General features: G+C 46.7%; 2 protein-coding genes across 3 annotated transcripts; one reads left to right on the forward strand and one right to left on the reverse strand.

Moving 5' to 3' along the window:
- Window positions 1-672: 672 nt before the first annotated feature.
- LOC134948416 (myb-related transcription factor, partner of profilin-like) lies at window positions 673-21,662 on the reverse strand. 2 transcript variants are annotated; one of them, XM_063936373.1, is made up of 5 exons: window positions 21,224-21,662; window positions 20,530-20,685; window positions 2,302-2,361; window positions 2,014-2,226; window positions 673-1,399 (listed from the first exon to the last, which is right to left on the reverse strand). In XM_063936373.1, the coding sequence occupies exons 2-5, from the start codon at window positions 20,642-20,644 to the stop codon at window positions 1,179-1,181; spliced, it is 609 nt and encodes a 202-aa protein (XP_063792443.1). In that variant the 5' UTR covers window positions 20,645-20,685; window positions 21,224-21,662; the 3' UTR covers window positions 673-1,178. The 2 variants fall into 2 exon arrangements, with proteins under 2 accessions (XP_063792443.1, XP_063792442.1); XM_063936372.1 differs by lacking the exons at window positions 20,530-20,685; window positions 21,224-21,662 and adding an exon at window positions 2,944-3,282.
- A 38-nt stretch (window positions 21,663-21,700) lies between these two features.
- Window positions 21,701-149,697, forward strand: FAM120C (family with sequence similarity 120 member C). The gene is made up of 16 exons (XM_063936371.1): window positions 21,701-22,470; window positions 35,170-35,416; window positions 50,476-50,558; window positions 51,942-52,070; window positions 54,873-54,975; window positions 55,096-55,178; window positions 56,625-56,905; window positions 82,127-82,406; window positions 82,535-82,706; window positions 84,418-84,667; window positions 84,764-84,878; window positions 85,006-85,215; window positions 139,287-139,485; window positions 139,562-139,700; window positions 140,005-140,068; window positions 142,658-149,697. The coding sequence occupies exons 1-16, from the start codon at window positions 21,934-21,936 to the stop codon at window positions 142,880-142,882; spliced, it is 3,117 nt and encodes a 1,038-aa protein (XP_063792441.1). The 5' UTR covers window positions 21,701-21,933; the 3' UTR covers window positions 142,883-149,697.
- Window positions 149,698-288,358: the final 138,661 nt, after the last annotated feature.

The raw sequence follows: 288,358 nt of genomic DNA on the forward strand, positions 1-288,358 counted from the left end.
ATGTTTTGTGTGTATGTCTTTTATCCACAAACTCGAGTTATGATTAGGTGAAAGAATAATCTAACATATGCACTAATGTGGACTATATCTGTTTTTCAGGTGATGGGGGTTACGGCTGCTACTCTTGGCTCCTTACTCCATTGTCCCAACCTGATTCTCCTGCTGAACACAGTTACAATCATGCACATAAGGCTACGCGGAATGTGATAGAAAGATGTTTTGGTGTGCTGAAGTCACGGTTTCGGTGTCTGGATAAATCTGCTGGCCTTTTGTTGTATAGTCCCTCAAAGGTGACTAGAATTGTGTTCTGCTGCTGTTTTCTCCATAATCTGTGTTTAACCCAACATCTGGCACATGATGAGGGAGAAAGCAGTCGGCAAACAGAGGAGTTAGACCCATCTGGTGACAGTGTGAGTACATATGTAGGGAGGCAGGTACGGCAAGAAGTGATCCTGCGCTATTTTTCAGGTCAGTTTTAGTAGGCTGTAATTATCCTTGACTAAACACTTTGCACTACTTTCTATTGTGTGTTTTGTTACTTACTGTTTGTAGTTTATAGTGGTGTGTCCATTGTACTTAGTTTATGCTAAAAATACATTTTCAGTCATTACCCATGAAAAACATACATACATACAGAGCAGCTTCGACAATGTTTGAGACGGACACAGGAAGTTGTGTGTTTGTCAAATACAAATTTTTATTTTGCCAATCACATTGGGGTTATTTTTTCCGCTTGTGTGTGCTGGGTGCTGAGCTTTGTGCTGGCTCACTGGCACGTGCTCTGGAGGAACGCCGAACAGGGGAGGTTACTGGCGTTTGGATAGGGGTCGTGGTCCCCGAGCTGGAGGTTACTTGGTGAGCTCCCATCAATGAAATATTGCTGCTCAAATTATTAAGGCTTGCAATCAGCTGAGTGTTGGTTGCAGTGTGGCTGGCTACAATCCTGGAAAACGACTCATTCACCACTTGGTTGTGCTGAATGAGCTGAACGAGTGCCTGCTGATGGCGCTGTTGCTCATCTATGATGCGCGATAAATGAGCAAGCATTTGGCTGTTGTCAGCCCTTATTTGCTCCATTGAGGTTGCCATTCGCCCTACTTGTACAATCAGTCTGCCCGAGTTGCGACTAATACGCGGTAGATGATGGGGCAGACTGGCAAGGTGTTGTGTATGTGCGGTCAGGCTGGCATTGCTTTGGGCCTGTTGGCTTGTCCAACTGGCCCAAAAGTCATCTGGTATTTGGGTTGGGGCGGAGCTTGTGCCAGTTGTGGACTGATGGAGGCTTGGGGGATATCCTGCAGCTGTATTGGCTGGCTTGGGTCAACAGGTGTAAGTTGCAGTGTGATGGTTGCCTGTTGGTCTTGTCCCTGCTGGTCCACGTCGGCCATCAAGCTGGGCTCTATATGGGGTGGCCAACATGCAATGTTTATTTGTAAATTTTTTGCAAGGCTACTTCTACACATTACTACATTCATAATACTCCATTTTTTAACTTTTTGGCGTTGATTTTATAAACTTATAATGTTTTTTATGCTCAAAAACATATATACCAACACAGGCGGCCACATAGACAGATTTGCATAATCCTCACCTAACTAACTCCCCTCCACAGCATTACACTGTTAGATTCCCTCCCCTGACCACGATATAGACTACTTACCTGGATAGTCCAGAGGAGCGGAGCAAGTAAGCCATCTACATACTGGACAGGGGAGATGTGTGAACACTATAATGTTGTGGATGCTGTTTTTTTTTTGGAATTTTATTGTTATTTTATTTAAATGTGCATGTGTGTGGGCCAAATTTTAAAAAAATTCTGATATTTAATAAAAATGATGTTGGCGAGAACATCCACTAAGACCTTATAAAAAATATTTTTTTCACCTTTAGCAATTGAAGACGTAACATCACATTGCTTGTTCTGGAAAACATGTAATCTCAAAACCAACTAACAACATATTAACTGTACTGTGTATATTATTGCCTATGTGTTTAATTTCTGTTTTTACTCACCAGATAACTGAGGGGATCGGGGCTCATCACTCTGCGAACTCGCCAATAGTGCCAGTGGTGGCTGGGGTGACACTGCCGAAAGTCGTCGCCTGGGTGGGGATGATGGAGCCGCAGATTCCGAGCCAAGACGCCGTGTCTTACTTGGCCTCCTGGGTAAGTGGCCCAAGCCCTGTGATGGGCGCCTTACAGGAGGTCGGCTTCCAGAAGCAGAACCTATGTGAAAATATAAACATTAATATTTTGTACTTCTATGTGTTTGCAGAATATGTGACTACACTGAAGTCTTACCTGCAATCCCAGCCTCATCCTGACTTGTCTGAGGCCTGTCTGGCCGGCTGGTCTGTGGGACTGTTGAAAAAGTGTACCAAACATTATTACCATGCTTTGTGTTAAAAAAAACCCTGCAAAGCCTTATTGTACTGTAACCATCTATTAGGTATTGGATAAACAAATAATTTCTGATTAAGAGCTTCAAGCTTCATTATTTTGTGGTGTATATCCAAATGTACATGATGTTGCACACAATAAATCTGTTACATTTTAGAATTATGCCTCAGATATTGCAGAGATTGACTACTTGCAAATGTTTCACAAATTTAATGTTGAAATAATTGCACCGTTTTTCAGAAGTAAATAAATACAAAAATCTTTTTAAAATAAGCAGACAACACAGATGTCCAAGCAATATCGTCAAAAAAAAAATCTTTTTTTTTTTAAAATTAAAAAGCCATTGCACATGTTTTTGCGCAATATTAAATTTACCAAACAGCCAATGCAAGGTGAAAAAAGCACATTCTAAACACAAACACACCTTAAGGGTGCATAGGCCTGCAATATGTGAAACACAATTTATGCATCCTTTACCCTTTAAAAATGACATTTACAACATTTAGAGGACATTTAAATAAAAATATAACACATCAAACTTACCATCCTGCGTGGGTCGGTCCGAATCCCGGACATGAGTAGCAGACACCACTTCGGCAGGAATCAATGCCCGCACAGGCTCCTCCCAGTCCCGATAGGTGGCCCGGAAAGGGGGGCCACCTCCGGTTTTTCTTGCAGATTTGGCCTCTTTGGCCATCTTGGCCTTGACACGCCGCTTTATATCATAAAACCTCTTGCGGCACGTGTCCTCAGTCCGCCTCACCACACCCTCACTATTCACGGCAAGTATTACTTGCCCCCACAGGACAGACTTCCTGCGGGAGGACACCTTGCCAGCATCCTGACCAAACAATTGGCGATGGTGCTTCATCAGCTCACGCACCAAAGCCATGTTTTCAGCATAGCTGAACTTTATATTCCTGCCAGTCTTGGTAGTGGTGCGTGGCTGCGGAGCCACAACACCATCACTATCACTGGAAAATACAGCAACAGGCACCCCCTCCTCCTCCTCCTCACTAACCTCCTCCCTCTCACTACCCCCCTCCACCTCACTAACAGCCTCCACCTCACTACCAGCCTCCACCTCACTACCAGCCTCCACCTCACTAACCTCCGCCACCACACTGACCTCTGAGTCTGACATGACAAACAACAAAAAACACTGAAAAATCAAAACACACTCCTCCACTACTCCTACTACTACACACCACACAGCCAACACACACGCTCACTCACTCACTCACAAACAATGACAAAAGACTGTAAAAAAAAAACAAGGACAAAAAAGTAGACAAACTGTGAAAAAACAATACTACAAATATGACAAGACTACTTACACACACAGTACAGCACTCAACAATCACCAAACTCCTCTCCAAATCCACCAAAAACTCCACCAAACTCACCAACTCCAAATACACCTTCCTCTCTCCTCTCCACTAGCTAAACCCACGAGGTGCGGTGTGTTTGGGGCGGTTTTATAGTAATATGCACAGACACTCCTCCTTCACGAATACAACCAATCACGGCCGCGTGACGAAAACGAAACTTAGGACTAAAAACGCGGCAGCAATTTCTGAATCACTGCCGTAACAGACATGTGACGCAGTCGTAAAAAAAACCCATAAACGCGGCCGCGAAACAGCAAACGCGGCCGCAATCTACAGCAGAAAAGCACGAATGACATCGACATCGGAAGAAACGAAAAATACGAATACGACAGCTTAGTAAATTAGTCGTAATCAATTCAAAAAGTTGCAATTTTACACTGTCGATGTCATTCGTGATTGAACTTGGACATGATTCTGGAAATTACGAATCTTAGTAAATTTACCCCCAAGTGTCTGCATGGGCGCAGCCATCTTGGATTTTGTCATCTGATTATTTCCACCAATCTGCTGTCTGTATTGTTGATTTGCATAATTGCCTAGCCAACCCCTTCCTTGCTGCAGGTATAAGTATGCTGTGCCTGAGCAAGGAAGGCGTCAGTGCTTTGGTTGTCTAACCTAGTTCCAGTTTGTCTCTCTCCTGTGGTTGTCTTCCAGGTTCCAGCTCCTGTCTCCAGACTTCTGCTATAGAGACCCGCACCAGCATTCCATCTGCGGTGTAGCCTGACTCTCCGATCCATTCTGGACTCACCTGTTTCCAGCTACAACAATCACCTGCTTCCAGCCCAGCTTCCAGCAGTGTACAGCTTCTCTTAAAGGGCCGGTGTCCTTTCTGCAGTTTACCACTCTCCACCGGTATTATTATTTCACCGCTCTCAAACAATCACCTGCTTCCAGCCCAGCTTCCAGCAGTGTATAGCTTCTCTTAAAGGGCCGGTGTCCTTTTCTGCAGTTTACCACTCTCCACCGGTATTATTATTTCACCGCTCTCAAACTCCAAACTTCATTATTATTTCATCGCTCTCAAGTTCGTTTATTATTTAACTGGTTCCAGCCAGTATCCACTCCGTACCAACAACAGTCTGGTTCCAGCCAGTATCCACAGCAGCCGTTTTACCTTCAGCAGCCCAGCCTTTCCTGGAACATCAGCTGGTACGATCCTGGGTTCTCTCCATTGCTACAGTCAGGCCTGGTAAGGACTTTCCAACTAGAAGATTATAAGAACTGTCTCACACTACCAGTGCCTGTGGCCCTTGCCACCCTGTAGTACCCAGGAATTGTATTTATCCTCTGTTGACTTTTATGTTTCCTTTTACTGCTGCTGTGTTACGGAGTTTGTCATAATAAACATCATTGACTTTTATCCTGGTTGTCGTGGTCACGCCTTCGGGCAGTTATTCTACATGTTACTTACATGTCTAGGGGTCTGATACAACCTCCCAGGTTCCGTTACATCTCAGCCCCTACAACTGAGGCTGCCTCCCGTCAGCTCAGGCCCTCAGTTGTGACAGTAAGCACTGACCTAATGAATCCAGCCGGAGACCAGGATCAAGCAGCCAGGCCGATGCAAGAACTGGCAGCCCGACTTGAACATCAGGAGGCTGCACAGGGCCACATCATCCGCTGTCTCCAGGATCTCTCTACACGGCTGGATGGGATTCAAACGACCCTCCGTGGACCTGGCACGTCCGGTGCGTCCACTACAGTAACACCAGCTGTAACCCCACCCACCTTACCCATTTCCAGTCCACATCTTCATCTTCCAACGGCAGCAAAATTTGATGGATCTCCAAGGTTCTGCAGGGGATTTCTCAATCAATGTGAAATCCACTTTGAGCTTCTACCTGGCAATTTCTTCAGTGACCGTACCAAAATTGCCTATATCATCTCCCTTCTCAGTGGCTCAGCCCTTGACTGGGCATCACCTTTATGGGAGAAGTCTGATCCCCTGCTATCCTCCTATACTGACTTTGTAGCTACATTCAGGCGCATCTTCGACGAGCCAGGCCGGATAACATCTGCTTCATCTGAGATTCTCCGTTTACGCCAGGGAACACGTACTGTGGGACAGTATCTTATACAGTTTAAAATCCTGGCATCCGAACTGGCATGGAACGACGAGGCCCTGTATGCTGCATTCTGGCATGGCTTATCAGAACGCATCAAGGATGAGTTAGCTACCAGAGACTTGCCCTCTAAGTTGGATGAGCTAATTTCTCTTTGCACGAAGGTTGATCTACGTTTCAGAGAGAGAGCAACCGAGCGAGGAAGATCATCTACTCCTAAATCTTCTGCTCCTCCTCCTCGTCAACCATCTCCATCCAAGGATGAGCCTATGCAAATTAGTCGTTCCCGTCTATCTCCCGCTGAGCGCCGAAGACGTCTCTCTGAGTCTCTCTGTCTCTACTGTGCAGCTCCGTCGCACACTATCAATGCCTGTCCCAAACGTCCGGGAAACTCCAGATCCTAGCTCGCCAAGGAGAGGGCCGGCTAGGAGTAATGATCTCCTCTCCATCTCCTCATGACTGTAACCTCCCAGTGTCGCTCCAAATTGCTCAACGTTACAGGAACGTCATTGCCCTCCTTGATTCCGGAGCAGCTGGGAATTTCATAACCGAAGCTTATGTTAAACGGTGGTCCCTACCCACCGAGAGACTGTCCTCGTCCATCTCTTTGACTGCCGTGGATGGCAGCAAGATTTTTGACGCAGTCATTTCCTTAAGGACTCTTCCAGTTCGTCTGAGAGTGGGAGTTCTTCATTCTGAGTATATTTCTTTTTTAGTGATTCCAAGAGCCACACATCCAGTGGTTTTAGGCCTTCCATGGCTCCGTCTCCACAACCCATCAATTGACTGGACGACTACGCAAATACTGGCATGGGGTCCCTCCTGTGCTGAGACTTGTTTAGCCAAAGTTCTTCCTGTTTGTTCTTCCTTCCCCAGGTCATCTGATGTTCCGCCTCCTCCATATCAAGACTTCACGGACGTGTTCAGTAAAGCCTCTGCGGATATCCTTCCTCCTCATAGAGAATGGGACTGCCCAATCGACCTCATTCCAGGGAAGGTTCCACCGCGAGGCCGAACTTATCCGTTGTCTCTGCCTGAGACACACTCCATGGAAGAGTACATCAAAGAGAACCTGGCGAAGGGTTTCATCCGACCATCTTCTTCTCCAGCCGGCGCAGGCTTCTTCTTCGTTAAGAAGACAGACGGTGGTCTGCGTCCGTGCATCGACTACAGAGGTCTGAACGACATTACCGTCAAGAACCGATACCCTTTACCCCTGATTACCGAGCTCTTTGATAGAGTTAGTGGTGCAACTATTTTCACAAAGCTGGACTTGAGGGGTGCCTACAATCTCATCCGAATCCGTGAGGGTGACGAGTGGAAGACCGCCTTTAACACCCGTGACGGACATTATGAGTACCTCGTCATGCCCTTCGGATTGAGCAACGCTCCAGCAGTCTTCCAGCACTTCGTGAATGAGATTTTCAGGGACATCTTGTACCGCCATGTCGTGGTTTATCTAGACGACATCCTCATCTTTGCTAATAATCTCGAAGATCATCGTTTCTGGGTAAAAGAGGTTCTTTCCCGTCTCCGTGTCAATCACCTCTATTGTAAATTGGAGAAGTGTGTGTTTGAAGTTAAAACCATTCCGTTTCTAGGTTACATTGTGTCCGGTTCCGGACTAGAGATGGATCCTGAGAAACTCCAAGCAATCCAGAATTGGCCTATACCCTTAAGCCTCAAAGGGGTCCAGAGGTTCTTAGGGTTCGCCAATTATTATAGAAAATTTATACGAGACTTTTCCACCATCGTGGCGCCTATCACTGCATTAACCAAGAAAGGTGCTAATCCGTCCAAGTGGTCCGAGGAAGCTACACAGGCCTTTCACCTTCTGAAGCAACGGTTCATCTCTGCACCAGTTCTGAAACAGCCCGACACCGACTCTCCTTTTATCTTAGAGGTAGATGCCTCCTCCGTTGGAGTAGGAGCAGTGTTATCCCAGAGGGCCAAAGATGGACATCTACATCCTTGCAGTTTCTTCTCCCGGAAGTTCTCCCCAGCTGAGCGCAACTATGCCATTGGCGATCAGGAGTTGCTAGCCATCAAGCTCGCTCTGGAGGAGTGGAGATACCTGTTGGAGGGAGCTTCCCACTCAATCACCATACTTACCGACCACAAAAATCTTTTATATCTCAAAGGCGCACAATGTCTGAATCCTCGTCAGGCCAGATGGGCACTTTTCTTCTCTAGGTTTGACTTTAAACTCCAGTTCTGTCCGGGTTCTCAGAATCGTAAGGCCGATGCCCTTTCCCGCTCATGGGAGCAAGAAAATGAGTCCGAGTCTGCAGACAAGCATCCTATTATTAATCCGTTGGCATTCTCCACGGTAGGGATGGACTCTACGCCTCCACCAGGGAAAAGTTTTGTTAAGCCAGTTCTAAGGAAGAAGCTCATGCATTGGGCCCATGCTTCCCGTTTTGCTGGACATACAGGCATTCAGAAAACCCTTGAATTTATTTCTAGGTCCTACTGGTGGCCAACTCTGAAGAAGGACGTTATGGAATTTATTGCCTCCTGCCCAAAGTGTGCCCAACACAAAGTCTCCCGCCAGTCGCCTGCGGGGCAACTGGTTCCATTATCTGTTCCCCGTCGACCTTGGACCCATTTGTCGATGGACTTTGTTTCCGATCTACCTATCTGCAACAAGTTTAATACCATCTGGGTGGTAGTTGACCGGTTCACCAAGATGGCACATTTCATCCCTCTCACCGGTCTTCCGTCAGCTTCTAAGTTGGCTCAAGTGTTTATACAAGAGATCTTCCGACTTCACGGTCTTCCTGAAGAGATCATCTCGGATCGTGGAGTACAATTTGTAGCCAAATTTTGGCGAAGTTTGTGTCAAGCCCTCCAAGTCAAGTTAAAGTTTTCCACGGCTTACCATCCTCAGACCAATGGTCAAACCGAGAGGGTGAATCAGGACTTGGAGGCCTTCCTCCGTATATATGTGTCTTCCTCTCAAGATGACTGGGTTCAACTCCTTCCTTGGGCCGAGTTCAGCCACAACAATCAATACCATTCCTCATCTTCTTCTACACCATTCTTCATTAATTATGGATTCCACCCTAAAGTCCCAGAATTCCAACCGCTTCCCGCAACTTCTGTTCCAGCAGTGGATGTCACCTTGCGTCAGTTTTCAAATAACTGGAGGAACGTCCGCGCAGCCCTGCTTAAAGCCTCATTCAGGTATAAAAAGTTTGCCGATAGGAAGCGTAGAGCGGTTCCTGCTCTCAAGGTGGGTGATCGTGTGTGGCTGTCCACGAAGAATTTGAGGTTGAGAGTTCCCAGCATGAAATTTGCACCTCGCTACATCGGACCCTTCAAGATTGAACAAGTCATCAATCCTGTTGCCTACAGGTTATAGTTACCATCCTTCTTGAAAATACCCAGGACATTTCATGTTTCTTTGTTGAAACCGCTGATCCTGAATCGGTTTCATTCCGCACTTCCTCCAGCTCCCAAAGTTCAGACTCAACGGGGAGTCGAGTACGAGGTGGCCAAGATTTTGGACTCACGTTTCCGTTACGGTCAGTTACAATACCTCATTGATTGGAAGGGCTATGGTCCTGAAGAACGCTCTTGGACCAATGCCTCAGACGTCCATGCTCCTGCCTTGGTCCGAAATTTCCACGCAAAGTTTCCTTTAAAGCCTAAGAAGTGTCCTGGGGCCACTCCTAAAGGGGGGGGTGCTGTCACGATCCGGGTATCTGGACGCCATTACTTACCCTTCAGATGCCTCCTAAGGCTGGCTCAGCGTTCCAGGACCGGATCCCGCTGTTCCTGAGTTTCCACATGCAGAATGTCAGAGTGGTGATTTCATCAGCCGCGGCCTCGGCTGTGCCCGCGTGGTTAAATGTGCGCTTGTCAGTCTGGCGTCTCCTGTCTCCTGTGGCCGGCGTCGCCATTACTGTTTCAATTCTCACATGGATTACAAACCAAACTTCCCTCCAAGTGTCTGCATGGGCGCAGCCATCTTGGATTTTGTCATCTGATTATTTCCACCAATCTGCTGTCTGTATTGTTGATTTGCATAATTGCCTAGCCAACCCCTTCCTTGCTGCAGGTATAAGTATGCTGTGCCTGAGCAAGGAAGGCGTCAGTGCTTTGGTTGTCTAACCTAGTTCCAGTTTGTCTCTCTCCTGTGGTTGTCTTCCAGGTTCCAGCTCCTGTCTCCAGACTTCTGCTATAGAGACCCGCACCAGCATTCCATCTGCGGTGTAGCCTGACTCTCCGATCCATTCTGGACTCACCTGTTTCCAGCTACAACAATCACCTGCTTCCAGCCCAGCTTCCAGCAGTGTACAGCTTCTCTTAAAGGGCCGGTGTCCTTTCTGCAGTTTACCACTCTCCACCGGTATTATTATTTCACCGCTCTCAAACAATCACCTGCTTCCAGCCCAGCTTCCAGCAGTGTATAGCTTCTCTTAAAGGGCCGGTGTCCTTTTCTGCAGTTTACCACTCTCCACCGGTATTATTATTTCACCGCTCTCAAACTCCAAACTTCATTATTATTTCATCGCTCTCAAGTTCGTTTATTATTTAACTGGTTCCAGCCAGTATCCACTCCGTACCAACAACAGTCTGGTTCCAGCCAGTATCCACAGCAGCCGTTTTACCTTCAGCAGCCCAGCCTTTCCTGGAACATCAGCTGGTACGATCCTGGGTTCTCTCCATTGCTACAGTCAGGCCTGGTAAGGACTTTCCAACTAGAAGATTATAAGAACTGTCTCACACTACCAGTGCCTGTGGCCCTTGCCACCCTGTAGTACCCAGGAATTGTATTTATCCTCTGTTGACTTTTATGTTTCCTTTTACTGCTGCTGTGTTACGGAGTTTGTCATAATAAACATCATTGACTTTTATCCTGGTTGTCGTGGTCACGCCTTCGGGCAGTTATTCTACATGTTACTTACATGTCTAGGGGTCTGATACAACCTCCCAGGTTCCGTTACATCTCAGCCCCTACAACTGAGGCTGCCTCCCGTCAGCTCAGGCCCTCAGTTGTGACATGTCTGACCTTTAGCTTCCCCTTGAGGTCGAAATGAACGAAAAGTGGTACCTTTAGCCTTCTGTGCAGAAGCAGTAGTATTAGGGAGAAAGGCAGTCTTGGCAGCCACCAAGTCAGCCACAATTTTATTGAGGTCTTCTACCTTAAACGGGAGTACCTCCAAGGTCTTTTTGGAGTCCAGGTCCACCTTCCATGACCTCAACCACAGAATACGGTGAGCCAGCATGGACGTAGTCGACGCCTTGGCTGTCGACACACCTGCCTCAGAGGACGCCTCCTGAATGTAATAGGCGACGGTGGTAATATAAGACAGGTATTGTCTGGCATTGTCAGATATATCCTGGGCCAACATCCTCTAATGCCTGAATCCATGCTTCAATACCTTCTGCAGCCCAGGAGGCTGCTATAGTGGGTCTATGCACAGCACCTGTAAGGGAGTAAATGGACTTCAGGCATCCCTCCACACGCTTATTTGTCAGTTCCTTCAGTGAGGAGACAGGCAGAGTAGATGACACCACCAGACGGTTGACATGGGAATCCACCGGCGATGAATTTTCTCACTTGTTTCACAACTCTGTAGGGAGATGATAGCGAGCTACCATCCATTTAGACAGGGAAAATTTCTTCCCTGGAGTAATCCCGGGTTCTTGTCATATGTCCACTAAATGGTCAGAATGCAGTAACAATGTTTTAGTTACCTTCTGACATTTAAACTTATCAGGTTTTTTTAGACACCATAGTGGAATCCTCCTCCTCATCATATGATATTTGCAGGATCTGCTTAATAGCAATCACTAGGTCAGGGAAATCAACCTGAGTTGTAGATTCCTCGTCAGAAGCAGCTGTGTCAGTGTCTGATGGGACAGTGTGTTCCCCGTCCTCTTCAGAAGAATCTTCTGAGAGATTAGTGGATTGTGAAGAGGAAGTGGCCCGCTTAGATGACCCCATGACACGAGAGTGGCTTGGGGCAGTCTTATGTCTAAACAAAGATTGATTCAATTGCTGCAACTGGGTAGACAAATTATCCACCCAAGGTGGATTTACCATAGGGACAATATGTGACTGTAATGGAATAGGCGGTCCCATATGCATACTTTGAAAACTCCTTGAAAAAGACCCCAGTATCGGGGTGGAAACGCGTTGGAGGTGCTAACAGAGGGCCGTCGGGAACAGCTGTGTGACTGTAAAGCCGGAGAACTGGGAACAGCATAAATAACACCAAGGGTGCCCGGGACTCACCTTTTTCATGCTCATCTTGAACTGAACATTTCAGTTCAAAGTCTCTGTAAAATCCACTTAAGAGAAAAAATAAGAATTTACTTACCGATAATTCTATTTCTCATAGTCCGTAGTGGATGCTGGGACTCCGTAAGGACCATGGGGAATAGCGGCTCCGCAGGAGACTGGGCACAAAAGTAAAAGCTTGAACTAGCTGGTGTGCACTGGCTCCTCCCCCTATGACCCTCCTCCAAGCCTCAGTTAGGATACTGTGCCCGGACGAGCGTACATAATAAGGAAGGATATTGAATCCCGGGTAAGACTCATACCAGCCACACCAATCACACCGTACAACCTGTGATCTGAACCCAGTTAACAGTATGATAAACGAAGGAGCCTCTGAAAAGATGGCTCACAACAATAATAACCCGAATTTTGTAACAATAACTATATACAAGTATTGCAGACAATCCGCACTTGGGATGGGCGCCCAGCATCCACTACGGACTATGAGAAATAGAATTATCGGTAAGTAAATTCTTATTTTCTCTAACGTCCTAAGTGGATGCTGGGACTCCGTAAGGACCATGGGGATTATACCAAAGCTCCCAAACGGGCGGGAGAGTGCGGATTACTCTGCAGCACCGAATGAGAGAACTCCAGGTCCTCCTCAGCCAGGGTATCAAATTTGTAGAATTTAGCAAACGTGTTTGCCCCTGACCAAGTAGCTGCTCGGCAAAGTTGTAAAGCCGAGACCCCTCGGGCAGCCGCCCAAGATGAGCCCACCTTCCTTGTGGAATGGGCTTTTACAGATTTTGGCTGTGGCAGGCCTGCCACAGAATGCGCAAGCTGAATTGTACTACAAATCCAACGAGCAATCGTCTGCTTAAAAGCAGGAGCACCCAGCTTGTTGGGTGCATACAGGATAAACAGCGAGTCAGATTTCCTGACTCCAGCCGTCCTGGAAATATATATTTTGAGGGCCCTGACTACGTCCAGTAACTTGGAGTCCTCCAAGTCCCTAGTAGCCGCAGGCACCACAATAGGCTGGTTCACGTGAAACGCTGAAACCACCTTTGGGAGAAATTGAGGACGAGTCCTCAATTCTGCCCTATCCGTGTGAAAAATCAGGTAAGGGCTTTTATAAGATAAAGCCGCCAATTCTGAGACACGCCTGGCTGAAGCCAGGGCTAACAGCATTACCACCTTCCATGTGAGATATTTTAATTCCACAGTGGTGAGTGGTTCAAACCAATGTGATTTTAGGAACCCCAAAACCACATTGAGATCCCAAGGTGCCACCGGGGGCACAAAAGGAGGCTGTATATGCAGTACCCCTTTGACAAACGTCTGGACTTCAGGCACTGAAGCCAGTTCTTTTTGGAAGAAAATCGACAGGGCCGAAATTTGAACCTTAATGGACCCTAATTTTAGGCCCATAGACAGTCCTGTTTGCAGTAAATGTAGGAAGCGACCCAGTTGAAATTCCTCTGTAGGGGCCTCTTTGGCCTCACACCACGCAACATATTTTCGCCAAATGCGGTGATAATGTTTTGCGGTTACATCCTTCCTGGCCTTTATCAGGGTAGGGATGACTTCTTCTGGAATGCCTTTTTCCTTCAGGATCCGGCGTTCAACCGCCATGCCGTCAAACGCAGCCGCGGTAAGTCTTGGAACAGACAAGGTCCCTGCTGGAGCAGGTCCTTTCTTAGAGGTAGAGGCCACGGGTCCTCCGTGAGCATCTCTTGAAGTTCCGGGTACCAAGTCCTTCTTGGCCAATCCGGAACCACGAGTATAGTTCTTACTCCTCTCCTTTTTATGATTCTCAGTACTTTTGGTATGAGAGGCAGAGGAGGGAACACATACACTGACTGGTACACCCATGGTGTTACCAGAGCGTCCACCGCTATTGCCTGAGGGTCCCTTGACCTGGCGCAATATCTGTCTAGTTTTTTGTTGAGACGGGACGCCATCATGTCCACCTTTGGTTTTTCCCAACGGTTTACCATCTCTTGGAAGACTTCTGGATGAAGTCCCCACTCCCCCGGGTGAAGGTCGTGTCTGCTGAGGAAGTCCGCTTCCCAGTTGTCCACTCCCGGAATGAACACTGCTGACAGTGCTATCACATGATTCTCCGCCCAGCGAAGAATCCTTGCAGCTTCTGCCATCGCCCTCCTGCTTCTCGTGCCGCCCTGTCTGTTTACGTGGGCGACTGACGTGATGTTGTCCGATTGGATCAATACCGCCTGACCCTGAAGCAGGGGTTTTGCTTGACTTAGGGCATTGTAAATGGCCCTTAGTTCCAGAATGTTTATATGGAGATGTTTCCATGCTTGACCACAAGCCCTGGAAAATTTGTCCCTGTGTGACTGCTCCCCAGCCTCTCAGGCTGGCATCTGTGGTCACCAGGATCCAATCCTGAATGCCGAATCTGCGGCCCTCTAGTAGATGAGCACTCTGCAGCCACCACAGAAGAGACACCCTTGTCCTTGGCGACCGGGTTATCCGCTGATGCATCTGAAGATGCGATCCGGACCATTTGTCCAGAAGATCCCACTGAAACGTTCTTGCATGGAATCTTCCAAATGGAATCGCTTCGTAAGAAGCCACCATTTTTCCCAGGACCCTCGTGCACTGATGCACTGACACCTGGCCTGGTTTTAGGAGATTCCTGACTAGCTCGGATAACTCCCTGGCCTTCTCCTCTGGGAGAAACACCTTTTTCTGGACTGTGTCCAGAATCATTCCTAGGAACAGGAGACGTGTCGTTGGAATCAGCTGCGATTTTGGAATATTTAGGATCCACCCGTGCTGACGTAACACTAACTGAGATAGTGCTACTCCGACTTCTAACTGTTCCCTGGACCTTGCCCTTATCAGGAGATCGTCCAAGTAAGGGATAATTAAAACGCCTCTTCTTCGAAGAAGAATCATCATTTCGGCCATTACCTTGGTAAAGACCCGAGGTGCCGTGGACAACCCAAACGGCAGCGTCTGAAACTGATAATGACAGTTTTGTACTACAAACCTGAGGTACCCTTGGTGAGAAGGGTAGATTGTGACGTGGAGATAAGCATCTTTGATGTCCAGAGACACCATATAGTCCCCTTCTTCCAGGTTTGCTATCACTGCTCTGAGTGACTCCATCTTGAATTTGAACCTCTTTATGTAAGTGTTCAAGGATTTTAGATTTAAAATTGGTCTCACCGAGCCGTCCGGCTTCGGTACCACAAACAGCGTGGAATAATACCCCTTTCCCTGTTGTAGGAGAGGTACCTTGATTATCACCTGCTGGGAATACAGCTTGTGAATGGCTTCCAAAACTGCCTCCCTGTCGGAGGGAGACTTTGGTAGAGCAGACTTCAGGAACCGGCGAGGGGGAGACGTCTCGAATTCCAGTTTGTACCCCTGTGATACTACCTGCAGAATCCAGGGGTCCACTTGCGAGTGAGCCCACTGCGCGTTTAAATTTTTGAGACGGGCCCCCACCGTGTCCGAGTCCGCTTGTAAAGCCCCAGCGTCATGCTGAAGACTTGGCAGAAGCAGAGGAGGGCTTCTGCTCCTGGGAAGAGGCTGCCTGGTGCAGTCTTTTTCCTCTTCCTCTGCCCCGGGGCAGAAATGAGTGGCCTTTTGCCCGCCTGTACTTATGGGAAACGAAAGGACTGAGTTTGAAAAGACGGTGTCTTTTTCTGCTGAGAGGTGACCTGGGGTAAAAAGGTGGACTTTCCGGCCGTTGCCGTGGCCACCAGGTCCGATAGACCGGCCCCAAATAACTTCTCTCCTTTAAACGGCAATACTTCCATATGTCGTTTGGAATCCGCATCCCCTGACCACTGTCGCGTCCATAACGCTCTTCTGGCAGAAATGGACATAGCACTCACTCTTGATGCCAGGGTTCAAATATCCCTCTGTGCATCACGCATATATAGTAATGCATCCTTCAAATGCTCTATAGTTAGTAATATACTGTCCCTATCCAGGGTATCAATATTTTCAGTCAGGGAATCCGACCACGCCACTCCAGCACTGCACATCCAGGCTGATGCGATTGCTGGTCGCAGTATAACACCAGTATGTGTGTATATACCCTTCAGGATATTTTCCAGCCTTCTATCCGCTGGTTCTTTGAGGGCGGCCGTATCAGGAGACGGTAACGCTACTTGTTTAGATAAACGTGTGAGCGCTTTATCTACTTTAGGGGGTGTTTCCCAACGCGCCCTAACCTCTGGCGGGAAAGGGTATAGTGCCAATAATTTATTAGAAATTAGCACTTTTTTATCGGGGGAAACCCACGCTTTATCACACACCTCATTTAATTCATCTGACTCAGGAAAAGCTACTGGTAGTTTTTTCACTCCCCACATAATACCCTTCTTTGTGGTACTTGTAGTGTCAGAAATGTTCAATGCCTCCTTCATTGCCGTGATCATGTAACGTGTGGCCCTACTGGACATTACGTTTGTCTCCTCACCGTCGACACTGGACTCAGTATCCGTGTCTGGGTCTGTGTCGACCCACTGAGGTAACGGGCGTTTTATCGCCCCTGTCGGTGTCTGAGACGCCTGGACAGGCACTAATTGATTTGTCGGCTGTCTCATGTCGTCAACAGTTTTTTGTAAAGTGCTGACATTGTCACGTAGTTCTTTAAATACAACCATCCAGTCAGGTGTCGACTCCCTAGGGGGTGACATCACTAATACAGGCAATTGCTCTGCTTCCACATCATTTTCCTCCTCATACATGTCGACACAATCGTACCGACACCCAGCACACACACAGGGAATGCTCTGATAGAGGACAGGACCCCACTAGCCCTTTGGGGAGACAGAGGGAGAGTTTGCCAGCACACACCAGAGCGCTATATATATATATAGGGATAACCTTATATAAGTGTTACTCCCTTTTATAGCTGCTGTTTATAATTTAGCTGCCAATAGTGCCCCCCCTCTCTCGTTTTTACCCTGATTCTGTAGGGACTGCAGGGGAGAGTCAGGGAGCCGTCCTTCCAGCGGAACTGTGAGGGAAAATGGCGCTTGTGTGCTGAGGAGATAGGCTCCGCCCCTTCACGACGGCCTTATCTCCCGCTTTTTTCTGGAAAACTGGCAGGGGTTAAATACATCCATATAGCCCAGGAGCTATATGTGATGTATTTCTTTTGCCATCCTAAGGTATTTCTGTTTTTATTGCGTCTCAGGGCGCTCCCCCCAAGCGCCCTGCACCCTCAGTGACCGGAGTGTGAAGTGTGCTGAGAGCAATGGCGCACAGCTGCAGTGCTGTGCGCTACCTTAGTTGAAGACAGGAACGTCTTCTGCCGCCGATTTCACCGGACCTCTTCGTTCTTCTGGCTCTGTAAGGGGGCCGGCGGCGCGGCTCCGGGACCCATCCAGGCTGAACCTGTGATCGTCCCTCTGGAGCTAATGTCCAGTAGCCTAAGAAACCCAATCCACTCTGCACGCAGGTGAGTTCGTTTCTTCTCCCCTTAGTCCCACGATGCAGTGAGCCTGTTGCCAGCAGGACTCACTGAAAATAAAAAACCTAAAATAAACTTTTACTCTAAGCAGCTCAGGAGAGCCACCTAGCATGCACCCTTCTCGTTCGGGCACAAAAATCTAACTGAGGCTTGGAGGAGGGTCATAGGGGGAGGAGCCAGTGCACACCAGCTAGTTCAAGCTTTTACTTTTGTGCCCAGTCTCCTGCGGAGCCGCTATTCCCCATGGTCCTTACGGAGTCCCAGCATCCACTTAGGACGTTAGAGAAACAGACCAGGATAATTCATATAGGACATCATCCAGACAAAAGCGCCGATAAGTCATACCTAATTTCTTTTGTTGGATTTACATGGGAGACCTTGCCCTGCAGTCCCAGAGACCAGTTGCAGCTATGCTTAGAAGATGGCACCCAGCGTCTCAGTCAGGGAGTGAGGGAGAGTGTGAGGCAGCTCCAGGGCGGGAACACCAGCAGTAGATGGTGCCAAGAGCCGGGGGAGGGGCTCCAGGTCAAGCGCATCTCCCCTATGCTGGTCCTCACCACCTGGTGCTATGGAGTCTTATTAAAGTGGGCATTAGTACACCCAACCTGTACTCCTATGCCCTGGTGGATATCGTGGGGTCCCTGCTTGGTGACAGTGTCCACGCCAGCGTGGCAGTCCGTCTCCCTAGACTGCGATCGGAACTTGATTTAATGGCGGGTCCCACCTGGGGGACCCCCTTACCTCCTCCCTTCGTAGCAGCCACGCGAACCAGAAGAGCGCTGCAACCGTGTGCCCAATGCCGGAGCGTCCCCGCCGCAAGTGCCCGGGAACTGAGCCAGCGGGAGTATGCGATGCCGCTGGGGAGGTGACGGAGCCGCAGCACAGAATGTCACCCTGACATATAAGTGCTGCGGTCCTTGAAGTCTTCAAGTAAAAGCTTTTTCAGGGCTGCCCAGTGCAGCCCCCCTGTTAAGTGACCTGTACCTACTCGAAACTGAGCTCACAGTGCCTGGAGGCGGGGTTATAGATGAGGCCCCAATGCATCCTGGGACAGTCTAAAGCTTTAACCTGTTGGTGCCTGGATCAAGATCCATCTCTACACCGATGTTTCCTTGTGGAAACCAATGTATCCCGCTGCAGAAAGAGCATTAGAAACCGTACTGTACCAGCAAAAAAAGTAAGCTGCATGATGAGTACTGGTTGTCATCTGCACTTAGGGCCCGATTCCGACTTGCATAGAATTGCACAGCCTCAGGAAAAGCAGCTGTGCAATTTCATACAAATAAAATGTAATTGCAGCAGGAGGCAACTGTAGAAGATAGAGGTCTGCTGCATGCATTGGCAAGATCCAAGTGCTGCGTCTGAGAACGCAGCATCGGATCACCATCACGACCATTGTTCGCATTTTGTGATGGTCTGTGTAAGTTGAAGCTTACCAAGATTGGCCGTAGGATCCAGATAGCCGAGTCCTGGCACGCAACAAACCAGGGGAGATAACCCTATGTTGAAGAACGGTGCCAGTTGCCACTCTCACTCCGCCCCCCAAATACATGCAGCTGCTAAAGGGCTGCTGTGAACAATATCGTAAAACCCATTCTGCACATGCACAGAACGGGTCTAACGCTGGATACAAACTATAAGATTATTTGTCCGATCTTTCTGGTTGGAATGAAAATCTGGTAATGTATGGGAGCAAATGACAGTTGACCATCTTCTCCGAAATACTGGAAAACAGACAAAAATGGTTGATTGTCATCTGCTCCCATACATCACCATACTTTTGTTCCAGACAGACAGATTGGACAGAACTCTTATAGTGTGCATCCATCTTTATGCCTGCTTAGACATACAAACACCGGAGTTGTACGTAAACCTTGTGTAGCTTAATGTCTGCCACTAGACAAATGGGACCTACACATTTAATGATCCGCCGCCGAGCTGCCCGACGGCGGATACAGCCGACAGGCGACCCGGCGGCGGGCAGTGACGGGGGGCGTGAAGTTTCTTCACTCCCCCCATCACCCGGCTCCATTGAAGTGCAGGCAAATATGGACGATATCTCTGGTGCCTCTACCACCGTAACAGGTAGGCCCTCTTGTGAAGGCACCTGTTATCTTCTTCCTCCCCACACCACTAGGGATCGGGCATTAGGTCCGTGGGGCACAGTCAGGCCACCGGCCTGTGACGCAGTAGGCGGGCAATAGGCCCGTGGCCCTAACCAGGCATTAGGCCTGTGGCCATATTAGAGGGCATTAGGCCCTAGTTAAAGTGCGGCCGCTTAGGGATATAAGGTGACCCTGGGCATTAGGCCCAGGTCACCCAACTGGCCCAGAGTTAGGTGGGCACTAGGCCCGAGGGTTAAGTCAGGCCTCTCGCCTGTGGTTAAATAGAGGGCACTAGGCCCAGTGTAGTAGGAGTGCTCGACAGGTGATTAAGGGTGGTGCTGGGCACTAGGCCCAGGCCTCTCCGATGCGTGCATGTAGGTAGGCCCACAGGGCCTGAGCCCCTGGTAGGCTAGTGTATGGGAGGCGGGTAGGCTGTGTGGCGCCCACCCCCCAGTAATGTAAGGCAGGTAGGAACTTAAAGGGACAGCACCGTTGTAGATACTTGTACCGTACTGTGATGTATGTTGTTTCCGTGCAGGCCAAAGTTTGTTTACAGTTTGTGCATAGTTGTGTTGCACCACATACACCTGAGCTAGTTTGAGGGCTCTGTTAATGAAGCTAGTGTAGCGGACACACACTAGGATAAAGTTAGGCTCTGCACGGCTGTTGTTTGTTTGCCTCCTTACAGGGACCTGTAAATGAAGAGGAAGATCGCAGTACAAGATTGGCAACGGTGAGCATCATCTGTGTCCGTCTGTCCCCTGAGTGCCGGGTTGGTGGACCCTGCACGGCCGTGCGAGGTCCAGAGTATACCTCAGCGTGAGAGCGCTGTTAGGTGAAAATTGGGTGACTGAGGCTTTGTGCCTGTGATGACCTTTTAACGAACCGGTGAAGGTCGCCGCCACCCCTGGAGTATCCTCTTTTCCGGTGGAAGAGTTGATACTCCTTAATTGGTTTGCTTTTCTTCCTAGCTCGTCCGTCGTCTTCATCTGGAAGGAGATTGCCGTGTCCAACTGAAGGTTCCCGCGACCTGAAGGTGAGAAGGTGCGGCGCCTGGTAAGTAGTAAATCTACACCTGCACGGCAGCAGGCACTACACCACACCGCCACCCTCACAATACCATTCCCTCCTCAGCATACATGAGGATATATTCTAGTGGTTATATCAGATTTAGGGGGACATTTACTAAACAGTGATAAGAGCGGAGAAGTGAGCCAGTGGAGAAGTTGCCTCATCAACCAATCAGCAGCTCTGTATCATTTTATAGTATGCAAATTATAGATGTTACTTCTGTACTGATTGGTTGCCATGGGCAACTTCTCCACTGGCGCACTTCTCCGCTCTTATCACTGCTTAGTAAATGTCCCCCATAGTCATTGGAGCACACAGGAGGCCAGAGCAGTGGGCACAACCTGAGAATGCCAACTTTGAATGAAGTACATCCTCCCACCCACCATTTTGTCCCAGGGCTCAGCATGAGGAACCCACTTGCCCAGGCAAATACGCGCGTGCCCGGGCCGGTAGGGAGCGTGTGCCAGGGTAGGGATCACCATACACCGCTGACTCACCAGCGGAACCCTTGTACGGGCAAAAACTTTGTGCATATCTTTTTTTTGTTTTAAGAACCGCCGCTGCCTCAGAATGGCTGAAGCGAGCCGCGGGCGCTGTCGGGAAACGTAGTCCGGAGCTTCCACCCGCGCTGCCTGCTCTGTCCTAATAGAACTACAGCGCCCAGAATGCACCGCGCTCCCTCAGAGTCTCCCGAGTTGTGTGTCTCCCCCGCCAGGATGTGGTCCGGCCAGCCGCTGTCGCCGCTCCTTAGAAGTGAAGCGGTGCCCGGCCAGATACTATTATGTCAGGTTCTACGGCGGACGGAGAGAGGAAGGCTGCCCCGGCTAACTCCTGCAGGGCATAGAAGGGGGAGACGGCGCGGGGGCTGCCGGGAAGTGTGGTCCGCTCGGCACCGCCTTGGCTTGGCGCCGGCGAAGCCGCGACTACATCTCCCAGGCTGCGCCGCGCGTCGGAGCGGCTGCGGGGCGGGGGTGGGTGGTGACTGGGGCGTAGTAGTAAGAGAGAGAGCTGCTGCCGAAGAAGAAGGCGATTAAGATGGCGGCTTGTGCCGCGCAGGGACTCTCCCCCCGCAGCCGGGCCCTGTAGAAGGAGGAAGCCGCGCACAGGTCACCCGTCCCCCTCAGCGCCCGGTCTTGCCCTCTCGTCTCCCGCCGCACACCCTCCCCGTGCATCACCCGGGTCACTTCCCCACCGTGTTCCCCGCACAATGGGGGTGCAGGGCTTCCAGGAGTTCCTGGAGAAGCGGTGCCCGGGAGCCGTGGTGCCCGTCGACCTGTTGAAGTTGGCCAGGACTGTGGCCCGGCAGCAGCACCGGGCGGGCATGTCACCCGGGGGCTACCCGCCGGCCCCACCGCCTCCCCCGCCACAGCCCCCCTCCCCGGCGGCGCCCCCTCTCTGCCGGGTGCTGGTGGACGCGGACTCTGCCCTGCAGCGGCTCTATGGAGGCTACCAGACGGACTGGGTGTGCGGGGGCCAGTGGAACGCCATGCTGGGCTACTTGGCGGCTCTGTCCCAGGCCTGTCTCTACCAGGGCGGCCTGGAGCTGGTGGCCATGTTCAACGGCACGCTGGCCAAGGAGAGGCTGCCCGAGTGGGCCCGCAGGGCGCAGGGGGAGCGGCAGACAGCCCAGCTCATTGTCAGCCACGTTGGAAACAAGGGCACCCCGCCTCCCCGGGCCTGGTTCCTGCCGCCCGCTTGCCTGGCTCACTGCATTCGCCTGGCCATGATCCGGTTCAGAGTGAAGGTAACCAGGACTGTGTGCCCACCCGATGCCGCCCCATGCCTGTGCAGCCCACCTTCCCCCCCCCAGGGCCGGTGCAGGAGCCGGCTCTGCCCTCATCAGCACGTGTCTGCCCCCCTGCCCAATATACTGTACATGGTCCCAATCCTAGAGCTTATAGGTCCATGTCTCAGCATAGGGCTATAGGTACATCATAGAGCTTATAGGTCCATGTCTCAGCATAGGGCTATAGGTACATCATAGAGCTTATAGGTCCATGTCTCAGCATAGGGCTATAGGTACAACATAGAGCTTATAGGTCCATGTCTCAGCATAGGGCTATAGGTACATCATAGAGCTTATAGGTCCATGTCTCAGCATAGGGCTATAGGTACATCATAGAGCTTATAGGTCCATGTCTCAGCATAGGGCTATAGGTACATCATAGAGCTAATAGGGCCATGTCTCAGCATAGAGCTTATAGGTACATCCTAGAGCTAATAGGGCCATGTCTCAGCATAGAGCTTATAGGTCCATGTCTCAGCATAGGGCTATAGGTACATCATAGAGCTTATAGGTCCATGTCTCAGCATAGGGCTATAGGTACATCATAGAGCTTATAGGTACATGACGCAGCATTGTGCTATAGGATCATATCACAGCATACTCTATAGTGGAGGCTCTTAAATGCAGTCCTCAAGGCACCCCAATGGTCCCGGTTTTAAGCTTATCCATGCTTGGTCACAGGTGACTTAATTAGCAACTCAGTTTGATTTAACCAACTGTGACGAGCCATGGATATACCTAAATCCTAGACCATTGTATTGCCTTGAGGATCCCGTTTGAGAACCTCTGGTATATAGGTTCATGTTGCAGCATAGAGCTATAGATCCATCATAGATATTAGATCCATGTCGCAGAATAGAGCTATAGGTCCATCATAGCTTATAGGTCCATGTCACAGTATGCATCTGCTGGGTCAGATGTGGTATAATATTCCTTTAATCAGGGACACAGGAGTTACACAGGTTCTCTGGCAGAGTAATTCATGTGTCCCTGGTTAAAGGAATATTTGTGCAACAAATTGGGTAGTACAGCTAAAAAGAATATGCCTCATAAGGACTAGTTATTTGCCTATTGTGCGCTGTCATAGTTACTTTGTGCCCATTAAAATATTTAGAAAGCATATTTCATAATAAGTGGGACAATAATCATACTGTGGTATACCTAATAAGTTCTTAATACAGAGTAGTATTGGGCATAGATTCTCAAGCTCGGTCCTTAGGACCCCATGTTTTCAGGTCTCCTCCATAGAATCGCAAGTGAAATAATTGGCTCCACCTGTGGGTCTTTTTAAAATGTGTCTGCGAGTAATGCATATAACGCACCTGCTGGGTCACCCGGAAAACATGAGCTTTTTGGGGACTTGAGGACCGAGTTTGAGAACCACTAGGTGAAAGTCATTGGTACTTAATGAGCAAGTAAATCTACTTTTTAACGTTAGCGTGTCATCTTGAGGTATACAGAATGCAAGTTGCTAAATCAATTTATAGGCTGAGACAGGTGTTTGTAAGGCAGGGCTTTATAGAGACAAGAAAAAAGAAGAAATTCCTCCAGAAAGCTGCAATAAGCCAGTAAAAAAATGACCGCATTCTCTATGTAAATAAACGGCAGAAGACAGTATACACATTTGCAAATTAATGATAAGCCACTCGCTGTATCAAGGCACTTCAGTAAGAGTGGACCTAACTAGCCAAAGAGAGTCCTTATATTGGGTCCTATACATATATTGGGTCCTATATTAATGTGTTTTACATGGAGAGAGAACTTTTCTGGAGGCTTTGTGGTATGCTTTCATTATTGAAACACAAATAGTTGACCCGGTATAAGGGCTCTCTTTATCTAGAGTTAGGACCACTCTTAACAGAAGCTCCTGGCTTATAGATTGGTCAATGGGGTCAATTCAATTCACTGACAGTTGAATAGCGCGCTATTCAATACAGCGACAAGTGACCCTCAATTGTTGGGAATTTTCTCATCCCCAGGGGATGAGAGAAGAAATCCGACAAAAGTGCTGCTGTGCGAGGCTGATTCTGGCGGGAATCAGCATCGCGGCGGCGAGTTAAGTCTGAGAATGCCCGTTCTCCCGACAATTCAACCTGTTAAGTCCGGGAGAAGGGGCCTTCGCCGACTTAACTTGAGCTGAATTGAATAGTGACGGGAGTGAACTCCTGGCACTATTCAACTGGATGTGTGTAAATTGAGTCTTTTGCATTTCAAATTTTTCTACTGGTTTATTGCAGACTGTTGGAGAATATATCAGATTGTGTTTTACATATGTTACTAGTCTAAAATAATTGTAGGGTTTCATTATGTCCAAAGATATACAATGTAAATATGGCTACCATGCTTCTCACACCCCTCCTCTGCAACAGGTTGCCATTTCCGGAGGGAGGTGGGGATCAAAGCTTGGAGAGAAATGAAGTATTAACCAATCAGAATAGAGCTGTCATTTCACTGGCTGATTGAAAAGTGAAAGTTAAGAGCTGATTGGTACTTTCCAGTTTATCTCCAAGCATTGATAAATCTCCTTCATTGTACTAAAAATATGGCAGTAGCAACAGCTAGCTTGTAATAGAATGAGGGAATAGTTCTTTAATGTTTTATAATTTAATGTCTCTGGTTCTTTTCTGACTTTCAGGTTAGTGTCTTTTTAAAGTGTCCCATTATTTGTGTTATAAATGAAAGTTGAATCAACGGGAAATCTTTACTACTATATTTATGTGGTTCCATACCACTGCCTAGAAATACAATGCCAATAGCACTTTCTCTACTGTACTCCACAAAATTTTTTTTTTTTTTTAATCAATAGGGTTAGGTTATTACATAGGGTGGTTTGCTTGTGGCCATGTTTAGTTATGACCATGGTGAATGAAAGGTTAAGTGGGTCAATCTATTTAGGTGCAAGTATGCCAAAGTAAGCTTGTTTGGTAAAACTCGCATATATCGTACCCAAAAAATGTGAGCTCCAACTAGAAATGCCAATTCCGGGATGTCGCAGCAAGGTTGTGTGACTGCTGCAAAATGCTACCTTGAAAAAGTGTGGAAACCATCCTGCACCCCCTAAAAAGTGACAACTGAGATGGCACAACCATATACAGTGTTAGTGGCCATAAGGAAAGTACTGACTGTTTTTAAAAGGTATCAAATGGATAATTTTTGGCCTTTTTTTTATTGCTGAAAAATGATAGGCTATCAAAATGTCTGCATTTTGGGGTATGGAAAAATATACTAAAATGTTACAATTAATTACATACTAAGATGCAATACAAAATGCCGATGGTCTTTTGCAACAGTTCAAAAGAAAAAAACAGGCATTATTAGTACACCTTATTAGATTTACAGTAGCTTGGGACTTTTAAACCAACGCGTTTTGCTGCGCATGTGCAGCTTTTTCAAAGCATGAAAAGCTGCACGTGCACAGCAAAATGCTTTGGTTGAGAGGCTGGGCATTGGACAATTGGGAGACGAACAGACACTGAGGATCCACAATTGGAAGTCGCTGCATCTAAAAAAACCCGAACTGCAACTAGAGACCAAGGCTTTTTATAGGACTTCACAATCAGTCCACCTAATGAGCCATCTGGAGGGTCTGAACACATCCTGTAATTCTACCTGCAGGTGGTTAAAAACTTTTTCCCAGGACCGTGACTTGTCTCACCCTAGAACTGTCTACAGTTTAAAAGTCCCAAGCTAAATTGAATAAACTGTGCTAATAGTGCCTGTTCTTTGTTTTGAACTGTTGCAACAGAGCATTGGTGGCTTTTTTTATTGTAACATTGTAGTATGTGATTAAATACATTGTTTTTACTTTATTACTTTCAGCCTAAGTGCTGTTTTTTTTTTAAAATCTGCACTTCTATTGTTTCTTATAGGGATTAACTATCTTTATAAAACGGCTGCTATTGGCAACCCAGCACATGAGAACATCGGATTTTTTTATACTTATTTAGTATAAACAAGTTTCCATATGGAAAAATATAGTCCCTTTTCAGTGTTTTTATACAAATTTGTAAACGGTTGGAAAAAAGTTCTCATCTGTAAATTCAAAAGCTCCTTTCCCATTAATACAAGACCTCCATATACCTGTCCCACAACATTTAACCTTTTTGTCTACTTGGGGGTACACACACAAATGCGGTTTTCAATGTGAGTTTGGAATTTGCAGGGCCTTTCTCGCACCTAATTGGATTGACCCCTAAGAGTTGTGTAATTGGTATCATTAATCCCTGTGTCAAATGGTTTCCCAAAAGCTTTTTACAGATCGTGGCATAATTGGTCCATTATTCCGTCTGTTAATCGTCTGTAGGTATGCAAATGTAGGTCAGCCTCTTTGGAAAGACAAAGATCAGTATCTGGGCAAACATTTGCTCACATAAGCAAAGCTTGATGTGAAATAACTTTAGTTCCGGTAACACTCTTAAATGTAGCTATTTGATATTGTAGATTAAGGGGTGTATTCAATTGTAGTCGGAACTGCCGTCTTGTTGGAAAGACGGCAGTTTCCGACTCTTTTAGGTCGGAAACTGTTCCGACCTTTTCAATTTGGCTGCCGTTTTTCCGACAAGTCGGCAATTCTGATTTGTCGGAAAACACGTGGATTGGCGGAATAGCCGCATATCCACGTGTTTTATCGGAATCACGCCCAAATCAGACAGGTTTTAGCCCCGTTTCCGACAATGTCAATCCGACTTAAAAAAAAAAAAAAAAAAGTTGGATCGGTATTGTCAGGAATTTAATCAAATGTTGGATCCTTTCCGTCGGAAAGAATCCATCAATTGAATATACCCCTTAGATGAGATTGTAGCCGTCCTGTATGAGTCCTCCCACTTGTGCAAACAAAACCAGTGGAAAATGCTTGCTGACCAGATGACCGTACACCTTGTGCTGACAGTGAGAACTTGCAGCTTGGCAAATGACACTATTATTAGCTGGTGGTGGTGACAAGTGCTAGAGCACACACTGTTTTACATGTGAACAGTCCTGTACAGTGGTGTTCTGCAGTAGCCTGTATTACAACTCCTGCAGCCAATCTGTTCCTTGTTGGCGCTGACCGTGTTGCAATTGAGATGTTTAAATATGTTCTGCAGAATTCAAAAGATTTAGTCAGCAGATCTCATCTGAAGTTTGTAAAGGGAGGCAAACAAAGCTTGTATCTCATTACGTTTAGACCAGCAATTTTGCAGAAACCACCCAGGTCTCTTAAAGGAGATTTATTCCTTCTGAGCTCATTAATCAACAGAGCAAGATTGGTTGTTTACCTGCTGTGGTTGGCTGAAATTTGTAGTCAGCCGCTCAGAGGTTATGTTCAGACAAGACATTATACAAGGCACAATGAGGGCTTTCTGGAATAATTTTCATTTATTAACTGCATGATAAATTGGCAAAATGGACGGTGTATGTGCCATAAGTTAAGGCTGCTCTACCAGGTATGGAAATGCCTTTACTTATACCCTTTTTCCACCAAACTTTTAACTCGTTACCCAGGAATCTGACACTGGTAGCTACCAGGGTTGTACCTGGTACCACCTGGGTAATGGTGCGGTGTGAACAGCGTGACCTGGGTTACACTAAAAGTATACAGTGAACTGGATCACCAACACTTGGAGATGTCATCTTCTAGTGCTGGCAGACTGCACACGGATGCAATCTGACCTGGGTCTGATACGGCTGTGACACGTGTTGGAACAGTGTTAGAAAACCCGGGTTGGAGTTGTAATTTCAGTGGAAAAAGATCTCCACCATATATCCCTGTTTGTACATGTGGTGGATGGTAGACACAGCCATCTTTGCCCTGGCTTTTCCATTTCCCTCCCAATCGCTAACCTGGGGGAGTGTGTGTTGGAGAACCAGCCACAATTAAGAAATTGCATGTTCCGCCAGCTAGGGGTACTTTAGGTTTTTTTTTTCCCCATAGGTCAGGCATTCTGTAACTCGGTCCTCAAGCACACTAACAGTCCAGGTTTATTGATGTTCATGCTTGAGCTCAGGAGACAATTAGTAACTCTCATTATTGTGATCTAACTATCGGTGCTGAATCCTGAATATCGCTAAAACCTGTGCTGTTATTGAGTGCCTTGAGGAGCGAGATTGGGAATGAGATGAAACATGTAAAGCTGGGTACACACTTTGATATATTGGGGACGATTCAAATGTTTTTTTACGTGGCTGCCACTAGAGGATACAAAGGCAAGCAATTAAAATTTTCTGCCATCTGGGCACCCAGCGGCCACGGAGGACACGTTGTTTAAAAAAAAAAAAAAAAAAAAAAATATATATATATATATTCTCGCAGCTTCCTGATCTGCGAGAAAAATGTTTCTTGAAACTGGGCCCTTTGGACATCCAAAGCAGGGAGTTTAGACGTTTCAGACGGTGCGACATGCGCACTACATTTGGACATGCTATGCACGGTGTTCATAGACGCTTACCCAGTATTACAAAGATCATGTAATGATGCATCATGCCGTCTTATGGAGGATTGTTTAGTGTATATGACTGTGCAACGTATTGTTACACCACGTTGCTGGGTCACACCATCAATCAGGTGTGTACCTGGCTTTAGTGTTACAAAAGACTTACTGCGTCGTTGGTAAACGGCTTGCTTTTTCAAGTGTCAGAGCCATTTGCATGTATTTTATAAATGTTATAAAGGTGCGTTTAAAAATAAATGAAAATGCAAATGGATGTGTCAATGAATTTGTGGAAATTTAGCTCCTGGGTTCTGTGGGAGTTATTCAGCTACTTCTGGTGGCAGCCACTATTTCCCACAGTAATGATAAGGGTTAGGTGCATTAAACGGTGTGACACAGCTTTCGGATCACGACTAGCCCTACTTAACGTGGATTTTCACGCTCCCCTCAGAAATTTGCGACAAGTGCAGCCATGGGTACACTACAACGATATGTCTGAGGCTGAAGTCGGATGTAATTTCCCTTGAACTCCCCCGGGACCTTCGCGGGAGTGATTCCATACGATTTGGTACACTTGTGCTATTTTTGAATAAGATATATCGCATGCGATTGATGAAGCCGCTATACATTGCATGCAATATATCGTACGGCATACAATTGGACCATGAGATATATCTGATGGGCTGGATAGAGGGCTACGGGGGCTGGGAGTGTCCTGAGAATGCCAGTCAAACTTCCCTGTGATACATTGCATGCAGTATATCACATGTACAAAAAACAATTTTTTTTTCATCCAATTCCGATATATTATTAGTGCAGCACCAACAACCTAGGGGATCCTATCAGACAGCCACGGGGATGCGCATCCGATTGGATACAATATATCAGACGGATATATCGGAATTGTATGAAATCATGTAAAATTGTCCAAGTGTATGGGGCCCTTAGGACTGGGACGTAATTGATTCAGCTCCTAGGGACTTAGCCCGGGAGCCAAATTCCTGCAAGTGAATTGAATTGCCCCCTTCAAAAACCAGATTCAGAAGTGATCTAGTTCCTTCGTTGGAGCTGTTCAAAGGGCTGCTGACAATTGGCCAGATTCAGGTTCCTTTGGCGCTGCGGCACAGTACCAGTGCTCCCAGTACGGATCTGAGACTTTGGACGTAGATTTGCGGCAGACAGTCTGCTGCCATTTGGGTGCATGAGGGGGTGTTTCTCTATTTTGGTGGGAGTTACGAGGCTAACATCTCCAGAAGACGGAGATTTCCTGGCCTCTGTAGGATCTGTGACGGTTGGCTCTGGGTCTTGAAACAGTAAAAGGCAATCATGTTGTTGAATATTAAGATTTAATTTAACTGAACTCTCCTATGAAACATTGAGTTTCCCTAGAAAACAGTCATGTCGCCTCTCCATGCTTGATGATTGTGAACGTAAAGCCTTGCGTTTGGTTGAAAATAAAATGTGTATTTATTCATTATACAGGCACCACTTGTATGATTGGTTCATAACTCTTGTGCACCTTAATTGATTAATTCACCACCATGCTACCCTAGAGATCCCTTCTGCTGCCTTCCTGTTGGTTACAGACATTGTGAATGAGCTAGACTACTTGCAGGTGAAGGATGGAGTAAATTGGAGACGGAGACGGAATGTGCCCTTCCTTGGTAATGACCCAGGACTCCAGCCCTCTCGACCAAACACAGTTTATCCTCGTCGTTGTCAAGTAGTGCCTGTATAATTAATAAATATTGTTAAATGTGTTTTTGAAGTATTGGTGTTCTTACTTTCCTTTTAATAATCTCTTGGACTTTTATATTGCACAAGTGGTCCAGGATAGTTGAATGTAACGGATGGCAAATCAAACGCACATATGAGGGTCGCCTAATACAAGCGTCTGCAGTGTTTCAGAACTTTACATGTGCTGTGATTGTGGATGACCTGTCTGCTGTTTCATGATTTCTAGACAGTGGTTCCCAAATGTTGTCCTCAAGGCACCCTGGGAGTCCAGGCGTTAGGAATATCCCTGCTTATGCACAGTTCAGATAGTATAATCAAACTGGCTAATGTACTTAAGGCACCTGTGCCTAAGCATGGTTATCCTTAAAACCTGGACTGTTGGGGTGCGTTGAGGACAGAATTCGTGAATCACTGCTGTAGCTTTTTTATAATTTATTATTCAGTGCAAACAGTCCATAACAGAGGTTCTCAAACTCAGTCCTCGGGGGCCCACACAGTGCATGTTTTGCAGGTCTCCTCACAGAATCGCAAGGGAAATAATTAGCTCCACCTGTGGACCTTTTAAAATGTGTCAGTGAGTAATTAATACACCTGTGCACCTGCTGGGTTACCTGCAAAACATGCACTGTGTGGGCTCCCGAGGACCGAGTTTGAGAACCTCTGGTCCATAAAATAACACGATTCAATAGGCCACAGGTTCTCAAACTCGGTCCTCAGGACCCCACACAGTGCATGTTTAGTGTTCACTCTAGGAGTGAAAAGGGGCAGGGCGCCGGACTCCGGGGGCACATGGGGGCGCGGCCACGCAAATTAGGGGGCGTGGCCACGCCTCCGTCATTTTAGGGGGCGGTGCGGCCCACAGACGCTACTATAGAGAGCGTCTGTGGCCGGCGACGTCACTGTTGGGGGCGTGCCCAGCACCTCCGTCGGTGCTGGGCTTCCCCCAGCCCTCTCCCAATGCGTGAATGGATGCCGCGCGCATGCGCATGGCATCTATACACGCCGGGAGGGCAGGGAGTGGGCGGCTGTTCTAGCAGGGCGCCGCAAAAGGGGCAGGGCGGGTTTTGCCTGTTAAAAAACGGGCAGGGCGCGGCACCCTGCTAAAACAGCCTAGAGTGAACACTACATGTTTTGCAGGTCTCCTCACAGAATCACAAGTGAAATAATTAGCTCCACCTGTGGACCTTTTAAAATGTGTCAGTGAGTAATTAATACACCTGTGCACCTGCTGGGTTACCTGCAAAACATGCACTGTGTGGGGTCCTGAGGACCGAGTTTGAGAACCACTGCAATAGGCCATGTAAGCTTAAATTGTACATACTGTGGCTAGATCTAATGGTGTTCATTCAGACCTCCTCTACACTTAATAAATGGACTCCATGGGGTAAATTTACTAAGATGGGAGTTCTATTTAAGATGGGATGTTGCCCATAGCAACCAATCAGATTCCAGGTTTTATCTTCTAGAAGGTGCTAGATAAATGAGAAGTAGAATCTGATTGGTTGCTATAGGCAACATCCCATCTTAAACAGAACTCCCATCTTAGTAAATTTACCCCCATGGGAGAATTCAATTGATTTTGGGCGACTGTAAGTAATGGGAGCCCAACAGGAGCTATTCAATTGTTTTGCCAAAGGGATGCTATTGCCGTGGATTCCCATTATTTCAGCTCCCACCATGCTGAGATTATTATCTTTTATTTATATAATGCCACAAGGGATTTGCAGCACCCATTACAGAGTACATAAACAAAAAAGCAAATCAAGAAGTGAAGCACAACAGTTTGAGACAATATAGGACAAGCACAAGGTATATACAGAAAACCAAGGGTTAGGCGCCATCAAAGGGAGTACTGAGTATAAAATAGTGTAAATAAGAGATGATATAAAAAAATATTGAGGGTGCAGGAGCCAGAAAGGGGAGTATGATTATATGAGAGTGGAAGAGGGAAGTAAAAGAAGAAAATTTGGAAGAGAGGAAGTAGAAGAGAAGATAGGGCATGTTAATAGGAAGTGAGGAGGGTGGGAAAGGAAAAGGCAGAACTACTGGAGACCAGACTCTGTATTAGAGTAATTTATAGTAGCAAATCAGTTGCAGGAAGAGGCCACATAATAATCAGAGCGCCCAGATACTGAGTGGAGAAGGCCCTGACTGGGTTTGATGAAGAAGTACTTATGAGCCCGTTTGAAGTTTCGTAGAGTCTCGGATGGGGAGCAGGACATGCAAAATCTTGTAGGCAGGAGTGGGAGAAGGTAATCAGCTGGCAAGAGAGGTAGTGTGCGTTAGCAGAGCGAAGAGGACAGGTGGGAGTGTAAAGAGAGATGAGGTCAGAGATGTAAGAGGGAGAAGAGCGGGTGAGAGCTTTGAAGGTGAGTGTGAGAAGCTTGAATTGGATTCTGAAGGGTAGCCAGTGAAGGGCTTGTAAGAGAGGGGAGGTGGATGAGATGGACAGCAGCATTGAGGATAGGTTGGAGTAGAGAGAGGTGTATGTCAGGGAGGCCAGAAAGGAGGAGATTGCGGTAGTCCAATCTGGAGATGACCAGTGAGTGGATGAGTGTCGTAGTAGCATCCTGGGTGAGAAAGGGTTTGGTCCTGGAAATGTTTTTGAGATGAAACCGGCAGGTTTGTGAGAGGTGCTGAATGTGTGGTTTGAAGGAGAGGGAGGAGTCCAGGATTACTCCAAGACAGCGCACTTGGGGGCTAGAGGAGATAGTGCCATCTATAGATAATGAGATTATGGGAGTTGAGGTTATGCAGGAGGGAGGGAAAATGATCAGCTCGGTCTTAGACATGTTAAGTTTAAGAAAGTGCTGGGATATCCAAGAAGAGATAGCATAGGGACAGTTGGATACACGAGTAAGTAGAGCGGGGGACAGGTCAGGATAAGAAAGGCATATTTGAGTATCAACAGCATAGAGATGATATTGGAAGTCAAGAGCTAATGAACTCACCTAAAGAGGATGCGTAGAGAGAGAAAGGTGAGGCCCAAGAATAGAACCTTGGGGGACACCTACTGGTAGAGGAAGTGTGTGGGGGGGGGGGGGGGTCATGAGCGGAGACAGAGTGAACAGTCAGAAAGGTAGGAGGACAGCCAGGAGAGGACAGTACATGCAGACCGAGGGAGTAATGCAGAAGGCGAGGGTGGCCCACAGTGTCAAATGCAGCAGAGAGGTCAAGAAGAAGAAAAAGAAGAGAGTAGTGGTCCTTGGATTTAGCAGCAAGGGGGTCATTGCAGACTTTCGTGAGGACAGTTTCAGTGGAGAGGATGGAATCCAGACTGTAATCGGTCAAGCAGTGAGTTGGAGGAAGGAAAGTGAGGTGGTTGTAGCCTATACACTCAAGGGAAGAGAGATGGGTCGGTAGTTGGGGAGTTTTTGGCTCAAGGTTTGTTTTTTACAGATTAGAGGAGACAAGAGCATGCTTGAAGGCAGAGGGGACAGTGTCTGATGAGAGGGAGAGATTGAGGAGATGGGCAAGATGGGACCATGTGGAAGTAGAGAGGAGGTGGGAGGGGATAGGGTCAAGTGGGGGGGGGGGGGGGGTGAGGAATGGATGAGGGCCATGACTTCCTCACCAGATACAGGGAAGAAAGATGTCAGTGTTGGGGTAAGGGGGTCAAAGATTGGAGGAAGGGGGTTGCTCAGGGTTTGGTGGGGTGTGATGTCCTGTTGTATGGAGGTTGTGAGCAGAAATCTGCCCAAAGTCAAGCTTTTAAGCACCAAAGCTGCGGATTCTGCAGCACTCAAATACTGTATCCGCTTTACGCGGCTAAACTTGATGCATCAGGGTACAACAATTGAATATCATCTGCCAAGCAATCAAAAAACTATTGAATTCTCCCCGATGCATCTTAAGGAGTTCCTCTGCTGTAATAGCGATGTCACTGGGTTTCCCAGTTTAAAGCAGAAGACTGGTAGCTTGAACACTGTACATCAGCGTGTTTGCGTGCATGTCGTTCAGTAATTCAGGTCTGTAAAGCCTGAAATAAGCCTGATCAGCAACAACGGAATAGCTCAAAAAACAATTAAATTGCCCCCCCTTAAAGTCAGGGAAGACAAGAAAGCAGACTGCCCACATAGATGATATAAAAAAATATTAAGAGTGCAGCAGCCAGAGAGGAGAGTATGAATATATGAGAGTGGAAGAGGGAAGAAGAAGAAAATTTGTATGAGAGGAAGTAGAAGAGAAGAGAGGGCATGTTAATAGGAAGTGAGGAGGGCGGGAAAGGAAAAGGCAGAACTGCTGGAAACCAGACTCTGTATTAGAGTCATTTATAGTAGCAAATCAGTTGGAGGAAGAGGCCACATAATAATCAAAGCGCCCAGATACTAGCAGATTTATTGGCCTTTGGGAAATTTCTTAGAACTCTCTGTACAAGCTCCCATGAAGCCACTTTCTCTTATGTAATTTTGTTGTCTCCTTAAATGTACATGCCTGTGAACAATCTAACAAAACGAATCTCTAGGACAGCTCTCACATTCACATAAAACATGACCCTTCCTTCATTTTTCAGGTGTTTCAGAGTTTGGAGGATCATCACCTGGAAGTGGTTTCCTTTTTTCGGGAGAATGGGTTCCATGGCCTCATTGCTCATGATTCTGAGTACGCTTTGTGTAACATTCCATCTTACTACAGCTCTCATGCTCTGAAGCTCAGCTGGAATGGGAAGAATCTCACCACCAACCAGTTTCTGATGCAAGAGGTAGCCAAGCAGCTGGGCCTCAAGATGAGCAACTTTCCCATCTTCGCTGCCCTTTTGGGTAAGGCGACAGCCAATGGGCGCAACTGTTCAATTCTGCAGCCTGAAGCTTTACCCAGGTCATCAATATTCTCCATTCACGTTTAAAAGAAATACATTTTTTTTGTTTTATTTTTTGTGTAGGGGGGAAAAGGGTCTCAGGTTGAAAGATTGACAATGGTCGACATGAATTAGGATGATTGTGACAAAAGGTCAACTGATGAATAGTCAATAATGCTTCCACATGGAAATGGTCGACACGTGGTTTTTTTTTCTTTTCTTGTTTTTTGTTGAACATTTCTTGTGGTTAGGCATTATAGGGAGGCTTAGGGTTAAAGTTAAATTTAGGCTGAAAAAAACACATTTTTTATGTCGACCTTTTAAACAAGTTGATCATTTGTAGCTGTCGACCATTCATCTGTCGACCTTTTGACTGACCCTCTCAATGTAATGCATATTGACCTACTAATCCACACCCAGGAAAAACTTGTGTTTGGAAAAGTTTTTACTTTTTGTTATATATAACACATATATTATGTGGGCAATGCTAGGGATGTTTTCAGCATTAATAAAATGCAATATATTTATTTCAGATTGTTTAAGGGTTTAGAGCAGGCCTGGCCAACCTGTGGCTCTCCTGCTGTTGTGAAACTACACATCCCAGCCTGCCATTCCACAGTTTTATCCTTCCCTAATAGCAAAACTGTGGCAGGGCATGCTGGGATTTGTAGTTTCACAACAGCTGGAGAGCCGCAGGTTGGCCAGGCCTGGTTTAGAGGGTATCCATTTGGATGGCCGACCACTATTGGTCGACATTGACATATGGTCGACACATGAAAATGGCCAGCCCAGGTAAGGTCGACACATGAAAAGGCCGACATGGCTTTAAAAAAAAAAAAAAAATTAGATGTTTAACTCTTTCATACTTTACCATCCACATGGACTACGATTGGGAAAGGTAACCTGTGCCGAGCACCGCGGCAGCGGAGCGAGGCACCTTGTCTGCATGCCAGGGGACGCGGTAGACTAATTGGGGTTCCTGGTCAAGTTACGGAAAAAATGACACCAAAAGCAATTAAAAAATCCATGTCGACTTTTTCATGTGTTGACCTGTCCTATGTCGACCAATTTCATGTGTAGACTATTGGTCCATGTTAACCATGTCTATGTCGACCAATAGTGGTTGACCTAATGAATGTCGAACTTAACATGGTCGACCATTCATACCAGAACTGGTTTAGAGGACACAGGTAGAAAAGCCTTAGTTGAAAAGATCAGTATTATTTCTTATTCAGGGTCTATAGTCTCCACAGGGAATAATAGCTTTAATACACGAGTGAAGCATAGCTTTCCTTATATTTGATAATAATATGGAATAATGTTACTCCTGTTAAATATAACAATCTTGGTCACATGTCACATGAATAGGTTTAGAATGTTCCATGATGGAATGTGTAATGGTGAGGACAAAACTCCTAGGTGTGAAAGGTCAACTAAAAAATGCAGCTTGTCTTTTCTATGTAATAAGGAATGATGGGCCTAATTCATGTTTGTGGTCGATGTCCATGCAAGTGAGCGATTATCGGCAGACTGCATGTGCCGCGATCACACTGCGCGTGCGTCAAGTTGCCAATGTGATCCGGATGGCAATGAGGATTTTATGGGAAAGGGATTAACATGAAGTTAATGGACAAAACACAGCCTTGTTATGGCCGTGTACGGGGCATATATGGGCCATCAGCTGCAAGCTCCTATGTACAAAAACATGGCCCCTGCCTCGCTACTTGCGTGTCCAGTTTGTGTAGGCCAACCCTTAGACCCGATGTTCCTTGTGTTTGCAATTGTGAATGAGTTTGTGATGGCTTCCGTTGGGCATCTCTTTACATTTCTGGCCGGCAGCTTCACTTGCAGATATCAGCAGTTGCAAAGCTGAGGTAATTGCAATTGCGCGTACAAACATGAATTAGGCCCGGTGTACTCCTACTATAAATTTATTAAAAGGATAAGTCATCTTGGCATTCCATTACATATAAAAAGGAAGGCAGCATTGTGTTTATGTATGGTTCTCCATGTCTTGGTGTGTTGCTTTACAGTTGGAGGTACATTATTACTGTTAGAATGTATGCTGACGGCACAGGTGTGGGCGATTGGTGTCTTCTAGCCCAATGTGTGTAGAATGTGGACAAAACTGCAGGGAACCCAGCATTTGAGGCAGGATAGGTGTCATCAGATGGCCAGTCTTTGGGCTTCACAAATGCAATTACATGTCTGTTTTTCAGATTTATCAAGAAATGTTAGGAAGCCAAAGTTTCACTTAACCACTTGTCTGGCATGGTCGCGCCTGCAAGTGCTCTATCTGACCTGGTGGCGCAGGATGCGACCAGACAATAAAGAGTGTAGGCAGCGGTAGGGAAGAGAAACTCTGCCTCCCTGCACTCTCCCCTACTGATTGCCGTGCTGCCGATCACTGCTTGGTCAGCACGGCAGGACCCCCCCCCCCCTCCAGCGGCTGCAGACAATGGCAGCCGCTGGAGAGTGTAAATTAACCCTCCCAAGCCACCCCCAGACACCCCCCCCTCCCCCCCCCCCCCCCCTCCCCACTGTATACCTGGAGGCTGTCCTGGCTTTCAAAATGAAAGCCACGATGTTCCCGACCAATGTTTGGTAAAAAAAATATATATATATATATATATATATATATATATATATATTTCTCTGACGTCCTAGTGGATGCTGGGACTCCGTAAGGACCATGGGGGGATAGCGGCTCCGCAGGAGACAGGGCACAAAATAAAAGCTTAAGGATCAGGTGGTGTGCACTGGCTCCTCCCCCTATGACCCTCCTCCAAGCCTCAGTTAGATTTTTGTGCCCGGCCGAGAAGGGTGCAATCTAGGTGGCTCTCCTGAGCTGCTTAGAATAAAAATTTAGTTTAGGATTTTTTATTTTCAGTGAGTCCTGCTGGCAACAGGCTCACTGCATCGTGGGACTAAGGGGAGAAGAAACGGACTCACCTGAGTGCAGAGTGGATCGGGTTTCTTAGGCTACTGGACAATAGCTCCAGAGGGACGATCACAGGTTCAGCCTGGATGGGTCACCGGAGCCGCGCCGCCGTCCCCCTTACAGAGCCAGAAGAGACGAAGAGGTCCGGTGAAATCGGCGGCAGAAGACGATCCTGTCTTCAGACTAAGGTAGCGCACAGCACCGCAGCTGTGCGCCATTGCTCTCAGCACACTCCACACTCCGGTCACTGAGGGTGCAGGGCGCTGGGGGGGGAGCGCCCTGAGACGCAATATTACAGTATATACCTTAGGTGGCTAAAAAGAATACATCACATATAGCTCCTGGGCTATATGGATGTATTTTACCCCTGCCATTTTACACAGAAAAAGCGGGAGATAAGGACGTCGTGAAGGGGCGGAGCCTATCTCCTCAGCACACAAGCGCCATTTTCCCTCACAGCTCCGCTGGAAGGACGGCTCCCTGACTCTCCCCTGCAGTCCTGCTTCAGAATCAGGGTAAAAAAGAGAAGGGGGGGCACGTTTGGCAGCAAATAAATATATTTCTCTATCGTCCTAAGTGGATGCTGGGGTTCCTGAAAGGACCATGGGGAATAGCGGCTCCGCAGGAGACAGGGCACAAAAAAGTAAAGCTTTACTAGGTCAGGTGGTGTGCACTGGCTCCTCCCCCTATGACCCTCCTCCAGACTCCAGTTAGATTTTGTGCCCGAACGAGAAGGGTGCAATCTAGGTGGCTCTCCTAAAGAGCTGCTTAGAGAAAGTTTAGTTTAGGTTTTTTTCTTTACAGTGAGTCCTGCTGGCAACAGGATCACTGCAACGTGGGACTTAGGGGGAAAGTAGTAAACTCACCTGCATGCAGAGTGGATTTGCTGCTTGGCTACTGGACACCATTAGCTCCAGAGGGATCGAACACAGGCCCAGCCGTGGAGTCCGGTCCCGGAGCCGCGCCGCCGACCCCCTTGCAGATGCTGAAGCGTGAAGAGGTCCGGAAACCGGCGGCTGAAGACTCCTCAGTCTTCATAAGGTAGCGCACAGCACTGCAGCTGTGCGCCATTTTCCTCTCAGCACACTTCACTGGGCAGTCACTGAGGGTGCAGAGCGCTGGGGGGGGGCGCTCTGAGAGGCAAATATAAACCTTATACAAGGCTAAAAATACCTCACATATAGCCCATAGGGGCTATATGGAGATATTTAACCCCTGCCTGACTGGAAAAATAGCGGGAGAAGAACCCGCCGAAAAAGGGGCGGGGCCTATCTCCTCAGCACACGGCGCCATTTTCTGTCACAGCTCCGCTGGTCAGAACGGCTCCCAGGTCTCTCCCCTGCACTGCACTACAGAAACAGGGTAAAACAGAGAGGGGGGGCACATTAATGGCTATATATATATATATTAAAGCAGCTATAAGGGAGCACTTAATATAAGGATATCCCTTGTATATATAGCGCTTTGTGGTGTGTGCTGGCAGACTCTCCCTCTGTCTCCCCAAAAGGGCTAGTGGGTCCTGTCTTCATTAGAGCATTCCCTGTGAGTTTGCGGTGTGTGTCGGTACGTGGTGTCGACATGTATGAGGACGATATTGGTGTGGAGGCGGAGCAATTGCCAAATATGCAGATGTCACCCCCCAGGGGGTCGACACCAGAATGGATGCCTTTATTTGTGGAATTACGTGATGGTTTATCTTCCCTTAAACAGTCAGTTGAGGACATGAGGCGGCCGGACAATCAATTAATGCCTGTCCAGGCGCCTCAAACACCGTCAGGGGCTGTAAAACGCCCTTTGCCTCAGTCGGTCGACACAGACCCAGACACGGGCACTGATTCCAGTGACGACGGTAGAAATTCAAACGTATTTTCCAGTAGGGCCACACGTTATATGATTTTGGCAATGAAGGAGACGTTACATTTAGCTGATACTACAGATACCGTAAAACAGGGTATTATGTATGGTGTGAAAAAACTACAAACAGTTTTTCCTGAATCAGAAGAATTAAATGACGTGTGTGATGAAGCGTGGGTTGCTCCTGATAAAAAGTTGATAATTTCAAAAAAGTTATTGGCATTATACCCTTTCCCGCCAGAGGTTAGGGCGCGCTGGGAAACACCCCCTAAGGTGGACAAGGCGCTCACACGCTTATCCAAACAAGTGGCGTTACCCTCTCCTGAGACGGCCGCACTTAAGGATCCATCAGATAGAAAGATGGAAGTTATTCAAAAGAATATATACACACATGCAGGTGTTATACTACGACCAGCTATAGCAACTGCCTGGATGTGCAGTGCTGGAGTAGTTTGGTCAGAATCCCTGATTGAAAATATTGATACCCTAGATAGGGACAATGTTTTACTGTCGTTAGAACAAATAAAGGATGCATTTATCTATATGCGTGATGCACAGAGGGATATTTGCACACTGGCATCTCGGATGAGTGCTATGTCCATTTCAGCCAGAAGAGCCTTATGGACACGACAGTGGACAGGCGATGCGGATTCAAAACGTCACATGGAGGTTTTGCCGTATAAAGGGGAGGAGTTATTTGGAGTTGGTCTATCAGACTTGGTGGCCACGGCTACTGCCGGGAAATCCACTTTTTTACCTCAAGTCACTCCCCAACAGAGAAAGGCACCGACCTTTCAACCGCAGCCTTTTCGCTCCTACAAAAATAAGAGAGCAAAGGGCTTGTCGTACCTGCCACGAGGCAGAGGAAGAGGGAAGAGACACCAACAGGCAGCTCCTTCCCAGGAACAGAAGCCCTCCCCGGCTCCTGCAAAAACCTCAGCATGACGCTGGGGCCTCTCAAGCGGACTCGGGGACAGTGGGGGGCCGTCTCAAAAATTACAGCGCGCAGTGGGCTCACTCGCAGGTAGACCCCTGGATCCTGCAGATAATATCTCAGGGGTACAGGTTGGAATTAGAGACGGATCCTCCTCATCGTTTCCTGAAGTCTGCCTTACCAACCGTCTCTTCCGAAAGGGAGAGGGTGTTGGAAGCCATTCACAAGCTGTACGCTCAGCAGGTGATAGTCAAAGTACCCCTATTACAACAAGGAAAGGGGTATTATTCCACTCTATTTGTGGTACCGAAGCCGGATGGCTCGGTAAGGCCTATTCTAAATCTGAAGTCCTTGAACCTCTACATAAAAAAGTTCAAGTTCAAGATGGAGTCACTCAGAGCAGTGATAGCGAACCTGGAAGAAGGGGACTTTATGGTATCCTTGGACATCAAGGATGCGTATCTACACGTTCCGATTTACCCCGCACACCAGGGGTACCTCAGGTTCATTGTTCAAAACTGTCACTATCAGTTTCAGACGCTGCCGTTCGGATTGTCCACGGCGCCTCGGGTCTTTACCAAGGTAATGGCCGAGATGATGATTCTTCTTCGAAGAAAAGGCGTATTAGTTATCCCATACTTGGACGATCTCCTAATAAGGGCAAGGTCCAGAGAACAGCTGGAGACAGCTTTAGCACTATCTCAAGAGGTGCTAAGACAACACGGGTGGATTCTGAATATTCCAAAATCCCATTTAATCCCGACAACTCGTCTGCTGTTCCTAGGAATGATTCTGGACACGGTTCAGAAAAAGGTTTTCCTTCCAGAGGAAAAAGCCAAGGAGTTATCCGATCTGGTCAGGAACCTCCTAAAACCAGGAAAAGTGTCAGTACATCAATGCACAAGAGTCCTGGGAAAAATGGTGGCTTCTTACGAAGCAATTCCATTCGGCAGATTCCATGCAATTCCAAAGGGATCTGTTGGACAAATGGTCAGGGTCGCATCTGCAGATGCACCTGCGAATAACCCTGTCACCAAAGACAAGGGTGTCACTTCTGTGGTGGTTGCAGAAGGCTCACCTATTAGAAGGCCGCAGATTCGGCATTCAGGATTGGATCCTGGTGACCACGGACGCCAGCCTGAGAGGCTGGGGAGCAGTCACACAAGGAAGAAACTTCCAGGGAGTATGGACGAGTCTGGAAAAGTCTCTTCACATAAACATTCTGGAACTAAGAGCAATCTACAATGCTCTAAGCCAGGCGGAACTTCTCCTGCAAGGAAAGCCGGTGTTGATTCAGTCGGACAACATCACGGCGGTCGCCCATGTAAACAGGCAGGGCGGCACAAGAAGCAGGAGTGCAATGGCAGAAACTGCCAAGATTCTTCGCTGGGCGGAGAATCACGTGATAGCACTGTCAGCAGTGTTCATCCCGGGCGTGGACAACTGGGAAGCAGACTTCCTCAGCAGACACGATCTTCATCCGGGAGAGTGGGGTCTACATCCAGAAGTCTTCAACATGTTAATAGACCGTTGGGAAAGACCAATTGTAGACATGATGGCGTCTCGCCTCAACAAGAAACTGGACAAATATTGCGCCAGGTCAAGAGATCCACAGGCAATAGCTGTGGACGCACTGGTAACTCCTTGGGTGTACCAGTCAGTGTATGTGTTTCCTCCTCTGCCGCTCATACCAAAGGTATTGAAGATCATACGGCAAAGAAGAGTAAGAACAATACTAGTGGTTCCGGATTGGCCGAGAAGGACTTGGTATCCGGAACTTCAAGAGATGCTCACGGACGAACCGTGGCCTCTACCTCTGAGAAGGGACCTGCTACAGCAGGGTCCCTGTCTTTTTCAAGACTTACCGCGGCTGCGTTTGACGGCATGGCAGTTGAACGCCAGATCCTAAAAGGGAAAGGCATTCCAGAAGAAGTCATTCCTACCTTGATTAAGGCACGGAAGGAAGTCACCGTGAAACATTATCACCGCATTTGGCGAAAATATGTAGCGTGGTGCGAGGATCGGAGGGTTCCGACGGAGGAATTCCAACTGGGTCGTTTCCTACATTTCCTGCAATCAGGATTATCTATGGGTCTCAAATTGGGATCCATTAAGGTTCAAATTTCGGCCCTGTCAATATTCTTCCAAAAAGAATTGGCCTCTGTCCCTGAGGTCCAGACTTTTGTCAAGGGAGTACTGCATATACAGCCTCCTGTGGTGCCTCCGGTGGCACCGTGGGATCTAAATGTAGTTTTAGATTTCCTCAAATCCCATTGGTTTGAACCATTGAAAAAGGTGGATTTGAAATATCTCACATTGAAAGTGACTATGTTACTAGCCCTGGCCTCTGCCAGGAGAGTATCTGAATTGGCGGCTTTATCTTATAAAAGTCCTTATCTAATCTTCCATTCGGATAGGGCAGAACTGCGGACTCGTCCGCATTTTCTCCCTAAAGTGGTATCAGCATTTCATCTGAACCAACCTATTGTGGTGCCTGCGGCCACTAGCGACTTGGAGGACTCCAAGTTGTTGGACGTTGTCAGAGCCTTAAAAATATACATTGCAAGGACGGCTGGAGTCAGAAAATCTGACTCGCTGTTTATATTGTATGCACCCAACAAGTTGGGCGCACCTGCTTCTAAGCAGTCGATTGCTCGTTGGATTTGTAACACAATTCAACTTGCACATTCTGTGGCAGGCCTGCCACAGCCTAAAACTGTAAAAGCCCACTCCACAAGGAAGGTGGGCTCATCTTGGGCGGCTGCCCGAGGGGTCTCGGCATTACAACTCTGCCGAGCAGCTACGTGGTCGGGGGAGAACACGTTTGTAAAATTTTACAAATTTGATACCCTGGCAAAGGAGGACCTGGAGTTCTCTCATTCGGTGCTGCAGAGTCATCCGCACTCTCCCGCCCGTTTGGGAGCTTTGGTATAATCCCCATGGTCCTTTCAGGAACCCCAGCATCCACTTAGGACGATAGAGAAAATAAGAATTTACTTACCGATAATTCTATTTCTCGGAGTCCGTAGTGGATGCTGGGCGCCCATCCCAAGTGCGGATTATCTGCAATACTTGTACATAGTTATTGTTAACTAATTCGGGTTATTGTTAAGGAGCCATCTTTAAGAGGCCCTTTCTGTTGTCATACTGTTAACTGGGTTTAGATCACAAGTTGTACGGTGTGATTGGTGTGGCTGGTATGAGTCTTACCCGGGATTCAAAATGCCTCCCTTATTGTGTATGCTCGTCCGGGCACAGTACCTAACTGGAGTCTGGAGGAGGGTCATAGGGGGAGGAGCCAGTGCACACCACCTGACCTAGTAAAGCTTTACTTTTTTGTGCCCTGTCTCCTGCGGAGCCGCTATTCCCCATGGTCCTTTCAGGAACCCCAGCATCCACTACGGACTCCGAGAAATAGAATTATCGGTAAGTAAATTCTTATTTAACAGCAGCTATAAGGGAGTAACACTTATATAAGGTTATCCCTGTATATATATATAGCGCTGGGTGTGTGCTGGCAGACTCTCCCTCTGTCTCTCCAAAGGGCTAAGTGGGGTCCTGTCCTCTATCAGAGCATTCCCGGTGTGTATGCTGTGTGTCGGTACGCGTGTGTCGACATGTATGAGGAGGAAAATGAGGTGGAAGCGGAGCAGTTGCCTGTGTTAGTGATGTCACCCCCTAGGGAGTCGACACCTGACTGGATGATTGTATTTAAACAATTAAGTGATAATGTCAGCAATTTGCAAAAAACTGTTAACGACATGAGACAGCCGGCAAATCAATTAGTGCCTGTCCAGGCGTCTCAGACAGACCCAGACACAGATACTGAGTCTAGTGTCGACGGTGACGAGACAAAAGTGATGTCCAGCAGGGCCACACGTTACATGATCACAGCAATGAAAGAGGCATTGAACCTTTCTGACACTACAAGTACCACAAAGAAGGGTATTATGTGGGGGGTGAAAAAACTACCAATAGTTTTTCCTGAGTCAGATGAAATAAATGAGGTGTGTGATAAAGCGTGGGTTTTCCCCGATAAAAAACAGCTAATTTCTAATAAATTATTAGCACTATATCCTTTCCCGCCAGAGGTTAGGACGCGCTGGGAAACACCCCCTAGGGTAGATAAGGCGCTCACACGTTTATCTAAACAAGTAGCGTTACCGTCCCCTGATACGGCCACCCTCAAAGAACCGGCTGATAGAAGACTGGAAAATATCCTAAAGAGTATATACACACATACTGGTGTTATACTGCGACCAGCAATCGCCTCAGCCTGGATGTGTAGTGCTGGAGTCGCATGGTCGGATTCCCTGACTGAGAATATTGATACCCTGGATAGGGACAGTATTTTGTTAACTATAGAGCATTTAAAGGATGCATTGCTATATATGCGTGATGCACAGAGGGATATTTGCACCCTGGCATCAAGAGTCAGTGCTATGTCCATCTCTGCCAGAAGAGCGTTATGGACGCGACAGTGGTCAGGGGATGCAGATTCCAAACGGCACATGGAAGTATTGCCGTATAAAGGGGAGGAGTTATTTGGGGCTGGTCTATCGGACCTGGTGGCCACGGCAACGGCTGGAAAATCCACCTTTTTACCCCAGGTCACTTCACATCAACAGAAAAAGACACCGTCTTTTCAAACTCAGTCCTTTCGTTCCCATAAATACAAGCGAGCAAAAGGCCACTCTTTTCTGCCCCGGGGCAGAGGAAGGGGAAAAAGACTGCACCATGCAGCCGCTTCCCAGGAGCAGAAGCCCTCCTCTGCTTCTGCCAAGTCTTCAGCATGACGCTGGGGATTTACAAGCAGACTCAGATATGGTGGGGGCCCGTCTCAAGAATTTCAACGCGCAGTGGGCTCACTCGCAAGTGGATCCCTGGATTCTACAGGTAGTATCACAGGGGTACAAACTGGAATTCGAGGCGTTTCCCCCTCATCGGTTCCTGAAGTCTGCTTTACCAAAGTCTCCCTCCGACAGGGAGGCAGTTTTGGAAGCCATTCACAAGCTGTATTCCCAGCAGGTGATAATCAAGGTACCCCTCCTGCAACAAGGAAAGGGGTATTATTCCACGCTGTTTGTGGTACCGAAGCCGGACGGCTCGGTGAGACCAATTTTAAATCTGAAATCCTTGAACACTTACATAAAAAGGTTCAAATTCAAGATGGAGTCACTCAGAGCAGTGATAGCAAACCTGGAAGAAGGGGACTATATGGTGTCTCTGGACATCAAAGATGCTTATCTCCACGTCCCGATATACCCTTCTCACCAAGGGTACCTCAGGTTTGTAGTACAAAACTGTCATTATCAGTTTCAGACGCTGCCGTTTGGATTGTCCACGGCACCTCGGGTCTTTACCAAGGTAATGGCCGAAATGATGATTCTTCTACGAAGAAAAGGCATTTTAATTATCCCTTACTTGGACGATCTCCTGATAAGGGCAAGATCCAGGGAACAGTTAGAAGTCGGAGTAGCACTATCTCAGGTAGTGTTACGTCAGCACGGGTGGATTCTAAATATTCCAAAATCGCAGCTGATTCCAACGACACGTCTACTGTTCCTAGGAATGATTCTGGACACAGTCCAGAAGAAGGTGTTTCTCCCGGAGGAGAAGGCCAGGGAGTTATCCGAGCTAGTCAGGAACCTCCTAAAACCAGGACAGGTCTCAGTGCATCAGTGCACGAGGGTCCTGGGGAAAATGGTGGCTTCTTACGAAGCGATTCCATTCGGAAGATTCCATGCAAGAACATTTCAGTGGGATCTACTGGACAAATGGTCCGGATCGCATCTTCAGATGCATCAGCGGATAACCCTGTCGCCAAGGACAAGGGTGTCTCTCCTATTGTGGCTGCAGAGTGCTCATCTTCTAGAGGGCCGCAGATTTGGCATTCAGGATTGGATCCTGGTAACCACGGATGCCAGCATGAGAGGCTGGGGAGCAGTCACACAGGGAAGGAATTTCCAGGGCTTGTGGTCAAGCATGGAAACATCTCTTCATATAAACATTCTGGAACTAAGGGCCATTTACAATGCCTTAAGTCAAGCAAAACCTCTGCTTCAGGGTCAGGCGGTGTTGATCCAATCGGACAACATCACGTCAGTCGCCCACGTAAACAGACAGGGCGGCACGAGAAGCAGGAGGGCAATGACAGAAGCTGCAAGGATTCTTCGCTGGGCGGAAAATCATGTGATAGCACTGTCAGCAGTGTTCATTCCGGGAGTGGACAACTGGGAAGCAGACTTCCTCAGCAGACACGACCTTCACCCGGGAGAGTGGGGACTTCACCCGGAAGTCTTCCACCTGATTGTAAACCGTTGGGAAAAACCAAAGGTGGACATGATGGCGTCACGTCTAAACAAAAAACTGGACAGATATTGCGCCAGGTCAAGGGACCCTCAGGCAATAGCAGTGGACGCTCTGGTAACGCCGTGGGTGTACCAGTCAGTGTATGTGTTCCCTCCTCTGCCTCTCATACCAAAAGTATTGAGAATCATAAGAAGGAGAGGAGTAAGAACTATACTCGTGGTTCCGGATTGGCCAAGAAGGACTTGGTACCCGGAACTTCAAGAGATGCTCACGGACGAACCGTGGCCTCTACCTCTAAGAAAGGACCTGCTACTGCAGGGGCCTTGTCTGTTCCAAGACTTACCGCGGCTGCGTTTGACGGCATGGCGGTTGAACGCCGGATCCTAAAGGAAAAGGGCATTCCAGAAGAAGTCATCCCTACTCTGGTCAAAGCCAGGAAGGAAGTAACCGCAAAACATTATCACCGCATTTGGCGTAAATATGTTGCGTGGTGTGAGGCCAAGAAGGCCCCTACAGAGGAATTTCAACTGGGTCGTTTCCTGCATTTCCTGCAAACAGGACTGTCTATGGGCCTAAAATTAGGGTCCATTAAGGTTCAAATTTCGGCCTTGTCGATTTTCTTCCAGAAAGAACTGGCTTCAGTACCTGAAGTTCAGACATTTGTGAAAGGGGTGCTGCACATACAGCCTCCTTTTGTGCCTCCAGTGGCACCTTGGGATCTCAATGTTGTATTGAGTTTTCTAAAATCACATTGGTTTGAACCACTTTCCACTGTGGACTTAAAATATCTCACGTGGAAGGTGTCGATGCTGTTAGCCTTGGCTTCAGCCAGGCGGGTGTCAGAATTGGCGGCTTTATCATATAAAAGCCCTTACTTAATTTTTCATTCTGACAGGGCGGAATTGAGGACTCGTCCTCAATTTCTACCTAAGGTGGTTTCTGCATTTCACATGACCCAACCTATTGTGGTGCCTGCGGCTACTAGGGACTTGGAGGACTCCAAGTTGCTAGACGTTGTCAGGGCCCTGAAAATATATGTTTCCAGGACGGCTGGAGTCAGGAAAACTGACTCGCTGTTTATCCTGTATGCACCCAACAAGCTGGGTGCTCCTGCTTCAAAGCAGACGATTGCTCGTTGGATTTGTAGTACAATTCAGCTTGCACATTCCGTGGCAGGATTGCCACAGCCAAAATCAGTAAAAGCCCATTCCACAAGGAAAGTGGGCTCATCTTGGGCGGCTGCCCGAGGGGTCTCGGCTTTACAACTTTGCCGAGCAGCTACTTGGTCAGGGGCAAACACGTTTGCTAAATTCTACAAATTTGATACCCTGGCTGAGGAGGACCTGGAGTTCTCTCATTCGGTGCTGCAGAGTCATCCGCACTCTCCCGCCCGTTTGGGAGCTTTGGTATAATCCCCATGGTCCTTACGGAGTCCCAGCATCCACTAGGACGTCAGAGAAAATAAGATTTTACTTACCGATAAATCTATTTCTCGTAGTCCGTAGTGGATGCTGGGCGCCCATCCCTAGTGCGGATTGTCTGCAATACTTGTATATAGTTATTGTTACAAAAATTCGGGTTATTATTGTTTGAGCCATCTTTTCAGAGGCTCCTTTGCATTTATCATACTGTTAACTGGGTTCAGATCACGAGTTGTACGGTGTGATTGGTGTGGCTGGTATGAGTCTTACCCGGGATTCAAGATCCTTCCTTATTATGTACGCTCGTCCGGGCACAGTATCCTAACTGAGGCTTGGAGGAGGGTCATAGGGGGAGGAGCCAGTGCACACCACCTGATCCTTAAGCTTTTATTTTGTGCCCTGTCTCCTGCGGAGCCGCTATCCCCCCATGGTCCTTACGGAGTCCCAGCATCCACTACGGACTACGAGAAATAGATTTATCGGTAAGTAAAATCTTATTTTTTTTTAACTAAAATCATTTGGGATAGGGTTAAATTCATGTTCTTAACCTAATTCACTCATAAACCCCCCGCCCAACAATTGTGGAGCGGTTTTTGGCCAAAGAAATTATCAGTTAAGTGGTTAAAGGGCGCTCTGTGCTTCTACACAGCTGAAGCATCCATTTTATTGGCTATATTTTTGACTATTTAGTTTTAATTGGCAGAGAACACTGGCACCTGTGTAACAGTGGCAGCAGGTACTTTGTTGACAAAAGCTATATTAAGCCCCTTTCATTGCTATGGGTGAGTGACAGTTGCCTTGTACACGTACGGGCGAGATACACTTGTTCTCTGCTGTGAGTAGGGCTCCAGGAAGAATACTCACTGATCACTTAGCACCAGGCAGATGAAGATTCCCTTCCCCACTGTTGGATGAAGGGGCAGAGCCAGTAAAGCCATCATATCACCAACATGCCAGCATCAGGCACGGCTTAGCACAAGGCAGAAAGGAGAGCCTGGGTGTGATAAAACTCCTTCCTGGTTCCTACAAAAATAGGTGTACCTTCATTTTAAAAAGGATAGTACGCCCCAATAGATGATCTATATAGGTACATTATCTTGGATTGACCATCCGCTTTCCAGCTAGGTAATGCAAATGCGTGTTCTGTGAACATTTACTGAATTCCTTCTGGTGGAAGTCTGAGAACAGTGTGCACTTTACTATTTTGCCACCTAGAAATGATTGTGGGCTATAAACGATACAATGCTATTTTGTTAAGAAAATATAACTCTTTCTGTAAAACAATTCTCAACATTACATTTGTTATGTCTCCAGTCTGAAAAGTAGGCTCAGCACCGGGGTGAATGAGAACCTCAGCAGCAAAGTGTTTATTGCGGGAACAGCTTAAATTTTCCCAAAGTAACTCCATGATGTCCCTGTATCATTTGAACGCATTCTCATAAACATAATTGCCACACCTCTGTGTTAGCGTCTAGAGCATTTGGCCACTTTTACTGTACACGGTAATATATTACAGTCTCTATACCAATCATGTAAGACATGTCCTCTTATTGGTTTAGGTAATCATATTCTGCCTGACGAGGATTTAGCCGCATTTCATTGGAGCTTGCTGGGTCCAGACCATCCTCTCGCAACATTAAAGGTGCGCATTACTCCACATCTGTTGTCTCTATTAATGGTGTGACATTGCTGCTTGAAATTTGAAGCCTCTCAGAGAGGTAAACATATCAAGGTAGAAGCTTTTAAGATGTACAATGAAGTATTATTTGAATATACACTGAAATGTAGGAATTTTGTTAAGAGTTGGTTTGCTGGGATTCGCCAAGTTCATCGGCAGGATGTAATGGAGTCCGAGATCGCACAAGGTGTGGTATGCTGGGCGATCTCAGAGGTTTTTTGTATAGGAGCAATCACTTATGGTATGATTTAAATGTGAAGATTGCTTGGCATTTCATTGGTTTGAGGTTTCTTTACTTTTATGTAATGCTTGACTGCTCAGTTCAGACGAGCTGTATTTTAATCCTGACTTCCCCAAAGTGTGATCATTTGTCTGTTCTGAGTGTTACTAACATGCTGACATACAATTGCACATAGAACATATATTTTCTAGTTAAATGAAGTCTAGAATCTCCTCACATACAAGTAGAAGACCGTATGACAGAATGAGAGAGCGCTGATTCCCCATCAACCATCAGTGGGAGAGATAAATAACGAATGGGGAGAAAGTCTGTTTGTAGAACACTGGGCATATAAAACAAAATTAGAGACAATTAGAGGGTCTCTACACCAAAAAACATTTTTTTGTTTTTGTTTATTGTGGATGTTGTTTAATAAATGTATTCCCGTTATCCTGTGTTGTTGGGAACCAGAGCAGGGATTTTGCTGTAGACCAGCTTGCATAGAAACAGTCATAGGAGTAGAACTTTATGGAAAGTGGACCATACATGAAACGTCTGAGAAGTTTTTTTGTTTTTCTTTGATGGTTGCATAGCAGTACATACAGCCGACGCTTGTGAACTTGGAAGTGGAGGAATCTTTGAAAATAAGGAGACAAAGTGCATTATTTGTTTTGCCTACATAGTCCATGAATAAGAATGGGAAAAACAAAAAATCGAAATGCCTTGGGCCAGATGTAAGATACCGACTGTTTTTTTAAAAGTAGCAATTATTTACAAGACAAAACCAACCTGCTTTTGCTTTGTAAATGATTGCTGCTTTCAAAAAAACGTACAAGTTTGTCCGGAATCTCTGAGCTGCTGCCGTCTCACACTGTATTACATGCGGCCCCTTGTGTTTATAAAATATAAGATGTCCTTTAACCTTTGTGTAGAATAGACACACTCTTTTAGACTATTGACATTTGTTTCTTTGTTACTGACACATTTGAAGCTTTGTCTTTTTGTTGTTGTCTAGATTTTGTTGATGAAATTGCTAGGAGCATTACGCACAACCCTCCTTCCCCCGTTCTAGCCCCATAACCCTTTTGAGGTCATTTTTCTGAGCCTTTATTCTGAACTTTTTCCAGGTGCGTGCCCACCAGCTTGTCCTGCCACCTTGTGATGTGGTAATAAAAGCCGTCTCTGAGTATGTGGCAACGATCAAAGATGCCTCTAATTTGGATGCAGTGGGGAAGGAAATATTCCGATACTCGCAGGTGAGCAGAGTCTGTGGGCGTGTATGTACTGGACGCACAAGGCATGACTTGCTTTTACACATGGCACTACTTGGCATATGACACACTGAAATATTCTAATATTTATTTTTCTTTAATATGTGGTTTTAACTTCTACCTGTCATCCTAAATAACTATATTGTTGATGGTACATGAAAATTGCCAATGTATAGTTAAAGCCATGTTTCAGATATTGCAACTGTTTTCATATTTACTCGTGTGTGTGTGTGTGTGTGTGTGTGTGTGTGTGTGTGTGTGTGTGTGTGTGTGTGTGTGTGTGTGTGTGTGTGTGTGTGTGTGATTTCTCTCCTGGCAGACCAGCATTCTCTAAGGCCAGCTGTGTTTAATGGATTGTCCCCCTTTGGACAATTCCTGCTATCACTTCCTCTGGTCTTTCTCTATCAGATCACAGCTGTGCATTGCCCACGCGGTCCGTAAATACTGGGCAGAGGGTATACAAAGACGGCTCCTGATAAAAGAGAATCTGAAGCTGATTTATTTAGGAGCTGAGTTTACTACATACTCCCATCCTAGCTGCTTGAATACATGTGGCAGGTTTTCTTAAATAGCAGCGGTTATCCATAGGTGGATAACAGTTTCTCTTTCATCCACTAGGGCACACTGGAGTCTGAAGACACTGGGGTATAGACGGGTGGCTATTGGGAGCTAGCACTTTAAGAATGCTGAAAGCGTGAAGACTCCTCCCCCTCTATCCACTATCAGCCCTTAGTTTTTTAAATGTGTTGATTCAGCAGACATTGCAGTTGTTCAAAAGATAGTTTGTACCCTTACTTATTCTAGGTCATTTATGTAGCTTCTACCTATTGTGGAGCGCTTGACAAAGATTATTTAAAGGCTCCGAACACATGCTGTTAGGTCTGACAAAATGTAACCTAGTGTATGTGTCTGTGTTAGGGGATATAGATTGTATGTTCCAGTAGCATATTTTGAAATGTGAGTGGTGACTTTAAAAGATTTTGAGAGCTTGAATGTGAAAATAAAGAGAAAGATCAAATCTGCCCCCCCCCCCCCATGTAAGGTAATGTATGGCGATCGGACTTGTTAGTGGGAAGGAAGAGAGGGCACCTAATGGACGGGACAGCAGGTAGTGGTGGTAAAAGGTCATGTTAGGATGTATATAAGCTATTGTCTGCATAGAAGTACAAAACTTTAATTTAAGTCACTAGATAGAAGTGTCACAACAGAGAAAGACAATTGCTGGGGCACAGCAAGCCAAAAGAGCATGAGAGATGCTTTAAAGTCTTTTATGTAGATGCTATAGGAAGTATAGAAGTCACATTTATACCAAAGTGTATCAGAGATTGGATGTTTAGTTAGTTATCGGGGTAAATGTAATAGCCTGCCAACTGCAGGTATCGGCGACTTTCCCAGCGAATCTAGCCGACTCACTGGGAACCCGCTGATATCTGCAGTTCAGTCTCTTACTTTTACCCCATCATCTTGTGTCAAAGGCAACAGGTAATCCCGGAGTACTGGTAAAAAAAAAGCTAAAGGTTTAGTTGTAGCATCTAAGAGACTGGTGGATAGGTTAGTTAGGGGGAAGAGGTTTCTTTAGTATGTTGGGAGAAGAGTACTGGAGAGGAGAGAAAATGGGTTCCCAGGTCGCCTGTTTTGGTCAGAGAGGAGAGCAGAGAGTAGGAGGGATATGAGACTCCTCCTCGGTTCAATAGATACTTTTTGTGTCCAATTGTGGTCATCTTGTTTTAAAAATAGAGCATGAGATCTTGAGCTGTGAATATCTTGTCTGATGGACCTAATGATGGAGATAAAGAAAAGTGTACACTGTAGAGATGAGCACTCTACAATGAGATGTTCGGCTTGAGGTGTAAGAGCAAAGAATGCACGTGTCATGTAAGAAGTCTGCAGTGGAGCGTGCTTCCTGCCAGAAGTGCGGGGAAGTCTCTCAGGCTGTACATAACATTGGCAGAAATAGCAGATTTGAGGGTTTATTTGCCCACACATTTTAGCCACGCTCACTAAAAGGTTGGGAAAGAGTAAATGTTTTTGTTTGGTAAAGAACTGTTAGCATTCAATGGACTTTGCATTCGTAAATAATAGTACTGTTGTGACGTTGTCCATTGTTTCCTGCATTATCCATTTCAATCAGTTGTTTTTTAGGACAGTGCACACCTACACCTGACAGAAAGGGGATGTGGCCTCCTGGTATGGGGTGAGGCTTAATGGCACGTGCCCCCCCATTCCATCACTCATACAACAGAAAAGGAGACAGATAATGGGTGAATGAATAAAAACGTGCCATACTCACTCAAGCTACAGCATAAGCGCCCAATGTCACCTCACATACTAAAGATACACACGGATAAAACCGGAAACAAACACTTGGATCACGTAAAGGGGGGCTGTGGAGTGTGACAAGGAGCCTTGAGTGATATCACTGCCCACTTTCCTCCTAAACAGGCCTTGGCCCATCTCCCCGGCCACCAAAACCCGCTCTCCCGTACCGCTTAGCCTCGTCCTCAAGCTTTAGCTGGGGCCAGTGTGACGCCGCAACTCCCCTCCATTACGTTATAACTGGATTATACAGCTATCAAATTTGTTATTTAACCTAAGGTTGCACTGGACACTAATAATTGCCTAATCTGTTATTTATTTAGTTTTTTTGTGCGTTTGTGAATGTTTTCTATAATAGATAACTCCACATTTTAGCTTTTTATATTTTCCTTGTTTAAAAATAAATACATAAAATGACTGAGAAAAATAATTTCACCTATACCATGCTAAAAGGGATAATTTGCTCTTTAGTCCAGGACAGAAGATAAAATCGAACGATTTAAGAAAGCTGTGGAGTATTATTCGGTTGCAAACAAACAGCGTCCACCTCAGCTCAACACCTCTCCTTTTCTCAGTGAGTATTGGACTGTGGACCATGTCTGAAGTCCATGCATGCAGACTGGTTAACGCTAAGCTATTGCTATTATTAGAGTTCACTTTGATCCTATGGACTGATGCTAAACCTTTCTCATAGTTGCAGGGTATGGGCCCAATCAATTTGGAGTTCCCCCTCTACCGCACAACCAGATGGGAGGAGTGCATGTTGGTAAGCCCATGGTGAGTCATTTCTGCATTCCGGCCATAATAACTGAAACAGATACTAGATGTGGAGTAAATACCTCTGTTTCTTTTTCTTCAGATCCCTTAATAGTAAAAAAAAAATTGCTATTTAGAGCTAATTGAAATAATGTAGAATGATAAGTATTTTGTGGTTCTTTATTTGGAATAATAGTTAAATCTTCAAGACAGACTGTTGTTTTATACCCGTCTCTCCTTTTGTTCTGTATTTTGACTGATACTAGCTTAGATCGCTGACCTTTAAATTGAAGCCGTGGTGCAAAGAAAAAAAGGAGCATGGACAGGGGAAGTTGATCATTCCCCTCCTGTCATCCCCCACCCCCTGTTCCGTCATGTCCTGTTTACAGTGGCTCTCTACTCTGTCAGGCTGATTTTCCATGGGTGATCTCTTTGCAAATATCCTGTTATAAACCAAAAGGGTGGATTTAACACTGACCATAGCGCAGATAGAGATATCTTTTTCTTCCACTAGGGGGCACATGTTACCGTGAGTATTGCTGGAGAGCTGGAGTCAGGGCACCTGTGGTTTTGTCGTATGCTCTCGTCTCTTCTCCCAGGGTAAAGTGTGTCCAAAGCTATTCAGTTAGCAACTCGCACGTAGCCTTCAGTTTGCAGTCAACGCTTATTCCTGTTTTCACCACTGTAGAGGGTGTCTAATTGAATGGCTTTGGGCACTGTATCCAGGGGAAGAGACTGTCTGTTACACAGCACATCCTGCGGGGATTTGAGTTTAGTTTCCTCGCCAGTCTCTACTAGCGAATTCTAAACAAGTTGTTAAAGTGTAAATGTTGTGTAAAACTTCAAAAAGAAGAATGAAATGAAAATATAGAAATATTTGAATCTGAAAAACTGTTGTCAAAGCACTTGGTTTCTAAATCGTCAGTAAACGCTTTGTAATGCAACGTTTAATTTTGCTTTTGCCAAAGTTTTTTTGTTTTCTTTTCAGACGTCTTAATACCACAGCTTACTTACAGCCCAGGCCGTGGATCAGTGGTATAAAATAAACATGACATGTCCATTATGGCAGTTGCTCTGTGTCCCCTCCTTTTCAGAGGTGGAGCAGAGAAACGGATTATAAGGAGGAGCTGTTGGTTTGTTGCTTGCTCCGTGATCCTTCATATGTCTGTCTCCGTGATAAAGAGACCGTGGCTTGTGATTTCTTCTCCAGTGCATGTCCGGGGGTAAAGTTACTCAAGTGCGGGTTTATAGAAGTGGATATGTTGCCCCTAGCAACCACATATTACTTAGCGTCTTCTAGAAGATAATAGCTAGAATTTGATTGGTTTAAATGGGCATCATCTCCACTTCTGTAAACCCACACCTTAGTAAATATACTCCCCAGTCCACTGCTATTTGCTGAATAGTTTCGCAACTCTGTGTTCAGGTAAATCTTAAAAATTCAATTGATCTTGTTTCTTCCTTTAGTTTGGACATCAGATGCCTGCAAAGCTACATTATCAGCACCACCCATTTCCTCCTGGTCCCAACTCTGGTTTTGTATTCCCTACTCACCACATGGGTGATTTGTCCCACTTCCACGATGACAGTCTTTTAAAAGGGGGTCCATTTTCTGGCTGGTCCATGCCCTATGACACGACTGCTTCCAAGTTCCACAATCATTTGACTTTGAAGCCTTCTCCATCATCTGGCCATGAATCGTCACCATCCTCTTCCTCTGATGAAGATCAGAATGGTGCCACATCTAAGTAAGCATATCATCCAGTTACAGCATCTTCATGTTACTTTTACTAACCATAATGTCATGTGATGTGATGTATTTTTTTGGGTGGAGGAACGGTTCTTATCAACTGAATCCCCCACCAGTGACATACTATGGTTATAGTGTTGTTCTATGATTAGAATCCAATGATCGCTGTGCTGGGGTAAACAGTTATCTGTACCAAATTGAAGGGGTAGTGAAAGGAGTGAGGATATGGGATGCCGGTGGGGCAGTAGCAGAGAGAGGCAGAATGTCACAGCTGCTCTATTCTTTAGTGTGAAAGTAGTGTTGATGCCGTGGCCTTTCCACATCTGCATTTCCTCTGTGGTATAAGTCTGAGGGCCTGATTCAGGTATTTAGCAAAGCGAGAGAAAAAAAGCACAGAACTGGGCAAAACCATGCTGCACTGCAGGTGTGGCAGATGTAACATCTGCAGAGAGATTTAGATTTGGGTGGTTTATATTGTTTCTGTGCAGGGAAAATACTGCAATTTAGATTTCAGTTTGAACACACCCCACCCAGATCAGTGCAGCGCAGCATGGTTTTGGGCAGTTGTGCGCTTTTTGCTGTGCTTGAGACGTTACCCTGTCCGTGTTGTAGTTGAATTATGATGTTTCCTTTTGAAATGACAGCTAAAACCCAGGCCTCTCCCCCTGTGCACTGATTAGCTACACCAGGCATCAGCTTTAAGTACCTAACTATGCATGTTTTTATTGAGGCTTTTTAGTTATTGTTTTTATCATGTGTTTTGTGTACCTTTTTTATTTTTTATTTTCTCTTGCATCCATAAAGGATGTTGGGGGAATCTAATACGATGGGGTATAGACGGGGTCCAAAGGAGTCCCCGGTTTATGGTGTGGCAAAAACGCAGGGGAGGCATAAGGGACCCTCCTGGGGCGACCCACTATAGCCCTCCTGTGTACACTGGCAGCGGTGGGTAAAACTAGCACTTGTGTGATGTTTTCTACTCTAAAGGGGACTTTTGCCAGTATAGAGATTACTGAAGCTCCGGTGCCATTACAGGGGGTGGAGCTTTCTCAGAGCGGGACCAGCAGCGTTTTGGCGCCTTCCTCTGCTTACAGCTGCACCAGCAGGCACACACAGCTCCTCCAGATACTCAGGATATGCTGGAAAACTGGTACAAGGGTGTAGCAAAGGGGGAGAGCCGCTATTGTACACAATCTCTGTCCTTAAAAGGACAAAAATATTGATGTTTCACCGCGATATATCAGCTTATAGCCTCACTGGGGCTGTCTAGCTTGGATGTGCTGGTCCCTTCTCTCTGTCTCCCTCTCACATACATTAACTGCAGGCTTGCTATTATATTATTTGTCTGTGTGTATGTGTATATGAGTGTTTACTGTAAACATGGTAAAACACCTATCCTGTGAACAATGTAGTCAGTCCTTACAGCTCAGTGAGGGGGCTGGGGGGGGAGGGTCAAGAGCCTTCCTGGCTAGGTGCTATAAAAATCATGATGTCAGACATGTCATCTCAGCTCACTGCTAATACTCAAAAGACACAACAGCTGCTGCAGGCTGTTGCAGACCTGGCTGCAAGGGCAGATATTCCACAGCCCCCCGTCTCTAACTCAGGACCACTCAAATGTGCGTTACCTGCCTTACTTTCAGACTCTGATGACGAGATACAGGAGGAGGGGGAGGAATTGGAACCCGTTACTGGGGATTCCCCTTCTGCACAGGGTATTGAACCCCTCATTTTGGCTATACGGGACGTGTTAAAACTCCCTCTAGAGGACGCTGTGTCACAGCAGTCGTTTTCTTCACACAAAATAAGCTCAGTGTCACTTTCCCTGATTCTGCAGAGTTAGATGACCTATTTAAGTTAGCCTGGAAAAATCCAGATAAAAAATACCAAGTGTCAAAACGGTTTTTGCACACTTTCCCATTTGCTCCTGAAGGCAGGAAAATCTGGGAGGAACCCCTGGCTGTTGATTTATCCGTCTCTCGCCTATCTAAGAAGGCGGTACTGCCAGCTCCGGGCTCCTTTACCATAAAGGACCCTGGGGATAGGAAAATAGAAACTACCCTGAAGTCTATCTACACTGCAGCAGGTATATCACAAAGACCGGTCATTGGAGGTTGCTGGATGACTCATGCCATTCATACGTGGGCTACTCAAATTCAGGAGGGCCTCTCAGGGGATATACCCCTTGTCACTACTGTGACTCTCATAAAACACATTCAGGACACTGCACGCGTCCTGTGTGACTCTCTCAAGGAGATAGGCAATATAAATGCTAGGACTACTGCTATGGCATAGTCGGCGCGCAGAGCTTTGTGGTTGCGTCAGTGGATAGCGGAAGCAGAGTCTAAGCGCAGTGTAGAGAGTTTCCCTTTCTCTTACGTCCTAGAGGATGCTGGGGACTCCGTAAGGACCATGGGGTATAGACGGGCTCCGCAGAAGACATAGGCACTCTAAAGACTTTAGGTGGGTGTGCACTGGCTCCTCCCTCTATGCCCCTCCTCCAGACCTCAGTTAGATCCTGTGCCCAGAGGAGACTGGATGCACTGCAGGGGAGCTCTACTGATTTTCTCTGAAAAGACTTTTTGTTAGGTTTTTTATTTTCAGGGAGCACTGCTGGCAACAGGCTCCCTGCATCGTGGGACTGAGGGGAGAGAAGCAGACCTACTTAACTGATAGGCTCTGATTCTTAGGCTACTGGACACCATTAGCTCCAAAGGGTCGGAACACGGGTGTCGTCCTCGCTGTTCGTCCCGGAGCTGCGCCGCCGTCCTCCTCACAGAGCCGGAAGATAGAAGCCGGATGAGTATAAGAAGAAAGAAGACTTCACAGGCGGCAGAAGACTTCAGATCTTCACTGAGGTACCGCGCAGCGGTAACGCTGCGCGCCATTTCTCCCACACATACACACACAGAAGGCACTGTACGGGTGCAGGGCGCAGGGGGGGCGCCCTGGGCAGCAATATTAACCTCAAGGGACACTGGCTAATATATTAGATACTGCGGAGGCAGTATAAAGTATATTAGATACTGCGGAGGCAGTATAAAGAATTTGAGCGGGACCGTAGCCCGCCGTTGAGGGGGCGGAGCTTGATCCTCCAGCACTAACCAGCGCCATTTTTCTCTAACGTCCTAGTGGATGCTGGGAACTCCGTAAGGACCATGGGGAATAGCGGGCTCCGAAGGAGGCTGGGCACTCTAGAAAGATCTTAGACTACCTGGTGTGCACTGGCTCCTCCCACTATGACCCTCCTCCAAGCCTCAGTTAGATTTCGTGCCCGGCCGAGGTTGGATGCACACTAGGGGCTCTCCTGAGCTCTTAGAAAGTTATAGTCTTAGAATTTGTTATTTTCAGTGAGACCTGCTGGCAACAGGCTCACTGCAGCGAGGGACTAAGGGGAGAAGAAGCGAACTCGCCTGCTTGCAGCCGGATTGGGCTTCTTAGGCTACTGGACACCATTAGCTCCAGAGGGATCGACCGCAGGCCCAGCCTTGATGTTCGGTCCCGGAGCCGCGCCGCCGTCCCCCTTACAGAGCCAGAAGCAAGAAGATGGTCCGGAAAATCGGCGGCATGAAGACTCTGTCTTCACCAAGGTAGCGCACAGCACTGCAGCTGTGCGCCATTGCTCCTCTCACACACTTCACACTCCGGTCACTGAGGGTGCAGGGCGCTGGGGGGGGCGCCCTGAGGCAGCAATAAAAACACCTTGGCTGGCTAAAATACCTCAATATATGGCCCCAGGGGCTATATATGAGGTAAATACCCCTGCCAGAATTCCATAAAAAACGGGAGAATAGGCCGCGAAAAAGGGGCGGAGCCTATCTCATCAGCACACTGGCGCCATTTTTCCCTCACAGCTCGGCTGGAGGGAAGCTCCCTGGCTCTTCCCTGCAATTCTACAGTACAGTAAGAGGGAAAAGAGAGGGGGGGCATTAAAATTGGCACTGTATACAGTATATTATATAAAAGCTATTAGGGACATAACTCAGTTAGTCCCTGTATATATATAGCGCTCTGGTGTGTGCTGGCATACTCTTACTCTGTCCCCCCAAAGGGCTTTTGTGGGTCCTGTCCTCGTTTAGAGCATTCCCTGTGTGTCTGCGGTGTGTCGGTACGGCTGTGTCGACATGTTGAATGAGGAGGCTTATATGGTGACAGAACAGAGGCCGATATATGTGATGTCGCCCCCTGTGGGGCCGACACCAGAGTGGATGGATAGGTGAAAGGTATTAACCGACAGTGTCAACTCCTTACATAAAAGGGTGGATGACGTAACAGCTGTGGGACAGCCGGCTTCGCAGCCCGCGCTTACCCAGGCGTCTCAAAGGCCATCAGGGGCTCAAAAACGCCCGCTCTCTCAGATGGCAGACACAGATGTCGACACGGAGTCTGACTCCAGTGTCGACAAGGTGGAGACATATACACAATCCACTAGGAACATCCGTGACGTGATCCCGGCAATAAAAAATGTGTTATACATTTCTGACTTTAACCCAAGCACCTCTAAAAATGGGTTTTAGGTTTGGGGAGAAAAAACAGGCAGTGTTTTGTTCCCCCATCAGATGAATAAATGAAGTGTGTGAAAGCGTGGGTTCCCCCGTTAAGAAACTGGTAATTTATAAAAAGTTACTGATGGCGTACCCTTTCCCGCCAGGTGGATAAGTTACGCTGGGAGATATCCCCTAGGGTGGATAAGGCGCTCACACGTTTGTCAAAAAAGGTGGCACTGCCGTCTTAGGATACGGCCACTTTAATAGGTACCTGTTGATAAAAAACAGGAGGCTATCCTGAAGTCTGTATTTACACACTCAGGTACTAGACTGAGACCTGCAGATAGTGCTGCTGCAGCTTGGTCGGTGACCCTGTCAAACAGGGATACTAGTTGGAAAACATAAAAACATATTAAAGACGTCGTCTTATATATGGGGGATGCACAGAGGGATATTTTGCCGGCTGGCATCCAAAATAAATGTAATGTCCATTCTGTCAGGAGGGTATTAGAGACCTGTCACTGGACAGGTGATGCTGACTTAAAAAGCGCATAGAGAGCCTTATAAGGGTGAGGAATTATTTGGGGATGGTCTCTGGGACCTCGTATCCACAGCAACTGCTGGGAAGAAATAATTTTACCTCAGGTTTCCTCACAGACAAAGGTACAATCCTTTCGGCTTCAGAAAAGCAAGCGGGTCAAATGGCGCTTCCTTTCTGTACAGAGACAAGGGTAGAGGGAAAAAAGCTGCACCAGTCAGCCTGTTCCCAGAATCAAGATTCTTCCCCCGCCTCCTGTGAGGCCACACCATGACGCGGGTGCTCCACAGGTGTAGCCAGGTACGGTGGGGGGCCGTCTCAAAAAATTTCAGCAATTAGTGGGCTCGCTCACAGGTGGATCCCTGTTTCTTTCAAGTAGTATTTCAGGGGTACAAGCTGGAATTCGAGATGTCTCCCCCCAGCCGTTTCCTAAAATATGCCTTGCTGACAACTCCCTCAGGCAGGGAGGCTGTGCTAGAGGCAATTAATAAGCGGTATTCCCAGCAGGTAATACTCAAGGTGCCCCTACTTCAACAAGGACGGGGTTACTATTCCACACGGGTTGGGGTACCGAAACCGCATGGTTCGGTGTGACCCATTTTATATTTAAAATCCTTGAACACAAAAATTCAAGTTCAAGATGGAATCGCTCAGGGCGGTTATTCCAAGCCTGGACGAGGGGGGTTACATGGTATCCTGGGACATCAAGGATGCTTACCTGCATGTCCCCATTTACCATCCTCGCCAGGAGTACCTCAGATTTGTGGTACAGGATTACCATTACCAAGTCCAGACACTGCCGTTTGGACTGTACATGGCACCGAGGGTGTTTTATCAAGGTAATGGCCGAAATGTTGATACTCCTTCAAAAAAAAAAAAGGGAGTTGTAATTATCCCGTACTTGGACAATCTCGTTATAGGGGCGAGGTCCAAGGAGCAGTTGGTAGTCGGGGTAGCACTATTTTGGAAAGTGCTACAACAGCATGGTTGGATTCTAAACAGTCCAAAGTCACAGCTGGTTCCTATGACACGTCTACTGTTCCTGGGGATGGTTCTGGACATAAACCAGAAATAGTGTTTCTCCCGGAGGAGAAAGCCAAGGAGTTGTCATCTCTAGTCAGAGACCTCCTGAAGCCAAAATAGGTAGCGGTGCATCATTGCACGCGAGTCCTGGGAAAAATGGTAGCTTCCTACGAAGCAATCCCATTAGGCAGGTTCCATACAAGAACTTTTCAGAGGGACCTGTTGGACAAGTGGTCCGGATCGCATCTTCCGATGCATAGGCTGATAACCCTGTCTCCAAGGACCAGGGTATCTCTACTGTGGTGGCTGCAGAGTGCCCATCTTCAAGAGGGCCGCAGGTTCGGCATACAGGACTAGGTCCTAGTGACCATGGATTCCAGCCTTTGAGGCTGGGAGGCAGTCACACAGGGAAGAAATTTCCAGGGACTTTGGTCAAGTCAGGTTATTTCCCTACACATAAATATTCTGGACCTGAGGGCCATTTACAATGCCCTGAGGCCGGCAAGGCCTCTGCTTCAAAACCAGCCGGTACTGATCCAATCAGACAACATCACGGCAGTCGCCCATGTAAACCAACAGGGCGGCACAAGAAGCAGGATGGCGATGGCAGAAGCCACAAGGATTCTCCGATAGGCGGAAAATCATGTGTTAGCACTGTCAGCAGTGTTCATTCCCGGAGTGGACAACTGGGAAGCAGATCTTCTCAGCAGACACGACCTCCACCCGGGTGAATGGGGACTTCCTCCAGAAGTCTTCCAATAGGATTGTACACCATTGGGAAAGGCCACAGGTGGACATGATGGCGTCCCGCCTCAACAAAAAGCTATAAAAGATATTGCACCGGGTCAAGGGACCCTCAGGCGATAGCTATGGACGCTCTGGTAACACCGTGGGTGTACCAGTCGGTTTATGTGTTCTCCCCTCTGCCTCTCATACTAAAGGTACTGAGAATAATAAGAAGGCGAGGAGTAAGAACGATACTCGTGGATGGCCAAGAAGAGCTTGGTACCCAGAACTTCAAGAATTTATATCAGAGGACCCATGGCCTCTGCCACTCAGACAGGACCTGCGGCAGCAGGGGCCCTGTCTGTTCCAAGACTTACCGCGGCTGCGTTTGTCGGCATGGCGGTTGAACGCCGGATCCTGAAGGAAAACGGCATTCCGGAGGAAGTCATTCCTACGCTTACTAAAGCCAGGAAAGAGGTTACAGCAACTCATTATCACCGCATATGGCGAAAATATGTTGCATGGTGTGAGGCCGAAAGGGCCCCAACAGAGGAATTTCAACTAGGTCGATTTCTGCATTTCCTGCAAGCAGGAGTGACTATGGGCCTTAAATTGGGTTCCATTAAGGTACAGATCTCGGCTGTGTCGATTTTCTTTCAAAAAGAACTAGCTTCAGTACCTGAAGTTCAGACATTTATAAAAGGAGTGCTGCAGAGTCAGCCCCCCGTTTGTGCCTCCTGTGGCACCTTGGGATCTCAACGTGGTGTTGAGTTTCTTAAAATCACATTGGTTTGAACCACTAAAAAACCGTGGATCTGAAATATCTCACGTGGAAGGTGGTTATGTTATTGGCCTTGGCTTCTGCCAGGCGAGTATCAAAGTTGGCGGCTTTGTCTTGTAAAAGCCCTTATTTGATTTTCCATATGGATAGGGCAGAATTGAGGACTCGTCCCCAGTTTCTCCCAAAGGTGGTGTCAGCGTTTCACCTGAACCAGCCTATTGTGGTGCCTAGGCTACTAGGGACTTGGAGGACTCCAAGTTGCTAGACGTTGTCAGGGCACTGAAAATATATGTTTCCAGAACGGTTAGAGTCAGAAAATCTGACTCGCTGTTTATCCTATATGCACCTAACAAGCTGGGTGCTCCTGCTTCTAAGCAGACTATTGCTCGTTGGATTTGTAGTACAATTCAGCTTGCACATTCTGTGGCAGGCCTGCCACAGCCAAAATCTGTCAATGCCCATTCCACAAGGAAGGTGGGCTCATCTTGGGCGGCTGCCCGAGAGGTCTCGGCTTTACAATTTTGCCGAGCAGCTACTTGGTCAGGGGCAAACACGTTTGCAAAAATTCTACAAATTTGATACCCTGGCTGAGGAGGACCTGGAGTTCTCTCATTCAGTGCTGCAGAGTCATCCGCACTCTCCCGCCCGTTTGGGAGCTTTGGTATAATCCCCATGGTCCTTACGGAGTTCCCAGCATCCACTAGGACGTTAGAGAAAATAAGAATTTACTCACCGGTAATTCTATTTCTCGTAGTCCGTAGTGGATGCTGGGCGCCCATCCCAAGTGCGGTTTATCTGCAATACTTGTACATAGTTATGGTTAACTAAATCGGGTTATTGTTGAGCCATCTGTTGAGAGGCTCTATTGTTTCATACTGTTAACTGTGTTTCATATCACGAGTTGTACGGTGTGATTGGTGTGGCTGGTATGAGTCTTACCCGGGATTCAAAATCCTTCCTTATTGTGTACGCTCGTCCGGGCACAGTACCTAACTGAGGCTTGGAGGAGGGTCATAGTGGGAGGAGCCAGTGCACACCAGGTAGTCTAAGATCTTTCTAGAGTGCCCAGCCTCCTTCGGAGCCCGCTATTCCCCATGGTCCTTACGGAGTTCCCAGCATCCACTACGGACTACGAGAAATAGAATTACCGGTGAGTAAATTCTTATTTTCTCCACAGCAAGCTGCAGAGAAGCTGCTCCCCGGACTCTACCCTGCTGAGCAAGTACAGAGTGCAAAAAAGAGGGTGGGGGGGGGGCACATTTAATTGGCGCAGTGAGTGTATTATTTATTCTATAAAAGAGCGCTGTACAGTCTCAGTCTGGGATTTTATTCCAGTGTCCAGTGGCGCTGGGTGTGTGCTGGCATACTCTCTCTCTGTCTCTCCGAAGGGCCTTATTGAGGGGCTGTCCCCATAATTGTATATCCCAGTGTGTGTGGGAGTGTCAGTACGTGTGTGTCGACATGTCTGAAGCGGAAGGCTCGTCTAAGGAGGAGGTAGAGCAGGTGATTGTGGTGTCTCCGTCGGCGACGCCGACACCTGATTGGTTGGATATGTGGAATGTTTTAAATGCAAATGTGAATTTATTACATAAAAGATTGGACAAAGCAGAGTCCAGGGAAAAAGCAGGGAGTCAATCCATGGCTTTGACTGTGTCACAAGGCCCTTCGGGGTCTCATAAACGTCCCCTTTCCCAGATAGCTGACACTGATACTGACACGGATTCTGACTCCAGTGTCGACTATGATGATGCAAGGTTACACCCAAGGGTGGCCAAGAGTATTCATTATATAATTATTGCAATAAAAGATGTTTTGCATATTACAGAGGACCCCTCGGTGCCTGACACGAGGGTATGCATGTTTAAGGAGAAGAAACCTGAGGTAACCTTTCCCCCATCTCATGAGCTGAACGCTTTATTTGAAAAAGCTTGGGAAACTCCGGACAAGAAACTGCAGATTCCCAAGAGAATTCTTATGGCGTATCCTTTCCCCGCACAGGACAGGTTACGGTGGGAATCCTCGCCCAGGGTGGACAAGGCTTTGACGCGGTTGTCCAAAAAGTTGGCGCTACCGTCTCCAGACACGGCAGCCCTCAAGGACCCTGCTGATCGCAGACAGGAGACTACCTTAAAATCAATTTATACACACACGGGTGCCTTGCTGAGACCGGCAGTAGCGTCGGCATGGGTATGTAGCGCAATAGCAGCATGGGCAGATAACTTGTCATCTGACATTGACACCCTAGATAAGGATAGCATTTTATTGACCTTGGGTCATATTAAAGACGCAGCGTTATATATGAGAGACGTTGGGCTGTTGGGTTCAAGAGCCAATGCCATGGCAATTTCTGCTAGGCGAGCCCTGTGGACCCGCCAATGGACGGGTGATGTCGATTCAAAGAGACATATGGAAACTTTGCCTTACGTTTTATTTGGAGAGGGCCTCGCGGACCTGGTTTCCACAGCTACCGCGGGTAAATCTTCTTTTTTGCCTTATGTTTCCCCACAGCAAAAGAAAACACCTCAATATCAGATGCAGTCCTTTCGGTCACATAAGTCCAGAAGAGGTCGGGGCTCGTCCTTCCTCGCCAGAGGTAAGGGTAGAGGGAAAGAATGCTTGCTACGGCTAGTTCCCAGGAACAGAAGTCCTCCCCGGCTTCTACAAAATCCACTGCATGACGCTGGGGCTCCACTGCAGGAGTCCGCACCGGTGGGGGCACGTCTTCGACTCTTCAGCCAGGTCTGAGTTCTGTCAGATTTGGATCCTTGGGCGATAGAAATTGTATCCCAAGGCTACAAACTGGAATTCGAAGAAGTGCCTCCTCGCCGATTTTTCAAGTCGGCTTTGCCAGCTTCTCCCCCAGAGAGGTAAATAGTTTTAGCTGCAATACAAAAGCTGTGTCGACAGCAGGTGATTATCAAGGTTCCCCTAATACAACAGGGGAAAGGGTACTATTCAACCCTATTTGTGGTCCCGAAACCGGATGGCTCGGTCAGACCCATTCTGAATCTAAAATCCCTAAACCTGTATCTAAAGAGGTTCAAATTCAAGATGGAATCTCTCCGGGCAGTGATCTCCAGCCTGGAAGGGGGGGATTTTATGGTATCACTAGACATAAAGGATGCATACCTTCATGTCCCCATTTATCCCCCTCATCAGGCGTACCTGAGATTCGCTGTACAGGATTGTCATTAGCAGTTTCAGACGTTGCCGTTTGGGCTGTCCACGGCCCCGAGGATTTTCACCAAGGTAATGGCGGAAATGATGGTGCTCCTACGCAGGCAAGGAGTCACAATTATCCCATACTTGGACGATCTCCTGATAAAAGCGAGATCGAGTGATCTGTTGCTGAAAAGCGTGTCACTCTCCCTGAGAGTGCTGCAGCAACACGGCTGGATCCTAAATCTGCCAAAGTCGCAGTTGATTCCAACATATCAGTGGGACCTTCTGGACAAGTGGTCGGGGTCCCATCTACAAATACAACAGAAAATAAGCTTGTCCCCCAGGGCCAGGGTGTCTCTCCTGTGGTGGCTGCAGAGTGCTCACCTTCTAGAGGGTCGCAGGTTCGGCATTCAAGACTGGGTTCTGGTAACCACGGACGCGAGCCTCCGAGGATGGGGAGCAGTCACACAAGGAAGAAATTTTCAGGGACTGTGGTCAAGCCAGGAGGCTTGTCTACACATCAACGTGCTGGAATTAAGGGCCATATACAACGGCCTACGACAAGCGGAGACTCTTCTTATCGACCTACCTGTTCTGATTCAATCGGACAACGTCACAGCAGTGGCTCATGTAAACCGCCAAGGCGGGACAAGGAGCAGAGTGGCAATGGCGGAAGCCACCAGGATTCTTCGCTGGGCGGAAAATCACGTAAGCGCGCTGTCAGCAGTCTTCATTCCGGGAGTGGACAACTGGGAAGCAGACTTCCTCAGGAGACACGATCTCCATCCAGGAGAGTGGGGTCTTCATCAAGAAGTTTTTTGCAGAGATAACAAGTCGTTGGGGGCTTCCTCAAATAGACATGATGGCGTCACGCCTCAACAAGAAACTTCGGAGGTATTGTTCCAGGTCATAGGACCCTCAGGCTGTAGCGGTAGACGCCCTGGTGACACCGTGGGTGTTTCCGTCGGTCTATGTCTTCCCTCCTCTTCCACTCATCTCAAAAATAATGAGAATCATAAGACGAAAAAGAGTCCAGACAATACTCATTGTTCCGGATTGGCCTCGAAGGGCCTGGTATTCAGATCTTCAGGAAATGCTCACAGAAGTTCCGTGGCCTCTTCCTCCCAGGGAGGAACTGTTGCAGCAGGGGCCCTGCGTGTTCCAAGACTTACCGCGGTTACGTTTGACGGCATGGCGGTTGAACGCCAAATCCTAACTAGGAAAGGTATTCCGGGGGAAGTCATCCCTACTCTGATAAAAGCTAGGAAGGAGGTGACGGCGAAACATTATCACCGTATCTGGAGGAAATATGTATCTTGGTGTGAAGCCAAGAATGCTCCTACGGAAGATTTCCACCTGGGCCGTTTTCTACAGACAGGAGTGGATATGGGCCTAAAGTTAGGCTCCATTAAGGTGCAGATTTCGGCCCTGTCAATATTCTTTCAGAAGGAATTGGCTCCTCTCCCAGAAGTCCAGACTTTTGTAAAGGGAGTGCTGCACATGCAGCCTCCTTTTGTGCCCCCAGTGGTGCCATGGGAGTTACAGTTCCTTAAGTCACACTGGTTTGAACCTCTTCAAACAGTTGAGTTAAAATTTCTCACTTGGAAAGTGGTCATGTTGTTAGCCTTGGCATCTGCGAGGCGGGTGTCCAAATTGGCGGCTTTGTCTCACAAAAGCCCCTATCTAATTTTCCATGTGGATAGAGCAGAGTTGAGGACTCGTCCTCAATTTCTGCCTACGGTGGTTTCATCGTTTCATATAAACCAACCTATTGTGGTGACTTGGAGGATTCCAAGTCTCTTGATGTAGTCAGGGCCTTAAAAGTTTATGTAGCCAGGACGGCTCGGGTTAGGAAAACAGAGGCACTGTTTGTCCTGTATGCAGCCAACAAGGTTGGCGCTCCTGCTTCTAAGCAGACTATTGCCCGCTGGATCTGTAACACGATTCAGCAGGCTCATTCTACGGCTGGATTGCCGTTACCAAATTCGGTAAAGGCCCATTCCACTAGGAAGGTGGGCTCTTCTTGGGCGGCTGCCCGAGGTGTCTCGGCATTACAACTTTGCTGAGCAGCTACTTGGTCGGGTTCAAACACTTTTGCTAAATTCTATAAGTTTGATAGCTTGGCTGATGAGGACCTCATGTTTGCTCAATCGGTGCTGCAGAGTCATCCGCACTCTCCCGCCCGGTCTGGAGCTTTGATATAATCCCCATGGTCCTTACGGAGTCCCCAGCATCCTCTAGGACGTAAGAGAAAATAAGATTTTAAACCTACCGGTAAATCTTTTTCTCCTAGTCCGTAGAGGATGCTGGGCGCCCGTCCCAGTGCGGACTAAATTCTGCAAGGCTTGTATATAGTTATTGCTTACATAAGGGTTATGTTACAGTTTTGATCAGTCTCTGGCTGATGATGTTTTGTTTCATACTGTTAACTGGTTCGTATATTCCATGTTGTACGGTGTGGATGGTGTGGGCTGGTATGTATCTTGCCCTTAGATTAACAAAAATCCTTTCCTCGTACTGTCCGTCTCCTCTGGGCACAGTTCTTTAACTGAGGTCTGGAGGAGGGGCATAGAGGGAGGAGCCAGTGCACACCCATCTAAAGTCTTTAGAGTGCCCATGTCTCCTGCGGAGCCCGTCTATACCCCATGGTCCTTACGGAGTCCCCAGCATCCTCTACGGACTAGGAGAAAAAGATTTACCGGTAGGTTTAAAATCTTATTTTTTCAGTGGATTAGCTCTTTGGGGTGTAGTTGGATACGTGGATTTCTAAGGTAACTGCGGGGAAATCCACGTTTCTGCCCTCTAAGGCCCCACCGCCTAGATGTTCCTACCCGGGCAGTCTTCCCAGTCCTTTCGGTCTAACAGATTTAAATCTAGAGCCAGAGGTGCCTTCAGTGCGGCTGGAGGTACCAGAGGGTAAGACAAGAAAACCGGCAATCGCAGGTTCTTAAGAGAGCACCAGTTCAGCTTCCACTAAGGCCTCAGCATGACGGTGCCCACCCACCCCGAGGGGATCTCGAGGTGGGAGCTCGGCTCTTTCACTTCAGCCGCATCTGGGAAAGCTCCTGCCAGGATATCTGGGTGAAGGACCTCATTTCTCGGCTACAAGCTGGAGTTCGGCGTCGCTCCTCCCCAATGATTTTTCAAATCAAGCTTACCAGCTTTGGAGGATACGCGTGTTGCGCTGCAACAGGCCATCCTAAAGTTGGTCCAGTCCCAAGTCATTGCTCCAGTCCCAAGTCATTGCTCCAGTGCCACTGCAACAACATGGAAAGGGTTACTACTCTAACCTGTTTGTGGTACCGAAACCGGATGGTTCGGTAAGGCCCATTTTGAATCTAAAATCCTTGAACCCTTACCTAAAGGTTTTCAAGTTCAAGATGGAATCCTTGCGAGCAGTGATTGCGGGCCTGGAAGAACGGGAGTTCATGGTCTTACTGGATATAAAGGACGCCTATCTCCATATCTCAATTTGGCCACCTCACCAGGCTTACCCGAGGTTTACCCTGCTGAACGATCACTACAAGTTCCAGGCACTAACCTTCAGCCCGTCCACAGCTCCGAGGGTGTTCACGAAGGTGATGGCGGAGATAATGTTCCAACTCCGGGTCCAAGGGGTCAATATTGTACCTTACCTGGACGATCTCCTGATAAAAGCAAGATCCAGGGAGCTTTTATTGCTCCAGATAGACTGCACTATCCAACTTCTGTCACACCATGGGTGGATCCTCAATTCAAAGAAGTCCCACCTGGAGCCAACTCAGCGGCACCTGTTCCTGGGAATGTTGCTGGATACTGTTGCCCAGAAAGTGTTCCTCCCAGAGGACAAAGCGAGAACACTTCAGGAGATGGTCCGAATGGTTCTCCGGCCTACTCGAATATCCATCCATCTTTGCATAAGATTGTTGGAGAAGATGGTTGCCTCTTACTAGGTGATCCAGTATGGAAGGTTCCATGCCAGAACATTTCATTTGGATCTCCTGATTAAGTGGTCCGGATCACATCTTCAGATGCACCGGATAATACAGCTGTCACCTCAGGCCAGGATTTCCCTCCTGTGGTGGCTGCAGTCCTCCAACCTACTGGAAGGCCGAAGTTTCGGGATTCAGGATTGGATCCTCCTCACGAACAGGGCAGGTGCTCTGCCCACGAAGCCCTACTTCCGATTAACATTCTGGAACTTCGGGCGATCTACAGTGCTCTGATTCAGGCCTCCCCCTCTGCTCAGGGATCACGCAATCCAAGTATAGTCTGACATCGCCACGGCAGTGACGTACATCAATCGACAAGGGGGGACAGAAAGCAGGGCCTGCATGCGAGAGGTGTCAGAGACTCCTCTGGGCAGAAAAAAATGCAAGAGCACTGTCCGCAATCTTCATTCCGGGAGTAGACAACCGGGAAGCAGACTTCCTGAGTCATTACGATCTCCACCCGGGAGAGTGGGGGCTTCACCATCAGGTGTTTCAGCAGATCATCGACCAGTGCAGGCTGCCCACAAATAGACATCAACAAGAAGCTTCGTTGGTATTGCTCACAAACCAGGGACCCTCAGGCGAGGGCAGTAGATGCACTGACGTCGCCTTGGCCTTACCGGCAGGTCTACCTGTTTCCTCCGATTCTATTGCTCCCAAGGGTGCTAAAGCACACCAGGAATTAAAGAGTCCTGGCAATTCTGATTGCCCTGGATTGGCCTCGGAGGGCGTGGTACGCGGAACTTCTGGACATGTCCATCGAAGACCCTTGGCCTCTGCCACTTCGAAGAGATCTTTTTCAACAAGGACCGTTCGTCTACCTGGACTTACGGCGGCTTCGTTTGACGGCACGGAGGTTGAGCGGAACATCCAAGCTCACAAGGGCCTTTCCAAAAAGGTTATTGCTACCATGGTTCGGGCCAGGAAACCTGTCACGTCAAAACACTATCATCATATCTGGAGGAGATATGTCTCTTGATGCGAGGACCGCACGTATCCGCATGCGGAGTTCAACTTGGGATGTTTCCTCAGTTTCCTGCAGGCTGGTGTGGATAAGGGCTTACGTCTGGGATCCATTAAGGTCCAGATTTCAACTCTCTCAATTTCCTTCCAGAAGAAATTGGCAGTATTGCCAGAAGTTCAGACCTTCTTGCAAGAGGTGCTTCACATTCAACCTCCTTTTGTGCCACCCACGGCACCCTAGGATTTGATTGTAATGTTGTAATTTCTACAGTCCTCCTGGTTTGAACCTCTGATGATGGTAGAAGACAAGTACCTCACGTGGACGACAGTGATGTTATTGTCCCTTGCTTCTGCTAGGCGTGTCTCAGAATTGGGGCCCTTATCGTGTAAAAGCCCCTACTTGGTCTTTCACAAGGACAGAGCGGAGCTCAGGACTAGGCAGCAGTTCCTGCCGAAGGTCGTCTCTGCTTTCCACTTGAATCAACCTATTGTGGTTCTGTCCAGTTCTGATGATTCTGCTCCTCCGGAGGCATTGGATGCTGTGCGAGCCTTGAAGATCTATGTCAAGAGAACGGCTCGGATCAGAAAGACGGATTCCTTGTTCGTGCTATATGATTTGCAAAAAAAGGGTTGCCCTGCTTCAAAGCAGTCCATTGCTTGTTGGCTTAGGCTTACTATCCAGCAGACCTATGTGTCAGCAGCCTTACCTGTTCCACAGTCTCTAAAGGCCCACTCTACAAGATCGGTGGGGTCTTCCTGGGCTGCTGCCCGTGGAGTCTCAGCCTTGCAACTGTGCCAAACTACTACCTGGTCGGGGAAGAACACCTTTGTGAAGTTCTACAGGTTTGATACCCTGGCCAAAGAGGATACCCAGTTTGGGCAGGCGGTGCTGCAGAAGTCTCCGATTATTCCCGCCCATTCTGGAAGCTTTGGGACATCACCATCGTACTATATTCCCCCAATATCCCTTATGGATGCTAGAGAAAATAGGATTTTAATTACTTACCGGTAAATCCTTTTCTCGTAGTCCATAAGGGATTTTGGGTGGCCGCCTCTGTGCGGTTACTTTTCTGCAGGTTATCTCTTCTATGGTTCCCTGTTCAGCTGTTGCTGTTTTGTTACTAGCCGTTGCTGGTCGTTATGTTATTGGTTTGATGGTGTGTAAATCTCACCACTCTTTGGGGGTGATTCAGACCTGATCGCACGCAGGCGGTTTTTTGCAGTGCAGCTATCAGGTAGTTGCTGCCTACAGGGGGTAATTGCTGTGCCGGAGTGCGATCGCTTGTGCAGAGAGCTGCACAAACAAAAGTTTGTGTAGTCTCTGCACAGCTCAGGACTTACTCAGCCGGCCAGGAGCTGACGTCGGGAATCCTCCCTCCAAACGTCTGGACACGCCTGCGTTCTCCCGGACACTCCTTAAAAACGGACAGTTGACACCCACAAACGGCCTCTTCCTGTCAATCTTCTTGTGATCGCCGGTGCGATCGCTTTCTTAGTTAAATCTGTCTCTGTCCGGCGATCCCCGTCGCCGATTCGCCTGCGCATTGCGGAGCATGCGCAGTTCAGACCCGATTGCACCGCTGCAAAAAAAGCTAGCGTGCGATCGGGTCTGAATGACCCCCTTTGTTGTATGTTCCTTCTCTCAAGTATGTCCTTTCTCCTTCATTCACTGTTTTACCTATAACTGCCTCTGTGAGGAGGCGTAGAGGGGAGGAGCCAGCACACCTAGTTGAAGAAAGTGAAAGTGCGCTGGCTCCTTTGGACCCGGTCTATACCTCATCGTACTAAGTCTCCCCAATATCCCTTATGGACTCCGAGAAAAGGATTTACCGGTAGGTAATTCATATCCTATTTTCTCTGACGTCCTAGTGGATGCTGGGGACTCCGTCAGGACCATGGGGATTAGCGGCTCCGCAGGAGACAGGGCACAAAAATAAAGCTTTAGGATCAGGTGGTGTGCACTGGCTCCTCCCCCCATGACCCTCCTCCAAGCCTCAGTTAGGTTTTTGTGCCCGTCCAAGCAGGGTGCAATCTAGGTGGCTCTCCTAAAGAGCTGCTTAGAAAAAGTTTTTAGGTTTTTTATTCTACAGTGAGTCCTGCTGGCAACAGGCTCACTGCAACGAGGGACTTAGGGGAGAAGAAGTGAACTCACCTGCGTGCAGGATGGATTGGCTTCTTAGGCTACTGGACACCATTAGCTCCAGAGGGATCGAACACAGGCCCAGCCATGGAGTCCGGTCCCGGAGCCGCGCCGCCGACCCCCTTGCAGATGCCGAAAAGTGAAGAGGTCCAGAAACCGGCGGCAGAAGACTTTTCAGTCTTCATGAGGTAGCGCACAGCACTGCAGCTGTGCGCCATTGTTGTCACACACTTCACACCAGCGGTCACGGAGGGTGCAGGGCGCTGCGGGGGGCGCCCTGGGCAGCAATGAGAATACTTTGTTCTGGCTAAAAAATACATCACATATAGCCCCTGGGGCTATATGGATGTATTTAACCCCTGCCAGGTCTCACACCGGAGAAGAGCCCGCCGAAATAGGGGGCGGGGCCTATCTCCTCAGTACACAGCGCCATTTTCCTGCTCAGCTCCGCTGTGAGGAAGGCTCCCAGGACTCTCCCCTGCACTGCACTACAGAAACAGGGTAAAACAGAGAGGGGGGGGCACTTTTTTGGCGTTTTTTGATATATTAAGCTGCTATAAGGGAGACAACACTTCTATAGGGTTGTTCCTATATATTTATAGCGCTTGGGTGTGTGCTGGCAAACTCTCCCTCTGTCTCCCCAAAGGGCTAGTGGGGTCCTGTCTTCGATAAGAGCATTCCCTGTGTGTCTGCTGTGTGTCGGTACGTGTGTGTCGACATGTATGAGGACGATGTTGGTGTGGAGGCGGAGCAATTGCCGGTAATGGTGATGTCACCCCCTAGGGAGTCGACACCGGAATGGATGGCTTTGTTTATGGAATTACGTGATAATGTCAGCACATTACAAAAATCAGTTGACGACATGAGACGGCCGGCAAACCAGTTAGTACCTGTCCAGGCGTCTCAGACACCGTCAGGGGCTGTAAAACGCCCTTTACCTCAGTCGGTCGACACAGACCCAGACACGGACACCGAATCTAGTGTCGACGGTGAAGAAACAAACGTATTTTCCAGTAGGGCCACACGTTATATGATCACGGCAATGAAGGAGGCTTTGCATATCTCTGATACTGCATGTACCACAAAAAGGGGTATTATGTGGGGTCTGAAAAAACTACCTGTAGTTTTTCCTGAATCAGACGAATTGAATGAAGTGTGTGATGAAGCGTGGGTTAACCCCGATAGAAAACTGCTAATTTCAAAGAAGTTATTGGCATTATATCCTTTCCCGCCAGAGGTTAGGGCGCGCTGGGAAACACCCCCTAGGGTGGATAAGGCGCTCACACGCTTATCAAAACAAGTGGCGTTACCGTCTCCTGAAACGGCCGCCCTCAAGGATCCAGCGGATAGGAGGCTGGAAACTACCCTGAAAAGTATATACACTCATACTGGTGTTATACTGCGACCAGCCATCGCCTCTGCATGGATGTGCAGTGCTGGGGTGGTTTGGTCGGATTCCCTGACTGAAAATATTGATACCCTAGATAGGGACAGTATTTTATTGGCTTTAGAGCAATTAAAGGATGCTTTTCTTTATATGCGAGATGCTCAGAGGGATATTTGCACTCTGGCATTGAGAGTAAGTGCGATGTCCATATCTGCCAGAAGAAGTTTATGGACGCGACAATGGTCAGGTGATGCGGATTCCAAACGGCATATGGAAGTATTGCCGTATAAGGGGGAGGAATTATTTGGGGTCGGTCTATCGGATTTGGTGGCCACGGCAACAGCCGGGAAATCCACCTTTTTACCTCAGGTCCCCTCCCAACAGAAAAAGACACCGTCTTTTCAGCCGCAGTCCTTTCGTTCCTATAGGAACAAGCGGGCGAAAGGACAGTCATATTTGCCCCGAGGCAAAGGAAAGGGTAAGAGAGTGCACCAAGTAGCTTCTTCCCAGGAGCAGAAGCCCCCCCCCCCCGGCTTCTGCAAAGCCCTCAGCATGACGTTGGGGCTTTACAAGCGGACTCAGGGGCGGTGGGGGGTCGACTCAAGAATTTCAGCACACAGTGGGCTCACTCACAGGTGGACCCCTGGATCCTGCAGATAGTATCTCAGGGTTACAGGTTGGAATTCGAGAAGTCTCCCCCTCGCCGGTTCCTAAAGTCTGCTCTGCCAACGTCTCCCTCAGACAGGGCGACGGTATTGGAAGCCATTCACAAGCTGTATTCTCAGCAGGTGATAGTCAAGGTACCCCTCCTACAACAGGGAAAGGGGTATTATTACACACTATTTGTGGTACCGAATCCGGACGGCTCGGTAAGACCTATTCTAAATCTGAAATCTTTGAACCTGTACATACAAAAATTCAAGTTCAAGATGGAGTCACTCAGAGCAGTGATAGCGAATCTGGAAGAAGGGGACTTTATGGTGTCCCTGGACATCAAGGATGCTTACCTGCATGTCCCAATTTGCCCTTCACATCAAGGGTACCTCAGGTTCGTGGTGCAAAACTGTCATTATCAGTTTCAGACGCTGCCGTTTGGATTGTCCACGGCACCTCGGGTCTTTACCAAGGTAATGGCCGAAATGATGTTTCTTCTGCGAAGAAAAGGCGTATTAATTATCCCTTACTTGGACGATCTCCTGATAAGGGCAAGGTCCAGGGAACAGCTGGGGGACGTAGTAGCACTAACCCAAGTAGTGCTGCAACAGCACGGGTGGATTTTGAATTTTCCAAAATCTCAATTGACCCCGACGACACGTCTGCTGTTCCTGGGAATGATTCTGGACACGGTTCAGAAAAAGGTGTTTCTTCCGGAGGAGAAAGCCAGGGAGTTATCCGAACTTGTCAGGAACCTCCTAAAACCAGGGAAAGTGTCTGTGCATCAATGCACAAGAGTCCTGGGAAAGATGGTGGCTTCTTACGAAGCGATTCCATTCGGCAGATTCCACGCACGAACTTTTCAGTGGGATCTGCTGGACAAATGGTCCGGATCGCATCTGCAGATGCATCAGCGGATAACCTTATCGCCACGGACAAGGGTGTCTCTTCTGTGGTGGTTGCAGAGTGCTCATCTGTTAGAGGGCCGCAGATTCGGCATACAGGACTGGGTCCTGGTGACCACGGATGCCAGTCTGAGAGGCTGGGGAGCGGTCACACAGGGAAGAAACTTCCAGGGAGTATGGTCAAGCCTGGAGATGTCTCTTCACATAAATATACTGGAGCTAAGAGTGATTTACAATGCTCTAAGCCTGGCAAAACCCCTGCTTCAGGGTCAGCCGGTGTTGATCCAGTCGGACAACACCACGGCAGTCGCCCACGTAAACAGACAGGGCGGCACAAGAAGCAGGAGAGCAATGGCAGAAGCTGCAAGGATTCTTCGCTGGGCGGAAGATCATGTGATAGCACTGTCAGCAGTGTTCATTCCGGGAGTGGACAACTGGGAAGCAGACTTCCTCAGCAGACACGATCTACACCCGGGAGAGTGGGGACTTCATCCAGAAGTCTTCCACATGATTGTGAACCGTTGGGAAAAACCAAAGGTGGATATGATGGCGTCTCGCCTCAACAAAAAACTGGACAGGTATTGCGCCAGGTCAAGAGACCCTCAGGCAATAGCTGTGGACGCTCTGGTAACACCGTGGGTGTTCCAGTCAGTGTATGTGTTTCCTCCTCTGCCTCTCATACCAAAAGTACTGAGAATTATACGGCAAAGGGGAGTAAGAACGATACTCGTGGCTCCGGATTGGCCAAGAAGAACTTGGTACCCGGAACTTCAGGAGATGCTCACGGAAGATCCGTGGCCTCTACCTCTAAGACGGGACCTGCTTCAGCAGGGACCGTGTCTATTCCAAGACTTACCGCGGCTGCGTTTGACGGCATGGCGGTTGAACGCCGAATTCTAAGGGAAAAAGGCATTCCGGAAGAGGTCATTCCTACACTGGTAAAAGCCAGGAAGGAGGTGACTGCACAACATTATCACCGCATTTGGAGAAAATATGTTGCGTGGTGTGAGGCCAGGAAGGCCCCCACGGAGGAATTTCAATTGGGTCGATTCCTACATTTCCTGCAAACAGGATTGTCTATGGGCCTCAAATTGGGGTCCATTAAGGTTCAAATTTCGGCCCTGTCGATTTTCTTCCAGAAAGAATTGGCTTCAGTTCCTGAAGTCCAGACTTTTGTAAAAGGAGTACTACATATACAGCCCCCGGTTGTGCCCCCAGTGGCTCCTTGGGACCTTAATGTAGTTTTGGATTTTCTCAAATCCCATTGGTTTGAGACGCTCAAATCGGTGGATTTGAAATATCTTACATGGAAAGTAACCATGCTACTGGCCCTGGCTTCAGCAAGGAGAGTGTCAGAATTGGCGGCTTTATCGTATAAAAGCCCATATCTGATTTTCCATTCGGACAGGGCAGAACTGCGGACGCGTCCTCAGTTTCTGCCTAAGGTGGTGTCAGCGTTTCACCTGAACCAGCCTATTGTGGTGCCTGCGGCTACTAGCGATTTGGAGGATTCCAAGTTGCTGGACGTTGTCAGGGCATTGAAAATATATATTTCAAGGACGGCTGGAGTCAGAAAATCTGACTCGCTGTTTATACTGTATGCACCCAACAAGCTGGGTGCTCCTGCTTCTAAGCAGACGATTGCTCGTTGGATTTGTAGCACAATTCAACTTGCACATTCTGTGGCAGCCTAAATCTGTCAAGGCCCATTCCACAAGGAAGGTGGGCTCATCCTGGGCGGCTGCCCGAGGGGTCTCGGCATTACAACTCTGCCGAGCAGCTACGTGGTCGGGGGAGAACACGTTTGTAAAATTCTACAAATTTGATACCCTGGCTAAAGAGGACCTGGAGTTTTCTCATTCGGTGCTGCAGAGTCATCCGCACTCTCCCGCCCGTTTGGGAGCTTTGGTATAATCCCCATGGTCCTGACGGAGTCCCCAGCATCCACTAGGACGTCAGAGAAAATAAGATTTTACTTACCGATAAATCTATTTCTCGTAGTCCGTAGTGGATGCTGGGCGCCCATCCCAAGTGCGGATTGTCTGCAATACTTGTACATAGTTATTGTTACAAAAAAATCGGGTTGTTATTGTTGTGAGCCGTCTGTTCAGAGGCTCCTACGTTTGTCATACTGTTAACTGGGTTCAGATCACAAGTTGTACGGTGTGATTGGTGTGGCTGGTATGAGTCTTACCCGGGATTCAAAATCCTTCCTTATTGTGTACGCTCGTCCGGGCACAGTATCCTAACTGAGGCTTGGAGGAGGGTCATGGGGGGAGGAGCCAGTGCACACCACCTGATCCTAAAGCTTTATTTTTGTGCCCTGTCTCCTGCGGAGCCGCTAATCCCCATGGTCCTGACGGAGTCCCCAGCATCCACTACGGACTACGAGAAATAGATTTATCGGTAAGTAAAATCTTATTTTTGGATGTCCTCAGTGTTTGAGTCCTGCAAGGATGAAGGTAAAAAGGGATTTTTGTACTCATGTTGCAAATTCTTTTCTCCAAAATACATAGGGGACACTTGGCAGGGCCTCCCCTAATGCTCCTAATTCTGTTTTATTTTATTTTAGTTCTTGTTTGGACAGTGGTTTTTCTCACGTCAGTTGTTTATACTCTTACTTTCCTTTGGGCTTTGTTAATAAAAAACTTGAGGCTGGCTGTAGGCAAGATGAGGGTGGAGTTAGAGAGGTGGAGGACCCTGATTTTCCAGTAGTAATTCTAAAAGTGTCGAAAAGCTTCTGCTTGTATTTCTAGTATTCCAGCTGCTTTGGTTACTTATCACTGTATTCTTGGGTACTTATCACTGTATTCTGTATTCTTAAGCTGAAACTGGGTAGTTTGGCAGCCCATTGGCCTGATAAGGGCATTGGACACACCAGCAGTAATTCTACATCTTTCAAGTAATGTGTTCACCCCCTCTTGAAAGCAGCATTAGTTCTATTGGCAATTTTCAGAACTATTGACCTCTATGTTAAATGGATTTTCAATGCACATGGGCTTTGGCGAAAACCGTGCAGAGTAACGCAGCAGCCCGAACAATTTCTGTGTGCATGTGTCTGTTTGACAAGAGTGTCATATAGCTACCATGTGCCATCTAAATGCTTGGATTGTCAACACATTGGCCTAACCCCATGCTCCATGCTTCTAAAGGTTGCCACAGGCCTCCTGTTCAAGCTATACTCATTTGATCAGTTTTATATAATGACAAATATCTTAACTTCTGGCATGGAACAGCCAGACGGTCGGCATGCCGACCAACAGGGACTATTCCCACTCGTGGGTGTACCGCCGCAAGGGGCTCTGTTGCGCTCCCCTCCCCCACCCCCACCTGCCGGCCATCTAAGAGCTGGGATCCCGCCGTTGGTATGGTAACCGGCGACACACAAAACCAACCCTTCTAAACAAAGTGAAATTACAGGTGTATGCTGTCCCAATAAAACATAGACAATATTGTAAATGTGTTCTGAAATGCAAAAGGTAATAGAGGTCATAAATCATTTTTAAATCAGCGTAACAATAAATAGTGCAGTGAAAGTTAGTTCCGTTATACATAGAGCTTCATTGTCGGTTGGGTCTTCTATGCTCCAAAACTCTCGAGTCTGATGTTTGTGAAGGTTGTATGCATGTATAGGGCACTGTGGACTCGCATATAGGTATCCTGATGGTATCTGGTGTGTGGGGGAGACGGCTTTGTAACTGCTGACAGCCCAGCGAGGGATTAATGGTACAGGTTGAGTCTCCCTTATCCAAAATGCTTGGGACCAGAGGTACTTTGGATATCGGATTTTTCCATATTTTGGAATAATTGCATACCATAATGAGATATCATGGTGATGGGGCCTAAGTCGAAGCACAGAATGCATTTATGTTACATATACACCTTATACACACAGCCTGAAGGTAATTTTAGCCAATATTTTTTATAACTTTGTGCATTAAACAAAGTGTGTGTACATTCACACAATTCATTTATGTTTCATATACACCTTATACACACAGCCTGAAGGTCATTTAATACAATATTTTTAATAACTTTGTGTATTAAACAAAGTTTGTGTACATTGAGACATCAAAAAACAAAGGTTTCACTATCTCACTCTCACTCAAAAAAGTCCGTATTTCGGAATATTCCGTATTTCGGAATATATGGATATGGGATACTCAACCTGTATATGAATATAGTCAATAAAAAGCATTTTAGCGCATTATCCTTTTATGTAAAGTTCTCTAGTTTATTATAAGCACACAACGGGTTCAGAATCATGTAAAACATTTCTTTATTGCTACTACCAGACCGGGGCTTGTGTGCCAGCAAGTAAGAGGATAAGATGCAAGTATCCTTTGCAGACGGGGAGCTCGGGAACGCCCGTGGTACTTGCTGTGCCCACTGCTCCCAAAGATTCCCATTTGCTTCATCTTTGCCATACAGACAGGATACTGTTGCCGTAGCTAATTTACTTCTCATTCTTCCTTTCTGCAGTCATGTTACAGAGGGACGACCGCATAAGACTAACTGGGAGGAGCACTCCGGAGAAAAGGTTTCCCAGAACTGGGTCCATCAGGGAGCTGGCGGAGAGCCTGCCCAAAATCTGAGACACAATGAGTCGCAGATTCCATCTTTGCTGTCCATGGCCACTAGAAACCACATGGATATCACCACCCCACCGCTGCCACCAGTGGCCCCTGAGGTTTTACGAGTGGCAGAGCATAGACACCGTCGTGGTCTTATGTATCCATACATCTACCACGTACTCACAAAGGTATGTTACAATAACATATGTGTAAGTAACATGTTTGTGCAAGTGCGATACTAAGCTGTGGCTAGTAAAGGTCATCTGTAAGGGATTGCACAATTTTACCTTTATCTCAATGTGTGTTGCCTCGACAGGGCGAGATTAAACTGCCTGTATGCATAGAGGATGAGTGCAACACTGATCTCCCTCCTGCTGCCATTCTCTTCCGCCCATCACGCCAGTACGTTTACGGAGTACTGTTTAGCTTGGCTGAGACTCAGAGGCGGCTGGAGCGGCTAGCCATGCGCCGGCGCCTGCCTGTGGACGGTGAGGGAATTGTTTTCATATGCATTGTTATTACGTAGTCGCAACTGGTTTCACTATTATTTGCCATTGTTTGATGCTGCATCTTTACTATATGTTTGTGGTTATACAGCTTTCAGCATTTCTCAACATTTAAGAGTAGAATAGTTGATTCTATTTCTAGTACATGAAGAAACGAGAACAAATGTGACGCTTGTTTGTTCCCTCTATCGACTAGTTTATTTTTCTATCGCTCAGTCTAAATCCTTTGTTCTGCTAAGCTGCCTTGTCTGAAACCTAATCTTCCTAAGGATATTTTCGTCTACTATTAGTCGTTCGCTGCTTACCCTGCTTAGTTGCCTTCCTTAAGTAATTTATTTTGGTAACCGTCCCAAATTAGAACGTAGCTTTGATGGATCATACTTTGCTTTTGTGTAGGCTCGGAACCTTTCAGCCTTTCGTGTGATGCATATCACTTGCTAGTGATACTGAGAAGCAACAGTTAGTTACATCCAAACTCACTCTGACATCTGGGGGCTGATTGAGGCGGGCAGATCCTGATGCAAACAACGTATGCACAGTGAGGAATTAACGCATTTTACCGTATCTCCGTCCTATGCATACAGAATTCATTTGATCTGTCTTTGGGAAAAAGGGCGTTTCAGGGGCGGCAGCAATTTTAGCTTGTAAAACTGTCCCGACTTGTGGGCGTGTATTTAAAGCTCCGTGAGATTCTTGGTTGTTCATACGGGGAAGGGAAGCCAGTTTTTGGCGGCTCTGTGCATCTAACATGGGGGTCATTCCGACCCGTTCGCTTGCTGCAGTTTGTCGCAGCGATCAGGTCAGAACTCCGCATGCGCCGGCGCCGCAGTGCACCGGTGCATGGCAGCCGTCGTTACCTAGCGATCGCCTCTGAGACAGAGGCGGTTGCTAGGCATGAGGGGGCTGAACGGCGGTGTTAAGCCGCTGTTTAGGGGGAGCGGTCCGGCCAATGCAGGCGTGGCCGGACCGTTCGGGGGGCGGACCGCAGCGGTTGCGTGACGTGTCAGCTGCTGCGGCCAGCGGGAGTGGCGAGTATCTCCCGGCCAGCCGCAGGAGCTGCTCTTGCCGGGAGTTACTCCTCAAATACAAAGGCATCGCCGCTATGCAATGCTTTTGTATTTGTGCGGGGGGGGGGGGGGGGGGGGGGGGCGGCACTGACATGCGGGGCGGACTAGCCCTGTGCTGGGCGTCCCCCCGCATGTCTGAGTTTACGATCGTAGCTGTGCTAAATTTAGCACAGCTACGATCAACTCGGAATGACCCCCATTGGCTGGTGCAAGTGTTATTACTAATTATGACAGTTGCCGTAGTGTAAAATCAATGAGCAACACCGGTTTAGGAGTGCAGGGTTGCAGCTTGTCGCATTAGCCTAAGGGTAGGAAAACGCTTTCGTGGCTGCCCACAACTGCACCTCTTTGCATGCGAGTCAAAATCAGCCCTCTTACGTAGCGAGGAATAGCATATGTTTTTGGAGATCACCAATGCATTTATATTTTTGTAGTGGAAACTTTTTAGCCTGTTCATCAATAGCCCAAATCCTTCACTTTAACCATGTATGATCCCTCAGTTGTTTCACACACTTGGTTTAGGCAACATGTGACTCTGCAGTTGTTGTTTAGTGTGGCTGACCAGCCTGTTATTTGGCTGAGTTAAACCTATATTGAACATAAATTCTGTGCCTTTGCCTGTTCAGTTCCGCCAATGATAATCAAGGAATGGTCCGCCTACAAAGGGAAGTCTCCTCAGACTCCAGAGCTGGTGTCCGCCTTGACCTTCAGAGAATGGACATGTCCCAATTTAAAGAAGCTATGGCTTGGCAAAGCTGTAGAAGACAAGAACCGCAGAATGAGAGCCTTCTTGGCATGTATGAAGTCGGACACTCCCAGCATGCTAAACCCGGCCAACGTCCCGACTCACCTCCTCCTAATGTGCTGCGTACTGCGGTGAGGAGAAGCGCTATTCTGCTGTACAGAATTGGGAGGGGTTGGCGGGTTGGCCCCTCAAGAAAGGAAGGATTCACAGCCTCCTGTCATTTGCAGGTACATGATGCAGTGGCCTGGAGGAAGGATATTACTTAGACATGAGTTGGATGCGTTCTTAGCACAAGCTGTTTCTGCGCAGCTATATGAGCCAGACCAACTGCAGGAGCTTAAGGTAAGAGCCAGATAGAGTTCCGGGCTATGAATCTACTACAGCATGCGGTGGCCTACAGAAAATGTATTACCATCAGTATGTCTGGTTTCTGTGTGCCCTACATTAATACACTGATATCGTTAAGCAGATTGAAAAGCTGGATGCCCGTGGTGTACAACTTGCTGCTCTCTTCATGAATGGGGTGGATACTGCACTTTTTGCCAATGATGCCTGTGGACAGCCCGTCCCCTGGGAGCATTGTTGCCCTTGGATTTACTTTGATGGGAAGCTGTTCCAGAGCAAGCTGATCCGAGCAGGCCGGGAGAAAGTCCCTTTAATTGAACTGTGTGACGGTCAGGTAAGAGAAGCATCTTGCAGGAAGATATGCCTTGTGCTTGCAGAGTGAGGGGGAGATTGAATTCTCTGCATCAATCCCGCTGCCATGCTTGGCTGCGCACATCACCATGTATGACGCCAAACATCAGTCATTTGGCTGCGCACCTTTACTGGGTGTGAGGGAAAACAAAGATACTGGTCGCTTAGAGCCTTCCCCATCCATTCTGGAAGGCACCCTACGGAGAATTGAGTCTCCCCCTGAGAATGCTAAAACTGGGGCTCCGTAAATTGTCTTGTGCATATAACGGGTGCCCATCAAGTTGCCTGCCGACCACCCTTGTGAGACGCCTCCACAAACAGGATGTAGTTATGTGACCGGCGGACACATTACCAACGGCTACATCCCGCCCCCCTCTAAATCCTGACAGTTGGCATGCAGACTAGCAGGGACTATTCCCACTCATGGGTGTCCACAACAAGTTGCTTGTTGTGCTCGCTCCACATCCCCCCCCCCACCCCCACCCCCAGGCCAGCATTCCGCCGCTGGGATCCCGCGGTCAGTATACAGATCGCCAGGATCCCCAGCGGCGGTAACGCATACCCAACCCCCGCAAACTAAAAGGACACCTAGGGGTATGGGAGGGTGGAGGCATCTGAACAGGTGCACTGTCCTAAAGTGTAAATGGCACTTGAAAGCCCAACCTCCTACCACTTCTTCATATAACCTTTTCAGTTTATTTTTCTTTATGGCAGACAAGAATGTTATGGGTCATTGGCATTGTGTTCACATGTGTACACCCTCTCCCATCCATTTATCATCGGGACATTCATCTCTGGTTTCTTATGTAACACAGTCTGGCTATTGTATACACTGCTCCCAGAATGCATGGATCCCATTAATGAGCACAGATCAGTTCATGATCTCCATTACTGGGATTATATTGGTCTGATATAAATATATCAAATATTAGTCCATTTTAGTCAGACTAGGCTGTTTTAGTAGGGCCCTACCCGATTTTTAAAAGGCAAAATGCGCCCAGCCCCTTTAGCAGCTCCCTGCTGCCGCATGAATTGATGGCGTGCGCACGGCATCTATTCACATTAAATGGAGCTCTTGGGGGAAGCCCAGCACCTCCATAGGTGCCGGACTGCCCTCAAAAGTGACGCCTTTTTCAAGCGTGCACACATGCTACAAGCCTGGCACCCCTGCTCCCTGTCCTGCCAGAATCTTGGGGAGAACACTATATAAGCTATGGCTTGTAAATGATTGCCACTTTAATAAACCTCCGAGTTCGGCCGACAACCTGCACCTCCGGCCAACTCGGACGGCGTTACATCCGTCCCGTAGTGTTCATTCTAGCACCCTGCACCTGAACAAACCGTGCAGTTCCTCTTTCCTGCCTGGGTTGTCGCTCCCTGCTCTGGAGCTTCTATCTCTTGTATGTATCGCAGTGCCGAGATACAGGCCAGAGTGCGCAAGAAGCATCGGAGCAAAGAGCGACACCCCAGGCAGAAATAGGAACTGCACGTGTTGTGTGGGGTATTGGAATGAACACTAAACATATTGCACTGAAACGTAGAAACAGAGAATTTCTGTTTGGTGTGAAGTCTTTTTCTCTTAGGCCCGTATTATCGGTGAATGTTGTCCTTTTTATAGATTTTTTTTATGGACATGGATTGCATTTGTATCACAGCTCTTGCAGTTTTTCTCTGGCTACATACTTTCCCTCTGGTCCTCCTAAAGGGAAAACTAAATTCAGGTGGAGGGGAGGGAATATGGTTTTGCTATTTACTTAAGGGGGCGAAGCCTTAACTCTTCCGACCTGCCTCTGCTAGTGACACCCACAGGTAGAACCTGCACATTGCAGTATGAGTTTATATAAGAGAATAACAGAATGAGTCTACATTTCCTCAGTGAAAGTGTGTCCAATGTCCTTCTGTAAGGTGTGAGTAGTTTTGAAAAGGATTTAAAAAAATCGGCAATTGTTCGTTTCCTCGTACTCGTTAGTGAGGATTACGAATACATTTTTGGATTTGAACAATTAGGGGCCAATTAAATTGTTGTCCCCGTTGGGTGCACATGCCACGTATGCGCGGCCATTAGTTCCTGACAATTAAATTGGGTGAGGTTGTGAATATCAGCTCTTCAGAGAAGAAAAAAAAAACATATATTTAGGGTTACCATACTATCCCTTTAAACTGGGTCACTAATTACACAGCAATTGTCTGACTTAAACCTGCATTACACCTGATTTTAATCGGTCACAGAACCTGTGTAATCCATGAGTGCCCCGGTTCAAAGGGTCAGTATGGTAAGCCTACATGTATACTGCTCTCTTTCTCATCACTCCCTATCTTACTGTGCAATATTGTGCTCGCATATACACTGTAGGGACTGTACTTTGTCAGCTGTATGAACATTTCTAGGAATCGTTTTGAAAGTATTTGATTCATATGAATGAACTATTAGCCAGAATGCATACCTTCAATGTTTATGTGATTCAGGTAATCCCCCCACCCCCCCCCCACCCCCACCCAGGACCCCCCACCCCCCACTTTCTCCTTCTAGTGCTGCAGCTTTCTTACGAATAAGGCACTAGGATCCTGTCCTATTGAATCAAATTGGACAGATTCAATCCTTTTTTTTGTTTTTATATTGAAAATGAATTGTATATAGCCTTCCAAAGTAGATATGCTGTTAAAAGTACATATAGAAACATGCAGGTGAAAAGTGTTGTGTTAGGTACAGACAATGATGTGAATATTTTCTTATTTATATATATATATTTATTTATTAAAAAGACAAAAAGTGAGAATAGGCGCCTCCTAGTGCAGTATTTAATATATATTGTGGCCACCACCTTTGGTGTCACCCCAGTGGATTCAAGGTTTACCTTGAGAGGTGGAATTCCAACCACCTATTTGTATGGCATAATATCACGATTTCAAATTTAAAATAGGGATAGTTTTCATCAGTGTTATCCTGGTGGTGCTTCTCCCCAATTGACAATGTCTATAATATTTGTCCTATTAAAAACACGTTAAAGGTTAAAGAACACAGTACGCAATTGGCGTAAAAAGTACCGCAAGGGTACTCCCTTAACTATACCTTAAGGAATGTACTTATACTGTAAACCTCTGTGTAGTGGGAGAGTGTAGATGCAACACAGAATAACCTTATTACCTTTAAAGCTGTTCGAGCGTCACCGACGCTCTGAGATTACTTAACAATATAAGAAATACACAGATACCGTGCTCAGGGTCCAACGCCTAATATATATATTATGAATGATATACTTGCAAAAGAATTAAACACAATACAAGTCATACACTACACTATAACATAGACTACCTAACCAGATTACTACACAGGAAATACAATACAATACAATTACTATTTAAGGGAAAATAGAGAAAGAGAAGGAGAGAGAGAGAGATTGAGAGAGATTGGCTCAGAGTAACAAGAAGATTAATATGATTGTGGAGAAACACTTACACATGTGAGGAACAATCGCTGCGCAGTCAGTCAATGCTGAGAATCTTTGTTTAGAAAGTACTTGAGCTTACCCATGCTGCCTGTCCCTATATACACAACACCCAGCAACACAATTGTCCCTACAATGCCGCATGGGGCAGAAGCTAGACTCCATTTTGGGAAAACTCCACTTGATTCCAAAGACTACACCACATGGCTGAAAGGGGGAGGGGAAAATACCCGGCAGCAGCCATTTTAGATTTGCAGGTCCAAACACATGGCACTCTCTACTACACCACAATCACATAGCAGAAAACACAAGACTCCATTTTATTCCAAAATGTCCAAGCCTCAAAACAATGCATATGTTCTGATTTTACAATTCCAAACAATCTAAATCACCTTTCACAATTTCAATCCAACTTCCTAGAACCATCTTATTAAATCTCCATAGGCAAACAAATACCACAAATGCTATGCTACAGGTTGTCTAATGTTCCACTTCATCACAGACTTCACAGAGTATTCAGCACAAACAAGTTACAATCACACAGCTGCGCAAGCCTCACCATCCCCAAGCCATTTGTTTCTCCAAACCAACCACTCTATGCTTACCCATCATTCCACAACTACCCCACCACAAAACACACATTTAAAACTACTCTATGCCAATCAGCCATGAGATATTGAGATTATGGTACTTAGCCTTTGATGCCTGGCGATGATCCAGCCATGCTTCTGAGACCTCTGTTCTGAGTGCAGCCACATCACATCTGCTCTCTGAGGCAACCAACAACACTGACCCCAACCCCCCCCAGACAGGAACTATTCTCCTGTGTCTGTTCCTAGGGGAGGGGTCTCTCTCTCTCTCCTTTGTATATGCTAATCAGGTTCAGCCCTTAAAACTGCCAAAAGGGTTGGCTTGAGTTCCCTATTCACTGTATCATTTATTGTTCTACCAAAGTGATTTTAGCTTTTATACATTCAATCATAACTATCCGCTGCAATGTCCTACAACTTCACAACCAGCATCAAACTAACCCACACATCATTCTGCTTGCTTTAATACCAAACATGATGTCTGGTGCTTGATATTATTATAACCATGTACTGTATGAAACAAGCGCCGAATCCATCTCCGTACCATGTCCGAGCAAATGCGTGTGTTTCCATATATTGCTGTGCTCGCTGCGCATATTTGTAAGTATAGCGACTTAAATGTGTGTGGTTTGTATGTTCTCTCTATGTAATATTTTTTTGACTTTGACAGTCCACCCTTTGGCAGTCACCAATAACTGCCACTTCCTAAAACATTTCAAAAAGAGAAAAATATATGTCATATGTAAATACATTTCTATGATTGGGTAAGGGAGGAGAGAAGAAGGTGGGAAAAAGGTATGACCTAGTGAGATAGCAGAAGTATGTATGTATGAATCCATGTTTGGGGGGTCATGTATCATCGTGCCGTATGTGTTTTAAATCAAGCTTCGAGGTATTGCGAAGTATACATTTGAATTCCTTCTTATCCCGTATTAAGGGTCTGTGGATGGGCTGTCAAACTCTACCGAGCTCGTTTCGGCTTTTGGTTGCAACAAAATGGGGGAGCACATTTTAGTTGATGATACATGAATGGGGGAATATGTGATTGCTGATATCTGTGCCTGTATTCCCTATCGACTATGTGTGTCACTACCTGAGGGTTGTAGAAATGAAGATAAAGAACACTTATGGTAAATGCAGTGGTATTCTATGTCAGGTTAATGTACATTTGTCGGTTGAAGTCTTGTTCGGTGTCTGTTGGTTGCAGTCTTCTTTGTGCTTTTGCCCATAAGGTGCGAGCAAAAGCTGTCAATGTCCATAGATTTACAAAAGTGTTGGGCTAGCGTAATTTTAAAATTTCTAGGGAAACTGGGGATCCATGGCATAGTTCATCAAAAATCTGTGTATAAGGTTGTCAAAACTTCTTCTTTAATCCATCTGTTGTCTGTATATCGGCTCATCAAATTCCTCGTCCAAGTGGGTCTTTTTACCTTGGAGGAAAACGGAAAAACAGGTGAAAGAAACGGACCGTATAATCGCATTTTCATTACATCATTGTTTCTACCGTTGGGTCATAAATCAAGTCCATTGGGATTACAGTTTCCTCACTCCTTAGACTCATTACCTCAGGTAGTACTTTTCCAATATAACACAATCCTTCAGAGTTTGGGGCAAGCCACTTATACGCCTTCCTCCCGCATATGAAATATGCATCATCGGGGAGAACATATGGGACGGAGTAGGACATAACCATGTTACACATCTTCCATGTGAAATCTCCTAATCCTAATTCTCCCATCTGCTTAGTACACGTATCAGTTTGTACGATATGTGCACAGTATCCTAGTGATACCTCTCCAACTCTCGTAATCCTATTTCCTAAGGTATACCTATATCGGAAAGATTTTCCTCTACTGGCTATGTGGCGTATAAGCTATGTATCTGTAGGCTTTCTATCTGCTCTATGCGAAAAGGTCATGGTTTGGTTACTCCATGACACTTCCCAATTTCCCGGCTTTCGGGGATTGGAGATGTTAAAACCTAATAGGGACCTATCCACATGGTATTGGTGGAGCTTCAAACTAGGAGGGCTGGAGATATTAAACCTCCTGTCCACCGGCCTCCCACCCTTTAGCTCAAGTACCTCCCCTACCGTTAAAGGAAATGGTACTAGCCCTGATTTGCTATGACCTTGAGGTGCTTGAGAGCATACCCAACAATCTGTTTTATTTAACACATTACCCACTAAGGAGTGATAGTCACTCAATGGATGCCGGTCCGTATGGATATTAAAACTGGATTGGCATTTCTTAATGCACCCATCCTCAACTACGTTGTTACAGAGCCTACAGATACAGTTTTCTTCAGCTAATAATCCTTAAAAGAAAAATGTTTACAAATAACATGGCTGCTAGATCGTTTCCGGTACTCGCCTTTGCTTGGTGATTGGGTTGCTATTGGAAATTTACACCTCCATCTTTATCATCAGGACCTTTCTGGATCCTTTCACGACCTCACTGATACTCTCACCGAAACAGACTGCTCTGGTCAACATCATGGTCAACAGGAAAATCCATATCACAGTCTCTTGGGGCAAGTCCGTCTTACAGGAGGAGAAAAGAAGAAATTTGTAATGGGGTACAGAAAATCAGTTTGAGGGGGAGAGAAACTTGTTACGATGATTAGTTCTCTAGTCTTGTTGTTCTTCTTGTTCTGTCGTCATCTCAAAAGGTGCTGTCTCTCAGTCTTCTAAACGAACATTCCGGTGATGCAATATTCTTTCAAATCAGCGATCTCTCTGTAAGGAGCAAAAATCTTGCATTACCATTTGTCTAACTGATGTGTGACATACCATCTTTAAAACATGAAAACATGAGTGAGAAGAGAGAAAAACAAAAAACAAAAGAGAGAGAACACTTCATATGCATATATATATTACATAAATCTCCAATAACCAACAATACAATAGGAAAAGAGAAAAAAAACATTTTTCAAACATTTTTCAAACATTTTTTTAAACATTGTCAGATCGTCAGGCTGTCATATCTACATGTCCAATGGTTTCTTTGCGCCGTCCCTCCCCCCAGCACCATACTCCACTTTCTGTATCTGGCCAGGATACATTGATGCGGATAGGTCATGCTGGGGTTTGGTAGACTTCTGCAAAGACCAAGCGGATATGCAATGTTTGAGTTCTTACCAATAATCGTCAGAGATGGGGAGAGAGAGAGAGAAAGAAAAAAAACATTTTCACAAATACATTTACAACGTTTCACCTGGTCATTCCTGTGTCTTCAGTGAATGACCTCCCTATTTGTTAACCGTTACCTCAGGCTTACCATCAGTCCTAATGATCACCTTTCCTGACCACATATCATGGGTGTGGCCCAAAATTCTTCCTATATGATCCCTGATTATAATTGTGTGTATTATAATTTTGCTCATTTCTTGGTCTAGGGGGTCTGACTTTATGTGGGTTATTACAGTTGCTGGCATAATGCCCTTCTCTTCTACAATGATAACAAATCCTTGGCTTTCTCCATGTGCTAGGGGCCTGGGGTTCCGGTCGACTTGATGCCTCCTCTAGTGCTTGGATGTTCAGTGCCATTAACCGCTTTCCCTGTACCTACCTGATTCCTTGGATACCATGATTATGTCGTTGTCTAGGGGGTTCATATACCTTCTGTGAATCTTTGATCATACACTTAGATCTTTCCTAGGATCTGGGTAATCAGACATGATTGATCTCAATTCTGTCCGGGACCAGAGACAGCGCATTGCCCTGTCCTTGACGGGAATGATTCCCTGATCGTCAGTCTTCCCATTGGGGACTGTGATCACCCTGACCGGATCAAACTCAACTACATCATCTTGTTTTGGTCTTACAATATGGGGTACATTTGTTTGTGCGTGATATAAAACATTGTACGTACCTGTGGACACGACCTCACCTGACCCTCCGTTAGGGGGTTTGATTATTGCCTTTACCGATTTGGTCGTGTCCACCTGGATGTCTTGTAGGATGGCTTCTGGAAGAGGTGCCGACATTGTTCTGGGCTCACTTTCTTGTTTGTATTCCTGAGGGAAGTTTGACATGGGGTGCAACTTGCATAGGTTAATAGTTGTACATTTAACAGTATTACAATTATCATTGTTACATTTATTACACTTATTCTTATCATCTATACTACAGTTGCTAAGAGCGTTTTTTTTTTTTCACCCCTGTGCTTTTCTCCGCAACCATAATCCTCTCCATTGCCATGTCTCTCCTCTCAAGATAAGAGTCAGATAAGTCAATTAAATCTCTTTGCAATTCACCTTCCTGTTGCCATAACTGCAAATGATCATAATGCTTGATTCGTCTCTTTGCTGATTTAATGAGACCTATCCTTCTCCTTAAATTCGTTAACACTTCTAGGCTGAAGCTACCTACTCTTGGGAATTTCTCCCCGTCATGTCTAGTCATTCTCTCCCATTCATCACATAAACTTTCTGTGTGACTTCCGTATTTCTCACACATTACATACCTTGCCGACCCAATTGGTCGGTTCACTGAATCAACCCGAACCGAGGTTGATCGCCCCCTACCTGAACAAGTGGCCCCCATAGTTCGAAAGTGTTGCTTTATCCAGCCAACCCTTACGCAAACCAAATGTCCAAAATAGGCTGACGGTGGCGGTTTACCGAGTACCCCACTCACTCGCCCACGCCGACCAATACGACCTGATCACACCGATATGGTGCTGGCGTACTCGACCTAGGGCCCCTGCGATCTGAACCTCTATTTACTGGAACCTGTGAGGGTGCTCCGAAGAACACTTACTCTTTCCAGTAACTATTGGTTACTGGATAGTTCCTGAGTGAGCAGCGAACTTCCCTTAAAATAAAAAAAATTACACAAATCACGTTAGAATGTACAAATAGCGTTTATGACCTTCGTACACAAATAGTACCGGTCAGGTTTACTAATGTACACAATTACGTGCGGTACAGTCGTTCAGCACATAAGCAACTAATCTTATGTACGGGGCGACCAGTGGAATCGAAAATTGCGGCTGCGAATTCCTTCAGCAAGAGCTTGTATGGCCTATATGGGTGTTGCACCAACCCTTTCTTGGTGTTGTGCCTGTGGACTGTATAGCGGACTTCCTTGTCTGCTGTACCTGAACCTGCTGGTCTGCTATGACCTCCTGGTCTGTTACAGTATGACCTCCTGGTCTGCTACACTCTAATGCTCAAATTGTATGTTTTAACCAGGGATGCCTCCCTAGCCACCATGTACGTCACTTACACGCATGTACCTCACGAGAACTCGACTTTTCTTGTGGTTCAACCTGTAAAATTGTATACAACACACTCACTCACCACATGTACACTTTTGTTTCTATTTCTATTTCTGCGCAGAAATTTCTCTTTAGACCAGATGTGTTACAAATTAGGAGAAGGATCTATTAATTTAAATTTCGAATTTTAAAAAAAATAGATTTGCGCGATTTATCGCCTGGCGTTATTTACCGCGTGGCGCTACTTATCGCGTTGAGAGGAGAGGAGAAAAACTTGTGTTTTGAGTTACGTGGGCGTACCCGGACGCTCCGTTGCGTAATTTACGCTGCGTGCGTCGGCCTTTGGTTTGCGTGCACAAATCTCAATCCTTGTTAGAGACACGTGTACGCAAAATAAAGATCCACCGTAACACAATTTATATGTTTATCAATGTAGATGATCCTTGATCATCTACCGCACACCACACTGACTTCGCCTTATCTCCCAGGCAAAACTGTGTGTTTGTCTATACTTTAACTATGTTACCTTTACTCTTAAACTATAAAATAACGACAAATCTCTCTAAGCACGTTTATCAATTATAGAACTGGCAAACAGGAAGGTGAGATATGTGAAAGTACACAGATGAAAATGCAATTCTAAATTTAATCTAATAACATACATTGATGTAAGCACAGACATATAGACATTTAGACCTTATTCAGTGCTTCTAATTTGCATATGAATTGCTTTTTAACTACAGTAACTCTGTAAAAGGCGATTTATTTCAACACTGCTAGGGAACCTAACCAGTCACACAGGTTCATCTGCATTTCAATGGCCATCCTGCACCAAGCAGAGTAGGGTGGTAAGGAAACCAAAAGAAAAAAAAAAAAAAACAACAACTTTGTTTTATCTGTGTATCGTTCTTAAATCAAATATTTAATTTATTATTAACTGTTATTAAACTGTATCTGAACTACTTATGATTGACTATGATATGGACTAAACAAATGCATTGAAACAAACTCATTAAATGATGATTTTTTTTTTTTGACAGTGGATGGCTGATTATTTCTTGAAAATCAGCCATTTTAGGGAAAAAAAAATTTTTTGACCTTCCCAAAATGGCCGCTGCTCCTCCCCCTTTCACCTCCATGAGGGTCACACAAAATGGGGGACAGACCATGCGGCCTCTAGTCACAAAGAAAGTCATCATTCAAACTCCTAAAGTTATTCTAGGCCTGAGTTTTTTTTTTTTTTTAACTATATCAAGGCTATGCAGCAACTTTTAAATGTACTTTTAAACCTACTTAAACAGATAAACCATCCAATCTGCGTGTGTTGTTCTTACCTCCGGTTCCCGGATTCCTTCAGCACCCTTTACTAAGCGAAGCAGACGCTTAACTGGTCAGCACTGCAGTATCCCCGACCTCCAAATGGTTTAACGAGGGATGCTACTTTCTACCTTCTCCGCCCTTTGCTGACCTGATAATGTCTGCTGAAGTTACCTAGTGCAGATATGTGAATCCCGGAGGACGAGTCCCCCAATTGACAATGTCTATAATATTTGTCCTATTAAAAACACGTTAAAGGTTAAAGAACACAGTACGCAATTGGCGTAAAAAGTACCGCAAGGGTACTCCCTTAACTATACCTTAAGGAATGTACTTATACTGTAAACCTCTGTGTAGTGGGAGAGTGTAGATGCAACACAGAATAACCTTATTACCTTTAAAGCTGTTCGAGCGTCACCGACGCTCTGAGATTACTTAACAATATAAGAAATACACAGATACCGTGCTCAGGGTCCAACGCCTAATATATATATTATGAATGATATACTTGCAAAAGAATTAAACACAATACAAGTCATACACTACACTATAACATAGACTACCTAACCAGATTACTACACAGGAAATACAATACAATACAATTACTATTTAAGGGAAAATAAGAGAGAAAGAGAAGGAGAGAAGGAGAGAGAGAGAGATTGAGAGAGATTGGCTCAGAGTAACAAGAAGATTAATATGATTGCGGAGAAACACTTACACATGTGAGGAACAATCGCTGCGCAGTCAGTCAATGCTGAGAATCTTTGTTTAGAAAGTACTTGAGCTTACCCATGCTGCCTGTCCCTATATACACAACACCCAGCAACACAATTGTCCCTACAATGCCGCATGGGGCAGAAGCTAGACTCCATTTTGGGAAAACTCCACTTGATTCCAAAGACTACACCACATGGCTGAAAGGGGGAGGGGAAAATACCCGGCAGCAGCCATTTTAGATTTGCAGGTCCAAACACATGGCACTCTCTACTACACCACAATCACATAGCAGAAAACACAAGACTCCATTTTATTCCAAAATGTCCAAGCCTCAAAACAATGCATATGTTCTGATTTTACAATTCCAAACAATCTAAATCACCTTTCACAATTTCAATCCAACTTCCTAGAACCATCTTATTAAATCTCCATAGGCAAACAAATACCACAAATGCTATGCTACAGGTTGTCTAATGTTCCACTTCATCACAGACTTCACAGAGTATTCAGCACAAACAAGTTACAATCACACAGCTGCGCAAGCCTCACCATCCCCAAGCCATTTGTTTCTCCAAACCAACCACTCTATGCTTACCCATCATTCCACAACTACCCCACCACAAAACACACATTTAAAACTACTCTATGCCAATCAGCCATGAGATATTGAGATTATGGTACTTAGCCTTTGATGCCTGGCGATGATCCAGCCATGCTTCTGAGACCTCTGTTCTGAGTGCAGCCACATCACATCTGCTCTCTGAGGCAACCAACAACACTGACCCCAACCCCCCCCAGACAGGAACTATTCTCCTGTGTCTGTTCCTAGGGGAGGGGTCTCTCTCTCTCTCCTTTGTATATGCTAATCAGGTTCAGCCCTTAAAACTGCCAAAAGGGTTGGCTTGAGTTCCCTATTCACTGTATCATTTATTGTTCTACCAAAGTGATTTTAGCTTTTATACATTCAATCATAACTATCCGCTGCAATGTCCTACAACTTCACAACCAGCATCAAACTAACCCACACATCATTCTGCTTGCTTTAATACCAAACATGATGTCTGGTGCTTGATATTATTATAACCATGTACTGTATGAAACAAGCGCCGAATCCATCTCCGTACCATGTCCGAGCAAATGCGTGTGTTTCCATATATTGCTGTGCTCGCTGCGCATATTTGTAAGTATAGCGACTTAAATGTGTGTGGTTTGTATGTTCTCTCTATGTAATATTTTTTTGACTTTGACAGTCCACCCTTTGGCAGTCACCAATAACTGCCACTTCCTAAAACATTTCAAAAAGAGAAAAATATATGTCATATGTAAATACATTTCTATGATTGGGTAAGGGAGGAGAGAAGAAGGTGGGAAAAAGGTATGACCTAGTGAGATAGCAGAAGTATGTATGTATGAATCCATGTTTGGGGGGTCATGTATCATCGTGCCGTACGTGTTTTAAATCAAGCTTCGAGGTATTGCGAAGTATACATTTGAATTCCTTCTTATCCCGTATTAAGGGTCTGTGGATGGGCTGTCAAACTCTACCGAGCTCGTTTCGGCTTTTGGTTGCAACAAAATGGGGGAGCACATTTTAGTTGATGATACATGAATGGGGGAATATGTGATTGCTGATATCTGTGCCTGTATTCCCTATCGACTATGTGTGTCACTACCTGAGGGTTGTAGAAATGAAGATAAAGAACACTTATGGTAAATGCAGTGGTATTCTATGTCAGGTTAATGTACATTTGTCGGTTGAAGTCTTGTTCGGTGTCTGTTGGTTGCAGTCTTCTTTGTGCTTTTGCCCATAAGGTGCGAGCAAAAGCTGTCAATGTCCATAGATTTACAAAAGTGTTGGGCTAGCGTAATTTTAAAATTTCTAGGGAAACTGGGGATCCATGGCATAGTTCATCAAAAATCTGTGTATAAGGTTGTCAAAACTTCTTCTTTAATCCATCTGTTGTCTGTATATCGGCTCATCAAATTCCTCGTCCAAGTGGGTCTTTTTACCTTGGAGGAAAACGGAAAAACAGGTGAAAGAAACGGACCGTATAATCGCATTTTCATTACATCATTGTTTCTACCGTTGGGTCATAAATCAAGTCCATTGGGATTACAGTTTCCTCACTCCTTAGACTCATTACCTCAGGTAGTACTTTTCCAATATAACACAATCCTTCAGAGTTTGGGGCAAGCCACTTATACGCCTTCCTCCCGCATATGAAATATGCATCATCGGGGAGAACATATGGGACGGAGTAGGACATAACCATGTTACACATCTTCCATGTGAAATCTCCTAATCCTAATTCTCCCATCTGCTTAGTACACGTATCAGTTTGTACGATATGTGCACAGTATCCTAGTGATACCTCTCCAACTCTCGTAATCCTATTTCCTAAGGTATACCTATATCGGAAAGATTTTCCTCTACTGGCTATGTGGCGTATAAGCTCTGTATCTGTAGGCTTTCTATCTGCTCTATGCGAAAAGGTCATGGTTTGGTTACTCCATGACACTTCCCAATTTCCCGGCTTTCGGGGATTGGAGATGTTAAAACCTAATAGGGACCTATCCACATGGTATTGGTGGAGCTTCAAACTAGGAGGGCTGGAGATATTAAACCTCCTGTCCACCGGCCTCCCACCCTTTAGCTCAAGTACCTCCCCTACCGTTAAAGGAAATGGTACTAGCCCTGATTTGCTATGACCTTGAGGTGCTTGAGAGCATACCCAACAATCTGTTTTATTTAACACATTACCCACTAAGGAGTGATAGTCACTCAATGGATGCCGGTCCGTATGGATATTAAAACTGGATTGGCATTTCTTAATGCACCCATCCTCAACTACGTTGTTACAGAGCCTACAGATACAGTTTTCTTCAGCTAATAATCCTTAAAAGAAAAATGTTTACAAATAACATGGCTGCTAGATCGTTTCCGGTACTCGCCTTTGCTTGGTGATTGGGTTGCTATTGGAAATTTACACCTCCATCTTTATCATCAGGACCTTTCTGGATCCTTTCACGACCTCACTGATACTCTCACCGAAACAGACTGCTCTGGTCAACATCATGGTCAACAGGAAAATCCATATCACAGTCTCTTGGGGCAAGTCCGTCTTACAGGAGGAGAAAAGAAGAAATTTGTAATGGGGTACAGAAAATCAGTTTGAGGGGGAGAGAAACTTGTTACGATGATTAGTTCTCTAGTCTTGTTGTTCTTCTTGTTCTGTCGTCATCTCAAAAGGTGCTGTCTCTCAGTCTTCTAAACGAACATTCCGGTGATGCAATATTCTTTCAAATCAGCGATCTCTCTGTAAGGAGCAAAAATCTTGCATTACCATTTGTCTAACTGATGTGTGACATACCATCTTTAAAACATGAAAACATGAGTGAGAAGAGAGAAAAACAAAAAACAAAAGAGAGAGAGAACACTTCATATGCATATATATATTACATAAATCTCCAATAACCAACAATACAATAGGAAAAGAGAAAAAAAACATTTTTCAAACATTTTTCAAACATTTTTTTAAACATTGTCAGATCGTCAGGCTGTCATATCTACATGTCCAATGGTTTCTTTGCGCCGTCCCTCCCCCCAGCACCATACTCCACTTTCTGTATCTGGCCAGGATACATTGATGCGGATAGGTCATGCTGGGGTTTGGTAGACTTCTGCAAAGACCAAGCGGATATGCAATGTTTGAGTTCTTACCAATAATCGTCAGAGATGGGGAGAGAGAGAGAGAAAGAAAAAAAACATTTTCACAAATACATTTACAACGTTTCACCTGGTCATTCCTGTGTCTTCAGTGAATGACCTCCCTATTTGTTAACCGTTACCTCAGGCTTACCATCAGTCCTAATGATCACCTTTCCTGACCACATATCATGGGTGTGGCCCAAAATTCTTCCTATATGATCCCTGATTATAATTGTGTGTATTATAATTTTGCTCATTTCTTGGTCTAGGGGGTCTGACTTTATGTGGGTTATTACAGTTGCTGGCATAATGCCCTTCTCTTCTACAATGATAACAAATCCTTGGCTTTCTCCATGTGCTAGGGGCCTGGGGTTCCGGTCGACTTGATGCCTCCTCTAGTGCTTGGATGTTCAGTGCCATTAACCGCTTTCCCTGTACCTACCTGATTCCTTGGATACCATGATTATGTCGTTGTCTAGGGGGTTCATATACCTTCTGTGAATCTTTGATCATACACTTAGATCTTTCCTAGGATCTGGGTAATCAGACATGATTGATCTCAATTCTGTCCGGGACCAGAGACAGCGCATTGCCCTGTCCTTGACGGGAATGATTCCCTGATCGTCAGTCTTCCCATTGGGGACTGTGATCACCCTGACCGGATCAAACTCAACTACATCATCTTGTTTTGGTCTTACAATATGGGGTACATTTGTTTGTGCGTGATATAAAACATTGTACGTACCTGTGGACACGACCTCACCTGACCCTCCGTTAGGGGGTTTGATTATTGCCTTTACCGATTTGGTCGTGTCCACCTGGATGTCTTGTAGGATGGCTTCTGGAAGAGGTGCCGACATTGTTCTGGGCTCACTTTCTTGTTTGTATTCCTGAGGGAAGTTTGACATGGGGTGCAACTTGCATAGGTTAATAGTTGTACATTTAACAGTATTACAATTATCATTGTTACATTTATTACACTTATTCTTATCATCTATACTACAGTTGCTAAGAGCGTTTTTTTTTTTTCACCCCTGTGCTTTTCTCCGCAACCATAATCCTCTCCATTGCCATGTCTCTCCTCTCAAGATAAGAGTCAGATAAGTCAATTAAATCTCTTTGCAATTCACCTTCCTGTTGCCATAACTGCAAATGATCATAATGCTTGATTCGTCTCTTTGCTGATTTAATGAGACCTATCCTTCTCCTTAAATTCGTTAACACTTCTAGGCTGAAGCTACCTACTCTTGGGAATTTCTCCCCGTCATGTCTAGTCATTCTCTCCCATTCATCACATAAACTTTCTGTGTGACTTCCGTATTTCTCACACATTACATACCTTGCCGACCCAATTGGTCGGTTCACTGAATCAACCCGAACCGAGGTTGATCGCCCCCTACCTGAACAAGTGGCCCCCATAGTTCGAAAGTGTTGCTTTATCCAGCCAACCCTTACGCAAACCAAATGTCCAAAATAGGCTGACGGTGGCGGTTTACCGAGTACCCCACTCACTCGCCCACGCCGACCAATACAACCTGATCACACCGATATGGTGCTGGCGTACTCGACCTAGGGCCCCTGCGATCTGAACCTCTATTTACTGGAACCTGTGAGGGTGCTCCGAAGAACACTTACTCTTTCCAGTAACTATTGGTTACTGGATAGTTCCTGAGTGAGCAGCGAACTTCCCTTAAAATAAAAAAAATTACACAAATCACGTTAGAATGTACAAATAGCGTTTATGACCTTCGTACACAAATAGTACCGGTCAGGTTTACTAATGTACACAATTACGTGCGGTACAGTCGTTCAGCACATAAGCAACTAATCTTATGTACGGGGCGACCAGTGGAATCGAAAATTGCGGCTGCGAATTCCTTCAGCAAGAGCTTGTATGGCCTATATGGGTGTTGCACCAACCCTTTCTTGGTGTTGTGCCTGTGGACTGTATAGCGGACTTCCTTGTCTGCTGTACCTGAACCTGCTGGTCTGCTATGACCTCCTGGTCTGTTACAGTATGACCTCCTGGTCTGCTACACTCTAATGCTCAAATTGTATGTTTTAACCAGGGATGCCTCCCTAGCCACCATGTACGTCACTTACACGCATGTACCTCACGAGAACTCGACTTTTCTTGTGGTTCAACCTGTAAAATTGTATACAACACACTCACTCACCACATGTACACTTTTGTTTCTATTTCTATTTCTGCGCAGAAATTTCTCTTTAGACCAGATGTGTTACAAATTAGGAGAAGGATCTATTAATTTAAATTTCGAATTTAAAAAAAAATAGATTTGCGCGATTTATCGCCTGGCGTTATTTACCGCGTGGCGCTACTTATCGCGTTGAGAGGAGAGGAGAAAAACTTGTGTTTTGAGTTACGTGGGCGTACCCGGACGCTCCGTTGCGTAATTTACGCTGCGTGCGTCGGCCTTTGGTTTGCGTGCACAAATCTCAATCCTTGTTAGAGACACGTGTACGCAAAATAAAGATCCACCGTAACACAATTTATATGTTTATCAATGTAGATGATCCTTGATCATCTACCGCACACCACACTGACTTCGCCTTATCTCCCAGGCAAAACTGTGTGTTTGTCTATACTTTAACTATGTTACCTTTACTCTTAAACTATAAAATAACGACAAATCTCTCTAAGCACGTTTATCAATTATAGAACTGGCAAACAGGAAGGTGAGATATGTGAAAGTACACAGATGAAAATGCAATTCTAAATTTAATCTAATAACATACATTGATGTAAGCACAGACATATAGACATTTAGACCTTATTCAGTGCTTCTAATTTGCATATGAATTGCTTTTTAACTACAGTAACTCTGTAAAAGGCGATTTATTTCAACACTGCTAGGGAACCTAACCAGTCACACAGGTTCATCTGCATTTCAATGGCCATCCTGCACCAAGCAGAGTAGGGTGGTAAGGAAACCAAAAGAAAAAAAAAAAAAAAAAAACAACAACTTTGTTTTATCTGTGTATCGTTCTTAAATCAAATATTTAATTTATTATTAACTGTTATTAAACTGTATCTGAACTACTTATGATTGACTATGATATGGACTAAACAAATGCATTGAAACAAACTCATTAAATGATGATATTTTTTTTTGACAGTGGATGGCTGATTATTTCTTGAAAATCAGCCATTTTAGGGAAAAAAAATTTTTTTGACCTTCCCAAAATGGCCGCTGCTCCTCCCCCTTTCACCTCCATGAGGGTCACACAAAATGGGGGACAGACCATGCGGCCTCTAGTCACAAAGAAAGTCATCATTCAAACTCCTAAAGTTATTCTAGGCCTGAGTTTTTTTTTTTTTTTAACTATATCAAGGCTATGCAGCAACTTTTAAATGTACTTTTAAACCTACTTAAACAGATAAACCATCCAATCTGCGTGTGTTGTTCTTACCTCCGGTTCCCGGATTCCTTCAGCACCCTTTACTAAGCGAAGCAGACGCTTAACTGGTCAGCACTGCAGTATCCCCGACCTCCAAATGGTTTAACGAGGGATGCTACTTTCTACCTTCTCCGCCCTTTGCTGACCTGATAATGTCTGCTGAAGTTACCTAGTGCAGATATGTGAATCCCGGAGGACGAGTCCCCCAATTGACAATGTCTATAATATTTGTCCTATTAAAAACACGTTAAAGGTTAAAGAACACAGTACGCAATTGGCGTAAAAAGTACCGCAAGGGTACTCCCTTAACTATACCTTAAGGAATGTACTTATACTGTAAACCTCTGTGTAGTGGGAGAGTGTAGATGCAACACAGAATAACCTTATTACCTTTAAAGCTGTTCGAGCGTCACCGACGCTCTGAGATTACTTAACAATATAAGAAATACACAGATACCGTGCTCAGGGTCCAACGCCTAATATATATATTATGAATGATATACTTGCAAAAGAATTAAACACAATACAAGTCATACACTACACTATAACATAGACTACCTAACCAGATTACTACACAGGAAATACAATACAATACAATTACTATTTAAGGGAAAATAAGAGAGAAAGAGAAGGAGAGAAGGAGAGAGAGAGAGATTGAGAGAGATTGGCTCAGAGTAACAAGAAGATTAATATGATTGCGGAGAAACACTTACACATGTGAGGAACAATCGCTGCGCAGTCAGTCAATGCTGAGAATCTTTGTTTAGAAAGTACTTGAGCTTACCCATGCTGCCTGTCCCTATATACACAACACCCAGCAACACAATTGTCCCTACAATGCCGCATGGGGCAGAAGCTAGACTCCATTTTGGGAAAACTCCACTTGATTCCAAAGACTACACCACATGGCTGAAAGGGGGAGGGGAAAATACCCGGCAGCAGCCATTTTAGATTTGCAGGTCCAAACACATGGCACTCTCTACTACACCACAATCACATAGCAGAAAACACAAGACTCCATTTTATTCCAAAATGTCCAAGCCTCAAAACAATGCATATGTTCTGATTTTACAATTCCAAACAATCTAAATCACCTTTCACAATTTCAATCCAACTTCCTAGAACCATCTTATTAAATCTCCATAGGCAAACAAATACCACAAATGCTATGCTACAGGTTGTCTAATGTTCCACTTCATCACAGACTTCACAGAGTATTCAGCACAAACAAGTTACAATCACACAGCTGCGCAAGCCTCACCATCCCCAAGCCATTTGTTTCTCCAAACCAACCACTCTATGCTTACCCATCATTCCACAACTACCCCACCACAAAACACACATTTAAAACTACTCTATGCCAATCAGCCATGAGATATTGAGATTATGGTACTTAGCCTTTGATGCCTGGCGATGATCCAGCCATGCTTCTGAGACCTCTGTTCTGAGTGCAGCCACATCACATCTGCTCTCTGAGGCAACCAACAACACTGACCCCAACCCCCCCCAGACAGGAACTATTCTCCTGTGTCTGTTCCTAGGGGAGGGGTCTCTCTCTCTCTCCTTTGTATATGCTAATCAGGTTCAGCCCTTAAAACTGCCAAAAGGGTTGGCTTGAGTTCCCTATTCACTGTATCATTTATTGTTCTACCAAAGTGATTTTAGCTTTTATACATTCAATCATAACTATCCGCTGCAATGTCCTACAACTTCACAACCAGCATCAAACTAACCCACACATCATTCTGCTTGCTTTAATACCAAACATGATGTCTGGTGCTTGATATTATTATAACCATGTACTGTATGAAACAAGCGCCGAATCCATCTCCGTACCATGTCCGAGCAAATGCGTGTGTTTCCATATATTGCTGTGCTCGCTGCGCATATTTGTAAGTATAGCGACTTAAATGTGTGTGGTTTGTATGTTCTCTCTATGTAATATTTTTTTGACTTTGACAGTCCACCCTTTGGCAGTCACCAATAACTGCCACTTCCTAAAACATTTCAAAAAGAGAAAAATATATGTCATATGTAAATACATTTCTATGATTGGGTAAGGGAGGAGAGAAGAAGGTGGGAAAAAGGTATGACCTAGTGAGATAGCAGAAGTATGTATGTATGAATCCATGTTTGGGGGGTCATGTATCATCGTGCCGTACGTGTTTTAAATCAAGCTTCGAGGTATTGCGAAGTATACATTTGAATTCCTTCTTATCCCGTATTAAGGGTCTGTGGATGGGCTGTCAAACTCTACCGAGCTCGTTTCGGCTTTTGGTTGCAACAAAATGGGGGAGCACATTTTAGTTGATGATACATGAATGGGGGAATATGTGATTGCTGATATCTGTGCCTGTATTCCCTATCGACTATGTGTGTCACTACCTGAGGGTTGTAGAAATGAAGATAAAGAACACTTATGGTAAATGCAGTGGTATTCTATGTCAGGTTAATGTACATTTGTCGGTTGAAGTCTTGTTCGGTGTCTGTTGGTTGCAGTCTTCTTTGTGCTTTTGCCCATAAGGTGCGAGCAAAAGCTGTCAATGTCCATAGATTTACAAAAGTGTTGGGCTAGCGTAATTTTAAAATTTCTAGGGAAACTGGGGATCCATGGCATAGTTCATCAAAAATCTGTGTATAAGGTTGTCAAAACTTCTTCTTTAATCCATCTGTTGTCTGTATATCGGCTCATCAAATTCCTCGTCCAAGTGGGTCTTTTTACCTTGGAGGAAAACGGAAAAACAGGTGAAAGAAACGGACCGTATAATCGCATTTTCATTACATCATTGTTTCTACCGTTGGGTCATAAATCAAGTCCATTGGGATTACAGTTTCCTCACTCCTTAGACTCATTACCTCAGGTAGTACTTTTCCAATATAACACAATCCTTCAGAGTTTGGGGCAAGCCACTTATACGCCTTCCTCCCGCATATGAAATATGCATCATCGGGGAGAACATATGGGACGGAGTAGGACATAACCATGTTACACATCTTCCATGTGAAATCTCCTAATCCTAATTCTCCCATCTGCTTAGTACACGTATCAGTTTGTACGATATGTGCACAGTATCCTAGTGATACCTCTCCAACTCTCGTAATCCTATTTCCTAAGGTATACCTATATCGGAAAGATTTTCCTCTACTGGCTATGTGGCGTATAAGCTCTGTATCTGTAGGCTTTCTATCTGCTCTATGCGAAAAGGTCATGGTTTGGTTACTCCATGACACTTCCCAATTTCCCGGCTTTCGGGGATTGGAGATGTTAAAACCTAATAGGGACCTATCCACATGGTATTGGTGGAGCTTCAAACTAGGAGGGCTGGAGATATTAAACCTCCTGTCCACCGGCCTCCCACCCTTTAGCTCAAGTACCTCCCCTACCGTTAAAGGAAATGGTACTAGCCCTGATTTGCTATGACCTTGAGGTGCTTGAGAGCATACCCAACAATCTGTTTTATTTAACACATTACCCACTAAGGAGTGATAGTCACTCAATGGATGCCGGTCCGTATGGATATTAAAACTGGATTGGCATTTCTTAATGCACCCATCCTCAACTACGTTGTTACAGAGCCTACAGATACAGTTTTCTTCAGCTAATAATCCTTAAAAGAAAAATGTTTACAAATAACATGGCTGCTAGATCGTTTCCGGTACTCGCCTTTGCTTGGTGATTGGGTTGCTATTGGAAATTTACACCTCCATCTTTATCATCAGGACCTTTCTGGATCCTTTCACGACCTCACTGATACTCTCACCGAAACAGACTGCTCTGGTCAACATCATGGTCAACAGGAAAATCCATATCACAGTCTCTTGGGGCAAGTCCGTCTTACAGGAGGAGAAAAGAAGAAATTTGTAATGGGGTACAGAAAATCAGTTTGAGGGGGAGAGAAACTTGTTACGATGATTAGTTCTCTAGTCTTGTTGTTCTTCTTGTTCTGTCGTCATCTCAAAAGGTGCTGTCTCTCAGTCTTCTAAACGAACATTCCGGTGATGCAATATTCTTTCAAATCAGCGATCTCTCTGTAAGGAGCAAAAATCTTGCATTACCATTTGTCTAACTGATGTGTGACATACCATCTTTAAAACATGAAAACATGAGTGAGAAGAGAGAAAAACAAAAAACAAAAGAGAGAGAGAACACTTCATATGCATATATATATTACATAAATCTCCAATAACCAACAATACAATAGGAAAAGAGAAAAAAAACATTTTTCAAACATTTTTCAAACATTTTTTTAAACATTGTCAGATCGTCAGGCTGTCATATCTACATGTCCAATGGTTTCTTTGCGCCGTCCCTCCCCCCAGCACCATACTCCACTTTCTGTATCTGGCCAGGATACATTGATGCGGATAGGTCATGCTGGGGTTTGGTAGACTTCTGCAAAGACCAAGCGGATATGCAATGTTTGAGTTCTTACCAATAATCGTCAGAGATGGGGAGAGAGAGAGAGAAAGAAAAAAAACATTTTCACAAATACATTTACAACGTTTCACCTGGTCATTCCTGTGTCTTCAGTGAATGACCTCCCTATTTGTTAACCGTTACCTCAGGCTTACCATCAGTCCTAATGATCACCTTTCCTGACCACATATCATGGGTGTGGCCCAAAATTCTTCCTATATGATCCCTGATTATAATTGTGTGTATTATAATTTTGCTCATTTCTTGGTCTAGGGGGTCTGACTTTATGTGGGTTATTACAGTTGCTGGCATAATGCCCTTCTCTTCTACAATGATAACAAATCCTTGGCTTTCTCCATGTGCTAGGGGCCTGGGGTTCCGGTCGACTTGATGCCTCCTCTAGTGCTTGGATGTTCAGTGCCATTAACCGCTTTCCCTGTACCTACCTGATTCCTTGGATACCATGATTATGTCGTTGTCTAGGGGGTTCATATACCTTCTGTGAATCTTTGATCATACACTTAGATCTTTCCTAGGATCTGGGTAATCAGACATGATTGATCTCAATTCTGTCCGGGACCAGAGACAGCGCATTGCCCTGTCCTTGACGGGAATGATTCCCTGATCGTCAGTCTTCCCATTGGGGACTGTGATCACCCTGACCGGATCAAACTCAACTACATCATCTTGTTTTGGTCTTACAATATGGGGTACATTTGTTTGTGCGTGATATAAAACATTGTACGTACCTGTGGACACGACCTCACCTGACCCTCCGTTAGGGGGTTTGATTATTGCCTTTACCGATTTGGTCGTGTCCACCTGGATGTCTTGTAGGATGGCTTCTGGAAGAGGTGCCGACATTGTTCTGGGCTCACTTTCTTGTTTGTATTCCTGAGGGAAGTTTGACATGGGGTGCAACTTGCATAGGTTAATAGTTGTACATTTAACAGTATTACAATTATCATTGTTACATTTATTACACTTATTCTTATCATCTATACTACAGTTGCTAAGAGCGTTTTTTTTTTTTCACCCCTGTGCTTTTCTCCGCAACCATAATCCTCTCCATTGCCATGTCTCTCCTCTCAAGATAAGAGTCAGATAAGTCAATTAAATCTCTTTGCAATTCACCTTCCTGTTGCCATAACTGCAAATGATCATAATGCTTGATTCGTCTCTTTGCTGATTTAATGAGACCTATCCTTCTCCTTAAATTCGTTAACACTTCTAGGCTGAAGCTACCTACTCTTGGGAATTTCTCCCCGTCATGTCTAGTCATTCTCTCCCATTCATCACATAAACTTTCTGTGTGACTTCCGTATTTCTCACACATTACATACCTTGCCGACCCAATTGGTCGGTTCACTGAATCAACCCGAACCGAGGTTGATCGCCCCCTACCTGAACAAGTGGCCCCCATAGTTCGAAAGTGTTGCTTTATCCAGCCAACCCTTACGCAAACCAAATGTCCAAAATAGGCTGACGGTGGCGGTTTACCGAGTACCCCACTCACTCGCCCACGCCGACCAATACGACCTGATCACACCGATATGGTGCTGGCGTACTCGACCTAGGGCCCCTGCGATCTGAACCTCTATTTACTGGAACCTGTGAGGGTGCTCCGAAGAACACTTACTCTTTCCAGTAACTATTGGTTACTGGATAGTTCCTGAGTGAGCAGCGAACTTCCCTTAAAATAAAAAAAATTACACAAATCACGTTAGAATGTACAAATAGCGTTTATGACCTTCGTACACAAATAGTACCGGTCAGGTTTACTAATGTACACAATTACGTGCGGTACAGTCGTTCAGCACATAAGCAACTAATCTTATGTACGGGGCGACCAGTGGAATCGAAAATTGCGGCTGCGAATTCCTTCAGCAAGAGCTTGTATGGCCTATATGGGTGTTGCACCAACCCTTTCTTGGTGTTGTGCCTGTGGACTGTATAGCGGACTTCCTTGTCTGCTGTACCTGAACCTGCTGGTCTGCTATGACCTCCTGGTCTGTTACAGTATGACCTCCTGGTCTGCTACACTCTAATGCTCAAATTGTATGTTTTAACCAGGGATGCCTCCCTAGCCACCATGTACGTCACTTACACGCATGTACCTCACGAGAACTCGACTTTTCTTGTGGTTCAACCTGTAAAATTGTATACAACACACTCACTCACCACATGTACACTTTTGTTTCTATTTCTATTTCTGCGCAGAAATTTCTCTTTAGACCAGATGTGTTACAAATTAGGAGAAGGATCTATTAATTTAAATTTCGAATTTAAAAAAAAATAGATTTGCGCGATTTATCGCCTGGCGCTACTTATCGCGTTGAGAGGAGAGGAGAAAAACTTGTGTTTTGAGTTACGTGGGCGTACCCGGACGCTCCGTTGCGTAATTTACGCTGCGTGCGTCGGCCTTTGGTTTGCGTGCACAAATCTCAATCCTTGTTAGAGACACGTGTACGCAAAATAAAGATCCACCGTAACACAATTTATATGTTTATCAATGTAGATGATCCTTGATCATCTACCGCACACCACACTGACTTCGCCTTATCTCCCAGGCAAAACTGTGTGTTTGTCTATACTTTAACTATGTTACCTTTACTCTTAAACTATAAAATAACGACAAATCTCTCTAAGCACGTTTATCAATTATAGAACTGGCAAACAGGAAGGTGAGATATGTGAAAGTACACAGATGAAAATGCAATTCTAAATTTAATCTAATAACATACATTGATGTAAGCACAGACATATAGACATTTAGACCTTATTCAGTGCTTCTAATTTGCATATGAATTGCTTTTTAACTACAGTAACTCTGTAAAAGGCGATTTATTTCAACACTGCTAGGGAACCTAACCAGTCACACAGGTTCATCTGCATTTCAATGGCCATCCTGCACCAAGCAGAGTAGGGTGGTAAGGAAACCAAAAGAAAAAAAAAAAAAAAAAAACAACAACTTTGTTTTATCTGTGTATCGTTCTTAAATCAAATATTTAATTTATTATTAACTGTTATTAAACTGTATCTGAACTACTTATGATTGACTATGATATGGACTAAACAAATGCATTGAAACAAACTCATTAAATGATGATATTTTTTTTTGACAGTGGATGGCTGATTATTTCTTGAAAATCAGCCATTTTAGGGAAAAAAAATTTTTTTGACCTTCCCAAAATGGCCGCTGCTCCTCCCCCTTTCACCTCCATGAGGGTCACACAAAATGGGGGACAGACCATGCGGCCTCTAGTCACAAAGAAAGTCATCATTCAAACTCCTAAAGTTATTCTAGGCCTGAGTTTTTTTTTTTTTTTAACTATATCAAGGCTATGCAGCAACTTTTAAATGTACTTTTAAACCTACTTAAACAGATAAACCATCCAATCTGCGTGTGTTGTTCTTACCTCCGGTTCCCGGATTCCTTCAGCACCCTTTACTAAGCGAAGCAGACGCTTAACTGGTCAGCACTGCAGTATCCCCGACCTCCAAATGGTTTAACGAGGGATGCTACTTTCTACCTTCTCCGCCCTTTGCTGACCTGATAATGTCTGCTGAAGTTACCTAGTGCAGATATGTGAATCCCGGAGGACGAGTCCCCCAATTGACAATGTCTATAATATTTGTCCTATTAAAAACACGTTAAAGGTTAAAGAACACAGTACGCAATTGGCGTAAAAAGTACCGCAAGGGTACTCCCTTAACTATACCTTAAGGAATGTACTTATACTGTAAACCTCTGTGTAGTGGGAGAGTGTAGATGCAACACAGAATAACCTTATTACCTTTAAAGCTGTTCGAGCGTCACCGACGCTCTGAGATTACTTAACAATATAAGAAATACACAGATACCGTGCTCAGGGTCCAACGCCTAATATATATATTATGAATGATATACTTGCAAAAGAATTAAACACAATACAAGTCATACACTACACTATAACATAGACTACCTAACCAGATTACTACACAGGAAATACAATACAATACAATTACTATTTAAGGGAAAATAAGAGAGAAAGAGAAGGAGAGAAGGAGAGAGAGAGAGATTGAGAGAGATTGGCTCAGAGTAACAAGAAGATTAATATGATTGCGGAGAAACACTTACACATGTGAGGAACAATCGCTGCGCAGTCAGTCAATGCTGAGAATCTTTGTTTAGAAAGTACTTGAGCTTACCCATGCTGCCTGTCCCTATATACACAACACCCAGCAACACAATTGTCCCTACAATGCCGCATGGGGCAGAAGCTAGACTCCATTTTGGGAAAACTCCACTTGATTCCAAAGACTACACCACATGGCTGAAAGGGGGAGGGGAAAATACCCGGCAGCAGCCATTTTAGATTTGCAGGTCCAAACACATGGCACTCTCTACTACACCACAATCACATAGCAGAAAACACAAGACTCCATTTTATTCCAAAATGTCCAAGCCTCAAAACAATGCATATGTTCTGATTTTACAATTCCAAACAATCTAAATCACCTTTCACAATTTCAATCCAACTTCCTAGAACCATCTTATTAAATCTCCATAGGCAAACAAATACCACAAATGCTATGCTACAGGTTGTCTAATGTTCCACTTCATCACAGACTTCACAGAGTGTTCAGCACAAACAAGTTACAATCACACAGCTGCGCAAGCCTCACCATCCCCAAGCCATTTGTTTCTCCAAACCAACCACTCTATGCTTACCCATCATTCCACAACTACCCCACCACAAAACACACATTTAAAACTACTCTATGCCAATCAGCCATGAGATATTGAGATTATGGTACTTAGCCTTTGATGCCTGGCGATGATCCAGCCATGCTTCTGAGACCTCTGTTCTGAGTGCAGCCACATCACATCTGCTCTCTGAGGCAACCAACAACACTGACCCCAACCCCCCCCAGACAGGAACTATTCTCCTGTGTCTGTTCCTAGGGGAGGGGTCTCTCTCTCTCTCCTTTGTATATGCTAATCAGGTTCAGCCCTTAAAACTGCCAAAAGGGTTGGCTTGAGTTCCCTATTCACTGTATCATTTATTGTTCTACCAAAGTGATTTTAGCTTTTATACATTCAATCATAACTATCCGCTGCAATGTCCTACAACTTCACAACCAGCATCAAACTAACCCACACATCATTCTGCTTGCTTTAATACCAAACATGATGTCTGGTGCTTGATATTATTATAACCATGTACTGTATGAAACAAGCGCCGAATCCATCTCCGTACCATGTCCGAGCAAATGCGTGTGTTTCCATATATTGCTGTGCTCGCTGCGCATATTTGTAAGTATAGCGACTTAAATGTGTGTGGTTTGTATGTTCTCTCTATGTAATATTTTTTTGACTTTGACAGTCCACCCTTTGGCAGTCACCAATAACTGCCACTTCCTAAAACATTTCAAAAAGAGAAAAATATATGTCATATGTAAATACATTTCTATGATTGGGTAAGGGAGGAGAGAAGAAGGTGGGAAAAAGGTATGACCTAGTGAGATAGCAGAAGTATGTATGTATGAATCCATGTTTGGGGGGTCATGTATCATCGTGCCGTACGTGTTTTAAATCAAGCTTCGAGGTATTGCGAAGTATACATTTGAATTCCTTCTTATCCCGTATTAAGGGTCTGTGGATGGGCTGTCAAACTCTACCGAGCTCGTTTCGGCTTTTGGTTGCAACAAAATGGGGGAGCACATTTTAGTTGATGATACATGAATGGGGGAATATGTGATTGCTGATATCTGTGCCTGTATTCCCTATCGACTATGTGTGTCACTACCTGAGGGTTGTAGAAATGAAGATAAAGAACACTTATGGTAAATGCAGTGGTATTCTATGTCAGGTTAATGTACATTTGTCGGTTGAAGTCTTGTTCGGTGTCTGTTGGTTGCAGTCTTCTTTGTGCTTTTGCCCATAAGGTGCGAGCAAAAGCTGTCAATGTCCATAGATTTACAAAAGTGTTGGGCTAGCGTAATTTTAAAATTTCTAGGGAAACTGGGGATCCATGGCATAGTTCATCAAAAATCTGTGTATAAGGTTGTCAAAACTTCTTCTTTAATCCATCTGTTGTCTGTATATCGGCTCATCAAATTCCTCGTCCAAGTGGGTCTTTTTACCTTGGAGGAAAACGGAAAAACAGGTGAAAGAAACGGACCGTATAATCGCATTTTCATTACATCATTGTTTCTACCGTTGGGTCATAAATCAAGTCCATTGGGATTACAGTTTCCTCACTCCTTAGACTCATTACCTCAGGTAGTACTTTTCCAATATAACACAATCCTTCAGAGTTTGGGGCAAGCCACTTATACGCCTTCCTCCCGCATATGAAATATGCATCATCGGGGAGAACATATGGGACGGAGTAGGACATAACCATGTTACACATCTTCCATGTGAAATCTCCTAATCCTAATTCTCCCATCTGCTTAGTACACGTATCAGTTTGTACGATATGTGCACAGTATCCTAGTGATACCTCTCCAACTCTCGTAATCCTATTTCCTAAGGTATACCTATATCGGAAAGATTTTCCTCTACTGGCTATGTGGCGTATAAGCTCTGTATCTGTAGGCTTTCTATCTGCTCTATGCGAAAAGGTCATGGTTTGGTTACTCCATGACACTTCCCAATTTCCCGGCTTTCGGGGATTGGAGATGTTAAAACCTAATAGGGACCTATCCACATGGTATTGGTGGAGCTTCAAACTAGGAGGGCTGGAGATATTAAACCTCCTGTCCACCGGCCTCCCACCCTTTAGCTCAAGTACCTCCCCTACCGTTAAAGGAAATGGTACTAGCCCTGATTTGCTATGACCTTGAGGTGCTTGAGAGCATACCCAACAATCTGTTTTATTTAACACATTACCCACTAAGGAGTGATAGTCACTCAATGGATGCCGGTCCGTATGGATATTAAAACTGGATTGGCATTTCTTAATGCACCCATCCTCAACTACGTTGTTACAGAGCCTACAGATACAGTTTTCTTCAGCTAATAATCCTTAAAAGAAAAATGTTTACAAATAACATGGCTGCTAGATCGTTTCCGGTACTCGCCTTTGCTTGGTGATTGGGTTGCTATTGGAAATTTACACCTCCATCTTTATCATCAGGACCTTTCTGGATCCTTTCACGACCTCACTGATACTCTCACCGAAACAGACTGCTCTGGTCAACATCATGGTCAACAGGAAAATCCATATCACAGTCTCTTGGGGCAAGTCCGTCTTACAGGAGGAGAAAAGAAGAAATTTGTAATGGGGTACAGAAAATCAGTTTGAGGGGGAGAGAAACTTGTTACGATGATTAGTTCTCTAGTCTTGTTGTTCTTCTTGTTCTGTCGTCATCTCAAAAGGTGCTGTCTCTCAGTCTTCTAAACGAACATTCCGGTGATGCAATATTCTTTCAAATCAGCAATCTCTCTGTAAGGAGCAAAAATCTTGCATTACCATTTGTCTAACTGATGTGTGACATACCATCTTTAAAACATGAAAACATGAGTGAGAAGAGAGAAAAACAAAAAACAAAAGAGAGAGAGAACACTTCATATGCATATATATATTACATAAATCTCCAATAACCAACAATACAATAGGAAAAGAGAAAAAAAACATTTTTCAAACATTTTTCAAACATTTTTTTAAACATTGTCAGATCGTCAGGCTGTCATATCTACATGTCCAATGGTTTCTTTGCGCCGTCCCTCCCCCCAGCACCATACTCCACTTTCTGTATCTGGCCAGGATACATTGATGCGGATAGGTCATGCTGGGGTTTGGTAGACTTCTGCAAAGACCAAGCGGATATGCAATGTTTGAGTTCTTACCAATAATCGTCAGAGATGGGGAGAGAGAGAGAGAAAGAAAAAAAACATTTTCACAAATACATTTACAACGTTTCACCTGGTCATTCCTGTGTCTTCAGTGAATGACCTCCCTATTTGTTAACCGTTACCTCAGGCTTACCATCAGTCCTAATGATCACCTTTCCTGACCACATATCATGGGTGTGGCCCAAAATTCTTCCTATATGATCCCTGATTATAATTGTGTGTATTATAATTTTGCTCATTTCTTGGTCTAGGGGGTCTGACTTTATGTGGGTTATTACAGTTGCTGGCATAATGCCCTTCTCTTCTACAATGATAACAAATCCTTGGCTTTCTCCATGTGCTAGGGGCCTGGGGTTCCGGTCGACTTGATGCCTCCTCTAGTGCTTGGATGTTCAGTGCCATTAACCGCTTTCCCTGTACCTACCTGATTCCTTGGATACCATGATTATGTCGTTGTCTAGGGGGTTCATATACCTTCTGTGAATCTTTGATCATACACTTAGATCTTTCCTAGGATCTGGGTAATCAGACATGATTGATCTCAATTCTGTCCGGGACCAGAGACAGCGCATTGCCCTGTCCTTGACGGGAATGATTCCCTGATCGTCAGTCTTCCCATTGGGGACTGTGATCACCCTGACCGGATCAAACTCAACTACATCATCTTGTTTTGGTCTTACAATATGGGGTACATTTGTTTGTGCGTGATATAAAACATTGTACGTACCTGTGGACACGACCTCACCTGACCCTCCGTTAGGGGGTTTGATTATTGCCTTTACCGATTTGGTCGTGTCCACCTGGATGTCTTGTAGGATGGCTTCTGGAAGAGGTGCCGACATTGTTCTGGGCTCACTTTCTTGTTTGTATTCCTGAGGGAAGTTTGACATGGGGTGCAACTTGCATAGGTTAATAGTTGTACATTTAACAGTATTACAATTATCATTGTTACATTTATTACACTTATTCTTATCATCTATACTACAGTTGCTAAGAGCGTTTTTTTTTTTTCACCCCTGTGCTTTTCTCCGCAACCATAATCCTCTCCATTGCCATGTCTCTCCTCTCAAGATAAGAGTCAGATAAGTCAATTAAATCTCTTTGCAATTCACCTTCCTGTTGCCATAACTGCAAATGATCATAATGCTTGATTCGTCTCTTTGCTGATTTAATGAGACCTATCCTTCTCCTTAAATTCGTTAACACTTCTAGGCTGAAGCTACCTACTCTTGGGAATTTCTCCCCGTCATGTCTAGTCATTCTCTCCCATTCATCACATAAACTTTCTGTGTGACTTCCGTATTTCTCACACATTACATACCTTGCCGACCCAATTGGTCGGTTCACTGAATCAACCCGAACCGAGGTTGATCGCCCCCTACCTGAACAAGTGGCCCCCATAGTTCGAAAGTGTTGCTTTATCCAGCCAACCCTTACGCAAACCAAATGTCCAAAATAGGCTGACGGTGGCGGTTTACCGAGTACCCCACTCACTCGCCCACGCCGACCAATACGACCTGATCACACCGATATGGTGCTGGCGTACTCGACCTAGGGCCCCTGCGATCTGAACCTCTATTTACTGGAACCTGTGAGGGTGCTCCGAAGAACACTTACTCTTTCCAGTAACTATTGGTTACTGGATAGTTCCTGAGTGAGCAGCGAACTTCCCTTAAAATAAAAAAAATTACACAAATCACGTTAGAATGTACAAATAGCGTTTATGACCTTCGTACACAAATAGTACCGGTCAGGTTTACTAATGTACACAATTACGTGCGGTACAGTCGTTCAGCACATAAGCAACTAATCTTATGTACGGGGCGACCAGTGGAATCGAAAATTGCGGCTGCGAATTCCTTCAGCAAGAGCTTGTATGGCCTATATGGGTGTTGCACCAACCCTTTCTTGGTGTTGTGCCTGTGGACTGTATAGCGGACTTCCTTGTCTGCTGTACCTGAACCTGCTGGTCTGCTATGACCTCCTGGTCTGTTACAGTATGACCTCCTGGTCTGCTACACTCTAATGCTCAAATTGTATGTTTTAACCAGGGATGCCTCCCTAGCCACCATGTACGTCACTTACACGCATGTACCTCACGAGAACTCGACTTTTCTTGTGGTTCAACCTGTAAAATTGTATACAACACACTCACTCACCACATGTACACTTTTGTTTCTATTTCTATTTCTGCGCAGAAATTTCTCTTTAGACCAGATGTGTTACAAATTAGGAGAAGGATCTATTAATTTAAATTTCGAATTTAAAAAAAAATAGATTTGCGCGATTTATCGCCTGGCGTTATTTACCGCGTGGCGCTACTTATCGCGTTGAGAGGAGAGGAGAAAAACTTGTGTTTTGAGTTACGTGGGCGTACCCGGACGCTCCGTTGCGTAATTTACGCTGCGTGCGTCGGCCTTTGGTTTGCGTGCACAAATCTCAATCCTTGTTAGAGACACGTGTACGCAAAATAAAGATCCACCGTAACACAATTTATATGTTTATCAATGTAGATGATCCTTGATCATCTACCGCACACCACACTGACTTCGCCTTATCTCCCAGGCAAAACTGTGTGTTTGTCTATACTTTAACTATGTTACCTTTACTCTTAAACTATAAAATAACGACAAATCTCTCTAAGCACGTTTATCAATTATAGAACTGGCAAACAGGAAGGTGAGATATGTGAAAGTACACAGATGAAAATGCAATTCTAAATTTAATCTAATAACATACATTGATGTAAGCACAGACATATAGACATTTAGACCTTATTCAGTGCTTCTAATTTGCATATGAATTGCTTTTTAACTACAGTAACTCTGTAAAAGGCGATTTATTTCAACACTGCTAGGGAACCTAACCAGTCACACAGGTTCATCTGCATTTCAATGGCCATCCTGCACCAAGCAGAGTAGGGTGGTAAGGAAACCAAAAGAAAAAAAAAAAAAAAAAAACAACAACTTTGTTTTATCTGTGTATCGTTCTTAAATCAAATATTTAATTTATTATTAACTGTTATTAAACTGTATCTGAACTACTTATGATTGACTATGATATGGACTAAACAAATGCATTGAAACAAACTCATTAAATGATGATATTTTTTTTTGACAGTGGATGGCTGATTATTTCTTGAAAATCAGCCATTTTAGGGAAAAAAATTTTTTTTGACCTTCCCAAAATGGCCGCTGCTCCTCCCCCTTTCACCTCCATGAGGGTCACACAAAATGGGGGACAGACCATGCGGCCTCTAGTCACAAAGAAAGTCATCATTCAAACTCCTAAAGTTATTCTAGGCCTGAGTTTTTTTTTTTTTTTAACTATATCAAGGCTATGCAGCAACTTTTAAATGTACTTTTAAACCTACTTAAACAGATAAACCATCCAATCTGCGTGTGTTGTTCTTACCTCCGGTTCCCGGATTCCTTCAGCACCCTTTACTAAGCGAAGCAGACGCTTAACTGGTCAGCACTGCAGTATCCCCGACCTCCAAATGGTTTAACGAGGGATGCTACTTTCTACCTTCTCCGCCCTTTGCTGACCTGATAATGTCTGCTGAAGTTACCTAGTGCAGATATGTGAATCCCGGAGGACGAGTCCCCCAATTGACAATGTCTATAATATTTGTCCTATTAAAAACACGTTAAAGGTTAAAGAACACAGTACGCAATTGGCGTAAAAAGTACCGCAAGGGTACTCCCTTAACTATACCTTAAGGAATGTACTTATACTGTAAACCTCTGTGTAGTGGGAGAGTGTAGATGCAACACAGAATAACCTTATTACCTTTAAAGCTGTTCGAGCGTCACCGACGCTCTGAGATTACTTAACAATATAAGAAATACACAGATACCGTGCTCAGGGTCCAACGCCTAATATATATATTATGAATGATATACTTGCAAAAGAATTAAACACAATACAAGTCATACACTACACTATAACATAGACTACCTAACCAGATTACTACACAGGAAATACAATACAATACAATTACTATTTAAGGGAAAATAAGAGAGAAAGAGAAGGAGAGAGAGAGAGATTGAGAGAGATTGGCTCAGAGTAACAAGAAGATTAATATGATTGCGGAGAAACACTTACACATGTGAGGAACAATCGCTGCGCAGTCAGTCAATGCTGAGAATCTTTGTTTAGAAAGTACTTGAGCTTACCCATGCTGCCTGTCCCTATATACACAACACCCAGCAACACAATTGTCCCTACAATGCCGCATGGGGCAGAAGCTAGACTCCATTTTGGGAAAACTCCACTTGATTCCAAAGACTACACCACATGGCTGAAAGGGGGAGGGGAAAATACCCGGCAGCAGCCATTTTAGATTTGCAGGTCCAAACACATGGCACTCTCTACTACACCACAATCACATAGCAGAAAACACAAGACTCCATTTTATTCCAAAATGTCCAAGCCTCAAAACAATGCATATGTTCTGATTTTACAATTCCAAACAATCTAAATCACCTTTCACAATTTCAATCCAACTTCCTAGAACCATCTTATTAAATCTCCATAGGCAAACAAATACCACAAATGCTATGCTACAGGTTGTCTAATGTTCCACTTCATCACAGACTTCACAGAGTGTTCAGCACAAACAAGTTACAATCACACAGCTGCGCAAGCCTCACCATCCCCAAGCCATTTGTTTCTCCAAACCAACCACTCTATGCTTACCCATCATTCCACAACTACCCCACCACAAAACACACATTTAAAACTACTCTATGCCAATCAGCCATGAGATATTGAGATTATGGTACTTAGCCTTTGATGCCTGGCGATGATCCAGCCATGCTTCTGAGACCTCTGTTCTGAGTGCAGCCACATCACATCTGCTCTCTGAGGCAACCAACAACACTGACCCCAACCCCCCCCAGACAGGAACTATTCTCCTGTGTCTGTTCCTAGGGGAGGGGTCTCTCTCTCTCTCCTTTGTATATGCTAATCAGGTTCAGCCCTTAAAACTGCCAAAAGGGTTGGCTTGAGTTCCCTATTCACTGTATCATTTATTGTTCTACCAAAGTGATTTTAGCTTTTATACATTCAATCATAACTATCCGCTGCAATGTCCTACAACTTCACAACCAGCATCAAACTAACCCACACATCATTCTGCTTGCTTTAATACCAAACATGATGTCTGGTGCTTGATATTATTATAACCATGTACTGTATGAAACAAGCGCCGAATCCATCTCCGTACCATGTCCGAGCAAATGCGTGTGTTTCCATATATTGCTGTGCTCGCTGCGCATATTTGTAAGTATAGCGACTTAAATGTGTGTGGTTTGTATGTTCTCTCTATGTAATATTTTTTTGACTTTGACACAATTTTGACAGTTCATTAACAGGATTGGGGGAGGCTTGTACTCATGTCATGCTTCATAGCTCAGGCTCCACTGCTGTGTGTGAATAAACACATATATACTCTGCTATTATGTGGTTAACATAAGAGAAATCCAAATCGCTATTATATATTTTTTGTTTATATAAGGGATATTGCGGGAACTACTACGATGGGGTATAGACGGGGGTCCAAAGGAGCCAGTGCACTTTAAATTTGTTCAACTGGGTGTGCTGGCTCCTCCCCTCTATGCCCTCTCCCACATGCAGTTTAGAAAAAAGTACCCTCCGGAGAGGATGCACATTTTGCAGCTCCAGAGAGTTTTCTTCCATTTTCTTTTAAACTTTTATTATTTTCAGTATGCTATCTGGGCAACAGCACTTTCCCGCTGCAGGACCACCGTCCTGAGGGGTTGTTGTTCAGCGGGGCACTGCGCCTTGGCGGTCACAGCCACAGCACGCCGCACACACCTAACGCTGCCTGAAGGTGACATCGGTGGTGAGGGCAAACCGGGGGCCCCGCTAGGGGGGTCCCCCGGTTCAAAGTGTGGCTGACCACGTGTACGGCGTACGGGACCCTGCTTAGGGGTCCCGCTAAGATCCCCCGTGTAGAACTGGCACAAAAGGGCTTGACTAGCACTTGTGTGATGTTTTAAGCTATGAAGGAGACTTTGCCAGTGTAAATATTCATTATAGCTCCGGCGCCATTAGAGGGTGCGGAGGTAACTCAGAGCAGGACCTTAGGCGTTTTGGCGCCTTCCTCTGCTTACAGCAGTCATCTACAGCACACACAGCGCTTCCTGCCTCACAAGATACTCTGGAAAACTGGTACAGGGTGTAGCAAAGGGGGAGAGCCGCTTAATTGTTTGTGTTAACTGTGTTTAGAAAGCTGACAGCCTCACTGGGGCTGTGCAGCTCAGGGTGTGCTGGTGTCCTCTCTCTCTCTCTCTGTCTCCTCTCACATACAGTAGGGCAGGCTTGCATTATCACTGTATGTGTATGTTATTGTGCTTACTTTGAAATATGGGTAAACACAAACTGTGCAGTGTATGTCACCCTAGATTCTCCCCATTATCTACTGATTCTGTTTCATGTGAACAATGCAGTCAATCTTCACAAATCAGTGAAGGGGCTGGGGGAGAAGGTCCAAAGCCCCACTGGTTAGGGTCCCTTAAGACTTGCCCCACTGGTTAGGGTCCCTTAAGACTATGATGTCAGATATGTCTTCCCAGCTCACTGCTAATGTGCAGAAGACGCTACTACAACAAGCTGTTGCAGATTTAGCTACTAGGGCAGATGCACAGCCCCCCCCCTCTTTCATGCAGGGCCACAGAAGTGTGGTTTACCTGCTCTACTCTCTAATACAGATGATGATATTCCAGATAATGGGGATGACCTGAATCCCATTAGTGGGGATCCCGATTCTACTCAGGGTATTGAACCACCCATTTTGGCTGTAAAGAACGTGTTAAAGCTCTTGGAGGACGCTGCAGTCGTTTTTCTTTGTCGAAAACAAGCCCAGTGTCACTTTCCCTGATTCTCCAGAGTTAGATGACTTATTCAAACAGGCCTGGAGACACCAGAGGTAAGTGCAGATAACCTTCAAGCACCAGTTAGCAGGAACAGTCCACCAGCGTCACTTCAGCCGCGTCTGGGAGACCTCCTGCCAAGATGCCCGAGTCAGAGAGCTCGTTTCTCAGGGCTACAAGCTGGAGTTCTTCTCCCCCCCCACAGTTTTTCAAATCAAGCTTATCAGCTTTGGAGGATATGCAAGTTACGTTGAAACAGGTTATCCAGAAGTTGGTCCAGTCCCGCTTCATTATTCCAGTCCCACTACTGCAACGCGGCAAGGGGTTTTACCCAATCCTGTTTGTGGTGCCGAAGCCGGACGGTTCAGTCAAGCCCATCCTGAATCCGTAATCCTTGAATCCTTATTTGAGGGTGTTCAAGTTCAAAATAGAATCCCTGCGAGCAGTGATTGCGGGCCTGGAAGAACAGGAATTTATGGTCTCCTTGGATATCAAGGACCCCTATCTCCACATTCCGATTTGGCCTCCTCATCAGGCGTACCTGCGGTTTGCCTTGCTGGACGATCACTTCCAATTCCAGGCACTGCCCTTCAGCCTGTCTACAGCCCCGAGGGTCTTCACGAAGGTGATGGCGGATATGATGCTTCAACTCCAGGTCCAGGGGGTCAATGTGGTCCCTTATCTGGACGATCTTCTGATAAAAGCAAGATCCAGGGAACTTTTACTGCTCCATATAGACCGCACCATCCGTCTTCTGTCTGACCATGGTTGGATCCTCAACTTACAGAAGTCCCACCTGGAGCCAACTTGGAGGCTCCTGTTCCTGGGAATGTTGCTGGATACTGTGGCTCAGAAGGTGTTTCTACCAGAGGACAAGGCGAAAACACCTCAGGAGATGGTCCGCATGGTGCTCCGTCCTACTTGAGTGTCCGTACATCTTTGCATAAGATTGTTAGGAAAGGATGGTTGCCTCATATGAGACAATCCAGTATGGGAGGTTCCATGCCAGAACGTTTCAGTTGGATCTCCTGAGCAAGTGGTCTGGATCGCATCTCAATATGCACCGGATGATTCAGCTGTCACCTTAGGCCAGGATTTCCCTCCTGTGGTGGCTACAGTCAGGAGTTTCGGGATTCAGGATTGGACCCTTCTCACAACGGATGCGAGTCTGAGAGGATGGGAATCTGTCACCCAAGGGGTGCAGTTCCAGGGCAGGTGGTCAGCCTACGAAAGCCTCCTTCCAATCAACATTCTGGAACTTCGGGCGATCTACAATGCTCTGCTTCAGGCCTCTCTTTTGCACTGAGATCAAGCGATCCAGGTACAGTCGGACAGTGCCACAGCGGTGGCGTATATCAATCGACCGGGAGTGACAAAAAGCACAGCCTGCACGCGAGAGGTGTCAAAGATACTCCCCTGGGCGGAAAGAAATGCAAGAGCCATGTCAGGAATCTTCATTCCGGGTGTGGACAACTGGGAGACGGACTTCCTGAGTTGTCATGATCTCCACCAGGGGGAGTTGGGGGCTCCACCATCTGGTGTTCCAGCAGATCATCGACTGGTGGAGTTGCCCACAGATAGACATGATGGCTTCTCGTCTCAACAAGAAACTTCCCTGGTATTGCTCACGGACCCGGGACCCCCAGGCGAGGGCAGTGGATGCACTGGCTTCGACCTTGGACGTACCGGCTGGTCTACCTGTTTCCTCCGATCCCTTTGCTCCCAAGGGTGCTAAAGCGTATCAGGAATCAAGGTGTCCAGGCAATTCTAATTGCCCGGATTGGCCTTGGAGGGCGTGGTACGCGGATCATCTAGACATGTCCGGACTTACAGCGGCTTCGTTTGATGGCATAGAGGTTGAGCGGAACATCCTAGCTCACAAGGGCCTTGCCAAGAAGGTTATTGCAACCATGGTTCAGGCCAGGAAAGCTGTGACGTCAAAACACTATCATCATATCTGGAGAAGATATGTCTCTTGGTGCGAGGAACGCACGTATCCGCCTGCAGAGTTTCACTTGGGACGTTTCCTGCAGGCTGGTGTGGATAAGGGCTTACGTCTGGGTTCCATTAAGGTCTAGATTTCAGCGCTCTCAATTTTCTTTCAGAAGAAATTGGCAGTGTTGGCAGAAGTTCAGACCTTCTTGCAAGGGGTACTCCACATACAACCTCCTTTTGTGCCGCCCACGCCACCCTGGAATTTGGATGTTGTGTTGGAATTTCTACGGTCCTCCTTGTTTGAACCTTTGATGACTGTAGAAGACAAGTACCTAACGTGGAAGATGGTGATGTTACTGGCCCTGGCTTTTGCTTGACGTGTCTCGGAATTGGGGGCCTTATCGCGTAAAAGTCCGTACTTGGTCTATTACAAGGACAGAGCGGAGCTCCGGAAAAGACAGCAATTCCTGCCAAAGGTTGTCTCCGCGTTTAACCTGAATCAACCTATTGTGATTCCGTCCAGTTCTGATGCTTCTGCTCCTACGGAGGCATTGGATGCTGTGCGTGCCTTGAAGATCTATGTCCAACGCACGGCTCGGGTCAGAAAAACGGATTCCTTGTTTGTGCTCTATGATGCGCAGAAAAAGGTCTCTATGATGCGCAGAAAAAGGGTTGCCCTGCTTCAAAACAGTCCATTGCTCGATGGATTAGGCTTACTATCCAACAGGGCTATGTGTCGGCAGCCTTACCTGTTCCTAAGTCTCTGAAGGCCCTCTCTACAAGACCAGTGGGCTCTTCCTGGGCGGCTGCCCGTGGAGTCTCGGCCTTGCAACTATGCTGAGCTGCTACCTGGTCGGGGAAGAACACCTTTGTGAAGTTCTACAAGTTTGATACCCTGGCCAAAGAGGATACCCAGTTTGGGCAGGCGGTGCTGCAGCAGTCTCCGCATGTTCCCGCCCGTTGTGGAAGCTTTAGGACATCCCCATCGTACTAGTTACCCCAATATCCCTTATGGATGCTAGTGAAAATAGGATTTTAATACCTACCGGTATATCCTTTTCTCGTAGTCCATAAGGGATTTTGGGTGCGTTGACTTTTCTTCAGGTTCTTGTTCTATAGTTACCTGTTCAGCTGTTGCTGCTGCTGTTACCAGCCATTGCTGGTTGTTGTATGTTAGTGGTGTGCTGGTGTCTAAATCTCACCACCTTTTGTTATCATGTTCCTTCTCTCATATATGTCCTTTCTCCTTTGGGCACGTTTTTACCTATAACTGCCTGTGGGAGGGGGCATAGAGGGGAGGAGCCAGCACACCCAGTTGAAGAAATTTAAAGAGCACTGGCTCCTTTGGACCCCCGTCTATACTCCATCGTACTAGTTCCCCAATATACCTCATGGACTACGAGAAAAGGATTTAGTGGTATTTAATAAAATCCTATTATTATTTTTTATAAAGAAAATCACGTGGCTCTGTAATTTGTGAATAATATCTGGGGGGAACTATATTTCCACTGTGGATCTTGGTCCTATGTTACCAATCCCAGTGTGTGCAGTAATTCTTGCATAGTAACAGCCAGGAAGTCCCTTTAAACTGAAAATGCTATTACTGTAAGGATAAATAACCACTCTGATGATTTGTTTTTTCCCCACAAAACCGCTCAGAAATTGTCAGGTTTTATTATTAAAGTTTAAGAATTCTTTTTAATAAAATATAAAAATATTTAATATCAAATACATATACATCTGGGGGTGGGGAGGGGGTTTGCTGTATTGAGTCTATGGCACTGGTGGCGGGCAGCACAGTGTGACTCTTTGTATCGGCGGCTGAGGTCCTCTTCACTGCGGCAATCCCTGGTGCAATACACAGGCTGCACCGCCGCTAGTTCCTCCCTGATTTTGTACCACACCTGTGTCTTTAACCTTTCTTAGCATAATGTTTTAACTTGTTTCAGTATTGTTTGTTTGTTTTTGTTTGTTTTACCAAAAAAATACTTTCACTCTTATTTTCAACTCCACTTTTCACTTTGACTTATTTTTATATTTTTTAGTGGCATATTTATCGTGGTAGACTATTTGGGAGGATGTAGCTCCTGGGTGAAGTGCCTGGTGCTATTTAATTGCTATCACGGTAAACTTGAGACTAGATTTTTCTGCCATCCTGAGAGTGCGAGCAGATCCCGACTTAACTAATGCCTCGGGACTAGTTGTGGTGTTACCGCGTGCACTAATAGCATCGTGCCTGGCTCTTAAGTCAGGAAATGCCATTTATCGCGACTGAGGACCGGCAATTAGTCGCTGTAAACTGCATCTCCTGACTTAAGTGCCTGGTGCGATGCTGCCTGTTGAATAACTCCGGGCACTTAGATTGGGAGCTACATTGCCACACTGGGAATTAAATTCCCCCCCATTGTAGTTAAATACATAGTAACAGTAATTGAGGTTAAATAGAGGAAAAATGCCCATCGTGTTCAACCTGTAGTTGTGTTGATTATAATGTACCTGCTGAAGTAATGTTTTATGACTAGTTAATAACTATAAATCATGTTGCACCCAGATTAACGTCAATATTTTAAATGTTATAACCTTGGATATAATTTTCAATCAGAAATGTATCCAATCCTTTTTTCTCTATCGTCCTAGTGGATGCTGGGGTTCCTGAAAGGACCATGGGGAATAGCGGCTCCGCAGGAGACAGGGCACAAAAAGTAAAGCTTTTCCAGATCAGGTGGTGTGCACTGGCTCCTCCCCCTATGACCCTCCTCCAGACTCCAGTTAGATTTTTGTGCCCGGCCGAGAAGGGTGCAATCTAGGTGGCTCTCCTAAAGAGCTGCTTAGAAAAAGTTTAGCTTAGGTTTTCTCTATCGTCCTAAGTGGATGCTGGGGTTCCTGAAAGGACCATGGGGAATAGCGGCTCCGCAGGAGACAGGGCACAAAAAAGTAAAGCTTTTACCAGATCAGGTGGTGTGCACTGGCTCCTCCCCCTATGACCCTCCTCCAGACTCCAGTTAGATTTTGTGCCCGAACGAGAAGGGTGCAATCTAGGTGGCTCTCCTAAAGAGCTGCTTAGAGAAAGTTTAGCTTAGGTTTTTTACTTTACAGTGAGTCCTGCTGGCAACAGGATCACTGCAACGAGGGACTTAGGGGAGAAGTAGTGAACTCACCTGCGTGCAGAGTGGATTTGCTGCTTGGCTACTGGACACTAGCTCCAGAGGGACGATCACAGGTACAGCCTGGATGGTCACCGGAGCCGCGCCGCCGGCCCCCTTGCAGACGCTGAAGAGAGAAGAGGTCCAAAATCGGCGGCTGAAGACTCCTGAGTCTTCATAAAGGTAGCGCACAGCACTGCAGCTGTGCGCCATTTTCCTCTCAGCACACTTCACACAACAGTCACTGAGGGTGCAGAGCGCTGGGGGGGGCGCTCTGAGAGGCAAATAAAAACCTTATTAGAGGCAAAAAATACCTCACATATAGCCCACAGAGGCTATATGGAGATATTTAACCCCTGCCTAACTTCAAAAATAGCGGGAGACGAGGCCGCCGAAAAAGGGGCGGGGCCTATCTCCTCAGCACACAGCGCCATTTTCTCTCACAGAAAAGCTGGAGAGAAGGCTCCCAGGCTCTCCCCTGCACTGCACTACAGAAACAGGGTTAAAACAGAGAGGGGGGGCACTGATTTTGGCGATATTGTATATATATAAAAGATGCTATAAGGGAGAAACACTTATATAAGGTTGTCCCTATATAATTATAGCGTTTTTGGTGTGTGCTGGCAGACTCTCCCTCTGTCTCCCCAAAGGGCTAGTGGGTCCTGTCCTCTGTCAGAGCATTCCCGGTGTGTGTGCTGTGTGTCGGTACGTGTGTGTCGACATGTATGAGGACGATGTTGGTGAGGAGGCGGAGAAATTGCCTGTAATGGTGATGTCACTCTCTAGGGAGTCGACACCGGAATGGATGGCTTATTTAGAGAATTACGTGAGAATGTCAACACGCTGCAAGGTCGGTTGACGACATGAGACGGCCGACAATCTATTAGGACCGGTCCAGGCGTCTCAGAAACACCGTCAGGGGTTTTAAAAACGCCCATTTACCTCAGTCGGTCGACACAGACACAGACACGGACACTGAATACAGTGTCGACGGTGAATAAACAAACGTATTTCTCATTAGGGCCACACGTTAAGGGCAATGAAGGAGGTGTTACGTGTTTCTGATACTACAAGTACCACAAGAAAGGGTATTATGTGGGAGTGAAAAAACTACCTGTAGTTTTTCCTGAATCGGATAAAATAAAATGAAGTGTGTGATGATGCGTAGGGTTACCCCGATAGCAAATATTGGCGTTATACCCTTTCCCGCCAGAAATTAGGGTACGTTGGGAAACACCCCTTAGGGTGATAAGGCGCTCACACGCTTATCAAGTGGCGTTACCGTCTCCAGATACGGCCGCCCTCAAGGAGCCAGCTGATAGGAAGCTGGAAAAATATCCTAAAAAGTATATACACACATACGGTGGTTATACTGCGACCAGCGATCGCCATCAGCCTGGAGATGCAGTGCTGGGTTGGCTTGGTCGGATTCCCTGACTGAAAATATTTTATTCATGTAGAGCATTTAATAGGATGCATTCTATATATATGTATGTGAGATGCACAGAGGGATATTTGCTCTCTGGCATCAAGATAAGTGCGTTGTCCATATCTCCCAGAAGATGTCAGGGACACGACAGTGGTCAGGTGATACAGATCCCATACGGCAGATGGAAGTATTGCTGTATAAAGGGAAGGAGTTATTTGGGGGTCGGTCCATCGGACCTGGGGACCACAGCAACAGCTGGGAAATCCAACCTTTTTTACCCCAAGTTACATCTCAGCTAAAAAAGACACCGTCTTTTCAGCCTCAATCTTTCCTTTCCCATGAGGGCATGCAGGCAAAAGGCCAGTCATATCTGCCCAGACATAGAGGTAAGGGAAGTAGACTGCAGCAGGCAGCCCTTTCCCAGGAAAAGAAGCCCTCCACCGCGTCTGCCAAGTCCTCAGCATGACGCTGGGGCCGTGCAAGCGGACTCAAGGTGGGGGGGTAGTCTCAAGAGTCTCAGGGCGCAGTGGGATCACTCGCAAGTTGACCCCTAGATCGTACGAGTATTATCCCAGGGGTAAAGATTGGAGAGTCGAGACATCTTCTCCTCGCAGCTTCCTGAAGTCTGCTTTACCAACGGCTCCCTCCGACAGGGAGGCAGCATTGGAAACAATTCACAAGCTGTATATCCAGCAGGTGATAATCAAAGTACCCCTCCTACGACAAGGAAAAGGGTATTATTTTTCCACACTATATTGTGGTACTGAAGCCAGACGGCTTGGTGACACATAGTCTAAATCTAAAATGTTTTGAACACTTACATAAAAGGTTCAAATCGAGATAAAGTCACTCAGAGCAGTGATAGCGAACCGGAAAAAAGGGGACTATATGGTGTCCCTGGACATCAAGGATTACCTCCATGTCCAAAATTTGTCCTTCTCATCAAGGGTACCTCTGGTTCGTGGTACAGAACTGTCAATATCAGTTTCAGACGATGCCGTTTGAATTATCCACGGCACCCCGGGCCTTTTTACCAAGGTAATGGCCGAAAAGATGTTTCTTCAAAGAAAAAAGGCATCTAAATTATCCCTTACTTGCACGACCTAAAAAGGGCAAGTTCCAGAGAACAGTTGGAGGTCGGAAGAGCACTATCTAAAGTAGTTCTTCGACGGCACGACTGGATTCTAAATATTCCAAGAATCGCAGCTGTTTTCCGACGATACGTCTGCTGTTCCTAGGGATGATTCTGGACACGGTTCAGAAAAAGGTTTTTCTTCCCGAGGAAAAAGCCAAGGAGTTATCCGACCTGTCAGGAACCTCCTAAAACCAGGAAAGGTGTCTGTACATCAATGCACAAGAGTCCTGGGAAAAATGGTGGCTTTTTACGAAGCAATTCCATTCGGCAGATTCCATGCAAGAATTTTCCAAAGGGATCTGTTGGACAAATGGTCAGGGTCGCATCCTCAGATGCACCTGCGAATAACCCTGTCGCCAAGGACAAGGGTATATCTTCTGTGGTGGTTGCAAAAGGCTCATCTATTGGAGGGCCGCAGATTCGGCATACAGGATTTGATCCTGGTGACCACGGACGCCAGCCTGAGAGGTTGGGGAGCAGTCACACAAGGAAGAAACTTCCAGGGGGTATGGACGAACCTGGAAAAGTCTATTCACATAAACATTCTGGTACTAAGAGCAATCTAAAATGCTCTAAGCCAGGCGGAACCACTCCTGCAAGGAAAACCGGTGTTGATTCAGTCGGACAACATCACGGCGGTCGCCCATGTAAACAGACAGGGCGGCACAAGAAGCAGGAGTGCAATGGCAGAAGCTGCCAAGATTCTTCGCTGGGCGGAGAATCACGTAATAGCACTGTCAGCAGTGTTCTTCCCGGGCGTGGACAACTGGGAAGCAGACTTCCTCAGCAGACACGATATACACCCGGGAGAGGGGGGTCTTCATCCAGAAGTCTTCCACATGCTAATAAACTGTTGGGAAAGACCAATGGTAGACATGATGGCGTCTCGCCTCAACAAGAAACTGGACAAGTATTGCGCCAGGTCAAGAGATCCACAGGCAATAGCTGTGGACGCACTGGTAACACCTTGGGTGTACAAATCAGTATATGTGTTTCCTCCTCTGCCTCTCATACCAAAGGTATTGAAGATTATACGGTGAGGAGGAGTAAGAAATACTAGTGGCTCCGGATTGGCCAAGAAGGACTTGGTAACCGGAACTTCAAGAGTTGGTCACGGACGACCCGTGCCCTCTACTTCTGAGAAGGGACCTGCTACAACAGGGTCCCTGTCTCTTTCAAGACTTACCGCGGCTGCGTTTGACGGCATGGCGGTTGAACGCCAGATCCTAAAAGGGAAAGGCATTCCAGAAGAAGTCATTCCTACCTTGATTAAGGCAAGGAAGGAAGTCACCGCGAAACATTATCACCGCATTTGGCGAAAATATGTTGCGTGGTGCGAGGATCGGAGTGTTCCGACGGAGGAATTTCAACTGGGTCGTTTCCTACATTTCCTACAATCAGGATTGTCTAGGGGTCTCAAATTGAGATCTATTAAGGTTCAAATTTCGGCCCTGTCAATATTCTTCCAAAAAGAATTGGCCTCAGTTCCTGAGGTACAGACTTTTGTTAAAGGAGTACTGCATATACAGCCTCCTGTGGTGCCTCCGGTGGCACCGTGGGATCTAAATGTAGTTTTAGATTTCCTCAAATCCCATTGGTTTGAACCATTGAAAAAGGTGGATTTTAAATATCTCACATGGAAAGTGACTATGTTACTGGCCCTGGCTTCCGCCAGGAGAGTATCTGAATTGGCGGCTTTATCTTATAAAAGCCCTTATCTAATCTTCCATTCGGATAGGGCAGAACTGAGGACTCGTCCGCATTTTCTCCCTAAGGTGGTATCAGCGTTTCACCTGAACCAACCTATTGTGGTGCCTGCGGCCACTGGCGACTTGGAGGACTCCAAGTTGTTGGACGTTGTCAGAGCCTTAAAAATATACATTTCAAGGACGGCTGAAGTCAGAAAATCTGACTCGCTGTTGATACTATATGCACCCAACAAGTTGGGTGCCCCTGCTTCTAAGCAGACGATTGCTCGTTGGATTTGTAACACAATTCAACTTGCTCATTCTGTGGCAGGCCTGCCACAGCCTAAATCTGTTAAGGCCCATTCCACAAGGAAGGTGGGCTCATCTTGGGCGGCTGCCCGAGGGGTCTCGGCATTACAATTCTGCCGAGCAGCTACGTGGTCGGGGGAAAACACGTTTGTAAAATTCTACAAATTTGATACCCTGGCAAAAGAGGACTTGGAATTCTCTCATTCGGTGCTGCAGAGTCATCCGCACTCTCCCGCCCGTTTGGGAGCTTTGGTATAATCCCCATGGTCCTTTCAGGAACCCCAGCATCCACTTAGGACGATAGAGAAAATAAGAATTTACTTACCGATAATTCTATTTCTCGGAGTCCGTAGTGGATGCTGGGCGCCCATCCCAAGTGCGGATTATCTGCAATACTGTACATAGTTATTGTTAACAAATTCGGGTTATATTGTTAAGGAGCCATCTTTAAGAGGCTCTTTCTGTTATCATACTGTTAACTGGGTTTAGATCACAAGTTGTACGGTGTGATTGGTGTGGCTGGTATGAGTCTTACCCGGGATTCAAATTGCCTCCCTTATTGTGTACGCTCGTCCGGGCACGGTACCTAACTGGAGTCTGGAGGAGGGTCATAGGGGGAGGAGCCAGTGCACACCACCTGATCTGGTAAAAGCTTTACTTTTTTGTGCCCTGTCTCCTGCGGAGCCGCTATTCCCCATGGTCCTTTCAGGAACCCCAGCATCCACTACGGACTCCGAGAAATAGAATTATCGGTAAGTAAATTCTTATTTTTTATTTTACAGTGAGTCCTGCTGGCAACAGGATCACTGCAACGAGGGACTGAGGGGAGAAGAAGTGAACTCACCTGCGTGCAGGATGGATTGGCTTCTTGGCTACTGGACATCAGCTCCAGAGGGACGATCACAGGTACAGCCTGGATGGTCACCGGAGCCGCGCCGCCGGCCCCCTTGCAGATGCTGAAGTCAGAAGAGGTCCAGAATCGGCGGCTGAAGACTCCTGCAGTCTTCTAAAGGTAGCGCACAGCACTGCAGCTGTGCGCCATTTTCCTCTCAGCACACTTCACACGCAGTCACTGAGGGTGCAGGGCGCTGGGGGGGGGCGCCCTGGGAGGCAAATGTAACCTATATAAAGGCTAAAAATACCTCACATATAGCCCCCAGAGGCTATATGGAGATATTTAACCCCTGCCTGGATTCACTAAATAGCGGGAGACGAGCCCGCCGGAAAAGGGGCGGGGCCTATCTCCTCAGCACACGGCGCCATTTCCTCTCACAGCTCCGCTGGTCAGGACGGCTCCCAGGTCTCTCCCCTGCACTGCACTACAGAAACAGGGTAAAACAGAGAGGGGGGGCAAATTTATGGCGATATTTTGATATATATAAAGCAGCTATAAGGGAGCACTTATTATAAGGCTATCCCTGTTATATATAGCGCTTTTGGTGTGTGCTGGCAAACTCTCCCTCTGTCTCCCCAAAGGGCTAGTGGGTCCTGTCTTCGTTAGGAGCATTCCCTGTGTGTCTGCTGTGTGTCGGTACGTGTGTGTCGACATGTATGAGGACGATATTGGTGTGGAGGCGGAGCAATTGCCAAATATGAGGATGTCACCCCCTAGGGAGTCGACACCAGAATGGATGCCTTTATTTATGGAACTACGGGATAGTGTCAACACGCTAAAGCAGTCGTTTGACGACATGAGACGGCCGGACAATCAATTAGTGCCTGTCCAGGCGACTCAAACACCGTCAGGGGCTGTGAAACGCCCTTTGCCTCAGTCGGTCGACACAGACCCAGACACAGGCACTGACTCCAGTGGTGACGGTGACGAATCAACCGTATTTTCCAGTAGGGCCACACGTTATATGATTTTGGCAATGAAGGAGGCGTTACATTTAGCTGATACTACAGGTACCACTAAACAGGGTATTATGTGGGGTGTGAAAAAACTACCTATAGTTTTTCCTGAATCAGAAGAATTAAATGACGTGTGTAATGAAGCGTGGGTTGCCCCTGATAAAAAGCTGATAATTTCAAAGAAATTATTGGCATTATACCCTTTCCCGCCAGAGGTTAGGGAGCGCTGGGAAACACCTCCTAGGGTGGACAAGGCGCTAACACGCTTATCTAAACAAGTGGCGTTACCCTCTCCTGAGACGGCCGCACTTAAAGATCCATCAGATAGGAGGATGGAAAATATCCAAAAAAGTATATACACACATGCAGGTGTTATACTACGACCAGCTATAGCGACTGCCTGGATGTGCAGTGCTGGGGTAGTTTGGTCAGAGTCCCTAATTGAAAATATTGATACCCTGGACAGGGACAATATTTTACTGTCGTTAGAACAAATAAAGGATGCATTTCTTTATATGCGTGATGCACAGAGGGATATCTGCACACTGGCATCACGGGTAAGTGCTATGTCCATTTCGGCCAGAAGAGCTTTATGGACGCGACAGTGGACAGGCGATGCGGATTCAAAACGACATATGGAAGTTTTGCCGTATAAAGGGGAGGAGTTATTTGGAGTCGGTCTATCAGATTTGGTGGCCACGGCTACAGCCGGGAAATCCACCTTTCTACCTCAAGTCACTCCCCAACAGAAAAAGGCACCGACTTTTCAACCGCAGCCCTTTCGTTCCTTTAAAAATAAGAGAGCAAAGGGCTATTCATATCTGCCACGAGGCAGAGGTCGAGGGAAGAGACAGCAACAGGCAGCTCCTTCCCAGGAACAGAAGCCCTCCCCGGCTTCTACAAAAGCCTCAGCATGACGCTGGGGCTTCTCAAGCGGACTCGGGGACGGTGGGTGGTCGTCTCAAAAATTACAGCGCGCAGTGGGCTCACTCGCAGGTAGATCCCTGGATCCTGCAGATAATATCTCAGGGGTACAGGTTGGAATTAGAGACAGATCCACCTCGCCGTTTCCTGAAGTCTGCTTTACCAACGTCCCCCTCCGAAAGGGAGACGGTTTTGGAAGCCATTCACAAGCTGTACTCTCAGCAGGTGATAGTCAAGGTACCTCTTCTACAACAAGGGAAGGGGTATTATTCCACTCTTTTTGTGGTACCGAAGCCGGATGGCTCGGTAAGGCCTATTCTAAATCTGAAGTCCTTGAACCTGTACATAAAGAAGTTCAAGTTCAAGATGGAGTCACTCAGAGCAGTGATAGCGAACCTGGAAGAGGGGGACTTTATGGTATCCTTGGACATCAAGGATGCGTATCTCCACGTTCCAATTTACCCCTCACACCAGGGGTACCTCAGGTTCGTTGTACAAAACTGTCACTATCAGTTTCAGACGCTGCCGTTCGGATTGTCCACGGCACCTCGGGTCTTTACAAAGGTAATGGCCGAGATGATGATTCTTCTTCGAAGAAAAGGCATATTAATTATCCCATACTTGGACGATCTCCTAATAAGGGCAAGGTCCAGAGAACAGCTAGAGATGGGATTAGCACTGTCGCAAGAAGTGCTAAAACAGCACGGGTGGATTCTGAATATTCCAAAATCCCAGTTAATGCCGACAACTCGTCTGCTGTTCCTAGGGATGATTCTGGACACGGTTCAGAAAAAGGTTTTTCTCCCGGAGGAAAAAGCCAAGGAGTTATCCGAGCTTGTCAGGAACCTCCTAAAACCAGGAAAGGTGTCTGTACATCAATGCACAAGAGTCCTGGGAAAAATGGTGGCTTCTTACGAAGCAATTCCATTCGGAAGATTCCACGCAAGAATTTTCCAAAGGGATCTGTTGGACAAATGGTCAGGGTCGCATCTTCAGATGCACCTGCGGATAACCCTGTCTCCAAGGACAAGGGTGTCTCTTCTGTGGTGGTTGCAGAGTGCTCATCTATTGGAGGGCCGCAGATTCGGCATACAGGATTGGATCCTGGTGACCACGGACGCCAGCCTGAGAGGCTGGGGAGCAGTCACACAAAGAAGAAACTTCCAGGGAGTATGGACGAGCCTGGAAACGTCTCTTCACATAAACATTCTGGAACTAAGAGCAATATACAATGCTCTAAGCCAGGCAGAACCTCTGCTTCAGGGAAAACCGGTGTTGATCCAGTCGGACAACATCACGGCAGTCGCCCATGTGAACAGACAGGGCGGCACAAGAAGCAGGAGTGCAATGGCAGAAGCTGCAAGGATTCTTCGCTGGGCAGAGAATCATGTGATAGCACTGTCAGCAGTGTTCATCCCGGGAGTGGACAACTGGGAAGCAGACTTCCTCAGCAGACACGATCTTCACCCGGGAGAGTGGGGACTTCATCCAGAAGTCTTCCACTTGCTGGTAACCCGTTGGGAAAGACCAATGGTGGACATGATGGCGTCTCGCCTCAACAAAAAACTGAACAGGTATTGCGCCAGGTCAAGAGATCCGCAGGCAATAGCTGTGGACGCGCTGGTAACGCCTTGGGTGTACCAGTCGGTGTATGTGTTTCCTCCTCTGCCTCTCATACCAAAAGTATTGAGAATTATACGGCAAAGAGGCGTAAGGACGATACTAGTGGTTCCGGATTGGCCAAGAAGGACTTGGTACCCGGAACTTCAAGAGATGATCACGGAAGATCCGTGGCCTCTACCTCTAAGGAGGGACTTGCTTCAGCAGGGTCCCTGTCTGTTTCAAGACTTACCGCGGCTGCGTTTGACGGCATGGCGGTTGAACGCCGGATCCTAAAGGAAAAAGGCATGCCGGAAGAAGTCATTCCTACTTTGATTAAAGCAAGGAAGGAAGTAACCGTGCAACATTATCACCGAATTTGGCGAAAATATGTTGCGTGGTGCGAAGATCGGAGTGCTCCGACGGAGGAATTTCAACTGGGTCGATTCCTACATTTCCTGCAATCAGGATTGTCTATGGGTCTCAAATTGGGATCTATTAAGGTTCAAATTTCGGCCCTGTCGATTTTCTTTCAAAAAGAATTGGCTTCAGTCCCTGAAGTCCAGACCTTTGTTAAGGGAGTGCTACATATACAGCCTCCTGTGGTGCCTCCAGTGGCACCGTGGGATCTCAATGTGGTTTTGGACTTTCTAAAATCTCATTGGTTTGAACCACTAAAGAAGGTGGATTTGAAATATCTCACATGGAAAGTGACCATGCTTCTAGCCCTGGCTTCGGCCAGGAGAGTGTCAGAACTGGCAGCTTTATCTTACAAAAGCCCATATCTGATTTTCCATTCGGACAGGGCAGAACTGCGGACTCGTCCGCATTTTCTCCCTAAGGTGGTGTCAGCATTTCATCTGAACCAGCCTATTGTAGTGCCTGCGGCTACAAGTGACTTGGAGGACTCCAAGTTACTGGACGTTGTCAGAGCATTAAAAATATATATTGCAAGGACAGCTGGAGTCAGAAAATCTGACTCGTTGTTTATATTGTATGCACCCAACAAGATGGGTGCTCCTGCGTCTAAGCAGACGATTGCTCGTTGGATCTGTAGCACAATCCAACTTGCACATTCTGTGGCAGGCCTGCCACAGCCTAAATCTGTAAAGGCCCACTCCACAAGGAAGGTGGGCTCATCTTGGGCGGCTGCCCGAGGGGTCTCGGCATTACAACTTTGCCGAGCAGCTACGTGGTCAGGGGAGAACACGTTTGTAAAATTTTACAAATTTGATACTCTGGCTAAGGAGGACCTGGAGTTCTCTCATTCGGTGCTGCAGAGTCATCCGCACTCTCCCGCCCGTTTGGGAGCTTTGGTATAATCCCCATGGTCCTTTCAGGAACCCCAGCATCCACTAGGACGATAGAGAAAATAAGATTTTACTTACCGATAAATCTATTTCTCGGAGTCCGTAGTGGATGCTGGGCGCCCATCCCAAGTGCGGATTATCTGCAATAATTGTACATAGTTATTGTTAACTAATTCGGGTTATTGTTGAAGGAAGCCATCTTTCAGAGGCTCCGCTGTTATCATACTGTTAACTGGGTTTAGATCACAAGTTGTACGGTGTGATTGGTGTGGCTGGTATGAGTCTTACCCGGGATTCAAAATCCTCCCTTATTGTGTACGCTCGTCCGGGCACAGTACCTAACTGGAGTCTGGAGGAGGGTCATAGGGGGAGGAGCCAGTGCACACCACCTGATCTGGAAAAGCTTTACTTTTTGTGCCCTGTCTCCTGCGGAGCCGCTATTCCCCATGGTCCTTTCAGGAACCCCAGCATCCACTACGGACTCCGAGAAATAGATTTATCGGTAAGTAAAATCTTATTTTAAATGCATTTACAGAGTCCGCCATTACCACCTTCCCTGGCAAGGAATTCCAATTCCTTATTGCCCTAAAAGTGAAGAACCCTTTCCTCCAGCTTCAGCGAGTGCCCACGTGTCCTAAACCGAGTTCTTTTAATAAATGATTCCTCTGATAACTCTTTGTAATGCCCCTTAACATATCTAAAGATATATATAATGTCTCCTCTTTTCCAGTGTATACATATTCAACCTAGTGAGCCTTTCCTCGTAATCCAGTCCCTCTAGCCCTTTAATCAATTTAGCAGCTCGCCTTTGAACCCTTTCGAGTTCACCGATATCTTTTTTTTTATACAGTGGTGCCCAAAACTGAACACAATATTCCAGGTGCGGACGCACCAGTGATTTGTACAACGGCAGGATTACATCCTCGTCCCTTGTCTCAATTCCCCGTTTTATGCACGCTAGCATCTTACTTGCCTTTTTTTTCTTTCTGCGCTTTGACATTGTGTACGGTTATTAAGCCTATTATCAATGAGTACTCCCAAATCTTTTTCCAATACTGTTACCCCTAGGTTTTCCCCATTTAATATGTAGGATGCAAGTTTGAGCCATGTGATTATTATTATTATTATTATTATTATTATTATTACAGGGAGAACAGGCAGCCAAAGTGGAGAAGATGAGACAGAGCATCTTGGAGGGGATTAATCTAAATCGCCAACCTCCTCCGCCACTTTTGCCTCCGCCTCCTTTCATGCCTCCTATGATGCCACCATTTTACCCTGTTCCACTCTATCCCAGGGCCATGGGTTCTATGCCCCCTCCTCCTGGAAGAAACCGAGGTTTTTCAGGTGTGTGTGTTGTCTGTTACTAGAGCAAGGTGGTCTGTTCTAGCTTGCGCTCACTGTTTTCTTTCCTCTGATACAGGTGTTCATCCCATACCTCCACAAGGGGGCAAGCTGGAAATTGCGGGTATGGTTGTAGGTCAATGGGCAGGCAGCAAACCTTCTCGCGGCCGGGGAGCTTTTGGCATGCAGGTGGTCTCGGTTGGGGGTCCAGGAAAGGGGTAAGCATTCAGGCATATCATTAAAAGCTTGCATATAGATAATGTAGTATTGCATATAGATAATGTAGTATTAACGGTTTTTGGGAACTCCATTTGTGGGGCCTCATTCTGCTTTGATGTGTTCATTTGTAGTCGACATAAACACTAATGGATTATATTGCATTGTTTTGTGGCTAGTTGACAATTGTGGTTTGCAGTTAACATGTGGGATGAAGAAAACTGAATTAATAATTCTAACTACATTATTTTCACAAGTTTCTCTAGCAGAAGTGAATTTCTTTTTTTGTTTTCTTTTTCTTCTCAGACGTGGTAGAGATCCTGCTGTTAATAATAAAGTGACAAAAAATAACAAAAAAGTGAACAAACAGGTAATCGTTCAAAACTTTGCAATTATGGATCATTTTGAATGTTTTTTTTTTCTGCACCTGTAGGATCTCCAAGTTTTATGTGTGTGTACCCATCAGCCATTAAAACCATCTGTCTACTATTGTGTAGGATCCACTTGTGCCACCAAAACAGCTCTGACTCTTTGAGGTAGGGACTCACACAAGGTGTCCTGTGGTTACTGGCACTAAGACATTAGCAGAAGACCCTTTAAGTCCTGTAAGTTACGAGGTAGAGCCTTCATAGCTTGGACATCTTTGTCCAGCACATCCTACAGATGCTCGATTGGATTGAGATCTGGGAAATTTGAAGGCCAACTCAAACCATCCCTGAACAGTTTTTGCAGTGTGGCTAGGGGCATTATTCTGTGGAAAGAGGCCACTGCCACAAGGAATGCCGTTGCCATGAATGGGTGTACTTTGTTTAACCGCCACATGAATGCAAGGTCCCAAGGTTTCCCTGTAGAACATTGCCCAGAGCTTCACACTGGTTCCACTCCCTTGCCTTTTTCACCATAGTGCATCCTGGTGCCATTTCTTCTCTAGTTAAATGACACACCTGGCTGTCCACATGATGTAAAAGAAAGCATGATTCACCGGAGCAGGCCACCACATTCCGTTGCTCCATGGTCCAGTTTTGACGCTCACGTACCCATTGTAGGCACTTAAGCCGGTGAACAGGGGTCAGCATTGGCACTCTGACTGGTCTACGGCTACACAGCTACCTAAGCAGCAAGCTGTGATGCACTCTGTGTTCTGACACCTTTCTACAATAGCTAGCATTCACTTTTTAGCAGTTTGGGCTACATTAGCTCTTCTGTGGAAACGGACCAGACGGGTTGATCCATGGTCGGCCATGACACTGTCGCTGGTTCACCGGTTGTCCTACCTTGGACTACTTTTGGTTAGTATGAACCACTGCATACCAGAAACACCCCACAAGACCTGCCAGTTTGGAGATATTCATATATCTCTTCTTACCTCTTAATTGATTACGGTCTCCCTAATACTCAGAGAGTACATATGAAATTTAAGCACAATAGCCCTATAGTGTAATGCTTTTCAAACAAATTTCCCAGTATAAAAACAATTAGTAATTTGCATACAAATATGTTTTAAAAACTATTTATCTTACTCAGTCCAACATATAGACTATTCTGGAGCTCTCAAAATGCTGGATATTGTCTTAACACAATGTTTGTGTGAATTGATTCTCTGATAACAAAATTGTTGTTTGAATTTGATACCCGAGATGTCTGTACACAGCAGAAAGAAAGAAAAAAGAGTAATATATACAGCTGTGCACCTTAACGGTAATATTGTCTTCATAGACAGTAATTTGCCGATTAGGGGGGCCGATTCAATTATGCTAGTTTCAGATCGCAAATGCCGGATCCCACCCGGTAAGAGAAACGTGTCCTTACCGGGTGAGATCCGGCATTTGCGCTCCTTTGCTGGCTTTCCGACCCGGCAATATACCGGGTCGGTTGCCATAGCAGCGAGGGGCGCAGCAGCAGCGGGGGTGGAGGCGGCGCCGGGAGATGAGCTCATCTCCTGCGCCGCCTCTCCCTATGCTGTGAATGGGAGCCGTGTCGCATCGGAACGGCTCCCATTCACACTGCACCTGACCCGGTATTCAACCTTTCTTTTTTACCGGGTTGAATTACCGGGTCAGGTGACCCGCTAATTCAGCAAAGGACCTTTCACATCGCACACTGACCCGTTACGACACGGCAATATGCCGTGTCGATACCGGGTTATTTGTGCGATGTGAAAGCGGCATTAGCTGCAATAGTTACTGCATGGCAGCAGCTCAGTGTTTAACACCTGAAGCTGTTCAGTTACTTGCCAGTTTCCACGCGTGGTATGCCCATGTCTAACGGGAGCTGACCCATAGCTCCCGGGTTAAGTGCCCGGCGTTATGGAATTACCTGGCCCAGAGGGTGCACTTAATGCAAATTCTTCTTTACAGCCCCACGTTAAGCTCACCCTCTGGGGCTTGCCAGGCGGGTTGGCTGCAGTAATGTAATAGCTATGGGCAATTAGCTGCAGTGAGCCCTGTGGCTAGTTGATTATGCCCCTAGATATTTTTATCCTACAGATCAACGATACTTATTTTTATAGGTTCCATAGGCTAATTCATGCTACAGTCTCCAATTTGCATTTATCTCCTTATTGTTCTAGAATGTTTAAGTTGACACACGTGTAAAATATTGCTCATTTCTACGCAGTAACTGATTTTGTGTTTAACTGTGATAAAAGCGTCTGACTTAACAGAATAGGAAGTACTTAGATTAATCAGTAGATAGCAGAAGACCATCTTAGGGGTAGGTTCTATTAGGGATGATGTACTGCTGTACCCTACCACAATCTACACCATTTCCATTATGCTTTATATTGCCAATTTGACTGGGTATCTCTTTAGGGTGCTAGGAAAAAAACAGGCGTGTAGAGGGGCGGGTTGGGCCATTCCGCAGCGGTACAGCGCCCCTAACTTCAATGTTTTGCCAAATAAAGAAAACAAAAGGCCAAGTTTGCACAGCTCTAAGTTTGTGATGTTGTTGTTTGCTCTAGGGTTCCACAGACAGCCGCAGCCCATCCCATGTGAATGGGACCAGTGGAAGTGCAGCTCCAGAGGAAGAATCCAGCCCTCAAAGTGTACCATGTGCCGTATCCCGAGAGTGCACCGACCCTTGCAGCAACGGCAACACCTCTCACTTAACAGGAATGAGCAGTGAAGAAGTGGACAATTGCCATGATGACAAGCTGGGTCCAACAGCACTACAAAAGGAGGAGTGAGCAGAGCAGGGACATGTAGGGCAAGCATTGGAGGAGGAGAGTGTCGGAGGGAGGAACAGGGCCCAAATATGTATCCCTCCACACCTATATTTACCTAAAATCTTTATGGTGCTGTGGTTGTTGAGTGATTTCTATGTCACCCCGGTCTAATGTGTTTTTTTATCCCCCCACACAACAAAAGGACCTTCTGTTCCTACCTAAAATGTTAATTTAGTGCGATCTAAAATTTGACACAAGCTGTCTTCTGTCTCCTTTAAAAATTGCACAGTATGGAGACAGTGGTTGCCTTATGGTTTTATATACGTTTCAAGGCTGCTAACTGTCTCTGGTGATCTACAGACTTACCTGGAGACCACGAAGGGGGGCAGAATGGCCAAGGATAGATAATGCCTCACCTTCGCCCCGTTATGATTGACATGTAGGGCTGTGCTCTGCTCCCTAATGAGGTCTAGCCAGTATTAGGCAATACCACTGGGATACTGAAGGTGCCATGCCACGCGCTCACATTTCTCTGTGCCTCCCAACTCTCTCCTCCTCCGACCCTCCCAATGTGGAGTCCTGCCAGACTACCACAACCTGTAGATAATGTGGGACTTTTTGTCAAAATTTTATTAATATTATTTTTTATATGTACATATATCTATATATATATATAAATATATATAAATATATATAAATATGGCCTTTGTACAAAGAGGAATTTCAGGAAAGAGACTGTCATGGGCAGATTTTTCCTGCCTTCGGATAAGGTCAAGCCTGCGTTGTGCTGGGTCATTTCATTCGGTCCAGTTAGGAAGCTGAGGAACCTGCCTCCATCTCCTTCGTAAAATCCTGGCAACTCTGACCATGTAATGCCGCTGACACTGTGCCGCCTTCGACGGCTCCTCCCGCAGAAGGCCCGCGCAGTCCCAATCTGCGGCATTGCAGTACATGGCTACATATGCCTTTGTTCTAGTAAGCCCCTGTAAAATAGCAACAGGGCAGCCTCTCTTCTCAATCTGACTGATGGCCACTAACGTGACGTATGAAGGACATGTTACCCATTTGTATTGTGTGCTTCTACTCAAAGGCATTTTGTGTTTTAATGATGATAGGAGCTGGGGAGGAAAAAAGGCCTAGTTATCTAGAACTTGGTGTTTCCAGGACGATCAATTGAGAAATGCTCTGTTGTGCCCCCTACTGGTAACAAATGGATTACCCATTGCTGAAGAGGAGCTCACCACACACTGCTTGACGCCATGGAGGTCAAACCTCAGTTTTGATGAAGGTGTAATGTGAAAGATTGTATGTGCATAATATGTTATCCCGTGGTACAAGCCACGGATACATGCTGAGAACGGATCTAGAACTTGTCTAACAAGGCTCACTGTGTATATTGTGAATATGCATACGTTTGTGCACAGACTTTATGTACAGAGAGAGGCAGAGAGAGATCTATTTATGTAACCTAGAAATCTATATTTAGGTAAAAGCCACATTTGCATCCTGAGCAGAACCAGTATTCCTCGAGAACGCTGCCGCTGCTGGGGGGAGGTTTGTGGTGATTCTGAACTGTACTCCGGACGTGTAACTCGCTACAACAGGAGAGGGCAGATTTAGCTCTCATGTCCAGCGCTCCATTTGGAAACCTCGCTTGACGCCCACCTCTCCGAAACTTAACGATAATGAGAAAACTTATTTGTGATCTGTTTTTTTTTTTTTTTGCCGAACAAATACCCAAACACCCATCGGCCTTTTCTTTGTTTGAGGGGCTTGCAGTGTGTCACAATGCACCTGTCTCTACAGCTGTAGGGAAATAACCCATTTTTATTTTAAGTTCTACCCACCCTAGTAACCTTAGAAAATAAACCTAGTTACTAAGTAGAATGCAAATGCAAAACGATATATATATGTTTGGGCCTTTGATTCTATTTCCTGTTAGTAGACACTGATTGACTACATGTGCAAAGTCTACTTTTGTTTTTTCATTTTGGATCAATTTGGAATCTGTATAAAAGACCCAAGAGTGTACAATGTATTTTACATTTATCACAGTTTAATATGCTATAACTAAATATTCCCGCTGTGGCTCTCACAAACATTAATGGTTTTTAGGTATCTATACATTTCTTACACCAGTGGTTCCCAAACTTTCTTGAATCACGGCGCCCTAGAGTATCATCATTATTTTCATGGCACCCCTTGGATACGTTTTTTTATTGATACATTTGGATTTTTTTTTTTTCTTAAATTAAGTAAATTGTACCTTCCTATCATCTTTATGGTCCGTTATGTGGTGGTGTACAGTTGTGCTTCTGTTTGTCCACATATTTTATGATTGACATTCTTCAACACTGGTTTAGCTATGACTTTTACCATCAATAATTTGATTTGGTCCTAGAACACCAAACCCAAGGCACCCCTGCAAGAACCTTGCGGCACCCACACAGTTTGGGAACCACTGTCTTAAACCATAAGACTCTTTGCATACCCTGTGTAGCTGCAATCTGAAGGATTAGTGTTGCAGTTGACCAAAGGGTAGGCAGCCTGCGTTCCTGAATCTATAGGTGAATATTGGCGGGCATCCTGCTTTTACATTTAAGCAATCTCTTTAAAGCGGGTACATCGCAGATAATGCCAGCTTGTGCATCCTAGTCGGTGATGGCACCAGTCCCTGATGAAATTGTAGGCTCTGTTTTCAAGAACACTGGTTTAAGATTACAAAATGGGAAACGGGTAGCATCCATTCTACATAGGTGACGGGTGCACTTTAATGAAAGGGATTGCCTGTTCTGATATTTAAAGGAGAAAAACAACTGCCTTCACCGAGTTCTTTAACTTAAAGGATACATGGACTCAGCCTACTTTGCCCCTCTGTCTCGGCAGCTTGGACAGATGAAACCTGCAGTAAGTTTTTGTTTCCCTCCATATTCATCCTGCAATTCCCTGCATAGCCCATTACCACAAGCATATATATATCATATGGTCCCTTTTGAAAACATTATCCTCCAAGCAGCACAGTTGAAGCAGTGGGGCAACGCTGGCGGAAAGTCCCAAGTTCTTTAATCTGTTTCCGGCTCATGTTTTGTGTCCGACAGGTTGCTTACCATTTTATAGTCTTGGAGATGATATTCATTGCAGTACCTATAAATCTTTGAACAGTCTGGTTTAGATCTCCATACTCTGGTCATTGCAACATCTTTTCCCTCTTATGAGTTTAGAAGTTCTCTGTTCACTCTTGAACGTTTTCTGACTATGTAGCTGCTCATTGAACAACCCTTTTATGGAATGAATGATTTCTGTGTAAATACACAGAGAGAGGTCATGTAGACAAGCACCATTGAGGCAAGAGTTCCTTTGGTAGTCCACTCACTTAAGTGCGGTTGCCCTCACTCGTGGGTAGTGGCTTGGAAAGAAATTGTGTATCCGCAACAGTGGGGTATACTGCAATGTGTCACTCTTTCATTATTTTGTAGTAGTGTTAAGAGTTCTCCATTCCATTTGTTGCTAAGCGATAACATTTCAGAGGGAACTGATAAAAATCCGGTTGTGTCCGTTTAATATGTGAACTCTGCTTTCGGGTAGCTGAATGTTTTACAGTGCTTCTGTAGAGGTAAATTATTCTATGAGCAGCTAGATATAAATCTTATTATCTAGTAGACTCCATGGGAGGAATTCAGTTGTTTGAAAAATCGGTTGGGTGTCTGTTTTTTCCTGTCTAATAGACAGGAAAAAAAGTCAGACACCCAACTGACTTTTCAAACAATTGAGTACCCCCCTATAAGCATTTTCAGTAACGCTCACAGGATTTGGCAACAGTTTTGCAAGGATTTTTCTCTATAAACCCCATTTGGGAGCCAGCCACATCACCAAAAACATATGGTTTGTCTTTGAAACAAATGACATATTTTGCTACAGATTATCGCTTGTAGCAATAAAGACTAATAAAAAAAAATTAGATAGTGATTTGTTCCCTCCTTCCTGTATTGACTAGCAGTAATCTCATGGTGAGTATTTCCAGCGCAGAGCTGGTTTAATGTTATTGCAATGTTGTGGCTCAAACATCGGCCATTTTATAATTGCATTTAGTGTTTTTTTTTTGTCTTAATCCAAACTTTCTACAAAAGAAGCGAGGTAATGTTACAACAGTTTCGCTAACCTCCAATATAATCGCAGCTGAACAGGTTTGGCAATCCCGGTTCCCGCTTGGTACCGGATAGGTAATGGTGGGAGCCAGACCAGCCTTTTCTCTTCTGATGATGGCATCAATTGATGCCCCGCTGCTTGGAACTTTTCTTTGATAATCTTTATCAAACATGTCCTGGGAACGTTTAATCCAGGAATGGAGACATAAATCCCCCTCTGTTTACGCTTAGGCCACCAGATGGACTTGAGTTCTTCCTCTTGAAGAATTCCTTTTTAAAGCGCCCTGTAATTGGGCCCATTTTCATACCACAGTCATCCTGGCTAACAGAGGGCAAATATTCTTGTTCATAAGGGGGGAACCTGTCCTGATATTTGGCAGGGGGAAAACAGTCAGTTCCCACCCAAGGTATCAACTTGTGATATTTTTAATATATTTTTATTTTGTAAGCAGTTGCAAATGAATACCTTTCTGTGGGTTTTATCATTTTCTATCTCTTACTGCATTTCACAACTGAAACTAATTTTAATCACACCTGAGCATCCACTTAATTATCCACTATTAATTGCAGTATTGATTTAATCTCTTTTTGGGTTGTATTACAGCATACACCTTTTTATGCATATTTTTTTTTTTTGGTTGGGGGGGGAGGGGTGTTCAATACACTATTTAGCTGGTGAGAAGTGATTAAAAAGAACCTCTCTTACCAAGGCATGTTTAAATATTTTCACTAACCATAATCTATGATGTTGATTTAAAGTAATTGCTAATCTCATTTATTCCACGTAATTGTTTAAAGCACATTTTCCTGCTACCTTTCTGACGTGAAATATGTGGTCTTTCGGTTTTATTTTATAATATGTTTTGTGTTTTGTTTGCGATCAAGGAATGCAGATCAGGGTGGCACATGTCTAAAAAGGAATCAAACGTTTCTTTTTATTTCTTTTTTTGGAGTTTTTCTTCACAAAAATCCTTGTTTGATTTCAGAAAGACACTTCTAGCAGGAAATGCTGGTTTAAACCAATTAAGAACACGTACAGTAGCATAGAATGGGTTATTCGTAACCATTTCCGTCTCTGTTTGCAATGTTAAACTACCCAGCTAGGTTTTACTTTGGTGTTAATGGGTACGGTAGGTGGGTGGGCGGGCAGTTATTCTTAATGTAGCACTGTTCTTTATTATACATCTATAGCTTAAATTGACTATGGTAGGTTCCCAAGAACTACTGTGATCTATATGACGCCAGACTGGTATGGCTCAAGACCTGAGCCTGTTGGGGACGGTAGGATGTCTTGTGAACAGTAGCTGTGTATATTGCCTTGTTCTTTGCATTGTGCACAGTTTCACATGGCATTACAAGGTACATCCGTGACACTGTTACCTGATGTTACACAGCAGTGCAGTACTTTGATTTACAGTACCAGAGACAAGTAACCAATCCCAGTATTCTGGGGCCATCCATACCTTCTATGACAACTCCGCTTAGATTCACAATTATGTTATGCATAGGCCTTTCCCCTTACTGCACTGTGAGTGACCAGTACACATTAAACTTTGATCTTCACAATAGTTTGTTTTAGAGCCGTTTGTCTCCTCATCCAAACACTTCTATTGTGTTGTGCGTGGGGACTTCTATTGTGTTGTGCTTGGGAAAGACTGTAGAGAGTAATGCTGCCCACTTCCGGTAATGTTTTTGCGATTTGACACCCAACTCCTGATCATTTCACTTTTATGACGTCTCGTGAAAGGGCAGCCGTTAATATCCATTATTCTACTCTTTTAACCTTTTGTCACATATATCTTTTTCTTTTTTTTTTTTAGTTGATGATTTGTTTAAGGATGGAACACATCCTTGGAGATAATTCTAACACAAACTGCTGAATCAGTGTGTCTTTTAAGATTATTTTTTTTGTGTCTTTTTAGATGTTCTAAAAATACATATAAACTAACAGAACATTTTCTTAAGATTTAAATGTAAGAAACGTCAATTTAAAAAAAAAACACAAAAAATGTAAAAAAAATTAAAAAAATTCCTTGCACCTGAGTCCTTTTGGGTGTAATCCTTACCCATTCTGTATCTGCTGCACATGTATTTGTGATGATATGCTTCTTTTATTCCTGGTTTAGTGGTAACTAATTGCTAATTACTTTTCAAGAAGAAACAAAACCTTTGAAAGGAAATCTTGCTTACTTTCAAAGTGTAAGTATATATTTTGTAAGCCCGCTCCCTGTTGAACCCAATTAATATAAACTTCTGCTTTCTATTTCAGGTTTCTTTATTTAAGTTTTTATTTTAGCTAGGTTAATCTTACATTGCGATGAATCTTTGTTAGTAATTCATGTTTAATGGATACTGTCTGTGTTAATTACAATGACAAAAAAAAAACATGGCTTCTGGATTATATTTTTTCCCCCTGTTAATAAATGCCCCTTATGCTAGTCACCTGTTTAGTGGATGGGTAATGTGTAACTATCTCCCACTTCCCAAAATCTTCCCGTTCCTGTAATTCCTACCCCCCAGCATCTCCATAGTTTTATCAATGTAAGTTAGAGCGGCTAATCTCTGGGAATGTCTGTCGTTGCTGAGAAGGTGAATTTATGATGCAGAATGTTTAGGAATGCTTCATGAAGGAGCTTGGTTTCCAGTTAGAAAGACTTACAATGCTTAATAAAGTCTATTCTTTTAGTAAAATACGTCTCTTGCTTTTCTGTCCCTTTGTTTTAGAGCAGTCTGTATTTTATTACAGGACAAAGTAATGTAACAAAATACAGCCTGCATGCCTTTTATGTGTATGGCCAATATACTCCACAAATATATAGAAATACTGTTTCAAATCGCTTAAGTTTTCAGTGTGACTTCTGTAGAAGTCAGATGTGTTAATAATAGTAGTGTAAAAAGGAAAGCTAAATCAAGTTCAACATGGCTTAATATACCCGCTCGCGACACATTATTATGTTCACCAGATAATAGCCAGAGTAACCGCCGTGTGTAGCACAGACAGCAGCTAGATGGGCTGAACTGTTTTAGACACACGCCTGGTAGCCACCAGCTGCGTTTTGACAGTGAGCTGTTCCACTGCAGTGCGTTGGTCGACCCTCACGCACCTTCGTAGCTGACGTTCAGCTCACATCGATGGCACGTGGTGCTCCACAGTCTACACGTCGGTTCGCAATGGGGCCATCAATGGTACAGTCACAGTACACCTTTACCGCAGCAGCATGTGAACAGTACACAAACGGGGCTGTTTCAGAAATACTGCCACCCTTGGCCCGAAAGCCGATAATCACCCTTTTCTCATATGTCCTAGAGGATGCTGGGGATGCTTCAAGAACCACGGGGTATAGACGGGATCCGCAGGAGACATGGGCACACTATAAGACTTTGAATGGGTGTGAACTGGCTCCTCCCTCTATGCCCCTCCTCCAGACTCCAGTTAGATTCTGTGCCCAGTGAGACTGGATGCACACTGAGGAGCTCTCCAGAGTTTCTCAGAAAAAAGACTTAGGTTTATTATTTTCAGGGAGACCTGCTGGCAACAGGCTCCCTGGGACTGAGGGGAGAGAAGCAGACCTACTTCTCTGAGTTCAAAGGCTCTGCTTTTTAGGCTACTGGACACCATTAGCTCCAGAGGGTTCGATCACTTGGTGCACCTAGCTGCTTGTTCCTGGAGCCGCGCCGTCACCCCCCTCACAGAGCCAGAAGACAGAAGCCGGGTGAGTAAAGGAAGATCAGAAGACTTCAGTGACGGCAGAAGACGGCTTTTAAAGTACCGAGCAGCGGCCGTGCTGCACGCCATGCTCCCACATGAGAACGGCACTGCAGGGGGAGGGGGGGGGGGCGCCCTGGGCAGCATAGGACCCTCAAATAGCACTGGCAGATGTGTAAACAGTGCCTAGGTACTAATTACGGACCCCCGCCAGTATAAATATGTGATTTAAGCGGGACTGAAGCGCGCCATGAAGGGGGCGTGGCTTAGCCCTCACAGCTCTGACCAGCGCCATTTTCTCTTCACAGAAGCTGCAGAGACGCTGAGCCTGGCCTCCCGCACTACTGTACAAGTAACAGGGTGCAAAACGTGGGGGGGGGGGGGGCACAAGAGATTTGGTGCTAATCATTTACATATAAAAGCGCTAACAGGTCTGGGCAGTCTTTTACTCGCTTCAGTACCGGGATAGGCGCTGGTTGTGAGCTGGCAGAACTCCCTCTGTGTCTCTCTTACAGGCTTTGTTGTGGGTCTGTCTCCTATAGCCCAGTGTGGTTGTGGGTGTCGGTATGTGTGTATCGACATGTCTGAGGCTGAGTGCTCTTCCCAGGAGGAGGCTGGAGTGGGGACAGAAAAGACTGAGAGTGACCGTGTCGGCACGGCCGACTGATGATTGGGTAAATATGTTGAGTGTTTTGAATGCAAATGTGGCTTGGTTATCTAAGAGATTTGATAAATCTGAGTCTAAGAACCAGACATGGAGAAAATACATGGAGGATGCATTGTCACAAGCTCAGACCCCTTCAGGATCACAGAAACGTGCATTTACGCAGATACAGATACCGACACGGACGCTGATTCCAGTGTCGACTATAGTGATGCCAGATTGAATCCAAAACTGGCTAAGAGCATTCAGTACATGATTGTGGCAATAAAGGAAGTTTTGCATATAACAGAGGACCCTGCTGTTCCTGATACTAGGGTCTGTATGTATAAAGGAAAGAAACCTGAGGTAACGTTTCCTCCCTCTCATGAACTGAACGCTCTTTTTGAAAAGGCTTGGGAAAATCCTGACAAGAAGATACAGGTTCCCAAAAGAATTCCAGTTGCATATCCGTTTCCATTTGGGGACAGGGAAAAGTCGGAGTCAACCCCCACGGTAGACAAAGCTTTATTGCGTCTATCCAAAAAGGTGGCGCTTCCGTCTCCTGACACGGCAGCCCTAAATGATCCTGCGGATCGTAAGCAGGAAAATACACTAAAATCCATTTATGTCACTACGGGTTCGCTACTCAGGCCTGCCGTTGCTTCGGCATGGGTGAGTAGCGCTATTGAAAAGTGGGCAGATAACTTGTCATCTGAGATAGATACCCTAGACAGGGATAACGTGCTTTTGACTCTGGGTCATATCAGGGACGCTGCAGCGTATTTAAAAGAAGCTGTAAGGGATATTGGCCTTTTGGGATCAAGGGCCAATGCCATGGCAGTCTCGGCAAGGAGAGCATTGTGGATTCATCAATGGAATGCTGATGCTGACTCTAAGAAGGCGATGGAGTCGTTACCGTTTAAAGGTAGTGTCTTGTTTGGTGACGGCCTCACTGACCTGGTGTCTACGGCTACCGCGGGTAAGTCATCATTTTTACCTTATGTTCCTGCACAACAAAAGAAAACGCCCCACTGTGAGATGCAGTCCTTTCGCCCCAATAAATACAAAAAAGGACGAGGGTCCTCCTTCCTTGCTGCGAGAGGAAGGGGAAAAAGGTCACAGGCTGTGGCAAGTTCCCAAGAGCAGAAGTCCTCTCCGGCTTCTACCAAATCCACCGCATGACGCTGGGGCTTATCTGCGGGAGTCCGCAACGGTGGGGGCACGTCTCAAACTTTTCAGTCAGGTCTGGATGCACTCGGACCTGGATCCTTGGATATTAGAAATAGTAACCCAAGGGTACAGATTAGAGTTTCAAGAGGTGCCCCCTCACCGATTTTTCAAATCGGCCTTGCCAGCTTCTCTTCTAGAAAGTGAGGTAGTATGCGCTGCGATACTAAAGTTGCGTCAAAAATAAGTATTTGTCACGGTACCCCCGTCACAACAGGGGGAAGGCTTTTATTGGAGCCTGTTCGTGGTCCCGAAGCCGGATGGCTCAGTCTGACCGATTCTGAACCTAAAATCCCTCAATTTCTTTCTAAAAAAATTCAAATTCAAGATGGAATCTCTCCGAGCAGTGATCTCCAGTCTGGAGGAGGGGGATTTTATGGTGTCGGTCGACATAAAGGATGCCTACTTACACGTCCCCATATATCCTCCACATCAGACTTACCTGAGGTTTGCTGTTCAGGATTGTCATTACCAATTTCAGACGTTGCCGTTTGGTCTGTCCACGGCTCCAAGGATTTTCACCAAAGTAATGGCGGAAATTATGGTTCTCCTGCGCAAGCAGGGAATCATGATTATCCCGTACTTGGAAGATCTCCTCATAAAGGCGAGATCCAAGGAGCAATTGCTGAAAAATGTTGCCCTTTCACTGACGATTCTGCAACAACATGGTTGTCTCCTAAACTTGCCAAAATCACAGTTGGTTCCAACGACACGGCTGTCGTTTCTGGGTATGATTCTGGATACAGAATTGCAGAGAGTTTTTCTTCCAGTGGAAAAGGCTCTGGAAATACAGAACATGGTAAAACAGATTCTGAAACCAGCAAAGGTGTCTGTTCTTCACTGCACTCGGTTGCTGGGGAAGATGGTGGCGGCCTACGAGGCCATTCCGTATGGCAGGTTCCATGCCAGGGTGTTTCAGTGGGATCTGTTGGACAAGTGGTCCGGGTCTCACCTGGACATGCACCGTAAAATAATCCTATCTTCCAGGACCAGGATCTCCCTTCTGTGGTGGCTGCACGGTTCTCACCTTCTGGAGGGACGCAAGTTCGGGATTCAGGATTGGATCCTGGTGACCACAGATGCAAGCCTCTGAGGCTGGGGAGCAGTCACACGGGAGAAATTTTCAGGGAAAGTGGTCAAGCCAGGAGGCTTGTCTGCACATAAACATTCTGGAATTAAGGGCTATTTACAACGGCATTCTGCAAGCAAAACATCTTCGCGGTCTGCCCGTCTTGATTCAGTCAGACAACGTAACAGCAGTGGTGTACATAAACCGCCAGGGCGGAACAAGGAGCAGAGCGGCGATTGTCGAGGCCACGAAGATTCTTTGCTGGGCAGAAAGACATGCCAGCGCTCTGTCAGCAGTCTTCATTCCAGGAGTGGACAACGGGGAAGCAGACTTCCTCAGCAGACACGATCTCCATCCAGGAGAGTGGGGTCTTCATCGAGAGGTCTTTGCAGAAGTGACAAGTTGTTGGGGAATTCCTCAAGTAGACATGATGGCGTCCCGCCTCAACAAGAAGCTTCAGAGATATTGTTCCAGGTCGAGGGACCCTCAAGCGATAACGGTGGACGCCCTAGTGACACCGTGGGTGTTTCCGTCGGTATATGTGTTCCCTCCACTTCCACTCATTCCAAAGGTGATAAAGATTATAAGAAGAACAAGGGTTCAGGCGATCCTCATTGTTCCGGATTGGCCAAAAAGGGCCTGGTATCCAGATCTTCATGAGTTGCTCATAGAAGATCCCTGGGCTCTTCTTCTTCGGGAGTACCTGTTGCAACAGGGGCCGTGCGTGTATCAAGACTTACCGCGGCTGCGTTTGATGTCATGGCGGTTGAACGCCAAATCCTAGCCCGGAAAGGTATTCCCAGTGAAGTCATTCCCACTCTTCTTCAGGCTAGAAAAGAAGTAATGTCAAAGCATTACCACCGTATTTGGAGGAAATATGTGTCTTGGTGTGAATCCAAGAAGGCTCCTATGGAAGAATTTCAACTGGGGCGTTTACTCCATTTTTTGCAAGCAGGTGTGGATGCAGGCCTAAAGTTAGGCTCCATTAAAGTACAGATTTCGGCCTTGTCAATCTTTTTTCAGAAAGAATCGGCCTCCCTTCCAGAAGTTCAGACCTTCGTGAAAGGCGTGCTACACATCCAACCTCCATTTGTGCCTCTTGTGGCACCGTGGGATCTTAATGTGGTATTGCAGTTCCTGCAATCTCATTGGTTTGAACCTTTGCGTAAGGTTGAGTTAAAATTCCTTACTTGGAAAGTAGTCATGTTGTTGGCCTTGGCGTCCGCAAGGCAGGTGTCTGAGTTGGCGGCTTTGTCTCACAAAAGCCCCTATTTAATCTTCTTCGGAGTTGAGAAGTCGTCGGCAATTTCTGCCAAAAGTGGTTTCATCGTTTCACGTGAACCAGCCTATTGTGGTGTCGGTGGCTACTGACGCCCTGGCGGAATCGAAGTCTCTCGATGTGGTCAGAGCTTTGAAAATCATGTCGCCAGAACGGCTCAGATTAGGAAAACAGAGGCTCTGTTTGTCCTGTGGCCTCCCAACAAGATTGGGGCTCCTGCTTCTAAGCAGACTATTGCACGCTGGATCTGTAATACGATTCAGCAGGCTCATTCTATGGCAGGATTGCCGTTACCGAAATCGGTGAAAGCCCATTCTACCAGAAAGGTGTGCTCATCCTGGGCGGCTGCCCGAGGGGTCTCGGCGTTACAACTTTGCCGAGCTGCTACTTGGTCGGGATCAAACACCTTTGCGAAGTTCTACAAGTTTGATACCCTGGCTGAGGAGGACCTCTTGTTTGGTCAATCGGTGCTGCAGAGTCATCCGCACTCTCCCGCCTGTTCTAGAGCTTTGGTATAAACCCCATGGTTCTTGAAGCATCCCCAGCATCCTCTAGGACGTATGAGAAAATAGGATTTTAATACCTACCGGGAAATCCTTTTCTCTTAGTCCGTAGAGGATGCTGGGCGCCCGTCCCAGTGCGGGCTGTATCTGCAGTTTGGTTATGGTTACGCTCCTTTTGAGTTGAGTTCTGTCAGTCTGTGACTGATGTTGGTCATGCCGTTGCATGTGTTGTTGTTGAATGCCATGTTATACGGCGTGTTTGAGGTGTGAGCTGGTATGTGTCTCACCTTAGTTTTAAAATAATTAAAAAAGGATTTACCGGTAGGTATTAAAATCCTATTTTCTCTTACGTCCCAGAGGATGCTGGGGTCCATATTAGTTCCATGGGGTATAGACGGGTCCACCAGGATCCATTGGCACTTTAAGAGTTTAATAGTGTGGGCTGGCTCCTCCCTCTATGCCCCTCCTACCAGACTCAGTTTAGAAAATGTGCCCAGAGGAGCCGGTCACAGCTAGGGTAGCTCTACAGATTTCTTCTGGTAAAGAGTAATTTTTTCTTTCAGGTTTTTTTATTTTACAGGGAGGCTGTTGGCGACAGCCTCCCTGCAGCGTGGGACTGAGGGGGGAAAGCAGTGTCCGCCCCGCGGGGTCTTGAGCCACTGCTCCCGCTGACTGGACGGTGGCTTCAGAGGGGTCTGTTCGCGCCCCGCCGCAGTGAAACGCTCTCCCCGGCAGCAGGCCGCCACCCCCTCAGAAGCTGAAGTGTGGCGAGTCAGTCACTGTTCCCCCTTGCAAGCGGGGAGACAGTGTGAAGAGGGTGGCTACGGGTCAGGAGCGTGGTTGTTCCCGCCATGGGCCAGCTCCGGACCCTGCACTGGTTTTCTTCAGCGTGTCAGGGTCTGCGGACCCAGGTCAGCATATTGATAAAGCTAAATATTTATCGTATATAATACCCTTTATGAGGTCTAAGAACACTGTACGCTATCTACGTATGAAGTACCGTAAGGGTACACTAGTTGCGTAACAATCGCTTTGCCGTGATCGAGACGCTCAAGCGTCACGTTCACTCACGGCCAAGAGATCACAGGCAGGCACGTTATTGTCTGTTGACTAACGTAATGATTCGCTATAGAGTAGCGGACGCTCGGGACCACGAGGAGATCACCAGCGGCGCTGACGCTCACTATATTAAACCTTTGTATCTAAACCATAAACAGTGTATTGTACAGTAAAACCTTAGTGTAATGTTAGTGTGTAAATGCAACACAGTATAACCTTATTACCTTTAAAGCTGTTCGAGCGTCACCGACGCTCTGAGAATACTTAATACTATAAGAAACACACAGATACCGTGCTCAGGGTCCAACGCCTAAAATATATATTATGAATGCTATACTTGCAAAAGAGTTAAACACAATACAAGTCATACACTACAATATAACATAGACTACCTAACCAGATAACTACACAGGAAATACAATACAATACAATTTAAGGGAAAATAAGAGAAAAAGAGGAGGAGAGAGAGAGAGAGAAATTGGCCCACAATAACAAGAAGATCAATATAGTTGCGGAGAAACACTTACGCACAAGGGGAAACGATCGCATGCGCCTCGATATCCAGCTCCTGATTATCAGCAATGAGAACCGTTGAAGAGAGTGAACTGGATATGGTCGGCCTGCCTATTTATGCCCCACACACAATACAATACAATTCAATGGTCCCTACAATCTCATTGTTCATTGGACACAGGAATTCGGCTTCGCATTATAACAAAAGGTCATAGGTTGATTCATACAGGTGGGCTGTGACTGCTTCCAACTGTTCAGGTGGGTGGGATACTGAGTTTCCCGCCGCATGACTAAATAAGAACAAATAATAGTAAATGGACATAAACTTCTTATGTCCATAACTATTCGCACGAGCGATTAATCCGCTCCAAACCAACACCGGAATATTGCTATTTAAATACTCTTCCGATGGGTACCAAACACCACTGTATGACCCCTGTTAGACCCTTCGTACAATACAAAGAGGGATCTCTCTGTTCAGGAACATGCTATGTTAACTAAACTTTCAGAATCTATCAAAGGGACCATGATCTACAAAATACATTATTACTGAAAATATGTAACGATTGAGTCGCACGCTACGATCACATAAACTCTACCGTAAATACGCATACCGTGTGCCTGCGGGTGCCCGCGACTGTGAGTATGCGCACGCACGGGAGAGCACACGCATGCGCAGCGCGGACCAGAATGAGGTGCAAATATGGCAGTGTGTATAGAGATATTTCTCTATCGTCCTAAGTGGATGCTGGGGTTCCTGAAAGGACCATGGGGAAAGCGGCTCCGCAGGAGACAGGGCACAAAAAAGTAAAGCTTTTACCAGATCAGGTGGTGTGCACTGGCTCCTCCCCCTATGACCCTCCTCCAGACTCCAGTTAGATTTTGTGCCCGAACGAGAAGGGTGCAATCTAGGTGGCTCTCCTAAAGAGCTGCTTAGAGAAAGTTTAGCTTAGGTTTTTTACTTTACAGTGAGTCCTGCTGGCAACAGGATCACTGCAACGAGGGACTTAGGGGAGAAGTAGTGAACTCACCTGCGTGCAGAGTGGATTTGCTGCTTGGCTACTGGACACTAGCTCCAGAGGGACGATCACAGGTACAGCCTGGATGGTCACCGGAGCCGCGCCGCCGGCCCCCTTGCAGACGCTGAAGAGAGAAGAGGTCCAAAATCGGCGGCTGAAGACTCCTGAGTCTTCATAAAGGTAGCGCACAGCACTGCAGCTGTGCGCCATTTTCCTCTCAGCACACTTCACACAACAGTCACTGAGGGTGCAGAGCGCTGGGGGGGGCGCTCTGAGAGGCAAATAAAAACCTTATTAGAGGCAAAAAATACCTCACATATAGCCCACAGAGGCTATATGGAGATATTTAACCCCTGCCTAACTTCAAAAATAGCGGGAGACGAGGCCGCCGAAAAAGGGGCGGGGCCTATCTCCTCAGCACACAGCGCCATTTTCTCTCACAGAAAAGCTGGAGAGAAGGCTCCCAGGCTCTCCCCTGCACTGCACTACAGAAACAGGGTTAAAACAGAGAGGGGGGGCACTGATTTTGGCGATATTGTATATATATAAAAGATGCTATAAGGGAGAAACACTTATATAAGGTTGTCCCTATATAATTATAGCGTTTTTGGTGTGTGCTGGCAGACTCTCCCTCTGTCTCCCCAAAGGGCTAGTAGGTCCTGTCCTCTGTCAGAGCATTCCCGGTGTGTGTGCTGTGTGTCGGTACGTGTGTGTCGACATGTATGAGGACGATGTTGGTGAGGAGGCGGAGAAATTGCCTGTAATGGTGATGTCACTCTCTAGGGAGTCGACACCGGAATGGATGGCTTATTTAGAGAATTACGTGAGAATGTCAACACGCTGCAAGGTCGGTTGACGACATGAGACGGCCGACAATCTATTAGGACCGGTCCAGGCGTCTCAGAAACACCGTCAGGGGTTTTAAAAACGCCCATTTACCTCAGTCGGTCGACACAGACACAGACACGGACACTGAATACAGTGTCGACGGTGAATAAACAAACGTATTTCTCATTAGGGCCACACGTTAAGGGCAATGAAGGAGGTGTTACGTGTTTCTGATACTACAAGTACCACAAGAAAGGGTATTATGTGGGAGTGAAAAAACTACCTGTAGTTTTTCCTGAATCAGATAAAATAAAATGAAGTGTGTGATGATGCGTAGGGTTACCCCGATAGCAAATATTGGCGTTATACCCTTTCCCGCCAGAAATTAGGGTACGTTGGGAAACACCCCTTAGGGTGATAAGGCGCTCACACGCTTATCAAGTGGCGTTACCGTCTCCAGATACGGCCGCCCTCAAGGAGCCAGCTGATAGGAAGCTGGAAAAATATCCTAAAAAGTATATACACACATACGGTGGTTATACTGCGACCAGCGATCGCCATCAGCCTGGAGATGCAGTGCTGGGTTGGCTTGGTCGGATTCCCTGACTGAAAATATTTTATTCATGTAGAGCATTTAATAGGATGCATTCTATATATATGTATGTGAGATGCACAGAGGGATATTTGCTCTCTGGCATCAAGATAAGTGCGTTGTCCATATCTCCCAGAAGATGTCAGGGACACGACAGTGGTCAGGTGATACAGATCCCATACGGCAGATGGAAGTATTGCTGTATAAAGGGAAGGAGTTATTTGGGGGTCGGTCCATCGGACCTGGGGACCACAGCAACAGCTGGGAAATCCAACCTTTTTTACCCCAAGTTACATCTCAGCTAAAAAAGACACCGTCTTTTCAGCCTCAATCTTTCCTTTCCCATGAGGGCATGCAGGCAAAAGGCCAGTCATATCTGCCCAGACATAGAGGTAAGGGAAGTAGACTGCAGCAGGCAGCCATTTCCCAGGAAAAGAAGCCCTCCACCGCGTCTGCCAAGTCCTCAGCATGACGCTGGGGCCGTGCAAGCGGACTCAAGGTGGGGGGGTAGTCTCAAGAGTCTCAGGGCGCAGTGGGATCACTCGCAAGTTGACCCCTAGATCGTACGAGTATTATCCCAGGGGTAAAGATTGGAGAGTCGAGACATCTTCTCCTCGCAGGTTCCTGAAGTCTGCTTTACCAACGGCTCCCTCCGACAGGGAGGCAGCATTGGAAACAATTCACAAGCTGTATATCCAGCAGGTGATAATCAAAGTACCCCTCCTACGACAAGGAAAAGGGTATTATTTTTCCACACTATATTGTGGTACTGAAGCCAGACGGCTTGGTGACACATAGTCTAAATCTAAAATGTTTTGAACACTTACATAAAAGGTTCAAATCGAGATAAAGTCACTCGGAGCAGTGATAGCGAACCGGAAAAAAGGGGACTATATGGTGTCCCTGGACATCAAGGATTACCTCCATGTCCAAATTTTGTCCTTCTCATCAAGGGTACCTCTGGTTCGTGGTACAGAACTGTCAATATCAGTTTCAGACGATGCCGTTTGAATTATCCACGGCACCCCGGGCCTTTTTACCAAGGTAATGGCCGAAAAGATGTTTCTTCAAAGAAAAAAGGCATCTAAATTATCCCTTACTTGCACGACCTAAAAAGGGCAAGTTCCAGAGAACAGTTGGAGGTCGGAAGAGCACTATCTAAAGTAGTTCTTCGACGGCACGACTGGATTCTAAATATTCCAAGAATCGCAGCTGTTTTCCGACGATACGTCTGCTGTTCCTAGGGATGATTCTGGACACGGTTCAGAAAAAGGTTTTTCTTCCCGAGGAAAAAGCCAAGGAGTTATCCGACCTGTCAGGAACCTCCTAAAACCAGGAAAGGTGTCTGTACATCAATGCACAAGAGTCCTGGGAAAAATGGTGGCTTTTTACGAAGCAATTCCATTCGGCAGATTCCATGCAAGAATTTTCCAAAGGGATCTGTTGGACAAATGGTCAGGGTCGCATCCTCAGATGCACCTGCGAATAACCCTGTCGCCAAGGACAGGGGTATATCTTCTGTGGTGGTTGCAAAAGGCTCATCTATTGGAGGGCCGCAGATTCGGCATACAGGATTTGATCCTGGTGACCACGGACGCCAGCCTGAGAGGTTGGGGAGCAGTCACACAAGGAAGAAACTTCCAGGGGGTATGGACGAACCTGGAAAAGTCTCTTCACATAAACATTCTGGTACTAAGAGCAATCTAAAATGCTCTAAGCCAGGCGGAACCACTCCTGCAAGGAAAACCGGTGTTGATTCAGTCGGACAACATCACGGCGGTCGCCCATGTAAACAGACAGGGCGGCACAAGAAGCAGGAGTGCAATGGCAGAAGCTGCCAAGATTCTTCGCTGGGCGGAGAATCACGTAATAGCACTGTCAGCAGTGTTCTTCCCGGGCGTGGACAACTGGGAAGCATACTTCCTCAGCAGACACGATATTCACCCGGGAGAGGGGGGTCTTCATCCAGAAGTCTTCCACATGCTAATAAACTGTTGGGAAAGACCAATGGTAGACATGATGGCGTCTCGCCTCAACAAGAAACTGGACAAGTATTGCGCCAGGTCAAGAGATCCACAGGCAATAGCTGTGGACGCACTGGTAACACCTTGGGTGTACAAATCAGTATATGTGTTTCCTCCTCTGCCTCTCATACCAAAGGTATTGAAGATTATACGGTGAGGAGGAGTAAGAACAATACTAGTGGCTCCGGATTGGCCAAGAAGGACTTGGTACCCGGAACTTCAAGAGTTGGTCACGGACGACCCGTGCCCTCTACTTCTGAGAAGGGACCTGCTACAACAGGGTCCCTGTCTCTTTCAAGACTTACCGCGGCTGCGTTTGACGGCATGGCGGTTGAACGCCAGATCCTAAAAGGGAAAGGCATTCCAGAAGAAGTCATTCCTACCTTGATTAAGGCAAGGAAGGAAGTCACCGCGAAACATTATCACCGCATTTGGCGAAAATATGTCGCGTGGTGCGAGGATCGGAGTGTTCCGACGGAGGAATTTCAACTGGGTCGTTTCCTACATTTCCTACAATCAGGATTGTCTATGGGTCTCAAATTGAGATCTATTAAGGTTCAAATTTCGGCCCTGTCAATATTCTTCCAAAAAGAATTGGCCTCAGTTCCTGAGGTACAGACTTTTGTTAAAGGAGTACTGCATATACAGCCTCCTGTGGTGCCTCCGGTGGCACCGTGGGATCTAAATGAAGTTTTAGATTTCCTCAAATCCCATTGGTTTGAACCATTGAAAAAGGTGGATTTTAAATATCTCACATGGAAAGTGACTATGTTACTGGCCCTGGCTTCCGCCAGGAGAGTATCTGAATTGGCGGCTTTATCTTATAAAAGCCCTTATCTAATCTTCCATTCGGATAGGGCAGAACTGAGGACTCGTCCGCATTTTCTCCCTAAGGTGGTATCAGCGTTTCACCTGAACCAACCTATTGTGGTGCCTGCGGCCACTGGCGACTTGGAGGACTCCAAGTTGTTGGACGTTGTCAGAGCCTTAAAAATATACATTTCAAGGACGGCTGAAGTCAGAAAATCTGACTCGCTGTTGATACTATATGCACCCAACAAGTTGGGTGCCCCTGCTTCTAAGCAGACGATTGCTCGTTGGATTTGTAACACAATTCAACTTGCTCATTCTGTGGCAGGCCTGCCACAGACTAAATCTGTTAAGGCCCATTCCACAAGGAAGGTGGGCTCATCTTGGGCGGCTGCCCGAGGGGTCTCGGCATTACAATTCTGCCGAGCAGCTACGTGGTCGGGGGAAAACACGTTTGTAAAATTCTACAAATTTGATACCCTGGCAAAAGAGGACTTGGAATTCTCTCATTCGGTGCTGCAGAGTCATCCGCACTCTCCCGCCCGTTTGGGAGCTTTGGTATAATCCCCATGGTCCTTTCAGGAACCCCAGCATCCACTTAGGACGATAGAGAAAATAAGAATTTACTTACCGATAATTCTATTTCTCGGAGTCCGTAGTGGATGCTGGGCGCCCATCCCAAGTGCGGATTATCTGCAATACTGTACATAGTTATTGTTAACAAATTCGGGTTATATTGTTAAGGAGCCATCTTTAAGAGGCTCTTTCTGTTATCATACTGTTAACTGGGTTTAGATCACAAGTTGTACGGTGTGATTGGTGTGGCTGGTATGAGTCTTACCCGGGATTCAAATTGCCTCCCTTATTGTGTACGCTCGTCCGGGCACAGTACCTAACTGGAGTCTGGAGGAGGGTCATAGGGGGAGGAGCCAGTGCACACCACCTGATCTGGTAAAAGCTTTACTTTTTTGTGCCCTGTCTCCTGCGGAGCCGCTTTCCCCATGGTCCTTTCAGGAACCCCAGCATCCACTACGGACTCCGAGAAATAGAATTATCGGTAAGTAAATTCTTATTTTTTCTGACTTTGACAGTACACCCTTTGGCAGTCAATAATAACTGCCACCTTCTAAAACATTTCAAAAGAGAAAAATATATGTCAGGGGTTAATACATTTACATGGTTGGGTAGGGGAGGAGAGGAGAAGGTAGGAAAAGGGTATGAATTAGTGAGATAGCAGAAGCATGTGTGTATGAATCCGTGCTTGGGGGTCATGTATCATCGTGCCGTACGTGTTTTAAATCAAGCTTCGAGGTATTGCGAAGTATACATTTGAATTCCTTCTTATCCCGTGGTACGGGTCTGTGGATGGGCTGTCAAACTTTACCGAGCTCTTTTCGGCTTTAGTTTTAACAAAATGGGGGAGCACATTTTAGTTGATGATACATGAATGGGGGAGATATGTGATTGCTGATATCTGTGCCTGTATTCCCTATCGACTATGTGTGTCATTACCTGAGGGTTGTAGAAATGAAGAAAAGACATAATTACGGTAAATGCGGTGGTATTCTATGTCAGGTAAATGTACATTCGTCGATTGAGGTCTTGTTTGGTGTCTGTTGAATGCAGTCTTCTTTGTGCTTTTGCCCATAAGGTGCGAGCGAAAGCTGTCAATGTCCATAGATTTACAAAAGTGTTGGGCTAGCGTAATTTTAAAATTTCTAGGGAAACTGGGGATCCATGGCATAGTTCATCAAAAATCTGTGTATCAGGTTGTCAAAACTTCTTCTTTAATCCCTCTGTTGTCTGTATATCGGCCCTCATTCCGAGTTGTTCGCTCGGAGATTTTCATCGCATCGCAGTGAGAATTCTCTTAGTGCGCATGCGCAATGTTCGCACTGCGACTGCGCCAAGTAACTTTACTATGAAGAAAGTAAGTTTACTCACGGCTTTTTCATCGCTCCGACGTTCGCATTGTGATTGACAGGAAATGGGTGTTACTGGGCGGATGCACGGCGTTTTAGGGGCGTGTGGCTGGAAACGCTACCGTTTCCGGAGAAAACGCAGGAGTGGCCGGGGAAACGGTGGGTGTGCCTGGGCGAACGCTGGGTGTGTTTATGACGTCAGCCAGGACCGAAAAGCACAGAACTGATCGCACAGGCAGAGTAAGTCTGAAGCTACTCAAAAACTGCTAACTCGTTTGTAATCGCAATATTGCGCATACATCGGTCGCACATTTAAGAAGCTAAGATTCACTCCCAGTAGGCGGCGGCTTAGCGTGTGTAACTCTGCTACATTCGCCTTGCGAGCGATCAACTCGGAATGAGGGCCCTCGGCTCATCAAATTCCTCATCCAAGTGGGTCTTTTTACCTTGGAGTAAACGGAAAAACAGGTGAAAGAAACGGACCGTAGAAATCGCATTTTCATCACATCATTGTTTCTACATTTGGGTCGTAAATCAAGTCCATTGGAATTACAGTTTCCTCACTCCTTAAACTCATTACCCTTGTACGATGTTTGCACTTCATTAAAGCCTAACCGCATCTAAATATCAATCCAATCGATATGACAACACCTAAGATACATAGGAGAAACTTCCCAACATCCATTATGACTCCTTGAGCCCAGTCTCCTAAACCAGAGAACCAATTTCGCGGGTTCAACCATGACACCCAACCAGTCAGCTCATTACCTACAGCAGCAAGAGTGAGATTGTGTCTCCTGCGAAATTCCCACTTCAGTTGGAGAGTATCGTCCATCTTTTGGTCTATGACCTCGACCGGATCCTCGGTGCTATTCGTAATATATGTGCAACATTTCACGCCGTATTGTGTTGCCAGTGTGACACAATATCCGCCTGTCACTGCTGTGAGGTAATTGAGAACCATTCTATGCTGTACCAGTTCTGTTTTATAAGCCTGAAGTTCTCTTCCAGTATACCTAAACGTGTCATCATACATTTCAGTGATATTATCTAACAAATTGGTGAGCGCAGATATGTATTTATAATTCAGCACTCCTCTAGCGGTGCGGGTGAAATCTAACGCGATTAAGAATTGAATCCCGGTGGATTCACTTATCAGATCAGAGGCCGGATGCTCTGTCTTCTCTATCAGGTGCCTTTTAACAACGTGCTCGTAATGGGTGTGAGTATAAGGAGCTTGGGCACCACGGTGTATGTCTTTCATTTTGTCATGTGATACAGTCATTACTTCAGGCAATACTTTTCCAATATAACACAATCCTTCAGAGTTTGGGGCAAGCCACTTGTACGCCTTTCTCCTGCATATGAAATATGCATCATCGGGGAGAACATATGGGACGGAGTAGGACATAACCATATTACACACCTTCCATGTGAAATCTCCTAACCCTAATTCTTCCATCTGCTTAGTACACGTATCAGGTTGTACGATATGTGCACAGTATCCTGGTGATACCTCTCCAACTCTAGTAATCCTATTTCCTAAGGTATACCTATACCGGAAAGATTTTCCTCTACTGGCTATGTGGCGTACAAGCTCTGTATCTGTAGGCATTCTATCTGCTCTATGCGAAAAGGTCATGGTTTGGTTACTCCATGACACTTCCCAATTTCCCGGCTTTCGGGGATTGGAGATGTTGAAACATAATAGGGACCTATCCACATGGTATTGGTGGAGCTTCAAACTAGGAGGACTGGAGATATTAAACCTTCTGTCCACCGGTCTCCCACCACTTAACTCAAGTACCTCCCCTATCGTTAAAGGAAATGGTACTAGCCCTGATTTGCTATGACCTTGAGGTACTTGAGAGCATACCCAACAATCTGTTTTATTTAGCACACTACCCACTAAGGAGTGATAGTCACTCAATGGATGCCGGTCCATATGGATATTAAAACTGGATTGGCATTTCTTTATGCACCCATCCTCAATGACATTGTTACAGAGCCGACAGATACAGTTTTCTTCAGCTAACAATCCTTCACAATTCCTTCTATGGTCAATGCTATCGGATCGTTTTCTGATACTCGCCTTTGCTTGTTGATTATGTTGTTCTTGGAAAACTACGCCTCCTTCTCTGTCATCAGAACCCATTCCAGAACCTCTCTCGACCTCCATGGTACTCTCGCCGGAACAGACTGCTCTGGTCAACATCATGGTCAACAGGAAAATCCGGATCACAGTCTCTTGGGGCAAGTCCATCTTGTGGGAGGAAACGGAGAAGAATGAGAAGGGGGAAAAAAATAATTTGAGGGAGAGGGGATGGGAAGTTGGAGAAAAACAATAAAAGGGAACAGGGGATCGACAACTGCTTTTGGTCTTGTGATTTTCAATGCTCAGGTGCCGCCTTAATCCTCCTGGAACAGACACTCCAGTGATACAACCTCTACCGTCTGTTCCTTATCACGGGACCTCTCTGGATCAGCAACCTTTTTACAGTGGGACGAATGAACCCAAGTCTCTCTCTCAGCAACCTTCAATGCTGTAGTGCTAGTCAATAAGACCTGGTATGGTCCTTCCCATCTGTCAATAAGGCAACCTGAGCGTAGAAAATTCCGTATCATTACATAATCCCCAGGTTCAATGTCATGACAATTACTATCTGGTAAATCAGGAATCACTAACTTCAGATTATCATTTTGATTCCTCAACTGTTTACTCATGTTAATCAAGTATTTTACAGTCACTTCATTGTTACACTTCAAATCATCCTGAGGGTTAATCATGACATGCGGTTGTCGACCAAACAAGATTTCAAAGGGAGACAGATTAAGAGGGGACCTGGGAGTGGTTCTGATGCTGTACAGTACAATGGGTAAAGCTTCTGGCCATGTCAATCCTGTCTCTGCCATCACTTTACTCAGTTTATTTTTAATAGTGCTGTTCACTCTTTCCACTTTCGCACTCGCTTGTGGACGGTATGGAGTGTGCAGCTTGCTATCAATTCCCATCAATTTACACATTCCTTGAAAGACATCACCTGTAAAATGGGTACCCCTATCACTTTCGATAATTCTAGGGATACCATATCTACATACAAATTCCTGCACAATTTTCTTAGCAGTAAACATAGCGGTATTTGTGGCCGCCGGAAATGCTTCGACCCAATTTGAAAAAACATCTATACAAACAAGTACATATTTCAAATTTCGACAAGGGGGTAATTGAATGAAGTCAATCTGTATTACCTGGAAAGGGCCACCGGCAGGTGGGATATGGGATGGTTCTGTAGGTATTGCCTTTCCGATGTTCTTTCTCAAACAGGTAAGGCATGACATGGCTCTTTTACTCGCATGAGAGGAGAATCCTGGGGCGCACCAATATGCTCTTACCAACTTGCACATCCCTTCCTTGCCTAGATGAGTCAGCCCGTGAGCTGCTTCAGCCAAACATGGAAGATATGCTCTGGGGGCCACTGGTTTACCATGTCCATCCGTCCAGAGTCCTGAGGACTCCTGGCCATATCCCTTTGCCTTCCAGACTGCCTTTTCCTGTGTGGAACACAAATTTTGCATTTCACACAGCTTCTGTGTGTTGATGGTATTAAATACCATCAGTTGTGTGGTGTCTGTCTCTCGGGGTAGCAGCTGCTAATTTAGCAGCTTCGTCTGCTCGGCTGTTACCAAGTGATACTGGGTCTTGGCTATATGTATGTGCTTTACATTTGATAACAGCCACTCTGTCGGGTTCCTGTATCGCTGTTAGAAGCCTTTTTATGTGAGCTGCATGCGCTACCGGTGTACCAGCTGCCGTCATGAAATTTCTGAGGCGCCATAGGGCTCCGAAATCATGGACTACCCCGAATGCGTATCTAGAATCGGTGTAGATATTGGCTGATTTGCCCTTAGCCAATTCACATGCTCTGGTTAGGGCGACCAGTTCAGCAACCTGGGCTGAGTGAGGTGGGCCTAGCGGTTCCGCTTCTATGGTGCCTTGGTCATCTACGACTGCGTATCCAGTACACAAGTCTCCCGAGTCTGACTGTCTATGACAACTACCGTCCGTGTAGAACGTAAGTTCTACATCTTCCAGTGGGTTGTCACTGATGTCAGGCCTTGCGGTAAAATTTTGGGTCAAATATTCCATACAATCATGAGTGTCTTCCTTTGTATTAAATCCTCCTTCCCCACCACTCTCATCCTCCACCCTTTGTGCCTGTCCAGGCACACCTGGGAGATATGTTGCAGGATTTAATGCACTGCATCTCCTTATGGTGATGTTTACGGGGGCCATTAGTGCCAATTCCCATCTTGTAAACCGCGCTGATGAGACGTGCCTGGTTTGGGCAGAATTTAACAAGGCTGACACTGCATGTGGTGTATGAATTGTGAGGTTGTGACCTAGCACGACGTCTTCGCTTTTCGTTACTAGCAATGCTATCGCAGCAACGCTTCGCAAGCATGTGGGGAGGGATCACGCTACCGTGTCTAGCTGAGCGCTGTAATATGCTACTGGCCTGCTGGCATCACCGTGCTTTTGGGTTAGTACGCCTGCCGCGCAACCAGCACTTTCTGTTCCGTATAGTTCAAAGGGTTTCCCATAGTCCGGCATACCTAATGCTGGTGCCTGCGTTAGGCACTGTTTAAGTCTCTCAAATGCTGCCTCAGACTCGTCTGTATGCGAAATCCGATCAGGTTTGTTTGAGGAGACCATCTCCTGCAAAGGTAACACTAAAATGGAAAACCCTGGGATCCAATTACGGCAATACCCACACATTCCTAAAAATGTTCTGATCTGTTGCTGGGTTTGTGGCAGAGTCATGTCTCTAATTGCTTGAATTCTATCAGCGGTCAGGTGTCTCAGTCCTTGTGTTAAACAGTGTCCCAAATATTTTACCTTAGTTTGGCATAATTGCAACTTGTCTTTGGAAACCTTGTGTCCTGTGTCTGAAAGATGAAACAGGAGCTGTTTCGTATCCTTCAGGGATGCCTCCAATGAATCAGAACACAGTAGTAGATCATCCACGTACTGTATTAATACTGATCCACTCACTGGTTGGAAAGACTGTAAACAATCATGCAAAGCCTGAGAAAATATACTTGGGCTATCTATGAATCCTTGTGGTAATAGAGTCCATGTGTATTGGACTCCTCTGTATGTAAATGCAAACAAATATTGACTGTCAGGGTGCAGAGGTACCGAAAAGAAAGCGGAGCAGAGGTCAATAACAGTGAAAAATTTCGCAGTGGGAGGGATTTGCATTAGGATGACAGCTGGATTTGGCACTACGGGGAACTGACTCTCAACTATTTTGTTAATCCCCCTTAGATCCTGCACTAGCCTGTAACCCCTCCCCCCACTCTTTTTCACAGGGAAGATGGGACTATTAGCAGTGCTGGACGTTCTTACCAGAATGCCCTGTTGTAGCAAGCGCTCTATTACGGGATAAACTCCTAACTCCACCTCTGGCTTCAGAGGGTACTGTGGGATTTTTGGAGCTATCCTACCATCTTTTACTTGTACAACTACCGGAGCTACGTTTGCCATTAATCCAGTGTCCTGTCCATCTTTAGTCCAAAGTGACTCTGGTATCTGAGATGTCATTTCTTCTACTTGGGAGGGAGTCCTATTTGTCATAATGGTATGTGACATTAATTTTGACGGGGAGTCTAACATGTCTCGCACTTCCTGAGCGTGATTCTCAGGTATGTCCAAGAATACACCTTCAGGAGTACAATAAATGACGCACCCCATTTTACACAGTAAGTCTCTTCCCAGGAGATTGGTCGGTGCCGATGCAGCCAGCAAAAAGGAATGCTTGGTATGTAAAGGCCCTACTGTAATCTCGGCTGGTTTGCTAACAGGGTAGTGCTGGACTACTCCCGTTACCCCTATGGCTGGAATTGTCTTACCAGTGGTTCTCATGCCCACTGTCGAATTTATCACTGATTTGGCCGCCCCTGTGTCTACAAGAAAGTTTAATGATTTACCAGCTACATTGATTGCAATTTCTGGTTCACTTCCAAGGCTTGCAATCAATTTTACTGGCTGCAGATTACAGGTATGGCCACACCCCTATTGGGTATGGTGACCTACCTGAATTCCGCTGGCAGCAACTACCTGTGAAGGGGTTAAATGGGAACTCCCAGAGGCCTGCCAATCTCTGTTTGGGGGGTATCTTTTTGTTTCCCCTGCATGTGGCTCATAACTCCGTTTCTGCGGACCCTGCTCCCAATGTCGTGTGTCGTGTCGTTGTCTAGGGGGTTGATAAGATTTTTGTACATTTCTCGATCTACAGTCTCGTGCAAAGTGTCCCTGTTTGTGACAAAAATAACATGTTACCACATTTGACTTACCCACAGGGTTTGGTGATGTTAACACAGGCTGTTTTGTGGTCAGGGCCTGTATACTTACTGCCATTAACTTATCACTTTGTTGTTCCCTGTGTCTGGTGATGTTCCTATCGTGATCAATAGCAGCCTCTCTCAAAGTAGCCACAGACAGACCTCGCCAACATGTTTGTGTGGTCTGTACCCTAGTCTTTAATGATTCTTTTAAACCATCCATCAGTACCGATACTGCTACTTCTCGATGGTTTATGTTTGTTTTAATGTCCTCTATGCCTGTGTATTTTGCCATTTCTGATAATGCTCTGTGAAAATACTCTGCAGCTGTCTCTGACTCCTTCTGTTTAATGGAGAATATCTTGTTCCATCTGACTACCGCTGGGAAATACTCTTTTAACTGTAAGCTTATTCTTTTTACATTATCTTTGTTGTACACATCTGCAAGAGGTACATCCTGATCTAATCCGCAATCAGCTAAAAATTGAGTTGCGTCAACATTGGAGGGTAAACATGCTCTCAGCAATATCTGCCAGTCTTTATTGTTGGGCTCTACAGTGTTACCTAAGTCTCTGATGTATTTTTGACTGGCAACTAAGTCTTTTCTAGGGTCAGGGAATTCAGACACTATGGTCCTTAATTCCATTCTGGAAAATGGGCTATACATGGCAATGTTCCTCACAGGGGTGACTCCTGATGTGTCAGTTTTCCCATTTGGAACAGCTATTACCCTAACAGGATAAACTCTAACAACATCACTCTGTGTGGGTTCTACAGCCTGTGGTGAAATGGCTTCAGCATAGTGTATGGTGCCGTACTTACCTGTAGATACGACCTCACCTATCCCTCCGCTAGGGGCCCTTGTTACTAATCTCGTGGGTGGAGCTGTGCCTACTGTGGTCTCTGCTATGGTGGCTGCTAGAGAGAGCGCAGAAATTGTTGCCGATTCGTCTTCTTGATCACACTCCTGAGGAAAGTTCAAAACAGGGTACAACTTGCACGGGTTAATACTTGCATTGGTTAATTGGTTAACATTATCTTTAACATTTACACAGTTGCTAAGTGTTTGTGTGTTACACCTTAGTGCGTCATTCTCCGCAACCAATTTCTCTCCTGATATGTATGGTGGCGGTGGGGCCGTGGCTATCAGTTTTCTGATTGAGCCAGATCCCGCCGCCTGAGCCAATCCTCTCTGTATGTCACCCTCCTGTTGCCACAACTGCAAATAATCATAATGCTTGATTCGTCTCTTTGCTGATTTAATGAGACATATCCTTCTCCTTAAATTCGTTAACACTTCTGTGCTGAAGCTACCTACTCTTGGGAATTTCTCCCCGTCATGTACTGTCATTCTCTCCCATTCATCACATAAAGCTTCTGTGTGACTTCCGTATTTCTCACACATTACATACCTTGCCGACCCAATTGGTCGGTTCACTGAATCAACCCGAACCGAGGTTGATCGCCCCCTACCTGAACAAGTGGCCCCCATAGTTCGAAAGTGTTGCTTTATCCAGCCAACCCTTACGCAAACCAAATGTCCAAAATAGGCTGACGGTGGCGGTTTACCGAGTACCCCACTCACTCGCCCACGCCGACCAATACGACCTGATCACACCGATATGGTGCTGGCGTACTCGACCTAGGGCCCCTGCGACCTGAACCTCTATTTACTGGAACCTGTGAGGGTGATCCGAAGAACACTTACTCTTTCCAGTAACTATTGGTTGCTGGATAGTTCCTGAGTGAGCAGCGAACTTCCCTTAAAATAAAAAAAATTACACAAATCACGTTAGAATGTACAAATAGCGTTTATGACCTTCGTACACAAATAGTACCGGTCAGGTTTACTAATGTACACAATTACGTGCGGTACAATCGTTCAGCACATAAGCAACTAATCTTATGTACGGAGCGACCAGTGGAATCGAAAATTGCGGCTGCGAATTCCTTCAGCCAGAGCTTGTATGGCCTATATGGGTGTTGCACCAACCCTTTCTTGGTGTTGTGCCTGTGGACTGTATAGCGGACTTCCTTGTCTGCTGTACCTGAACCTGTTGGTCTGCTATGACCTCCTGGTCTGTTACAGTATGACCTCCTGGTCTGCTACACTCTAATGCTCAAATTGTATGTTTTAACCAGGGATGCCTCCCTAGCCACCATGTACGTCACTTACACGCATGTACCTCACGAGAACTCGACTTTTCTTGTGGTTCAACCTGTAAAATTGTATACACCACACTCACTCACCACTTGTACACTTTTGTTTCTATTTCTATTTCTGCGCAGAAATTTCTCTTTAGACCAGATGTGTTACAAATTAGGAGAAGGATCTATTAATTTAAATTTCGAATTAAAAAAAAAATAGATTTGCGCGATTTATCGCCTGGCGTTATTTACCGCGTGGCGCTACTTATAGCGTTGAGAGGAGAGAAAAAAAAAACTTGTGATATGAGTTACGTGGGCGTACCCGTACGCTCCGTTGCGTAATATACGCTGCGTGCGTCGGCCCTTGGATTGCGTACGCAAGTCTCAGTCTTTTGTTAGAGACACGTGTACGCAAAGCAAAGATCCACCGTAACACAATTTATACGTTTATCAATGTAGATGATCCTTTATCATCTACCACGCACCACACTGACTTCGCCTTGTCTCTCAGGCACAGCTGTGTGTTTGTCTATACTTTAACTATGTTACCTTTACTCTTAAACTATAAAATAGTGACAAATCTTTCTTAGCACGTTTATCAACTATAAAACTGGCAAACAGAAGAGTGATATACGAAAATACACCAATGAAAAGGAAATGCAGATATATATGTGTGCGTGCGTGTGTACGCAAGGCAGAAAAATAAACAGTTTTAAAAAGACACTATTGTTTTGTTCTTACCTCCGGTTCCCGAATTCCTTCAGCACCCTTTACTAAGAGAAGCAGACGCTTATCCAAACAGCACTACGAGGAATATGATCTCCCGCCCTTTGCTGCTGGATAATGTCTGCTGAAATTACCTAGTGCAGATATGTGAAGGACAGGACGAGCCCGCAATTGATAAAGCTAAATATTTATCGTATATAATACCCTTTATGAGGTCTAAGAACACTGTACGCTATCTACGTATGAAGTACCGTAAGGGTACGCTAGTTGCGTAACAATCGCTTTGCCGTGATCGAGACGCTCAAGCGTCACGTTCACTCACGGCCAAGAGATCACAGGCAGGCACGTTATTGTCTGTTGACTAACGTAATGATTCGCTATAGAGTAGCGGACGCTCGGGACCACGAGGAGATCACCAGCGGCGCTGACGCTCACTATATTAAACCTTTGTATCTAAACCATAAACAGTGTATTGTACAGTAAAACCTTAGTGTAATGTTAGTGTGTAAATGCAACACAGTATAACCTTATTACCTTTAAAGCTGTTCGAGCGTCACCGACGCTCTGAGAATACTTAATACTATAAGAAACACACAGATACCGTGCTCAGGGTCCAACGCCTAAAATATATATTATGAATGCTATACTTGCAAAAGAGTTAAACACAATACAAGTCATACACTACAATATAACATAGACTACCTAACCAGATAACTACACAGGAAATACAATACAATACAATTTAAGGGAAAATAAGAGAAAAAGAGGAGGAGAGAGAGAGAGAAATTGGCCCACAATAACAAGAAGATCAATATAGTTGCGGAGAAACACTTACGCACAAGGGGAAACGATCGCATGCGCCTCGATATCCAGCTCCCGATTATCAGCAATGAGAACCGTTGAAGAGAGTGAACTGGATATGGTCGGCCTGCCTATTTATGCCCCACACACAATACAATTCAATGGTCCCTACAATCTCATTGTTCATTGGACACAGGAATTCGGCTTCGCATTATAACAAAAGGTCATAGGTTGATTCATACAGGTGGGCTGTGACTGCTTCCAACTGTTCAGGTGGGTGGGATACTGAGTTTCCCGCCGCATGACTAAATAAGAACAAATAATAGTAAATGGACATAAACTTCTTATGTCCATAACTATTCGCACGAGCGATTAATCCGCTCCAAACCAACACCGGAATATTGCTATTTAAATACTCTTCCGATGGGTACCAAACACCACTGTATGACCCCTGTTAGACCCTTCGTACAATACAAAGAGGGATCTCTCTGTTCAGGAACATGCTATGTTAACTAAACTTTCAGAATCTATCAAAGGGACCATGGCCCTCATTCCGAGTCGTTCGCTCGGTATTTTTCATCGCATCGCAGTGAAATTCCGCTTAGTGCGCATGCGCAATATTCGCACTGCGACTGCGCCAAGTATCTTTGCTATGAAGAAAGTATTTTTACTCACGGCTTTCTCATCGCTCCGGCGATCGTAATGTGATTGACAGGAAATGGGTGTTACTGGGCGGAAACACAGCGTTTTATGGGCGTGTGGCTGAAAACGCTACCGTTTCCGGAAAAAACGAAGGAGTGGCCGGAGAAACGGGGGAGTGGTTGGGCGAACGCTGGGTGTGTTTGTGACGTCAAACCAGGAACGACAAGCACTGAACTGATCGCACAGGCAGAGTAAGTCTGGAGCTACTCTAAAACTGCTAAGTAGTTTGTGCTCGCAATATTGCGAATACATCGGTCGCAATTTTAAGATGCTAAGATACACTCCCAGTAGGCGGCGGCTTAGCGTGTGTAACTCTGCTAAATTCGCCTTGCGACCGATCAACTCGGAATGAGGGCCCATGATCTACAAAATACATTATTACTGAAAATATGTAACGATTGAGTCGCACGCTACGATCACATAAACTCTACCGTAAATACGCATACCGTGCGCCTGCGGGTGCCCGCGACTGTGAGTATGCGCACGCACGGGAGAGCGCACGCATGCGCAGCGCGGACCAGAATGAGGTGCAAATATGGCAGTGTGTATAGAGATATTTTTCTGACTTTGACAATATTCCTCCGGCCTGTATAATCATCTTGTGAGTGGGAAGACAGCGCCATTGAAGGGGGCGGAGCTTCTCAGAGCGGACCCAGCAGTGTTCAGCGCCATTTTTCCTGCCTGCAGCCACGGTTCACTGGATCCAGGTTCCTCCAGAGCTTTCTCCAGCAGTCTGTACGGTACCAGGGGGCTGTAGAAGGGCGGGGGGGAGGCTGCTTAAAGGCTGTGTCACCTATTAAGGGACACAGTCATCGCTGGGAAGGGACTCCCTTTGCCTGAAAAGCGCTGTGTGTGGGTTGGCTCCAATCTCTGTGTCTCTCTGCCATTCTTGGGGTATAAACTCTGTCCTCAAAATACCGTGTGTTTGTGGGGTGTTTGTGTGTGTGCAACATGTCTAGGGACACTGTTTCATATGCTGCGGACGATTTGTCTTCCCAGGAAGACTCCATTCCATGTAATCAGGATTGCACTGTTTTAGCCCAGATCCCAGCTAGAGAGCCAGAATGGTTAGTCTCTCTGATGGGGACTATTTCTCAGATTTCTCTGACGTCCTAAGTGGATGCTGGGGACTCCGTCAGGACCATGGGGAATAGCGGCTCCGCAGGAGACAGGGCACAAAAGTAAAAGCTTTAGGATCAGGTGGTGTGCACTGGCTCCTCCCCCTATGACCCTCCTCCAAGCCTCAGTTAGGTTTTTGTGCCCGGCCGAGAAGGGTGCAATCTAGGTGGCTCTCCTAAAGAGCTGCTTAGAGTAAAAGTTTTGTTAGGTTTTTTATTTTCAGTGAGTCCTGCTGGCAACAGGCTCACTGCAACGAGGGACTTAGGGGAGAAGAAGTGAACTCACCTGCGTGCAGGATGGATTGGCTTCTTAGGCTACTGGACACTAGCTCCAGAGGGACGATCACAGGTACAGCCTGGATGGGTCACCGGAGCCGCGCCGCCGACCCCCTTGCAGATGCTGAAGAGAGAAGAGGTCCAGAAATCGGCGGCTGAAGACTTCTCAGTCTTCATGAGGTAGCGCACAGCACTGCAGCTGTGCGCCATTGCTCTCAGCACACTTCACACCAGCGGTCACTGAGGGTGCAGGGCGCTTGGGGGGGCGCCCTGGGCAGCAATGAAAGTACCTATGCTGGCTAAAAATACATCACATATAGCCCCTGGGGCTATATGGATGTATTTAACCCCTGCCAGGTTGTCAGAAAAACGGGAGAAGAAGCCCACCGAAAAGGGGGCGGGGCCTATTCTCCAGCACACAGCGCCATTTTCCTACACAGCTCCGCTGCTAGGAAGGCTCCCAGGCTCTCCCCTGCACTGCACTACAGAAACAGGGTTAAAACAGAGAGGGGGGGCACTTATTTGGCGATATTATTACAGATGTAGCCACCTTTATCTTGAGTGGCCGCGGCGGTTGTCCCGTTCGACCATACGCAGCGTACTGTGGCGTAGCGAGGCGCGCCTAGCCACAGAGAGGCTATCTAATCGCACGGAGACAGACATTTGACGTTTGGCGTTACCTTTACGTGTAATACCTGCGATCAGCCACCAGATGTCGCTTTTTACAATCACCACTGCGCATGCGTGTGGTCTCCCGTAAAATACAATACTGACATACATAATAAGGACTACTTTACTAAGGCGTCTCATTACGCTGCATACAGCAAATACTGTACTCATTACGTTGCATTATTTAATACAGTACTGTACAGTATATACAGTACGACACCGACGCAAATACAGTAGTACAGCATACAGTATATGATCCATCTACAATACTTTATGAATACTGTATGTGAGCGTCCAAGTCCCGCAGACAAAACACAGTACTGTAAAACCAGTAGTGTACACTGTCGCAAATGGATGTGTGTTACAAGTTCACTATTGCCTCTCAAGATTAGGAATTTTCTACAGTGTTATCGTCCTAATCCCGTAGCCATTACAGCATAATCAAAACCAACGGATTTATACATTTGTCTGCGGCGAAGTGGTGAAGTGTTTCGCTTCCTATACTCAGAGTCCAGGGTTCGATTCCTTAAGTACGAATGCATGTTACTGTAGTTTTTTTCAGACACTTTATTATTTTTTTTATTCACATACTGTAAACCAGGGCATACAGTAGCTGCATGAGCGGTTCTATGCGATCGAGTCCGGTGTACCATAATGTGCAGGTTCTATGCAGGTTAAGGTACTATGCTCCGTACACAGTACACATACAATTCTGTAGCTGGGCAGACTGAATAGAAATGGCTACCACCTATGACTCCTTGCCCCACAGAGGCCCTAGGCTACGGAGCAAGTAATAGTCCAGATTGTACAGACTATGGGGCAATGCTGAAGGAGCGTCACAATCCCCTAGCTAAAATACACAGTATGCATATTATGGTACACCGGACTCGATGACATACTGTAGCACACTGGCAAAATGGCCGCCGCCCCTGAACCCTTGTGCAGGTTATGGGGCAATGCTGAAGGAGCGTCACAATCCCCTAGCCAAAATACACAGGGGAGGGATAAGCTACTGTAGGATTGCATACAGTATTACGGTACACCGGACTCAATCGCATAGCACACTGTCAAAACGACCACTACCCATGAACCCCCACCTCGTGGCAGGCAGCAGTTGGGTATGGAATGAGAAATGGCATAAGCTGTGCAGGCTACGGGGCGATGCTGAAGGAGCGTCACAATCCCCTAGCCAAAATACACAGAGATACTGTAAGCGAGGTCTATGCACATTACAGTACTGTACGTTACACCGGGCTCGGTCGCATAGCAAACTGACAAAACACAAGTTTTACAGTACATACAGTAAAGCAGGCCAAAGCTGCAGGAGAGTTTCTACTGTAAAGGTTCTATGCACCGTACGGTAATGTACACATACCTGTACAATTCTATAGCAGGGCAGACTCAATTGAAATGGCTACCGCCTGTGACTCCTACAGTAGCTCCTAGGAGGCACTCAGCTATGGAGCAAATAACAGCACAGATTTTGCAGGCTACGGGGCAATGCTGAAGGAGCGTCACAATCCCCTAGCTACAATACACAGGGGTGATAGAGATAATCGAGTGGCTGGAGGGGGGTCCCCTTGATTTAAGGGGCCCCCACTCCTCCAGGGTACTCCGGCCAGGTGTGACTAGTTGGGTATTTAATTCCATGGCCGCAGGGACCTGTATAAAAGTCTCCCCCGGCTGTGCATTATCTGTCCAGCTAGTGGAGCCCAGTGCTGATTCAAAAAATATGGGGAACCCCTACGCTTTTTTTGTCCCCCTTATTTTTTGCACCAGGACCAGGCGCAGAGCCCGGTGCTGGTTCTAAAAAGATGGGGGATCCCGTGTCCATTTTTTCCGTATTCCTTCCGGAATTCGACTGCAATTGCATATACAGTACTGTACCCCTTAATGTCACTGCTTACAGTATACAGTATTTAGACATGAGCTTGTGTACAGTATCTGTCATGAGGTGCTTTTTTCACTGACACTATAACTTTTTTCTATTGTGATATACTGTACAGAGGCGGCAAACTAGCCAAACGGGAATAATCAGCTTCTGCAGAATAAAATGAGATGCTACAGTACATGCCTATATTCTGTGAGTGACTGCGGCTCTATGAAATTAAATCAGAAAATTGAAATATGAAATGCATTACTAATGTGTGGCATTACTGTACTGTATGTGTATAAGGTGTACTACAATATTTTCTGGTGTAACATAAGGAAAGGGCACTACTGCATGGTCTAATGCAGTGGTTCTCAAACTTGGTCCTCAGGACCCCACACAGTGCATGTTTTGCAGGTAAACCAGCAAGTGCACAGATGTATTCATTACTAACTGACACATTTTAGAAGGTCCATACAGTAGGTGGAGCTAATTTTTTCACTTGTGATTCTGTGAGACCTGCAAAACCTGCACTGTGTGGGGTCCTGAGGACTGAGTTTGAGAACCTGTGGTCTAATGTAAATAAAGATGAATGTGGTGGGGTGTAATGTGAATAAGGGGCATTACTGTTAGGAGTAATGTGGTACTATGATATGATGTCATGAGAATAAGAGACACCACTGCATGATATAATGTGAATAAAGTTGCAGTACTGTGTTGTGTCATTTCATCTTCGGGTATTATTGTGTTACCATGCCCCTTCCCAGCAAGAACATACTGTACACTGTTTTGGGCTGGCACTAAATGTGCACATTGTTCTTATTTAGATTATAGGGGGTAGGAGCGCCAAAATGGGTGATGGTGCTGGGAAAGGGGTGCAGGGTTAGAGGCGGAACTACGTAGCATCTGTGCAAGAGGGCATCAGCCAAAATCTAGCCTAGGGCATCATGTTGGTCAGGTTTGGCTCTGATAATACTGTATACTGTACTCTTACTGTACTTTGCATTCAATACAGATACTGTTTGCACACAGGTTTTACATGAATCATTGGCAATGCTGCAGGAGTGTCTCATTAGGCAATCTAAAATATACCACGACTATGGGTGGGGATACAGTAGGGAAGTTCTGTCACCATAAGCTGTCTGCTGTGTATAGCATATTTCCATCTGAGATGCATTTGTGTGTTTGTAATAAGAAAAAAACATTTTACTGTACATTTAGTGGATACAGTATTTCTCCCCCATAATGACGTATCATACTGTACAGGTACCCTCATGTACTGTACCGTACCATACTGTAAAATTGAATATTTATTGGAAAAACATCAATATTAATGTAAAAATAAAGTATTACAACATCCGATTCCATGTACTGCACTGATCAAAATGTACAGTACTCTTATTCAGGACTTATAAAACTGAAAATAACTGTTCATACAGTACACATCAATAACATTACTACTGTATAATATTCTACATTAGTTTATGCAATAATCAGACAAAGGCAATTTTATCATTTTTTTTAATAATGCACCAATTTAAAATTTTAAACAGAAAATACAGAACTACATATTTGTGGCTTGACCATTTCTTTCAACTACAACAGGTAATACTTTATACAGGTGATTTATATAATTATTACAATGTTCAGGTGTGAGTACTTCTAGCCAAAATTTCTTTATCCCATCCACCAGTTGCTGTTTTGTTGTTGGCTTTGCAACACTCCTAACGTACCTCTTCAATTGAGCCCACACTAATTCGATTGGGTTCATGTCTGGTGATCTAATTAAAAAAAAAAAAAAGCGTATAGAAAAAATTAATTACAGTACATTACAGTAAATAGAGAAAATTAAACATACAATATTGTACTGTTTATTAAACAAAAATTTTTTTTACAGTACTAGAGTGCTATCCAAAATTTTACTTGTACACTGTTGAAAGAATACTCACTCTGGTGGTGTGCGTTCCCAATTCATACCTTTCTCTTCCATAAATTTGGCTGAGGCGGAGTGTTTAGGATCATTGTCTTGGAATATCCTATGGTGAGTTGGGTAATATTTATTCACAAATGGCACCATACATTTCTCTACTATTGTTTCTTGGAAATATTTCTTATCCATGATTCCTACAGAAATCAAAAAATGTTGTTCATTAATAAGCAACTCCTTTTATTGTGCAGTTACACGTACTCTACAGTACAACATGTATTTTTACAGAACACAGGCACAGAATAAAGTATAGTACTGTACTGTACCTTCGAAAAATAATAGGGGACCAGCTCCTAATCGTGATATGCCTCCCCATACATGGATTTTCAATGGATGCTTTGGGCGTGGTTTTAAAGAGATATGGTTACGTTTCCTGAATGACATTCTGGAGAACCGCTCAAGGGCAACAGACGATTCATCTGTGAAAATGACATCATCAAATGTTTCACCACTCTCAATCCATCGCCGTGCCTGTTCCACTCTCTTTTCTTTATTCACATCTCTTATCATTGGAGATATCCTGTGAAGAGCCAAAAATAATGAAATCAGATACAGTTATGAAATTACAGATTTACAGATTACTGTATATACAGTAGACTGTATGTGCAGTATACTGTATTATATACCTACTGTATACATTAAACTGTACATACAGTACATTAAGTTACATACAGAGTAATATATATATATACATACTGTACATACACACAAACACACACACACAGTATACAGTATGTAATCATCACAATAAGCCGGCAATGCTTCATTGCTGTCTCTGAGTGCCTATACAGTAGGTATCTCTTTTGGGATAGAATACTGTATATACACACACACATACTGTATATAGTATAAAGTACACACTCTGTATAATGATTTATGGCATTATTATATCACGTATCAAGGGATTATTAACAGTGCATTTACTGTATGGTTTATACTGCTTTCAGTATTTTACCTTGTTGCGCCAAAGGTCCATCCCATTTTCCGTCGCATCCTTCTGATGCTGGTGGCCGATATGTCCAGGTCATACTTGGAATGGAGAATTCGTTTTATTTGCAGAGCAGTACGCTCATCATCCTCACGAGTTAGTTCCTCCACAATTTGTTGCACTCTCCTACAGTACAATACAGTATGAAAAATATGAATTCATGAACAGCACAATCACAGTTACAATTGATGAAGTTTTTATTTTATTTCAAAAAAATTGTTTATGGTATAAAGCAAGTCATTTAAACATTACAGTAGTGTACAGTACGTACCATGTGCATTTTGTAGGAAATACAAATCTGGGCGTTGTTCTCTCGAATGCATGATAGCGCACCGTTTCTAAAGTGACTATAATGCCACTTTCCTTGAGCCATGCATGGATCTCTTTGATGGTTTTATTTTCTTTTTTCATGTTGGCGATTATCTTGCTCATCGTTTTGTTGATAGTTACTGGCATGTTGTCCAACTATAATTCCTGTATGGAGAGAAAACATTTGTGAATACTGTAGTCTAAAATTTACACATCTGAAAATGCATAAGAGTTTTATGATAGAAGTTAATACTGTACATGTTTACTATCCAGTACCTGATGTTCAAATTTAAGTATTGTATACTGTACAGTACTGAAAATACAACTTCAGTGTTATGGACTGCAATTAGTTTCCTGTATGAAACAGATACAGTACAGTAAATAACCCTCCTTGGAAGTGCATGGGCCCTGTGAGACTTACAGTAGTGTACAGCATAAGGGTCGACTGACATGATGTACAAGCATTACATACAGTACATGTCAGTACTGTATGTAAATTCTTCAATTATTGCCTAACAACAATGCTGCTTACTGTATATTAAATACTGTAGGCCTAGAAATGTGCATCTCAATATAGTAGTTAAAAACACAGGGGCCTACAGTATGTGGATAAGCGAGTTCTATGCACACTAAAAATGGCCACCGACCGTGAACCCCCAGCACGTGGCAGCGCTTGGATATGTAGTGAGATACAATATGGCATACATTTCACAGTTCAGGGGGCAATGCTGAAGGAGCGTCACAATCCCCTAGCTCAATTACATTGGGATAAGCGAGGTCTATGCACATTACGGTATACCGAGCTGGATCGCTTAGCAACCTGACAACATGGCCGCCGACCGTGAACTCCCAGCACGTGGCAGCGCTCGGATATGTAGTGAGATACAATATGGCATACATTTCACAGTTCAGGGGGCAATGCTGAAGGAGCGTCACAATCCCCTAGCTCAATTACATTGGGATAAGCGAGGTCTATGCACATTACGGTATACCGAGCTGGATCGCTTAGCAACCTGACAACATGGCCGCCGACCGTGAACTCCCAGCACGTGGCAGCGCTCGGATATGTAGTGAGAGATGGTATACATTTTAAAATACAGTACACCGGGATAAGTTGTACAGGCCATGGAGCAATGCACAGGGACATTCATCATTTACGTACAGTATATAAATAATTGTAAACCGTAAATGAAAGAATTACCGGTCAAATACTGTATGACGAAACTGTGTCAATGAGCTGGAACAGTATGGCCTGTGAAGAAGTTTTCGAAGGCAGAAACGGAGAGCAAATTATCAGGAGATTTCTGAAAGGTCGGAGAAGATCCACACAGCAAGTCTGCTTACGAGGAAACAGCTTTGCAAAGTGGGTAGCGGGGCGGTGACTGAGACGCTCTTTTATTCACATTCACACAAAAGGAATTCTTACCGCTGTGATTGGTGCCAATATAGGCGCATTCATCCTTACACCAATCACAGAGCATACTGTACAGGTACTTTTGAATGTGAATAAAAGAGCGTCTCAGTCACCGCCCGCTACCCACTTTGCATGTACTGTATTGGAGAGAAAAAAAAAAATGTTAAAGTGAATGTCACGGGAACACATTAAAAATAAGGTTGGCACTTCCTTCCCATTGGTGTTGGTTTACAGTATGCCGTAGTGTACTCGGACGCTCATGTAATTGCATTTCAAAGGCACAGTATTTTCCATCGTCTCCCCCCTACCCCCATCGCCCTTCCCCCCTGGGGGCCTGCACAGGGAGGAAATTCAGGTCCTGTGCAATGCACAAACGCTGAAGATCTACAGTACTGTTTTGCTTAGTTGGTAGCGCCAGAATACACTCATTTCATTCACGCTGTTTGGGTGCATTTAGCGTAAAGAATCGCTCCTGCAGATGTACTTTGATTTATGTAAAACCTGTGTGCATCCTTCCATTGACTGTCTTACAATGTAAATAAAATAATACAGTGCATTATTACAGAAAAAAAAAAAAAAAAAAGAAAGAAAGCACATCATGTCTCGAACCCTGGACCCCCAGTGAGGGAGGTGGGAGCCTTCACCCCTAGCCCACGACGCCTCATGAGAGATTTCTAATTTCATGTGTGAAAGTACTGCAAACAGCGCCCGGCCCTCGCCCCATTGCTGTTGGTTTATGCCTTAGAGGACTCGGACGCTCGCATTTGTAAAGCACGGTGTTTTCCTCCGCCTCCTGCTAGCCTGTTGCCCTTCCCCCATGGGAGCCTGCACAGATCATGCAGTAGACAGGGAGGGAATGCAGGTCATGTGCAATACACAAACGCCCACTGTAGTACTATTTTGCTCACTTACAGTACCGTACTGTAGGTTGCATTTAGCGTAAAGAATCGCTCCTGCAGATGTACTTTGATTTATGTGAAACCTGTGTGCATCCTTCCATTGGATGTACTGTATTGGAGAGAAAAAAAAAAATGTTAAAGTGAATGTCACGGGAACACATTAAAAATAAGGTTGGCACTTCCTTCCCATTGGTGTTGGTTTACAGTATGCCGTAGTGTACTCGGACGCTCATGTAATTGCATTTCAAAGGCACAGTATTTTCCATCGTCTCCCCCCTACCCCCATCGCCCTTCCCCCCTGGGGGCCTGCACAGGGAGGAAATTCAGGTCCTGTGCAATGCACAAACGCTGAAGATCTACAGTACTGTTTTGCTTAGTTGGTAGCGCCAGAATACACTCATTTCATTCACGCTGTTTGGGTGCATTTAGCGTAAAGAATCGCTCCTGCAGATGTACTTTGATTTATGTGAAACCTGTGTGCATCCTTCCATTGACTGTCTTACAATGTAAATAAAATAATACAGTGCATTATTACAGAAAAAAAAAAAAAAAAAAGAAAGAAAGCACATCATGTCTCGAACCCTGGACCCCCAGTGAGGGAGGTGGGAGCCTTCACCCCTAGCCCACGACGCCTCATGAGAGATTTCTAATTTCATGTGTGAAAGTACTGCAAACAGCGCCCGGCCCTCGCCCCATTGCTGTTGGTTTATGCCTTAGAGGACTCGGACGCTCGCATTTGTAAAGCACGGTGTTTTCCTCCGCCTCCTGCTAGCCTGTTGCCCTTCCCCCATGGGAGCCTGCACAGATCATGCAGTAGACAGGGAGGGAATGCAGGTCATGTGCAATACACAAACGCCCACTGTAGTACTATTTTGCTCACTTACAGTACCGTACTGTAGGTTGCATTTAGCGTAAAGAATCGCTCCTGCAGATGTACTTTGATTTATGTGAAACCTGTGTGCATCCTTCCATTGGATGTACTGTATTGGAGAGAAAAAAAAAAATGTTAAAGTGAATGTCACGGGAACACATTAAAAATAAGGTTGGCACTTCCTTCCCATTGGTGTTGGTTTACAGTATGCCGTAGTGTACTCGGACGCTCATGTAATTGCATTTCAAAGGCACAGTATTTTCCATCGTCTCCCCCCTACCCCCATCGCCCTTCCCCCCTGGGGGCCTGCACAGGGAGGAAATTCAGGTCCTGTGCAATGCACAAACGCTGAAGATCTACAGTACTGTTTTGCTTAGTTGGTAGCGCCAGAATACACTCATTTCATTCACGCTGTTTGGGTGCATTTAGCGTAAAGAATCGCTCCTGCAGATGTACTTTGATTTATGTGAAACCTGTGTGCATCCTTCCATTGACTGTCTTACAATGTAAATAAAATAATACAGTGCATTATTACAGAAAAAAAAAAAAAAAAAAAGAAAGAAAGCACATCATGTCTCGAACCCTGGACCCCCAGTGAGGGAGGTGGGAGCCTTCACCCCTAGCCCACGACGCCTCATGAGAGATTTCTAATTTCATGTGTGAAAGTACTGCAAACAGCGCCCGGCCCTCGCCCCATTGCTGTTGGTTTATGCCTTAGAGGACTCGGACGCTCGCATTTGTAAAGCACGGTGTTTTCCTCCGCCTCCTGCTAGCCTGTTGCCCTTCCCCCATGGGAGCCTGCACAGATCATGCAGTAGACAGGGAGGGAATGCAGGTCATGTGCAATACACAAACGCCCACTGTAGTACTATTTTGCTCACTTACACTACCGTACTGTAGGTTGCATTTAGCGTAAAGAATCGCTCCTGCAGATGTACTTTGATTTATGTGAAACCTGTGTGCATCCTTCCATTGGATGTACTGTATTGGAGAGAAAAAAAAAAATGTTAAAGTGAATGTCACGGGAACACATTAAAAATAAGGTTGGCACTTCCTTCCCATTGGTGTTGGTTTACAGTATGCCGTAGTGTACTCGGACGCTCATGTAATTGCATTTCAAAGGCACAGTATTTTCCATCGTCTCCCCCCTACCCCCATCGCCCTTCCCCCCTGGGGGCCTGCACAGGGAGGAAATTCAGGTCCTGTGCAATGCACAAACGCTGAAGATCTACAGTACTGTTTTGCTTAGTTGGTAGCGCCAGAATACACTCATTTCATTCACGCTGTTTGGGTGCATTTAGCGTAAAGAATCGCTCCTGCAGATGTACTTTGATTTATGTGAAACCTGTGTGCATCCTTCCATTGACTGTCTTACAATGTAAATAAAATAATACAGTGCATTATTACAGAAAAAAAAAAAAAAAGAAAGCACATCATGTCTCGAACCCTGGACCCCCAGTGAGGGAGGTGGGAGCCTTCACCCCTAGCCCACGACGCCTCATGAGAGATTTCTAATTTCATGTGTGAAAGTACTGCAAACAGCGCCCGGCCCTCGCCCCATTGCTGTTGGTTTATGCCTTAGAGGACTCGGACGCTCGCATTTGTAAAGCACGGTGTTTTCCTCCGCCTCCTGCTAGCCTGTTGCCCTTCCCCCATGGGAGCCTGCACAGATCATGCAGTAGACAGGGAGGGAATGCAGGTCATGTGCAATACACAAACGCCCACTGTAGTACTATTTTCCTCACTTACAGTACCGTACTGTAGGTTGCATTTAGCGTAAAGAATCGCTCCTGCAGATGTACTTTGATTTATGTGAAACCTGTGTGCATCCTTCCATTGGATGTACTGTATTGGAGAGAGAAAAAAAAATGTTAAAGTGAATGTCACGGGAACACATTAAAAATAAGGTTGGCACTTCCTTCCCATTGGTGTTGGTTTACAGTATGCCGTAGTGTACTCGGACGCTCATGTAATTGCATTTCAAAGGCACAGTATTTTCCATCGTCTCCCCCCTACCCCCATCGCCCTTCCCCCCTGGGGGCCTGCACAGGGAGGAAATTCAGGTCCTGTGCAATGCACAAACGCTGAAGATCTACAGTACTGTTTTGCTTAGTTGGTAGCGCCAGAATACACTCATTTCATTCACGCTGTTTGGGTGCATTTAGCGTAAAGAATCGCTCCTGCAGATGTACTTTGATTTATGTGAAACCTGTGTGCATCCTTCCATTGACTGTCTTACAATGTAAATAAAATAATACAGTGCATTATTACAGAAAAAAAAAAAAAAAAAAGAAAGAAAGCACATCATGTCTCGAACCCTGGACCCCCAGTGAGGGAGGTGGGAGCCTTCACCCCTAGCCCACGACGCCTCATGAGAGATTTCTAATTTCATGTGTGAAAGTACTGCAAACAGCGCCCGGCCCTCGCCCCATTGCTGTTGGTTTATGCCTTAGAGGACTCGGACGCTCGCATTTGTAAAGCACAGTGTTTTCCTCCGCCTCCTGCTAGTCCTCCATTCCCATTATGCATTAGCGAACTCAGACGCTCATATATTTTAAAAGCACGGTGTTTATACATTGTACTGTACATTCTTCCTTTTACACAATTACTGTAGTTGCGTCTCCATACACATACAGTACTGTACTCCATACTTTTTCCACCGCTTCCCGTTACGCCTACAGTATTGCCAGAGCTGTAGATCAATCCGCCGCTATACTGTACGATCGAAAGTACTGGATTAGTGGAGCATTAGCCACACAGTGGTGGAGATGTGTAATGCATGATGAGTATCTAGATCGTCTCAACGCGCCTGCCTGTGATTAAACTCAGCTATCGCCTTAGCGTGGCTAAACGCCCGTCTCGGCGGAGAAACAGTCAAGATAAAGTTGGCTACATCTGTATATATTAAGATGCTATAAGGGAAAACACTTATATAAGGTTGTCCCTGTATAATATAGCGTTTTGGTGGGTGCTGGCAAACTCTCCCTCTGTCTCCCCAAAGGGCTAGTGGGGTCCTGTCCTCTATCAGAGCATTCCCTGTGTGTGTGCTGTGTGTCGGTACGTGTGTGTCGACATGTATGAGGACGATGTTGGTGAGGAGGCGGAGCAAATTGCCTGTAATGGTGATGTCACTCTCTAGGGAGTCGACACCGAAATGGATGGCTTATTTAGGGAATTACGTGATAATGTCAACACGCTGCAAGGTCGGTTGACGACATGAGACGGCCGGCAAACCAATTAGTACCTGTCCAGGCGTCTCAAACACCGTCAGGGGCTTTAAAACGCCCATTTACCTCAGTCGGTCGACACAGACACGGACACTGACTCCAGTGTCGACGGTGAAGAAACAAACGTATTTTCCATTTGGGCCACACGTTACATGTTAAGGGCAATGAAGGAGGTGTTACATATTTCTGATACTACAAGTACCACAAAAGAGGGTATTATGTGGGGTGTGAAAAAACTACCTGTAGTTTTTCCTGAATCAGATAAATTAAATGAAGTGTGTGATGATGCGTGGGTTTCCCCCGATAGAAAATTATTGGCGTTATACCCTTTCCCGCCAGAAGTTAGGGCGCGTTGGGAAACACCCCTTAGGATGGATAAGGCGCTCACACGCTTATCAAAACAAGTGGCGTTACCGTCTCCAGATACGGCCGCCCTCAAGGAGCCAGCTGATAGGAGGCTGGAAAATATCCTAAAAAGTATATACACACATACTGGTGTTATACTGCGACCAGCGATCGCCTCAGCCTGGATGTGCAGCGCTGGGGTGGCTTGGTCGGATTCCCTGACTGAAAATATTGATACCCTTGACAGGGACAGTATTTTATTGACTATAGAGCATTTAAAGGATGCATTTCTATATATGCGAGATGCACAGAGGGATATTTGCACTCTGGCATCAAGAGTAAGTGCGATGTCCATATCTGCCAGAAGATGTTTATGGACACGACAGTGGTCAGGTGATGCAGATTCCAAACGGCACATGGAAGTATTGCCGTATAAAGGGGAGGAGTTATTTGGGGTCGGTCCATCGGACCTGGTGGCCACGGCAACAGCTGGAAAATCCACCTTTTTTACCCTAAGTCACATCTCAGCAGAAAAAGACACCGTCTTTTCAGCCTCAGTCCTTTCGTCCCCATAAGGGCAAGCAGGCAAAAGGCCAGTCATATCTGCCCAGGGATAGAGGAAAGGGAAGAAGACTGCAGCAGGCAGCCCATTCCCAGGAACAGAAGCCCTCCACCGCTTTTGCCAAGTCCTCAGCATGACGCTGGGGCCGTACAAGCGGACTCAGGTGCGGTGGGGGGTCGTCTCAAGAGTTTCAGCGCGCAGTGGGCTCACTCGCAAGTGGACCCCTGGATCCTACAAGTAGTATCCCAGGGGTACAGATTGGAAATTCGAGACGTCTCCCCCTCGCAGGTTCCTGAAGTCTGCTTTACCAACGTCTCCCTCCGACAGGGAGGCAGTATTGGAAACAATTCACAAGCTGTATTCCCAGCTGGTGATAATCAAAGTACCCCTCCTACAACAAGGAAAGGGGTATTATTCCACACTATATTGTGGTACTGAAGCCAGACGGCTCGGTGAGACCTATTCTAAATCTGAAATATTTGAACACTTACATACAAAGGTTCAAATCAAGATGGAGTCACTCAGAGCAGTGATAGCGAACCAGGAAGAAGGGGACTATATGGTGTCCCTGGACATCAAGGATGCTTACCTCCATGTCCCAATTTGCCCTTCTCACCAAGGGTACCTCAGGTTCGTGGTACAAAACTGTCACTATCAGTTTCAGACGCTGCCGTTTGGATTGTCCACGGCACCCCGGGTCTTTACCAAGGTAATGGCCGAAATGATGATTCTTCTTCAAAGAAAAGGCGTCTTAATTATCCCTTACTTGGACGATCTCCTGATAAGGGCAAGGTCCAGAGAACAGTTGGAGGTCGGAGTAGCACTATCTCAAGTAGTTCTACGACAGCACGGGTGGATTCTAAATATTCCAAAATCGCAGCTGTCTCCGACGACACGTCTGCTGTTCCTAGGGATGATTCTGGACACAGTCCAGAAAAAGGTGTTTCTCCCGGAGGAGAAAGCCAGGGAGTTATCCGAGCTAGTCAGGAACCTCCTAAAACCAGGAAAAGTGTCAGTGCATCATTGCACAAGGGTCCTGGGAAAAATGGTGGCTTCTTACGAAGCGATTCCATTCGGCAGATTTCACGCAAGAACTTTTCAGTGGGATCTGCTGGAAAAATGGTCCGGATCGCATCTTCAGATGCATCAGCGGATAACCCTGTCTCCAAGGACAAGGGTGTCTCTTCTGTGGTGGCTGCAGAGTGCTCATCTACTAAAGGGCCACAGATTCGGCATTCAGGACTGGGTCCTGGTGACCACGGATGCCAGCCTGAAAGGCTGGGGAGCAGTCACACAAGGAAAAAATTTCCAGGGAGTGTGATCAAGTCTGGAGACTTCTCTCCACATAAATATACTGGAGCTAAGAGCAATTTACAATGCTCTAAGCTTAGCAAGACCTCTGCTTCAAGGTCAGCCGGTATTGATCCAGTGGGACAACATCACGGCAGTCGCCCACGTAAACAGACAGGGCGGCACAAGAAGCAGGAGGGCAATGGCAGAAACTGCAAGGATTCTTCGCTGGGCGGAAAATCATGTGATAGCACTGTCAGCAGTGTTCATTCCGGGAGTGGACAACTGGGAAGCAGACTTCCTCAGCACGACCTCCACCCGGGAGAGTGGGGACTTCATCGGGAAGTCTTCCACATGATTGTGAACCGTTGGGAAAGACCAAAGGTGGACATGATGGCGTCCCGCCTGAACAAAAAACTGGACAGGTATTGCGCCAGGTCAAGAGACCCTCAGGCAATAGCTGTGGACGTTCTGGTAACACCGTGGGTGTACCAGTCGGTGTATGTGTTCCCTCCTCTGCTTCTCATACCTAAGGTACTGAGAATTATAAGACGTAGAGGAGTAAGAACTATACTCGTGGCTCCGGATTGGCCAAGAAGGACTTGGTACCCGGAACTTCAAGAGATGCTCACAGAGGACTCATGGCCTCTGCCGCTAAGAAGGGACTTGCTTCAGCAAGTACCATGTCTGTTCCAAGACTTACCGCGGCTGCGTTTGACGGCATGGCGGTTGAACGCCGGATCCTAAGGGAAAAAGGCATTCCGGAAGAGGTCATTCCTACCCTGGTCAAAGCCAGGAAGGAGGTGACCGCACAACATTATCACCACATGTGGCGAAAATATGTTGCGTGGTGTGAGGCCAGGAAGGCCCCACGAAGAAATTTCAACTCGGTCGATTCCTGCATTTCCTGAAAACAGGAGTGTCTATGGGCCTCAAATTGGGGTCCATTAAGGTTCAAATTTCGGCCCTGTCGATTTTCTTCCAGAAAGAATTGGCTTCAGTTCCTGAAGTCCAGAAGTTTGTCAAGGGAGTACTGCATATACAACCCCCTTTTGTGCCTCCAGTGGCACTGTGGGATCTCAACGTAGTTCTGGGATTCCTCAAATCACATTGGTTTAAACCGCTCAAATCTGTGGATTTGAAATATCTCACATGGAAAGTGACCATGATGTTGGCCCTGGCCTCGGCCAGGCGAGTGTCAGAATTGGCGGCTTTGTCTCACAAAAGCCCATATCTGATTGTCCATTCAAACAGGGCAGAGCTGCGGACTCGTCCCCAGTTTCTCCCTAAGGTGGTGTCAGCGTTTCACCTGAACCAGCTTATTGTGGTACCTGTGGCTACTAGGGACTTGGAGGACTCCAAGTTGCTAGATGTTGTCAGGGCCCTGAAAATATAGGTTTCCAGGACGGCTGGAGTCAGGAAAACTGACTTGCTGTTATCCTGTATGCACCCAACAAACTGGGTGCTCTTGCTTCTAAGCAGACGATTGCTAGTTGGATGTGTAGTACAATTCAGCTTGCACATTCTGTGGCAGGCCTGCCACAGCCAAAATATGTAAATGCCCATTCCACAAGGAAGGTGGGCTCATCTTGGGCGGCTGCCCGAGGGGTCTCGGCTTTACAACTTTGCCGAGCTGCTACTTGGTCAGGGGCACACCCTGGCTGAGGAGGACCTGGAGTTCTCTCACTCGGTGCTGCAGAGTCATCCGCACTCTCCCGCCCGTTTGGGAGCTTTGGTATAATCCCCATGGTCCTGACGGAGTCCCCAGCATCCACTTAGGACGTCAGAGAAAATAAGAATTTACTTACCGATAATTCTATTTCTCGTAGTCCGTAGTGGATGCTGGGCGCCCATCCCAAGTGCGGATTGTCTGCAATACTTGTACATAGTTATTGTTACAAAAATCGGGTTATTATTGTTGTGAGCCATCTTTTCAGAGGCTCCGCTGTTATCATGCTGTTAACTGGGTTCAGATCACAGGTTGTACAGTGTGATTGGTGTGGCTGGTATGAGTCTTACCCGGGATTCAAAATCCTTCCTTATTGTGTACGCTCGTCCGGGCACAGTATCCTAACTGAGGCTTGGAGGAGGGTCATAGGGGGAGGAGCCAGTGCACACCACCTGATCCTAAAGCTTTTACTTTTGTGCCCTGTCTCCTGCGGAGCCGCTATTCCCCATGGTCCTTACGGAGTCCCCAGCATCCACTACGGACTACGAGAAATAGAATTATCGGTAAGTAAATTCTTATTTTCTGATAGGGTGGCTAGGACTGAGCATGCCACTCAGGTCCTCCAGTCCTCTATGGTGGTATGGTCTGATCCTGCCTCCTCAGGGTCCCCTGCGGTACTTTCTAATAAGCGTCCGCTTGCAATTATGCAGGATGACACAGACAACGACTCTGACACTGCAGACGGTGATGGGGATGTGTTGCGGGAGACGGCATCGCTTGCCAGGGGGGTGCAGTTGATGATTGAGGCTGTTAGGGATGTTTTACACATTTCAGACACAGCCCCGGAACAGGTGGAGGAGGACTTCTTCACAGTGAAGCCCCCCTACCCCCTCACTTTCCCGGCATCCAAGGAATTGAATGCTATCTTTGAAAAGGCATGGGAAACTCCGGAAAATAAATTCCAGATTCCCAAGAGAGTCTTGGTGGCTTTTCCCTTCCCAGAGGAAGATAGGAAGAGGTGGGAGTCCCTGCCGATAGTCGACGCCTCTGTATCCAGGCTGTCCAAACAGGTAGTTTTACCGGTCCCGGGATCTACCGCATTAAAGGACCCGGCAGATCGCAAGGTAGATGCTACGCTGAAATCCATTTACACAGCTTCGGGGACTATATTGCGGCCTACTATAGCCTGTGCTTGGATTGATAAAACTATTGCCAGGTGGTCAATCACTCTGCAGGAGGAATCGTCTACGCTGGACAAAGGTGACTTTGATTTGTTTTTGCGTAATATTCAGGATTCTGCAGGGTTCCTGGTGGATTCCATGAAGGACCTGGGTTCCATGGCTGCCGGGATCTCCTCCATGTCAGTCTCGGCTCGAAGAGGTCTCTGGCTGCGCAACTGGTCTGCGGACGTGGAATCCAGGAAGTGTGTGGAGGGCCTTCCGTACAAAGGTCAGGCTCTATTTGGGGAGGCGCTGGGTGCGTGGATTGCAACGGCTACCGCGGGTAAGTCTCCTTTTCTCCCCTCAGCTGCACCGGCTACGAAGAAGCCTTTTTCCTCTACCACGTCACAGTCCTTTCGGCCCGCAAGGCCTAGAAAAAAATAAGCCTTCGAACACCTTCAGAGTTGGTCGTGCCAAAGGAAAGAAACCCGCTCCTGCAGGTTCCCAGGCCCAGAAGCTCGCTTCTGATACCTCTAAGTCCTCCGCATGACGGTGGACAGCTAGGCCTGGAGGAAGGTCAGGTGGGGGCGAGACTCCGGCAGTTCAGCCACGTCTGGGTGTCGTCGGGTCTGGACCCCTGGGTTCTGGATATACTGTCCAGGGGGTACAGACTGGAGTTTCAAGAGCCCCCGACTCACCGTTTCTTCAAGTCAGGCTTACCAGCGCTGCTGGCGTACAGGACAATTCTTCTGGAAGCCATCAGGAAATTGGTGGTGTCAGAGGTCATTGTTCAGGTCCCTCTTCAGCAACGGAACAAGGGTTATTATTCGAACCTTTTTGTGGTACCGAAACCGGATGGTTCGGTACGGCCTATTCTAAATTTAAAGTCTTTGAACACTTATCTCAAGGAGTTCAAATTCAAGATGGAATCTCTGAGAGCTGTCATTTCAGGGCTGTCGGAGGGGGGAGTTCCTGGTGTCCCTAGACATCAAGGATGCTTACCTCCACATTCCCATTTGGGCGCCGCATCAAGCTTATCTCAGGTTTGCGCTGATGGATGATCACTATCAGTTCCAGGTGCTGCGGTTTGCCTCTCAACAGCACCAAGGATCTTCACCAAGGTGATGGCGGAGATGATGGTTCTCCTCCGCAAACAGTGGGTGAACATAATTCCATATCTGGACGATCTCCTGATCAAGGCGTCGTCCAGGAAGAGGTTGTTGCAGTCCAAACCTTCCGAAGTCTCATCTGGAGCCAACAAGGCGGCTGTCTTTCCTGGGAATGATCCTCGACATGGAAGTGCAGAGGGTATTTCTCCCGGCAGAGAAAGCATTGGTGATTCAAACAATGGTCCGGGATGTCCTACGGCCTACCCGGGTATCGGTTCATCAATGCATACGCCTTCTGGGGAAGATGGTTGCCGCCTATGATGCTCTGCAGTACGGCAGGTTTCATGCTCGACCTTTTCAACTGGACCTCTTGGACCAGTGGTCGGGCTCTCACCTTCACATGCACAAGAGGATACGCCTGTCTCCAAAAGCCAGGATTTTACTCCTCTGGTGGCTGCAACTTCCACACCTTCTGGAAGGGCGAAGGTTCGGAATTCAAGACTGGATCCTTCTGACCACAGATACAAGTCTAAAAGGTTGGGGAGCGGTCGCTGTGGGGGAAACCTTTCAAGGACGATGGTCGGATCAAGAGTCACTTCTCCCAATAAACATCCTGGAACTCTGGGACGTTTACAACGCCCTTCTGCAAGCAGCACACCTTCTACAGGATCGGGCTGTTCAGGTGCAGTCGGACAACGTGACCACAGTGGCCTACATAAACCGACAAGGCGGAACGAAGAGCAGAGCTGCCATGGCAGAGGTGTCAAAAATCCTCATCTGGGCAGAAAGGCACGCGGTGGCGATGTAGGCGATCTTCATTCCGGGCGTAGACAACTGGGAAGCAGACACGATCTCCATCCAGGGAAGTGGGGCCTCCATCCGGAGGTGTTCGAGGAGGTAACCGGTTTGTGGAGGGTTCCTCACATAGACATGATGGCCTCCCACCTCAACAAGAAGCTACGGAGGTACTGTTCCCAGTCAAGAGACACACAGGCAGTGGCGGTGGACGCAGTGGTAACACCTTGGGTGTTCAAGTCAGTGTATGTGTTCCCTCCACTTCCTCTGATGCCAAAGGATCTTTAACTCGTGAGAAGAACAGAGGTTCTGGCAATCCTCATTGCTCCGGACTGGCCAAGGAGGGCTTGGTACGCGGATCTGCTGGAAGATCCACGGCCTTTGCCTCTTCGGGAGGATCTGCTTCTGCAGGGGCCGTTCGCTTATCAAGACTTACGGCGGCTTCGTTTGACGGCATGGCGGTTGAACGCCAGATCTTCGCTCGGATGGGTATCCCGAGTGAGGTCATTCCTACCCTGATACAGGCCAGGAAGGGGGTAACGTCTAAGCATTACCATCGCATTTGGAAGAAATCTGTTTCTTGGTGTGAGGCCAAGAAGTTTCCGGCGGTGGAGTTTCAACTTGGCCGTTTTCTCCTTTTTCCTGCAAGCAGGGATGGATATCGGACTGAGACTGGCTCCATCAAGGTCCACATCTCTGCTTTGTCCATCTTCTTCCAAAAACAATTGGCTGTTCTTCCTGAGGTTTAGACCTTTCTGAAAGAGGTTCTGCACTTCCAGCCTCCCTTTGTGGCGCCTACGGCTCCATGGGATCTTGATGTGGTGTTGCAGTTCCTGCAATCTGCTTGGTTTGAGCCTCTACAGGAGGCTGGTCTCAAGTTTCTCACGTGGAAGGCGGTCACCTTGTTGGCCTTGGCTTCTGCACAACGCGTGTCGGAATTGGGGGCTTTATCTTGTAAAAGCCCCTATCTGATCTTCCATGAAGACAGGGCGGAACTTAAGACTCGTCCACAGTTCCTACCTAAGGTTGTGTCGGCTTTCCACATCAACCAACCTATTGTGGTGCCAGTGGCTACTGACTGCTCAATTACTTCAAAGACCTTGGATGTAGTGAGGACTTTGAAGATTTACGTGAAGAGGACGGCTCGTCATAGGAAAAGTGACTCTCTGTTTGTCCTCTATGATCCAAAGAAAATTGGATGTCCTGCTTCTAAGCAGTTAATTTCATGCTGGATCAAGCATGCTTATTCCACGGCAGGATTGCCGTGTACGAAATCCGTAAAGGCCCACTCTACTCGTAAAAAGTGGATTCTTCCTGGGTGGCTGCCCGGGGTGTCTCGGCGATACAACTCTGCCGAGCAGCTACTTGGTCTGGGTCAAACATGTTTGCCAAGTTTTACAAGTTCGATACTTTGGCCTCTGATGACCTCCAGTTTGGTCAAGCAGTGTTGCAGGAGCCTCCGCGCTCTCCCTACCGTACTGGGACCTTTGGTACATCCCCATGGTACTAATATGGACCCCTGCATCCTCTAGGACTTAAGAGAAAATAGGATTTTAATTACTTGAAACGGTAAATCCTTTTCTCGTAGTCCGTAGAGGATGCTGGGCGCCCGCCCAGTGCTTCGTTTTCCTGCATTGGTTATGGTTCAGTGTTACCTGGTTCTTAGGTAAGTTCTGCGTTATTTACTGTTTCAGCTGTTGCTGAGTTGTTCCGGCATGTTGGCCGGATTTTCATGTTTGTGTGAGCTGGTATGAATCTCGCCACTATCTGTGTAATTCCTGCTCTCGAAGTATGTAGTCTCCTCGGGCACAGTTTCTAGACTGAGTCTGGTAGAAGGGGCATAGAGGGAGGAGCCAGCCCACACTATTAAACTCTTAAAAGTGCCAATGGCTCCTGGTGGAGCTGTCTATACCCCATGGTACTAATATGGACCCCAGCATCCTCTACGGACTACGAGAAAAGGATTTACCGTTTAGGTAATTAAAATCCTATTTTCTCTTACGTCCTAGAGGATGCTGGGGACTCCGTAAGGACCATGGGGTATAGACGGGCTCCGCAGGAGATAGGGCACCTAAAAAGAACTTTGACTATGGGTGTGCACTGGCTCCTCCCTCTATGCCCCTCCTCCAGACCTCAGTTAGATTCTGTGCCCAGAGGAGAAAGGGTACAATGCAGAGAGCCCTGGGCAGCAAGTTTCCTCATTTTTTGGCAATATAAAGCAGGATTAGGCTGTGGGACAGTAAATCCTAAAATCCCCCGCCATTTTTTATATAGAATTACTGGGACCGAAGCCCGCCGTCGGGTGGGCGGGGCTTGATCCTCAGCACTAACCAGCGCCATTTTCTCCACAGAAACTGCATGATACACGCTGGCTCCCTGATCTCTCCCCTGCTGAACTTCACAGGCTGGAAAAAAGAGGAGGGGGGCACTTTGGCGACACAGTGAGTGGGAATTAAGGTTATATATATAAAAAAAGGGATGTAGTGTTAGCTGCAATTCAAACGCTGTGTATACAGCAAGTGATAATCAAGGTTCCCCTGCACCAGCAGGGAAGAGGTTACTACTCAACCCTATTTGTGGTCCCGAAACCGGACGGTTCGGTCAGACCTATTTTGAATCTGAAATCCCTAAACCTGTACATAAAAAGATTCAAATTCAAAATGGAATCACTCAGAGCGATAATAGCCAACATGGAGGAGGGGGAGTTTAGGGTGTCTCTGGACATAAAGGATGCGTACCTTCATGTCCCCATATATGCCCCCCATCAGGAATACCTGAGATTCGCTGTACAGGATTGTCATTACCAATTTCAGACGTTGCCGTTTGGACTTTCCACGGCCCCGAGGATTTTCGCCAAGATAATGGCAGAAATGATGGTGGTCCTGCGCAGGCAAGGAGTCACAATTATCCCATACTTGGACGATCTCCTGATAAAGGCGAGATCAAAAGATCAATTACTGAAGAACGTGTCACTCTCTCTGAGAGTGCTCCAGCAACATGGTTGGATTCTCAATCTGCCAAAGTCACAGTTGGTTCCAACAACTCGACCATCGTTCCTAGGCATGATACTAGACACGGAACGAAAGAAGGTTTTTCTCCCGTTGGAAAAAGCCCAAGCATGGAGTCACAATTATCCCATACTTGGACGATCCCCTGATAAAAGCGAGATCAAGAGAGAAATTGCTGAGCAGTGTGGCGCTCTCTCTGAGAGTGCTCCAGCAACACGTTTGGATTCTAAATCTACCGAAGTCACAGTTGATTCCGACAACTCGACTACCGTTCCTAGGTATGATACTGGATACGGAACAAATGAAGGTCTTCCTCCCAATAGAGAAAGCCCAGGACATCCAGAACATGGTCAGAGACCTGCTAAAACCGAAAAGGGTGTCAGTTCACCAATGCACTCGAGTTCTGGGAAAAATGGTGGCGGCCTACGAGGCCATTCCCTTCGGAAGGTTCCATGCACGGACTTTTCAATGGGACCTTCTGGACAAGTGGTCCGGGTCCCATCTGCACTTACATCGGAAAATAACTCTGTCCCCAGGAGCCAGAGTTTCTCTCCTGTGGTGGTTGCAAAGTGCTCACCTGCTGGAGGGTCGCAGGTTCAAAATTCAGGATTGGATCCTGGTTACCACGGACGCGAGCCTCCGAGGATGGGGAGCGGTCACACAAGGAAAAAATTTTCAGGGACTTTGGTCAGACCAGGAGTCCTATCTACACATCAATGTGTTGGAACTCAGGGCCATTTACAACGGCCTTCGACAAGCGGAGAGTCTTCTTCGAAACCTACCGGTTCTGATTCAATCAGACAATGTCACAGCAGTGGCTCATGTGAACCGCCAAGGCGGGAAAAGAAGCAGAGTCGCGATGGCGGAAGCCACCAGGATTCTTCGCTGGGCGGAAAATCATGTAAGCGCTCTGTCGGCTGTCTTCATTCCGGGAGTGGACAACTGGGAAGCAGACTTCCTCAGCAGACACGATCTCCATCCAGGAGAGTGGGGACTTCATCAAGAAGTCTTTGCAGACATAACACGTCTTTGGGGAACTCCTCAAATAGACATGATGGCGTCACACCTCAACAAAAAACTTCGGAGGTATTGTTCCAGGTCTCGGGACCCCCAGGCAGTGGCTGTAGACGCTCTAATAACACCGTGGGTGTTCAAATCGGTCTACGTGTTTCCTCCTCTTCCTCTCATCACAAAAGTGTTGAGGATCATAAGGCACAGAAGAGTACAGACGATACTCGTTGTCCCAGACTGGCCTCGAAGGGCCTGGTACTCAGATCTACAAGAGATGCTCACAGGAGATCCCTGGCCTCTTCCTCTGAGGGAAGACAAGTTGCAACAGGGGCCCTGTGTATTGCAAGACTTACCGCGGTTACGTTTGACGGCATGGCGGTTGAACGCCGAATCCTAGCGAAAAAGGGGATTCCGGAAGAGGTCATCCCTACTTTAATAAAGGCTAGGAAGGAGGTGACGGTTAAGCATTATCACCGTATCTGGCGAAAGTATGTGTCTTGGTGTGAAGATTTTCATCTGGGTCGTTTTCTCCACTTCCTACAGACAGATGGGCCTGAAATTAGGCTCTGTTAAGGTACAGATTTCGTCCCTCTCGATTTTCTTTCAGAAGGAGTTGGCTTCTCTTCCAGAAGTCCAGACGTTTGTAAAGGGAGTGCTGCACATCCAGCCTCCTTTTGTGCCTCCAGTGGCACTGTGGGACCTCAACGTGGTGTTGCAGTTCCTAAAATCACACTGGTTTGAACCGCTTAACAAGGTTAAGTTGAAATTTCTTACTTGGAAGGTGGTCATGTTGTTGGCCTTGGCATCAGCAAGGCGAGTGTCAGAATTGGCGGCTTTGTCACACAAAAGCCCCTACTTGATTTTTCATGTGGATCGAGCTGAATTGAGGACACGTCCGCAATTTTTGCCTAAGGTGGTTTCTTCATTCCATGTGAATCAACCTATTGTGGTGCCTGTGGCTACAAGTGACCTGGAGGATTCCAGATCCCTGGACGTAGTCAGGGCCTTAAAGATTTATGTAGCCAGGACGGCTAGAATTAGGAAAACAGAGGCTCTGTTTGTCCTGTATGCTGCCAATAAGATTGGCGCACCTGCTTCGAAGCAGACTATTGCTCGCTGGATCTGTAATACGATTCAGCAGGCTCATTCTACGTCTGGATTGCCGGTACCAAATTCGGTTAAGGCCCATTCCACTAGGAAGGTGGGCTCTTCTTGGGCGGCTGCCCAAGGCGTCTTGGCATTACAACTTTGCCGAGCGGCGACTTGGTCGGGATCAAACACTTTTGCTAAATTCTACAAGTTTGATACCCTGGCTGATGAGGACCTAGCGTTTGCTTAGTCGGTGCTGCAGAGTCATACGCACTCTCCCGCCCGATTGGATGCTTTGGTATAAACCCCATGGTCCTTACGGAGTCCCCAGCATCCTGTAGGACGTAAGAGAAAATAAGATTTTAAACCTACCGGTAAATCTATTTCTCCTAGTCCGTAGAGGATGCTGGGCGCCCGTCCCAGTGCGGAAACTCTGCAAGACCTGTATATAGTTGTTGCTTAAATAAGGGTTATGTTACAGTTGACATCGGTCTTGGACCGTTGCTGTTATTGTTCATACGGTTAACTGGTTTTGTATGATCCAGGTTACGTGGTATGCTTGGTGTGGGCTGGTATGAATCTTGCCCTTGGATTTCTAAATCCTGCCTTGTAGTGTCCATCTCCTCTGGGCACAGTTCTCTAACTGAGGTCTGGAGGAGGGGCATAGAGGGAGGAGCCAGTGCACACCCATAGTCAAAGTTCTTTTTAGGTGCCCTATCTCCTGCGGAGCCCGTCTCTACCCCATGGTCCTTACGGAGTCCCCAGCATCCTCTACGGACTAGGAGAAATAGATTTACCGGTAGGTTTAAAATCTTATTTTTGCAACTCTTTTACCCAAGACAGCACCAAGTGATATGTGTGTAGGCGGCCTATCGCACACCTTATATACCCACCAAGCCAGCGCACAACACGTGATGTACTTCATGGGCTATGCGCTGCCGTCGTCAAATGTAAGAGGTGGTTATAATGTGACTCGACCATGTATTTTGAAAAGTATCACCTTTACCTGGATTGAAAAACACATTGTGGATGTGGTAACCCCTCTTATGTTTCTTGTGATAATTCGTTCAGGAATTTAATAAAGATATGTATATTAACCTTCAATAGGATATGATATGGTGATTTAGGTTATTCATTAAATAGTAAATTAGCTCTGGAGATATGGACAGTGTCACTTTGAATACAATGATTCCTTATAGGAAAGACAATGTTTTCTAGAAGTGTGTTTAATGAAAAGGTTAGTAACCTCTAACTATATAGTTTCAGCCTTTGTCCAACAACTCCTGGACAATTAGAGGTCAGCCAAGCGTAGGCCGTCCAGACGGGACACCCACACACCCCTATTGGAGGATGAATCGGATAATGATTTTTTCTGCAGCGGAGTACACTGGTATTCCACAGGAAATAACATCGGGGTGTACCGAGGCACCAACAGGCTAAAGCTTTGACTGTTCCCACGATGCACTGCACCACCGTCTCCAGGCACTGGAGCTCAGTTTGTAAGTTGGTGCCTGCAGTGCAGGCAGCTAACAGGTGGGGCTGCGCTAGGCATCCCTGAAAAGAGCTTTTTTAAAGAAAAAGGAAGACTTCCAAAACCTCTAAGCCCAAACCCGCCCGTCAGCCTGCTTCCAACCCCTGCCGCATGACGGGGCCGGCCTCCCCCTGGGGGATACTAGGGTGGGAGTCCGACTTCTGCAGTTCGCCCAGGTATGATCAAAGACCAATTCAGACGCCTGGGTGCAGGAAGTTGTCTCTCATGGAAACGTCCCCCTCGCTAGTTTTGCTTGACTTATCCCTTCGGATCCATTAAAAGCAAAAACTCTACGTTTGGTTGTACAATCCCTCCTGGACACGGGAGTGATAGTGCTGGTGCCTCTGTCTCAGAGAGGCAGAGGATACTATTCGAAACTGTTTCTAGTTCCGAAGCCAAATGGATCCTCCCGGCCCATTCTCAACCTCAAATCTTTGAACAAGTTTGTGAAGGTATCCAAATTCCATATGGAAACTGCTAGCTCTATTGTTCTGGCTTTGTAGCCCAAGGATTATATGGTATCCCTGGACATACAGGATGCTTACCTACACATACCTATTGCCATGTCGCATCAGCAGTATCTGTGGTTTGCTATTGGCAACCTACATTATCAATTCCAAGCCTTGCCTTTTGGACTGATCACAGCTCCTCGGATCTTCACCAAGGTCATTGCAACCATGGCTGGCATTCTCCGTCGTCACAGTGTCAGGATCCTGCCGTATCTGGACGACCTACTGATCCTGGCGAACTCCCCAGAGGTTCTCATCCGTCATCTGGAACTGACAGTCCAATTCCTACAAGCCCACAGGTGGCACATCATTTGGAAGAAATCAGAGCATGGTGCACCTGGGGGCATTACTGGATACACACAACCAACGTTTGTTCTCGTCTCCAGAGAAGGTCCTGAAACTTCAGGACAGTATACGATGCTTCCTCTCTCGCCCAAGAGTGTCAATACACTCGGCGATGCAATAGGCCTCATAGTGTCTGCTTTCGACATGGTAGAGTATTCTCAATTTCATTCCCGCCCTCTACAGAGGTTAATTCTTTCCAAGTGGGACGGCCTGCCTCACCGGATCAGGTCTGAAATGATTTTGAAACCGGAGGTCTGTCTGCCACTGAGCTGGTGGCTGCAGGACCAGCAATTGAGCAGGGGTCGTCCCTTCTAGATCCCCAACTGGGTCCTCCTAACGACAGATGCCAGTCTGCGTGATTGGGGCGCGGTGTTGGAGCAGCACTCTATTCAGGGTCCGTGGACCAGGGAGGAATCTCTTCTCCCGATAAATATTCTGGAATTGCGGGCAGTGTTCAATGCGCTGAAACTGGCCCTGCCTTATGTACAGAACAGGCCTGTTTAAGTACAGCTGGACAACGCCACCACGGTGGCGTACATAAATCATCAAGGCAGCACTCGAAGCTGCATGGCAATGATGGAAGTGTCAAATCCTTCAATGGGCGGAACGCCATATGCCAGCCATATCAGCAGTGTTCATTCCGGGAGTCCTCAACTGGGAAGCGGATTTCCTTAGTCGTCAGGACGTACACATCAGAGAGTGGAGTCTTCATCCGGAAGTCTTTCAACTCCTAGTGGACAAGTGGGGCCTACCAGATGTAGACCTGATGGCGTCTCGACACAATCACAAGGTTCCGGTCTTCGGAGCAAGGACAAGGGATCCCCAAGCAGCGTTCGTGGACGCCCTGGCAATTCCATTGAACTTTCGGCTGCCATACGTGTTCCCTCCAGTGTCACTCCTGCCCAGGGTACTAAGGAAGTTCAAGCAAGAAGGAGGAATACTACTTTTAGTCGCTCCGGCGTGGCCCAATCGGCATTGGTTCTCAGACCTGCAGGGTCTCTCGATAGATCGTCCTCTTCTACTTCCTCAACGCCCAGACCTCCTCGCTCAGGGCCCTTGTGTCTACCCAGGACTTGGCCAGACTGGCTTTGACGGCGTGGCTCTTGAAGCTTCACTCCTGAGGGCCAAAGGATTCTCTGAGGTGGATCGTTCAAACTATGTTGAAAGCCCGTAAACTGGCTTCAGCTCAGATTTATTACAGGGTCTGGGATTCTTATTTCACCTGGTGTGCTAATAAGAAATACGATGCATACAAGTTCAGCACTGCCAGACTTTTGGCTTTTCTGCAACAAGGCCTGGACTTAGGCCTTTGTTTGGCCTCCCTCAAGGTTCATATATCTGCCTTGTCGGTGTGGTTTCAGAGAAAAAATGTGTCTCTTCCTGACGTTCATACTTTCACTCAGGGTGTTTTACGGATTCAGCCTCCCTATGTCTCTCCTGTGGCTCCATGGGATCTGTCTGTTGTCTTAAATGCCCTACAAGAGTCTCCATTTGAACTTCTCAGTCTGTGGACTTTAAATGCCTTACGCTATTGCCACTGCTAGGAGGGTATCGGACTTGGGCGCTTTGTCCTGTCGTCCACCCTTTCTGATTTTTCACCGTGACCGGGCTGTTCTTCGAACTTGCCCTGATTATGTACCTAAGGTGGTGTCATCTTTCCATCTTAACCGAGAGATTGTGGTTCCGGCCTTTATCTCTCCTGGTTTGTCCTCCAAAGAGCTGTCTTTGGATGTGATACTGACTCTCTGTATATAGGTGGAGAGGACTGCCTCCATCAGGAGGTCAGACTCTCTTTTTGTCCTTTTTGTTTTTTTGTGGCTGGCCTGCGATTATGCAGACCATGGCCAGATGGATTAGAATGGTGATTGCACAAGCTTATGCGCAGGCTGGACTCCCAGCTCCTGCTGCTATCAAGACCCATTCTACTCGGTCTGTTGGACCTTTTTGGGCGGCCCACCGTGGTGCGTCCCTTGACCAATTGTGCAAAGCTGCTATGTGGTCCTCAGCGAACACGTTTATAAGGTTCTATGCCTTTGATACATCCGCCTCCCAGGATGCTTCCTTTGGATGCCAGGTTCTTGTGCCCGCTACAGTGCGTCCCCTCCCATGAGGAACTGCTATAGGACATCCCCAATGTTATTCCCTGTGGAACCCAGTGTACCCCGCTGCAGAAAATGAGATTTATGATAAGAATTTACTGTTGTTAAATCTCTTTCTGCGAGGTACACTGGGTTCCACATGGCCCCCACCCTGACGCACTTAGCTAGTTTAGCGCGTCTGCTGAACAACTGTGCAAGGCGGCTACGTGGACCTCAGTGAACACGTTCATCAGGTTCTATGCCTTTGATATTTCCGCCTCCCAGGATGCTTCCTTTGGATGCCAGGTTCTTGTGCCCGCTACAGTGCGTCCCCTCCCATGAGGAACTGCTATAGGACATCTCCAATGTTATTCCCTGTGGAATACCAGTGTACCCCGCTGCAGAAAAGGAGATTTATGGTAAGACTTACCATTGTTAAATCTCTTTTTGCGAGGTACACTGGATTCCACAGGGCGCCCACCCTGACGCACTTACCTTCTTTGGGTTTGTATGGCATTAGCCGCTGGTACCTTCTCCTGTCATGAGAATGTGGTTATATGTGGCTAACATCTACTGTCTCTATTTCTCTTACATCCTAGAGGATGCAGTGGTCCAATTTAGTACCATGGGGTATAGACGGGTCCATTGGGAGCCACTGGCACTTTAAGAGTTTAACAGTGTGGGCTGGCCCCTCCCTCTATGCCCTTCCTACCAGACCCAGTTTAGAAAATGTGCCCGGAGGAGCCGGTCACAGCTAGGGGAGCTCCTAGGAGTTTTTTTAGTTTTATTTTTTTCTAAGAGTTGTTAGGCACAGGAAGGCTTCTGGCAACAGCCTCCCTGCTTCGTGGGACTTAGGGGGGGGGGGGGGGGAGTAGGAACCAGCTTCCTGAAGAGTTAACGGTTCTCTATCTCTGCTGATAGGACACTGAGATCCTGAGGGTGCTGATCGCAAGTCCACGAGGCGACCGCTCACTCCCGCAGCACGGCCGCCACCCCCTAACAGAGCCAGAAGGAAGAAGTGTGGTGAGTACAGCGCCGGCGTCCCAGTTAGCGGGTCGCTGACTGGTATGGCAGCACAAGGGTGGGAGCGCAGCTCTGAAAGGCTGAGCTCCGGACAGCTCAGCAACACTTTGTGTAAGCGCTTTGAGGGGCGGCCTGAGCATGCATAATTCACCCTAAACTGGTCACTCAGCTAAGCACCAAACACCTCAGGCCAGTATAAACAATTAGTGCGGGAAGTCGCTCGCCATTGCTAGGAGCGGGGCTTCCTCTCAGAGCGGATCCAGCACTCACCAGCGCCATTTTCTCCCTACAGATACATAGGAAAGAACGCTGACAGGGAGCGCTGCCCTCCACATAACTCCAGCATACCTCTGCGGTACCAGGGTGTTATAGACGGGGGTGGGGGAGTGTTAAGGGTAGTTAGTCTGCGCCAGGCTTTTATCATAATAATTGCCTACAGGGGCGCTGTGTGGCTGGCTCCTTATACTGTGTGACTCTCTGAAGGTACTCTAGGGGAAACTGTGTCTGACATTTTCCTGTGTGTGTGTGTGTGTGTGTGTGTGTGTGTGTGTGTGTGTGTGTGTGTGTATATATATCCCACATTACCATGTCTAAGGACTCTGTGTCCTGTGCTGCAGAGTGTTTATCATCTCCTGGGGAGTCTATTCCATGTACTCAGGACTGCAATATGCTGATTCAACCTTCTGAATCCGAACCCCCATGGGTTGATTCTTTAAGGGGAATGATATCCCAGATTTCAAATAGGATGTCACATACTGAGAAGACGCAGTTTTTGAGAAAATCTGTAGAGTTTGAAGTTTTCAGCTCCCACTACTTCGTCTAAGAGCCCACCTACATACCCGCAAAAGCGTACACTTGCCCAGATAATGCAAGCTGACACTGATACAGACTCTGATACAGGGGGCGGTGATGGGGATATGCAGGGGGAAGATGCATCCCTTGCTAAAGGGGTGCAGCTCATGATTGAAGCCATTAGGGGTGTTTTGCATATATTACGGAGAAGGTACCTGAGCCGGAAGAGGAATCTTATTTTACAGTAAATAAGAAATCCTCGCTTACCTTCCCAGCTTCAAAGGAGTTAAACTCCTTATTTGAAAAATCCTGGGAAACCCCAGAGAAAAAATTCCAAATCCCTAAAAGAATTCTCATTGCTTTCCCCTGAAGAGGATAAGAAGAAGTGGGAAACCCCACCTATAGTAGATGCCTCTGTATCTAGGTTGTCTAAAAAGGTGGTTATACCTGTCCCTGGTTCAACCGCCTTAAAGGAGCCGGCTGACCGCAAAATTGAGACTACACTCAAATCACTATACACAGCTACAGGCGTGGCCTTAAGGCCCACTATTGCCTGTGCGTGGATTTCTAAAGCCATAGTAAAATGGTCAGGCACTTTACTAGAGGACTTAGGTACTATGCACAAGAAAATAAGGGATCCCTTCTGCGCTCATCCAACAACAATAAACAGTAATGCAATAAATGATAGGTTCCCAATGGATAAGTCTATGACTAAATTATAGTCTCTTTTAGTTCTTATACAAAGCGGAAGTGCTGGATGTAGGGAGACTCAATGCATACCGTACTCACAAGGAGTCGTGGTATGTCCCGCATGTAGGGGTGTCTTAAGTCGCTTGGTTCTTCTTTACCTTCTCCGAGGTGGAAAGTTCTTATCCTCGTAGTTGGATGACCTTAAATGCAGAGATCTGACCCATCTGTGTCTGTCCTGTGCCGCTGTATGTACATCGGGTGACAGCAGCCCATGTGCCGGGGGGAGAGCATGAAAGGGCACGCTGACAGTAGGGAGAGAGCCGGGGCTGGCGGGCGACCTGCTGTCTGTCACCTGACGCCCTGTGTGTGCGGTAGCAGCGCCGGCACTGGAGGGAGCGCTGTGACACTGGCAGGAGAATGGGGAATTCCCACACCGGGAGCGGGGCCCGGGCCGACTGTTTTTTTTTTCCCAGTCGGCCCGGGCCCCGCTCCCGGTGTGGGAATTCCCCATTCTCCTGCCAGTGTCACAGCGCTCCCTCCAGTGCCGGCGCTGCTACCGCACACACAGGGCGTCAGGTGACAGACAGCAGGTCGCCCGCCAGCCCCGGCTCTCTCCCTACTGTCAGCGTGCCCTTTCATGCTCTCCCCCCGGCACATGGGCTGCTGTCACCCGATGTACATACAGCGGCACAGGACAGACACAGATGGGTCAGATCTCTGCATTTAAGGTCATCCAACTACGAGGATAAGAACTTTCCACCTCGGAGAAGGTAAAGAAGAACCAAGCGACTTAAGACACCTCTACATGCGGGACATACCACGACTCCTTGTGAGTACGGTATGCATTGAGTCTCCCTACATCCAGCACTTCCGCTTTGTATAAGAACTAAAAGAGACTATAATTTAGTCATAGACTTATCCATTGGGAACCTATCATTTATTGCATTACTGTTTATTGTTGTTGGATGAGCGCAGAAGGGATCCCTTATTTTCTTGTGCATTGTGTTCCAGGGTGATTGAGTGATCATCTGTTGGTATCCCTACTGCAGCTCTCTGAGGCGCAGCAGTCCTCTACCTCCCCTTTTTTAGACTTAGGTACTATGGATAGGAGTGACATGGACTTGTTTTTACGTCACATACAGGATTCTGCAGGTTTCATGGTGGAGGCCATGAAGGACATTGGCCTGCTTAATGCGAGGGCTACTTCCATGGCAGTATTGGCACACAGAGGACTCTGGCTACGCCAATGGACTGCGGATGCAGAATCCAAGAAAAATGTGGAGAACCTACCCTTCACAGGTCAGGCACTATTTGGGGACACATTGGATGCGTGGATTTCCACGGCGACTGCGGGTAAGTCGACATTTCTTCCCTCTGCAGCAGCACCGGCTGGGATATCATCCTACGCCTTCACTGCAGTCCTTTCGGACCGCAAAATTTTAAAAATCCAAATCTCCCCCCATCTTCTTTAGAGGCGGTAGGGGAAAATCCAGAAAACCTGCACCACCAGGTTCCCAGGAACAGAAACCAGGTTCTGCTTCCTCAAAATCTTCAGCATGACGGTGGACCTCCCAGCCTGGAGATCGGACTAAAAGATTTCAGTCACGTCTGGGCGTCATCATGACTGGATCCCTGGGTGACAGATATTGTTGCCCTCACAGATTCTTCAACTCAGGCTTACCAGTTTCGCTGACGGAAAGTGCTATCCTATAGGAAGCCATTAAAAAATTGGTACGAACAAATGTCATTGTTCCAGTTCCACCTCACCTAAAAACCAAGGGTTATTACTCAAACCTGTTTGTGCTACCAAAACCGGATGGTTCAGTAAGGCCTATTTTGAACCTGAAGTCATTGAACCCTTACTTGAGGGTTTTCCAATTCAAGATGGCGTCTCTGAGAGCGGTGATCTCAGGTCTGGAGGAGGGGGAATTCCTAGTATCCCTGGATATCAAGGATGCGTACCTTCACATTCCGATCTGGCCGCCTCTCCAGGCCTATCTACGGTTTGCACTACAGGACTGTCACTATCCATTCCAGACATTACCATTCGGCCTCTCCACAGCACAGAGGGTGTTCACCAAGGTCATGGCGGAGATGATGCTCCTCCGCAAGCAGGGAGTGAACAAAATTCCATATCTGGACGATCTGCTGATAAAAGCATCTTCCAAAGAGAAGCTGTTGCAGAGTATTGCACTCTCAACTCGACTACTTCGGGATCATGGGTGGATCCTGAACCTTCCAAAGTCACATTTAGAACCGACAAGGAGACTGCCCTTCCTGGGGATTATACTCGACACGGAAGTGCAGAGGGTGTTTCTACCACTGCAGAAAGCGTTGGTGATCCAATCAATGGTCCGGGATGTCTTGCGGCCAGCCCGGGTATCAGTTCATCAGTGCATTCACCTTCTGGGGAAGATGGTAGCCTCCTACGTGGCTCTACAGTACGGAAGATTCCATGCAAGGTTCTTCCAGCTGGATCTCCTGGTCAAGTGGTCGGGATCACATCTTCACATGCACCAGCAGATACGCCTGTCGCCGAAAGCTGCTTGAGGGCCGCAGGTTCGGAATTCAGAATTGGATTCTTCTAACCACTGATGCAAACCTCGGAGGTTGGGGAGCAGTCACCCAGGGGGAAAACTTCCAAGGAAGGTGGTCAAGTCAGGAATCTGTCCTTCCAATAAACATTCTGCAACTAAGGTCATCTACAACGGCCTTCTCCAAGCGGCACATCTTCTGCAAGATCGAGCCATTCAGGTTCAGTCGGACAACGTCACAGCAGTGTCCTACATAAACAAATTAAACAGGCAGGGCGGAACAAAGAGCAGGGCTGCAAAATCCTCTGGGTAGAAAGGCATGCGCTGGTGGCGGTCTTCATTCCGGGAGTGGACAACTGGGAAGCGGACTTCCTCAGCAGACACGATCTCCATCCAGGAGAATGGGGCCTCCACCCGGAGGTGTTCGCAGAGGTAACAAGCCGATGGGGTGTACCTCAAATAGACATAATGGCCTCTCGCCTCAACAAGAAGCTTCGGTGGTACTGTTCCAGGTCACGAGACCCACAAGCAGTGGTGGTGGACGCCCTGGTGACTCCGTGGGTGTTCCAGTCAGTGTATGTGTTCCCTCTACTTCCACTCATCCCAAGGGTTCTCAAACTGATAAAAAGATCAGGAATTCCGGCGATCCTCATTGCTCCGGACTGGCCAAGAAGGACTTGGTACGCGGATCTTCTGGCATTACTGCGGGAGGATCCGAGGCCTCTTCCTCTTCGCGAGGACCTTCTACAACAGGGGCAGTTCGCCTATCAAGACTTAACGCGGCTACGTTTGACGGCATGGAGGTTGAACGCCAGATCTTAGCTCGGAAGGGCATTCCGAACAAGGTTATTCCTACTCTGATCCAAGCTAGGAAGGGGGTAACGTCTAAACATTACCATCGGATTTGGAAAATGTGTCTTGGTGTGAATCCAAGAAGTTTCCTACGGTGGAGTTTCAACTGGGACGTTTTCTCTTTCCGCAAGCAGTTGTGGATGTGGGCTTGCACTTGGGCTCAATCAATCCAGATTTCGGCCTTGTCCATTTTCTTCCAGAAACAATTGGCTGCTATCCCTGAGGTTCAGACTTTCTTGAAAGGAGTTCTGCACATCCAACCTCCCTTTGTGCCTCCTACGGCACCTTGGGATCTTAATGTGGTGCTGCAGTTACTGCAAACGGATTGGTTCGAACCTTTACAGGAGGTGGACGTAAAATTTCTTACTTGGAAGGCGGTCACACTGTTGGCATTGGCATCTGCAAGACGTGTGTCAGAATTGGGGGCATTGTCGCACAAGAGCCCCTACTTGATTTTCCATGAGGATAGAGCTGAGCTCAGAACACGTCAGCAATTTCTTCCAAAGGTTGTGTCTGCTTTTCATATCAACCAACTTATTGTGGCCACTGACACCTCAATTAGCTCAAAGTCCTTGGATGTTGTGCGGGCTTTGAAGAAATATGTGAAGAGAACTTCTCGTCACAGGAAATCGGATGCTCTATTTGTCTTTTATGATCCCAACAAGGTTGGGTGTCCTGCTTCTAAGCAGACGATTTCTCGCTGGATCAGGCTTACTATCCAGCATGCTTATTCGACGGCAGGATTGCTGATTCCAAATACTGTTCAGGCCCACTCTACTCGTAAGGTGGGTTCTTCCTGGGCGGCTGCCCGGGGTGTCTCGGCTTTACAGCTTTGCCGAGCAGCTACTTGGTCTGGGTCGAACACGTTTCCTAAGTTCTACAAGTTCGATACTTTGGCCTCTGAGGACCTCCAGTTTGGTCAATCTGTTCTGCGGGAACCTCAGCACTCTCCCTCCCGTACAGGGAGCTTTGGTACATCCCCATGGTACTAAATTGGAACCCAGCATCCTCTAGGATGTAAGATAAAATAGTATTTTAATTACCTACCAGTAAATCCTTTTCTCGTAATCCGTAGAGGATACTGGGCACCCGTCCGGTGCTTCATGTTTCTGCATAGTTACTTGGTTCAGTATTGTTGGTTCAGCCGTTGCTGAATTGTTCCAAGTTGGTTAGCTCGGCTTTACTTTTTGTTGTGTGTGAGCTGGTGTGAATCTCACCACTATCTGTGTATTTCCTTCTCTCGAAGTATGTCCGTCTCCTCGGGCACAGTTTCTAGACTGGGTCTGGTAGGAGGGGCATAGAGGGAGGGGCCAGCCCACACTGGTAAACTCTTCAGTGGCTCCCAAGGCGCCCGTCTATACCCCATGGTACTAAATTGGACCCCAGCATCCTCTACAGACTACGAGAAAAGGATTTACTGGTAGGTAATTAAAATCCTATTTTTACCGGGACTATAGAGGAGGCAGTGCAGTGCATCCTGGGAACAGTCAAAGCTTTAGCCTGTTGGTGCCTCGGATCAAGATCCAACTCTACACCCCGGTGTTATTCCCTGTGGAATCCAGTGTTCCTCGCAGAAAGAGATTTAACAATGGTAAGTCTTACCATAAATCTCCTTTTTTCCGATCAGGAAGCTAGGGATTCCGTCACCTCAGAAGTTGAGTCTTCCTCCATGCCAGATGAGTCTATGTCTCAGGCAGAACTGGAGGCACTAGTCAAGGTGGTCAAATCTGTACTCCTAGTGGAGAATTTGGAGCAAACTCTGAGGGACAAAGGACCAGTGTTTAAGCCTTGGAAGAAGGTGACAACAGCGTTCCCTCCTTTGGCACAGCTAGATGACCTCCTAGAGGTGGCTTTGGCTCAGTTGTCAAAATGCTTAGCTTTCTATTCCCTACGAGCTAAGGATAGAGCCAAGTGGGAGAACCATCCTCCCATGGATGCTCATGTTGCTTGCCTAGTCAGGTCCTCAGTCCTCCCTATTCTGGATACATGTTCCCTTAAGGATGCTACTGATGGGAAATTGGAAAATTTCCTTAAAACTGCTTATTCTAACAGAAGTGCTATTATGCGTTCAGTACTTTAGTCCGCTTGGGTAGCTAAAGCAGCTAGCCACTAGGCAGAGGAATAAGAGGAGGGCCTGTCATTGGGCACTAATCGTAGGGACATGTTAATCTTGGTTGGCATATTTTAGATCAATGATGTTTTATCTAGGGGAATCCACTGTGGGGGCATTAGAGGCACTCCCATACTCGGGAGAGATCGTCTTTGGACAGAAGTCGGACAAGATTACCGCCACTTTAGCAGTGAAGACTGCTTTCCTACTATCAGTGGCTCTGCCTAGACCCAGGACTAGTTTTCGCTCTTTTCGCCCTCAAGAAAAAGCCTAGAGTCTGGTGTCTCCTTAACACCTTCTCAAGAAATGTTGTATTTAGTAGTGCTGCTGTATTCTCATTCTCAACGGGTCTTTCTCCCATGGGACAAAATCCGAACTCTGCAGTCTAGAATTTGTTCCTTCTTGGCCTTTCACAGGGTGTCCGTCCATTCCTGTATGAGGATCCTGGGATCCATGGTCTCGTCATTCGACATGGTGGATTATGCTCCGTTCCATTCACGGCCTCTTCAGGTGGAGGTCCTGGCTTGGTTGGACAAGTCACATCTTCACATTAAAAGGCAGACACTCATTCTCTTGCGGGAGGTTTGACATTCGCTCCTCTGGTGGCTACACCGGTCTAATCTGGACAAGTACCGCCCCTTCTGGATCCAGGACTAGATCATGCTCACCCCAGACTATGGGGGTGGGAGGTGGTCTCTAGTCAGCAGAAGATTCAGGTTAGGTGGTTGCCTAGAGAGAGCCTGCTCCCAATCAATGTCCTGGAACTCAGAGCAGTATGCAAGGCCCTCTGCTTGGCTCAGCCTCTTGTGCAGGGTTATCTGTGAAGGTTTAGTCATACAATGCAACAGCAGTCGCGTACATTAATCACCAGGGCGGCACTATGAAAGAAACCAGTCGCATCCTGCGTTGGGAAGAATGTAATTTTCTGGCTCTGTCAGCAGTGTCCATTCCGGCGAGAGGGCTCTGCATCTGGATGTCTTTCAGTTGCTGGTCAGTCACTGAGGTTATGCGTATATCGATATGATGGACTCTCAGCACAATCATCAATTGCCGAGGTACTGCTCTCGAACCAGGGAAACTGGGGCTTTTTCTGCTGCGGAGTACACTGGGTTCCACAAGGATAGACATTGGGGTGTAGAGTAGGATCTTGATCCGAAGCACCAACAGGCTCAAAAGCTTTGACCTTCTTCCCAAGATGCATAGCGCTGCCACCTATATCACCCCGCCTCCATGCACAGGAGCTCAGTTTGTAGTTGGTGCTTGCAGTGCAAGCATGTAACATGAAGAGCTGCTCACAGCAGCTCTATAAAAGCTTTTTCTGAGGAAAAAAAGAGGACTACAAGGGCTGCAGCAGAGGCACAGATTGTGCTGGATGTCAGTAGACATTGCCTGCTGCAGCTCCAGCTCTCCCCAGCGGCGCTGTACACTCCCGAGCCCTGGTTGCCGGGTAACTATAGCAGGAGGCTCCGGTTTTCTTGTCAGGCACACACGACGGGGGCTCTCCGGGATCACGTGGCCGCACTGCGGGAGGTGGTAAGTGGGTCCCGCTTGTGGGACCCGGTCTTTATCGCGATCTGGCGCGGTCAGTGGGAGGCGGGCCGCGCGTGCTGGCGGTGGACACTGTGGCATTACAGGCGATCCCACTAGATCACCAGGGCATGGGCGCAGGTCAGGTTTTCTCTCTAAACCGGTTTTTATATCGCCCACAGTACCTGGTGGTTTTGCCAGCAGAGGGGATAAGGCTTAGACCTGAAGCCCCTCCCCCAGCCCCTGGGCGCCATTTCCACCAAGTGTTCCCGCCCTGGAGCTGCATTTCTGTCTTTTCCTCACTCCCTGTCAGTGTCTGCGCCATTATTCCTCAGTTCACTGTTCCTGGGACTGCTTGGGCAAATCCTCCTATGTAAAGCCGCCTGGTTGTCAGTGCTGTGCCTTTACATGACACTTAAGTATTCTACCTGCCTTTTTTAGTCAGTGTTAGTTAAGAAAGAGTGCACTTAGTCAGGGTTTCCTAGTACAATTACCCTGTGATATACATCCAGTTCTTACTGTGTACTGTTCTATCTATTGTTATATAGCTGTGTAAGCTAGTCCAGTGCAGTATTATTGTTAGTAATAACCTCTGCATTGTACAAACTGTGACTTTCTGTGTGTGCATTTGATAGCTGAGTGGTGTCCATTTCGTGTCTTTCACTCAACTTGCTATCCCTATATACCATAACCTGAGGGAGCTTGGTGCGTCAGGTGTTATCTAATATAGGATTTTCACAAAGATATACTGTATTACGTATTTTTCTCTGTGATTTAGTCACCATATCTCTCCTTTATCTCTGCTAGTGCTGACTACACTGCACAGGAGTTTGGGTTTAGGGATATAGCGCTGCTGATAATTGTACTGTGTTACCTCACACTGCAAGTTATATCATGTCTGCTTCTGAGGGTAACGGTTCTGGGGCGGAACACACTGCTGGTGTTGCTGAAGCCACAGGCACATATGAGGAGAATATAGCAGCTGTGGGTTCTGGTTCTGGGGGCTCCTTACCCCCCAGTGGGACTGTGGCAACGGAGGCACATACTGACCCAGCGTGGGCCGCTTTTTCCACGCTTCTGCATACGCTAGTTCATAAACTAACACCCCCTATGGGACCCCCAATGCCGGCACAACCGTATGTGGTCCCTGCAGCTAACCCGCCGTGGGCGGACGATTTATCTGCTCAATTAAAGAAGTTGAACCAGTCCTTGACTACTAAAAAGTCTGACCAACGCTCACCTAAGTCCAAGAGGTCCTCTAAGCAAGCGCTTGTTTCCTCACAAACCACTGCTGTCACTGACACCTCGTCTGATGAAGACGGCACTTACACTGACCCCACAGGTTCTGACTCAGATACGGCTGATGGGGAGGGGTAGTTCACATGTGGATGTTCCTGATCTTTTGGAGGCTATTAAGTTAATTCTGCAGATTACGGATGATCCCGAGCCATCCGTCCCTCCTAAGAAACCAGATAGGTTCAAGCGTCAGAAGGTGGTTAAACAAGTTTTACCTCACTCTGATCACCTAATGGATATACATCAGGAACTCTGGGAAAACCCGGGTACGAAGTTTGTGCCTCAAAAGAAGATGCTGGCGCGCTATCCCCTCGCGCCAGAGCTGTCTAAGAATTGGGAAACGCCTCCTCCAGTGGACTCACATGGCTAGAAGATGAAATCTCCTTTGACCATGCTAGACTATGCTTGTCATATATTGTCACAGCTTCTCGCTATATTAAAGAGGCGGCTTCTGATGCCGGTATCCTAGCAGCCAAGGCCTCTACTACGTCAGTCCTGGCTCGCCGGATATTGTGGCTGAGATCCTGGTCTGTGGATCTGGACTCTAGAAAAACCCTGGAGGTACTCCCTTTCAAGGGAGATATTCTGTTTGGGGAGGACTTAAATAAGATAGTGGCTGACTTGGCTACTGCCAAAACTGCCTGTCTGCTTAATACCGCTCCTTCTGTGTCGAAGGCTAAAGGTACGTCCTTTCGCCCCTTTCGTCCTCCAGGTAAAGCAAAAGGTCAGGCATACCATAAGCAGGCCCGCACTTCCAAACCTGATAAGCCGAAGCCCAAAAGAGCCTGGTCTGCCCGTCAGCCAGCTGCCAAGACCGATAAACCTGCCGCATGACGGGGCGGGCCTCCCCCTGGGGGATCCCAGGGTGGGGGGCCGGCTTCTAGGGTATACCCAGGAATGGTTGAAGACCACTTCAGATGCCTGGGTACGGGAAGTCGTCACTCGAGGTTACGCCATAGCCTTCAAAAACCGACCCCCTCATCGATTTTGCCAGACAGACGTCCCTTTGGACCAGACAAAGGCAAAAACTCTACACTCGGTGGTACAGACCCTCCTGGATACAGGAGTCGTAGTACAGGTGCCCCTTGCTCAGAGGAGCCGGGGGTACTATTCTCCGCTGTTTCTAGTCCCGAAACCGAATGGGTCCTCCCGGCCCATTCTCAACCTCAAGGCATTGAACAGGTTTGTGAAGATTTCCAAGTTCCGTATAGAAACCCTTTGCTCTATAGTTGTGGCCTTGGAACCTGGGGACTACATGGTCTCCCTGGACATACAGGATGCTTACCTGCATATTCCTATAGCAGTGTCACATCAACAATACCTGAGGTTTGCTATTGGCAACATCCATTACCAGTTTCGGGCATTACCTTTTGGTTTAACAATGGCTCCGCGAGTCTTCACCAAAGTTATGGCGGTGATGACGGTGGTACTCCGCCGTCAAGGGGTCAGGATACTGCAGTATCTGGACGACTTGTTAATCCTGGCAAATTCCCCAGATCTTCTCCTACGTCATCTGGATATGATGGTCTGGTTTCTACAAGCCCACGGGTGGCTCATCAACTGGAAGAAATCCTCCCTGGTCCCTGCTCAGAGCATGATGCACCTGGGAGCGCTGTTGGACACTCACAACCAGAGGTTGTTCTTGTCTCAGGAGAAAGTCCTGAAGCTTCAGGACAGGATTCGTTGCTTCCTTTCTCGTCCGCAAGTGTTGATACATTCGGCAATGCAGGTGCTGGGCCTCATGGTATCAGCATTCGACATGGTGGAGTATGCTCAATTCCATTCTCGCCCCCTCCAGAGGCTAATTCTAGCCAAGTGGGACGGCCTGCCTCACCGGATCAGGTCTCACATGATCTCATTGACTCCGGAGGTTCGTCTGTCGCTGCTCTGGTGGCTCCAGGACCAACAATTGTGCAGGGGCCGTCCCTTCTGGATATCCAACTGGGTCCTGTTGACGACAGATGCCAGTCTAAGAGGTTGGGGCGCGGTGCTGGAGCAGCACTCCCTTCAGGGTCGGTGGACCAAGGAGGAATCTCTCCTCTCGATCAACATTCTGGAATTGCGGGCGGTCTTCAATGCGTTGAACCTGGCCCAGCATTTAATTCAGAACCGTCCTGTTCAAGTACAGTCGGACAACGCAACCACAGTGGCTTACATAAATCATCAAGGCGGCACTCGAAGCCGTTTGGCAATGAAGGAAGTCTCACGGATTCTACGTTGGGCGGAACGCCATCTACCGGCAATATCGTTAATATTCATCCGGGAGTCCTGAATTGGGAAGCGGACTTTCTCAGTCATCAGGACATGCATGCCGGCGAGTGGGGCCTCCATCCAGAAGTGTTTCAACTCCTCGTGGAAAAGTGGGGTCTTCCAGACGTGGATCTGATGGAGTCTCGACACAATCACAAGGTTCCGGTCTTCGGAGCAAGGACAAGGGATCCTCAAGCAGCATTTGTGGATGCGCTAGCGGTGCCGTGGAGGTTTCGGCTGCCATACGTGTTCCCTCCGGTGTCACTCCTGCCCAGGGTAATTCGGAAGTTCAAGCAAGAAAATGGAAATCTGCTTCTCATAGCTCCGGCGTGGCCCCAGACGGCACTGGTTCTCAGACCTGCAGGGCCTATCGTCAGAGCATCCAATTCTACTTCCACAACGCCCAGACTTCATCGTACAGGGCCCCTGTGTCTACCAGGACCTAGCCCGGCTCTCTTTGACGGCGTGGCTCTTGAAGCTTCCGTCTTAAGGGCTTAGGGTTTTTCTGAAGAGGTCATTAAAACTACGTTGCGGGCCCGGAAACCGGCTTCTGCTCGGATTTACCATAGGGTCTGGCATTCCTACTTTGTTTGGTGCACATCTAACAATTATGATGCTTCCAAGTTTAGTACAGCCAAGCTTTTGGCTTTTCTGCAGCAAGGTGTAGAGTTAGGCCTTCGTCTGGCCTCCCTCAAGGTTCATATTTCTGCCTTGTCGGTGTGGTTTCAGAGAAAAATTGCGACTTTACCTGATGTTCATACTTTCACTCAGGGTGTGTTGCGTATCCAACCTCCCTATGTCCCGCCTGGGTTCCGGTATGAAAGATAGATAGTGTCTAGTTAGACAGTCAATAGATAGACACCATATGTTAGAAGGACATTAGGTCGACAGGGTCAAAAGGTCGACAGGGTCAAAAGGTCGACATGGAAAAGGTCGACAGGTCAATAGGTCGACAGGGTCAAAAGGTCGACATGAAATTTGTCGACATGAAAAAGGTAGACACCATGTTTTTTGCATTTTTGTGGTTTGTGTGGATAGTTTTGTCATCTGGAACCCCCAATTGTAGAAAGGCATACCCTCGCGGGGCTCGCTTCGATCGCCACGCTTCGGGCACGGTGGCTCGCTGCGCTCGCCACAAGGTTTATAACTAACTCTATGCCGACATGGATAGAGAAAGTATGAAATAATCCAAAAACATGTTACATAAAAAAAAAACATTTGTCTATCTTTTTTATGTCGACCATTTTCATGTCGACCTTTTGACCATGTCGACCTCTTGACCATGTCGACCTTTTGACCCTGTCGACCTAATGTCTGTCTAATATATGGTGTCTATCTATTGACTGTCTAACTAGACACTGTCTATCTATCAAACGGATAGGGTCCCGCCTGTGGCTCCTTGGGACTTGTCGGTGGTTTTGGAGGCGTTGCAAGAGCCTCCATTTGAACCCCTTGGTTCAGCTGACATTAAGTGGCTTTCCTTTAAGGTGGTGTTCTTGCTGGCTATTGCCTCTGCTAGAAGAGTGTCGGATCTGGGTGCCTTGTCTTGTAATTTCCCATATCTGATTTTTCACCGTGACCGGGCGGTTCTTAGGACTCGTCCCGGATATTTACTGTCAAAGTCGAAAAATATCATGATGCATATCCTTTTCTACTAACCCCATGCACATGCCCGCTGCGCGTGCACTCGCTCTGCCGTGCGTGCGCATATCCGCACTTTGCGTAACGGAGCTTCCACGGCCATGCGCCTTGGCGCGTGGTGTGCGCATTTACGGTAGAGTTTGTGAGAGTGTAGCGTGCGACTCGATTGTAGCATATTTAACCTAAATAGTGCATTTTGTAGTTAATATTCCCTTAGACCATGTCAGCGAGTATGATTAGTTTAAACTGTTCCTGGACAGAGAGATTCCTCTTTGCATGATAGGAAGGGTCAGATAAAGGTTGAAAGGTGGTGTCTAGTATCCAGCTGTAGGGTATTTTAAGAGTAACATTCCGGTGTTAGTTAGGAAAGGATCGCTCGCTCCTGCGTATAGTTATGTACAGAAGTAGATTATGAACATTAACAGTATTTGCTGTAAATTACACATGCGGCGGGAATCCTGAGGATACCTCCCACCAGAGCAGTTGGGGAAAGACACAGCCCACCTATTCAAATCCACTTATGACCTTTCTTGTAATGTAGAGACACATCCCTGTGTCCAATGAACAATAAGATACGGTACCATTGTATTGTGAATGTATGTTGTTTATATAAAGACCACTGTTGCCTGGCCAGCCTCATGTCTCTGAAGGCTTTCTACCTGATAGCTGAGGACTGAATTCCAGGTCGCGCATGCGAAAGATTCCCCACGTATGTATATTTCTCTGTAGCCATTGTTCACCATTGTTCATGTTATTCTCTGTTATTATGTTAGATTTCTATGTTAGTTTGTAGTGTATGATTTGTACTGTTTTTCCCCTTTTACTCTGAATAATCAACAGCAGTGTTAGAGCTGCTGCGGTTATAACCAAACCCGGTGTTGTGTTTTCACTTTCCTGCAAAGGGCTCTCTTAGCGTCTCAATCGCTCAAACAGCATACACATTGTTAAGGGTTTTAAGCGTTACATCATTACGGTATTTGACTACTAAGGTTTAAAGTATAAGTATATTCTTATTGTGTTCTATTAGCAAGGTTTAAAGGTTATCAACTGTGTGTGCGCCCGCTGTGTGTATTCCGTACACCCAGCGCAGCGTGTGTACGCCAAGTGCGTACCACGTGCGGGACTCTGTACACAAATAGCGTACAAAGTGCGTAGCTCGTGCACGTGGTCTAGCGGCCATAGCGGCTCCACGGTAATAGTGAATAGCTTTATGTGTAAAGATAATAATTGACATTATCATTACCTAAGGTGTTTTCTTCGTTCCACCTTAATCAGGAGATTGTGGTTCCGGACTTTTTCTCTCCTGATTTGTCTTCCAAAGAGCGGTCTTTGGATGTGGTACGGGCTCTCCGTATCTATGTGAAGAGAACTGCTTCTGTTAGGAAATCTGATTCTCTCTTTATTCTGTTTGGATTTCACAAACGGGGCTGGCCTGCTCACAAGCAGACTTTGGCCAGATGGATTAGAATGGTGATTGCACATGCTTATGTGAGGGCTGGTCTGTCAGCTCCTGCTCACATTGCGGCCCATTCTACTCGGTCTGTTGGACCTTCTTGGGCAGCCCGCCGTGGTGCGACCCTTGAACAATTGTGCATGGCGGTTACATGGTCCTCAGTGAACACGTTCATTAGGTTCTATGCCTTCGATACTGCCGCTTCCCAGGATGCTTCCTTTGGACGCCGGGTTCTTGTGCACGCTACAGTGCGTCCCCTCCCATAAGGAACTGCTTTAGGACATCCCCACTGTCCATCCTTGTGGAGCCCAGTGTACCCCGCAGCAGAAAAGGAGATTTATGGTAAGAACTTACCTTTGTTAAAACTCTTTCTGCGAGGTACACTGGGCTCCACAAGGCGCCCACCCTGACGCACTTAGCTTCTTTGGGTTGGTATGGCATTAGCCGCTGACACTTCTCCTGTCGGGAGAGTGTGGTGTTTGTAGCAACTGGCAGTTGTCGTCTCTTTTACTTGCTACTGCATTGGCCTGGTTAACAAAACTGAGCTCCTGTGCACGGAGGCGGGGTGATATAGGAGGTGGCGCTATGCATCTTGGGAAAAAGGTCAAAGCTTTTGAGCCTGTTGGTGCTTCGGATCAAGATCCTACTCTACACCCCAATGTCTATCCTAAGTTCTTACCATAAAACTCGTTTTTTTGTGAATGCTCTGGTGGTATCATGGACATTCCGTCTAGTCTAGGTTTTTCCAGTCTACAATGATTCCTTGTCTACTTCGCAAGTTCAAAGCTTTGCAAGTTCAAACTGGAGGGAGGCACAATGATTATGGTGGCCCCGAATTGACCTTGATGAGCATGGTATGATGATCTCATGGGTCTCTCCATCGACGACCCCATGCATATTTTTCTTTGCCCAGATCTCCTGTCTCAATTACCATGTTTCCATTAGGATCTGGACTGACTGGCTTCGATGGGATAGCTTTTTAATACATCAGTGAGGGCGAAAAGGTTCTCCAGGAGGGTTATTCGTACCATGCTTATTGCACGTAAGCCATTCTTGGCCCTTATTTATCAGTGTCTGTCGAACGTACTTTTCATTATTTTCTGCCAGAAGGTTCAATCCACGGTCCTTCTGAGTTTGTTGACTTCTTTCCTTTTTGCTGTCAGGTTTGGACTTGGGACTCTAGTCTTTAAAAGTTCAAGTTTCCACCCTGTCAGTTTTTTTGCAACACCAACTTACCTTGTTGCTGGATGTGAAGACGTTTTTACAGGGGGTCCTACACTTATAGCCTTTGTTTGTTCCACCGGTGGCTCCTTGGGATTTATCTTTGGTTCTTCAGGCTCTACAGTCTGCTCTGTTTGAGCCTTTGGAAATAGTGGATCTTCGTTGGCTTACATGGAAGACTTTTTTTCTGCTAGCCATTCTCTCGGGCCAGCGGGTCTCTGACTTGGGTGCTCTCTCTTGGCGCTCTCTGTTTCTAATTTTTCATAAAGATCTAGCAGTCTTCCGCACTTGCCCAAGGTGGTGTCCCAGATCCACATCAACCAAGAGATTGTGGTTCTTTCTTTCACTGGTCTGGCCAATTCTCCAGTGGAGGCCTCGTTGCAGTACAGATAATGTAATGGTTAGCATTACTGCCTCACAACACTGAGGTCATGGGTCCGATTCCCACCATGGCGCTGTGTGGAGTTTGTATATTCGCCCCTTACTTGTATGGGTTTCCTCTGGGTACTTCGGTTTCCTCCCACAGTTCAAAAATATACTGGTAGGTTAATTGTCTCACAACAAAAAATAACCCTAGTGTGAATGTGTGTGCATATGGTAGGGAATATAGATTGTAAGATCCACTGGGGCAGGGACTGATGTGAATGACCAAATATTCTCTGTAAAGCGCTGCGGAACATGTGTGCGCTATATAAATAACTGGTAATAATAATAAATTAGATGTGGTCCGAGCTCTGCGCATTCATGTAGACAGGACCAGGGATGTCTGCAAGTCGAATTCTCTTTTTGTCCTCTACGAGACTCTCAAACGCGGTTGGCCAACTTCCAAACAGATTTTGGCCAGGTGGCTTTGCCTTACTATTCGTAATGCATACTCTGTGGCTTCTCTTCCTCCCCCTGCCTCGGTAGAGCGATTCTTCAAAGCAGTCACATGGTCATCTGCCCAGACGTTTATTCGCTTTTACGCATTTGATACTTTTGCATCCTCTGATGCAGCCTTTGGGCGTACTGTTCTCAGTCCAGCTCAGGAGCGTCCACGCCCATGAAGGGAGCGCTTTAGGAGCTCACAGTGTTCCCTGTGCCCCCTAGTGGATGGAGGAAGAAAGAAGGATTTATGATTCTGACTTGTTAAATCCTCTTCTTCATCACCATAGTGGGCACAGCATGTGGCTTTGCAGAGGTAGTTCCTATGGACCGGTATCTGGATCACTCTTTTGTGTTCGTGTCTGCATGTGTGCCGGTCTTCCTTCTCATCGATACTGCCGTGGGCTTGCTACTTAACTGGCTGTACAGTGGTTGGGGATGCTGGAGAGGGATTCTGAGCATGCTGGGAAAGAAAGTTAAATCTGTTTTGTGCCGAGACTCTGCTCACCATGCTATACCCAGTGTTCCCTGTGTCCTCTATGGACAGAGGAAGAAAAATGAAATGCAACTACTCTTTACAAGTTGAGGTACACAACAAGACTCCGCTTCCCATTTTTTTTTAATGCTCACAAATTCATTGTTACCTGTAATCTACATGTTTTAAAATTGTTTAGTACAGAAGAAAAAAGTTTGGCTGTGTCTCCTTTCCATCTCATGTACTTGAGGGGTGAAACATTTTGAAATGTTTAAAAATGAATGTAATGCTAACCAGTTTGGTTCAGTGGGAACTTCGTGGAGTGGATGAATTCCCAGAAGCTTGGAAAGGTTTCTGTTGCATCCAGAAGGAGTGTTGTTTGAAGTGGTACCACACAGAGCTTAGTGAGCACTGACTGCCAGTGACCTTCTGGTTCTGAACTTAGCTGAGAAGTGGGGGTCAATGTCACGGATGTAATGTTTCGGGTGCGAAAAACATCAGTTTTTTGTGATTTTTTTTTTTCTGGATGTTTTACCAATATTTTTTTTACAGGCTATCCAATTACATCGCCCATAAAAAAAAAAATTCTCATGAAGCCGTACAGCAGTGTTTCCCAACCACGGTCCTCAAGGCACACTAACAGTCCTGGTTTTAGTGATATCCAGGCTTGAACACAGGTGACTTAATTAGTACCTCAGTTATTTTGATTTAACCATCTGTGCTGAAGCCTGGATATCACTAAAACATGCACTGTTGGTGTGCCTTGAGGACCGCGGTTGGGAATGCCTGCTGTACAGGTTCAGTGAAACCTGCGTGTCTTCCCCGAACGCAAAATGGTGCTGCTTTCGGGGATTTGGTTTCGCCTGCCTGAGGCAGGTGAAACAAAATCCCTGATAAATCTGGTCCTCATCAAAGCATAAAAGCATGTTTTCTGTGGCCTCTTTCTGGAACACAGGTGAAAAAACACAGGTTAAATTAGTAATAGATACTATCAATAAATCAAAACAAAAATGTCCTATATGGCTCTTGGGGGATATTTACTAGAGTTCGGAGAGAGATAAAATTGTGAGACATAAAGCACCAGCCAATCAGTTTCTTCCTTATACAGGCTGTGTTCAAATAATGCCAGGTTGGAGCTGATTGGTTGGCACTTTATCTCTTTGCAAGCTTTGATAAATACCCCCTCCCCCCCGCCCCTTAGCATGAAAACTTCCAGTAGCTGTTGCTTAGGTTATACTAATCAATAATACAATAAAAAACAAGATCACAAAGAAAATGTTTAATAAAAAGTTATTTAAAACCTGTTAGTACAGTGGAAGATCAAGGCACATCCAATGCTATTATGATGCCATGAACTCCCTATTCCTGGTGGTCCAGTGTGAAAATGCCCATTGTGCCAATCCCAGCACACCAAAGTAGGGAATACAGCACAAGGCAACTTGGATTTGACTTCTGCAGTGGTTCAGTGCAGACGGAGTCTTAGAAGGAAACAATGCTTTGTCGGCTGCTGCAACCTGGTTCCCTACAAGGTAAGAGTAGGGCACCAACTCTGAACCCATTTCCTGTATAGCTGGCATTCTGCTCCCTGGTGACCCCCTGAAAAGGTGGCAGGATAAGTCCATCCTTTTACAGAATTAACTGCTAGCAAGCGAGTAGATAATAACTTCTTCCTTCCATAGGGGACACAGGAATGACTATGGGTTATAGCCTGGAGAGGTAGAGGCCGGGGACCGACTAGTTACACTTTCAGTGTGGTGATGGCAAGGAGCAGACACTGTTTTGAGGGGGGCTGCTTTTAAGTGGTCCCACAGTATTTTCTTCTTTTTTTCTTTCTTTTTTTTAACACTAGTTTTCTTTTGTTTTATTTAAGCGGGCAGTGAAAGGTGTCCTATAGGATGCCCTCACTGCTGCTTTGACAACACCCAGCGCCAGTGGCTGCAGTAATATATATGTACAGAGTAATTATATATTTTTTTTTTTTCCCTGCAGCGGGGTACACTGGTATTCCACAGGCAGCTAACAGGGAGTGCTGCGTTAGGCAGCCCTGAAAAGAGCTTTTCTAAAGGTGGGTACACACTGGCCGATATATCGCGGGTCCGTCGGCCAGTGTGTACGGGCAATATGTCTGTGAACTCCGTCGTTCACAGACATATCGCGTTGGCCCCGCAGCACAGCTGACGCCCAATATATCTACCGATATATTGGCGCATCTCTGTGAGTGTACAGGCGGACCAGACGGCCGCCCGTACACATGCTGCGGCGGCCGGCGGTGATTGACAGCTGAAGTGGGATGGCGTGTGTACACGCCCGCGCAGTTCATGACGTCAGTCCCTGATGGATCAGGGCAGTGTATATGCACAGCACACTGCCCGATCCGTCCATAGATATATCTACCGATCAGTTGATTGGCAGATATATCTATCAGTGTGTACCCACCTTAAGAAGAAAGAAGAGTCCCTCACCTCCCCCAGCGGCGCTGTATACTCCCGCGCCCTGGTTGCCGGGTACTTACAGCGGAGGTGCGCCGGTCTTCACAGGCACACAACCGTCGCTGCTCTCCAGGATCGCGTGGCTGCACGATAGGGAGGAGGTAAGAGGGTCCCCCAGGCGGGACCCGCTGAAATCACAATCCGGGCCACAGTCTCTAGAGACGGACCTCGCCGTTGGCATGGACACTGTGGCCGTGCAGGGACCCAACTATATCCACCAGGGCAGGGAACACAGGTCGGATTTACTAAAATCCGTTTATTACAGACTCCATAGTACCCGTGGTGAAGTCCAGCAGAGCGGATAAGGCTCTGACCTGTAGCCCCTCCCCCAGCCGTCATCTACAGCAGATGTTCCCTCACTCCCTGTCAAGAAACCTGATAAGTTCAAACGTCAGAAGGTTACTAAATTAGTTTTGCCACATTCTGACCATACGTCAGGAATCCTGGGAGTCTCCAGGAAAGTAATTCTCCCTGTCTAAAAAGATGCTAGCTCGTTATCCCCTCTCTGCAGAGTTAACTAAGAATTGGAAAACTCCACCACCGGTGGACTCACATCTAGCGCATCTTGTGGTGTCTTCTACTTTGCCTGTCACTACCGTCACCTCTCTGAGGGAACCGACGGATAAGTGTGTGGAGGGTTGCTTGAAGTCTATTTACACTCTTGCGGGTGCCGTACATAGACCCACTATAGCAGCTTCCTGGGATGCAAAAGGTATTGAAGCCTGGGTTCAAGCTGTTGAGGCAGAGCTACCTCTGAATTTTTCTGATAATGCCAGACAGTGTCTTTCATATATTACCACAGCCTCTGATGCCGGTGTTCTGGCGGCCAAAGCGTCTACTACGTCCATTCTGGCTCGCTGGATTCTGTGGTTGCGGTTCTGGTCGGTGGACCTGGACTCTAAAAATACCTCGGAGGTGATCCCTTTTAATGGAGACACACTATTCGGGGAAAATTTGAACAAGGTTGTTGCTGACTTAGCGTCTGCTAAGACTGCATGTCTACCAAGTACTAATCCTTCGGCTCCGAAGGCTAAAAGTACCTCCTTTCATTCCTTTCGACCTCCAAGTAAAGCAAAGGGTCAGACGTACCCGAAACAGGTTCACACTTCCAAAATCTCTAAGCCCAAGCCTAAACGTTCTTGGGCTGCCCATCAGCCTGCACGTTCTTGGGCTGCCCGTCAGCCTACTTCCAAAACAGACAAGCCTGCTGCATCGCGGGGCGTGCCTCCCCCTGGGGGACCCCAGGGGGTGGGAGGCAGACTTCTGCGGTTCACCCAGGTATCGTTACAGACCACTTCAGATGCCTGGGTGAGGGAAGTCATCACTCGCGGATACGCCATCTCTTTCAAGACACGTCCCCCTCAGCAGTTTTGCTCGACAGTTATCCCTTCGGATACGTTAAAAGCAAAAACTCTTCATTTGGGGGTACAATCCCTCCTGGACACGGGAGTGATAGTGCCGGTGCCTCTGTCTCAGAGGGGCAGGGGGTACTATTCAACACTTCCTAGTTCCAAAGCCAAATGGATCCTCTTGGCCCATTCTCAACCTCAAGTCTTTGAACAAATTTGTGAAGGTATCCAAATTCCGTATGGAAACTCTTTGCTCTATTGTTCTGGCTTTGGAGCCCAGGGACTATATGGTATCCCTGGACATACAAGATGCTTACCTACACATACCTGTTGCCATGTCGCATCAGCGGTATCTGCGGTTTGCTATTGGCAACCTACTATCAATTCCAAGCCTTGCCTTTTAAACTGACCACAGCTCCTCTGATCTTCACCAAGGTCATGGCAGTTATGATGGCCATTCTCCTTCGTCAAGGCATCAGGATTCTGCCGTATCTGGACGACTTGCTGATCCTGGCGAACTCCCCAGAGGTTCTCATCCGTCATCTGGAACTGACGGTCCAATTCCTACAAGCCCACGGATGGCTCATCAATTGGAAGAAATCCTCGCTGGTCCCTGCTCAGAACATGGTGCACCTGGGGGCACTCTTGGACACACACAGCCAACGTTTGTTCTGGTCTCCAGAGAAGGTCCTGAAACTTCAGGACAGGATAAGATGCTTCCTCTCTGGCCCGAGAGTGTCGATACACTCGGCGATGCAAGTACTAGGCCTCATGGTGTCGGCTTTCAACATGGTGGAGTACGCTCAATTCATTCCCGCCCTCTACAGAGGTTAATCCTTTCCAAGTGGAATAAGCATGCCTCACCGGATCAGATCTCACATGATCTCCTTGACTCCGGAGGTTCGTCTGTCACCTAGCTGGTGGCTACAGGACCAACAATTGAGCAGGGGTCGTCCCTTCTGGAACTCCAACTGGGTCCTCCTAACGACGGATGTCAGTCTGCGGAGTTGGGGTGCAGTGTTGGAGCAACACTCTTTAGGGTCGGTGGACCAGGGAGGAATCTCTCTTCCCGATTAAACATTCTGGAGTTGTGGCAGTGTTCAGTGCTCTGAAGCTTGCCTTGCCTCTGCTACAAGTACAGTCGGACAATGCCACCACAGTGGCGTACATAAATCATCAAGGTGGCACTCGAAGCCGCATGACAATGTTGGAAGTATCAAAGATTCTTCAATGGGCGGAACGCCATCTGCCAGGCATATCGGCAGTGTTCATTCCGAGGGTCCTCAACTAGGAAGCGGACTTCCTCAGTCATCAGTATGTAAATGCTGAAGAGTGGAGCCTTCATCCAGAAGTCTTTCAACTCCTAGTGGACAAGTGGGGCATACCAGATGTAGACCTGATGTCGTCTCGACACAGTCACAAGGTTCTGGTCTTCGGAGCAAGGACAAGGGATTCTCAAGCAGCGTTCGTGGATGCATTGGCAATTCCATGGAACTTTCGGCTGCCGTACGTGTTCCCTCCGGTGTCACTCCTGCCCAGGGTAATAAGGAAGTTCAAGCAAGAAGGAGGAATACTACTTCTAATCGCTCCAGCGAGTCCCAGACGGCATTGGTTCTCAGACCTGCAGGGTCTCTCGATAGAGCATGCTCTTCTACTTCCTCAATGCCCAGACCTCCTCATTCAGGGCCTGTGTGTCTACCAGAATCTGTCCCGACTGGCTTTGACGGCGTGGCTCTTGAAGCTTCACTCCTGAGGGCCAAAAGATTTTCTGAGGCGGTCATTCAAACTATGTTGAAAGCCCAGAAAACAGCTTCGGCTCGGATTTATTATAAGGTCTGGAATTCTTACTTCACCTGGTGTACGGCTAAGAATTATGATGCATACAAGTTCAGTACTGCCAAACTTTTGGCTTTTTTGCAACAGGGCATGGACTTAGGCCTTCATTTGGCCTCCCTCAAGGTTCATATTTCAGCCTTGTCAGTGTGATTTCAGAGAAAAATTGCGTCTCTTCCTGACGTTCATACTTTCACTCAGGGTGTTTTACGGATTCAACCTCCTTATGCCCCTCCTGTGGCTCCTTGGGATTTGTCTGTTGTTCTGAATGTCTCCATTTGAACCTCTTGAGTCTGTGGACCTTAAAGGGCTTACGCTTAAGGTCTTGTTTTTGCTGGCTATTGCTTCTTAGAACTCGCCCTGGTTTTCTACCTAAGGTGGTGTTGTCTTTCCACCTTAACCAAGAGATTGTGGTTCCGGCCTTTATCTCTCCTGGTTTGTCCTCCAAAGAGCGCTCTTTGGATGTGGTACGGGCTCTCCGTATCTATGTGAAGTGAACCGCCTCTCTTAGGAGATCTGATTTTCTCTTTGTCCTTTTTGGTTTTCACAAGATTGGCTGGCCTGCGCATAAGCAAACTTTGGCCAGATGGATTAGAATGGTGATTTCACAAGCTTATGCGCAGTCTGGACTTCCAGCTCCTGCTGCTATCAAGGCCCCTTCTTGTTGGACATTCTTGGGCGGCCTGCCATGGCCGTCCCTAGAACTACTGTGCAAGGCAGCTATGTGGTCCTCAGTGAACACGTTCATTAGGTTCTATGCCTTTGATACTTCCGCCTCCCAGGATGCTTCCTTTGGACGCCAGGTTCTTGTGCCCGCTACAGTCCTCTCCCATGAGGTACTGCTTTAGGACCCCCCCCCCCCCCCCCCCGATGTTATTCCCTGTGGAATACCAGGGTAACCTGCTGCAGAAAGGGAGATTTATGGTAAGACTTACCATTGTTAAATCTCTTTCTGCGAGGTACACTAGATTCCACAGGGCGCCCACCCTAAAGGTGAACAAACTTTATATCAACGTTTCGGGGGGTCTCACCCCATCATCAGGATAACATGCATAGTGTAAAATGAACAAATTTATACTTACTGGTCGTCTGTACTTCCGCCCATCACAGGCCGCTGCCCCGGGATCTGTCCATCTACTTCCGGCTTCAGATCACTGACGTCAGCGGAAAAAGCAGCAGAGCCCCGATGAGTCACCATAGCAACATGTATACAATCAAACTGTGTATTGAAAAAACAGTAAGATGCGGGAACACAACCCACAATTAAGACATCGTGAAACAAAACAACAATAACAAATACATGTGCATAGAGACTACCTCAATAAAAAAGCAATCTATGAGACAACAGAGAAATATAAACGATATAAATCAAACCAATATTAATATCAGCATCAAAACAAAAAACGCTAGCATACACATGCTTAAAGTCAGTGTGTCATCCTAAAAACGTATATATACTTGCAGCTTACTTAAAATCAGATGCAGCCTATGCTCCTAAATAGTGGATCAGACAGCTGATCACAAAAGGAGGCTAAAAACTATTGGGGTCATTCCAAGTTGTTCGCTCGTTGCCGATTTTTGCTATGCTGCGATTTGTTGCTAATTGCGCATGCGCAAGACATGCAGGGCGCATGCGCTAAGTTATTTAACTAAAAACTTAGCAGATTTGCTGTGGATTCTGCGGTGCTTTTCAGTCGCTCTGCTGATCGGTGAGTGATTGACAGGAAAGGGGCGTTTCTGGGTGGTAACTGAGCGCTTTTTCCGGGAGTGTGCTGAAAAACGCAGGCGTGTCAGGGAAAAACGCGGGAGTGTCTGGATAAACGGGAGAGTGGCTGGCCGAACGCAGGGCGTGTTTGTCAAACCAGGAACTAAATGGACTGAGCTGATCGCAATCTGTGAGTAGGTCTGGAGCTACTCAGAAACTGCAAAGAATTATTTAGTAGCAGTTCTGCTAATCCTTCGTACGCTATTCTGCTAAGCTGATATACACTCCCAGAGGGCGGTGGCCTAGCGTGTGCAATGCTGCTAAGAGCAGCTAGCGAGCGAACAACTCGGAATGACCCCCTATATCCACAACAGAACATAGCACAGTTGCAACAAAATCCACTAAGTTTATAAAAAGGCAGATAAACTTAGAGACTCATTCAACCCCTTCGGGCTGACGGTGTCAAGAGTATAAATCCACCAAGCCTCAAGTTGGAGGAGTTTCTTGGCCCAGTCTCCTCTGCGTAAGGTACCCGGGACCTGTGCGATCATTCTATAATGCAGAACTGACATACTGTGTCTGGCCTGCGCAAAATGTCTTGCAACAGCCTGATCACTGGTACCTGCCAATAATGCTGCCCTAATGGCAGTCCAATGCTGGGCAATTCTCTCTTTAAATTATCTCTCTGTCTTGCCCACATAGTGAAGACCACATGGGCAAGACAGAAGATAGACAATGAACCTAGATGTACACAACAGGGCAGCCTTAATGACAAATTGCTTGCCTGAATAAGGATGGCTGAACTTATTGCCCGTGATAAGAGCACTGCACGTAGTGCACCCTGTACATCTGTAACATCCTCCCTTTCTAGACAAGAAGTGTTGCTTAGGGTGTCCCATCCCCGTGACATCTGTGCGCACTACCAGATCTTTAATATTCGGTCCCTTAGTAAAACTAGGAAGCAGTCGATGTATTACATAGAGATGGCAATTCAGGATCCGAACTGATAATGGGCCAAAGTTGTTTAGCCTTTTTACATATGAATTTGCTTTTGCTCGTGTATCTACTAACCCACGGAAACCTCTGGGTTGTAGAGGATTTAGGTACTTTTTCTTTAATTAAATCCTGACGGGAAAGAGACAGAGCCCTACTTTTAGCCTGAGCCAATAACTCTTGTGGATATCCCCTAGCCAGAAATTTATTAGCGATGTTATCCACCTGAGCCTCTCTGTCATTGGCATCACTGGCAATACGACACGCTCTCACAAACTGTGAGAAAGGGAGGCTATCTCTGGTAGCCTGTGGGTGAAAGCTATTATAACTAAGCAGAGTATTGCGATCAGTAGGTTTAACATACAGACTGGTTTTTAACTGTTGATCAACCACACTGATATCAACATCTAAAAAATGAACTCTGTTACGGCTAATATTGGCTGTAAATTTAATTGGATTATCAGAGGAATTATGCTGAAGAATAATATCATCCAGCTGGCCCACCTCACCTGTCCAAAAAAGCAGGATATCGTCGATGTAACGATAATATTTGAAAACAAACTGCCTGATGCTGGGATCCTCAAAAAACAGCTTGTTCTCAACTTCATGCATAAAGGAATTTGCATATGAGGGGGCCACTAGGCTCCCCATTGCACAACCCGCTTGTTGGAGAAAGAAGCTGCCATCAAATAAGAGATAATTATGTCTTAACGTGAATTCCAGTAATTTACTAAAGAAACCCATGTCAGGACCCGTGAATACCGCACTATTGGAAATAAGTTGGTGCACCGCTGCCAATCCCAAATCATGCGGTATGCACGTGTATAGACTGGTAACATCTATACTCACCATAACCAAATCTTTAGGTAATACAGTGATTTCAGCAAAATTTCTTAATAACGAAGAGGTATCCTTAAGGTGTGTATCAGTATGTCGAATAACTGGTTGGAGAAAGAATTCCAAGAAACTAGAAACTGGCTCACACAGCGACCCCCGGGCAGAAATAATAGGTCTACCAGGGGGCCGCTGTGGATCCTTATGCAATTTAGGGATGGTATAAAAAACAGGGACAGTAGGTGCTGTCTTACACAAAAAAGCTTTAGTATCACAATCAATAAAGCCCTTGCTGACTCCATCCTGTACTAAATTATATAGCTCTCTCTTAAATTTGTCGGTAGGATCCGCAGATAATTTACAATAAGTATTCCCATCATCAAGCAGTCTAAGACACTCTTCTTTATAGGAACTCAGGTCCATAACAACTATGGCTCCACCCTTGTCAGCGCCCCTTATGATGATATCTTGGCGCTTGCTTAAATTAATCAGAGCAGAATGTTCATCCCTGGACAAGTTCTGATGTGTATACGGGGGAGTTCCATGAGCTTCCTTATTGCACCCATCTAATAATCTAGAAAATGTCCTGATTGATGGGTTAAACGACTGAGGGTCGAATGTAGAAACAGGTTTAAACTTTTTAATGCTGCTAACATCATCATCACAACTGCGAGGTGGGCTCAACTCCTTATTCCTCTGTTTGTCAAATAATTCTTTCATTTTAAGCTTGCGATGAAATTTGAAATGATCAACCATCTCTTGAAATTCTTGATGGAAATGTGTAGGGACAAAACTTAGACCTTTGGCTAAAACCTGTGTCTCTGCTTCGGTCAGCGTACAGCTTGAGAGGTTAAAGATTAGGTCCTTGGACCCTTCGGAGGCTTGTTTGCGCCTCTGCGTCTGCCTCCCCCTTCTCGTGGGTTTGTTCTTGACCCGGCCTTGTGGGCCCGGGTATCCACACCTAAAGGGATGTGTCTGGAAGCCTAAGCCTGCTCGCTGTCACTCGCCGACGTACTGGAGTATGGTCCAGTTCTCTTAGGTTGTCCCCTTACTTTAGAAAAATGGACTGAACCACGTGGAGGTCTATTGGTGGTATTAAGCCAATTATATACTCTATGCTTAGCATAGTCCTGCTGAACTTTCAGTAATTTTTCTTTTTGAATTTGAGGAGCTCTTTTTGATATCCCTCTAACTGCTGTTGCAATTGATTTAGCCAGTTAGTATGCGTATCTTCACGTAGCACCCCAAGATGCTCCTGTTCGAAACTGGCAATTTTCTCCTTTGTACAATTCAGTTCTTTTGTGGATTCCTCGATGACGAGAAGGATAAGGTCCATCGAACACTTATTTAGTATTGCGATCCACTTAGAACAAAACGGAATACTGTAACGCCCAATCGTGGGGATATTGTGCATTCTAAACCCTTTTTGGGATTTGTTTATTTCTAAAGTATTCAGAGAGCGTGAGCCCGTGATAGCGAAAGTCCATCTAGCGTTTGTTTAGCTTAAACCATTCATGAAACAGATCCTCATTAGAGCCACTGGAACGCAAATCAAAGGCTGGTTCAGAGAGAAGGATGCCATGTACTTTAGCATCTGAAAAGCTGAAAGTGTCCGTTGTGTCACATACCAGCATCTGATTAACAAGTTCTGCCGCTGTGTTGTCAGAAACTGATATGTTGTCAAAATAGAAAGTGCTTTTGCTGTGCAGTGCAAAAACAAAGTGCAAAAAAATATAAAAGAGACCTGTGCAGGTTAAGTGCTAAGTGCAAACAAAACTGCAAGTCCTGAGGAGTATAAATGTCACTGATTAAAGGTGCCTTGATAGCTGAGCAGGTTCGATACATGGGCCGCCTGTAGCAATAGATATAGGTACAAGATCCGGCACTCTTTGAGGACAGCGTTACCTCACAGTACCTTGCTGGTGTGCCTTCCAAGGGGTGATAAGTCCCATAAATGTAGCAGGACAAAAAGGCGGCACTCCCAGACTTGTAACGGTGAACAAACTTTATATCAACGTTTCGGGGGGTCTCACCCCATCATCAGGATAACATGCATAGTGTAAAATGAACAAATTTATACTCACCGGTCGTCTGTACTCCCGCCCGTCACCGGCCGCTGCCCCGGATCCGTCCATCTACTTCCGGCTTCAGATCACTGACGTCAGCGGAAGCAGAGAGCACACGGGACCTGCGCCGGGAGGGTCTAGGAAAAAGCAGCAGAGCCCCGATGAGTCACCATAGCAACATGTATACAATCAAACTGTGCATTGAAAAAACAGTAAGATGCGGGAACACAACCCACAATTAAGACATCGTGAAACAAAACAACAATAACAAATACATGTGCATGGAGGCTACCTCAATAAAAAAGCAATCTATGAGACAACAGAGAAGTATAAACGACATTAATCAAACCAATATTAATATCATCATCAAAACAAAAAACGCTAGCATACACATGCTTAAAGTCAGTGTATCATCCTAAAAACGTATATATACTTGCAGCTTACTTAAAATCAGATGCAGCCTATGCTCCTAAATAGTGGATCAGACAGCTGATCACAAAAGGAGGCTAAAAACTATATCCACAACGGAACATAGCACAGTTGCAACCAAAATCCACTACGTTTGTAAAAAGGCAGATAAATGTAGAGACTCATTCAACCCCTTCGGGCTGACAGTGTCAAGAATATATATATATATATATATATATATATATATATAGTGCACCGGAAATTTTTTGTGTTTTGGATTCGGCTCCGCAGCTGTGTTTTGGATTCGGACGCGTTTTGCCAAAACCTCCCTGAAATTTTTTTGTCGGATTCGGGTGTGTTTTGGATTCGGGTGTTTTTTTACAAAAAACCCTCAAAAACAGCTTAAATCATAGAATTTGGGGGTCATTTTGATCCCATAGTATTATTAACCTCAATAACCATAATTTACACTCATTTTCAGTCTATTCTGAACACCTCACACCCACAATATTATTTTTAGTCCTAAAATTTGCACCGAGGTCTCTGGATGGCTAAGCTAAGTGACACAAGTGGCCGACACAAACAACTGGCCCATCTAGGAGTGGCACTGCAGTGTCAGGCAGGATGGCACTTCAAAAAAATAGTCCCCAAACAGCACATGATGCAAAGAAAAAAAGAGGCGCACCAAGGTCGCTGTGTGACTAAGCTAAGCGACACAAGTGGCCGACACAATCACCTGGCCCATCTAAGAGTGGCACTGCAGTGTCAGACATAATGGCACTTAAAAAAATAGTCCCCAAACAGCACATGATGCAAAGAAAAATGAAAGAAAAAAGAGGTGCAGGATGGAATTGTCCTTTGGCCCTCCCACCCACTTGGGCCCTCCCACCCACCCTTATGTTGTATAAACAGGACATGCACACTTTAACGAACCCATCATTTCAGCGACAGGGTCTGCCACACGACTGTGACTGAAATGACTGGTTGGTTTGGGCCCCCACCAAAAAAGAAGCAATCAATCTCTCCTTGCACAAACTGGCTCTACAGAGGCAAGATGTCCACCTCATCATCATCCTCCGATTCCTCACTCCTTTCACTGTGTACATCCCCCTCCTCACAGATTATTAATTCGTCCCCACTGGAATCCACCATCTCAGATCCCTGTGTACTTTCTGGAGGCAATTGCTGGTGAATGTCTCCACGGAGGAATTGATTATAATTCATTTTGATGAACATCATCTTCTCCACATTTTCTGGAAGTAACCTCGTACGCCGATTGCTGACAAGGTGAGCGGCTGCACTAAACTGGAATTTGCCCAGATGTAATGCACGCGCAATATTGGTGGCGTTGTTCAATGTCACAAATCCCCAGGAGAGTCCAATTGGGGTAAGCCATTCTGCGATGATGTTCCTCAGTTTCCGTAAGAGGTTGTCAGCTGTGTGCCTCTTCTGGAAAGCGATGATACAAAGCGTAGCCTGCCTAGGAACGAGTTGGCGTTTGCAAGATGCTGCTACTGGTGCCGCCGCTGCTGTTCTTGCTGCGGGAGGCAATACATCTACCCAGTGGGCTGTCACAGTCATATAGTCCTGAGTCTGCCCTGCTCCACTTGTCCACATGTCCGTGGTTAAGTGGACATTGGGTACAACTGCATTTTTTAGGACACTGGTGACTCTTTTTCTGAGGTCTGTGTACATTTTCGTTATCGCCTTCCTAGAGAAATGGAACCTAGATGGTATTTGGTACCGGGGACACAGTACCTCAATCAAGTCTCTAGTTGCCTGTGAATTAACGGTGGATACCGGACACACGTTTCTCACCACCCAGGCTGACAAGACCTGAGTTATTCGCTTTGCAGCAGGATGACTGCTGTGATATTTCATCTTCCTCGCAAAGGACTGTTGGACAGTCAATTGCTTACTTGAAGTAGTACAAGTGGTCTTCCGACTTCCCCTCTGGGATGACGGTCGACTCCCAGCAGCAACAACAGCAGCGCCAGCAGCAGTAGGCGTTACACTCAAGGATGCATCGGAGGAATCCCAGGCAGGAGAGGACTCGTCAAACTTGCCAGTGACATGGCCTGCAGGACTATTGGCTTTCCTGTGTAAGGTGGAAATTGACACTGAGGGAGTTGGTGGTGTGGTTTGCAGGAGCTTGGTTACAAGAGGAAGGGATTTAGTGGTCAGTGGACTGCTTCCGCTGTCATCCAAAGTTTTTGAACTTGTCACTGACTTCTGATGAATGTGGTCCAGGTGACGTGTAAGGGAGGATGTTCCTAGGTGGTTAACGTCCTTACCCCTACTTATTACAGCTTGACAAAGGCAACACACGGCTTGACACCGGTTGTCCGCATTTGTGTTGAAATAACTCCACACCGAAGAGGTGATTTTTTTTGTATTTTGACCAGGCATGTCAATGGCCATATTCGTCCCACGGACAACAGGTGTCTCCCCGGGTGCCTGACTTAAACAAACCACCTCACCATCAGAATCCTCCTTGTCAATTTCTTCCCCAGCACCAGCAACACCCATATCCTCATCGTGGTGTACTTCAACAGTGACATCTTCAATTTGACTATCAGGAACTGGACTGCGGGTGCTACTTCCAGCACTTGCAGGGGGCGTGCAAATGGTGGAAGGCGCAAGCTCTTCCCGTCCAGTGTTGGGAAGGTCAGGCATCGTAACCGACACAATTGGACTCTCCTTGGGGATTTGTGATTTAGAAGAACGCACAGTTATTTGCTGTGCTTTTGCCAGCTTAAGTCTTTTCATTTTTCTAGCGAGAGGATGAGTGCTTCCATCCTCATGTGAATCTGAACCACTAGCCATGAACATAGGCCAGGGCTTCAGCCGTTCCTTGCCACTCCGTGTCGTAAATGGCATATTAGCAAGTTTACGCTTCTCATCAGACTCTTTCAATTTTGATTTTTGGGTAATTTTACTGAACTTTTGTTTTTTGGATTTTACATGCTCTCTACTATGACATTGGGCATCGGCCTTGGCAGACGACGTTGATGGCATTTCATCGTCTCGGCCATGACTAGTGGCAGCAGCTTCAGCATGAGGTGGAAGTGGATCTTGATCTTTCCCTATTTTAACCTCCACATTTTTGTTCTCCATTTTTTAATGTGTGGAATTATATGCCAGTATCAATAGCAATGGCCTACTACTATATATACTGCGCACAACTGAAATGCACCACAGGTATGGATGGATAGTATACTTGATGACACAGAGGTAGGTAGAGCAGTGGCCTTCCATACCGTACTGCTATATATACTGGTGGTCACTGTCAGCAAACTGCAAAACTAAAATGCACCACAGGTATAGAATCTAGATGGATAGTATACTTGACGACACAGAGGTAGGTAGAGCAGTGGCCTTCCGTACCATACTGCTATATATACTGGTGGTCACTGGTCAGCAAACTGCAAAACTAAAATGCACCACAGGTATAGAATCTAGATGGATAGTATACTTGACGACACAGAGGTAGGTAGAGCAGTGGCCTTCCGTACCGTACTGCTATATATACTGGTGGTCACTGTCAGCAAACTGCAAAACTAAAATGCACCACAGGTATAGAATCTAGATGGATAGTATACTTGACGACACAGAGGTAGGTGGAGCAGTGGCCTTCCGTACCATACTGCTATATATACTGGTGATCACTGTCAGCAAACTGCAAAACGAAAATGCACCACAGGTATAGAATCTAGATGGATAGTATACTTGACGACACAGAGGTAGGTAGAGCAGTGGCCTTCCGTACCGTACTGCTATATATACTGGTGGTCACTGTCAGCAAACTGCAAAACTAAAATGCACCACAGGTATAGAATCTAGATGGATAGTATACTTGACGACACAGAGGTAGGTAGAGCAGTGGCCTTCCGTACCGTACTGCTATATATACTGGTGGTCACTGTCAGCAAACTGCAAAACTAAAATGCACCACAGGTATAGAATCTAGATGGATAGTATACTTGACGACACAGAGGTAGGTAGAGCAGTGGCCTTCCGTACCATACTGCTATATATACTGGTGGTCACTGTCAGCAAACTGCAAAACTAAAATGCACCACAGGTATAGAATCTAGATGGATAGTATACTTGATGACACAGAGGTAGGTAGAGCAGTGGCCTTCTGTACCGTACTGCTATATATACTGGTGGTCACTGTCAGCAAACTGCAAAACTAATATGCACCACAGGTATAGAATCTAGATGGATAGTATACTTGACGACACAGAGGTAGGTAGAGCAGTGGCCTTCCGTACCGTACTGCTATATATATTGGTGGTCACTGTCAGCAAACTGCAAAACTAAAATGCACCACAGGTATAGAATCTAGATGGATAGTATACTTGATGACACAGAGGTAGGTAGAGCAGTGGCCTTCCGTACCGTACTGCTATATATACTGGTGGTCACTGTCAGCAAACTGCAAAACTAAAATGCACCACAGGTATAGAATCTAGATGGATAGTATACTTGACGACACAGAGGTAGGTGGAGCAGTGGCCTTCCGTACCATACTGCTATATATACTGGTGATCACTGTCAGCAAACTGCAAAACTAAAATGCACCACAGGTATAGAATCTAGATGGATAGTATACTTGATGACACAGAGGTAGGTAGAGCAGTGGCCTTCTGTACCGTACTGCTATATATACTGGTGGTCACTGTCAGCAAACTGCAAAACTAATATGCACCACAGGTATAGAATCTAGATGGATAGTATACTTGACGACACAGAGGTAGGTAGAGCAGTGGCCTTCCGTACCGTACTGCTATATATATTGGTGGTCACTGTCAGCAAACTGCAAAACTAAAATGCACCACAGGTATAGAATCTAGATGGATAGTATACTTGATGACACAGAGGTAGGTAGAGCAGTGGCCTTCCGTACCGTACTGCTATATATACTGGTGGTCACTGTCAGCAAACTGCAAAACTAAAATGCACCACAGGTATAGAATCTAGATGGATAGTATACTTGACGACACAGAGGTAGGTGGAGCAGTGGCCTTCCGTACCATACTGCTATATATACTGGTGATCACTGTCAGCAAACTGCAAAACTAAAATGCACCACAGGTATAGAATCTAGATGGATAGTATACTTGACGACACAGAGGTAGGTAGAGCAGTGGCCTTCCGTACCGTACTGCTATATATACTGGTGGTCACTGTCAGCAAACTGCAAAACTAAAATGCACCACAGGTATAGAATCTAGATGGATAGTATACTTGACGACACAGAGGTAGGTAGAGCAGTGGCCTTCCGTACCATACTGCTATATATACTGGTGGTCACTGTCAGCAAACTGCAAAACTAAAATGCACCACAGGTATAGAATCTAGATGGATAGTATACTTGATGACACAGAGGTAGGTAGAGCAGTGGCCTTCCGTACCGTTATATATACTGGTGGTCACTGTCAGCAAACTGCAAAACTAAAATGCACCACAGGTATAGAATCTAGATGGATAGTATACTTGACGACACAGAGGTAGGTAGAGCAGTGGCCTTCCGTACCGTACTGCTATATATACTGGTGATCACTGTCAGCAAACTGCAAAACTAAAATGCACCACAGGTATAGAATCTAGATGGATAGTATACTTGACGACACAGAGGTAGGTAGAGCAGTGGCCTTCCGTACCGTACTGCTATATATACTGGTGGTCACTGTCAGCAAACTGCAAAACTAAAATGCACCACATGTATAGAATCTAGATGGATAGTATACTTGACGACACAGAGGTAGGTAGAGCAGTGGCCTTCCGTACCGTACTGCTATATATACTGGTGGTCACGGTCAGCAAACTGCAAAACTAAAATGCACCACAGGTATAGAATCTAGATGGATAGTATACTTGACGACACAGAGGTAGGTAGAGCAGTGGCCTTCCGTACCGTACTGCTATATATACTGGTGGTCACTGTCAGCAAACTGCAAAACTAAAATGCACCACAGGTATAGAATCTAGATGGATAGTATACTTGACGACACAGAGGTAGGTAGAGCAGTGGCCTTCCGTACCGTACTGCTATATATACTGGTGGTCACTGTCAGCAAAACTCTGCACTGTACTCCTCCTATATAATACCGCTGGTCCCCAGTCCCCACAATAAAGCAGTGTGAGAACAGATATTTGCAGCACACTGACCACAGATATGGAGCTTTTTTCAGGCAGACAACGTATAATACTGGTGGTCACTGGTCAGCAAAACTCTGCACTGTACTCCTCCTATATAATACTGCTGGTCCCCAGTCCCCACAATAAAGCAGTGTGAGCACAGATATGGAGCGTTTTTCAGGCAGACAACGTATAATACTGGTGGTCACTGGTCAGCAAAACTCTGCACTGTACTCCTCCTATATAATACTGCTGGTCCCCAGTCCCCACAATAAAGCAGTGTGAGCACAGATATATGCAGCACACTGAGCACAGATATGGAGCGTTTTTCAGGCAGAGAACGGATAAAACTGGTGGTCACTGATCAGCAAAACTCTGCACTGTACTCCTAAATAATACAGCTGCTCCCCAGTCCCCACAATTAAGCAATAAGCACAAATATTTGCAGCAACATTAATAAACGGAGAGGACGCCAGCCACGTCCTCTCCCTAACATTTCCAATGCACGAGTGAAAATGGCGGCGACGCGCGGCTCCTTATATAGAATCCAAATCTCACGAGAATCCGACAGCGGGATGATGACGTTCAGGCGCGCTCAGGTTAACCGAGCCATACAGGAGAATCCGAGTATGCCTCGGACCCGTGTAAAATGGGTGAAGTTCGGGGGGGTTCGGTTTCCGAGGAACCGATCCCGCTCATCACTAATATATATATATATATATATATATATATATAAAATATCATTTAATTAGAGATGTGCGGCGGATACTTTTCGGGTTTTGGACCTAGATCCCCGCTCGTGTTTTGGATCTGGATTGGTTTTGCCAAAACCAACCTTTCGGGTTTTGGTTTTGGATCTGGATGATTTTTGAAAAATAAAATAAAATCAGCCATAATCACAGAATTTGGGGGTAATTTTGATCCTACGGTATTATTAATCTCAATACCATTCATTTCCACTAATTTCCAGTCTATTCTGAACACCTCACAATATTGTTTTTAGGCCAAAAGGTTGCACCGAGGTCGCTGGATGACTAAGCTAAGTGACACAAGTGGGCGGCACAAACACCTGGCCCATCTAGGAGTGGCACCGCAGTGGCAGACAGGATGGCAGTTTTAAAAAGTTGGCCCCAAAGAGCACATAATTCAAAGAATAAAAAGAGGTGCAAGATGGAATTGTCTTGGGCACTCCCACCCACCCTTATGGTGTTTAAACAGGACATGCACAGTTTAATAAACCCATCATTTAAGTGACAGGTGGTCCCCCTGGAAAAAGCTCGCCAAGTTCTCCGAATCATAGCTAGCTACAAACCTCCATATTTGATGACTTTTCACATTATGAGAAGAAACAAGAGGAAGAGGACAGTGTCAATAAGGTGATTAAAAATGAGAGAGGCACACGCAATCAGGAACAACACACAGACTTTCACCTTCACTCCTATATTGTGGGATACGGTCATTAGGTCGACAGTCATTAGGTCGACCACTGAAGGTCGACATGAGCATTAGGTTGACATGTACTAGGTCGACATGGGCATTAGGTCTACATGTACTAGGTCAAAAGGTCAACATGAGTTTTTCCCTTTATTTCTCTAACGTCCTAGTGGATGCTGGGGACTCCGTCAGGACCATGGGGATTAGCGGCTCCGCAGGAGACAGGGCACAAAAATAAAGCTTTAGGATCAGGTGGTGTGCACTGGCTCCTCCCCCTATGACCCTCCTCCAAGCCTCAGTTAGGTTTTTGTGCCCGTCCGAGCAGGGTGCAATCTAGGTGGCTCTCCTAAAGAGCTGCTTAGAAAAAGTTTTTAGGTTTTTTATTTTCAGTGAGTCCTGCTGGCAACAGGCTCACTGCATCGAGGGACTTAGGGGAGAGAAGTCAACTCACCTGCGTGCAGGATGGATTGGCTTCTTAGGCTACTGGACACCATTAGCTCCAGAGGGATCGAACACAGGCCCAGCCATGGAGTCCGGTCCCGGAGCCGCGCCGCCGACCCCCCTTGCAGATGCCGAAGATGGAAGAGGTCCAGAAGCAGGCGGCAGAAGACTTTTCAGTCTTCCTGAGGTAGCGCACAGCACTGCAGCTGTGCGCCATTGTTGTCAGCACACTTCACACAGCGGTCACGGAGGGTGCAGGGTGCTGGGGGGGCGCCCTGGGCAGCAATGTATAATACCTTTTTATGGCTAAAAATACATCACATATAGCCCTTGAGGCTATATGGATGTATTTAACCCCTGCCAGATCTCACAAACTCCGGAGAAGAGCCCGCCGAAATAGGGGGCGGGGCTTATTCTACTCAGCACACAGCGCCATTTTCCTGCTCAGCTCCGCTGTGAGGAAGGCTCCCAGGACTCTCCCCTGCACTGCACTACAGAAACAGGGTAAAACAGAGAGGGGGGGCACTTTTTTTGGCGATATTACTATATTTAAGCTGCTATAAGGATACAACACTTATATAGGGTTGTTCCCATATATATTATAGCGCTTGGGTGTGTGCTGGCAAACTCTCCCTCTGTCTCCCCAAAGGGCTAGTGGGGTCCTGTCTTCAATAGAGCATTCCCTGTGTGTCTGCTGTGTGTCGGTACGTGTGTGTCGACATGTATGAGGACGATGTTGGTGTGGAGGCTGAGCAATTGCCGGTAATGGTGATGTCACCCCCCAGGGAGTCGACACCGGAATGGATGGCTTTGTTTATGGAATTACGTGATAATGTCAGCACATTACAAAAATCAGTTGACGACATGAGACGGCCGGAAAACCAGTTAGTACCTGCCCAGGCGTCTCAGACACCGTCAGGGGCTGTAAAACGCCCTTTACCTCAGTCGGTCGACACAGACCCAGACACGGACACTGAATCTAGTGTCGACGGTGAAGAAACAAACGTATTTTCCAGTAGGGCCACACGTTATATGATCACGGCAATGAAGGAGGCTTTGCATATCTCTGATACTACAAGTACCACAAAAAGGGGTATTATGTGGGGGGTGAAAAAACTACCTGTAGTTTTTCCTGAATCAGAGGAATTGAATGATGTATGTGATGAAGCGTGGGTTAACCCAGATAGAAAAGTGCTAATTTGAAAAAAGTTATTGGCATTATACCCTTTCCCGCCAGAGGTTAGGGCGCGCTGGGAAACACCCCCTAAGGTGGATAAGGCGCTCACACACTTATCAAAACAAGTGGCGTTACCGTCTCCTGATACGGCCGCCCTCAAGGATCCAGCTGATAGGAGGCTGGAAACTACCCTAAAAAGTATATACACACATACTGGTGTTATACTGCGACCAGCCATCGCCTCAGCCTGGATGTGCAGTGCTGGGGTGGTCTGGTCGGATTCCCTGACTGAAAATATTGATACCCTGGATAGGGACAGTATTTTACAGACTTTAGAGCAATTAAAGGATGCTTTTCTTTATATGCGAGATGCTCAGAGGGATATTTGCACTCTGGCATCGAGAGTAAGTGCGATGTCCATATCTGCCAGAAGAAGTTTATGGACACGACAGTGGTCAAGTGATGCGGATTCCAAACGGCATATGGAAGTATTGCCGTATAAAGGGGAGGAATTATTTGGCGTCGGTCTATCGGATTTGGTGGCCACGGCAACTGCCGGGAAATCCACCTTTTTACCTCAGACCCCCTCCCAACAGAAAAAGACACCGTCTTTTCAGCCGCAGTCCTTTCGGTCCTATAAGAACAAGCGGGCAAAAGGACAGTCATATCTGCCCCGAGGCAGAGGAAAGGGTAAGAGAGGGCAGCAAGCAGCTCCTTCCCAGGAACAGAAGCCCTCCGCGGGTTCTGCAAAGCCCTCAGCATGACGCTGGGGCTTTACAAGCGGACTCAGGAACGGTGGGGGGTCGACTCAAGAATTTCAGCGCGCAGTGGGCTTGCTCACAGGTGGACCCCTGGATCCTGCAGGTAGTATCTCAGGGTTACAGGTTGGAATTCGAGAAGTCTCCCCCTCGCCAGTTCCTAAAGTCTGCTTTGCCAACGTCTCCCTCAGACAGGGCGACGGTATTGGAAGCCATTCACAAGCTGTTTTTTCAGCAGGTGATAGTCAAGGTACCCCTCCTACAACAGGGAAAGGGGTATTACTCCACGCTATTTGTGGTACCGAAGCCGGACGGCTCGGTAAGACCTATTCTAAATCTGAAATCTTTGAACCTGTACATACAAAAATTCAAGTTCAAGATGGAATCACTCAGAGCAGTGATAGCGAATCTGGAAGAAGGGGACTTTATGGTGTCCCTGGACATAAAAGATGCTTACCTGCATGTCCCAATTTGCCCTTCACATCAAGGGTACCTCAGGTTCGTGGTGCAAAACTGTCATTATCAGTTTCAGACGCTGCCGTTTGGATTGTCCACGGCACCTCGGGTCTTTACCAAGGTAATGGCCGAAATGATGATTCTTCTGCGAAGAAGAGGCGTATTAATTATCCCTTACTTGGACGATCTCCTGATAAGGGCAAGGTCCAGAGAACAGCTGGAGGACGGAGTAGCACTAACCCAAGTAGTGCTGCAACAACACGGGTGGATTCTGAATTTTCCAAAATCTCAGTTGACCCCGACAACACGTCTGCTGTTCCTGGGAATGATTCTGGACACGGTTCAGAAAAAGGTGTTTCTTCCGGAGGAGAAAGCCAAGGAGTTATCCGAACTTGTCAGGAACCTCCTAAAACCAGGAAAAGTGTCTGTGCATCAATGCACAAGAGTCCTGGGAAAGATGGTGGCTTCTTACGAAGCAATCCCATTCGGCAGATTCCACGCACGAACTTTTCAGTGGGATCTGCTGGACAAATGGTCCGGATCGCATCTGCAGATGCATCAGCGGATAACCTTATCGCCACGGACAAGGGTGTCTCTTCTGTGGTGGTTGCAGAGTGCTCATCTGTTAGAAGGCCGCAGATTCGGCATACAGGACTGGGTCCTGGTGACCACGGATGCCAGTCTGAGAGGCTGGGGAGCGGTCACACAGGGAAGAAACTTCCAGGGAGTATGGTCAAGCCTGGAGATGTCTCTTCACATAAATATACTGGAGCTAAGAGCGATTTACAATGCTCTAAGCCTGGCAAAACCCCTGCTTCAGGGTCAGCCGGTGTTGATCCAGTCGGACAACATCACGGCAGTCGCCCATGTAAACAGACAGGGCGGCACAAGAAGCAGGAGAGCAATGGCAGAAGCTGCAAGGATTCTTCGCTGGGCGGAAGATCATGTGATAGCACTGTCAGCAGTGTTCATTCCGGGAGTGGACAACTGGGAAGCAGACTTCCTCAGCAGACACGATCTACACCCGGGAGAGTGGGGACTTCATCCAGAAGTCTTCCACATGATTGTGAACCGTTGGGAAAAACCAAAGGTGGATATGATGGCGTCTCGCCTCAACAAAAAACTGGACAGGTATTGCGCCAGGTCAAGAGACCCTCAGGCAATAGCTGTGGACGCTCTGGTAACACCGTGGGTGTTCCAGTCAGTGTATGTGTTTCCTCCTCTGCCTCTCATACCCAAAGTACTGAGAATTATACGGCAAAGGGGAGTAAGAACGATACTCGTGGCTCCGGATTGGCCAAGCAGAACTTGGTACCCGGAACTTCAGGAGATGCTCACGGAAAATCCGTGGCCTCTACCTCTAAGACGGGACCTGATTCAGCAGGGACCGTGTCTATTCCAAGACTTACCGCGGCTGCGTTTGACGGCGTGGCGGTTGAACGCCGAATTCTAAGGGAAAAAGGCATTCCAGAAGAGGTCATTCCTACACTGGTTAAAGCCAGGAAGGAGGTGACTGCACAACATTATCACCGCATTTGGAGAAAATATGTTGCGTGGTGTGAGGCCAGGAAGGCCCCCACGGAGGAATTTCAATTGGGTCGATTCCTACATTTCCTGCAAACAGGATTGTCTATGGGCCTCAAGTTGGGGTCCATTAAGGTTCAAATTTCGGCCCTGTCGATTTTCTTCCAGAAAGAATTGGCTTCAGTTCCTGAAGTCCAGACTTTTGTAAAAGGAGTACTACATATACAGCCCGCGGTTGTGGCCCCAGTGGCTCCGTGGGACCTTAATGTAGTTTTGGATTTTCTCAAATCCCATTGGTTTGAGCCACTCAAATCGGCGGATTTGAAATATCTTACATGGAAAGTAACCATGCTACTGGCCCTGGCTTCAGCCAGGAGAGTGTCAGAATTGGCGGCTTTATCGTATAAAAGCCCATATCTGATTTTCCATTCGGACAGGGCAGAACTGCGGACGCGTCCTCATTTTCTGCCTAAGGTGGTGTCAGCGTTTCACCTGAACCAGCCTATTGTGGTGCCTGCGGCTACTAGCGATTTGGAGGATTCCAAGTTGCTGGACGTTGTCAGGGCATTGAAAATATATATTTCAAGGACGGCTGGAGTCAGAAAATCTGACTCGCTGTTTATACTGTATGCACCCAACAAGCTGGGTGCTCCTGCTTCTAAGCAGACGATTGCTCGTTGGATTTGTAGCACAATTCAACTTGCACATTCTGTGGCAGGCCTGCCACAGCCTAAATCTGTCAAGGCCCATTCCACAAGGAAGGTGGGCTCATCCTGGGCGGCTGCCCGAGGGGTCTCGGCATTACAACTCTGCCGAGCAGCTACGTGGTCGGGGGAGAACACGTTTGTAAAATTCTACAAATTTGATACCCTGGCTAAAGAGGACCTGGAGTTTTCTCATTCGGTGCTGCAGAGTCATCCGCACTCTCCCGCCCGTTTGGGAGCTTTGGTATAATCCCCATGGTCCTGACGGAGTCCCCAGCATCCACTAGGACGTTAGAGAAAATAAGATTTTACTTACCGATAAATCTATTTCTCGTAGTCCGTAGTGGATGCTGGGCGCCCATCCCAAGTGCGGATTGTCTGCAATACTTGTACATAGTTATTGTTACAAAAAAATCGGGTTGTTCTTGTTGTGAGCCGTCTGTTCAGAGGCTCCTACGTTGTCATACTGTTAACTGGGTTCAGATCACAAGTTGTACGGTGTGATTGGTGTGGCTGGTATGAGTCTTACCCAGGATTCAAAATCCTTCCTTATTGTGTACGCTCGTCCGGGCACAGTATCCTAACTGAGGCTTGGAGGAGGGTCATAGGGGGAGGAGCCAGTGCACACCACCTGATCCTAAAGCTTTATTTTTGTGCCCTGTCTCCTGCGGAGCCGCTAATCCCCATTGTCCTGACGGAGTCCCCAGCATCCACTACGGACTACGAGAAATAGATTTATCGGTAAGTAAAATCTTATTTTTCTTTTTTTTGGATTTTTTCATACTTGACGATCCACGTGGACTACGATTGGAACGGTGACCTGTGCCGAGCGAAGCGAGGCACCTTGCCCAAAGCATGGCGAGCCATGCGAGGGGACACTGTGCACTAATTGGGGTTCCCCATCACTTTACGAAGAGAACGACACAAAAAAAGTTAAAAAACGCATGTCGACCTTTTCACCTGTCGACCTAGTACATGTCGACCTAAGTTGAGTCGACCCAACGACCCATACCCTACATTGGTGTGGAACACTAAAGACTTCAACCAAGCAAATATTTAATTATTAATTACCACATTACTGGACAAACTGAAATACTAGGAGCCAAAGCTTCCTTCTCCATTTTCAGGGATTAAGATAATCTTGGATTTAATGCTGGGATGCAAATAAATTGGTGTATACCACTGATTGGATATTTTCCCCTCCACGGAGTCTGGAGACTTATTTTGTAAAAATCTTGTGTGTTTCTTTTTTTCCATTTTTTTAATTGCATTTTTATTTACAAAATTTCTGGCAGATGCCTTATTTTTGTTTTTCACAGCTCCCAGTTACATGCATGTGAGCATACCTGTGTGTCCCAGTTACACGCATGTGAGCATACCTGTGTGGCTTGTTTATTTTATTCATATTAAGTACTAAGCACGACTGTGCAGTAAATCTTTTTGTTATTGAGCCCCTTCCCTAGTGAAGTTTACCACTCTACAGTCCAAACTCATTTCATACTACAAGTTGAGTATCCCATATCCAAATATTCCAAAATACAGAATTCTTTGAGTGAGATAGTGAAACCTTTGTTTTCTGATGACACAATGTACACAAACTTTGTTTAAAACACAAAGTTATTAAAAATATTGTGTTAAATGACCTTCAGGCTGTGTGTGTATAATGTGTAAATGAAACATAACTGAATTGTGTGACTGTACACACACTTTGTTTAATGAACTAAGTTATTAAAAATATTGGCTAAAATTACCTTCAGGCTGTGTGTATAAGGTGTATATGAAACATAAATGCATTCTGTGCTTAGACTAATCCAATATCCAAAATACTTCTGGTCCCAAGCATTTTGGATAAGGGATACTCAACCTGTATAAGTATGACTGTGGGAGGTGCCCACAGCATGCCTCAGCCTGGCAAGCCAGACATCTTCCTGGCTTTAAGCCACCATAAGACTCCATACTGGGCCTTATTCAGTAACTGTTTGTGCCTCACAGGAGCTCCTGACCCATCTAGTGCTGCAGTGCAATGGAAAGCTGAGGCAATGCAAGATCACTGAAACTTTGTTCTTCTAACATCGCGAGGTCTTGCGATAACCCTACGCAGCCCTTAGGAAAAGAAGATCTCTGTACAACAAATGCGCATCTTCTAAATAAATAATCCCAAAATGTGGGACATCAATAATAAATCAAAATTAAGGTTGACTAATTGGAGCCATTCATTTGAGAGAGTCCCTAACATTAAATAATTGAGAAGAACCTCTCTCTAATGCTCCGGCAGAAAACATCACATTTACCTCTCCGGCAGTTGTGCTGGATTATGATTCAGTCTCTTCTGGGTCACACTGACTTTGGCCACAAATGTGGTGTCTCCCCACTTTATTTAAAAACACTTCGGCAATTTCCATTTTCACCGTTGCGGCTAGTTTTCACAAATCTGTTTGTGATATTGAAGCTTGTTTCATACCCGCTCTAGGCTTTCATTTAAACCTAGGATCAATACAGCAGCACCCCTGGACTTATACAGCATAGGCTGCACCCCTGGAGAATTACACAGCAGAGCAGACAGGCAACAGCGCCCCAGGACATAAACGGCAGTGGGGCAACACCCCTGGACTGATAGGGCAGAGGGGCAGCAGCCCATATAGGGCAGCACCCCTGGAATGATGTGGCAAAGAAAAGACGCATAAGATGGAATTGTCCTTGGGCTCTGCCACCCACCCTTATGTTGTATAAATAGGACATGCACATTTCAACAAACCAAACATTTCAGTGACAAGGTCTGACACACAAATGTGGCTCAAATGGTTGGTTTGTTTGGGCCCCCACCAAAAAAGAAGCAATTAATCTCTCTTTGCACAAACTGGCTCTACTGTGGCAAGATGTTATCCTTATCCTCAGATCCCCCCCCCCCTTAGTGTTTACATCCTCATCCTCACAGAGAAATAATATTCAAACAAACCACATCATTTAGGTGTCAGTGGACTCCTTATGCTATTACCCATAGTTTCTGAACTTGACAATGACTTATGATGAATGCGCTGCAGGTGACGTATAAGGGAGGATGTTCCTAGGTGGTTAATGTCCTTACCCCTACTTATTATGGATTTACAAAGGCAACAGATGGCTTGACACCTGTTGTCCGGATTTGTGGAGAAATAATTCCACATCGAAGAGGTGGCTTTTTTTGGTATTTTGCCCAGGCATGACAATGGGCTTTTTCATCCCATGGCCAACAATGGTCTCCACTGGTGCCTTATTCAAACAAACCACATCACCATCAGAATCCTCATCGTCCACTTCCTCCACAGCGCCAGCTACACCCATATCCTCCTCATCCTGGTGTACTTCTACAGTGACATCCTCAATCTCAATATCAGCAAATGGACTGGTGGTGCTCCTCCCAGCACTTGCAGGGGGCATGCAAATGGTGGTAGGAACCTCCTCTTCCCATACAGTGTTGAGAAGGTCAGGCCTAGACATCGCAACCACAGACAGTGCCAGCACACCTGTATTTTCAAAACACCCCTGTATTTTTACAGCATACAAGACAGGGCCAGTGTACATTGATTTTCACTGCACCCTAGAATTATTACGGCATACAAGACAGGGCCAGTGTACATTGATTTTCACTGCACCCCTGAATTTTTATAGCATACAGGGCCAGTGTAATGTTATTTTAACAGCAACACCCCTATATTTTACAGCATACAGCAGTGTGCTTTTAATTTTTAACAACTGCACCCCTCAATTTTAATAGCATACAGGGCCAGTGTAATGTTATTTAAACAGCAGCACCACTATATTTTACAGCATACAGCAGTGTGCTTTTAATTTTTAACAACTGCACCCCTGGATTTTTACAACATACAGGGCCAGCAGCACCCCTATATTTTACAGCATATAGGAGCAGTGTGCTTTTAATTTATTTTTGTATTTTTTTTTAAGAAACAATTTATTGAGTTGGTCACAACACAATACCGTTAACAAAAGATAATTACCGGTGATGCAATCACAAATATCAGAATAAAAACAGTAATGCTATATTGGTAATTGACATATAGTGAACCATTTTTAACATAAGTGAGGGACGAGGAAGAGTTCCTCAACTGAACCGGTCATAGAACCGGTATAAGCTGAAAGAGAAAGAGAGAAAGAAAGAAGGAAGAAAGGAGAAAAAAAGAGCAAGAGAAAAAGATAGTATCCCTGGGGCAGGACCTCGGAGGGGTGAGAGGACATATCAATAATTAATACCAGGCCTGGGCAGTTTCAGAAAAAAGGAGACTGAGCATTCTGGGAAGCCATCCATGGACCCCACACTCTGCCAAATGAAGAGGCGGAGTGATTAATTAAGCTTATCATGTACTCCATTTTATAAATGTACCATATACGAGAGAGAACTGTTTGTAATTGAGGGTGCAGTGGGTTTCTTCCAGTCTACAGCTATTTGGCATGTAGTAGCTGAAAATATGTGCCGAATCAGTTTATTTTGATGCCTATTTAATGCCGGGAAACCCAATGGGAGTAGTACAAATTTAGGGTCGAGGGGGACGGAGATTTCAAGGATCTGTGAAATAAGAGCGATGATTTCTTTCCAAAGTGCAGTTAGTTTCGGACAGGACCACCATACGTCAATAAAGGTGCCCTCCTCTTGACAGCCCCTCCAGCATCTATCTGAGGTATTCGGGTACATAGCACTTAAATGGGAGGGCACATAGTACCACCTATACAGAATTTTATAAATATTTTCTTTTACCTTGACACAAATTGAGCTTGAGGTGGCATTTCCCCAGATCTCCTCCCATTCTTCAGGATCTAACTGGATGCCTAAATCCTTTTTTCAAGCCGATTCATGGGGGTCTCGTATGGCGGGGGCTTCCTCAGTCATTAACGTATATAAGGTAGAAATTAGACCTTTAGTAGAGGAGCAACGTAGGCAAAGAGTTTCAAAATTGGTAAGGGGCCTATTAACCAATAGATTACCCTTTGTAGAGTGAAAGTGTCTGATCTGTAGAAAACAGAAGAAATCTTTGGATGGGAGATCTACTCTCTCCTGAATCTGAGAAAACTGGGGAAAGTGGAGGTCTCTAGTGATATCATTAAGAAATAGAATGCCGTTCCGCTTCCAGCAGGCAAAGGATGTTTTAACCATCCCGGGAGGGAAATCAGGGTTATGAAATAGGGGAATTATCGGAGATGGAGTGGGGGCCAGTTTATATTTCCTATTGGCAAAATCCCAGATAGATAAGGAACAAGAAACAATAGGATGTGCTCACAGACTGTGGGCGGGTCTCTCTAGTTAGCCAAAGGAGGGAGGAGGTGGTGGTAAGGCCCAATTCATCAGCTTCAATATCGACCCAAACCTTTTTCATATCAGAGCGGCACCATTGGACACATTGAGCCAGTTGGGATGCCAAATAGTATCTCTTAAAGTCGGGAATACCCAGTCCTCCAGCGTGCGAAGGTCGCTGTAATATTTTCAACCTAACTCTAGGGCGCTTGCCATTCCAAACAAAGTGAGAAGTTTGAAATTGTAAAAATTTGAAAACGTTGGGAGGTATATAAATTGGCAGAGTTTGAAAGAGATATAAGAGCCGAGGAAGAACATTCATCTTCACCGAGTTCGTTCTACCGATCCATGATATATATTGAGACGACCACGCTTGAAGGTCGGATTTGATTTGGTCTAGAATGCGGGGGAAATTGGCCTGGAAAAGCTGGTGAAGGCTACGTGTCAAGAAGATACCCAAGTATTTTATCTTTTGTTTATGCCAATGAAAGGGGAATGACGTTTCCAACACACGTTTGGTGGGAGCTGGTATGTAGAAATCAAGTGCCTCAGTCTTACTCGTATTAATTTTGTAACCTGAATATAAGGAGTAAAGACCGATTTCAGAAAGGAGTGGTTGTAAAGCCTGGATAGGGTCGGAAAGAGAAATTAAAACGTCATCTGCATATAAGGCTACTTTGTGCTCTGAGGAGCCAACTCTCACCCCCGAGATAGTTGGGTTGCTGCGAATCCTGGCAGCTAGGGGTTCCATTACTAACGCAAAAATCAGGGGCGAGAGTGGGCAACCTTGTCTAGTACCATTGGCTATCCCGAAGCCCGAGGATGTTATTTGGTTAACAGAGACTCTTGCCGTTGGAGATCGGTATAAAGCCAAAATACCGTCGTCAAATTTTCCAGAGAACCCCATAGTACGGAGAACTGCGAAGGCAAAAGGCCACGAAATACGGTCAAACGCCTTCTCCGCATCCAACGCCATTAGGAGGGCGGGTGTTTTGTGCTTGTGAATAGAATGCAGTAAGTCAATAGTTCTCCTGGTGTTATCGGGTGCCTGTCGACCAGGAATAAAACCTACCTGGTCGGGGTGGACCAAGTAAGAAAGAAGGGGAGCCAAACGAGAGGCCAAAATCTTAGCGTAAATTTTCAGGTCAATGTTTGGCAGAGATATTGGTCTATAGTTTTGGCAAAGTGTGGGGTCCCTATCGGGCTTCGGGATTACCACAATACCCGCCTGAGTAGTAGCCGAGTCAAATGATGCTCCATCCAGAATGTTATTGAAGAGAGATGTAAGGTGGGGTACCAGTTCCGTGAGAAATGTCTTATAATATTGGGCAGTCAGCCCATCAGGGCCTGGGGCTGCTGAAGATCTCATTGACTGAATAGCCATTGTCGTCTCCTCTATAGAAATGGGTTTGTTTATTACTAAAAGCTGGGATTCGGAAATGCGGGGCAAAGGTGTTGATGACAAATATGATTGCACCTCCTCGGCTCTATTAGGGGAAGACAAGTTTGGGTCTGGCAGATTGTAAAGTGAAGTATAATATTCTTTGAATTCATCCACCATAACCTTGGGATCATAAGTGTAAGATTTCAGTTTGCTAGAATACATTTTAGTGATCATACTTTTGGCCTGTTGACTTCTCAATTTGTTTGCCAGGACTGTATCTACTGTATCGGCTTTGTCGTAAAAACGTTGCCGTAGTTTCTGGAGAATAGTCGCTGCACGATTAGACAATAAAGTATTTAACTGACCTTTGAGTCTGTCAATTTGTGACAGTAAGGTAGCACAAGGAGACTGTCTGTATTGTGCAGTAAAAGAAGCTATTTTCAGATTCAATGGAAGAGATTTCCTGGGTAGCCTTTTTTTTAATCACAACAGATTTGGCTATTAGATGACCCCGAAGAGTGGCCTTATGAGCTTCCCAAAGAACCCCAGGAGAGATATCAAGGGAGGAGTTGTCCTCAAAATAATGTTGTATGGCCACCTTAATTTCAGCTTGAGTGGAGGGGTGTTGTAAAATAGAGTAATTGAGTCGCCACTTGCGCTCCCCACGAGGGATTCTGTAGATATCCAATAGGATATAGACCCCAGAGTGGTCGGTCCATGTGAATGGTGTTATCCCCGCATCAACAACCAGAGAAGAGATAGAGTGAGATATATGTAACATATCTATCCGCGAGTACAGTTTATGAGGAGCTGAAAAGTGAGTGTAATCCTTTGCCGAAGAATGTTTTAAACGCCAAGAGTCACACAAACTGTATTGCTTCAGGGAAGAAATAAGAGTGTTTGAGGCCTTCAAGGAGGCGGGAGTCAGTTTATGAGGATGAGGAGAGGTGCCGAGAATGAGTCTATCCAAAAGTGGGTCAAGTATAGTATTGAAGTCTCCCCCCAAAACTATGTGTCCCTGCGCGGATCTACCGATATGTCTAAATAGTGAGTGAAAGAACTGGGACTGGTCTTGGTTGGGAGCATATACTGAGCATATACTGAGATCAAAGTCAGGGTCTCAGACCTAATAGTGCCTGACACCATTATATAGCGTCCCTCTGGGTCTGCTATTGTGTGGGTATGTAAAAACGGGATGCTGCGATGAATTAGGATAGCAATGCCTCGTTTCTTGCAATTGGCGGATGCAAAGAAAGTCTGAGAGAATTGTTTACCTTTAAGCTGTGAGTGATGACCAGTGAGGTGAGTCTTCTGAAGAAATACTATATCTGCTTTCTCCCGTCTGCATGCACTCAGGACAATAGTGCGTTTCCGAGGGGAATTGAGTCCGTTTACGTTAATGGAGAGAAGCTTAAGTGCCATAGGGTACTACAAGGGAGGATCTTAACATAACCTGCCACGGTCGACATTCTATAATGAAAGGAAAGTCAGTCCTCACAATCCGCCGAGGACCGCCCCAAAGAAGGAAAAAAGAAACATAAAAAGGGAAGAGTAAAGATACAGTCAAGAGAAAAAAGTTAAGTAGGAGAGAAGAGCCCATGGGCCTCATTCCGAGTTGTTCGCTCGCAAGCTGCTTTTAGCAGCTTTGCACATGCTAAGCCGCCGCCTACTGGGAGTGAATCTTAGCATAGTAGATTTGCGAACGAAAGATTAGCAGATTTGCGAATAGACAGTTCTTAGCAGTTCTGAGTAGCTCGAGACTTACTCTGCCACTGCGATCAGTTCAGTCAGTTTCGTTCCTGGTTTGACGTCACAAACACACCCAGCGTTCGCCCAGACACTCCCGCGTTTTTCCCAGAAATGGCAGCGTTTTTTCAAACACACCCATAAAACGGCCAGTTTCCGCCCAGAAACACCCACTTCCTGTCAATCACACTACGATCACCAGAACGAAGAAAAAACCTTGTAATGCCGTGAGTAAAATACCTAACTTAATAGCAAATTTACTTGGCGCAGTCGCACTGCGGACATTGCGCATGCGCATTAGTGACTAATCGCTCCGTTGCGAAAAAAAAATAACGAGCGATCAACTCGGAATGACCACCCATATGGGCAAGAACCCTGTAAAGATGGGTCCCGCGTAGGGACCGCCACAAAAAATACAATCCATCAAAATGAACAATTAAGAAAGGGAGCATGTGGGGTAGTGGCAAAAACATATAACACGGCTGTTTGAAAACCTGAACCTATAGATTTCAGCCCGAGCTTAAACATTTAAAACAAGTCCCCAACATCATGAGGGGGTTATCGTCGTCGAACCTGTGGGGGGAAGAGAGAGGAAGGAAGGGAGGAAAAAAAAAAAAAAAAGGCAACACACCGAAACATACTCTCATCAAAAATCACATTGTGTAGAAGGCTACATCTATCACATTATGACATAACTATTGAAAGTATATCATTATTGCAGTCAGAGTGTGCAAAAGGACACGCCTGCCCATTAATAAAGACCATGAGGTAACATATAAAATCACCAACAAAACCATGGAGAGACCCGGTGCAGCCAGTCATTTTCAAGTATGTTTGCCAGTCTTTTCTTGTCGACAGGTCACCCTTGTCCACTCCGGCTGTGGTGGTCGGGGACGTTGAATCTTCGGGGATAACGCAGAAGTAGCGGAAGAAGAAGCCTCATCCGGAAGAATATCAAGCTTATCCAATAGCTCCTGTCCCTGCGTCAGGGTTTTAATAGCATGAACCGTGTTGTTGGCAAAAACATGAAGCATAAAAGGGAATCCCCAACGATAACGAATTTGTTATTGACGGAGGACTCTTGTGATTGGTTGGAGATCTTTGGATCGTCGAGGGTGCCAGATCCTGAAATATTTGAATCTGTATCTCTCGAAAAGTAATGTCTTGGTTATCACGGATTAATGATAGGATTCTTTCTTTGGAGCGGTAGTAGTGTAGGCATACTATCACGTCTCTAGGTGGTTGAGACTGAGAGGGTTTGGAACGTAGGGCTCTATGCGCTCTGTCGCACATGCAGTCCTCTTCAGTAAGTTCAGGCACTAGAAATTGAAACAGATCTTTTAAGAAAGCAGGAAGCGCTGAACTCTGGATCGATTCCGGCACATGGCGGATTCTAAGATTATTACGGCGCGAACGATTTTCTTGGTCTTCTTGGCGTTCCTTTAACCATTCCACCTCCTCATGAAGCCTGGAAAGTTCCTTATCAAGGCATTGCTGTGATCGACAGAGATCATCCGTTTTTGATGCTAAAAGATCCGCTCTGTTGCCCAGAGAAGCAATCTCAGTTTTAAATTCCAATACCGCTTTAGACAGTTCTTGTTTAAAGGCCGATTGGACGCCTTCCAAAAGGCCCATCATTACTGCTTGGATCTGTGGATCAATGCTCGGTACCGAAGAGACAGGGGAGGAGGGAGATTCCGGAGAAGCCATTTGAGATGCGTCACTTTTAGCTTTCTTGGCAAAAAAAAATTGTAGAAGCTGGGGGATTTTTCTTCTTGTTCTGTGCCATGATCAACACATGAAAGCAGATTCAATCTTCAAAGAAAAATAGTTATGGTATATCACAAAAAAAGGGGAGGGGGGGCAAGGGAAGCCACAGGTCGTCACAAAGGTAAATATCAATAAATCAGGACAGCCGTCCGTCACACATTCAGAGAAGCATAATGATACCACGTCTGGGCATCTTAGGACTGCAGAAGTAAATCTAGGTCCGGTGTAGCAGAGAAGAGGGGTAGCTCAATAGCTGCGCCCTGGGTTCAAACCGACGGGTACGACCACAGTGCGTCCGGGATCACAAAATGGCAGATGCAAGTCCACTGCGGGTGCTGCACAGACCCCCCCACTATGGTAGATGAGACAGAAGATGTAGCTAAGCCGGGATGGGGAGGCACACGGAGTCAGCAGCTGTCCGGAGGCCGGGGAGCAGGCTCAAGATGGCATGCGCTGTAGGTCTCACTGTCACACTGTCAGTGGGTGCGTGACGCCAGACGGGCTAGGCTGTAGTGAGAGGCGCCTCGTATAATTATCGTTGTAGCGGATGAAATAGGGTGGCGCAGTAGACTTGGGGTGCTCAAAACAGGAAAGTGTTGGTTAAGATAATTGCAATCAGAGAAGCCGCCACTAGGGGGAGCTCCAACTTTAAATTCACTACAGGCAACACGTAGCTAGGAGCTGCTGATTTCACTCAAATAGTGAGATGGGTGAGGGAGGGGGGAGCAAGTGCACGGCCAGATCAACACTTCTACTCACCACCCCAACCTTAGCATTCCAGACAGACCAACACCAGGGAGTAAGGCTCTGCTAACTGCTCTCCTCCAAACGGTCGTCTGGCATCCACTCAGCCGTAGCAATGCGGGTGTGCACCTCTCGGCTCCACAAGATGGCCGCCGCTGACAGGCTCCAGCTGGGTCCCTCCGGGCAGCCGCGGCACAGCGTCTCACAGCCAAGTGGGTTTTAGGGGGATCCCTGTCCTCTCGTTGCCGCTCACCGTCCGGGCTCTCTAGGAACGGGTGGGAGCCGTCACCGGAGGTGCGGCGCCCGGTCCCACCGGAAGTCCGCCCGGCAGGTCCCGGCTTCTTGGTCACGGGGGGGCCGCAACCTGCAAGGGCAGAGAATCTCTGTCCTCCGGCTCAGCAGCACACCCCCGGCTGCCCGAACGAGTGTATGTAACGGGACGGTTGTTCTAGTGGGGTTGGGCAGGCTTCAGCACTGAATAGGAGGCTAAATAATAAGAATTTACTCACCAGTAATTCTATTTCTCGTAGTCCGTAGTGGATGCTGGGACTCCGTAAGGGCCATGGGGAATAGCGGCTCCGCAGGAGACTGGGCACAACTATAAAGAAAGCTTTAGGTCTAACTGGTGTGCACTGGCTCCTCCCACTATGACCCTCCTCCAGACTTCAGTTAGGATACTGTGCCCGGAAGAGCTGACACAATAAGGAAGGATTTTGAATCCCGGGTAAGACTCATACCAGCCACACCAATCACACCGTATAACTCGTGATACAATACCCAGTTAACAGTATGATAACAACTCAGCCTCTCAACAGATGGCTCAACAATAACCCTTTAGTTAAGCAATAACTATGTACAAGTATTGCAGACAATCCGCACTTGGGATGGGCGCCCAGCATCCACTACGGACTACGAGAAATAGAATTACCGGTGAGTAAATTCTAATTTTCTCTGACGTCCTAAGTGGATGCTGGGACTCCGTAAGGACCATGGGGATTATACCAAAGCTCCCAAACGGGCGGGAGAGTGCGGATGACTCTGCAGCACCGAATGGGCAAACTCTAGGTCCTCCTCAGCCAGGGTGTCAAACTTGTAGAATTTTGCAAATGTGTTTGACCCCGACCAAGTAGCTGCTTGGCAAAGTTGTAGAGCCGAGACCCCTCGGGCAGCCGCCCAAGAAGAGCCCACCTTCCTCGTGGAATGGGCTTTCACTGATTTAGGATGCGGCAGTCCAGCCGCAGAATGTGCAAGCTGAATCGTACTACAGATCCAGCGAGCAATAGTCTGCTTTGAAGCAGGTGCACCCAACTTGTTGGGCGCATACAGGATAAATAGCGAGTCAGTCTTTCTGACTCCAGCTGTCCTGGAAACATATATTTTCAGGGCCCTGACTACGTCTAACAACTTGGAAGCCTCCAAGTCTTTTGGAGCCGCAGGCACCACGATAGGTTGGTTCAGATGAAACGCTGATACCACTTTAGGGAGAAACTGGGGATGAGTCCTCAATTCTGCCCTATCCATATGGAAAATCAGATAAGGGCTTTTACATGACAAAGCCGCCAATTCTGATACACGCCTGGCCGAAGCCAAGGCCAACAACATGACCACTTTCCACGTGAAATATTTCAAATCCACGGTTTTAAGTGGCTCAAACCAATGTGACTTTAGGAAATCCAACACCACGTTGAGATCCCAAGGTGCCCCTGGAGGCACAAAAGGGGGCTGAATATGCAGCACTCCCTTAACAAAAGTTTGAACTTCAGGTAGTGAAGCCAGTTCTCTCTGGAAGATAATCGATAGAGCCGAAATCTGGACCTTAATGGAACCCAATTTTAGGCCCATAGTCACCCCTGACTGTAGAAAGTGCAGGAAACGGCCCAGCTGAAATTCTTCCGTTGGGGCCTTCCTGGCCTCACACCAAGCAACATATTTTCGCCATATGCGGTGATAATGGTTTGCGGTTACTTCTTTCCTAGCTTTAATCAGCGTAGGAATGACTTCCTCCGGAATGCCCTTTTCCTTCAGGATCCGGTGTTCAACCGCTATGCCGTCAAACGCAGCCGCGGTAAGTCTTGGAACAGACAGGGCCCCTGCTGCAGCAGGTCCTGTCTGAGCGGCAGAGGCCATGGGTCCTCTGAGATCATTTCTTGAAGTTCCGGGTACCAAGCTCTTCTTGGCCAATCCGGAACAATGAGTATAGTTCTTACTCCTCTTCTCCTTATTAGCCTCAGTACCTTTGGTATGAGAGGAAGAGGAGGGAACACATAAACCGACCGGTACACCCATGGTGTCACTAGAGCGTCCACAGCTATCGCCTGCGGGTCTCTTGACCTGGCGCAATACTTTTCTAGCTTTTTGTTTAGGCGGGACGCCATCATGTCCACCTGTGGCCTTTCCCAATGGTTTACAATCATTTGGAAGACTTCTGGATGAAGTCCCCACTCTCCCGGGTGGAGGTCGTGCCTGCTGAGGAAGTCTGCTTCCCAGTTGTCCACTCCCGGAATGAACACTGCTGACAGTGCTAACACGTGATTTTCCGCCCATCAGAGAATCCTTGTGGCTTCTGCCATCGCCGTCCTTCTCGTGCCGCCCTGTCGGTTTACATGGGCGACCGCCGTGATGTTGTCTGACTGGATCAGTACCGGCTGGTTTTGAAGCAGGGGTTTTGACTGACTTAGGGCATTGTAAATGGCCCTTAGTTCCAGAATATTTATGTGCAGGGAAGTCTCCTGACTTGACCATAGTCCTAGGAAGTTTCTTCCCTGTGTGACTGCCCCCCAGCCTCGAAGGCTGGCATCCGTGGTCACCAGGACCCAGTCCTGTATGCCGAATCTGCGGCCCTCTTGAAGATGAGCACTCTGCAGCCACCACAGCAGAGACACCCTTGTCCTTGGAGACAGGGTTATCAGACGATGCATCTGAAGATGCGATCCGGACCACTTGTCCAACAGGTCCCACTGAAAGGTTCTTGCATGAAACCTGCCGAATGGAATCGCTTCGTAGGAAGCTACCATTTTTCCCAGGATCCGCGTGCAGTGATGCACCGACACCTGTTTTGGTTTTAGGAGGCCTCTGACTAGAGATGAGAGCTCCTTGGCCTTCTCCTCCGGGAGAAACACTTTTCTCTGTTCTGTGTCCAGAACCATCCCCAGGAACAGTAGACGTGTCGTAGGGACCAGCTGTGACTTTGGAATGTTTAGAATCCAGCCGTGCTGTTGTAGCACTTCCCGAGATAGTGCTACCCCGACCAACAACTGCTCTCTGGACCTCGCCTTTATCAGGAGATCGTCCAAGTACGGGATAATTAAAACTCCCTTCTTTCGAAGGAGTATCATCATTTCGGCCATTACCTTGGTAAAGACCCTCGGAGCCGTGGATAGACCGAACGGCAATGTCTGGAATTGGTAATGACAATCCTGTACCACAAATCTGAGGTACTCCTGGTGAGGATGGTACATGGGGACATGCAGGTAAGCATCCTTGATGTCCAGTGATACCATGTAATCCCCCTCGTCCAGGCTTGCAATAACCGCCCTGAGCGATTCCATCTTGAACTTGAATTTTTTTATATATGTGTTCAAGGATTTTAAATTTAAAATGGGTCTCACCGAACCGTCCGGTTTCGGTACCACAAACATTGTGGAATAGTAACCCCGTCCCTGTTGAAGTAGGGGCACCTTTACTATCACTTGTTGTGAATACAGCTTGTGAATTGCCTGTAACACTGCCTCCCTGCCTGAGGGAGTGGTTGGCAAGGCAGATTTGAGGAAACGGCGGGGGGGAGACGTCTCGAATTCCAGCTTGTACCCCTGAGATACTACTTGAAGGATCCAGGGATCCACTCGTGAGCGAGCCCACTGATTGCTGAAATATTTGAGACGGGCCCCCACCGTACCTGGCTCCGCCTGTGAAGCCCCAGCGTCATGCTGTGGACTTAGAGAAAGCGGGGGAGGACTTTTGCTCCTGGGAACTGGCTGTATGCTGCAGCTTCTTTCCCCTACCTCTGCCTCTGGGCAGAAAGGACGCGCCTTTAACCCGCTTGCCCCTATTGGGCCGAAAGGACTGTACCTGATAATACGGTGCTTTCTTTGGTTGTGAGGGAACATGGGGTAAAAATGTAGACTTCCCAGCTGTTGCTGTGGAAACGAGGTCCGAGAGACCATCCCCGAACAACTCCTCACCCTTATAAGGCAGAACTTCCATGTGTCGTTTGGAATCTGCATCTCCTGTCCACTGCCGAGTCCATAACCCTCTCCTGGCAGAAATGGACATTGCACTAATTTTGGATGCCAGCCGGCAAATATCCCTCTGTGCATCCCTCATGTATAAAAGTGCGTCTTTTATATGCTCTACGTTTAGCAATATAGTGTCCCTGTCTAGGGTATCTATATTTTCTGACAGGGAATCTGACCACGCAGCAGCAGCACTGCACATCCAGGCTGAAGCAATAGCCGGTCTCAGTATAACCTCTTTCAGGATAGCCTCCTGCTTTCTATCAGCAGATTCCTTCAGGGCGGCCGTATCCGGAGACGGTAGTGCCACCTTCTTTGACAAGCGTGTGAGCGCTTTATCCACCCTAGGGGATGTTTCCCAGCGTGACCTATCCTCTGGCGGGAAAGGGTACGCCATTAGTAACCTCTTAGAAATTACCAGCTTTTTATCAGGGGAAGCCCACGCTTCTTCACACACTTCATTTAACTCTTCAGATGGAGGAAAAGCTACTGGTAGTTTTTTCTCTCCAAACATAATACCCTTTTTTGTGGTACCGGGGGTAACATCAGAAATGTGCAACACATTTTTCATTGCCTCAATCATGTAACGTATGGCCCTACTGGAAGTTACATTAGTCTCATCGTCGTCGACACTGGAGTCAGTATCCGTGTCGACATCTGTGTCTATCATCTGAGGTAGCGGGCGTTTTAGAGCCCCTGATGACTTTTGAGACGCCTGGGCAGGCACAAGCTGAGAAGCCGGCTGTCCCACATTAGGTATGTCGTCAAACCTTTTATGCAAGGAGTCGATACTGTCGCGTAATTCCTTCCACAGCACCATCCACTCAGGTGTCGACCCCGCAGGGGGTGACATCACGTTTACAGGCATTTGCTCCGCCTCCACATAAGCCTCCTCATCAAACATGTCGACGCAGCCGTACTGACACACCGCAAACACACAGGGAATGCTCTGACAGAGGACAGGACCCCACAAAGCCCTTTGGGGAGACAGAGAGAGAGTATGCCAGCACACACCAGAGCGCTATATAACACAGGGATCCCACTATAAATGAGTGTTTTCCCTTATAGCTGCTTTTTTATATATCAAATATATATATCTATACTGCGCCTAAATTTAGTGCCCCCCCTCTCTTTTTTTACCCTTCTGTAGTGTTCAGACTGCAGGGGAGAGCCAGGGAGCTTCCTTCCAGCGGAGCTGTGAGGGAAAAATGGCGCCAGTGTGCTGAGGGAGATGGCCCCGCCCCTTTTTCGGCGGACTTTCTCCCGCTTTTTCTGGAATACTGGCAGGGGTAATTTTACATCTATATAGCCTCTAGGACTATATATGATGTAGATTTGCCAGCCAAGGTGTCATATATTGCCCTCAGGGCGCCCCCCCCCAGCGCCCTGCACCCATCAGTGACCGGAGTGTGAGGTGTACATGAGAAGCAATGGCGCACAGCTGCAGTGCTGTGCGCTACCTTGGTGAAGACCGAAGTCTTCTGCCGCCGATTTTCCGGACCTCTTCGTTGCTTCTGGCTCTGTAAGGGGGACGGCGGCGCGGCTCCGGGAACGAACACCAAGGTCGGGTCCTGCGGTCGACCCCTCTGGAGCTAATGGTGTCCAGTAGCCTAAGAAGCCCAAACTACCACCTGTTAGGTAGGTTCGCTTCTTCTCCCCTTAGTCCCTCGCTGCAGTGAGTCTGTTGCCAGCAGATCTCACTGTAAAATAAAAAACCTAAATATACTTTCTTTCTAGGAGCTCAGGAGAGCCCCTAGTGTGCATCCAGCTCAGCCGGGCACAAGATTCTAACTGAAGTCTGGAAGAGGGTCATAGTGGGAGGAGCCAGTGCACACCAGTTAGACCTAAAGCTTTCTTTATAGTTGTGCCCAGTCTCCTGCGGAGCCGCTATTCCCCATGGTCCTTACGGAGTCCCAGCATCCACTTAGGACGTCAGAGAAATTAGGGATTTTGCCAGAGCTCAGCCAAAACGCGTCCTCTCGGTTAGCTTGCTAAGTCACGCCACCATTTTTTTTTAAATGTTTTATTTTTGAAAAAATGTATGTGCCCTGTATATGAAAATGTAGACCCACTGTAGATTTTGCCAGGCAGACCTCAGTCCACAGACAGTGTCAACAAATACAAACAGCGGGGTATCTGTTGAATAGTGGAGGGAGAAATAGCCAGGGGGAGCGTGCACACAGAACAGCAGTAAAGACTGCTCATCAGATTCCTCAGGAGCCGGCCGGGGCTTGGAGGCAGCAGCTGCTGCAGACAGAGACCCACCGGGGGAGAGAGGAGACAGCCAACCCCGGCCGCGGCACTTCCGGTCGTGGGAGCCGGGACCCGACGCCAGAGTTAGCGGTCGAGGCAGCAGGTGAGAGGAAGCAGCGGCATGCCAGAGGACACGGCGCGCTACTCCCCAGGAGCCGGCAAGGGCCGGGAGGCGTCAGTTGCCGCCGACAAAGACCCACTGGAGGAGAGAGGGGACAGCTATCCCCGGCCGCGGCACTTCCGGTCGCGAGCGCCGGGACTCAGCGCCGCACCACCGCCGCAGGAGGTGTGCTTGTAATTTTTAACAACTGCACCCCTGAATTTTTACAACATACACACATAGCACCCTCTTATTTGACAGCATACAGGAGGAGGACAGTGCCCCTGCACCCTGTACAACACAGTGACAGCGAGGACAGCAACACCCATGTACAGCTGCAGCAGGGGCTGGCTGGGCAGGGTGTCATCTGCCCCCCGGGCCAGTGCAATTGAAGTGTTCCAGGGCCGTTTTTGCATTGCATTCCCTGTGAAAAGCTGGGCCACTTGCTTGAGTTTGCCCCCCAGGCTGAAAGTTGCCAGCCAGCCCCTGAGCAGCAGCACCCGGCCATAACAGCACGTGAAACACCAGCGACAGCCAGGACAGCACCCTAACACAGCACAGGTACACCACAGTGACTGCAGCAGTACCCCTACAGAGCACACACTAACCCCACCCAACGCCAGCACCCACAGAGAGAGAGACAGAGGTCCTGTCTCCCTCACTCTCCAAGTCCGGAGTGAAAATGGCGGCGATGCGCGGCTGTTTACATGGGATCCAAAACCCGCGAGAATCAGACAGCCGAATGAGGATGTTTTGCCTCGTTCTGGTTTCAGAGTCTGGCGGGAAGTCCTGAGCTGGACTCGGATCCAAGCTCGGAACAGGATGTTCGGGGGGTTCGGTGCTCAGGGAACCGAACCCGCTCATCTCTAAATATGATATATATATGTGTTGTTTTCAGATTTACCTGAAAAAAAGCACCTCATGCCAGAGAACACCCAGAAATATCCATATCAGTCATATTATTAACTGGTTAGGATATAGTTATATAAGCAGGGAGAGCTCATAGATAGATTGTACAAACATTTCGGTCAACTAGATAATTTATACAATAGTTATATAAAAAATAAATACCAGTGTGTGTTTATATATATATATATATATATATATATATATCTCTCAAAACATTGTCTCAATAATCAGGTTGAGGATAGAATAATCAAATATAGCAAACAGGCCTTAGCCCATAGAATCTTTTTAATAGGGTAACACATTATAGCAAGGATTTGTTAAACATTTTTTTAGAACAATATATATTAAAACTTAATATTGGTCAACTGTATTCCTCTTAATAGGCTTCATCTCTATGTAATAAAAATGGTCAACGTGAAACCCATGGCCCATGTAAAATCCGATTTGTTTTAAAATAAAACCTTTTAAAAAAAATACACTAACCAGTTAACAATATGACTGATATGGATTTTTCTGGTTGTTCTTTAGTAGGAGGGTCCTTTCTTCAGATGCATCTGAAAACTACCCAAAAGTTACTTTGATCTCTTATTTCTAAGAAATCTGCTAAAGGACTTAAAAGACACAATTTCCTTTGGATGTCCTTAACAGCCAAGTTTCGAGCGCTCCCCAATACTGTTCTTTATCCTGATATATATAGATTTATTTGTGGAGCTTATCATTCATTGCACTTTCCTATGAACCACTATTTATAACTTTATGTTTGGGGACATCCTTAGATTGCAATGAGATTGCGGTCCAAGAACAAAGCACCCAGGGAGGTGGACACTCCTGTGTTACGCAGCTGTAGAACCTGTGCTAACATGCTTTCTCCACAGGACCCAGACCACGATGGCCTCTGTGTCTTATTTCACAGCTACTTTGCGGGAGGTTCCTTCAGCCACTGCTTCTACTCAGGAACTGGCTTGGGCTTCAACATTTTCACACGTAATACTGCAGTTAACTAAACAGCCTGCAGATTCCGGGCCAGCTCCCCCTGCTAGTCTAGCTACATGTGTGCCCCTGGTTGCCAGCATACAGTACTCCCTGCTCAGAGAAATTAGCAGGCATCTGCTAATTTCACCATGGAGCCACCATGGATGCAGTCTTTACTCAGTCTGGGCAGAGGTTGGCACTGGTGTCAGCATCTTTCCCATAGATGCTAGACAGGGATTGTGCATTTATGTGCAGGCCTTCCAGATGGGAAAGCTCTACACTCCTGTCTGGTTGTAATTCGGATTTGGAGTTTCCTCGGAACACAAAGCTACTGTCTCAGTCATGCACTAATCAGGGCAGATAAATCTCCACGTTTGATTGAGGATTCCGAGCAGACTCCCAAGTACAAAACCCCGGTATTTAAGCATCAGAAAAATGTGACAGTTGAATTTCTGTCTTCTGCGCAGCTTGTGGAGGCTTGGGCTCACCCTAATAGATGCTTCTAGGTGTTTAAGTGCATTGCTTCATTTCATCCACTACCAGCTGCAGATCAGGCTAAGTGGGAGTCCCCTCCTCTGGTTGATGGCCACATTGCCCGACTGGTTAGATCTTCTATTGGGTTCGGTACGATATCCAGGCTGACAGGATGCCGGCCATCAGGATCCCTCACTTGTGTGAGGTACCTGTCCTCACATCACTGACCCAGACATCGGTGCTGCCGCCACTGTCACTGGGGGGGTTGGAGCAACAGTGATGTTTGACACTTAACACTCAATCAAGAAACAAAATCCAATTTAAAAAAATTAAAAGAACAGTGGGACCACCTAACACAGCCCCCCTAATAAACTGATGCCCACTCCTGTCGGCACCAAACCAAAAACTGGCTTGCCGTTAACTTGGGGCGGTGTAAGCAGGAGAGGGAGCATGAGCATGCTGGGAAAAAGATTTGACCGTTTAGTGCCCAGACTCCATCTCCAGGCATTAGCCAGTGTCCCTGTGACCCTTAGTGGACAAGAGAAATAAATAATCTTTGGGAGTTCTAAACCAAACAAAAACTCTACTTCAAGAGGCACTGCGTCTAAAGCATGTTTAGACTCCGCACCCGGATTCCATGATCGGAGCCATCCAGACCTCCTGGCGGAAACCACCAAGGCTGAAATACGAGAGTGTACTTGAATAGCATCTAATAAGGCATCTCCTACTTAAGCCAAAGCCTCAGTAATTTGCTCATTTTAGGAATTAGCTGCAGAAAAGTTCCCTGACTGGATTCCCTCAACCAGCTGAGCCATCCAGAATTAAACCACCATAATCACCCAGGCACTAGCATAAAGAGGTCTCAATGGATTTAAAAACAGATTTGCACTTCCTATCACCTGGATCTTTAAGAGAAACCGATTGCACTGTAAGCATGACTGTAGCCTTAGCCAGCTAGTTATAGTAGCATCCACCTTGGGTGGAATCTCCCAAGGCTTAGTGTCATCCTCTTTAAGAGGATAATGGGGTAGATGTATTAACCTGGAGAAGGCATAAGGAAGTGATAAACCAGTGTTAAGTGCAAGGTGATAAACACACCAGCCAATCAGCTCCAATATGTAAATTAACAGTTAGGAGCTGATTGGCTGGTGCGTTTATCACCTTGCACTTATCACTGGTTTATCACTTCCTTATGCCTTCTCCAGGTTAATACATCTGCCCCAAAGTTCCTTGAATCACCTTGGCACCTGAAATTTAGTGTCAGGTTTCAGCCAGGCTTATGTAAAAACTTCCTAAAAACTAAGCAGTTACAGCGTGCTTTTCTCTTAAGGCACTAAAACAAGACTGAGGAAGGTAGGTGTTGTTATGTAGGGGAGGGAATCAGCTGATTGTTTAGTGCCAGACTCCGATAGGTCAGATACATAACTCAGAGTGATGAAGCGTCCCCAGATTGATGATAGAGGAATGTACAATATTTTCTATGAGTTTGATGTAGAGTAGATCACAAGAGAGGTATAAACTCATATGTATCTTAAGACAAACTTAAAATACTGTCTAAAGATATAGTTGGTCTAAGAAGACTCCAGTCAACATCATCAATTAAATAAAAAATAAAAAAACTTTTAGTGCATCTCTACAGTTTAAAAGATCAATTAAACAAATACCCCATCCCCAAATAAGTATCCAATAAAATGCTCTAGGTCAGGGGTAGGGAACCTTCGTTCCTCCAGCTGTTGTTGAACTACACATACCAGCATGCCTTGCTGCAGTTTTGCTATTTGGCCATGCTAAAACTGTTGCAGTGCATGCTGGGATGTGTAGTTTAACAACAGCTGGAGGGCCGAAGGTTCCCCACCCCTGCTCTAGGTAGTAGCCACTAAAGCAAGCTGAAAAGCATGGGTTGCCCTGTAGTGTATCCAGCATGCAGCAGAAGGTTAGGAGAGGCTGGGCTAACCCCATCAGAACAGTGAGACTCCGGTAAGAATATGAAACTTGTTCCCCACAGCAAGCGTGGGGCAGACTACCCTATGGTAAATCAAGCCCACACAATAAATAACAAAGATGCACCTTTGGGACAAATACCTGCCCTGTGCAGAAATGTTCTGGGGCTCTTCATGACACCAGTTGGATGGTGGGTCTATGGCAGTGATTTTCAAACTCAGCCCTCACGGACTCAAGCAGTTCATGTTTTCGAGGTCACCTGGCAGGTGCACAGGTGTATTATCAACTGTCATATTGTAAAGATCCACAGGTGACCTGGAAAACATGAGCTGTTTGGAGTCCTGAGGACCGAGTTGGTCTAGGGCAGAGTTTCACAATCTCTGTCATCACAGTCCAGGTTTTAAGGTTAGCCACGCTTGAGCACAAGTGACTTAATTAGTACCTCATTCTGTTTGATTTAACCATCTGGACTTAAGCATGGATTTACTTAAAACATAGGGCCTAGGGGGTCATTCCGAGTTGTTCGCTCGCAAGCTGCTTTTAGCAGCTTTGCACACGCTAAGCCGCCGCCTACTGGGAGTGAATCTTAGCATAGTAAAATTGCGAACGAAAGATTCGCAATGTTGCGATAAGACATCTCTGTGCAGTTTCTGAGTAACTCGAAACTTACTCGGCATCTGCGATCAATTCAGTGCTTGTCGTTCCTGGTTTGACGTCACAAACACACCCAGCGTTCGCCCAGACACTCCTCCGTTTCTCCAGCCACTCCCGCGTTTTTCCCAGAAACGGTAGCGTTTTTTCACACACACCCATAAAACGGCCAGTTTCCGCCCAGAAACACCCACTTCCTGTCAATCACAGTACGATCACCAGAATGAAGAAAAAAACATGAGTAAAATTCCTAACTGCATAGCAAATTTACTTGGCGCAGTCGCAGTGCGAACATTGCGCATGCGCACTAAGCGGAAAATCGCTGCGATGCGAAGAAATTTACTGAGCGAACAACTCGGAATGACCCCCCTAATTCAGACCTGATCTCTCGCTAGCAGTTTTTTGCAGCACTGTGATCAGATAGTCGCCACCTCCAGGGGAGTGTATTTTAGCTGTGCAAGTGTGCGAACGCATGTGCAGCCGAGTGGTACAAAAAGATCTTTTGCAGTTTCTGAGTAGCCCAGGACTTACTCAGCCGCTGCGATCACTTCAGCCTGTCTGGGACCGGAATTGTCGTCAGACATCCGCCCTGCAAACGCTTGGACACACCTGCGTTTTTACAACCACTCCCAGAAAACGTTCCGTTGCCACCCACAAACGCCTTCCTCCTGTCAATCTCCTTGCGAAATGCTGTGTGAATGGATACTTTGTAAAACCCATCGCACAGCAACGATCCGCTTTGTACCTGAGCGCAGTTCTGACCTGATTGCAGCGCAGTGAAAAAAGCTAGCATGCGATCAGGTCTGAATGACCCCCATAGACTGTAATGGCATATTTTGGTAAACTCAGGTCTAAGGTAACAGCATACTCTGAAAATAGGATTTTAATTACCTACCAGTAAATCCTTTTCTTGTAGTCCATATGGGATACCGGGGTCATTCCTTAATATGATTGGGTATAGAGGGTCTCCGCCGGAGGCAAGGCACATAAAGTCTTCAGCAGGGTGTGCTGGCTCTTCCCCTCTATGCCCCCACCCACAAGCCAGTTAAGGTAAAACTGTGCCCGAAGGTTGATGGACATACTTGAGAGAAGGAACATAAGTGCAATATGTGGTGAGATTCATACTAGCACACCATAACACACAAACCAGAACTGGAAATAAATTTTTAACACATTGGCCATAACATGTGGCAACTAGTCTAACAAACAGTAATACTGAACAGGATAACTTGAACAAGAACCTGCAGAAAAACTCTGCACCGAGGCGGGTGCCCAGTATCCCATATGGACTACGAGAAAAGGATTTATCGGTAGGTAATTAAAATCCTATTTTCTCTAACATCCATATGGGATACTGGGGTCATTCCATAACATGATGGGGATGTCCCAAAGCTTCCAGAAAGGACGGGAACGTGCAGAGACGTCTGCAACACCGCCTGCCCAAACTGGGTATCCTCTTTGGCCAGGGTATCAAACCTGTAGAACTTTACAAACGTATTCTTCCCCGACCAGGTAGCCGCTTGGCAAAGTTGTAAGGCCGAGACTCCTCCGGCAGCCGCCCAGTAAGATCCCACCGCTCTTGTAGAGTGGGCTTTCAGAGACTTAGGCACCGGTAACGCTGCCGACACATACGCTTGTTGAATGGTTCACCGAATCCAACGAGCAATAGACTTCTTTGACGCAGGGCAACCCTTCTTTTGCGCATCGTAAAGCATAAAGAGGCAATCCGTCTTCTTAGTCCGAGCCGTTCTTTTGACGTAGGTCATCAAGGCTCTGACAGCATCCAGCGATTCTGGGATGTCAGGGTTCCCTGAACTAGACGAAACCACGATAGCTTGGTTGAGGTGGAATGCCGAGACCACCTTCGGCAGGAACTGTTGCCGCGTTCTGAGCTCTGCTCTATCCTCGTGGAAAATCAAATAAGGACTCTTACACGACAAGGCGCCCAAGTCTGAAACACGCCTGGCAGATGCCAGGGCCAGTAATATTACCGTCTTCCACGTAAGGTACTTGTCTTCCACTGATGTCAGAGGTTCGAACCATGATGACTATAGGAAATTCAACACAACATCCAGCTCCCCATGGTGCTGTCGGAGGCACAAAGGGAGGTTGTATATGTAGAACCCCTTGGAGAAAGGTCTGCACTTCAGGCAGAATTGCAAATTTCTTCTGGAAGAATAGTGATAAGGCCGAAATCTGAACTTTAAGAGATCCCAGACGCAGGCCCAAATCCACACCAGTCTGCAGAAACCGCAGGAAGCATCCTAGTTTAAAATCCGCAGGTGGAAGTCTCTCCTTCTCACACCAGGATATATATCTCCTCCAGATATGATAGTAATGTGACGATCTCACCGATTTCCGCACCTGGAGCATAGTAGATTTTACTTCTTTGTCCAGGACCTTTTGAGCTAGGATCTGCCGCTCAACCGCCAAGCCATCAAACAAAGACGCCGTAAGTCCGGGTAGACGAACGGTCCTTGTTGAAGTAGATCCTGTCTTAGAGGTAGAGGCCAAGGATCCTCGACCAACATTTCCAGAAGATCTGCGTACCACATCCTTTTAGGCCAATCTGGGGCCACCAGGATCGCCTCTGCTCTTTGACCTCTGATTCTCTTTAACACCCTTGGGATTAACAGAATCGGAGGGAACAGATATACCAGTCGAAAGGACCACCTGGTTGTCAGTGCATCCACTGCCACTGCCTGAGGGTCCCTGGTTCTCGAGCAATATCGACTGAGCCTCTTGTTGATCCGAGACGCCATCAGGTCGATCTGTGGACGACCCCACAGAGCCACAATCTGATTGAACACTTGTTCGTTGAGAGTCCCCATTCCCCAGGATGGAGGTCGTGACGACTGAGGAAGTCCACTTCCCAGTTGTCCGCTCCTGGAATGAAGATGGCTGAAACAGCCCTTGCGTGTTTTTCCATCCAGGAGAGTATCTTGGATACTTCTCTCATGCAAGCTCTTTTTGATCCACCTTGACGATTGATGTATGCCACCGTCGTCGCGTTGTCCGACTGGACCTGGATGGCCTGGTTCCGAAGTAGAGAATAGGCCTGCAGCAGAGCGTTGTACACAGCCTGCAACTCCAGAATGTTGACAGGAAGTCGGGCTTCCAGCGAAGTCCACCAGCCCTGGAACTGGACTTCTTGGGTCACTGCTCCCCATCCCTTCAGACTTGCGTCTGTCGTGAGGAGGATCCAATCCTGAATCCCGAAGCTCCGGCCGGCTAAAAGGTTTGGAAAATGCAACCACCACAGGAGTGACATCCTCGCTTGTGGTGAAAGACGTATGATTCGATGCATATGTAGGTGTGAACCTAACCACTTGTTCAATACATCCAGCTGAAAGGTCCTGGCATGGAACTTCCGTATTGTATCGCCTTGTACGAGGTCACCATCTTGCCCAGCAAGCGGATGCAAAGATGGACCGAAATCCGAGTTGGTCGCAGAACATCTTTGACCAAGTCCTGGAAGGTTGTCACCTTTTCCTCCGGGAGGAACACCTTCTGTTCCACTGTATCCAGGATCATTCCCAGAAACTGGAGTCGTTGAGATGGTAACAAATGAGACTTCTGTAAATTCAGAATCCGTCCATGATGCGAAAGCACCTGAATAGTGCGGTTGACTCCGAGCACTAGAAGCTCCTCTGATCTCGCCTTTATCAGGAGGTTGTCCAGATAAGGAACCACGTTGACTCCCTGAGTCCTGAGTAGGAGTATCATCTCCGTCATCACCTTCGTGAATACCCGCGGAGCCGTGGACAGTCCGAACGGCAACGCCCGGAACTGAAAGTGGTCGTCTTGTAAAGCGAACCGTAGGTAAGCCTGATGAGGTGGCCAATTTGGTATGTGGAGATATGCTTCCTTTACATCCAAGGACGCCAGAAACTCTTTTTTCTCTAAACCGAGGGTCACTGCTTTTAGGGATTCCATCTTGAACTTGAAAACCCTTAGATAAGGGTTTAGTGATTTTAAATTCAGGATGGGTCTTACCGAGCCGTCCGGCTTTGGTACCACAAACAGGTTGGAATAATAACCCTGACCCTGTTGTTGGATTGGTACTGGAGAATCACTTGAGACTGGACCAATTTCTTTATGGCCTGTTAAAGGACAATCTGAGAGTCTTCCGAGGCTGGCAAGCCCGATCGGAAAAATCATTGGGGAGGAGCTGTGTCGAACTCCAGCCTGTAACCATGAGAAATAAGATCCCTTACCCAGGAATCTTGGCTGAAGTGAAGTAAACGCACTCCCACCTCGAGTGTCTCTCGGGGTGGGGGAACACAGTCATGCTGAGATCTTGGAAGCCGCTGCACCGGTGCTCTGCTCCTGAGATCCTGTAGTCGCTGACTTCTTAAGCTTACCTCTGGTGCCTCTAATGGCATTGGAGGCTCCCCTCGCTCTTGACTGAAACCTGGCAGACTGAAAGGACTGCTGCGACGGTCATGGAAAAGAATGCCTAACCTGTGGGGTTCACGATGGAAGGAAAGTGGATTTCCCTGCCGTAGCCTTGGAAATCCAGTCTTCCAACTCACTTCCAAACAACCTTTCACCTGAGAAGGGAAGGGATTCCACGCTGCACTTTGAATTCACGTCCGCGATCCACTGATGCAGCCATAGTGCCCTACGGGCTGACACTGCCATGGCAGTATTTCTCGCATTAATAGCTCCTAGCTCTTTCTGCGCTACGCACAGGACCCGAGTGGTATCCTGGATTTGTTTGAGCAATACGCCCGCTCGTGGCAGAGACATGTCACCTAAAAGGCCCTCCTGAACCTGCATTGGCCAGGTATATATAGCCTTTGACATCCAGCAACTAGCTAAGACTGGGTGCTGAGATGCCCCGCTCGCTGTGTACATAGACTTAAACGTAGCCTCTATTTTTCTTTCCCCTACATCTTTTAGCGTCGATGCACTTGGGACAGGGAGCACCACCTTCTTTGACAGGTGTGCGACTGAGGCATCCACACCTTCCTCCCCAATGGTTCAAAGGGGAAAGCAGATATGAACCGTTTTGACACCTGAAATTTTCTCTCAGGATTTTGCCAGGCTATCTTAAATGTGTCCTCTAAATCCTTTGACTCAGGAAAATATATTTTGGCCCTTTTCTGTAAAAAGGGGTCCTCTTCCACAGGGTCTGCTGATGGTATTTCCAATACCTCTCTTATAGCCGTAATTAAAGGCTCCGTGCCCCTTCTTCCAGCACTTCTTCCTCAGAATCTGAGGTAATGGCTGACAAACCGCGCTTACGCGTTTGTGTCGGGGAAGGGGTAAAACGAGATTTATGGTAAGAACTTACCGTTGTTAAATCTCTTTCTGCGAGGTAGACTGGGCTCCACAAGGAATAACATCGGGGTGTAGAGTAGGATCTTGATCTGAGGCACCAACAGGGTCAAAGCTTTGACTGTACCCAAGATGCACAGTGCCGCCTCCTCTATAACCCCCGCCTCCGTGCACAGGAGCTCAGTTTCGTTAACCAGCCCAATACAGTAGCAGGTACAAGAGACGACAATCATAAACAGCCACATAAACCGCGCACTCACCACCACCGGGGAGGGTGTCAGCGGCTAATGCCATATCAACCCAAAGAAGCAAAGTGCATCAGGGTGGGCGCCTTGTGGAGCCCAGTGTACCTCGCAGAAAGAGATTTAACAATGGTAAGTTCTTACCATAAATCTTGTTTTCTGCTGAGGGGTACACTGGGCTCCACAAGGAATAACATCGGGGATGTCCTAAAGCAGTTCCTTATGGGAGGGGACGCACTGTAGCGGGCACAAGAACCCGGCGTCCAAAGGAAGCATCCTGGGAGACGGAGGTATCGAAGGCATAGAACCTTATGAACGTGTTCACTGAGGACCGCGTAGCCGCCTTGCACAATTGATCAAGGGTCGCACCACGGCGGGCCGCCCAAGAAGGTCCTACAGACCGAGTAGAATGGGCTTTGATGGTAGCAGGAGCCGGCAGACCAGCCTGTACAAAAGCATGTGCAATCACCATTCTAATTCACCTGGCCAAGGTCTGCTTGTTAGCAGGCCAGCCACGTTTGTGAAAACAAAACAGTACAAAAAGACAATCGGATTTCCGAATGGAGGAAGTTCTCTTCACATAGATACGGAGAGCCCGTACCACATCCAAAGACCGCTCTTTAGATGACGCCTCAGGAGAATTAAAGGCCGGAACCACAATTTCCTGATTAAGGTGGAAGGAAGACACCACCTTGGGCAAATAACCCGGACTCGTTCTAAGAACCGCCCGGTCACGGTGAAAAATCAGATAGGGGGACGTACAGGATAAGGCACCCAAGTCCGAGACCCTTCTAGCTGAAGCGATAGCCAGCAAAAATAAAACCTTAAGGGAGAGCCACTTAAGGTCCACAGACGCAAGAGGTTCAAACGGAGGCTCTTGCAAGGCCTCCAGAACCACCGACAGATCCCAAGGGGCCACAGGTGGAACATAAGGAGGCTGAATCCGCAACACGCCCTGAGTGAAGGTATGAACATCAGGTAGGGCAGCAATCTTTCTCTGAAACCAAACTGACAAGGCAGAGATGTGAACCTTGAGGAAGGCCAGACGAAGGCCTAAGTCCAGGCCCTGTTGTAGGAAGGCCAATAGTTTGGCCGTACTAAACTTGAAAACGTCATAATTATGAGATGCACACCAAGTAAAGTAAGCATTCCAGACCCTAGGGTAGATCCGAGCAGAAGCCGGCTTACGGGCCTTCCACATAGTTTGAACGACCGCCTCAGAAAAACCCTTGGCCCTCAGGATGGAAGCTTCAAGAGCTACGCCGTCAAAGCCAGACGGGCCAAGTCCTGGTAAGCACAAGGGCTCTGAACGAGGAGGTCTGGTCATTGTGGAAGTAGAAGGGGACGATCCAACGAGAGGCCCTGTAGATCGGAGAACCAGTGCCGCCTGGGCCACGCTGGAGTGACCAGAAGTAGGTTTCCTCCTTCTTGCTTGTACTTCCGTATTACTCTGGGCACGAATGACACCGGAGGGAACACATACGGAAGCCGAATGTTCCATGGAATTGTCAGAGCGTCCACGTACGCTGCTTGAGGATCCCTTGTCCTTGCTCCAAAGACTGGAACCTATTGTGATTGTGTCGAGACGCCATCAGGTCCACATCTGGAAGGCCCCACTGCTCCACGAGAAGTTGAAACACCTCTGGATGGAGGCTCCATTCTCCGGCGTGTACGTCCTGACGACTGAGAAAGTCCGCTTCCCAGTTTAGGACCCCCGGAATGAACACTGCAGATATGGCCGGCAGATGGCGTTCTGCCCACTGAAGAATCCTTGATACTTCCCTCATTGCCATGCGGCTTCGAGTGCCACGTTGATGATTGATGTACGCCACCGTGGTGGCGTTGTCCAATTGTACTTGAACAGGTCTGTTCTGTATCAGATGCTGGGCCATTGTCAACGCATTGAACACTCCCCGCAGCTCCAGAATGTTTATCAGGAGTAGAGACGACTCCTCGTTCCACCGACCCTGAAGAGAGTGTTGTTCCAACACTGCGCCCCAACCTCTCAGACTGGCATCCGTCGTCAGCAGGACCCAGTTGGATATCCAGAAGGGACGGCCCCTGCTCAATCGATGGTCCTGAAGCCACCAGCTCAGTGAGAGGCGGACCTCCGAAATCAAGGAGATCATGTGAGATCTGATCCGGTGAGGCAGGCCATCCCACTGGGTCAGAATTAACGTCTGCAGAGGGCGAGAATGGAATTGAGCATACGCCACAATGTCGAAAGCCGACAACATGAGACCTAGCACTTGCATTGCCGAGTGAATCGACACTTGCGGACGAGAGCCGTGGCAATATATGAGACATTGTCTAGCATGATCAGAAATGTCGGAAGGCAGCTCCGCCTCCAGGTCCTGAGCCCATGCTTCAACAGCTTCAGCAGCCCAAGTTGCTGCAATGGTTGGCCTATGCACAGCCCCAGTTAGGGGTATAAATCGCTTTTAGACAACCCTCCACACGTTTATCCGTCGGTACCTTCAGAGAGGTGACGGTAGTTACTGGCAGAGCTGAGGAAACTACCATGCGAGCCACATGAGAATCTACAGTCGGAGGAGTTTCCAAATTTTTACATAGCTCCGAAGAGAGAGGATAGCGAGCCAACAGTCTCTTATGCGGTGTGAATTTCATACCTGGATTTTCCCAGGATTCCTGACGTATGTCCGTCAGGTGTTGAGAATGAGGTAAAACTTGTTTAACCACTTTCTTACGTTTAAATCTGTCCGGATTTTTAAATACAGCCGCAGGCTCAGGTTGATCAGAGACCTGAAGAATGAGCCTGATAGTCTCAATCAAATCAGGGACATCCACCAGTGACTTGCCCTCCCCATCAGAAACATCAGAGTCAGTGTCTGTGGGATCAGTATACGCACCATCCTCCTCAGAGGATGTGTCCGGGACAGCGGTGGATTGTGAGGATGTAGCGGCCCATTTAGAAGACGACTTAGTCTTAGGTGGGCGAGAGTGAGACTTATGTTTAGTCAGTGAACGGTTCAAGTGCTGTAACTGTGTTGAGATTTGATCCGCCCACGGCGGATTGACAGCAGGGACCATAAATTGCTGCAGTGGCATAGGAGGTACCACAGGGGGCGTAAGTTTAGTTACTAGCGTATTCAACAATGTGGAGAAGGTAGCCCAAGGTGGGTCATTAGTTGCCCCCGGTGCTACAGACCCATTGGGGGGTAAGGAACCCCCTGAACTTGAACTCTCAGCTGCCATGTTATCCTCAAAAGTGACTGCAGCATCACCACCACGCAATGTGGGAGAAGCCCCAGTTCTGTTGCCTTGTGTAATGTTGACATAATGAGAAGCACAATATCAGGCAACCAGGAGAGTATCTTGGATACTTCTCTCATGCAAGCTCTTTTTGATCCACCTTGACGATTGATGTATGCCACTGTCGTCGCGTTGTCCGACTGGACCTGGATGGCCTGGTTCCGAAGTAGAGAATAGGCCTGCAGCAGAGCGTTGTACACAGCCTGCAACTCCAGAATGTTGACAGGAAGTCGGGCTTCCAGCGAAGTCCACCAGCCCTGGAACTGGACTTCTTGGGTCACTGCTCCCCATCCCTTCAGACTTGCGTCTGTCGTGAGGAGGATCCAATCCTGAATCCCGAAGCTCCGGCCGGCTAAAAGGTTTGGAAAATGCAACCACCACAGGAGTGACATCCTCGCTTGTGGTGAAAGACGTATGATTCGATGCATATGTAGGTGTGAACCTAACCACTTGTTCAATACATCCAGCTGAAAGGTCCTGGCATGGAACTTCCGTATTGTATCGCCTTGTACGAGGTCACCATCTTGCCCAGCAAGCGGATGCAAAGATGGACCGAAATCCGAGTTGGTCGCAGAACATCTCTGACCAAGTCCTGGAAGGTTGTCACCTTTTCCTCCGGGAGGAACACCTTCTGTTCCACTGTATCCAGGATCATTCCCAGAAACTGGAGTCGTTGAGATGGTAACAAATGAGACTTCTGTAAATTCAGAATCCGTCCATGATGCGAAAGCACCTGAATAGTGCGGTTGACTCCGAGCACTAGAAGCTCCTCTGATCTCGCCTTTATCAGGAGGTTGTCCAGATAAGGAACCACGTTGACTCCCTGAGTCCTGAGTAGGAGTATCATCTCCGTCATCACCTTCGTGAATACCCGCGGAGCCGTGGACAGTCCGAACGGCAACGCCCGGAACTGAAAGTGGTCGTCTTGTAAAGCAAACCGTAGGTAAACCTGATGAGGTGGCCAATTTGGTATGTGGAGATATGCTTCCTTTACATCCAAGGACGCCAGAAACTCTTTTTTCTCTAAACCGAGGGTCACTGCTTTTAGGGATTCCATCTTGAACTTGAAAACCCTTAGATAAGGGTTTAGTGATTTTAAATTCAGGATGGGTCTTACCGAGCCGTCCGGCTTTGGTACCACAAACAGGTTGGAATAATAACCCTGACCCTGTTGTTGGATTGGTACTGGAGAATCACTTGAGACTGGACCAATTTCTTTATGGCCTGTTGAAGGACAATCTGAGAGTCTTCCGAGGCTGGCAAGCCCGATCGGAAAAATCATTGGGGAGGAGCTGTGTCGAACTCCAGCCTGTAACCATGAGAAATAAGATCCCTTACCCAGGAATCTTGGCTGAAGTGAAGTAAACGCACTCCCACCTCGAGTGTCTCTCGGGGTGGGGGAACACAGTCATGCTGAGATCTTGGAAGCCACTGCACCGGTGCTCTGCTCCTGAGATCCTGTAGTCGCTGACTTCTTAAGCTTACCTCTGGTGCCTCTAATGGCATTGGAGGCTCCCCTCGCTCTTGACTGAAACCTGGCAGACTGAAAGGACTGCTGCGACGGTCATGGAAAAGAATGCCTAACCTGTGGGGTTCACGATGGAAGGAAAGTGGATTTCCCTGCCGTAGCCTTGGAAATCCAGTCTTCCAACTCACTTCCAAACAACCTTTCACCTGAGATGGGAAGGGATTCCACGCTGCACTTTGAATTCACGTCCGCGATCCACTGATGCAGCCATAGTGCCCTACGGGCTGACACTGCCATGGCAGTATTTCTCGCATTAATAGCTCCTAGCTCTTTCTGCGCTACGCACAGGACCCGAGTGGTATCCTGGATTTGTTTGAGCAATACGCCCGCTCGTGGCAGAGACATGTCACCTAAAAGGCCCTCCTGAACCTGCATTGGCCAGGTATATATAGCCTTTGACATCCAGCAACTAGCTAAGACTGGGTGCTGAGATGCCCCGCTCGCTGTGTACATAGACTTAAACGTAGCCTCTATTTTTCTTTCCCCTACATCTTTTAGCGTCGATGCACTTGGGACAGGGAGCACCACCTTCTTTGACAGGCGTGCGACTGAGGCATCCACTACCGGGGGGGCTCTCCCACACCTTCCTCCCCAACGGTTCAAAGGGGAAAGCAGATATGAACCGTTTTGACACCTGAAATTTTCTCTCAGGATTTTGCCAGGCTATCTTAAATGTGTCCTCTAAATCCTTTGACTCAGGAAAATATATTTTGGCCCTTTTCTGTAACATAAAAAAGGGGTCCTCTTCCACAGGGTCTGCTGATGGTATTTCCAATACCTCTCTTATAGCCGTAATTAAAGGCTCTGTGCCCCTTCTTCCAGCACTTCTTCCTCAGAATCTGAGGTAATGGCTGACAAACCGCGCTTACGCGTTTGTGTCGGGGAAGGGGTAAAACGAGATTTATGGTAAGAACTTACCGTTGTTAAATCTCTTTCTGCGAGGTAGACTGGGCTCCACAAGGAATAACATCAGGGTGTAGAGTAGGATCTTGATCTGAGGCACCAACAGGGTCAAAGCTTTGACTGTACCCAAGATGCACAGTGCCGCCTCCTCTATAACCCCCGCCTCCGTGCACAGGAGCTCAGTTTCGTTAACCAGCCCAATACAGTAGCAGGTACAAGAGACGACAATCATAAACAGCCACATAAACCGCGCACTCACCACCACCGGGGAGGGTGTCAGCGGCTAATGCCATATCAACCCAAAGAAGCAAAGTGCATCAGGGTGGGCGCCTTGTGGAGCCCAGTGTACCTCGCAGAAAGAGATATAACAATGGTAAGTTCTTACCATAAATCTTGTTTTCTGCTGAGGGGTACACTGGGCTCCACAAGGAATAACATCGGGGATGTCCTAAAGCAGTTCCTTATGGGAGGGGACGCACTGTAGGGGGCACAAGAACCCGGCGTCCAAAGGAAGCATCCTGGGAGACGGAGGTATCGAAGGCATAGAACCTTATGAACGTGTTCACTGAGGACCGCGTAGCCGCCTTGCACAATTGATCAAGGGTCGCACCACGGCGGGCCGCCCAAGAAGGCCCTACAGACCGAGTAGAATGAGCTTTGATGGTAGCAGGAGCCGGCAGACCAGCCTGTACAAAAGCATGTGCAATCACCATTCTAATTCACCTGGCCAAGGTCTGCTTGTTAGCAGGCCAGCCACGTTTGTGAAAACAAAACAGTACAAAAAGACAATCGGATTTCCGAATGGAGGAAGTTCTCTTCACATAGATACGGAGAGCCCGTACCACATCCAAAGACCGCTCTTTAGATGACGCCTCAGGAGAATTAAAGGCCGGAACCACAATTTCCTGATTAAGGTGGAAGGAAGACACCACCTTGGGCAAATAACCAGGACTCGTTCTAAGAACCGCCCGGTCACGGTGAAAAATCAGATAGGGGGACGTACAGGATAAGGCACCCAAGTCCGAGACCCTTCTAGCTGAAGCGATAGCCAGCAAAAATAAAACCTTAAGAGAGAGCCACTTAAGGTCCACAGACGCAAGAGGTTCAAACGGAGGCTCTTGCAAGGCCTCCAGAACCACCGACAGATCCCAAGGGGCCACAGGTGGAACATAAGGAGGCTGAATCCGCAACACGCCCTGAGTGAAGGTATGAACATCAGGTAGGGCAGCAATCTTTCTCTGAAACCAAACTGACAAGGCAGAGATGTGAACCTTGAGGAAGGCCAGACGAAGGCCTAAGTCCAGGCCCTGTTGTAGGAAGGCCAATAGTTTGGCCGTACTAAACTTGAAAACGTCATAATTATGAGACGCACACCAAGTAAAGTAAGCATTCCAGACCCTAGGGTAGATCCGAGCAGAAGCCGGCTTACGGGCCTTCCACATAGTTTGAACGACCGCCTCAGAAAAACCCTTGGCCCTCAGGATGGAAGCCTCAAGAGCTACGCCGTCAAAGCCAGACGGGCCAAGTCCTGGTAAGCACAAGGGCTCTGAACGAGGAGGTCTGGTCATTGTGGAAGTAGAAGGGGACGATCCAACGAGAGGCCCTGTAGATCGGAGAACCAGTGCCGCCTGGGCCACGCTGGAGTGACCAGAAGTAGGTTTCCTCCTTCTTGCTTGTACTTCCGTATTACTCTGGGCACGAATGACACCGGAGGGAACACATACGGAAGCCGAAAGTTCCATGGAATTGTCAGAGCGTCCACGAACGCTGCTTGAGGATCCCTTGTCCTTGCTCCAAAGACTGGAACCTATTGTGATTGTGTCGAGACGCCATCAGGTCCACATCTGGAAGGCCCCACTGGTCCACGAGAAGTTGAAACACCTCTGGATGGAGGCTCCATTCTCCGGCGTGTACGTCCCGACGACTGAGAAAGTCCGCTTCCCAGTTTAGGACCCCCGGAATGAACACTGCAGATATGGCCGGCAGATGGCGTTCTGCCCACTGAAGAATCCTTGATACTTCCCTCATTGCCATGCGGCTTCGAGTGCCACGTTGATGATTGATGTACGCCACCGTGGTGGCGTTGTCCAATTGTACTTGAACAGGTCTGTTCTGTATCAGATGCTGGGCCATTGTCAACGCATTGAACACTCCCCGCAGCTCCAGAATGTTTATCAGGAGTAGAGACTCCTCCTCGTTCCACCGACCCTGAAGAGAGTGTTGTTCCAACACTGCGCCCCAACCTCTCAGACTGGCATCCGTCGTCAGCAGGACCCAGTTGGATATCCAGAAGGGACGGCCCCTGCTCAATCGATGGTCCTGAAGCCACCAGCTCAGTGAGAGGCGGACCTCCGAAATCAAGGAGATCATGTGAGATCTGATCCGGTGAGGCAGGCCATCCCACTGGGTCAGAATTAACGTCTGCAGAGGGCGAGAATGGAATTGAGCATACGCCACAATGTCGAAAGCAGACACCATGAGACCTAGCACTTGCATTGCCGAGTGAATCGACACTTGCGGACGAGAGCCATGGCAATATATGAGACATTGTCTAGCATGATCAGAAATGTCGGAAGGCAGCTCCGCCTCCAGCTCCTGAGCCCATGCTTCAACAGCTTCAGCAGCCCAAGTTGCTGCAATGGTTGGCCTATGCACAGCCCCAGTTAGGGGTATAAATCGCTTTTAGACAACCCTCCACACGTTTATCCGTCGGTTCCTTCAGAGAGGTGACGGTAGTTACTGGCAGAGCTGAGGAAACTACCATGCGAGCCACTTGAGAATCTACAGTCGGAGGAGTTTCCAAATTTTTACATAGCTCCGAAGAGAGAGGATAGCGAGCCAACAGTCTCTTATGCGGTGTGAATTTCATACCTGGATTTTCCCAGGATTCCTGACGTATGTCCGTCAGGTGTTGAGAATGAGGTAAAACTTGTTTAACCACTTTCTTACATTTAAATCTGTCCGGATTTTTAAATACAGCCGCAGGCTCAGGTTGATCAGAGACCTGAAGAATGAGCCTGATAGTCTCAATCAAATCAGGGACATCCACCAGTGACTTGCCTTCCCCATCAGAAACATCAGAGTCAGTGTCTGTGGGATCAGTATACGCACCATCCTCCTCAGAGGATGTGTCCGGGACAGCGGTGGATTGTGAGGATGTAGCGGCCCATTTAGAAGACGACTTAGTCTTAGGTGGGCGAGAGTGAGACTTATGTTTAGTCAGTGAACGGTTCAAGTGCTGTAACTGTGTTGAGATTTGATCCGCCCACGGCGGATTGACAGCAGGGACCATAAATTGCTGCAGTGGCATAGGAGGTCCCACAGGGGGCGTAAGTTTAGTTACTAGCGTATTTAACAATGTGGAGAAGGTAGCCCAAGGTGGGTCATTAGTTGCCCCCGGTGCTACAGACCCATTGGGGGGTAAGGAACCCCCTGAACCTGAACTCTCAGCTGCCATGTTATCCTCAAAAGTGACTGCTTTATCACCACCACGCAATGTGGGAGAAGCCCCAGTTCCGTTGCCTTGTGTAGCTGACATAATGAGAAACACAATATCAGGCAACCTAGTACAATCTTATCAGCGATATACCTTAGCAAGAACTCCCAGAGTTGTGTGACTTTTGTCAGCACAAACGGGGAATCCAAGAGATATATGGTGACTATAAATCACAAAGAAAAATACACAGCAAGTATATCTTGTGAAAAGCCTATATCAGTTTATAAACCTGACGCACTTAGCCCCATCAGGTTACAATATATAGGAGTAGCAAGCTGAGTGAAATACCCAAGATGGCAGCCATGCAGCAGCTACATGCACACACACATATATAGTCACAAGTGTACCATGCAGAAATTGTACACCATAAAACTGCACCGGACTAGCAATACAAAGTAATACTCAGTATAGCTATATATGTAAACAGTAGATATAACAAAACACAGTAGATACTGGATGTATATCACAGGGTGTATGTACCACACAACCCTGAATGTATGCACTCTTTCTTAACTAACACTGGGCCTAATTCTGAGTTGATCGCAGCAGCAAATTTGTTAGCAGTTGGGCAAAACCATGGCGGTCATTCCGAGTTGTTCGCTCGTTGCCGATTTTCGCAACGGAGCGATTAAGGCAAAAATGCGCATGCACATGGTTCGCAGTGCGCATGCGGTTAGTATTTTAACACAAAACTTAGTAGATTTACTCACGTCCGAACGAAGATTTTTCATCGTTGAAGTGATCGGAGTGTGACTGACAGGAAGTGGGTGTTTCTGGGCGGAAACTGGCCGTTTTCTGGGAGTCTGCGGAAAAACGCAGGCGTGTCAGGGAAAAATGCGGGAGTGTCTGGAGAAACGGGGGAGTGGCTGGCCGAACGCTGGGCGTATGTGTGACGTCAAACCAGGATCGAAACGGCCTGAGCTGATCGCTATTTGTGAGTAGGTCTGGAGCTACTCAGAAACTGCTAAGAAATTTCTATTCGCAATTCTAATCTTTCGTTCGCAATTCTGCTAAGCTAAGATACACACCCAGAGGGCGGCGGCTTAGCGTGTGCAATGCTGCTAAAAGCAGCTAGCGAGCGAACAACTCAGAATCACCCCCCATGTGCACTGCAGGAGGGGCAGATATAACATGTGCAGAGAGAGTTAGATTTGGGTGGGGTGTATTCAAACTGAAATCTAAATTGCAGTGTAAAAATAAAGCAGCCAGTATTTACCCTGCGCAGAAACAAAATAACCCACCCAAATCTAACTCACTCTGCAAATGTTATATCTGCCCCCCCCTGCAGTGCACATGGGGGGTAATTCTGAGTTGATCGCAGCAGCAAGTTTGTTAGCAATTGGGCAAAACCATGTGCACTGCAGGGGGGGGGGGGGGGGGGCAGATATAACATTTGCAGAGAGAGTTAGATTTGGGTGGGTTATTTTGTTTCTGTGCAGGGTAAATACTGGCTGCTTTATTCTTACACTGCAATCTAGATTCCAGTTTGAACACACCCCACCCAAATCTAACTCTCTCTGCACATGTTATATCTGCCCCTCCTGCAGTGCACATGGGGGTAATTCTGAGTTGATCGCAGCAGGATTTTTGTTAGCAGATGGGCAATACCATGTGCACTGCAGGGGAGGCAGATATAACATGTGCAGAGAGAGTTAGATTTGGGTGTGGTGAGTTCAATCTGCAATCTAAATTGCAGTGTAAAAACAAAGCAGACAGTATTTACCCTGCACAGAAACAAAATAACCCACCCAAATCTAACTCTCTCTGCAAATGTTATATCTGCCCCCCCCCCCCCCTGCAGTGCACATGGTTTTGCCCAACTGCTAAAAATTTTCCTGCTGCGATCAACTTGGAATTACACCCATGGTTTTGCCCAACTGCTAACAAAATTGCTGCTGCGATCAACTCGGAATGACCACCAGGGTTTTGCCAAATTGCTAACAAACTTGCTGCTGCGATCAACTCAGATTTACCCCCAGGGGCCCTCATTCCGAGTTGATCGCTAGCTGCTTTCGTTCGCAGTGCGGCGATTAGTTGAAAAAGCGGCACTTCTGCGCATGCGTATGGTGCGCAGTGTGCACACGGGTCATACTTTCACAAAAGCCGATGTAGTTTCACACAAGGTCTAGCGACGCTTTTCAGTCGCACTGCTGGCCGCAGAGTGATTGACAGGAAGTGGGTGTTTCTGGGTGGTAACTGACCGTTTTCGGGGAGTGTGTGTAAAAACGCAGGCGTGTCGGATAAAAATGCAGGCGTGCCTGGGGAAACGGAGGCGTGGCTGGCCGAACGCAGGGCGTGTTTGTGAGGTCAAAACAGAAACTAAACAGTCTGAAGTGATCGCAAGCTAGGAGTAAGTCTCGAGCTACTCAGAAACTGCACAATCTTTTTTGTAGCAGCGCTGCGATCCTTTAGTTGCTGGGGTCCACATTAGTACCATGGGGTATAGACGGTCCTTTGGGAGCCATGGGTACTTTAAGAGTTTAATAGTGTGGGCTGGCTCCTCCCTCTATGCCCCTCCTACCAGACTCGGTCTAGAATCTGTGCCCGAGGAGACGGACATACTTCGAGAGAAGCAAATACACAGATAGTGGTGAGATTCACACCAGCTCACACATAACAAGGCAAACCAAGCTAACTAGCTCGAACAAGTCAGCAACAGCTGAACAACAGTACTTAACCAAGTAACAAGGTAGTACCGAACCAACTACAAGAAAAGGATTTACCGGTAGGTAATTAAAATCCTATATTCTCTTATGTCCTAGAGGATGCTGGGGTCCACATTAGTACCATGGGGATGTACCAAAGCTCCCTGTACGGGAGGGAGAGCGCGAAGGCTCCTCCAGAACCGATTGACCAAACTTTAGGTCCTCAGAGGCAAAAGTATCAAACTTGTAAAACTTAGCAAACGTGCTCGACCCTGACCAAGTACCTGCTCGGCAAAGCCGAGACACCCCGGGCAGCCGCCCAGGAAGAACCCACCTTACGAGTAGAGTGGGCCTTAACAGAATTTGGACACGGCAATCCTGCCGTAGAACAAGCATGCTGGATAGTGAACCTGATCAAGCAAGAAATCGTC

This window comes from Pseudophryne corroboree, chromosome 8, assembly GCF_028390025.1.
Source record: "Pseudophryne corroboree isolate aPseCor3 chromosome 8, aPseCor3.hap2, whole genome shotgun sequence".
Lineage (NCBI taxonomy): Eukaryota > Metazoa > Chordata > Amphibia > Anura > Myobatrachidae > Pseudophryne > Pseudophryne corroboree.

Bases quoted from the DNA above. Each gene is read 5' to 3' on its own strand.
- LOC134948416 (XM_063936372.1), bottom strand. From the start codon at position 3,271: ATGAAGCACCATCGCCAATTGTTTGGTCAGGATGCTGGCAAGGTGTCC. The intron at 2,227-2,301 runs GTAAGACTTCAG...ATTTTCACATAG, and splicing joins GGATGAGGCTGGGATTGCAG to GTTCTGCTTCTGGAAGCCGA. The intron at 1,400-2,013 runs GTGAGTAAAAAC...CACCCCATATAG, and splicing joins CCGATCCCCTCAGTTATCTG to AGCCCAGCTTGATGGCCGAC.
- FAM120C (XM_063936371.1), top strand. From the start codon at position 21,934: ATGGGGGTGCAGGGCTTCCAGGAGTTCCTGGAGAAGCGGTGCCCGGGA. The intron at 35,417-50,475 runs GTAAGGCGACAG...TTATTGGTTTAG, and splicing joins CATCTTCGCTGCCCTTTTGG to GTAATCATATTCTGCCTGAC. The intron at 82,407-82,534 runs GTATGTTACAAT...TTGCCTCGACAG, and splicing joins TCTACCACGTACTCACAAAG to GGCGAGATTAAACTGCCTGT.